This window comes from Gopherus evgoodei, chromosome 6 (genome assembly GCF_007399415.2).
Source record: "Gopherus evgoodei ecotype Sinaloan lineage chromosome 6, rGopEvg1_v1.p, whole genome shotgun sequence".
NCBI classification, from domain to species: Eukaryota; Metazoa; Chordata; order Testudines; family Testudinidae; genus Gopherus; species Gopherus evgoodei.
The window spans coordinates 43,126,117-43,350,395 of NC_044327.1; the positions used below are offsets into that span (position 1 = coordinate 43,126,117).

Consider the following 224,279-nt stretch of genomic DNA (forward strand, 5'->3'; position numbering starts at 1 on the left):
ACTTTGCTTCCAGCTCTCGCAGAGCTGGAGTTCAGCAATCAACGGGGAGCAATCGGGGATCGATTTATCGCGTCTATACAACACATGATAAATTGATCCCCGATAGATCGATCACTACTCGCCAATCGGTGGGTAGTGTAGACGTATCCTCAGTTTTCAGAGGTGTTGTGTGACATTAACAGAAGTTTGACCTGTTTCTTTTGTGAAAACAGTAGAATTTTTAGCATAACCATAATATTTTATTGCAGTGCCCAGAGGCCCCTTCATGTTAGCTGCTGCAAACACATGGTAAGAGACAGTCCTTGCTCCAAAGAGCTTGCATTCCAACTTTCCTTGGTAGCTGCCAGGAGATGTTCTAATAAAAACCAAACCCTCAAAAACAAACTTCAAGCCATGTGGTCATATTTGCATGGGATACAAAAGGAGGAATAACCTAATAGGAATTCAGGAGAAAGAATTGAGTGAAAGTGTCTGTAGAAAGAGAAACAAGATATGAGAAATATATAATCAAATTATGAATCAAATAACAGCAATCCATTCTAGAGGCATTAGGATAATTTTGAGGCTGGGGAGAGAAATATAGGGGGATGTTCAGGCAGAGATACTGGTATATGGAAGTGAAGAAAGTAAAAACCAGCCAGGATAATGTAAGCAAATATTTGTATACAACTTTGCAATTCAGTCTACCAGTGGTTATCTTTAGTGGTATCTTATTTTCTCTAATGCCTGTAAGCTCTCTGTACAGAGAAATATTCATATATGCCAGACATTTTTCTTTGATTGTGAGGCTGTTGAGGAAAGTAGCTAACGATCAATCTGACTGAAGGAGCCTTTTCTATTATTCCATCATTGCTATCATAAGCACTCTGTCACAAATGCTGCTACATGTTTCCATCAGGTTTGTTATTTAGGGCAGTAACTAAGACTTTGGAAAGACTTCATTGCAGTTTAAATTCATTATCTGATGCTAATTAAAATTATCTGTGTCACTGTCACAAGAGAAAATCCAGTTAGAAAAACTGATGAGTTGCAACAGTCCTTCAATAGCTGATCCTAGAGTGGATATGTGTCTACAAGTATGAACATTTTATGTCACTGCCAACTAGGTCTAATTGGGATTAACCTTTAAGTGTTTCCTACTATCTATAAGATTAAGTGGGATCAGACAGAAGCATAGTCAGCACAGTACAGCCACATCAGTAGATATGAACTGAGATAATGGTGGAATCTCTTTAATTGTGACATGCAAGTGTGCACTTCCAGGTTTAATTAACCTAATTATTGAGTAGGACTTCTGTTTTTTTTGTTTATATATTCACATCACAACAGAGTTCTTTACACAGTAACTCCTCACTTAATGTCATCCCAGTTAATGTTTCATTATGTTGATCAATTAGAGAACATGCCAGTTTAAAACTGCGCAATGATCCCTTACATTGTTTGACAGCTGCCTGCTTTGTCCACTGATTGCAGAAAGAGCAGCAGGTTGGAGGTAGGTGGCGGAGGCTTGGAGCCAGGGTGGAGTGGCAGGCCCGCTGTCAGCTCCCCTAAGTTCCCTGTGCTGCAGCCACGTAGCAGGCTACCAACTGCAGACAGTTCAGCTGGCCAGCCCTCACTGCCCTGTGCTGCTCCTGCCCTCTGCCTTGAAGCTGCTCCCAGGAGCCTCCTGCTTGCTGTGCTGGTGGGGGAGGGGGAAAGGGGTGCTAATGTCAGGGTCTCTCCCACCCCCGCTCCTTTATCCCATTTCCACAGAGCGGGGCATGGGGGGCTGGACACGACAGAGCTCAGGACAGAGGGAGCTTGCTGGCAGCAGCTGCTGTCTCAACTTGTTAATCTACTTAAAGTGGGGTCACTGTATTTAAAGGAGGGTCAGTGTACATAAAGGGGCAATGCACATCTCTCTCACACACATACACACACGGTGTGTCTCTCTGTATCTCTCTGCCAGGCTGTCTCCCCTCCCCCCATTCATGCTGCCTGTAGAATGTGAAGCTATATTAACAACGTGTTAACCATTGATGGCTCAGCCCAGTGCTAGATCATTTAACAGTAAGGCATTTCCTGGAAAATATCCCACCCTCTAACTCCTCCACCTCAACCAAGCTTCACAATCATCATTTCCCTGGAACCTAACTCACTGGTTTACATTAAATCTTACAGGGAAATTGGATGCGCTTAACATTTCACTTAAAGTCACATTTTTCAGGAACATAACTATAACGTTAAGCAAGGAGTTACTGTATAGCGAGTTAATCTGTGAACAGGATAGTTGGAAAGCAAGAGAGATTTGCTTCTCATGAAGATTAAACAATGTGTTTCATTTGTTTTAGGATGTGTGTATTAAATATAAAACTAGAAATTAATGCAGGGGTTGGCAACCTTTCAGAAGTGGTGTGCCAAGTCTTCATTTATTCACTCTAATTTAAGGTTGTGTGTGCCAGTAATACGTTAACGTTTTTAGAAGGTCTCTTTCTATAAATAAGGTACAAGTCGCTCTTTTACCAGAGAAATAATCTTTGTCTAGATCAGGGGTGGGCTAACTTTTTGGCCCAAGGGCCACATCTGGAAACAGAAATTGTATGGTGGGCCATGAATGCTCACAGAATTGGGGCTAGGATGTGAGAAGGGGTGAGGGCTCTGGTTGGGGGTGCTGGCTCCAAGGTGGGGCCAGAAATGAGTTCAGATGTGGGAGGGGACTCCGGGCTAGGGCAGGGGAGTATGGTGCGGGGGTTCAGGCTCTGGCTAGGGGTGTGGGCTCTAGGGTGGGGCTGAGGAGTTTGGAGTGCAGGAGGGTGCTCCGGGCTAGGACTGAGGGGTTCAGAGGACAGGAGGGGGATCAGGGCTGGGGCAAGAGGTTGGGGACAGGGAGAGGCTCAGGGGTGCAGGCTCTGGGTGGAGCTTCTCTCAAAGTAACTTGTCACGCATTTCAATTCAGAAATAGCTATATAATTTACAATCAATGTTATATTATTCATTATCTGAAATCAAAGAAAGTTATATTTTACCAGAAAACAATGGCTAAATATTTGCAGTTATAAACCTAGCAAATTTTTAATATACAGCCCTTCAACATTGCTGAAAGTTTCAAGCCATTTCAGGATTTCACCCTTCAAGTGATAATTTCTGAGCCTGCACTACTGACTTATACGTTTAGTATAAATACTTGCAGATACTAGGTTACATTTCCTGAGTTATACGTTCACGTAATTAAAAGCTGCAATATTGCATAAGTATAGGAGGTAAAAAGAAACTGTCACAATGCAAATCTTAACCCTGCATTTCCTCATTTTGGGGAGATTAAAACCTCAACAGTATTGCACTAACTATGGGCCCAGTGCTGCTCTCAGAAAAGTAAGTTACCATATTCCACAAATTTATTAGGAGCAGGGATGGGCTCAAACACTAGGGCTTGGATCCTGCATGCCTTACTCTCAATGACTTCATGAGAGCAAGTGCTCAAATACTAGCCAAGGATATATCCTATAAGGAAATGAATTAATCCTGTGCCAGATGTGATTACCCTGCGTTTTATGTCATATTTCCACATTCTGCTGTGCCAAAAGATTATATGCATGTTGTGGTTGGCGGCACCGTACCTTTCTATTTTCTCAAGGCTAGTTAAAATTTATCAGCCAACAGTAATTGTAAGTAAATTAAATGTGTTCATTAAATTCATTTTTGTTTCCACTAAAAGGAGGAGACAAACAGAAAATTCCATTTGCTGAATACCTCAAATGTTAAGCTAAAAAAGCCTGTGCTTAGTGGAGGAGTGAAGAAAAACCATCTTGCTGGTAAGAAATCTGCATAACCCATTACAAAATAACTATTGAACCCTTTCAGATCTATTTGAAAAGCCAAAGCAATTTTTGAGAACTACTATCAGGAGCTCCCTAACTGTGCATGTCACATCCATCTCTGTTCAACAGGACAGGGCGGGATTTTGTTTTTGGTTTGTTTTTTTTTTTTTTAAAACAAGGCCAGCCAGATGGAGAAGATCATTATTAAGAACGGATGGATTTGTCCAGTAAATAAGAATATCTCCAGAAGAGATGTTTCAGTTTATGCAGTAAATTAGGTGATCACTTTTAAAAGAGGTATATATAATTATTAGCAGTATAAATAGATTTTATACAAGATAATGCGGAAAACAAGCAGAGATTTAAATTTTTAGCTAGATGTTCAGATGTCTTGATAAGCTGTTATTAGTTTGCCAGAGCTTAAAATCCCCTGATGATGGATTCAGTATCATTCAGGTTCTGAAACTAGAGACAACTGGATTTACGAGCAGAACAGCCAAATCATTTTAGAAACAGTTTAATTTACAAATACACTTTTACAAAGGATATTACAAAAATAATCAAACACTGTGCAAAACGTCCACTGACTTGTATTTGGTTACAATGACAGGAAACTGGTCTTTCTGAACCTCATTTAAATTAGGAAGTTAATGTCTCTAACAGAGCCTCTATTCCTTTTACATTTTTATTGCATTTCAATTGCGGAATGAGGCTTTTTAGTCCTCCTTTGACTTTTTTTGCCACTTCTTGATCTGTGCTTCGGAGAAGGCTACAAGAAAGGGGGAGAAAACATTATATTTCAGAGGTCAACTTTTAGGTCAAACAAAAATAATGTCAGACAGTACAAATAAAATCAATAACTATTTAAAAAGAGACCCACTTCCGGCCAGGTACTGATTTTCTCTCTCTCACAAAGAGACACACACACAAAAATATGGAAGCAATTCCACCAGGCAAACACAGCAAATGATGGCATAGCTCTATAGCGGATCTAGTAATCTCTACTTGATGCTCTGGGATTCCTATACTTCAGGACCATAGAACTTTACATGGTTTATTTTTATTCTGTTACCCTGGAAAGCCAGCTTCCTTGCTGAAAAGTAGCATTATTTCAGCAGTGATAAGGATGTATAATTAATAGGAATAGGATGAAATTAAGAAAGAAAACATTTAGGATGATCATCAGGAAAAAAGCTTCCCAGCAGCGAGGTTAGTCTACCTCTTCACCTAGGTAAGCAGCAGTAGAATGCCCTGTTGCTTAGGACTTTACACTATGAGGAACAAACATCCATTGGCAGGGAGATGGCCTGAATGACAACAGAACTTTAACACCTCCAACTTCTATGGTTTTTACCATGAACTTGTGATTAGCCAACTATAACCTCTTGTTAATTTGTTAGATTCTTAACAAGGATAAAACTGACCAAGCTGCATGGAATGTGAAAAGAGGAATTAATATAGCTTGTCTATATACAAATCTGTTTTCCCCCTATGACCTAAAATCCCGCCGAGGCTGATGGTACAAGAGGCAAGAAGCCATGCTACATCCAATAAAGAGGTCTATTTTCAGCTACACTGTTCTGAAATGTAGTTCTTTGACTATGGACTTATAAGTCCTACTGGGAATTTCTGTTAAGCTTTTAGTTAGAACTAGAAGTTCTCTTACAATCTAAGCAGGAGCTTTGTTTCTTTAAAAAAAACCCAACACAGAATAGGTCACATTCATATGGCCTATCTACAGGCACTACAAACTAGTAAGGAGGAAGAGAAGCAGGATACTGACAAAACATGCCAAGTATGTAGAAAATTAACACATTTTATAGGGTGAATACCAAGGAGAAATTGGTATGGTTTACCATTTGGGACAAAGAGCATATTACAGTGTAATCCACTCTGGACTGCTTCTTATAAATTTCTAATTAAAAGTTTTATTTATCAACTGTTTATATGAGCCAAGTTTTGTATAGCAGTTTGCAAGCTTTTTGACTTAACACACTGAAAAGGAATTTCTGGTCCCCATATTGTTTGAAGAGAATAACTGCTGAATATTTGAAATTATGTACTCCAAAAGGGGCAAAATATATGTTGCCCTCTTTGACTTGTAAGACCTCTTGCCGGCATAAAAAGCTATGTGTTTTGTATCTGAGGGGTAGCTGTGTTAGTCTGGATCTGTAAAAGCAGCAAAGAGTCCTGTGGCACCTTATAGACTAACAGACAATGTCCCATGCATCTGACGAAGTGGGTATTCACCCACGAAAGCTCATGCTCCAATATGTCTAATATGTCATTTTTTTCATGAACTCTCAATACTGGATGTAATCCTTATGGCCAGGTTATTAGGCATTCAAATATCATGGTGATGGTAGAAGTATAAGAACTTAAAGAGAACAGTATCACTCATGTAGTGGTTCCATATAATTTTAATTCTGAGCAAGTTGCCGATAGGAAGTTGCACTCTATGTGCACAAGTGAACTGGATTCTGATCTTACACTAGCTGAACACTTGTATAGCTCCACTTGTACTTCAAGAGAGCTATGCCTAATTTACACCAGTCTGCGATCAGAACCAAGAGACCTCTGATTCTCCATTATAAAATCCAGTTCAGGAGTGACAAAAATATCAGAAGTGTTCAGCACATGCTGTGGTGATTAACAGAATGCACATTTGACACACAAAATAGGACAGCAATTTAAGCTTCTATAAATATCAAAACCAAGACCTTCAAGTGAATTGGATTGGTAAAGCAGAGATTTAGATAAGCATGTGAATAGATTCTTCTATAAACCAACAAAAAAAAGAAGAAAAAATCAACTAATACAGGCAGAAAGGCACTTTTAAAACAGGAACAAATAGAAGACAGGTAAAATCCTACAGCCATTTGGGCTCCCTTACTGGCAAAAGAAGAAATTGACAGAAATATCAGGGGCACCTTTTATATGTACATCTTTGTTTTGTTTTTTTGTATTTCAGTAACATTTTATATAAAAAATGTGCAATCATTACCTGTATCAGATTACGGTACTTTTTGAGCTCAACAGTGCTGTATAATTTAGGCAGCATCTTTAGACTAAAAGCATGCAATTAAGCATGGATAAGATTAATTATTGCACATTATGGAAGTTAAATTAATGCCACACAAAATGGTGGGAAGAAAGCAGTTTGTCAAGTGCTCTGAGCATCCTACAATAACAAAAAAAATGTATGAAGAGCTGATAAAAATCTGAAAGTTGTAATTTATTAACAAAACAAACAAATAAATGTGAAGCACTTGAAAGAATTCCTATCTACAAGGATTAATTTGTGATGAAAGCCTAGAAATTCTAGTATAAGAGGAAACTACATACTTATAACCAGTGTGTATGTGTCCCCCTCTCCTTTGGGGAGGGGTTAGATTTTGGTATTGCTGAAAGATGGCGGATTCGCAATCTTGGAAAACGAATTCCTCTCTGTAGCCACAGAGCAGCAGTAATCCAGGCTTCCCAAACAACCTTCCTCAATCATGACCCAAATTACCACCGCTTGGGGGCAGGTAAGGTCTCCATTCACATTCTGTCCTTGATCTCTCCAATGAGATTACTACCAAGCACGTCGCAGTTACCACTAACTGTTGTGAGGTTTGAGGGGTGGACGCTTGTCTGCTAGGAAATTAACCGAAACTACAAAAACTGTTAGGGCACCACTCAATGTTTCAATCACTACTGACCTGAACTGGTGACCCAGCAATTAAAAGGTCCTATATCCATTACAAATCCTGTGATTTATCCAATTTCTTTTAACACTAGTGACAAGGCATGGCAATTTTCCAGAGAATTCAGAGAAGGAAATGTGGCAGTCTACAAATTATTAAATCAAAGTGAATTATGTATATTTTGATGGAACACACGTACAGTCATATGATTTTAGACACAGTACCTATAAAAGGGTCGTGGGGACCCTGGAGCTCCCAGACATCCAGCCCCTGCCATTTTCTCATGGATATTTTTAGTAAAATAGTCAGGGATAGGTCACGGGCTTCCAGGAATTTTTCTTTATTGCCCGTGACCTGTCCGCGACTTTTACTAAAAATAGCCATGAGAAAATCTTAGCCTTAATCATTAAAATGTGAAGGGTGAAGATAGACATTAATTTCTTGAATGCTCTGATGTGTAGGATCAAAATAATTCAATAGAGGGTACATATATAAAGAAAACTGCCAATGGCACCAGGGACGAGTTAATCTTTTAAACAAATCTCAAAGCCTTAAGTTAAGGACAAATGTTAAGTAACAACACACTGTCAATGTACAAATCATTCTACACAAATCCTACTGAATATCTGTGTGCAGGATTAGAGAATTTAAAGGAATTAAATGTGCTCATCAAACATTAGGGGTCTGTTTATAAAAGCGACGGAAAAAAGATGTGAAACCTTTCTTTGTAAATCAAACAATTTTCTCACAATGCAGAGTTTACTAAATTCGTTTGTATACAAATAGTTATGGTACACTACCAATTCCCACCAACAGAAACCCCACTGAAGTTTGCAAAACAGAATTAAAACTGAACTTGGATCACAATAATCACATTTTCATCACTTAAACCGCTTCTAATTATATACAGAATCAGTCTGAGCAAACTATCCTTACCCTACAGCAATAGGAATTAGAGTTGCAAAGCAGAGACAAGAGCTTCAATTAAAAGATTTTATTTTTTTTAAATGTACAAAGGATATGTTGTCTACTTACAAGTTACTAGGTGTGTTTGACTCAGTTCTGTCAGATACTTATGAAAAGCTAACTAGGTAATTTTGTTATCTCTGCTGAACTGAGGGTTTTGAAACTTCACAGATTAGGGTTTATTAAGTCAACAATTTCCAGATTTCCCTGATGTCACACTGAAAGTTTCCATTACAAAGTGAAACTGACACCTATTTTCTAAATGCCAACAAATGTATTAATAAGCAAAGTAAAATGCTTAGTGTGATAGTCTCATCCAGGGGAGGTGAGGAAGACAGTGAGCTTTGTGGCCTATGACTTTATTACAGAGAGCAGGTTGGCACATAATACACTTCTGCATGGTTTACTCTAAGAACCGCCACCCCTCCAGCCCAGGAAGTACAATACAAGCATATCTTCAATACCACAGGAAAGGCCTTGAGAGACAGCCTGTACAACAGGCAAACTGAACAACATTTTACAGAAGATGCCCGAATACCTGTTTGTTACCTTTGAATACAGGTACATACAAGAACAAAACATATTTAGTATATACTGGCATATTGTTTCAGGATTTTCATACATGTGGTAGGGACACTGGTGGGCACAGTGTTAGAAATAAATACCTTTTCAATCTCTAGAAGGCTTTTTCAGCACAAAGCTATTTCATAGCAGTACCAAAGCCTGAGCTCAGGGAACTAATAGGTTTGGTCTGTGCTTGCATGTGCAAAGTGTTATTCTCTACAGCCCTTTGGGCAACCTGTGGGCTGCACACGGCCCGTCAGGGTAATTGGCGAGCCGTGAGACAGTGTTTATATTGACTGCCCGCAGGCACGGCCGCCTGCAGCTCCCAGTGGCCACAGATCGCTGTTCCTGGCCAATGGGAGCTGCGGGAAGCAGTGCAGGCCACAGAGATGTGCTGGTTGCCACTTCCCACAGTTCTCATTGACTGGGAAAGATGAACTGCGGCCACTGTGCCTGCGGATGGTCAATGTAAACACGGTCTTGCAGCCTGCCAGTGGATTACCCTGATGGGCCACGTGCAGCATGTGGGAACAGGTTGCCCACCACTGCTCTACAGCCTGCTTGTAAACACTACAATTAAAAGCAAGTACATCAGTGCATGAAAACTGACTTATTTTGGCTGAAAACTTGAATGGCATTCTCTGTATAAGAATTAAACAATGGTATCCAATTAGAAGCAGACGCGTGTCTTACATACCAACACAGAATCATGGCACCTCGATTTACTTCTGCCCAGGACTTCATATTCTTAAGGCTGACACATTCCACCAACGTTCTTGCAAAACATCCTATTAGAGGGGAAAAAAGAGCAAGGCGAAATTACGCAACGTAGTCTATTCAAAAGTCCTCTGTAACAGTGACTTAATCAAACATTTTAATCCACTCTACATTTAGAAGCTCTTGCTTATGCTCCAAATAATTGGACTATTCAATACAGTCAATACCTCTGCAAACGCGAGATTAATTCTAAGAAATATGTAGAACTAATTAGACAATAGCAACACTGAATTGTATGAAAACTCACTGGTATAAAGACAGACACACATTTGTTTCTTTCTACTATTTAACTGTTTAACAGAGTACCATAAGGTATTCATGTTTAAAAGCATGTTTCTACGCTGAAAAGGCACTAGGTAAAGGATGCCTTGCTACTGAAAAGATCTGCTTCTTGGGTGCATTCAATCATCGTCACTTACTTACATGACCAAAACAAGCCCACCAAGTTTTGCACCTGTTATCCCTGCTACCAGCATGGCTAAGAGTAAGAAGGTTCTACCCCTTCTCCTGCATCGCCAACAGAATTATTTAAATTTATTCCAATTATAGGCCTTCATGCCTCTGTTCAATCCCACTGAAGCAATAGTTTACACACATGTCCCCGAGGGCACAACTGGTCCTGCAGAACCATTGCTACTGGTGATGTGTAAGAAGGGAAGAGTGCAGTGTGACTTTCAGATCCCAAGGCTGAGTCTGCACAAGTGGCCTTTAGAAAAACATTTAACTTGTAAAATTACCAAATCTGATCTTGAAACTGAGAAACTATAAACACTGAATTCCATTTTAAAGTCACTTTATAGAGCAGAACTGCACATTAAGGACAGATCAACTACCAATTATCTAAATTAGGCTGGTACATAAAAGATATTCAGACAAAATTCCCCCTTTTGAATGTGACAAAAAGTTCTAATAAGGAATTAAAAAACTATGCCAACCCAAACTCTGACAAGGAAGAGTAGATATCAGAACTATAGCAAGACCCCAAAAATAAAACAGTATTAAACACAGACCAATATAATTAATGCACAAAAAAAGCCTAGTAACGTCCACTCCATAGCCACCTGAACTCCTCTCTCAGCTTTTATATCATTATTAGAAGTAGGCATCTGGTAAAAACCGTGAACCCATACCAATAAGGATTTCTATGTATTGCCTTTGAAAGAAAATTGTACCAGGGATTCAACAAAGTTGCATGAAAATTGTTGCAAATAAGACAATTAAACATTACAAAAAAAAATCTGAGCTATCAGTAGGACAATTGTTTCACAGCAACTTTCGAAATCTGTTTTAGTTCTGCTTTGGTTTGTAGACTGGAAACCGAGGGCTTGTGTACATATTTTTTCTCTCTCTGAATCCTTCCGTAGGAAAATTTAGTCAAAACCAATAAATTTCCACCTGGTCTATGAAGTAACATATTTCCTCAAAAATATTCTAACTAGCTCTAATAAAAAACAGGCACACTACATAATCTCTTTTCCAAAGTTGCATTCAAGATACCTAGTGGTGCCAGGCTCACAGTAAAAAAAATAAGAATACATACAAGTTTTGCATAAAAGGATGTCTTTCTACTATCTTAGTAAAATTAATCTTTGGCCAGGCTGAAAAAAATCCACAGGGTGCTAGATTTTGTTGCTCTGTAACAAAAAATGAATTAATTTTTTAAAGATTACATTCCGGATGACATCTGTGCCATAAAATAGCAGAGATGTCCTACGTTTGAGGTGAAAATTTATAATGAAAGTGGTAATCCAGCAGCAGTAACAAATACACTCTAGTAATTACAGGTCTGCTTAGCCGGTAATCACAATATTCATAAACTGGAATAAAACATCAAATCTTCTAATTAGAAAGATGCCATCTTCAATCTTGTCTACGTTTTTAAATGCCAGATACTTTTAACATGCTAAAATTTATTAAGTAAAATGCCAAAGGAATAGAATACACTCTTGATACCAGCAAAGCACATTTGGGATCTTATGTTTCTAAAAAGAGGTCAACCTCCTCTGATGGAAAAAGTGAGCTTAGCTTCCATCACTTCACTTATACAGAATCTCACAACTGCACAGAGACAAAATACTTTTTATGAACATCTAAAGTACATGCAAACCATTTATTGCCTATTCGCCACCTTTTATATATTCTGATATATCTAAAAATTTACACAACAATCTTTTGTTTGAACTTACAAAATGAGTTTAACTATGCTGAAAGCTGACAGATGGTCTATTAAAGATGAATTTCCCAGCCTACCTTCTCTTCCATTAGCTCTCATTTTTTCATCTTGCTCTATTAACCATTTCAGAACCAGATGGCCTGCTGGATGCTCTGCGATGTGAAGCTTTAAACAAATCAATGATTAACTGTTAGACTCAGGAGTCTTTCACACATGTATTGGTATGTTTCTACTTGAAACGCAAAGTACATTGTCAGATGATTTTATAAAAAAACATTCCAACTTGCTCTTCCCCCCCAACACATCATATTGCGCTATTTGATCATTATTAACAATGAGTAAATATCAAAACAGAGGAGGATGCAAGTGTTTGGCTGCTTATTCAAACATTAACTTATGGAGCTGCATCCCATTCCTCATTTCAGACTCTCAGTACACAGACCACATCCTCTGCTCCTCACTAGCCAACCCTTTCCCCTGGCCCACAAACACACCTTCGGCTTCCCATTAACACATAAGTGTAGTTTCCTGGTCTAGCTGCTTCTATGCAAGTCTGTGGCTCTTCCAAATTTTCACCAGTGACACACACTGAAGAATGGCTTATATGGAAATCCAGAGCTTGTTGGATAAGAGGTCCATGTGGAATCTAGCACAGACTGGTCATAAAATGGTGGCAGTGGGGGTCATGTGCAAAGAGAAGGATATCAGAGATATGGGTTGTGAGAGAAATCAACTAGAAAAGGTAAGTCAGTGAGGTGCTTTCGTGGCAGTGTGGACATCATAGGGCAAGGAACACTGGTGGGCCTGAACTTTTATAAGTTGGTTCTAGTTCAGCTTGGAACAGACAGGAGGTTTAAAACAGCTCTTACTTGATAAAGAACTATATTTCACTTCCATCCCTAATCATTAAACCAACTTGCTGTCTCCAACAGAATCTTGCAAGAGATCTAGTATCTCACAGCTCATATTCACAAAATCATGGACATGTACAGCTGGAAGGGACATCAAGAGCTCCCCTAGTCCAGCTCCTTGTGCTGAGCCATTCAATGTGTATGCGAAAACACAGGGGAAGACAGAGGGGTGGTTTTCACTGGGGTACCACGAATACATGGATGACATGCAGCTTTATATCTCAAATCTGAACAATGCAGTATCTTTGCTTTCCCAAAATCAGGCTAACTTGGGGAACTGGGTGAGAGCAATTTGACTGAAACTTCATTCAAGTAAGACAGAGGGAATGAGGACTGTAAATGCTTGCCCAATCACACAGTACGGTAAGGATGCCCTTTGCATTGTGACTGAAGGGTCTATTGAGAGGGTTGCGTGTTGCGACTGACGGGTTTACCAATAAAGCTTGTAATCTTGGGATATTTCTAGATCCCAGCTCTTCCTGGGGTCCCACAGGATTGTGGACACCACACATGAATGTCTGAAGACACAATCTGACTTTAGCTTACTGATGAAGTTAGCAATATTACAATGAACTGCTATAGGAATCCAATCTTCTTTCCTTGTCAGAAAGTTGGATCTTGGTGCCCCCTTCCTGTGTGCAGGTGTGTGCTTACTTAGTAGCACACACCCATTGAACTCCCTCACATAAAGATATCATCTTCATTGTGAGCAGCAATTCTTTAGTCTCATTTAACTGCTAACACTACAACTCTTGAGAGATTCTATATAATATACATTTCTGCTGCCCACAAAAAGTGTAAATCCACTCTCATAGAAAGACTTTTTACACACTAGTCTGGCAGATGCAAGACCACAAAGAACTAAGTACCCAATTCAGAGAGACAAATGAAATGATTAGTTAAGCCATCACTATTTCAAATGCATAAGACATGGCCAGAAAATGCAGCAGAAAGTGCAGATTCCCATTATCAGGGAAAGTTTCAGAGTGCAGCCAGTAAAGCATATGTTAGGTAACTGTTATAAATCTTATTTAAATGACTCAATGAAAACAAATTCACAGCAATATCTCTACTGCTTGCCCTGAGTTAGATGCATTACCTACCTGCCCATCTTTACCACCTGGAACCAGCTCCTCTGCTGCCAAACTAGCAATTGAATTCATGGCAGGCTGGACATCACCAAGAGCAGATCCTAAAATATCAGCCACCAAGACGCACGTAGTTTTGTCCATCACCACTTCTTGGGCATGTTCTTGCAGATAACCTAGCAAGGCTGGGGAAATGGCTTCTAAAAGTTCGCAACGGCGGACATCTGAATCTTTTTTACTGGTGAAATAATATACACAATATGGTGGTCTAATTATTGCAGAAAACTTGTTTTGTATAAAAGATCAAGTAAAAAAAAAATTCAATCCATATTTGCTATTTAGACAGATGATGTCCTCATTAAAAGGTCAAATTAAAACACAGTCCCTTTTCTGTATTCCACAGCAAATCAGGTTTAATATGGTCTTTGGACAACCATCACAGGTTTTAAAATAGTCAGAATGAGAAAAGTGTCCAATCAGATGACACTACAATCTTTAACTTCAAGGTGATTGCCAATGTGCCATACACACCAATTCCACCCTTTCATTTTAATTCTTATTTATCCTGCCATTATCATCTCAAAGTTCTGACAGAGACTGTGTAAGGAAAACTGTTCACATATCCTTTTGAAATTGCCATCTCTTCAGTATTTAATATGCATCAGTATCAGTTAAACTAGCAGAATGGGAAAATAAATATCTGCCAAAATCCCACAGTTTATCTTGGGCCTGCCAGACTGGTTTATTATGGTCTCGGAGAAGGCATCACATAAAGAAGGGCTGCTTATGCATGAAGGAGAAATATAGATAAGTGACCAATGCACTAATTATTCAAGAAAAACTCAGTTCAGCTTTTTAAACAATTATCTAAATTAGACCGTACGGGGGGCTGAATTAGAACTAAAATTTTCCATTTTTACTGCTAGATTTCAAGTTTACTCTTGTACAACTTAGAGCACGAATAATGGATGTCCCAAAAAAAGCCTTTAAATCTGTTTTGAGACTTAAACAAGTTTAGCAATGGGTAAAATCTGTCCTCTCCATCTCTCCTTTTTACAGTTGAAATACTGTTGCAACCCAAATACAGTCATTATGTGCACATATTAGGTATATATCTATGCAGAAATCACATCACAACTGTTACCATTTCTGTCAGATAGCCGACATTTATTTTATTTTAGTGTTTTGATTTGTATGTGGGTTTATAGACTGAGATGAAATAAAACGTTACAGAAACTGCAAAATATTAACTCTCAGCAAAATTAATGAGATTTGGAAACCAAGAATTGTGGTAACTGATCTCCATAAAGAAACTGTCACTGCCATTAAACCAAAAAACCAAAAACAACGACTAAGTGTCCTGTGCAAAAAGCTGGAATAGGGCAAACGTGTGTGGACTGTTTCAGCTTGCCAGTTATGCATTTCTTAGTTACCTGTAAGTATTTCCATCTCCCTGTTGCAGAATTTTGACGATCTCTGGTAAGAAATGTGCAGGATCCCTTGGACTTAGCAAGTACAACAGGACCTTCCGTCCATATTTGTTGTTTATAATATTGGGCAAAGAACCACTTATCTCCTGAAAATATATAAAAACATCAATAACACTGCTGGAAGAATGCTTTTCAGAAACAAGCCTTGGCTGAATATTTTCAGATTGAAAGCCGGGGAAAAGGGAGACGGGTGCCATAATTTATAGTTACATAATCCAATTCAAAACCCTAAGCAGTGTATAATGCCTAGGTGGGTTTGTCAATGTATAGTGCTGAATGAGATCAAGTTTTGATATTCCGTTTTTGTTTGTAAAATGCTCTGATATCCTTGGCCTTATCCAGAGAAAGAAAAAGGTTGAGAACCCTTGCTCTCGGGGGTAAATATGACAAATAAGACACCGGGGAGCTCAAAAGACTATACTGAAAATCTGCAAGAGAAAGTATGGACTTTGGGGGTAATAAGTTTTCAGTTGATTTCCTGTGGAATTCTTAGGGAGAATTAAAGCAAATTCCCCAACTTGAGTTAAGCAAAAAAAAAAGTCTTTTGAAGCTATGCACTGAGGAGAGGGTCATTGCCAGCTGACTATTACAGAAGGCCAAGATCAGTAAAGAAACAGCTGATCCGCCCAGTCTCTGTTCTGAAGCTAAGAGAGATGAACTTGTATCCAAAGGGGATACCAGTTGTGGGTTTTGAAGAACTGAAACCTACCAGAGGCCAAGGCTGAAGTTTGGGGTGACCTCTGGTAAGCTTTTTCACATGCGTGTAGGTTCCTTTATTGTTTTTATGTTTTCTCTGTAATGCTTCTACCTTAGAATAAATTTATTTGCTTAGAAGGAGCTGTGTGGTAATCTATACTTGTGGGTAATACACTGGTCATAGCCCTCAGAGAGAAAGCAAACCACAGGCACTGGCCTTTTCAGGCAGGCTGGCTAGCTAGGGATATCATAATGTAAGGCAGGGAGCTGTGCAGCATCCAGTCAGGAGGAGTACAACACACATCACCACCCAACTGAGGTGATAACTGGGAACTGAAAGCATAAAGTTGGTTGCCATTGGTGGGCCAGGGAGCAGGAATACAGGTGCACTTGCCCTGAAACTGTAATATTCTTTAGCCAATTTTAAATTTGACTTTTACATGTCAAACCTCATTGCCTACTCTCTAGTATACAGTGCCATCTCTCTAATAGCCGTTGGTCTTCATTTTTAATCAGAAGAGCTGACTTAGTCCTAATTGATAATCTGACATTTCTATTTCCTTCTTTTCTTACTTTGTTCTGCTAGTTTGACCTACTAAGTTGATACTTCAAGCTCTTGGGCATTATCTCGGATTAACATTTTGATCACCTGAACCAAAAATCTTTGAATTTTTTTGTTAAAAAAAAAACAAAAACAACAAAAAAAATCTCCCCACACCTTTACCTTTCCCAGGCATTTGGCCAGGTTTCTTCAACTTCTTTTGGCAGTTTAATACAAATCTCTGTCACTTTGAGGAATCCGAACTTAATGTTATTTTTCAATTTGCACTACATTTCTACCAAAGACAATCTTCATTACAATAGAATGTTGCGTAGTAAGAAACTACATCGGGGTGGGCAAACTTTTTGGCCTGAGGGCCACATCTGGGTGGGGAGATTGCATACAGGGCCATGAATGTAGGGCTGGGGAAGGGGTGTGGGAGGGAGTGTAGTGTGCAGCAAGGGGCTCAGGGCAAGGGGTTGGGGTGGAGGAGGGGTTCAGGGTTATGATGGGGCTCAGGGCAGGGGTGGAGGAGGGCTGTGGCAGGGAGCTCAGGGCAGTGGTTTGGGGTGCAGGGTAGCAGGAGGGGTTTTGGGTGTGGGCTCCGCTTACCTGGAGCGGCTCTGAGGTAGCAGTGGTGCTGCTAAGACAGACTCCCTGCCTGCCCTGGCCGTGCCACTCCCAGAAGTGGCTGGCACCATGTCCCTGTGGCCCCTAGGGTGGAGGCGGGAGTGGGGGGAGAGAAAAGAGTGCTCTGCACACTGCCCTGGGTTCCACACCCAAAGCTCTCATTGGCCGCGATTCCCCGTTCCCGGCCAATAGGAGCTTTAGGTGTGGAATCCACAGGTGAGGGCAACACGCGGAGCCCTCTGCCCCCCCTCATCCCCTAGGGGCCGCAAGGACATGATGCCGGCACTTCTGGAAGCGGCGCGGCACCACGGGGTGGCAATCCTGTGGGCCAGATCCAAAGCCCTGAGGGGCTGGATCCGGCCCATGGGTTGTAGTTTGCCCACCTCTGAACTACATAGTGCTCAGGTGTAGGGTAAAATGAAATATCTGTTTTACAAGTCTTCTAGCACTGAAGAAACTTGGTTGAACTAGCGAGAGCTCTCCAAGTCATCTATTACTTCCAGTCTATTTGGAAGAATTTCAGTTAAGAGAAAGTCCAGAATTTTGTAAAGTCAATAAATGAAATGAAGTTCAATATACTTTAAATTTCTAGGGCAACTAGTCCCTAGCTAGGTCAACAGAAGTACAAAGTAGGGTTTCCGGTAGATTTTATATGTAGTTTGAAGACTGTAGTAAAGGGGATATAAATTACATAAACATTCAAACCTTCATCAAGGTCTCCTCATGCTAAGAAAAATCATAAAAGTTACTGTATGCATGGAAATAAAGACAGAGAGAGAACTCAAGACAAACAATAGTTTGAAAACCTGGCCAGAAGTCATATATTAGTATCCTAAGTATGAATGACCTCTTTTGTTAATTGCACTGGTAACATTTAATAGAATATTTTAGGAAAATTCAACTACTTACAGATATGATTAACTGTTTCATGAGCTTGGTATCATCAATGCAATCAAACGCTGCCAGTAAGACCAAGTGAGAGAATTCACCCTGCAAGGGCAAGGCATCAAGAAGGTTTGGAGACATGCAATGCTGCCCTACATACATATTTCCTACATGTTAGCTGAGATGAAAACTTGCCCAAATTGTGAAAAACTACACTATGATCTGATGAATGATTTCCTCTAATTTGAATGGCTGAAGTAGTCCTACAACATACAATTATTTTCTGGAGGCAACGTTTGTAATAAAAGCATATTATTTAAAACAAAAAAGTGATAAAAATCGGAGCTGTCTCTATAAACTGATGAATTTCCTTGTCTAGACAGCTGTGCAGCATGCGGCCCTTTCAATAATTGCCAACTGGATTCTATGAATACTCATCCATGTGAGGACAAAGATTTGCTTTACAGAATAAAAAGTAAAATCTTATTTCTCCAGTAGCTTTACCTTAAAGTCAACATCTCTCCAGAGATTTCTGGAGAGCAAGTCTCAGTGAAATCCAAACCTACAGGATAAGGGCAAGATCCAACTCCCATAGATGTCAATGAGATACTTTCCACCAGCTTCCCTAAGAGCACAACCAGAAGGTCTTGACACAGTTCTTAACTCTTAGCTACCTGTTGTCTCTCTCGAAGTGATTCATACTATAGATTTTTTTTCCCGTCTACCAAAACAGGAGTTGCTATACTGAAACAGACCAACAAGTCATTTCCATTAGTGGCCAAAGCTGGATGCTTCAAATAAAAGCTATTATTTAAATAATTCTCCAAACTGAACAATATGATACTGTGGAAGAAGGCAGATGGAGAAAGAAAGATTTCTTCATGGTTCCAGATGGCAGCTAGCTTTTGCTTTGAAGCATGTGTCATAATAGCTAGTGAAAAGGAGCAGCAAACAGGGAAGTTCTATGAAGATGATCTTCAGGTGAAGCCGGTGTGACTACATGACCCTTGGGCTAAGTTTGTTATCTGTTCGTTTGCTTGCTTCCTGTTGGTGCCTGCTTGAATTAAGCTTATAGTGTGGTTTGTTTGGGGGACCATGTGCTGAGCCTAGTGGCCTGGTAGGCAAGGCTGGGAGTATTTTAACATGACTTTGATCCCTAATCCCTTTAGGATCCGTTAACCAGCAGGCAGGGCTATTTGGGGAGAACCAGGGTTTAAAAAGCCAGTTCTTAAGTGACCAGAGGAGCTAATGAACAGGAGCAGCAAACCTGGGAATTTTGCAAGGGAGTGTGAGAGCTAGATACACCTAACATTCTCTAAACTTAGGCCACACACACAACCCCAACAAAAAAAAAAAGAGGCAAACTGTGGAACTTAATGCCAGGGGATGTTGCAAAGGCCAAAACTATAACTGGGTTCAATAAAGAATCAGATAAGTGTTTAATAAAGATTCAGATAAAGTCATGGGTGGTAGGTCCATCCATGGCTACGAGCCAAGATGGTCAGGGATTCAACCCCAGGTTCTTGGTGTCCCTAAGCTCCGACTGTGAGATGCTGAGATTGGACAAGAAGGGATGGATCATGTGATAATTGCTCTGTTTTGCTTGTTAACTCTGAAGCATCTGGCAGTGGCCACTGTTGGAAGACAGGATACTGGGCTAGATGTATAATAATTCTATTCTTTAAAGAAGACACAACCAAGACTCCCTGCAATACGAGGTTGTACCACTGTGGCTTTGGTATCCTTCCCTACTTCCTTCTTAATACAATTCATCTTATTTGCCCTTTAGAATGCTACTGGGCACTGTGGAAACAGACATCTTCAATTACTTATTCACTATACCTAGATATGTTTCCTGAGATGTTACAGTCCAATTCCAACAATGTGCCCGCTTAATCAAATAGACACTCCTGTTTGAAGCTTTTTTAACCTTTCATTGTGGTGAGTGACACAATTACTATAACAAAGAAACCGAGAAAAATGATCTCTTCCCCCATTTCTTTAATTTGTGACAGTACGATGTGTAAAATCAGTATCAATGTGAGCTTCCCATTTTGTTTCTGAGTATTTCACACAGTAACAACGAAGAGAAAAATATTTTGAAAAAAAATTAGAAAGATAATAGATGTGCAGCACCTGCACAAGGTGCAGGAAACACAGCATACTAGGTACTTGTAAGATATTTTACTAGTATGAAATACAACCCCAGCTAGTGAGTTTTTAATTCTTGCAAGGCTCTTTCCACAAAAATGTATATTAACATTTGATACAGTTAAGCATCAGTATTTTAAGTCTAAGTTTACTATCAAGACTGCAGTTTCACAGTTTGTTCTAACTTCAGAGTAAATTCAAATTCATATTTTGTAAATTGGAAAAATGCTTCTGTGACTACTTCAATATAAGGTTTATAAACAAACACTCACAGTAGCTATTTTTTCAACATATGTCTTCATGGTTTTCATAATGATTTTTCTGTCCTATCCAAAGAAGAGGGAGAAACATTAGGAAGCCTTTATCAACAATTTAATAACTAAGTTGCTATTTGCAGCTTCTTTATATGAATTTAGTTTCAGCTCATTTCTTAAAAAGAAGAAATTACTACTATAAGCATTACTTTTGCAACTGAGACTGTGAAATGTAAGACCCAAATTCTGTGGCAAGACTCAGCACAGTAGAGAAACCCTGGGGCTTTCTGCAAGATTGGGCTGGCTTGGGGGCGAACTGAGAAAGAGCAGCTGTTATCAAATTTAACATATTTTAAAGGTAAAGGCTGTTTGCCTAATGGACATCCCCTAGCTGCTGATTTCCTGCTGTGTACAGGAGGTGGTCAGTCTGCCAACCCCACCTATGCCCAGACAATCAGTTCATTGTGCACAACTCCTACAGAAAACAAGAGGGAACTCTTATCCCACATACCTCAACTCCTCCTCTAGGGCAGATATCTGCTCAGCAAGGCTCCTAAACTATGCATCAGCAGGGGCTCTGTTCTCAGGAGGCTTCACTAGGAGTATACCCTCCAAAAGACTTCCTCTCCGGCCTTCATTTTTGGCCCTTCAGACACTGCTCTTTCCTTTTTACCATTCTACTTAAGGGCCATGCCCTATCAAGGTAGGTAGACTTAAATTACAAGTTCATTAAAAAAAACAACAACATGTAACTATTTCTTTTCATGTACGGTATGTCTACGTAGCAGCTGGGAACATGCTTTCCAGCATAGATAGTGCACTCAGCCTTGGCAGCATCTCAGGCTAACCATCCAAGTATGTACTTGGGTGGTCGAGTAGGCTTGCACTTGGGCAGCGAGCCTGAGCCAGTGCAGCTGCACTGCTATTTTAGTGCACTACTCAAGCAGAGCTAGTGTATGTCCATTTACCTGTGCTGGAAAGCACACTCCCCGCTTCTGTGTAGACATACCCTTACGTGGAAGGGTCCATGTAGTTTCTGAAAGTGCTCCTGATACCCTCAACACCTAAAGCAGAGTGGGGAACTGCTACCCTTTACATGGCCTGACATATCAACTCATGAAGGAGAAACCCTAAATACAAGTTTTGGGAAACAGAGAAGCCTTTCAGTTTGTTTATAATTTTAAGCTTTTAAAGTTTTTACATTCTGAAGTTAAAAATGTTCTATATTATGAGCTTCTTTACCATTCTTTCCCCATCTCCAAATTTCCTCCAGCTACAGGAAATCTAAGGGATAGATACTGAGGAAATTGTAACACATTCAAAAAGTTAAAAGCGCTATCTGGTGGCCTCCATAATTTTTTTTTAAAAGGTGGTTTTCCATTGTAAAAAAGTGTGTGTGGCCATTTCCACCCTCAAATACAGAGATTATATTTGCTAATAGGTCAGGGCCATGGTTTGGCCCATTTTCATGCATGCCCTGACAAAGTATACAAGGTAATTGCATTAGTGCAAAGATCACTGGAAAAAGCAATATAAACAGTCTGAGGCACAAACAAAATCAAAGTTTCCAACAACAGCAAAGCCAACTAGGAACCTATTGCATAGGGGTGAGTAGGCTAAAGTGCATACTGTACCTTGGGAGTACCATGCCATAAAGCATGCATGGCTACTCGGGCTCCGTCATGTGTATGTGCCAGGTAGATCACTGCTTCTCTGATTGCTTCAATCATTTCCTGAGGAAGAAAAGATAACGGGGATTATTTTTTGAGAAGAGTCTTAGAGAAAGATACATATTTTACCTGTAACCCTGTGAAGAGTATCACTGTGCCTAAATCCACACTCTTGTATTGTGCTGGCCTATGCAATTGGCATCAAAAGGGTCCTAAAACCATAGAGATGTCTTTGACCTAGTCTACGCACAGAAGTAAAAAGTCGACCTAGCTACATCGCTCAAGGCTGTGAAAAATTTTGAGCCCTGTGCAACACAGTTCATTTGACTTACCCCCCCATAGATGAAGGTGGGCTGACAGAAGAATTCTTCCATCAACCTAGTTACCATTTCTTGGAGATGGTTTACCTACATCAATGGAAAAAACATTTCCATCAACATAGCAAGCATCTGCACTACAGTGGCATTGCTGAAGCCCCGTAGCTGTGTCAATGCAGTGTCGACATATGCTTAGACTTCCCCTCTCAAAACTGTAATCACAAGCATGGTGACCGGGAAAGAGTTACTGTGTTGGAACCTTGGTAGGTTCTTAAGTCAAGAGTCTAAACATCCTGATATAGGCTGTGAAAGAAATTTCAAAGGAAGGATGGGCAGGTGGGCAAGCAGCCATTTGCATAGTATGGTCCTGCTCCTGCACCAATAAAGTCTTTGACACAGACTCCAGAGTGTAAAATCAAGACCTATTGTCACTTTCAAAGAACCACCACTGCAAGTAAGTTACCTTTGGATAGACTGTTAAAGAATCACTGCACTTTCAAAAAGACATATTCGTTGCAATTATTATGGGAACTGTTTTTCAGTTATTGCAAAATGTATTGTGAAGTCTCATTAAAAACATTTGTTGTACACAATGGGACAAAATATTGTTTTATTGTGAGAATGCATAGTAACCATGAAACTACTAGAGAGACAAGGTGGGAAAGGTAATATATTTTTTGGACCAACTTCTGTGGCTGAGACAAGCTTTTTAGCTACCCAGAGCTATTCTTCAGGTAGAAGAGCTCGGTGTAGCTCGAAAGCTTGTCTCTTTCACCTGCAGAAGTTGGTCAATTAAAAGATACTACTTCCCTCACCTTGTCTCTGTAATATCCTAGGACTACCAGAGCTACAAAACATCAAATTACTACATATTACTGACATATATCTCCATCTCCTAGTGTCTCCATAGGTAGAGAGAAACTTCCAATCAAGATGGCAATGCTCATTTACATGAAGGGACTTCAACTTAAGTATATGTGTAATAATGAAGGACAGGAGCATTTCTTGTTGCTATAAAAATTCCTAAAATAGTATATTTTTGTAATTATTACTCAAATAAATTCTTTGAATGTTTGTTTTAAAGATAACCTGCAGCTAAATAAAAACAAGGGTACCCGACCAATAAGATCCTTGTTTAAGGTTGTCTCCTAAAACAAGATAAAGGGGCTTATCACCATAATTTTAATGTTGAATAACTTTTTGGTATTTGTTTCAGGTCTACAAAGCACAGAATCTTCAAGAGTAAAGGCTGGTATCTTACAAGGAAGAAGTTGGTGAATTGCTACTTCAGGAAACCTAAACACAACACAACACACACAAAACCCAGCAGAAACTTGTGTGCTGAATATCCCACCTACTTCACTATCTGAGGCATTTAACAAAACTAGTTAGTTCATAAAAATTACTGCAAGAAATTAAAACATTTATACTTAAGTCATTATACTTAGAAATACTTACAGATCTTTGTTTTGGGAGAGCATGGATGAAAAAGTCCAAAAATACTTTATGTACCAGTGAGTGCTTTATCACAGCCTCTCTGTATGTGGCGGGGAGGGAAAAGACAAGAAAGTCACACACTCTTTCAAACACACAATTCCATTTCCTCTGGTTTAACTGTAGCTTGCTGTCCTATGATGCTGAAAATATTGGGATACTCTTTCAGTTCAGGAATTTAGTCATGGTAAGGAAGAGAAGTTACAACCAGCAGCCCTAATGAGGCATAAGCGAAGTGTCACAGACAAAATATTCTTAGAGGAAACAACAAAAACAGTTATTTTTAAGCAGGGGCAGGCAAACTTTTTGGCTCGAGGCCTGTATCAGGTTTCAGAAATTGTATGAAGGGCATGTTAGGGGAGAGGGTCACGGCCTAGTCTTCTCTCCCCTCCCCCGACTCCTGCCCCATCCAACCCTCCCTCCCCCCGCTCCCTGACCCCCTCCCCCGAACCCCTGCCTCATCCATCCGCCTGCCGCTCCCTGTCTCCTGACTGCCCCCCACCACCCCATCCAACTCCCCCTCATTCCTGATGGCCCCATCCAACCACCCCTTCTCCCTGTCCCCTGACTGCCTCCGGAACCCCTGCCCGCCCCCTGCTGCCCCTCCAACCCCCCCTCCTACCTGATTGCCCCCTGGGACTTCTGCCCTCATTCAACCCCCCTATTCCCTGCCCTCTGACTGCCCTGACCCCTATCCCTACCCCGAACACCACCCCAAACTCCCCTGCCCTCTAGCCAACAACCCGCCCTGTCCCCTCACCACGCTGCCTGGAGCGCTGGTGGCTGGCAGCGCTACAGCCACGTTGCCCGGCTGGAGCCAGCCATGCCACCGTGCAGCACAGAGCACCAGGTCAGGCTGGGCTCTGCAGCTGCACTTCCCCAGAAGCTCGCAGCCCTGCCACCCAGAGCATTGCGCCCGCAGCAGAGCAAGCTGAGGCTGTGGGGAAAGGGGAACAGCGGGGGAGGAGCCAGTGGTAGCCTTTGGGCCAGGAGCTCAGGGGCTGGACAGGATGGTCCCACGGGCCGTAGTTTGCCCACCTCTCTTTTAAAGTGTGAAAAAGTCAATCAAGAACTGCACTTTTACACACCTTGCAGGATGTTTTTTCAAGAGACCATTGGGTCAGTCTGCCTGATTCTCCTTTATAAAGAAATACAAGGCTGTTTAATTCTGTAGGTTGTTTGTTTCTCCCCCCCCCCCCTTTTTTTTTTTTTAAAGGCTGCAGTATAATACACCTGGAATTTACAGAGTTTTTAATATGAACTGCATGAATTGTCTTTTGATATCCTAGTATGTGAGAAATATGCCATACACTGATTTAGAATTTCGAGTGGGTGGAATTACAGTCAGTCACTATGGCTGCAGTAGAAAATGTGGCTGAACAGGAAAGAAAACAATACTTTTTGCAGTTTGACCACAATATCCCCCACTCCCCCTCCCCACAAACAATTGTCATGTCTCCATCATGTCTTGTCTTCAAAAAGTTATTCTTGTCCTTACTTTTGTGCCATTGGGGTAAGAATCTGTTTCATTTCATCCATAATGGCCTCTTGCTTTTCAGGATGAGCCTCTATTACTTTATCCAATGTAGGGTGAACTGGAGACTAAAATGAAAACACCCCACAAAAAGGTTTAATTATCACTGCTGCTTTTCAGGTTCTAAAGAAAAGTTTTCAACAACATCCATTCACAATTTAAGAAGGAAAAACACCCCACAGTATATGCAACAACTTTCATATCTTAATTTAGTTCTGTGGGGGTTTAAATGAAATTAAGTTACATCATTTTAAAGATGTCAGAAACAGTTACAATTTAAAACGAAACAAATGTATACAAATTAAACAAAAGCAAACAAACCAATCTACACTTCTACACTAACATATTCCCAGATATTCATAACATCATCAGGCATTACATAGAGAAATAAGAGAATCAGCCAAAGGCAACACGCTAAGTACATATATTGATATGCCTCTCTCCCTGTAAGATTTCAAAGCATCAGGGCTAGGCATGGCAACATGTCAGTTGGATTATAAATTACTATATAATAGAACACAAAGAGGAAACCACCTGGAATTTTCCTATCCAAGACTATGCTGGTCAATCAAATACGAGAGCCCCTTTTGGGATTCAGCCCATCAAGTCACACTGGTAACTATTCCAAGAATCATAGAATATCAGGGTTGGAAGGGATCTCAGGAGGTCATCTAGTCCAACCCACTGCTCAAAACAGGACCAATTCCCAACTAAATCATCCCAGTCAGGGCTTTGTCAAGCCTGACCTTAAAAACTTCTAAGGAAGGAGATTCCACCATCTCCCTAGGTAACCCATTCCAGTGCTTCACCACCCTCCCAATGAAAAAGTTTTTCCTAATATCCAACCTAAACCTCCCCCACTGCAACTTGAGACCATTACTCCTTGTTCTGTCATCTGGTACCACTGAGAACAGTCTAGATCCATCCTCTTTGGAACCCCCTCTTTTAGGCAGTTGAAAGCAGCTATTAAATCCCCCCTCACTCTTCTCTTTTGCAGACTAAACAATCCCAGTTACCTCAGCCTCTCCTTGTAGGTCATGTGCTCCAGTCCCCTAATCATTTTTGTTGCCTTCTGCTGGACTCTTTCCAATTTTTCCACATCCTTTTTGTAGTGTGGGGCCCAAAACTGGACACAGTACTCCAGATGAGGCCTCACCAATGTTGAATAGAGGGGAACGATCAAGTCTCTCGATCTGCTGGCAATACCCCTACTTATACAGTCTAAAATGCTGTTAAGCCTTATTGGTAACAACGGAACACTGTTGAATCATATCCAGCTTCTCGTCCACTGTAACCCTACCTCCTTTTCTGCAGAACTGCTTCCTAGTCATTTGGTCCCTAGTCTGTAACAGTGAATGGGATTCGTCCATCCTAAGTGCAGGACTCTGCACTTGTCCTTACTGAACCTCATCAGGTTTCTCTTGGCCCAATCCTCTAATTTGTCTAGGTCCCTCTGTGTCCTATCCCTACCCTACAGCTTATCTACCACTCCTCCCAGTTTAGTGTCATCTGCAGAGAGAGAAGCTGCTCTTAGCAGAGCCAGCTGATAAGACAGAATGTTCCAGTGACCAGCATCTCATTAAAAGGAAGGGGAAAAAAGAGCTGGAAGTCATTATTAAGGAGTATGCTATAAATCATTATAAAACCAAAGTTTTGAAGAACTAAGGTCTTGCAATATTAGGATTCTTGGCGTCAGAAGAAAGTGAAATGATTTCCCTGGTCAATTGTTAAATCTGATGTCTGTATAGAGAATTGACTCCCACGCCCTTAAGTCTGGAAACCTCAGAATTCCTAACAAACCTTTTTTCCAGTGCTCCTTCTCTAACATGTACATGTGTTACTTTTGTTTCCACATTAGGATAAAAAGAGTAATTATTGCAATTTAAAGACATAAGGGTAAACATACTGAATTTCAAACTAAGAACACACTCGCAACTGTTGCGCAGGCAATTTGAGAAAGGAAGGGGGGGACAAAAAAAAGTACACTGCATGTTTAATTTATAGCTGGGAATAAAACAGAACCCTAAAGATAACATTACACATTCATAGCCAGGGGAAAATATGCACATCTCTGAGGACGACGCAAAAGATTTTAGTAACACAAATAAAAAGATGACTTATCAAGGGAAAATAAATCCTATTGGCTCAGAAGACAAGTTTTTCTTAAATTTAAATATATCTGAATCAGAGCAGTAAATGCAAGTGGTAATTTTTCTTTAGATATATCTAATAGATTTTGTGTCAGGAAGCAAAATTTCTCTCAAATGTTAATTTTCTAAATGCTTGGCTAGTTTATGGTTGATTTTTTTCCACTCCAGGTTAATTTACAAACATCACATTGGAAAAGTTAAAAGATTATTTTTGTCACTTACATAACAGATTTGGTGTTGAATAGGATGACGGGGAAGTCAGTCAAGTCAACGAGGGATGAGATTTTCAAAGGAGCCTGAGGGATTTGGGTGCCCAATTTACTTATGCTCCTTTGAAAAATCCCAGCCTAAGTTAAATGAAAGCAAAAACCCACTAATATATAATGGAAATGTGCTATTGAACATGAATCTGAAACACGAAAAACAAGTTTACAGGTGGGCCATCCTTTGGGACATAAATTAATTTAAGGCTAACAGATAAGGAAATGAAACAGTAACACCATGAACAAAATATCATAGACTAGAAGCGGAGGAAGGACCAAACATTACCTTGTAAACTTGGAAGGTATTCCCATAGAGCTCTTCTGTTAGCATGTTCCTTTGCTCCAGAATGGCTTTATCATTGTATGCATACTCTACCACAGCAGATGCTTCAGAATGGCGGAGCATTTTTTTTACCTCACCTTTAAAGCTTTTAATTATTTCTGCAACTTGTGGTTTTGTTCTGTACCACGTGTAAAGATGGACACCAAGAGAGAGACGAGATTAGGGAAAAGAGATGTTATTAGCTTTATTTTTGGAAATGTATATATTTAAGTGATTAAGTATTAGCACAATAAGACAACAATGACAGGCATCTACATCTGGGACCTTAACTAAACACCTACTTTGAAAATACAGTTAGAAAAGCGAACAAAAAGCTCACGTCCATGGTGATAACAGTAGCACTGCAACTGAGTCCCCCTGAGCTTCTCACTAGCATCCACAGATATGAAGGGAGCCCACCATCAGTCAATGCTACTTCAAGTGCCATTAACTGCAACTTAAGGTCTTTGCTTGGAAGCGTATGGACTGAATAGGTATGTTGACGGGGTGTGTTAACCATCTCAGTCATCTGGTGCCTTTTGGTGGCTGTGTCTTAGATCCATAGGCAGTCTCATTCAACCTTTTGTTTTCCTGTCAGCTCTGCAATAGTGTAGAAGCAGAGAGGGAAGGGTGAGGAGCACATGGACCATACCTACACTACAGGTGCCACAGCTAGTCAGCATAACCCTGTGTGCAAATGCAGATTACAGAGACAGAAGGGGGTTTTCTGTCACTGTAGGAAACCTGCCTGAGTGATAGTAGATAAAGCAATGGAAACATTCTTCCATCAACCTAGCTGTATCTATACCAGGAGTTAGGCCAGCAGAGCTACATCGCTCAGGGGTGGATTTTTCACACTCATCAACCCTGTAGCTATGTGAACCTAAGTTTTAAGTCTAGACCAGGCCACAGCTAAGCTCCATAAACCTAGCTGATGGAAACAGAAAAAAATGATCAGTGACAGTCTGTCTACCAGAGAAAGAGCAGAGCAAGCTAAGGACAAACAGAAAGCTTCTTGTTCCACAGTAGGGTGCACATTTATTTTAGGAGACTTTGGATAAACTCTGCATGGGGTGATGACACATTTTTCTGCACTACTGTAATCTTGACAAAGGGAAGGGTATTTCTTTCTAGGACTTTATTATATATTAAATAAGGGAAGGTTTTGAGTGTGTTTTTTCCCCGCTCTCTTTTGCACTTGTAGTCTGGTTTTTTATTTGCTGTTCAGAATTTCTGAGAAGAGAAAGCCTACCCTGTGACAAGGAGACGGTATTATGGACAGCAGGTAGGCAATCCTCATTCCCAAATACACTGCCAAGATAATTTCTCATGGAGGGGACAGCCTGGGCCAAAGCCATTATTCACAATACACAGATTAATAATAAAGAAGTACATTCACATTCCAAAATTAACAATATATGTTAGAAAAAAATATATAAAAACTGGTTTACTTCTTCATACCCACCCATACATAAGAAACTTCTTTACAATATTTCTGGAATATTTGGATTTGCTCAATTCTAGTAGGCTATCTAGGGAGGAAAAGTAAAAGAGCAGTTAGTTTTTATCACCCCTTGAAACTGCATGTTTGTTTCCTTTCCTACAAAACAAAACTAAAAGCCATTGCTCGGTGACCTTTTGCACTCAAGAAGGAATTAATTTATCAGAAAGTGACACCTAAAGAGAAAAAAGTAACTCAAACATGTGTAGCAATAGAGTTTTGGGAGCAAAGAAATACATTAAGGAGAGCTACATTATATAAAACAGTGCCACTTTCCAAAGCAAATACAATATAAAAAGGAAAAATACCTTTTAATTCTTCAAATGTCTCTTGCCTTTGCTTGTCATTGCCATACCGAATGAAACACTGGATAACTCGTGTTGAGTCATGTGCAAATGCCATCTGTAAGACAAACATTTTTATTATCCCAGCCTTTTGTGTGACATTGTATTTACTCTGTTAAGAGCATAGTTTTATGCAGCATGTAGGATGCCATGGCAAATAGATGCTATGTAAATAAAATACATTATAAAGGAACAAACAAGTTTTAAACTAAGTGCAGTTTTAACAGTTTTCATTGCTCCAGTATTTCTTTACTAAACATAGACTACAATCAATATCTACTACAGCAGGCAAAGGAACGTTTTGCCATCATCTGTAAATATGTACCAAAAATATTGAATATTTTATTGACTGGAACAGCCCCATGAGATGCACATCCTCTTTTCTTGAGACTCTCACAGGGACAACAGTCACGCAGTCTCAGCCTAGCACAAGACAATATGATCAGGATGCTCAATCTAACAAAGTAGGCAGCATCGAGCAGCCACAATTTCAATTCACTTTAAAACCCAACAGTTGACTATGCTTCACTACAATACACAGTGAACATACACACCCAAAAAGTGAAGTAAAAATAATGAGACTGTTAGTATTTAAAATGTAATGGTAGAAATGTGCACCAGGGCATTAACTTTCGTGTAGGGTTTTTAAGAGAATCAATCACAAAAATCCACTACAAGTACAACTCTTACTGAAACTGCAAGTTAACCAAAGTTCACTTACATCCAATGGGAATTTTAGAGATTAGAATGCTGGCTGCTAAAGCCACCTGATCAGCAAAGTTTTCCTGGCACTATTATCCTAAAAGACTAGGAGCATAGAGTGCAATCTTTTCAAACCCAATGTCTTCATTCGCTGAAACCTAGTTCTATCTGGATATTTTCAATGTCTCCTGTAGCTTCTGGATAAATAGGGTTGTACTGTATGGTTCACAGGTCATTTAGTGCAACACACTTTTTCATTATTCAAAAAAAGGGATTTATCAACTTGCACATTGAGTTTTAATTACGTGTGTTACTGTATTTTTCTTACAGTTTTAATTTTCCCCTGAAGCAGTTTATGTAGTTCATTTATTAGCTTCTGTCGCTTCTCCTTGTCACAGTTTTTCCTACAAACAAAAACAGACAAGCAGGAGAATCTTAGATGAGAAAGCAGCTTTTTGGAAATACAAAAATAACTGGAAGTCATGAGCAAGGCGGACAAAAAAAAATTTTTTAAATGAACTCTCACAAGTCCACGTTTAGGTACCCATTTACGAAAGTCCTGGCCAGAAGCATAAGTATATTTCACTTCCTAAAGGTAAGGGCAGATCGTAAAATTTCAAAGAGACTCAGCCAGTGGGAATCTAAGGTCCTGAGAATTTAACAGGATCAGGCTCAAATTATCTTAATCTAAACGATCTCCCCTGAATTTATGCCCACTTATTATTATTATTGTACACTTTTACCACGATCAACCCAGGTGCCTCAAGACTATTTCTACCGTCAGCCATCAAAATTTAACTTGAGACTGCCAGAGAATTCTCATTCAAGCTAATCAGATTATAATCTATTCATGGAATTTACTTGGAGAAATACAAGCATACCCATTCATGAAGGTATCAAAGACAGAATAAGCAATAATAATAAGTAATAAATAATTAATTAAAAAGAACTGTATGGAAAAAACCATAATAGAGCCATTATTACCTTCTCACACTTTCCCATATCTGTTTTGATTTGATGATTACATCATAATTTGTTTTGTCATTTAATTGTCTGCTCTGCTTTAATTCCTTCTTTTTCTTTTTAAAATCATTCCATTTAGGCTTCTTAGGTGCTGACCCTGATGATAAAAACAAAACATTATTTATAACAAAGTAACAGTCTTCTATTGGAGATTGGGGGGCAGATCCTCAACTGGTGTCCAATGAAGTCAATAGAGTTATGGCAATTGACATGAGCTGAGGATCTACCATGACTGCCTAGCTAGCTAATCTGAATGGGTGAATACATACTAAACACTTGGGGTGGGATTCACAGGGGGACTCGAGTACTGAACTGCACTCTTTAGTTGTCTAAGACCAACATTTAGGTGCCAATGGCATTCACAAAACCCCTGCTCAGCTGCTACCTAACTGTAGAAGCCTATGTTTCCACTGACAAAAGTGGCAATCATGCCTAATCCCTGGTGGGATGGGGATTCCCAACCTTCACCTACAGGTACTGATCTAATAAGTGTGCTTATAGGCTGCTTTAAAGTACATCTATCTGACGGGGCTCCACACAAAATGAAGGATGTAGTGATGGTCGCCAGTATTCATCAGAGCAGGGATGGTACCTTGTCTCCCACTTCCCAGGTATAGTCTGTAGCTCTCTGAATATCGAAGCATTCATACAAAGTGGAACATCATCAGCAGGAGAGGCTGAGAGAGATCTGCTGCACGATATCCCAAAACCCACTGATTAGGGAACTCACCTGGGACGTGGGAGAACTGGGTTTAAGTCCCTACTCCAACTCAGTCAGAGTTGAGATTGAACCCTGGGCAAGTGGAGATTGTCTGCCCAGGATGTGGGAGCCATGACTTCAGTGCCTACTTCAGAAGAGTTCACTGCTGTGAATCATGAGTGGAGGGAGGTGCCATCCTTTGACCTGGATTTAAGCACCTAACTCCTTTTGAGGAGCAAGGCTTAGACCAAACCCCATCCTCCACATTTCCTATTGGCTAGCTTAGGCAGCTCCACCCTCAGCATGACGACTTTTGTGAATCCCTCTTTTTAGCCATCTAACTTTCCCCATGCATTTTATAAGGAACCTGGCTACCTAATTTTGGTTTGTGCATTCCACAAGGAGGCAGGTAGTCTAATAGTCAGGCACTGTAATGTTCAGTTGTAGCCCCCTTTGTGAACTGCATTGCTGGTGACTTGCTAGGCCCGGCAGCTTCTGCCTGGGAGATATCAGATATTGGAAGAGCCAGACAACTGCCACGTTATTCTGAAAGCTTTGACAAAGGATAGAGGTAAGTTAAAGTCTTAACGGGATGAATTCTGACCCAGAATACACCCACTGCCCATCTACATCAGAATGTGGCTCAACACATCCCCCATTCTGACCTCACTCCCCACCCCCAAAAAGTGGGAGAAACTTAAATCACCATTTTTTTGTGATCTCAGACAACAAGGAGCATATGCCCACAAAAATTAAATTTGATGGGGTTCTTGCCTTTCACATCCTTGAGATAAACTGTCAGAATTCAAAAATGATGTGCTAGAAAAGAATTCATTCCCAATCGCAAACACTACACCTGCCTCTGATCATTACCACTGGCACTCTCTTTTTATGAAGGAATGTAGATAAAAAATAAATATTCAAAAGAGGAAAAATGTGAAACTAAAGGGCACAATCAGTTTATGATCTACTGCCCTCTAATAAATGACAAGTCTTCTTATATACAGATTTCGTCTCTTTTAAAATTTGTTCCTATTGACATGTTAATGTCTTTAGCTGGGATCTGTTCAAGATGTTTTCAAGTATGTAAAGCACTGGAGGGGAACAAAAAAAGATTCTCAACAGAGGAGTTCATTTATAGATTTAAGTATACCTGCTCTAACAATTACCCACTGTGACTTTATATGTAAAGCCTTCTTGCATGCTTAATCCTTTCATTCAGTGGGATTCATTAGGAGCTTTTACTATACAGTGGGTAAAGACTGCTGCACAGCAAGATTATTACTTTAAAGGGATTCTTCATATGAGATGTCATAAATGAACTTCAAGGTGCAGAAAAAGTTGACTAATGTTTGCTTTTAGCTTTAATCATCTCGTAGCAAAATTAATCACTATATACAATACAGATTCACAGAATTGAAAAGTCAAGGGGCAAGGCGTGCTAACTAGCACTGTTCAACTGAAGCCCAACCGAATGGATGAATCAAACGCTCACTCTCTTAACAATAAACTGTTTAACAGTTTAGCACTACACACTTCATTTTTCTCCAAAATAAAAAGTCTTCCCTTTTTTAAAGGACTGCAATTTACGTAAGGAATTTTAGGCCACGTCTACACTACCGCCGAATCGGCGGGTAGTAATCGATCTATCCGAGATTGATTTATCACATCTCATCCAGATGCGACAAATCGATCCCTAAATCAATGCCCATACTCCACCTCGGCAGGAGGAGTAAGTGGAGTTGACGGAGGAGCCACGGCAGTCGACTTGCCACCATGAGGACGGCCAGGTAAGTTGAACTAAGATACTTCAACTTTGGCTACGCAAATAGCGTAGTTGAAGTTGCCTACCTTCGATCGACCCTCCCCTCCCCAGTGTAGACCAGCCCCGAGAATCAGTTTATGTCTCAGAATAAATCACTATTTTTTAAAAAAATAGAAGTGAGCAAATAAGAGAAGAGAAAAGTTAATAGAAAACTGACAGTCTCTTGATATAGTTAGTGACAATTCAAGTGTTGCTTGAAATTCAAATGAGCAAGACTGAAGGCTTACAGTTGTTTTAAGATAAAATCCATTAAAAAAAATGAATGTAACTCTGATTTAATTTGACCACCACCTCTATTTCTATAGTTTTAAAAAATTAGGAGTATTCCCCAAACTAAATCAAAGTTAAAACAAAGTTAAAACAGTGAAAAAACAGAACTTCAGTGTGATTGTATGAGCCTCCAGTTTCCCTCAATTATTAAGCCACATTTCATTTGTGACAGCCCTTTACGTGCAGAACTGTACGCCTGTGGGAAGCAGCAATCAAATGACAGCTCTCATTAAGAGACACCAAAACCAGAGAGTTTTGAAACTATTAAAACAGTGACAGAACTAAATATTTACTAAAAAGTGTCTGTATTTGCACATACACAGAAAAATAAATTTACAAAAATGCAAAAACATCCAGTATAAAACACTGATTGAACTGGTGAATAAATGCTATAGGCCTACAGACCAACAGTACAAATGGAGAAGAAATGCCTTTGTTCTTCAAGTTTTGGCTACGATTCTTAGAAGTACGATACAAGACAAAAACTGATGACTTCTACATTTTGACACCAACACTAGTGGTTAGTCAGCAGCTGGTGCTCTTGTATTAAAGGGGGGGGGGGTCTCTCCTCAAAAGGAGACCATCTCCAAATGGCCTTTATCAGATCTGTGTAAAAATAATCAGTAAGGTTGAAAGGCAGATGATAGAAATAGTCACAGCTTTAGTTTAGTCATTTATTACTTGAAGTTCTCTTTGTCACTACAAGCTATTATGCATCAGTTTATGACAGGACTGGGCAACCTTTTTAGCCCGAGGGCCACATCTGGGTATGGAAATTGTATGGCAGGCCACGAATGCTCACAAAATTAGGTGTTAGGGTGTGGGCTCTGAGGTGAGGCCAGAAATGAGGAGTTCAGGGTACGGGAGGGTGCTCCAGACTGGGATCGAGGGGTTCAGAGGGCAGGAGAGGGATCAGGGCTGGGGCAGGGGGGGTTTGGGCACGGGAGAGGATCAGGGTGGATGCTCCAGGCAGCACTTACCACAAGCAGCTCCCAGAAGCAGAGGCATGTTTCCCCTCTGGCTCCTAGCGGAGGCACGGGCTGCTTCCGGGAGCCACACAGAGTGGGGCAAGCCCCTGACCCTACTCCCCCAGCTGGAGTGCCGGAGCACCAGCCCCAGACCCGCTCCCCTGGAGGGCTGGATGTGACCCCCAGGCTGTAGTTTGCCCACCCCTGCTTTATGTCATCATACCAAGAAATTAGTCGATAAGTTTAGTTTACTGGTGGACTGCCTATGTTAAACTGGAATTTTCACTGCCACAGACTGTGGGTCACATGACTTGTATAGTAATCAGTTTAAAATGGCTGAAATAACATTTTCCATGGGAGGTCCAACAGAGTGCTACAGAGAAGCATATTTTATAGTTAGAGTTTTATTAGTATTAGAAATACTGTGGAAGTTGGTGATAATATAGGAGTGTATTGAAAAGAATAGTAAGACAATCCCCTTCTCCCACTATATTTGCAGTGCAGGCAGCTTGGTTCCTCGTATATTTGTGATCATGCCTACCTCAAATTTCTACTATGAGGTTCTCAGGATAACAGGGCACAAGCATGACCTAATTACTTATGTCTCTGGTGATTACAACAGAGAACAGTCAACTCGTACAGTTAAAAAGCCTTTTCTACAATCCCACACAATTCAAGACACTTATACCATATCCCTGATCCCACTTAAATCTATTAACATATTTTAGAATATATATTGTTGAAAGAAAATACGCTTCCATATGATTGTAAGAGTATACTTTGCAGATGATATATCACTTCAAAAGGAAAAAACAACAATATACTCACCCCCCTCATTAGCCTCCTGGAGTTTTCTCTTCTTAGTGAACTTTTCTGGTTGCTGCTTACTCTTGAATTGTTTCACACTTGCCTTACCAAGTTTTTTGTTTCCTTTCTCAGACTTCTTGGATGTGAATTTAGGCTTTCCTTCTTCACTTCCTTTGCTGTGAAACTTCTTTGGTGGACGAGAATCTATGCAGAACAAAAAAGAATTACCATATATACTCGTTCATCGGCCTGTTCATTTATAAGCCGACCCCCCAAAATGGATAGGTAAAAATAGGAAAAACTGTATGACCCTTTCATAAGCCGATCCTAGATTTCAGGGATTGGAAAACTTTGGCTCCCAGCCTATCAGGGTTGGGATGTTTTGTTTACCTGGAGCGTTCACAGGCACAGAGCCCCTCAGCTCCCAGTGACCGCGGTTTGCAATTCCCGCAGCTCCCACTAGCTGGGAACTGCAAACTGCAGCCACAGGGAGCTGAGGGGTGTCATGCCTGCAGATGCTCCAGGTAAACAAAACGACAATGTAATATTCAATTCAATGATTCCATAGAGTTTAAAATCATGAAATTTTGGTGTAGACCCATTTATAAGCTGACCTCCACTCTTTGATGCGTCACTTTTTTACCAAAAATATTCGGCTTAGGAACGAGTATATACGGTAAATTGAAAAGGACACAATCTTAGGACTGATATTATTTTCCAAGTTTCTCTCATTATTAAGTGTTTTAATAATTATCTTGTAACAATTAGATTGTGCACAATACACCAAAATCCATGCATGCGGACACAGAATATATATATATATATATATATATATATATAAAAATCAGATCCTGAAAAGACCCCAGCTTTCTTACTAATCTATAACAATTTTATATCCCACCCACCTAGCCTTTTCATCATAGCCTTATCATCCTTCTACTTTTGCCCTAAATCCTTCATATAGATGCAATGCAATACCAAAGGTGAACAGAGGATAATTCTAAAGGAACAAAGCTGTCTTATTGGCAGTAAGAGTTTCACTGCCTCCGAAATCTAAGGCCCCAGTCCTGCAAACATCTATAAACAAACTATTTGAAGAACACAAGTAGTCTAATTGGTATAATGTGAATGCATGCAAGTTAGTTTATCTCTGGCTTGTATCTGGTGACTCTAGATACAAGGCATGGTAATTGCTCACTCTTGGATGCTCAGAAAACTTCTACCAATGAAAGCAACCAGGCACAAATGGCATAAAATGGCTAAATGTTTTGTGTGATGGTTCCAAAGCAAATTGTGGCAAATCTACACACCTTCTAAAGGTCCAGTTTGACAGCTATGACAGCAAAATACAGGAACACAACATGTATACATTTCAACAGGGCAATTTCTCCTCTTTTCTGTTTATTAAAAGCCTCTAACTGTGGTATTCAGTAAGAGACAGCAAAAATTGTGAGCAAGTAGGCACTTACATACAACTTATCCTCTCAGTTGCACAATTAGGTTGTTTTGTTCTTTTTAAAAAAAAAATTTTAACCTAGGTTATGCCTACACTGTGTACCTCTGAGATCTCCTGTGTAGTCACTCTTTGCCGGCACGAAAGAGCTCTACTGCCAGCAAAATAAAATCACCCTCTACGAGTGGCAGTAGCTGACAAAGCTCTGTCCACACCAGCGCTTTTCATCAGTAAAACTTTTGTCGGTGAGGGGTGTGGGTTTTTTCACACCCCAACCGAAAAAGTTTTATCAACAAAAGTGCAATGTAGCCTTAGAGAAAATAACTGTCAATGGATTTTTTAGATGTATGCTTCCTGAACCTAATAAAGGACTCTGTTCTTGCTCATATTAATTATTCAAGTTATTTTCATAGTGAAACAGCTTTATATCATTAATTTGCCATCTGGTGATAATGCTGAATATTTCTCCCCTCGCATTTAATAAAAATAGGCAATGCATGAATGTGAAAGTGAAGAGAGAAACACTAACTTGAGCTACAGTTCCCTAAAGTGCCTCAATCCTATCTTGTAGCAATTTTGTTATTCCAGTTATGAGAGACTCTCTTAAGTAGAGAATGCAAAGCAACTACATTCTTCAGCATGGTTGGCAACTTGGGAAAATGTGGATTAAATTGAGAACATTTTCAATTTTAACCCAATATAATATTTTGGATCAGACTTTCAAAGTTGAAGGGTTTGCACATTTAGCCCACTTGCGCCATCTCAGCTCATTTTCAATATTATATTTAATGTATTGTTAGTAAGATTAATCCACTTATGCAGATGAATTTGAGTTTGTTGTACCTGTTGCATTCTCCACCCTTCAATAAGAACAGTTTTATGAAATATTATTCTTTGCAGTCTTACCATTGTCTTTTTTAAATTTATGTTTTCTTTGTGGTGCTTTTCCATTTTTCCCCATGAATCTCTTTTTACCTTTGGCTTCCATAGCAGTGACACTGAAATACAGAAAAAGAGGCACAACTTGTTGGGGACCATGAATGGATGTGTCTGTTTTAGTTCAAGAGCATAATGACTTCTCTAACTTTAAAAAAAAATCCTTTGTCATAAGCTATATGATAGAACTGACAAAAGAAAACTAGTAGTAATAGACTGTGGCAATAATTTATAATTTTGTATCTCTAACTAGTACTTTTCTCATTATAAATTTAGTTTCCCATTTCTCTTGTAATCATTTGTGAATGTGATTACCAAACCAGTTTAATTTATTATAGCTGCTTGTCTAAATATCCCATAATGTTCATGGTCAATGGCATTCTCCCTCCCACCAAAAATTCTCCACGTTAAATACCTCTGTTTTTAAAATAAATGATAAAATGCTATAACCGAATATTTCTGAATATTTTTGTATAACATCAAGCTGAACACTAAATAAATGCTATGTTTTATCACTAGGAAGTTCTGTACTTCCATTTTTTAGGGAGACATCATCTATTTTCACTCCTAAAGGTCCAGATCCTGCAGTTAAATGCAGGATGGGGGCAGAAGTAAAAGCAAACTGTATGTAAAACCTTGTTTACTAAGTGTTTAATATTTGTACTGTGTCCAAGAATTCAGGCACCTTAAGGTCTCTGTCCTGAAGAGCTCAGAATTAAGTTAAGACTGACAACTTAGAATAAATGCAAATAAGGAAGTGAGAATAGGACAAGGATACATAAATAAAACCTCTCTATCCTGCAAACGTTAATGTGTGCACTTAGCTTTAAGCATGCAAGTAAGGTTAAGCACACAAGTGTTTACAGGACTGGAGCCTAAAAAAGTACAATAAACTTATAATAGTAATGTGTACTTAATAGAAGCTCAAAAGTAATATACCCACACCATTCATTCATTGAATCTGTCCAAATTAATCCTGTCAGAGGCTGCTGCACAACGCATCGAGGAGGGATGTGAAGGAGGAGAAGGCAGAGCCCTGCTGGACAGGTGCAGGAGGCAGGACCCGATGTCCGTGGGTAAGGAAGTCAGGCACGAAAGGCGCTGAGCGGGGTATGAAATCGGGGCTGACAGACGCCAGCGCTTAAGGGCTTTGCGAGCCGCAGGAATTCAGCGCACTCAGCACAGGGCACCCGCGCGGTATCACCCATCAGACGGGCCAGTCGCAGCGCGTGTCCCAGGAGTTTCTCAGCGGGCCCTGCCCCCTCACCCGCCCCCGCGAGACGGACACCGAGGGATCGCCACGGGCGACCTCAAGATCCAGCTACCGCCGTGGAGCCGGACGGGCCGAGCCTGGCCGGGCCTAGCAGGGAGGTCGCGGGGCTGGGGGGGACCTACCCTTTCTCGCACACGACCCCTGCCCGCAACAGGCGGCTCCCCCCAGCAGCCTCCGGCCCCCACTCACCCAGACACGTGCGCTGCTCCGGCAACCCCGCACGCACCCCTGCTTTACGGCTACCGTGCTTGGGGAAGGGGAGGGGTCCCCGGGGCGTTCCCCATTGGCTAGCCAAGCAGAAGTGGCGCGACAGCGTCGGAGCAGGCTGCCGTAAAGCAGCAGAAAGGGGTGGGCTCATCACAGCGCGAGGGGTTGTTCTGGTTGGTGCGTGCACGGCCGCACACCCTCCCTGGCGCAGCCTGGCGGCGGGATCGTGTCTCCCCGAGTCCCTCCAGCTGCCGCAGACCCGAGCCGGGCCGAGCCGCCGGGCGGTCCCTGCGCCCACACTTCGACACGGGCGGAGCCCGGCGGGAGTCGGAGCTGCCCCGCTGGAGATGCCGCGGCGGCGGCAGGGCGGTGAGCGAGGCCCGCAGCGCACCTGCGGACTCCGGGTGGGGTGTGAGTTCCCGGCCGGGCAGGGGCAGGTTCTCAGCAGGGGGCTCTTGGCTTCCCTCAAAACCTGCCTCTTGAGGACACAGTGGGGCCCGGCTGCAGCCTGCACCCTCCCCCGCTCCCCGGGATAAAGTTGTAAAACAACCCAACTACATGGCATCCGCCTTCAGTACCCCCACTGTAAAAACTATGCCAGCATCACTGTGCTGGGAGCCTGTTTGTCTCACCGGCTCCCAGCTTCCCACCTATGCAAAGATAAGTCTCTGGCTTGATTTTGTGCCTTTGGTTGTTGCCCGTCTGGTTCCACTCACCACACCCTCGCTTCCATCCCATGTGTCACTTTGGGCTTATCAGGGAGCTGACCTGAGGCTGTCTCTGCCCTAGCTGGTTCAAAGAACCCTTTGAACATTGCCATTTAACCACACAGTATTTTCCTGTTGCAAGGTGTAACATGCTGCTGTGGTCTGTGATGGGCAGTGCTGGCCTATGTGTAAAATCTAAGGAGTTTAATGTCCTCACTTTTGACTTTAGGTTCTTTTTATCTAGATTTCTCTTTTAAAAATAAATCCACTGCTAAAGATCACTGTTTGAAAGTGCTCAGGTCCGGTACAACTCTTCCCATGACAGTGCTGAAGTTAATTATATTGTAGTCTGTATTCTGTAGTGGGTCAACTCAGGTCTTGAACCACCTGTTGCATGTTACTTAGGCTACATCTAGACTACCCGCTGTATCGGTGGGTTAAAATCGATTGCTCGGGGATCGATATATCGTGTCTCATCTAGATGCGATATATCGATCCCCGAGCACGCTTATATCGATTCCGGAACTCCACCAACCCCAAAGGGGTTGCGGAATCGATGGGGAGCCGCGGACATTGATCCCGCGCAGTGAGGACGGGTGAGTAATCCGATCTTAGATATTCGACTTCAGCTACGTTATTCACGTAGCTGAAGTTGCGTATCTAAGATCGATGTCCCCCCGTAGTGTAGACCAGCCCTTAAAGTGAGAGTAGGCACTCCCCTTGGGTGTTCCAAAACTAGCACTTCCAAGGAGCAGTATTAAAGTTAGTGAAAAGTTGCTTCTTTAAAACATGTCCCATATATAATATGTGGGAAGATAAAGTCACTCATACAGTTTTAGTCTTTAGCTGCTGCTTTGATTTCCCTGAAGGTTATATACTTAGTATCCTTTGACTGATCAGGAGGTCACTGCTATAACTATCAGTATATCTGTATTGTTATGTTGTAGGGATTTTTATTTATATAGATAGGTTTTGAGCTATAAAGCCTTCAATAGGCCTAAACAGGGCCTGCATCGCTAAGGCCACGCCCCACCCCCTTTGTACCATATTGCCACAGTTACAGTTAGTGGCCCCTTGGTTTAAAACAAAGAGTTGCTAGCAGGGCATTCTCCTGATCTTTGGAATTCATTCACCCACTTAAGGTTAGAATAAATCTTCAGACCCAGCTCCAGCTGGTTTATATTGCAAAGCAGTTAGTAAGCTACCTTAAAGATGTAATTAAGGATTCCCCTATACCATCCTATCACTATGAACATGTAGAGATGGGGAAAGTATGGAGTGAGAGAGATTTTGGTCCCTGGTTGTCTCAAGGTGGGGTGGAAAGGTGGATTAGAGTTACCTTCCCCCATGTTGACTGTGTCATGCTTAGCTAGGGTGACTAGATGTCCCATTTTTAAAGGGACAGTCCCATTTTGGGGGACTTTTTCTTATATAGGCGCCTATTACCCCCCACCCCCAGTTCCGTTTTTTCACAGTTGCTATCTGGTAACTTACTAGCTTAAATCTGGTATGCTGCCACCAGCCAGAATTTAGTGTCTGGCACACTTTCTGTTTCCCCAAAACCTTCCCTAGGGAACCCAGACCCAAACCCCTTGGGTCTTAAACAAGGAGCAATTAACCATTCCCCTCCTTTTCCCCTCAGACTTTCCCCTCCCTGGGTTGCCTTGAGAGGCTTCACAGTGATCCAAACTCCTTGGATCTTAAAACAAGGAGAAATTAACCATCCCCCCTCTTTTCTCCCCACCAATCCCTGGTGAGTTCAGACTCAATCCCTTGGATTTTAAAACAAGGAAAAATTAATCAGGTTCTTAAAAAGAAAGCTTTTAATTAAAGAAAGAAAAAAGGAAAAATTATCCCTGTAAAATCAGGAAGGAAAATGCTTTACAGGGTACTCAGATTCATATAGACTAGAGGGACTCTCCCCCCTCCCCCCCGCCTTAGATTCAAAGTTACAGCAAACAGAGGTAAAAATCCTTCCAGCAAAAAGACACATTTACAAGTTAAGAAAACAAACATAAGACTAATCTGCCTTGCCTGGCTATTACTTACAATTTTGAAACATGAAAGACTGATTCAGAAAGATTGGGAAAGTCTGGAATCATGTCCCATCCCACTCAGTCCCGAGAGCGAACAACGAACCAAACAAAAAACACAAACAAAGACTTCCCTCCACCAAGATTTGAAAGTATCTTGTCCCCCTATTGGTCCTATGGTCAGGTGTCAGCCAGGTTTACTGAACTTCTTAACCCTTTACAGGTAAAAGAGACATTAACCCTTAACCATCTGTTCATGACACGGCCCCCAAATCTCAGACAGTGTGGAATCACACTGGCGGTGATTTCTTCCTTGAACTTTAGAATAAACAGATTAATAAAACACATGGACCTTTACATATACTACTAATTATGTAAACTACAAGCCTTTTCACATTTTAAGGACAAGTTTTAACCAGTTGATTCTGGGAAACTTTCACAGGAGAGTGCATCAGCTACTTTGTTAGAAGCTCCTGAAATGTGTTGAATTTCAAAATCAAAATCTTGGAGAACTAAACTCCATCGAAGAAGTTTTTTGTTGTTTCCCTTGGCAGTATGAAGCCACTTTAGGGCGGCACGGTCGGTTTGTAGCTGGAAACGCCGTCCCCAAACGTATGGGCATAGCTTTTCCAGGGCATACACAATGGTGTAGCATTCTTTTTCACTGATTGACCAGTGGCTTTCCCTCTCAGACAGTTTCTTGCTGAGAAACACGACAGGATGGAAGTTTTGATCTGGTCCTTCCTGCATTAAAACTGCTCCTACACCACGCTCAGATGCATTTGTGGTTACTAGGAATGGTTTGTCAAAGTCTGGGGCCCTTAGCACAGGATCAGACAGTGTTGCCTTAAGCTGGGCAAAGGCCTTCTGACACTTATTAGTCCACTTAACTGCATTCGGCTGGGTCTTTTTGGTCAGGTCTGTTAGTGGGGCAGCGATTTGGCTGTAGTGTGGTACAAAGCGCCTGTAATACCCAGCCAAGCCTAAGAAGGATTGGACCTGTTTCTTTGACTTTGGGACAGGCCACTTTCGGATAGCATCCACCTTGGCCTGTAGAGGGTTTATTGTTCCTTGACCAACCTGGTGTCCAAGGTAAGTCACTCTGTTTTGGCCTATTCAACACTTTTTAGCCTTAACAGTTAGTCCTGCCTGCCTGATGTGCTCAAAGACTTTTTTCCAGGTGTTCTAGGTGTTCTGCCCAGGAATCAGAAAAAATGACCACATCATCGAGGTAGGCAACTGCATATTCTCCCAGTCCTGCTAGAGACCATCTAGAAGTCTTTGGAAGGTGGCCGGGTGCATTTTGCAGCCCGAAAGGAAGCACATTAAATTCATACACCCCTGCATGGGTAACGAATGCTGACCTTTCTTTGGCGGGTTCATCTAGCGATACTTGCCAGTACCTCTTGGTTAAGTCTATTGTAGAGATGAACTGGGCACGTCCCAATTTCTCCAATAGTTCATCGGTGTGTGGCATTGGATAGTTGTCGGGATGAGTTACAGCATTTAGCTTACGGTAGTCCATGCAAAAGCGTATTTCCCCATCTGGTTTGGGTACCAGAACCACTGAAGATGCCCATGCACTAGTAGAGGGGCGGATTATACCCATCTGTAGCATGTTTTGGATCTCCCGTTCTATAGCAGCTTGGGCATGAGGAGACACCCAGTAGGGTGGGGTTCTAATTGGGTGAGCATTACCTGTGTCAATGGAGTGGTATGCCAGTTCAGTCTGTCCTGGGGTGGCTGAGAACAATGGGGCGAAGCTAGTGCACAGCTTCTTGATCTGTTGCAGCTGCAAACGTTCCAAGGTTGTAGAGAGGCTCACCTCTTCCACGCCATCGTCACTCTTTCCTTCGTAGTAGAAACTTTCAGGCCACTCGGCGTCATCTTCTCCCTGGGCTGTAAACTGACAAACCTTTAAGTCTCTGGAATAAAAGAGCTTGAGAGAATTAACATGGTACACTTCAGGGTTGAGGTGGGAAATGCTATGAGATAGTTAACAGCTCCTAGGCTCTCTTGGACTGTGAATGGCCCTTCCCATGATGCTTCCATCTTATGGGCCTGTTGTGCCTTCAAGACCATAACCTGGTCTCCTACTTTGAAGGAACGCTCTCTGGTATGTTTATCATACCAGGCCTTTTGCTCTTCCTGAGCATCCTTCAGGTTTTCTTTAGCAAGGGCTAAAGAGTGTCAGAGGGTACTTTGTAGGTTGCTTACAAAGTCTAGAATGTTAGTTCCTAGAGAAGGTGTAAACCCCTCCCATTGCTGCTTCACCAACTGTAATGGCCCCTTAACTTCGTGGCCATACACAAGTTCGAATGGTGAAAACCCTAAACTGGGATGTGGTACAGCCCTGTAGGCAAAAAGCAACTGCTGCAACACAAGGTCCCAATCATTGGAGTGTTCATTTATGAATTTATGTATCATGGCCCCCAAAGTTCCATTAAACCTCTCCACCAGGCCATTGGTTTGATGGTGGTAAGGGGTGGCAACCAAGTGATTCATCCTATGAGCTTCCCACAAATTTTTCATGGTCCCTGCCAGGAAATTAGTTCCTGAATCTGTAAGGATGTCGGAGGGCCAACCTACCCTGGCAGAAATGTCTGTTAAGGCCTGGCACACAGTTTTAGCCCTGGCATTGCTTAGAGCTACAGCTTCCGGCCATCGGGTAGCAAAGTCCACAAAAGTCAGTATGTACTGCTTTCCTCTGGGGGTCTTTTTTGGAAAGGACCCAGAATATCCACAGCTACTCGCTGAAATGGGACCTTAATTATGGGGAGTGGCTGGAGAGGGGCTTTGACCTGGTCTTGGGGCTTTCCCACTCTTTGGCACACCTCACAAGACCGGACATAATTGGCAACGTCCTTGCTCATTCCCTCCCAGTGGAAGGACTTCCCTAACCTGTCTTTGGTTCTGTTCACCCCAGAATGGCCACTGGGATGATCATGGGCTAAGCTTAAGAGCTTTCCCCGGTACTTAGTTGGAACTACCAACTGTTTTTGAGGATGCCAGTCTTCCTGGTGTCCATCAGAAAGAGTCTCCTTGTATAAAAGTCCTTGTTCTACAACAAACTGGGATCGGTTAGAAGAGCTGAGAGGCGGTGGGGTACTCCGTGCTGCCGCCCAAGCTTTCTGAAGGTTGTCATCTGCTTCCTGTTCAGTCTGGAACTGTTCCCTTGAGGCTGGAGACACCAGTTCCTCCTTAGACTGTGGACTTGGGCTTGGTCCTTCTGGAAGCGATGTAGGTGATGGGGTTGTTTTTGTTGATGCTGAACAGCTTTCCGCTGGTGCTCTATGCGATATTTCAGGCTCTGGCTGAGCCTCTGGGGTAGGGTTGTCTGCTGCTTCTGCCAGTTCAGGTCCGCTGGTGCCCTCTGGCATTGGGGTTGGAGATGGGTTTGCAAGTGCTGGCATCAGTGCTGGCAACGGTTCTGGTGCTGGTTGTTTTTCCAGTTCTGGTTCTGGGACTGGATGCACTATGGCTGTTGCAGTCGCTGGCAGGGGATCCGGGTCCACCACCTCTGTCTGGGTCTCTGGTAACACAGACGGGGCCCTTGTGGACGGCTCAGGAACAGGGATGGGTCTGGAAGCTTGCCTGGCTTGGCTGCGTGTAACCATTCCCACCCTCTTGGCCCGCTTCACCTGGTTGGCCAAGTCTTCCCCCAGTAGTATCGGGATGGGATAATTGTCATGGACTGCAAAAGTCCACATTCCTGACCAGCCCTTGTACTGGACAGGCAGTTCAGCTGTAGGCAAGTTTACAGATTGTGACATGAATGGGTAAATTGTCACTTGGGCCTCTGGGTTGATGAATTTGGGGTCCACTAAGGATTGGTGGATAGCTGACGCTTGTGCCCCCATGTCTCTCCACGCGATAACCTTCTTTCTGCCCACTCTCAAGGTTTCCCTTCGCTTTGAGGGTATTTGAGAGGCATTTGGGCCTGGGGATCTTTGGTGTGATGGTGGTATAATGAACTGCACTCGGTTGGGGTTCTTAGGGGCAGTTGGCCTTTTTATATGTCCCAGTTCATTACATTTAAAACATCACCCAGCTGACTGGTCACTGGGCCGAGATAGGTTGCTGGAGACTGGTGAGGTGGGGCAATAGGGTGTCTGGGGCTTTCCTTGGGTTGTAGGTGGGGTCTTGGGTTGCCCTCGGTGATAGGGTTTATTTTCGGTTTGCCCCCTGTGATATTCGCTCCCCTTGCTAGTAGCTTTTTTCTTTTCTGCCACTTCCACCCATCTGGCTCCAATCTCCCCTACCTCGGTTACAGTTTTGGGCTTCCCATCTAGGATGTACCTTTCTATTTCCCCAGGAACACCCTCTAAGAACTGTTCCATTTGCATTAGGAGGGACAGCTCTGGCAGAGAGTTAACATTTGCTCCTGATATCCAGCCATTCCAATTCTTTCCAATGTGGTAGGCGTGTTGGGCAAATGACACATCTGGTTTCCACCTTAGAACTCTGAACCACCGACGGGCATGCTCAGGTGTTAGCCCCATTCTGATTCTGGCCTTGGTTTGAAAAAGTTCATAATCGTTCATGTGTTCCTTAGGCATTTCAGCCGCCACCTCTGCTAAGGGTCCACTGAGCTGTGACCTCAGCTCTATCATGTACTGGTCTGTAGAGAAGTTGTACCCATGGCAGGTCCTTTCAAAATTTTCTAAGAAGGCCTCAGTATCATCACCTGCTTTGTAGGTGGGGAACTTCCTGGGATGGGGAACAATACCTGGAAAAGGGTTGTTAGGGTTGGCTGTTCCATCCTGCTTAGCCTTTTCTAATTCCAGGGCCTCCCTCTCGAGCTCCAAAGCCCTCCGGTGGTCAGCCTCTTTGGCTTTTTCTTCTCTTTCTTTCATCTCTAGCTCTTTTTGTTTCATCTCCATAGTTCTCCTGTGGTCAGCCTCTTTGGCTTTCTCTTCTCTTTCTCTCTCTCTTTCTTTCATCTCCATCTCTTTTTCTCTTATCTCTAGCTTTCTCCTGTGGTCAGCCTCTTTGGCTTTCTCTTCTGTGTCCAGCCTAGCCATTTCCTGTTTAACTGCTTTCTTGGCACTCATTTTTCTGGTTTCTTGTGCTGGCTGCACCCCTCTGCAGCTTACTGACTGAGATGCTTCAGCTCAGGCTGCTTGGTTAACAGAGATTTTCTAACTAGCTATACCCGAGAGATAGAAAGAAAGAAAACAATTCAACTTGTAAATGCCTTTTGCTGGCTGTCTGCTGGCTCACAGCTTGAAGCCTCCTCTTAACAAAGACCCTTGTTAAAAACTTAACACCTCTGCCCTCAGGCTGCTTTCCAAGCAGCTAGAAAGGAGAGAGAAAAAAATCCTACTGGCTTTTGGTTCCTAAAAATCCCAACCGCTGCTCACCATGTCAAGGTTTTCCCCCCACTTTGAACTTTAGAGTACAAGAAGTGGGGACCTGCATGAACACTTCTAAGCTTAATTACTAGCTTAAATCTGGTACGCTGCCACCAGCCAGAATTTAGTGTCTGGCACACTTTCTGTTCCCCCAAAACCTTCCCTAGGGAACCCAGACCCAAACCCCTTGGGTCTTAAAACAAGGAGAAATTAACCATCCCCCTCCTTTTCCCCCCAGATTTTCCTCTCCCTGAGTTGCCTTGAGAGGCTTCACACTGATCCAAACTCCTTGGATCTTAAAACAAGGAGAAATTAACCATCCCCCCTTCTTTCCCCCCACCAATCCCTGGTGAGTTCAGACTCAATCCCTTGGATTTTATAACAAGGAAAAATCAATCAGGTTCTTAAAAAGAAAGCTTTTAATTAAAGAAAGAAAAAAAGTAAAAATTATCTCTGTAAAATCAGGAAGGAAAATGCTTTACAGGGCACTCAGATTCATATAGACTAGAGGGACCTCCCCCCCTCCCCGCCTTAGATTCAAAGTTACAGCAAACAGAGGTAAAAATCCTTCCAGCAAAAAGACACATTTACAAGTTAAGAAAACAAACATAAGACTAATCCACCTTGCCTGGCTATTACTTACAATTTTGAAAAAGATTGGAAAAGCCTGGAATCATTTCCCGTCCCTCTCAGTCCCGAGAGCGAACAACGAACCAAACAAAAAGCACAAACAAAGACTTCCCTCCACCAAGATTTGAAAGTATCTTGTCCCCCTATTGGTCCTATGATCAGGTGTCAGCCAGGTTTACTGAGCTTCTTAACTCTTTACAGGTAGAAGAGACATTAACCCTAAACCATCTGTTTTTGACACCTGTTCTTAGCACAACTCAGGATTTCGCGCTCAGTCCAAAATAGCCGAGATCTGTTGGCCGAAAGGACACAATGAAAAGTTTATCTTCCCTCTTTCCCCAAGGCTGGGATTGCGCACTGAGGTTTGGGAATTGTGGCTGGAGGAGAAGGTTTTATTCTCTTCCTAATTTTAGGGAGGCTTCTGCCTTTATTTTTGTTTGTATTACTTTGTTTATATTTTTAATATATGTCAAAGGCATCCAGAGCTCCACTTTGGAGGAGGCTCTAGCTCTTCACCTCAGTGAATTATTGCAACAGCTTGACTTGTGAACTAGTCATTTGTACAGATATTACTAAATAATAATAGGTAATTAGTGTAACTAAATAGTATCCAGGATGGAAGAAGTAGGTGATTAAAGAAATGCATCCCACACTTAAGAGAAGAAGAAAATACGTTGTACAGCAAGCAGACATTTTCCTCAGTTATACTGAAATTTTTTGTTTTACAGATTCACCTATATTTTCATTTAAAAAATAGACTTCCAGTCCAAAGGTAAGAGAAATTAATAGAGGAGGTAGTGATGGGACTAGGGGTCCAGCTCTCTGCCTTCTGAAATCAATGGCCAAAAAACACCAAACCCACCATTTAATTCAAGGGCTGCAGGATTGGGGCTACAGCAGTAGTTAAGTACTGTATAACTTTAGAAGTGGATGTACTGTAAAATGATTAGTAGTAGTTATGTAGTATCATAGATGTGCATACCACTTTACAAAACAGAACTGTCTTGCAATCCATGGACCTGTGAAGCAAGTAATTATTTTTCACTGAACATTTGCTTCAAAAGTGTATTCTTCTGTCTCTAAAATTAAAAAGTGTGTAGTCTCTGGATACTCCCAGTTGAGTGCCCCCCTCTCAGCTATTCACTAGACTTTTGTGAGAGGAATCCAAACGTCTGGACTGCTAGCTGTATGAAGTCTCCAGAGCCTGACTGGATCCCAATCACTGCCCTACTCTTGTAGTCTCTAGATATACTCTCAGGGCACAGAGCCTCAGTCTTTCACCCCCCTGGCAGGGCCAGCTCCAGGGGTTTTGCTGCCCCAAGCAGCCAAAAAAAAAAAAAAAAAGGCCGTGATGGCGATCTGCGGCAATTCAGCGAGAAGTCCCTCACTCCGAGTGGGAGTGAGGGACCCTCCGTCGAATTGCCGCCGAATACCTGAAAGTGCCACCCGGCTCAGGAGTGGCTGCCCCAAGCAACTGCTTGATTAGCTGGTGCCTGGAGCCGGCCCTGCCCCCTGGAATCTGTTCCTATGGCTCAGTGCTGACCTTGCAGCCTACCTCATAGCTTAAATACACCCTTTCCCAGAATTCTACCCAAAGGTGTGAGCCTTCTGGGTTACAGTTTAACTCTTGTGGGAGGCATATGGTAGTTGTGAAGTTTTGTAGTGTTGTGCTGCGGTGGGGGGACCTTTGTCAAGTGACATCCTACTCAGTCTCCTCAGGTGATCACTGATCCTTGCCAGGTGCCTTTGTTAGCCAAAGTGACCTCTCCCCTGACAAACCAGTTCTGGACAGAAGCCAGCTTTTGTCTAGAGTGCTTCCTTCTTGACTAGAGAACAATCAAGATTTAACAATCCTGTATTGCTAGGCCTTTGACACTACCCCATTGGAATTTCAGTCCAAAATTGAAGCAAAAGAATAAAAGAGAAGACAAAAGGCTGTAACTTCAAAATGTGGTTTGCAGCTTCATAAGGATACATACAGAGTTTGTAATCTGAGACAGAATTTGTAAATTGTATAGCTAGAATCCCCAGATGACGACACATATACCCATCACTACAAAGCAGACCAAGAGTGCTTTAGAGAATGTATAAATGTTCATGACCAAACTAAATACGGCATGAGGTTTTTGGTCACAATTTCAGGGGGTGCGATCCACAAAAGAACTTTAGCATTTCAACACCGAATTTTGCGGTATATAATTTTTAGGTGCCTAGATAATCACAGGAACAACACTGCGACCCACAAAGGCTGAGTTAGGCACCTAGGCTACTATACAATGAATGGGGAGAAATAGGTATCTTAGATGGTGATCCACAAAACCGGCATGCTAGGCAGGAAGCTGTCTAAGCTAGCCAATGAGTGATGCTGATGAGAGAGGTGCGTGCTAAGCCACATCCTTCTCACAGGAATAGGCTTGGCTACACTTGCGAGTTAGAGAACATTAAAGCAGCCCCGGGCACCCTAACTCATGATGTGTCCACACTCGCAAGGCACGTAGAGCGCTCAGAATCTGCAGCTGGAGCGCTCCTGGTAATCCACCTCTATGAGAAGTATAACGCTTGCTGTGCTCCCCAGCTGGCAAACACAGATTCCTACTAACATTATAACCACTGCACTTCACTCCCATGCAGGGCACCAGACATTACAGGTGGCTTTCAGCCTCAAATTGCTCCCTCAAGGCATCCCTAATCTTTGCAGCCCCACACTGGGCCCCTCTAATAGCCTTGCTCTCTGGTTGTTCAAATTCAGCCTCCAGCATAGGCGTGCGCAGCACATTTCATTAGGGTGTGTACCCAGGGAATTTCATATATTTATTTTTTTTAAAGATGAACATTTATTGAATAGTCAATCATAAAGGACATTATTTTTATTCATCAAACAAACTAGAGAAACTAATTTTAACTAAACTTAATTTTTTTAAAAATTAATAACTAAATTTTACTTAAAAAATGAGGCACAAAATACCAAATTTTTGCTGTAGAGGTAACCAGGTGTATACAAAGATACAGTCAATTTTCATGATCTTTATCTTTAACCAGATAATGAGCTAACCCAAACGGACCAAAACAGATTAAGGTTTCTTCATCTTCCTGTCCTGGAGAATGAGACGTCGCTCACCAGGTGTTGTGGACTTAAATTCCTCAATCACATCATTGTAATTAACTGACGAAGCCAATTGTTCAATGTACAAAATCATAAGTGAGTCGAGTTGCTGTTGGGACATCGTATTTCTTTGGTTTTTACATGTGCTAGTTTTGAAAAGGCTCTTTCACATGAAAAGGCTGTAACAGGTAAGACTGCAAAGCATTGAATAGATTTGTAAAAAGCCTGGAACATGGAAGACCGATCCGATTCCTTTAGCCAATCAAGCCACTCTCTGGTGGTGTCCGTAGTGCTACCTCTAGGAACAGGTCCTTCATAACCTCAAAACAATCCGACTTCAGCTTCCAGCTCATCTTAGGACATTTTAAATTTGTTGGCAATGATTCTCATATCGTCCCTGCCAATGTCTAAGCTCAGCAGTTTTCCCATTGCAGTCACAATGTTACAAGTCTCCTGTTCAAATCACTGGTCAATGCCGGTAATCATTGAGTCTAGGAGTGGGTAAAATGATGTTATTCTCTCCTGCTACTCTTTTGTATCAAAGTGATGTTGGGACTCAAATGCATCATCAATACAAGTGGACGTTTTTTCTTCTTAACTGGGGGAATCAATATATCATTCTCTACACACATTTTCACACTGTCATTGAAAAAGATTGAAAATATTCTGGGCCACTTCTCATTGCAGCCAAAGAGTTACTCAAGCTTTTCACCCCTGTCATTGCAGTAAGTAAGTTGAGATCTGGCGCTTGAAGAGCCTTACTCACTTTTACCACCATCTGGAGAATAGGGTGCATCATATGAAGGGCAAAGATGAATGAATTTAGTTCATGGATATGGCCCCTGGCTTTTATTTTAGCATCAGCAAGGCAAGTTGTTTCAGTAATCTCTTGTAAAGCTTGTAAAATGATGGTGTAATTTTGTTTTACAACAGCCACTGCTTCTGCTCTGCACGCCCATCTTGTGTTTAATAGTGACTTCAAAGTCTTCAACTGGGATCCTACTTCTTGTGAAATCTTCTCCATTACTGCATGTCGCACAAGAGTCCCCTCCATGAAGGCATAAAGAGTCTGAATACCACCAAAAAAAATCAAAGACAGTTCTGTTTTGTTTACTTGAAGTGCATGCATTTACCAGGACAAGGTTCAAACAGTGCACATAGCTGTGTACATAAGAGTATTTCACTGTTTCTTTCTCTACATTTCATTTGAACTCCCGCAGTACATCCAGAGATAGTAGGTGCACCCTCAAAACAGACAGACACCACTGATGACCAGTCAATTTTAAGAATGCCAAGGACGTCATTTAACTGGTCAAAAACAGACTGAGCATCAACTGTTAATAGTCTCTGAACAGACAGAAAATGTTCAACTGAATGTGTTTTTCATTATCAAAATAGCACATCACAATGGACATCTGTTCATCGTTCCACAGGCAGTAGTGTCGTCAGCAATTATTGAGACCATTTTTCCATTTAGTGAAGACACAATCTTTTGTTGCACAATGTTGTGCAAAGCCACAATTAAATCATTTTGGATGGGATTACTCAGATAGGTAGCATTTTGAGGAGATTGTTCCACATGCTTTGCCATTACGGGATCATATTTCTGGAGCATATTGACAAGATTTAGAAATAAACCTTTCTTAAAACTGTCAGCTTTTTCATTGTGATCTCTGAATGGTCTCCCACCTTTTGCCAAACACAGAACAATGTCAATCAGTCGCTCCATTACACTTCAGTTATGGCACTGTTCTTCTTGTGTAGACAGCTAAGCCTGCTTGCCCTCATTCAACAATACATCAATAGGTTTCCCTTCATTAAAACTTGACCATGAAGAACAGCTCAACAAATAAGATTTTGACAGTTGGTGGTTTTTAAAACATTTGTTAGCTCTATGCCAGTTTCTGAATCCCTTATCAGTAAATGTTGGATCTCCAAGGATTACAATGGGCATTTCGACTTTCCCTACGGTGATCTTCTGGTCTGGGAAGAAAGTCCCAGCTTGCCGCTTCCTAAACAGGCCTGTGTTCTGAAAGATGCATGCGTCATGCACCTTTCTAGACCAGCCTGCGTTAATGTCAATGAAATGGCCACAGTGATCCACAAGCACCTGGAGAACCATAGAGAAATACCCCTTCGAATTTATGTACTTGGAGGCTAGGTGGCCTGCTGCCAGAATTGGAATATGCGTCCCATCTATCACCCCTCCGCAGTTAGGGAAACCTATTTGTGCAAAGCCAGCCACAACTTCATGCACGTTACCCAGAGTCACGGTTCTTCTGAGCAGGATGCAATTAATGGCCCTGCAAACTTGCATCAACACAATTCCAACAGTCAACTTTCCCACTTCAAACTGGTTAATGACCGATTGGTAGCTGTCTGGAGTTGCCAGCTTCCAGATTGCAATAGCCACCTGCTTCTCCACCGGCAGGGCAGCTCTCAATCTCATGTCCTTGCGCCGCAGGGTGGGAGCAAGCTCAGCATATGGTCCCATGAAAGTGGTTTTTCTCATCCAAAAGTTCTGCAGCCACTGCTTGTCATCCCAGACTTGCATGATGATGTGACCCCACCACTCAGTGCTTGTTTCCCGAGCCCTAAATGTGGCCCTTCCACTATGTTGAGCATGTCCGTGAATGCCACAAGCAATCTCGTGTCGTATGCATCATGCAAGTTGACATCATCATCGGACTCCTCACTGTCAGTTTGTAGCTTAAGGGGTAACTTGACTTCAATTCAGTGACGTGCTGGTGAGACCCATCAGCATATTCCTCAGCAGTTTGGGATCCATTGCCGCAGACTGAAAGGGAAAACAGAGCATGCAGTACAAAAAACATTGAAAGACGGCGCCAATGTGGACGGAAGCACAGGAATTGCTGGGATGCAAAGCAATGCATCAGGGGGTGTTGGGACAGGATCCAGAATGCCCCTCCATCTCCTTCCCACAAGCCACAGTTCCAGAATGGGAAGAGGTGCTCTGTGGGATAGCTGTCCATAATGCACCGCTCCCAGTGCCGCTGCAAATGTGGCCACACCAGTGCACTTGCAGCTGACAGTGTGAGCACAGTGCAGCGCTTTCCCTGCTGCGGTCTCCGAGGGCTGGTTTAACTCACAGCGCTCCACATCTGCAAGTGTAGCCAGGCCCTAATATGGGCTGCAGGGAAGAGCCTATCCCTGCTCACAATTCACAGACTGGAGAAGATAGGCTTTTGGCCACTGAAGTCACGTGGAGCCCAAACCAAAATGGAGGTTCTCTGTTAGAGCCTTTAGCCTAGTGGATAGAGAACTAACTGTTAGGATAACAAATTTATCCTAATTTTGAGTTCAACTGTATAAAGTATGTAAAAGTTCATAACCTATAATAATACATATTCATGGGAAAAGGTACAAAAGGGAGACAAAGACTGAATTAATCTAAACAGAAAGGGCTAACTCAACGACTACGTTAAGACCATGTTTGATAAACAAGAAAATGTGAGTCTAGAAATCAGTGAACCAAAATTGGTGTGTCAGAAAATAGCCCTAATTGGACAAAATAATGAGGATATGGGCTAGTCCACCCACCAATCCCTTTTTGGGTCCTTACAGAAACAGATTTGGGGGGGGGGAGGGAAATATGGAAGAACAGAGATGCTATTGGAGTGAGCTTCACCATTGTGGGGGCCATAGGCAGTAGGTACAAGAGGCCAGGGGAGGCTAAGTCTTCCTAAACAGGATGTGGGGCACCTCCCTTTGGAGGCGCACCGGCCGGCCTTCCTTGGCGTGCCACTGCCGAAAGGGCTCCATCCCACCTGCCCCCCCACCCCCCGGGAGCCATGGCCCCACTCCTGGCCCCAGCTCCCGACTGCATCTCCTGGGAGGGAAGGGGGTTATGACATGAAAAGTTTGTGGACCACTGTGTTAAATTTTCAAACAAGCTCCTCTGTGCTTTATCCCATAGTGTCCCTCACACTTGGAAGGACCTCCCCACAAATATCTGCAAAATTAAAGCATTATCCCCCTTCAAATCTGCCCATAAAACTCTCCTTTTCTATCATATCTACAAAAACCTGGACAATGGTTATAGGCTGCTGGTGTGCTGAGACCACTGCCTCTCATGCTGACCCATATTGTCTCATTGTTTTCTTTTACTTCCCTGTTTCTGTGTGTGACTCTCTTGTCTCTTATTTAGTTTGTAAGCTCCTTGGGGTAAGGACTCTCTTAGTGCTGTGTTTATACAGCACCTAGCAAAATGGGGTCCTGGTCTATGACTCGGGCTCCTATAGAAATACAAAAAATAAATCCTAATAATAAATATAACATGCCACCAGATGGCACCATTATCTCTAAAATAATATACAGATGGTGGGCTCTGAAATGTCAAAGTCAGATCAGATGTTTCAGTTGATAGGAGGAATTAGACATAGCTATGTCACTTCCAAATGTAAAAGGATCCCATAGTCATATATGCGACTGTCAGTACATATGACATATGAAGTAAATACAGAGTTTCACAAATACTTCTGCAATATGACTTATAAATATAACTGACTACAGAAGTAATACAAAGTGACAAACAGACACAAATACTAACTTAATGGGAAAAAATTATTCTGTTACTGTTGCCAATATTGTTTTTTTCTTTTGCTATTATTTTCGTCACCAAGAAACAATTTGCAAAACATTATTTCTTTTGAGGAACTGTTTGAGCTGTAAAAAAACCTACCTGTTACGTGAAGTCAGTCTCTTTTTTTTTAGAATGAGAACTTTTAAACAAAAGGGACTATGTGTAAAGTTTGATTATTATTATTCTAAGGTCAAGAAAGGAAGCAAAACTTCAAAAGAATCGTCACTGTTTAAACCCCGGGTGTTATAGCACATTATTTAGATTGCTGACAAGTTGCCGATGTAACCATCAGGAGCACACATTTGGGCCTATTCTTATGAGGCCCAATCCTACCCTGAAATATTTCTTCATTGGCATTGCTGGGAGCATCTGAGAGCACAACTGGGTATATGTCGAGCAGATTGGACCAGGGATGGACTCAGTGCTCTAGCTGTTTTTTCCCCATCTATATACAGTACTAACAGCCTTTATTCTTTAGCCCCTGTTTAAGGTAGTACCTATGGTATTTCATTATCCCGGAATTGTATCATTGAAAGAGCACACTTGCAGATTTGGGGAGGATCTCTTACTGTTTGAAGGACTAGAAGTTTGTTTTTTTTAATCTGGCATGGTCTATGTTTCTGGAGTTACACGATTAGCACATGAGGGAGGCACACGCTGCAAAGTTTGGCTCCCTTTATAAAATCTAGATCTAAACTTCCCAAAAATGGGTTGGGGGTGGAGCTAGAATTCCAATTCAAGCCCCTCCCTAATGTTAAATGTACAATCCTCTCTCTAATGTAATGCAGTGTCTCTCAGGGTCAATTTCTGTGATGGACTGAATGCCTTCAATTTCCATTTATATTATTTCTCAGCATCTCACAGAATTGCGCTCTTAGTTATCACTATGCTTCTGAATGTTCCCCCAATCTACCCTTCTCCATTTTCCTTTCTACCTCCCTATCTGTTTTAGAAGGAAATAGTAAATATTTAAAAAGAAAAAAATTATAGGCAAAATGATATCATTTATCAATACCAATGTCTCACCACCTGGTACATGGGCACAGTTAGGTAATTATCTTAATGATATCAATATTGCAGGAGCACAAAGACTAGCTTGAAGTCATGCTGAAAATAAGGCACAATTTCACAATATCACAAGCTCCCACCACAAATGTCTTGCGTCAAAGCGTCATACATTTTCCTCTGGTATGTTCTGTATATGAGTGAAGTCTCATCTCCCCAACACATTGACACACACTGCTGATTTCTTGTCCAGAAGAATGACTATAGCATTACATCTCACTGCTATGAAAAGTGTTATTGCTGTAATTGCACACCAAACAGGCTCCTTCCTATTTTGCATACACAAATTAGTGTTTGTATGTTTGGGCATTTTATAGGCAAAATGTAGGTATTTTTTAAAAATATATATATATAGACCAGAATCTTTGATTAAAACATTTTCCAAAAGAAAAGGAGGGAGCTGGTCTTTGGCCTAGGGGGAGAAAAAAATCTGTGAGACCTCCTAAAGTGAGAAAAGGGAAATGCACTGCATTGCTTGAAAGCCCTCTTGCACACGGTATTAAGAGCCTAAGTATGATTATCATCTAAGGTATTGAACGTTTTCTTCCTTAACAGAGCAGATACATAGCCAAGAGACTCTGTAATTGCAATATAATGGCTGTAGCAAATGTGGAATTAGTGTTCACATATTTATACTGGAAACCAGCTCCTTGCTGGGCATCTATGTCAATCTGACATTGATTTGCAATCTGAAGAAACCAGTGGTAACACTGAACAGTACTGGGGCACATACTATGCGCACTCTTCTGCTTCACTCAACAAGCTGAAGGGATAAGAGCTGTTGTAAAGATAACAAGAAGTTTAAAAATAGTAATTGTTTCAAGTTACATAAGGAGGCACTGACCATTAGGATACGACCTCTGCCCATTTCATTATAGCCAAAATGGGATTATATATTATCACTGGTAAATGGGGGTGGAAGAAAAATAATGGGTTGACCTTTATTCATACTTCTGTTTACTGAAGTGGGTTTGTGACCCTCTCACGATTTCCCATTTATCTGAACGCTTTTGAATATCTCAGAAACACACTGGATAAATAAAGCTGTGTGATGTAACGGGTTTGTAATTGCTGAGGCAAATTCAGGAAGGATGGTAACAATGGAATGTTCTCTCATGGCTTCTGTGCCAGGACCCCTGGATTCTATTCCTTGCTCTGCCATCAATTCACTGTCTCTTTTTGGGCAAGATACTAGAAAGATGGCGTGCAAAGCTAAAATGAAAATAGAGCCAAGCCTAGCTTTATGTCATAGATTCATAGAAAGGCCAGAAGGGACCACTGTTATCTTCTGCTTTGACCTCCTGTATAACACAGGCCACAGAACTTCCCCAAAAATAATTCCCAGAGCATGTCTTTTAGAAAAATATTTAAAACTTTGTCAGGAATGTTCCTACTAACTACGTGGTGGGAGGCAATCAGCACAGAAACCAGTTTTCGCTAACTTCTTATAATTTAATTTTTACCTCTGTGAAATTCTCATGGCACTGTCTCAGTCACTGAAGATATCCTAGGTTGCATTGTCTGTGGTGTTATAGATATCAGTAGATTGAGTGCAGCCCATGCTATCTGTGAGGTAGGTTGTTCTGCTGCTCTCATAAACATATTGGTTGGTGTAACCTAAGGTGCCCTTTTCCTACCATTCCTTATAGTCTTTTGAGGAATGGACACCCTTCTGGCACACACATTTGATAAGCAGTTCCTTCTTCTACTAGTCCTCATCCCCTTCTGACACTCCCTAGAGAACAGAAATTCTATTCTTGTTTATAAGGATGGTCCACAAGCTGCTCCAATAAAAATAAATATTATTATTTGAATTATGGTAGAGACCAATGGACATTGGGGCCTGTGGCGGGGTGACAACTCACTGCCGTGGCGCCTCCTGCTGGTTGTCCAGGGAATTAGCTCACCAGCCTCCGGAATGCCCTCTGCAGGCCGGTTTCTCGCCTTGCCACTGGCCAAATGTCCCTCCCGGACCCAGTCCCCTTCTCTCAGGGTTCTGCCCCCTGCAGTACCACGCAGTCTTGCTGGGTCTCCCTGGGGAACCCCAAACCCCCTATCCTCCCCTTGCCTCAGTCTTTGGCTACTGCCAGTCACCATCTTGCCCCCCGCTCACTGGGGCGGACTGCAGTGTAATTGCCACTCATCAGCAGCAAGGAGGGTTTGGACCTGCTGCCCCTCTGCAACTCCAGTACCTTCTCGGCCTTTAACAAGGCCTGCAGCCTGAGGGGTTTCCAGGCCGGAGCTCCCCTGCTCCTCTGGCCTTTCCCGAGCCCCGCTTAATTTAGGTACTCTGCTCAGCTCCCCGCAGTCAGGCCCATCCCTCTCAACAGCTAGAGAGAGAGAGAGACACTTTTTGAGCTCTAGCCTAGCAGCCCCTTTATATGGCCATCTGTAGCCTGACTGGGGTATAGCCCCAGCTGAGGCTGCTTCCCCAATCAGCCGTTCCCCAGCCACAGCCCCCTCCAGTCCAGGGCTATTCTTAACTCCACTACAGGGCCCCATTGTGCTAGGCACTGTACAAATACTGAATCAAAAATAGTTCTTTCTGAAGACTCATAGTCCCTCAATGACCTCTCGAGGTCCCTTCCAGTCCTATCCTTCCATGATTCTAAGACTTTACCATCTCAATCCAAAGTACCTGAAAGTAAGCAGTGTTTATTAGAAAATTGAGAGAAAAATCAAAGGCACGGCTAGTCAACGGTCTGGCTAGCTATGGTAAAATCAAAGTATCTTCTTATATGGCCACATGACTGAATACCTCAAAAACATTTTGTGAACTTATCCTCCTACCAGCTCTCATTATCCTCATTTAGAGATGGGGAACTGAGCATAGAGATATAAAATAACTTGCCTAATGTCACTCAGGAAGTCCATGGCAGTCCCAGAGACTGAATTCTGATCTCCTGAGTCCTAGTCCAGTGTCTTAAAAAGAGCTCCCACCCTCTTGTAGTTACAGTTGATTTAAGGAAGCTTAAAAACTTACCTTCTGGACTGTTCCTCTTCCCCTGCTAAAATGCATTTTTCCTGAGTGTTCTGGGTCTGCATTTACACATCTTCCAATAAATTTTCCTCCCAACCAGGGTGCACCTTCTTAATTGTTAATGTAATCAGAGTATGGCACATCCGCACATTCAAAGATCCCCTTGCTTTGCGGTTTTTATCAGTTATTTCTGTCTGGTAATTCAGACTGCCGCAGTCAGTGACCAAACAGTCTAATATATTGCATTCCAATGTGCTACCAATCTGATGTCTCTGCCCTGCCCTTCTCCAGAACAAGTACCATCAAAGCAAACACAAGATTGTGCATTCAGTGGTAAATCCAGGCCCCACCTCTGCATCTGACAATGGAAACAGTGCAGTTCTGCTGGCAGTGGCAGAGGATATGCACCATCTGTATGACGTGGAGCTTGCGCCAGGGTTGTTCTTTGTTCAGCAGGCCACAGAGAACCCATAGGAAAGTACAACAGGGTCACAAGAGCCACTGCTTCACAGATGCTCCAATCCCTCCTCTCGTACTGCAAGAGAACACACTGGTCACGGGTCAGAAGTAGGGTGACCAGATGTCCCAATTTTATAGGGACAGTCCCGATTTGTGGGTCTTTTTCTTATATAGGCTCTTATTACCCCCCACCCCCATCCCAATTTTTTACATTTGTTGTCTGGTCACCCTAACCAGAAGTAACACCGTGAAGCAGCTGAGGAGTTGCTATGAGGGCCAGTGGTGGGTAGGATTCCTTGTCCCATTGCCCTCTTGCAGAGACATTCAAGGCCTAGTCCACTACTTCAGTTTGACACTTGATCTCTGGATTAGCCCTAAATCCTCTAAATTGAAAAAAGGTTACGCTGCAATGAATCAATTGTAATGTTCAGTAATTGGAACAAAAGTTAAGTACTTGACAGGGGTGTTCTAATGCTATATAAGTGCCATATATTATTTATGATTAAAATCACCTCTATTTTTAATATTAAGACTCAGAGAGAAAGAACTACAGAGGAAGATGATTGTGTAACAGCAAATGTCTTAGTCCCGTCATTTAACAGTGAGCTGTTTAGAGACCAGCAGCAGATGGAGGAAAGCCTAGAGGGAATAGGAAAGAAGTGATTAAGCAGGGGAGGCAGAGGAGTAGGGATTAGAAAGGAAGAGAGCACAGTCTGGACAGAGACAGTGATTAGTGTGTTTCTCTGTGAGGTCACATCCCACCAGTTAGCTGGCCATAGGGCCGTAGCAAGTGGAGAAATATGCGGGGAAGAGGAGAGGGCAGAGCACCAGCAAGTGTACATGAACAAACTAGTATTTTCGTAATGGTTATAAAGGTCAATGCTTTTAATTTGTATTAGGAAGTGAGAAAAATTAGGAAACTCATGTTTCCTGAGTTGTTTGGCATCATAGTGAGTCTCTTTAGTGCTCCAACTGGTTTTGGACAGACCTAAAGCAACTACTATTGCATTCCTTATTTTCTTAATAATTAATTCAGCCAGTTTCCCAGATTAGGTATCTTGGCTGCTAAAATTATACTTCTGAGGAGTCTCAACAAAGGCAATAATGAAAGGGATTAGTGGATTACTCTCTCAACTACAACTGCATGCCATAGCATCCTTAGCCCATCACAGCACACACAAAAGACACCTCTGTGCTATAGACACAGCTAGTCAAAGCCATTTGTGTCTCACTGCTGATCCAGCTACACTGCATCCAAGGCCTGTGGTTGTTTCTTTTTTAGGCACTGTAGGAAAAATGGACCTTTACAGCAACAGTCAGTCAAATGTTGCAGATTTTGCACTGAAGAATTATTTCATTAAATCCTTCCATTTGGTAATGCAAAAATGCTGATTTCTCACAGTTCTAATTGCAAAACACTGGTGTCTTGTAATCTCATGGTGGACTGAATGGGTTGGGATCTTTGATTTCATGAATCATTTACAATTCACTGCAGTGATCCCACAAAGTCCTCAGACAGAAAAATTAATAAATACTTTTTAAAAAAATTCATGAACCTTTAGTAGCAATTAGCACTAGTTACATTGGGACAGCTGAGCTGGTCTCATAGGGAACTGCCACTGATTTACATCCATGTTACTCCCTTGCTGTCTTGATTTACACTGTGTTTATTCAACAATGTTTATAAAGTGCAAAGGCTTGGGGAAATTCAATGTCTAATGTGTCGAATAGTCACCTAGAAAAGCACAGGCTGGGCCTTTTAGAGCCAAAGGCTCTGGACTACCAGCCATCTTCATATCATTTGCTCTTATTTTCAATTCAATCTACCCTGAGTTTAATGTCTTTATTCTACTTGACAACTTTGGTGTATTATAAATCAAATTTTTCGCTGGACACCCCCAACAGTAAACACAAAGCCAGCTGTACTTATCGCAAAAGCCTCCATTTTGGGTGTAAAAGAGAGGCATTCTCACATCTAATCTGCCAGCCTCAGTGTTTGTGAGATGATTTCCAGGAACTTCTGATATCCAGAATTAGAGATGAAACTTGTAGGCGAGGAGGCTCACTAATGATGACTATTCTTTCTCTTATATTGTCTTCTATAAAAAGAACGGTGGCTGCTTTCTGAGTGAGCCACATGTTTGGCTGATTTGGGGGACATTTTCGTGCCAGATCTCTGGAGCTGGCTGTTCAATTAAAATTCTTTTAACATTTCAAAAAGTGTCTTGCTAAAGTATAGTAGGAACCTGCAGAATGGCCCCATCCCAGTACTGAGACACTGCACATTTGCACAACCTATTTTGCTTGCTATTAAAGGGAATAATTTGACCTTGTTGTGATTTTGGAATTTAGAGTTTTATTTACAAATCCCGCACTCTCCCCCCGCCCCATATTCCTTTGAACTTTACTCTGGTTCATGAACCAATCTTGTGTTAGAGGCTGTGCAGCTGCTACCTTTTATTACTGGTGGAGTTCTAGCCAGAGTTACCAGGTTAAGGAACATCAGATGATCTGCATCCTGTTAGCTCTGGGTGGTAACCCTAGAAAACCAACCACAGAGCTGAAAACTAGTAACAGCTCTAAATGCCTCCATTTAATCCTCCACTGAATGAACAGTTAGTGGAACAAGCATACAGTCTCTTGGGATGCCTTCACAAGATGACTTGGGATGACTAGGTGGTACCACATAAGCTGTACACCATAAACTAATTACAGAGAAGGTTAGTGGATAGAGTCAGGGTAAGTGAGAACACTGGCTCTGGTTCAAACATCAGGTTTATTAAGAAAGAGGATTTATCATCACTAGTTCCAGTGGTGGTGAACAATGCTCCCTCTTTTGTCCATGCAACAGTTGTGGGTGATCGTGACCCACCACAAATCTGGTTACAGGCTGGTTAGCTAAGAGATACAAGCTCAAGGTACGTCTACACTTGCACTCTTCTTTAAGTGGCATGTAGTGTACTTACATTGCTAGCCCCTCTAGCCTGGGTATAAATAGCACTGTAGATAATGAGGCACAGCTTAGGCAAGTAAGGACACACTTGAAGCCTGTGGGTAAGTACCAGTGTATTTGCCCTACATGGCCTCTTCATGCCCAAGCCGTGCCTCCCTGGCTACATTGCTATTTTAGCAGTGCAATGTCCTACTGCCTCTCTGCTGCCTAAGCCATCCCCCGCTGCAGGGAAAGTCTCTGCCAGCTCCCCACTGCTGGAGCCTTTCCAGCAGCAAGGAAAGTCTCTGGAGGGAGGAGGCAGCAAGGAAAGGCTCAGCCCGCCAGAGTGATTTCCTGACATGTGTAGTACACACTGCAGTGTGGACGCAGCTTGGTTTTCAGTGTGGCATGTAGTTCCATGTACCCTAAAGAGGCTAGGACTCTTCAGCTTGAAAAAGAGGAGACTAAGGGGGATATGATAGAGATATATAAAATCATGAGTGATGTGGAGAAAGTGGATAAGGAAAAGTTATTTACTTATTCCCATAATATAAGAACTAGGGGTCACCAAATGAAATTAACGGACAACAGGTTTAAAACAAATAAAAGGAAGTTCTTCTTCATGCAGCACACAGTCAACTTGTAGAACTCCTTGCCGGAGGAGGTTGTGAAGGCTGGGACTATAACAAGATTTAAAAGCGAACTGGATAAATTCACTGACGTGAAGTCCATTAATGGCTATTAGCCAGGATGGGTAAGGAACAGTATCCCTAGCCTCTGTTTGTCAGAGGATGGAGATGGATGGCAGGCGAGAGATCACTTGATCATTGCCTGTTAGGTTCACTTCCCCGGGGAACTTGACATTGGCCACTGTCGTTAGACAGGATACTGGGCTAGATGGACCTTTGGTCTGACCCGGGATGGCCGTTCTTATGTTCTGCATGCCACCGACACTAGTGTAAAGTGTAGATGTAGCTGTATTATGCTTGCAGTACTGCTGTTCCATCTGTACAACACACCACATGCCAGTTGCTTGACTGGCTGAGTTGAGAGAGAGCCATTAGAGAAAGGAATGCAGTCTTTTGATTCTCACTGTTTAATTCATTGTCATTTATCCATTTACATTTGTGTCTTTTTTTGGAAGTGGGGGTAATTTTTCACTGCGTTGCTGAATGTGAATATGCATTGGTGAAGCCATAAAGAGTGAGCTGTTGGGCAGCACCAAATAGGTTTGGGTATTAAACTCTTCTATTTTGGCTAGAAAAACAGAATTGGTGATTTAGGACCCAAGTTTTAAGCTCTCAGTTCCATTGACTCAGCTCCTGCTCTCTCCCAATGCCTTGTTCCACAGCTCTGTCTCTGAAAAGCAGAATTTAACCCTAAACTTATGATCCAGTGCAAGCTAGTGAAAATATATAGTTGGGAGAGGAGAAAAGAATTCTAGCTGCATACCATATATGGCTGAATGAAGAAGAGAACAGAATATATATGATGTTTGTGCTTTTGCACCTGCAACTGCCATGGTTTGTAACTTGAGAGAAGAGCATGACTCTTGGAAATCAAGCCAAGAAAATAAATACCAGCTCCGCTATGCAGTTCAAGTGCAGTCAGAGCCAGATGAATCAAGATTGTTTCTGGGCATCATGACCATAGTGAGTGCTGAAGAGGTATCATAAGGGAAGATTTCTGAGTCTGGCACACTTTATAGTGTGCGGCAAATGATTATATTCTTTGGCAGTCACTGTAGTAACATCAATCATGCTGAATTCTTTTAGTATTCGTATGGATTAAAATATCCTATTTATCCATTGGGATGAAGGACAGATACAGATAGAATGTAAGCTATTGAAAATGCAGTTTATCATGAATAATTGTCCATTTATTAGTATTATCAGCTCTTTTAATGCATCTCTACTTTTAGGGTGAAGAGAAAATAACCAAGGGCAGTTGAACAATAAGCTGTTAAGAAGTATCTCTTCCCTGTTACTTCTTCGAACAGAGCCATCTCAATGATTCTAGATCCTGCAGAGAATGAAAATTCACAACTCCTAGCTGTGATACTTAGCATGGCCTCCTGTAGTGCTTTTCTCATGTCTATGGGATGCGTGGCAAACTGTCATTTTATAAAAGTTTGAAAATAGCCTCTTCATCATTAAAGAAACATTGTGTTTCACAGGGCAGTCAAATTGATGCAAGTCTCAGGCAGCCCACCACATTCTCTTTGCTTCCTCCAGACATCCTCTGCCCACTTGTTTCAGCTTCCCCAACCTGCAGTTCTTTGCATTGAGAGGACAACTGATGTATATAATATTGTATCACTTTTAAAATATGCATTGCCATCATGTTTGCTTTTCCATCAATCAGATGTTTTCACGGACACATTTTAAAAGCATGTTACAACTGTATTCTCATTTTTAGAATAATAGACACAGAAAGACTTCTAAAACTGAGGCTTGTACATTGTACCACTTCAAGAAAATTGTGTATGCTACACAGTTACCTAAGCTTCATAGCAGGAAAGAAGAGAACATAAGAGATTATGAAAAAAACTAAGACACCCAGGATCACATTCTTAAATGGGAATGGTGTGTGATGTATATAACACTAATCTCTTCCTCCATTTTGGGTTGCAGTCTGAGAATAAAGTAGAGTTTCTGAACTGAATAGAAATATGAATACCAGTTTGACCAGATCATCCTGATTCCCCAACACCCCCAAAAGTGACTAATTAGGAAATACTTCTAAATTGGTTAGAATGTGTAACAAAGCAATTTCCACAAACTCCGTGTAAGCAGCTAATCAGATACATCAGCCTTTTTTCACTGAATTAAAGTGGGGAAAACTACTTCATAGCCCTGTTTTGGTTTTTTCTCCTGTCATCATGTTTTACTTTCAGTGTGGTAAGATTGTGGGGAGAAGGGGAAGAGAGTAAAGCGAGTGGACTCCATCCACAAGGAGAGAGACCGCATTAGAAACTGGAAAACTCATTATCTGGAGAGAGATCCTTGTTAGAAACTGTAGCATGGCAACAAGTTTTTCTCTTGACCTGCTGTGCCAGGAATAAAAAAGTTCCCTAGAAATACTGGACAACCCGCAAGTTTCCACCGAGCTACAGAAACAGTAAAAGCCTCACTTAAAGCCCCTATTTTATTTTTTATTGTAAACTGTGTTAGCAGTAATTTACAAGTGTGCAATGCTTCACTTTTATATCTACAGAGTAATCACAGAATATTTATAAGGCGTAAGCAAAGGATCATTTTGTTTCCACATTTCAGAAAGAACAGAATTAATGAGTCCATATTTAACACTGGTAACCTATAAGACCAGCTCCAAGCATATTGAAATCACCAAGAAACTTGTGCAGGAAACTCCAAGAAACTTACATGTGAATATTGTGTTCTGCTTTTAAGATTCTTCAATGTATCACATATATAAACATGAGGTAGGTTTGTTTTTGTTTTTTTTTTTAAAAAGCAACAAATGTTAACTTTGCAGAAAACCCAAAGCAAAAACCAACAACTTTTAATAGATATCAACAAAGCATTTCAGAACAAAGTAATGTGCTATGATGCAAATGTGAGCCCAAGCTAAATTTCAGTTTTTAAAAAATGGATGGAACTGCAACATTCCTATATCACACTGCTTGCATAAAATCTTTTATTACAGATATGTACAATTACAATCTGATTTTGCACAAAGACCAGCAAGCCCATTACTCTGAATAGGTTTTCAGTCTTATAGGTTACTTGGCTTGGTGAGAATCTTGTTTCTGTTTTTCATTTGCCATATAACAATATATTCTAGGCATACCTAAAAATAAAAATAGATAGGAGGGAACATAGGAGTTAAAATAAAACACAGTCTTTGATGGCTCTAATTGAATTAAGTAAATGAAATAATATCTATGTGGCTTTTTTGATTAGGATATATATATATAGCCAGAATGTCAGATGTAATAAAGACCCATGAGACAGGAAATACTGTGGGCCGGATCTTCAGCCAGTGTAAATCAAACTAGTGTTGTGGAACTAGGGTGATTTACACCAGCTGAGGATCTGGATCTGGGTTTGTATGAAAAGTAAAATAAAATACAAAGTCACCAGAATGCTATTGCATATGCTAAAATTTATATGGGAGGCCTTTTTTGCTCTCCTTGTTTACAATTCTTGAGTTTGGTTCTCCATTGCCCTGCCTCCTGTGCAAAGGGAGTGAGAAATGCTACCAGATCAAAATGGTAGCATTTTACAGAGCCCAGGGGCTTTCAGAAATATCTACTCTTGCATATATAGTGGCTCATGGCTAAGTCTCTAGAGAGCGGGGCCAGAGCATGAGCAACATTGATCCTCAGGGACAGGTTTTGGGACCAATCTTATTTAATCTTTTTATTACTGACCTTGGCACAAAAAGTGGGAACGTGCTAATAAAGTTTGCGGATGACACAAAGCTGGGAGGTATTGCTGACACAGAGAAGGACCAGGATGTCATACAGGAAGATCTGGATGATCTTGTAAACAGGACTAATAGTAGGATGAAATTTAACAGTGAAAAGTGCAAGGTCATGCATTTAGGGATTAATAACAAGAATTCTGGTTATAAATTAGGGACGCATCAGTTGGAAGTAACAGAGGAGGAGAAGGACATCACAGTATTGGTTGATCACAGGATGACTATGAGCTGCCAATGTGATATGGCCGTTAAAAAAGCTAATGCGGTCTTGGGATGCATCTGGCGAGGTATTTCCAGTAAAGACAAGGAGGTGTTAGTACCGTTATACAAGGCACTGGTGAGACCTCATCTTGAATATTGTGTGCAGTTCTGGGCTCCCATGTTTAAGAAGGATGAATTCAAACTGGAACAGGTACAGAGAAGGGCTACTAGGATGATTAAAAGCATGGAACATCTGTCTTATGAAAGGAGACTCAAAGAGCTTGGCTTCATAGATTCATAGACTCTAGGACTGGAAGGGACCTCGAGAGTTCATCGAGTCCAGTCCCCTGCCCTCATGGCAGTACCAAACACTGTCTAGACCATCCCTGATGGACATTTATCTAACCTACTCTTAAATATCTCCAGAGGTGGAGATTCCACAACCTCCCTAGGCAATTTATTCCAGTGTTTAACTACCCTGACAGTTAGGAACTTTTTCCTAATGTCCAACCTAAATCTCCCTTGCTGCAGTTTAAGTCCATTGCTTCTTGTTCGATCATTAGAGGCTAAGGTGAACAAGTTTTCTCCCTCCTCCTGATGACACCCTTTCAGATACCTGAAAACTGCTATCATGTCCCCTCTCAGTCTTCTCTTTTCCAAACTAAATAAACCCAATTCTTTCAGCCTTCCTTCATAGGTCATGTTCTCAAGACCTTTAATCATTCTTGCTGCTCTTCTCTGGACCCTCTCCAATTTCTCCACATCTTTCTTGAAATGCGGTGCCCAGAACTGGACACAATACTCCAGTTGAGGCCTAACCAGTGCAGAGTAGAGTGGAAGAATGACTTCTCATGTCTTGTTTACAACACACCTGTTAATGCATCCCAGAATCACGTTTGCTTTTTTTGCAACAGTATCACACTGTTGACTCATATTTAACTTGTGGTCCACTATGACCCCTAGATCTCTTTCTGCCATGCTCCTTCCTAGACTGTCTCTTCCCATTCTGTATGTGTGAAACTGATTGTTCCTTCCTAAGTGGAGCACTTTGCATTTGTCTCTATTGAACTTCATCCAGTTTACCTCAGACCATTTCTCCAATTTGTCCAGATCATTTTGAATTTTGACCCTGTCCTCCAAAGCAGTTGCAATCCCTCCCAGTTTGGTATCGTCTGCAAACTTAATAAGCGTACTTTCTATGCCAACATCTAAGTCGTTGATGAAGATATTGAAAGAGCCGGTCCCAAAACAGACCCCTGAGCTTACCAAAATCCGCCTTCCTGAAATCCATTGTCTCTATTTTGCTATACTCCCTTCCACCCTTCCTTAGAATTGCAAACTCTATGATTTCATGATCACTTTCACCCAAGCTTCCTTCTACTTTCAAATTCTCAACGAGTTCCTCCCTATTTGTTAAAATCAAGTCTAGAACAGCTTCCCCCCTAGTAGCTTTTTCAACCTTCTGAAATAAAAAGTTGTCTGCAATGCAGTCCAGGAACTTATTGGATAGTCTGTGCCCTGCGGTGTTATTTTCCCAACATATATCTGGATAGTTGAAGTCCCCCATCACCACCAAATCTTGGGCTTTGGATGATTTTGTTAGTTGTTTAAAAAAAGCCTCATCCACCTCTTCCACCTGGTTAGGTGGCCTGTAGTAGACTCCTAGCACAACATCACCCTTGTTTTTTACCCCTTTTATCCTAACCCAGAGACTCTCAACACTTCCATCTCCTATGTCCATCTCCACCTCAGTCCAAGTGTGTACATTTTTAATATATAAAGCAACACCTCCTCCCTTTTTCCCGTCTATCCTTCCTGAGCAAACTATACCCATCCACACCAACATTCCAATCATGTGTATTATCCCACCAAGTTTCAGTGATGCCAACAATGTCATAGTTGTTTATCCTAACCAAAAGAAGGCTGAGGGGAGATATGATAGCTCTTTACAAAGATATCAGAGCGATAAATATCAGGGATGGAGAGGAATTATTTAAGCTTAGTACCAATGTGGACCCAAGAACAAATGGCTATAACCTGGACACTAGGAAGTTTAGACTTGAAATTAGACGAAGGTTTCTAACCATTAGAGGAGTGAAGTTCTGGAATAGCCTTCCAAGGGGAGTAGTGGTGGCAAAAGACATATCTGGCTTCAAGACTAAACTTGATAAGTTTATGGAGGGGATGATATGACATAACCTAACTTTGGTAATTAATTGATCTTTGCTTATTAGCAGGTAAAAATGCCCAATGGTCTGGGATGTTAGATGGGGTGGGATCCGAGTTACTACAGAGAATTCTTTCCTGGGTGCTGGCTGGTGAGTCTTGCCCACATGCTCATGGTTTAACTGATTGCCATATTTGGGGTCAGGAAGGAATCTTCCTCCATGGCAGATTGGCAGAGGCCTTGGAGGTTTTTCGCCTTCCTCTGCAGCATGGGGCATGGGTCTCTTGCTGGAGGATTCTCTGCACCTTGAGGTCTTTAAACCTCGATTTGAAGACTTCAATAACTCAGACATATGTTAGGGGAGTAGGTGGGTGAGATTCTGTGGCCTGCATTGTGCAGGAGGTCAGACTATATCATAATGGTCCCTTCTGACCTTAAAGTCTATGAACACTAAGTGGCTTTAAAGGAGCCAGACCCAGCCAATGGAGAACTCTCCCTGCACAGAGGAGCCCACACACTTGTTCTGTAAGGGGAGCTATATGAGTGTCTGCAGTATTCTAGGGCAGGGGAAAGTGGGGATGTGGTGGGTTGGAGCAGAGTTGTGCTATGGCCAGTCATCCACTGGTGTGGTCCTGAGGGATTTTGCACCGGTGGCATAAGTTACAGCTGCTGTGTGCATTCTCACTCAGGTGCCCTCGTTTAAAAAAATCAGTTCCCCAACTTTTCATTTTAAAGAACTTGTCAAGGTTGAAAGACCTAAGTTTGAACTCTTTGTTAGAATAGTCCATGTAACATTTATAAAATGCTCCTCTCTTTTCCCTCCAACCCTGGGCTCTACCTGAGGGTGGGGTAGGGGGGTCACAACCACTGAACATCATCACAGTAATGCACTACCTTCCAATGAGAACCCTGCGTGCTCATGCACTGAAGAGAATTAAATGGTCTATAGAAGGAGATTTCAGTGTCAAGCATGCAGAGATTCCTGTATAGAGTGGGAGTGAAACAGTATTTTTTTAAAATATGAAAATTGTACTTTAAAGTCTGGTTCTTCTTTGAAAAGTGCATATACAAATAAGTATTCACAATTTTTCATTCCTATTAGTCCTGCGGAGTCCACACAGCTAAGGGAGAGTGACATGGATTCTATTTCTTGTGTATCAAACTGTTTATTAAATTCTAATTACAAGATCAATCGATTATACCTGTGCAAGCCCAACGAAGACAGTGAGGATGCACAAGCATCAATAAGGGAAGAATTTGACTTTACTAGTTTTTTTAAACTAGGGGTGACGTTCAAGAAAAAAAGTCCCCAGCCTGACTTTCAGATCCGACCATAAGTTTGCAGGGCTGGCATTAGGAAAAAAAATAAAAACTTGTCAACTTAGCACATTTCAACCAAAAAGTGTGAGGGGATAATTACAGCCTGTGCAGTTCTGGAAAAACCTCTTACCTGGACTGTTCTGGCAGCACCCACCCACAACATTTGCAAAAGGACCAGCTTTCCCTATGACCCACTGTGGGCATTATGCAAGTTGTCCTTTCCTTTGGGAGCTGGGAAGGAATTTTTCCCTCGCCACCAATTTGGCTGAGGCAGGGTGGGTTTTTTCACATTCCCCACACCAGATTTGGGACCGAGTGGGATGGAACCAGGGGCCTAGGTTATAAGATAACTGCTTAGCCAGATGTCCAGTGCAGATACTTGGTATGGAAGGGGTACTGTTATCAAATAAAATGGACTGGAAAAGGATTTGAAGGAAAGCATCCCTTAAGGGAGCTGACAAAGGGTTTTGGGGGGGCTTCTATAACTAGTACAGGGGAAAGCAGACTCCTCCTTTTCTCTAGCCCCCTCAAGAGAACTGAGGAAGAGGGTTCCCCACTCCTGTTATAGTCCCCCTTCACCTCATGCAAGGGGAGGGCAGCAGAGTCCCAGCAACGGGATTGTGTGGAAATGATTGAAGAAACGATGATGACCTGCACTGTCCTGTTTATTGCCGGGTACCCCCAGGTATGTTAGGTGAATATAACTGCAACCTAATTAAACCACATTCATTGCCTCCTGTCTTGCTGCTGATATTGGCAGACAATTGCACTCAACAGGGATACTGTACATGTCAAATGGCAGGTCAGAGGAAATGCAATTTTTACATCATGGAGATTTGTTTAGAGTGACTGCAGGTTTGCCCAAACAATCTTTTGTTTATTTAACTGCATTTTAATGTATACACAAAGTGACGCACTCTTAAAAAGACAATCTCTAATGTGCTGCATGTATAAGGAATGGGAAAATGCCTAAAATTTCACCACACACAGGGGACAGTCTGCCTTGAAAGGCTTACAAAGGAGTCATGTCAGTCTAATTAATGTGGGAAACACGTAATGAAATAGGGAAACCCCATTTCCCATGTGCACCTTTGAAAAGACCCTAGAAAAATCAATTCCACCATTTCTATTAGTCTATCAATTCTTTACGTTCCTGCTGCTGCAGTGTGAATGTGTGACAAGGAGGAAAAGGCAAGGTGGCAACTGCCTCAGAAACCAGCCACTGCCTCCCAAACCACCTTCCAAAATAGCTTTACAGATTCTGGAAGCAGCCCTCCTGAAGATTTGTGGAGTGGAAAGCAGACAGCCAGCATGCCCCAAAATGAACAGGAAGCCCTTGGAAACTGGGTCATGAAGGAAGAAATGAGTGCCTGGAGAGGATCGGCGGCTGTGTAATAACATCCCTCATTACTTCAGTCACTTCTCTTCATACCTACTATGAGTTTGGCTCCCAAAAAGTCAACTACTTCAAATGTCCTAAATTACTGTTTCCCTAAGTAGCAATACTACAAAAGGGATGTGGGCCAACTGCAACCCACCAGGTGCTCTGCAGCTGGCACTGTTGCTGCTGTCTGTAGGAATGGACAGGCTGTGATTGCCGCTGATCTCTGCCCTCTGTGAGAGTTGATGGGCCTGCTTCCTGGCTGTTCTGCTCGCCAGCTGGCAACTTTCCCCAAAGGGAACTATGCAGCAGAGAGTAGCCCAAGAAAAGCCCACTGAACTGGCTGGGGAAAGTGGTTCTTTCCACATGGTTTTTTACAGAGGAAGGTGAGTGCTTGGCACCAGCATCTAATCTCAGTGAAGTTGCAGAGTTCTCATGATTCACAGCGATGAGTCACATGGCTGAAAGGTGCAACTGATTCTATGCGTAAATTGGCACCAAAAAATTCACCACCACATTCTGTGCGACAGACTTGCTGTGCTCAGTCACAGCACTAGATGATTAAGGGGCTTGCACATAGTTTTCCCTTGTAATTCTTTAGTAAAATGTACATGTAATACTGCCTAACTGTGAGGAGACCGATATTCAAATTAAAGATAAGAAAATACCACTGTTTGTTAGTTGTGTTCCTGGTCTCAAAAAAACAGTATTAGCACTCAACTTTAGTGCTGACATTTTTAGTCTCAATAGAATTCCGTATCTGTGTGGGGAGGGAGTTGGTTGTTGGCTATAATATTTATTTTTATGGCCTCATTTACGGAGAGTGCATTGAAGTTAATTTGTTGTACCTGTTTTAATGGAGAGTTTTTTAAACCTTGCCTTTTCCTCCTCAGAAAGAAAAAAAGCACAATTGCTGCTAAGTGTATAGCGATGGCCAAATGCTAACCTGCAGTTGTCTCTCCCTAGTATCTGCAAAAATAAATAGCCTGTAATTTCAGAAACAGCCAGCAAAAGTGATGTATTTCTGAGACAAGATCTCCCCTACCCTATATTTCACTATATTAATAATGATGATGTATTTTAGCCAAGAACATTTCTTACCTAAAAAATGGATTCTTTAAATCAAGGATGTTACCAGATTTAAAGCCTGTCTGGTCCACCACAGCCACAATCTGAATGTCGTAACTCTGTCTGTATCAAAAATAAAAAGTACAAAAAAGACAACATAACTGATCTACAATTATATCGGTAACATCTGAAGTCAAATAGTGACATTGTCAGCATACCTAGTGTTTGAGTTGCAAGTATTTGGTACATGTAAAATGCAAGGGGATCAATACCTCCGATTTCATACATGCTTGACTAAATTAATTCCTTATTCACAGCCAATTGGTAAAATGTACAAAAGTGCCTGGATGACTTAGGACCCAACATCTAAAAGAAGCTGCATAATATGCATTCATTGCACTGAAGCTGACATTCAGAAATGAATTTTGTTGACCAAAAATGCAGTAAATATCATTATTTGATCATTACAATATGCAAGGCAGTGTTTTTCTTGGTGAGTGTACCACACATTGAGTGGTAGTACAAAATAAATGGCCAAATAATTTTAGCCACCCGAGTGCAATCACCTAGAAATGCATTTTCTGTAGGGACTTGTTGATAGGAAATGGAATTTACACATACAAGTAAGATAAACAGTAAAGATAAGTGCATCATTACTATAGATGACACCGTTGGTAGCCAGTCCAAAAGCTCAATTTGTGTCCAAATTTCTGAATAAAAATCTTACCCTTTATCTCTAGGCAGCAACAGTCTAGCTTGTCATTAAGACCCAGGAAATGCTCAGGGCATTCTGCATTGAGTATTGGTATTACTACAGGTTTGTTTTCATGTCGCAGAACCACCTAGAACCTCACAGAGTTTCTATTTTCCACAAAACTCAAACCGGTTTTAGGGTTCACAGCACTAATTCAAGTTGATGAACCACTTTTCAACTTAATTTAAACCCTCTTTCTCCTGGTGTGAGTCACTATTTAATTTTTTTTCCATAGTGGGAGGCTGAGGACAAGCCCAAAACTGAAGGAATTATTTTTAGATGTTGGCATATTTTTTTCACTTGCTACTGCCTCTGAAGATATGCACTATTTGTATTCTTGTGCATGTATTTTTGCATCTATGTGCAAAAGAATGATTGTCACAGAGGACTGCTGCCCTGAGCAGGAGACAGAGGACTCTGTGGAAGAGCTGGAGGAACCAGCAGCCATGCTGATTGGCCTGCTAGAAGCAGTTCCAGTTGGTCGATAGTGAGGACAGTGTTGTTGTAGCTGTGTTAGTGCCAAGATATTAAAGTGACAAGGTGGGTGAGGTAACATCTTTTACTGGACCAACTTCTGTGGGAAGGAGAGACAAGTTTTTGAATTTGCACAGAGAGTGGTGTAAGTTCGAAAGTTTCTCTCTCTTACAACAAAAGTTGGTCCAATAAAAGCTATTACCTCACCCACATTGTCTCTCTATTAGTGGGGACATCAGAAACATGGCTTAATACAGTCCTGGGCTGCACTGGTATAACCCAGGACAGCGGAAATCCTCCCCTACATTGTTGTGGTGGCATAAATTATCCACAACCCCATCTTTGCTAGTGGGTAAACTGCCAACTAGTGCAGCCCCATAAGTGAGTGAAACCAGACAAGAGGGGAGTATGACCAGGGCAGATAGAGGCAAGAGATGAATTAGCATCTCCGCTATCACCTGTGCTTTTATGGGATTATGATTTTGCTTTAAAGCGACTCTCCCCTGGTGGATCCGCCAAGGGAAGGCAGCAGTACAAACACTGTCTTCCTTCAGAGGCAAGTTTCTTCCTCTTGCTGATATGGGGAGTAAAATTTGTAGAATTAGGGTAAATTGAGCCCTCAGAATGTTGCCCAGCTGAACAGAAAGACTGGAGAGAAATGCTGCCATGTGAATAGTCCAGACCAACTGTGTGCAGTGATAGACCAGATATAAAATGGTGGCAATGATGACAGGGAGGTATCTACCCCATGACTGAGTGGGTTTCCAGACTGGAAATCAGGAGAAATTTTTAAAATCAGACTGGAAATAAGGCTGGGACACTGAACCAGTTAGGATTAAGCACCTAGCAGATGGGTGATCTAAAGCAACCTTTTAATGACATATGAGAAAAGTATTGAAATGGTAAACAAGGCCATCCCTTGTAGATAGTTCTCAAAGCCATGTTAAGTTGACTACAAGTTAACATGTAGGCCTGTATTGTTAGAGAATTAAGAATAGATACTAATTGTATTTGTGTTTACCTATATCTTGTTAGAAGTTAACAGTGTAACCAGATTAGTTTGTGGATGCGAATTCCCTTTCTTGTCTTAATTACACTATATTATGCACGCATATGGTTCAGTCAACTTTAAGATCAAAGATGTAAGATATTGAAGGAAATAATATTACTTACATTGTCTTCAGCTTAAATTGTCTATGCCATAATGGAATGCCTTGATAGTTTGAATGGCTAATTGCCTTATGTTAATTAATACTACTAGTGTTCCTGGGTATACATAGGAAATCGAAGTTAAGCTTTAAAGCAACAACATACAATCCCTCTTCTTCATCTGGGAAGGCCCTTGCTGTGATGTCTGCTGTCAAGAGGCAATCAGCCTGCTAGAGAACTATAAAGGAAACTTAGGGCTCAACTCTGTTATATCTCAGATCTGCTTAAACTTTGTCCGGGGAAGTTCAAGCTGTAAGACTGAGGTCTCCACGTTTATTCTAGATTAGCCCTGCAATTTCTCATGGAAGAATTTGAACAAACTCTGCACATAGACTGCCTATTGGACTATAACCCATTGAACTGATTCTGGAAGGACTTCTACAAATTAGCAGGTTCACTATGTCTGTATGAAATAGGCCTAAGAACTTTATTCATATCTATATCTATACATATATAATGACCTTTCAACCACAGTAACTCTCTTTTCTTTTTTAATATATCGTAGATTTAGCTAATAAGAATTGGCTGTAAACGTGTATTTGAGTAAGATCTGAAATATTCACTGACCTGGTGGGTAACGTGTCTGATCTCTTGGGGCTGGTGGAACTTTATATATGGTGAATAAGGTTTTAAATAAACCTCAATATATAAACTGGGCTGTCCGGGTGAGAGCCAAAGGCTGGATTGCTTAAAGGGAACTGTATTTTAGCTAATGGTGACCAATAAGATATCACTGTAACTGCTTTGTTATTGGCTTGGTGAATCTAATTATAAGAATAAACCACCAGTTTTGGGGATCATCTTTCTTATTCTTTGGAGTTGGTCCTGATTGAGCATTCTCAGTATAGCCCCTCCAGCGACCACAGTCACAAAGGCATATGTTTTTAACGGTGAAAGCTATTCACCATTGGAACAATTTACCAAGGGTTGTGGTGGATTGTCCATCATGACAATTTTTAAACCAAGGTTGGAGGTTTTCCTAAAATATCTGCTCTAGGAATTATTTTAGGGGAGTTCTATGACCTGTGTTATTCAGGAGGTCAGACTAGATGGTCACAATGGTCCCTTCTAACCTTGGATTGGTTAGATTGGATTGGATTGGATCTATGAACTCTATGCAGTCCTTGATTGCTTCTGGCTGCCCAGAGAGCAGAGGTGGCCAAGGGTGCCTTAATACATTTTTGGTTGGCAAGAAGGTTTGACCTTTCCTTTTGCGTGAAAACCTTCCAATTATGTATGCTTTGGTAACATCCACAATGGATAATTACAATGCATTGTATATGACAGTATCTTTCAAGAGCATTTTGAAACTTTGTCTAGTGCAGAATGCGGTTGCTTGCTCTCCCTCAGACGGAACAGATTACATTGATGCTCCATGGACCACACGGACTTCCACTTCATTACCTGATGCAATTCAATATGTTGCTTTTAACGTATAAAGTCTTGTATCATTTGGGTCATGTAAATCTTCAAGACCACCTCTCTGTGCAGCTGAAATCGGCACTCTTTAGCAACCAGCCTCTATTTTTGTATGTATTGGTGCTGTAGACAGGGTACCCTCATTAGTCTAGTAGGGACAGTTTATTGACTCTAGGGCACGTTGAAGACCTTAATTATCAATTTACTCATGCTCTTTCTGAGAAGAGTGATCTAAATTTCTATGGAGTTGGGGAAATCTTTATTATTGTCAGTTGACAATGGTTCAGTTGGTATATGCATATGATTTTATATTTATTTTCTGCAGGATGGATTGATTTAAATCAGCAAGCAGGAAACCTTGATTTAAATCACGGTTTGCATTTATACTTTTTAGTGATTTTACTAAAGAAAGGTTCATTCTCACTGTTGGTTTGCATGTTGATTTGCAATCAAATTTAGCCTTTAAACTAAATTTGGTACTTCTTTTTGCTAACCAGGAAGATATAGTGTATCTGCACAAATTTATTCAAGCACTTACATAGTTACACATATGAATGTTCACATTATGCGTTTTTACAGTTTTTATTGTGTTAGAAAACAGTGAATGAGACATTTCTTATTTACGAGATGATTTTTGTACTAAATTCCACTTTCCATCCAAATGCATCTATTAAATCCTATTAAAAATGTACAAAACCAGCATTTTAAAATTATTTTTCAGTAATTAAATAAACCAGCCTTAAATGTGCTGGATACATAAAAACAAAACTAAGTTTATCAAAATTATTTGCATTTCAAACTGATTTATTAAACAAACGAAGAATTAACTGTAGTTAGTGAGTTGACAGACTGTTTCTGGTCACCATATGCCATATTTACAAAGGCATTTAGGCACCTACATATGTTAAATAGGCGCTAGTAGTATTTTCATAAGTGCCTAACCTGCTTACATGCTTTTGAAAATTCAGCTAGACACTTATCTGCATCTTTAGACACGTAAATATCTTTGAAAATCTAGTTTCATGGCCTTCAAGTTTTTAGAATTAATAGATCTCATCTTCTCCCGCCAGGCTTTTATTCACAGACTGGAAGAAGAAAATAAGCATTCCTGCCTTTTCAGCTCCCAGTCAGTTTCTCAACTTTGAACGAACTAGTCTAAATGAAGAAGATAATCTCACTGAACCTTCAAGCTACCATGAAACTAAAAGTAACTAAGGCAAAAACTCTTTTGCGTAACAGAAACTGGAAGTACTTAAATGTGGAAAAATGTAAAATACCATCATTTGCTCTATTGTAAAGACTGAAGCAATACAGAAACTTAATGCAGTACAGTATATGATACTGTGACATATATAAAGTTTGAGTGGACCTTTAAATTTAAGTTGTTTTCTCCCTGATTCTATATATAATTGAAAAAGAAGCCCCCTTTAACCCATTACATTTTGAAGGAAGCTCACTGATGCAACAGACTTCCAAAATTATTTAAATGACTTTAATAAATTATAGTAAATTTTGGACTTAACACAAGCTGTCAATTTAAAACAGGTTTATTTTCAAAAAGAAATATGTGTTTAATGTAAATAAAAGCATGTGATTTTTTTTAAATCACTGATTTTTATCCACCCTGATTTGCAGAACATATGCCACACATACACGGCCAATCACACGCACATGTATAAACAGAGTGGATGTGGACAGGCATTCAGAGACCATAGTGACAAGTCTGTATTAAAAATCTAAATAGATAATAAGAATCAATTTTAAGGATTCATTAAGTGTCAAGTTTGCTTCTACCTATACTTTCATCTAATCTTTGCCATAAATATAAAACCCTGTCCTTAAATCCTTAATCCAGCAAAATTACTAAAGACGCTGGGCCAAAAATCCATCAAAGAAAGTCAAGATACACTGGAACTTCCAGAAAGCTTACTACAGTTCATTTGCCAAGGCAGAATTGCAAGGAAGACTATACTACTATGAAAATACAGGAGCAGCTGTATGGTCACTTAGTGCAGCACACTGGTTCTCTCTTTACACATTTAGTAACTGATACTTTTTACTTTTGAAAGGGATGTATTGTGACTTGTGTTATTTATCGCCCTTAAGAAGAGCTCCTAACCCAAAAGCTTGGAAACTGGAAATATTCCCACATTGGGCATTTATTGCAGGTGTGAATGAAGTGCTTTGAGAGTGCTTCTACCATTTTTGATCTTATGGGAACACTCTGGACTCATATGGCATATATGCAGAGCTAAACAACAACACCACAATGATTCACATTTCTACATTTGCTTTCAGTTACAAGCACACATACATGCAGGTGTGCTAGATTGAAATGAATCAGCAGTGCAAACCAGTCTCTTCAGGGAATGTTTTCATAGCAGAGCACAAGGGTGATGGTTCTCAACTCCCATTGACAGCAAAAGAGTAGGAATGCAGCTAACTAAATCTGTTCTGACAAAAACGTACTCCTTAGAGAATCATCCTCTTCACTAGCCACACTAAAAAGGGAAGGTTGTGTCTCAGTGATATATGAGTAGCGTCGTAAACAGGGAAAAGTGCATCCATAGGAAATCCTTTTCAGAAGTGAAAATTAGTAAGGATATAGCACCACCTCCGCTTTACTTGTCCCTAACACAAGAGTCACTAAGAGACAAAATACAAATATTCAAAATCTGCAGAGGAAAAATGTTGCATTGAAAAAATGAGGGTGATGAATGCATAATAAGGTATCTCAAAAACCACTGACAAACTGGGACAGGTGTGCACTTCAAACCAATGAACATGCTGTTTCTGACAATGTTTTTCCTTCAGTGAAAATCAATTTTGCTGTGCTAAATTTGGGATTGTGTGGATAGACAGATGCTTATAGGCACTGAAAGCTGATCTGATCTTTAAATTGGTTGATAAATCAAGTCATTTGGCAGATGTACATTCAGTTAGTAGTTTTTCCAGTCTCCCCATGATACATTGAAATACGCCTTCCATATTTTGGCAAGACGTGTTTCCTTTGGGCACCACAATGAAGGGTGAATTTATACCCTGCAGTCTTGGATGTAGAGATCTGAAGCACTAAAACAGACCCAGTGCAGCCTGATTTTTCCATTTCCCCAGCTTTCTAGACTGTGCATTTGTATCCCTGATTCTACCCTCCCTATACTACTGACTACCCTACTGGGTGTAGCATTTTGGAGAACCTCAGCAACAGAGGCACACTACAATGAGACGTCTCCTGGAGTTGCTTTGCCACTTACCGTTTATTCGCTACAAACAGGACTTTCCCTGAGAGAGTTTCCCCTTCTTTGGCAAAGAGGGGAGTCTGAAGGAGGCAGCGTACTTGATACCAGTGAGTTAAAGGTTCTGTCGGAGCAGTTGACAACCAAACAGTTACCCTAAAAAAGAACAAAAAACCCAATACATAGGCTCCTTCTCATTTGTTGTATTAGAAAGCAACACAATTTATATACTTTAAACTACTTACAAATCAGTTGTGCAAAGTGCTAAATTCTTGATTTATAAGTGTCACTGATTTACCTCCATATCTCTTCCCTTCTCACATTTAGATGATAGACCCACATAATTAAGGTTCGATCCTGCATCTGAAGGATGGGAAATGGGCAGACATGCATCAGGGCATACATGCTCAGCAGGTTTGTAGGCAGCAACTGAATTAAAAAGCACTCAATAGCTGCCCTGAGGCCTTCAACTTCTCCTCCAGAAGTAACATCACAGCTGGGCTTCATGCAGTCCTGCTGGGAAGGAGGTTATTGCTTTCTAATGTCAGATAAGTGCTATTTTTTCTAATTTGAGGGACTTTCTTCCTATTCCCCTTCTTCTTACTGAAACAGCATTTTGTAAAACAGCTCCCTGGAAACCCATGAAATGGATATTGAAAGAAAAAGAGGGAGAGGGCGTTTTATTTTTTCCATAAGGGAAAAGTGGAAAGATTATTATTGATATAGTTTGTCTAAGTGGGAACAGCAGGAAAGGCAGGAAGGATAGAACGAAAAAGGAATTCAGTTATTCCTCCAGTCCTCTTTCCTTCATTCATAAACTGTTATTAGTTAGTGGACACTATTCCTTGTGTTAAAAAGCCAGAGGAAATGTGTGTTAAACTTGCATGGTGACTGATTCTGAAGGGATCTTATTTGATTTTTGTTGCTGTTTTTAAAACTTTAAAATACCCATCTGCCTTCAAAGAACAATCAAACATCTGTGGATTTGGTCCATGATGAAGGCGAGGCTTCAAATGTAACAACTTACGTGTCTATTCTAATTTATAATGTGTTTGTAACACTGGTATCCGTGCACCTAGCCAATGTCAATTCAAAACAGATGTTCCCTACAGGACCTGTATTCTCTATTCTCTCTATTTCCAGGACTTAGGATGTTCATTTCTCCCCTATCTTCCCTCTGTTTTTTTCTGTTGATCTAATTAAGGGAAATGATAGCAAAGAGATGGGACTGTCCTGAAAATAGTAAAATTTGTGGCCTTTCCTTTAAACTGTGGCAAGGAGTCTCCCTGCAGAGGACCACCCATTGAGAATGTCCTGTTTCCAGCTTTCATGCCTCAGGCCAATGAGATTTCCATAAGTCTCTAAGGAGACTGTGTTTGTGAAGATGGGGGCAGCCTGTGAGATATCCTCCATCCAGCCCATTGAGAGCTCTGAATACTAAGAACAGGAATTTAAACATGACTTGATATTTAAATGGTTATCTGATGCATGATCAAAGTTCCACTCCTGTCAGCCTATGATGGTCAGCAGACAGGGTGCTGCATTCTACACCAAAATGGAGGCTTCTTTGGTTGATATGCTTCAATCAGCTACCACATAACTGGAAACTTTCTCTGCTGCTTTGTGCCACGTGGGGCTAAACATAGTCTCTATTCCATATCCGCTTGCCAGTAACATTTGAGTTCTATAGTAAACTACTACTTTAAAAAAAAGGGAAAAAGAAAAGAAGGAATGTAATGTTATTAGAAAAATCCTTATTCAGTGAGCCTTATATCTGGCTGATGAAGGGTATTTATTAATAAAAACAAAAAGAAAATCAAATAATTAAAGACTTAGCTTCCTGTGGTCTGGTAATAATTCTTTATTTCCTGAAGATGTTTCCAATTCTCTTATCAAGTTATTTAATATGAAAGAAAAATCCCATCCCCCATAGGACATGCTTTCTTTTGTTAGATTTAGGATGACATTCTCTCTGATGTAGAGAAGTTTACTTTTCTTTTCCCCGTGCAGCTTCACCACTTACTTTCCAGAATACTAATTCCAGAATACCAAGCAAAGCAGGTCCCAGCTGCTGTCTTGAGATGCCTCTGGCCCCCGCAAGAAAGACCAAGCCCAAAGTGAACAATTACAGCAATGTTCCTGTTCTTCCCCATAACACTGAACAGTTACACTCAAATAAGACAGTAATTAAGGAGTTGGTTTTGTGCAGAAAGATACAGGGATGGCACCTAAGAGAAAAATACTTAAAAATCCCAAACTATCACAATTCCTGAACATACCACAGATAAGGTAACAGGGAACAACCTCAACGCACAAACTGCGCAAGGCTGTCACTGCTGTGTTGTCATTCCCATGGTTGCTACCTCAACAAGGCATTACCTACTGGGAATAACACAACAAGTCCAACATTAAAGTAAGAGCACACCTTCCTGCATGAATAAGGAGGCAATTTTTTCTGCATTTAATGTTTCATGGGAATGATTAAAAAAATACATACAGTGATCCCACAAATGCCACGTCAAACCAAAAAGCCAGGCCATGGATTAGTCCGGACTGCATCATCTGGAAAACGAAGGGGATTTCCACTCTGCAGGAGGAAAACTAGAATGTTGCCAGGTTAACATACGAACATAGTGCAGAAAAAATTCCAACAGAAACATTCTACTGAAACCTGTCTGGTGGTGTTTTCCACACTTCTACCTTTACCACAACAATGTGTGCTTGAATGGTCACATTCCAGATAAAATCAGTTAAAAAAATTACACTGGATAATTCTTTTACATCATTTAGAAGCATATGATTTTCAGAAACGCTGAACAACTGCAAATCCTAATGAAATATCCAAGTGCTCAGCATCTCTAATGTTAGGCCACTCTGCAGCTTAACCCAGTGCTACTGCATTTTTGAGACAATAATCCAGACTTCTGTGTGGGGAGGGAGTTGTTTGTTTTTTAATATAAGGGATACTCAAATATGGTTTTTCAAACATAAAAGTTTGTTAAATTTTTAACAGCAGCTGCAGAAATTCACTCCTCAGAAGCAATAAATCCAGAATAATGACAGCAAGCTATTTGTAGGACTATATAACACCTACAACAGTCCTAGTCATGTGTGTGTGCACGCTCGCACACGAGAGAGATTCTCTGTACCTGCTTTCTTTTTCCCCATGATTAACACGGTTGTACAGTAGTTTTAAATAATGTTTCAAATTCAACCACTGCCATACTTCTCAAAACTTTCATTAAAGATCTGTATGATGAAAGGCTTTCACCTACTATTAAAGGCAGGGCCGGCTTTAGGCTGATTCGCCCGATTCCCGGGAATCGGGCCCAGCGCCTTAGGCGCCTTTTTAATTTTTTTTTTTTTTTTTTACCCCGGCTGTCGTCTGCTCCGGAGTCTTCCATGGCCCCGCTCCTCTGACCAAAGCACTCGTAGGAGCGCGGCTGCCCCACAGCCCTGCTCTTCCAGCTGGAACTCCAGCCGGAGCGTGGCAAACCCTACCCTGTAGCCCCGTTCTCCCAGCTGGAGTTCCGGGCCCTTTAAATAGCCCACAGAGCCCTGGGGTTGTGGGGGGCTCCGGGGGCTATTTAAAGGGCCGGGGCTCCAGCTGCCTCTGCCACCCTGGTCCTTTAAAGAGCCGCTGGAGCCCTGCCGCCCCTATACATTCCCCAGGGCTCCTGCGGCTATTTAAAAAGGTCTGGGACAGGGTAGAAGCAGGGGACCCCCAGGCCCTTTAAAAAGCCCCCAGAGCCCTGGGATAGCGGGGGGTTTAGGGGCTATTTAAAGGGCTGGGGCTCCAGCTGCCTCTGCTGCACCCCCTGCCCTGCCCGCACCAGCCCCGCCCCCCTGCCTGCAGCCAGCTCTGCACCCCGTGCCCACATCCAGCCCCTGCCAACCCCCCCGCGGCCCTGCCCAAAGCCAGCCAGCGCCACACACACCCCTGTCCGCACCAGCCCTACACACCCTGCCCTGCCCGCCCTGCTCACACCCAGCCCCGCACCCCCTGCCCTGTCTCCAGCCAACCCCTGCCACACCCCCCTGCAGCCCTGACCAAAGCCAGCCAGCCCCACACACACCCCTGCCCACACCCAACCCTGCACCCCCTGCCCTGTCTCTAGCCAACCCCTGCTGCACCCCCTGCCCTGCCCGCATCAGCCCTGCACACCCTGTCCTGCCCGCACCCAGCCCCGCACCCCCTGCCCTGTCTCCAGCCAACCCCTGCCACACCCCCTGCCTGAAGCCAGCCAGTCCCGCACTCCCGTCTCCAGCCCTGCCAACCCCTGCTGCACCCCCCTGCGGCCCTGCCTGAAGCCAGCCCACCCCACACCCCTGTCTCCAGCCAGCCCCGCACCCCTTGCCCTGCCTCCAACCAGCCCCATGTACACTGCTGCCCTGCAGCTCCCAGGGCAGTAACCCTGCACACTTGAAGGGGGCAGGGAGCAGGGATTCAATGAGGGGGGCAGGGAGCAGCTGGGACCCACACATGTGCACACCCCCAGGGAGTGGCGGGGACTCACACATGTGAAACAGCAGTAAATAATAACCAATCAACAGCATATGAGATGCAATGTACATAATATATAATTGTATTATTTATATAGTTATGGAAAGTAAATAGTACATGGAAGAAATGAAAGGCCTTTTTTTTTTTAGTCATCCTTGCAAGGGCCCAGCCGAAAATGTTCAAATTGGGCCCCGCACTTCCTAAAGCTGGCCCTGATTAAAGGCAACAATCTTAAAAAGATTTAAGCATGTGCTTGAGTTTAGGCATACAAGTGGATTCCCTGGGGATACCACCAAAACAGCCACTGGAACAGAAGAGACATAGATTCTCATCCCTTCTAAAATCTCTTACAGCAGAGTCAGCACTGACCAGAAGTTCAATTTTTTGTAAGGAATTTGAACTCAACCTTCTAAATAAAGCTGATCAAAAAACAGAATTTCCATCCTGCAGAAAATTCTGGTATTTCAACATCTTTTTCCCATCTCAAATCAGGACAAAAAGTCAAAATATCGTAACTCGTTCTGAAAAAAATATTGTAAAATGTTCTGGAATTTTTTTTTTAAATGTTGAAAGGCTTAATTTAAGCTTTTCAATTAAAATAAAAATTTCATCACTCCCCCAGTGAAATGTTACATTTTGAGTTGAGTCGATATTTGCCTCTGCATCTGCCTGAACCATGGGACTCCCAGGATGCAAATGGCAACTCAGTGCACAGACAGACAGACTGTAGTGCCTTATGGGATGTATAGTCTGGCTGGAGAGCAGGTCCTATAGAAAAGAATGGGGCCATGAGAGACCTGGAACTACAAGTGCCAACGGGCCCTCAGTAGTGCAGGCAGATGCAGAGATTAATGTTGACCTGAAACATGTTTAAATTTTACTAACAGAAAACTCCACTAAAAATCTCTCTTTTCTTGCAGAAAAACTTCTATTTAGATGAGGGTCATATTTCCTGGAAGCTTTACTCCTGAACCAGAGGCAAGCATGCTGCTAATTAAGCCCACAGGCAGTAAAATATGACTTCACTTCACCTCCAGGATTACCACTAAGGTCTGGTCCACACTACAGTGTTAAATCGATTTAAACAGCGTTAAATCGATTTAACGCTGTACCCATCCACACTACAAGGCACTTTAAATCGATTTTAAGGGCTCTTAAAATCGATTTCTGTACTCCTCCCCAACGAGAGGAGTTACCCTAAAATCGATATTACTATATCGATTTAGGGCTAGTGTGGACGGAAATCGAAGTTATTGGTCTCATTCTTTTACTGAGCTACCCAGAGTGCACAGCTCCGGAAATCGATGGTAGCCTAGGACCATGGACACACCACCGAATTAATGTGCCTGAGTTGGACGCGTAAAATCGATTTTATAAAACCAGTTTTATAAAACCGGTTTTAATAATTTCGATTTTATGCTGTAGTGTAGACGTGGCCTAAGTAAGGCAGTACTTCTGGGAACAACATATCACTGGCTAAGTAGCTACACTCAAATCTCTGCCTGGGAATATGAACCATAAAACTAACACTTGGAGGGAATGGTAATAATCAGAATAGTGATGTTCACCAGTTTAGAGGAAGGTATGGGTAGCATACCTAAATATTTCTTGTGAGACTCACTGAAGCAAGCCAGCATACTTACCAGGTAAAACTGGGAAGCAATCCTCTCTCACTAGACCATGCTATTGTGCCATAAAATACAATTGACTGCAACTCAGACTGGAACTATGGGAGGTCTGAATTTCATCGAAAAGAGCCTGGCAGATGTGTATAGGAATCTGTGTCTGTTGTAGTTCCTGTGGTGTTCCCTGGAAGAGACCTGAAAGTTCTCCTATTCCAGGAGGGTACACCTCATTCCAGACGTGTACCTAGGGACTGTCAAGCTGCACAGTGGCCTAAAGTTCGGGGGAGGAATCCTCAACAAAAAATTTAGAAGCAGGTGGCAGCCAAAGAAGCATCATTAGGAAGCTAATAAGGTGCAGCTAAGCCTTTTTAGGCTGAATAATTTAAAGAAGAGTGTTTCTCCAAGAAAGGAGAGGGACATGTAGGACAGGGGATTTGTGGCGATGTTACCAAGTCAAATAGGGATTGGAATCTTTCACAGTATGTAGACTGCACAGTGGGGCTTGGTTTGTCACCAGGATGAAATTGGCCCCTGCAAATAGTGCTACAGAGAAACCACTGCTCCCTGGTATACAGATAATGTATTTCTATAGTGAACTTGTTTGACCCAATCTCTCTCTCTCTTTACAGGAATGAAAACATGTACAAAGGCTACTCCACCAATGCCTTTTATAATTAATTAATCTAAAGCCAAACAGCAACTACCTTCCCTGACCCCTCATTCACGCAGCATTTTATCTTCTTGGTGCTGGAGGTACTGCACAAAATAAAGGAGCTGTTACGAATGTTGTTTCTACACCATCAAGCTTTAGTAACTTAGCTGTACAAAAGCTATTTTCCACAGACCTTATTGAAAGAGAGAGAAAATACATTCTTGAGTCAGGATAATCATAAAAACTAGAACAAAATTGCAGTGATTTTCTAAGGCTTGTCAAACAAAAGGCTCTGCATTGTTAAGATGCTGAATGAGCCAGCAACACATTCAGTCTCATAATTTCCACTGAATATTAAAAACAAAAGCTAAAAGAACATCAAGAATAGGAGAACTCAAATGGAATCTCTCAACCATACATATTTTTAATACAAATCTCAAGCAGGCTGCATATCACAGCGACTGTCTGTATAAACAAAATCGCCACATAATTCGGCACAAGTGGTGGCAACCTGTGTACCACACATTTTCCCATTCAGATTCGGTGTTAGCTTCAAAGTTTTCCTGATGCCCAAGGAAACCTTTCAAAGCCTTGTTTTCACCTCCCTCTCTGGCAGGTTGTAAGGATTAATGAATTTCTGTAGAGAACTCTGAAGATGAGAAGCCCTATCTAATAGGGATGTGTGCCATGAATAATTAATCTCCCCAATGGCCTGAATCTTGGCATGAATGTTCCTAAATATCAGTAAATGTCATCCTCAACCCTGCAAAATGGTCACTCTTCTTGAAGAAAATAAACACACAAGCTATTATTTTCCCTCCTCTTTAGAGGGATTTTTCTTTTCTTAGGTTCGTTCCCAATAAACTACTTTTAATGAAAATCCTGCTGCCTCAATACCAGTCACTGAACGAATTTACTATCCCTGATGTTGCATATGTGCCACTGTTGTAGGGGGTAAGAGGGCACTGCAGGTGACAATTCTGGTACATTGCTAGAGCCACGCAAGTAATGTTCCATGGACCACAGCTCCAGCCAGATCCAGCAGCTTCTTCTAAAAACACAAATAATTAAAAAGCTGAGTAAGAATATGACACTGATCTATACTAACCTATGCAAATCTTCCTCTTCAGCTTCTGTAAAGTTAACAGTGTACTTCACTGTTCGAGCCATCAAAATTCTGATGTCGAAAGTGTCCTGAGAGAAAAAGTCACAAATGTTATCATTTTGTCTTGTCACCTTCTAAACTAGGTATCTGATAAAAAAGAAGATATCTTTATTTATTTTAATGACACATTCTCTTTAACACGTCTCTAAAAAACACTCGACAGGTTTACATTACTATTATCTGCAATTAATGCATTTGATAGCTCACTTATGTTACAAAACTTTTTTAAAGGCCCTGCTAAATCATATAAAAATACTTTTTGTTTTGTTTTCATCAACAAACACACAAATAATTCATGTGGACTCCTCCACCACATGTACAATGTTTGACCAATTAGAGAAATCTGGAGCTATGATGAAGAGTTAACTACAGGCGAATCAAAATTAATTATGCAGAATAGTAACCAGGCTAGGGGCAGTCAGTACACCCATAATTGAAAACATCTCTTTTTCCCACCTCTTTTTGCACATCCACTAATTCAGACCCTCCATGGACCACAAACTCCCAGTTGATGCTAAAATCTTAGCACAAACTCTGCTTGTGATATACACTGAATTTAAAAACTGAGTCCCAATGGGGAGTGAAGTATATGTATGCGGAAAGGGAACATCCCAGGGTTTTTTTTTCTTTTAACAACTGTGTGCGGTTTTTAATAATACACTTTATTATTGATCTTAATGGAAGAGCATAAATTAAGAAAACAAAGACTTATAAACCAAGCACACATCTTTACATATACATATATATCATATAGGACATGCTTTACCTCTACAGATTAGCTTCATTCTCTAGTGGACTGCCAGAAAGTGTGATATAACCAGCACAGTATGCATGCATGTTGGAGAGCTAGATTGAATAGCTGCAGAGACCTCACAGAGTGCCTGAGCCTAGGCTGGTGGCAAATTTTTGAAAAGCTCAAAATTTAAATGGAAAATGAATTTTGTTACTTTTTGCCATTTTTCAGTCAAATGGAGTCAGACCTGACGCCAAAGACAGAGAACAGAATTGAAGAGGCTTATTCTGAGGCAGCCAGTAAATAGGAACATATGTAAAAAAAATAACTGTTGTCTTTATATAGAAAGCTGGTTACCAGCTTGATTTTTTTATTTTGTTTTAATTTGTGTAGTAGAGGAGGGAAGGGAGAAACAAAAGTATAAAGCAAATTCCAGCTGAAAGCTGCAATGCCTCTTTTAAGGATTCTGACCCCGCGAGAGTTGGGTGGAGAGAGAGAGACCTTTACATGCAGTGGACAAGGAAGGGACTGTTCAGAACTGTGAAACCATGGAATTTACAGGTTTAATGCTTTTGGAAAGGCACCAATATCCCTAAAACCCAGGAAAACAAACTAGAAATGGCAAGACATGAGTGGTTTAATGATAAGTAGCCAAGAAACCAATGACTAGAAAGTTGTAAAAACTAAAGTGCTTTGGGAATCTAGTTTTCTTTTAATTCTGTAACAAAACCCACACAGGTTTGTTTCAAAAAATCATCAGCAGCTTGTAAATCTAGGGCAGTAGTGGCGATGGTTTGAGAGAAATCAAACTGAAAGGTAGAGGGACAAGCTAGGTTTCCTCTTTAAGTAGGGTGCACAAGGGGCGAACAGCTAATGCTGAGCTTATGTCTGCAGCTGAGGAAACTCTGGGTCTCTAGACTAGGTCATTTGAATTTATTGTATTGATATCCATGTTACGGTTTTCAAACATAGTATACCAAACTTGGTACAGAGTCCTGATCACATAACAGATTGACATGGGCATAAGTGGTGACCCCTGGAGAAACAGAGTGGCAGTTTAAATTAAAGAGAGCTCAAAAGTATTAATTTTCAAAGCCAAACCCAAGTGCATTCAGCCCTATGACCTGCCTGAAATTTTGCAGAGTCACTTCGGATTGCAACTTTGCTTTGAAAAGTTGTCTTCTCAGGAGCTCACCCAACGTAACAATAACTCTGTTTCATCTGTATGCTAACATCTCTTTTGGCTAAGCAAATGTCAGAACCTCATTTACTATTAGGGTGCAGGTGAAGGAGACAGAAATACTTATAAGGGAGCCGTGCTTCCAAGGACATAGGGATATGGGGGGAATAGGGGCAGGTAAGCCACAAAGATAGCTGGGCTTTTCTGGAGGATGGCCTAGAAACTAGACAATCTGCAGGCTGCATTGCCCCCTTTCCCCTTGAGGAAAAACTTTAAGTATAAACTCATTGCACTTTCTGTTCCAGAGATTTCCTTCCAAGAGGGTAGCACGTAACACATCTCCTCTGAACAATCTCTCTGTTGGCTTTCACACCAGTAAATGTAGATAAGCAAGGAGGAGATGGAATGCCATTAGGATCAATCATGACAGTTTGGCATACTATATAAAGTAGCTGCCACAGGGGCATACAACTCTGCACTTCTGTTATTCATGACAGAAGGAGGAAGCCAGGTATAGTACATAGAGTAATTAACCTCTGACTGGGATGCTCCTGGTTCTAACAGAACTGGTCACTGGAAGCCAAAGTTCTGTACACAAATCAAACGACGCTATACAGCTAGGGTTCGAGCTCTCCTAGACAGGGTATTGCAAAACTTCATGGAGGGGATGAGATAGGCAAGAGAGAGAGAAAATACTTACTACAATAGGTTGTCGAAAGTACTCATCCACCGCTGCACTGCGGAGACTGGACAGATTGACCCCATAAAAACACTGCTGGTACCTAGAGACAGTAATGTATAGTAAAATATTTAGTGCAAGAAGTCTCTCGGGGCTCTCACACCCAGAGGACCCATGCACAATTATGTCTCCAAACAGAATGAGATGTGTGGCTGAACACTTAAATCACTCGTAGAATTTGTAGAGAGCTCAAATCATCTCTGCCCCCACCTCACTCTTCACCCCCACACACCACATATACACGTTCCGGGTTATTTCCTGGCATCAGTGAAATTGACTGCTGGTTAGACTATCTAGTGCATTGTTCCCAGTTGAGGAATCTGATGCCCTCAGGTGAACTGGCGAGAGGCCTCTCTGCATCAGGATAGACTTCCCATACTTCATCTCTCACTGGCATGGCACAGAATCCACAGACAAGGGGAGGGGGACCTAACGTGGCTTTAAGCTACCTTTGTGCCCTCCCAATCCTGGGCTGCTCTAGGAACTGGAGAAGCTTCTGGAACAATTGAAAACTGCCCCGAGGGCCTATTCTAAGATATGGCAGCCTCCTTAGGCTGCCTTGTTGGCTGCAGTGATGCCCCAAAACCCTACAGCACTGGAGGGTGCAGCCCCACCCTGATACACCCCTGCACCCCTCACCGTGCCCCCTAAGCTTTCAAGGGTGTCCTCTGAAGACATCTTATGGCTGTCTCCACAGTGCCTGTGCTGAGGGGAACTGTACCCTAGCTGGATCGAAGACTATTAGGGCCCCTATACATGGCTCTCGCCCTTTTACCAGGCATAAAGGGGAAATTGGTGAGAGGATCTCATCCTAAGTGAATAGGACTTTTTTTAAACAATAGAGACAAGTTACACGCTCAGCTAACCAAACTGTGCCAAGCCCTATCAGCAAATCCAGCCTCCCTGTAAAACTCCTTTGAAATTAAAAATACCTGCTGCCAACAACTACCCAGAGTCTGAGGTTTGACCCTCTTATCAATCCAATGGAGAGAGGAAAAAGGCTAGAGACACTCATTAAAGCCCAGGAAGATTCAGCAATTCTCTGGCAATATAAACAAAAAGATGTCTGCAACCAAGGCAAATTTTTAATAGTGAAATCATGATCCAGATGCAAAATCAAGGTCCCAAGTCTACTGCAGTCTCTGAAAACACCTTAGGAGAATTCTTAAAACCTCAAATTCCTGTTTTAATTTTAAAGACATCAAACAAATATTTTAAATATTGTCTGCATTTTTTTTTACAAAACACAATTTTTATGCTTAAAACAGGTTAAGAATGCCCCTTTCAGATGTATTAACTTTGCTTTAAAATATTAATTTAATTATTTAATCTGCTACAGTGTGAACTGTGTCCTATGTTCCATTTCCAAGTGAAAGATGCTTAAAGGGAGTACTGTACGTGTCTTCTTAATGGTAAGCCTAGCAGAAGAGATCATCTACCACCAGTCACAGGGGATCTTCTACCCTTTTTCAGCATGATTACTGCTGCACAACCAGAGAACCTCTTATCTATTGTGGCAGAAAGATCAGTTAATCAATTGAAACCTCCCCCATTCATATGGAGGGAGCATAAGAATTTCTGTGCATCTCAGTGACTGGTATTAAACACTAGACCACTCTCCCTTAAAATTAAGTCTGTGCAGTGTTAGTCAATGGACTATCCATTCAATGAAATGAATTATCTGGAGATACTAGAGAAGAAAGTCTGTCTCTCATTTAAGCTGGGGCAGTCACAAAGTATCCCAAAGGCAAAGAACAGACTGTTTTAACCACCTGGTGTATAATTATGCTTTGTACCGATCTTCAGAAGGTTTTTCACAACAGAAAGAGCGGTCCTCTCTTATAAGATATGTTGCAAACAATCACCCTTTCCAGCAATGTGCCATCCTTGACTTTGACACAAGTTAATTTGTATCTGTCAAGCATCAGGGTAAACTAGCCTTGAAGTGTGAAATAACTAATCCTGCCAGTGCCTCACTGGATCGTGGCCATTAGTGGATTTGGATAGTAATAATTCTGTGTTTGCATTAACTATTTCATCCTTCCGTCCCTCCATTAATAAATAAACTATGCATACTCCTAGTAACTAGTGATACGACATGCACCAGGATTCTGCCATCAGGTTTTTTTGGACCTTTTCACAGACCTGATGTTTTCACAAGAGCCAACTCAAACTGCAGCTCCAGTCATTTCTTTTTTCTTCTGTTGCTTACAACAAGTGGGACAAAAATGTGAAAGATCTGCAGCAAAACCCCCTTCAGACACTATTAGCTATATAGGAAGGATTATTAAACATACAGCAAGCAGATTTTCTAAAAAACAAACCAGGGAGTTGAATGAAAAGGGAGTTCTGAGGCATGGAATTTTCTGCTTATACAGGTGCTGGCTAGCACGAAACAGCACAAGCTGGCACAACTTAAATGACAAAAAAAGGGCAGATAGACAGCCTAAATTTGCCACGGATCCTGTGCCCAAGGACTGCGCTAGGTATATCAGTATATCTTAGTACAAAGAGAAGACAACAGGGGATAAGTGAAGCACTGATAAAAACACTGCACTTTCAGGTCTAGAGACCTGGGTTTCAACTTTCTGCTCAAGGTTCAAATGAAGTTAATGTGTTGGTCTTTCCACTTAAACACCTGGCCCTGCAAAGTGCTCAGACACTCCAGGAGTTGCTGGATACCTTGTGTGATCAATTCCTGCTGGACACCCATCCACACTGAAAGACCACTGCATGATTTAGGATAACTTAGGATATGAATACTTCTGTTCCAGAAACTCCCAGGGCTGGAAAAACTCCAATGTTGCAGGTGCATTGGACTATCCATGTAAACTCATACAAAGTATGTAAGAGTTTATCCAGTGTTATTAGCCCAACATGTACATGGCAAATATGTTCAAAGTTTATTTACCAAAAATAAGAAAAGGGTTCGTGAAATGAGCTGCTGAAACACTGGGGAAAGGATCCTGTTACAAAGACTGTAAACTCTTTGGGGCAGAGACCCTTCGTTTATGTTTGTACAACTTCCAACACAATGACGTTCTAATCCTGATCCGGGCACTACTGTAATACAAATAATAATGAACATGATGGGGAAGTGAATTAAGTTCCCAGATCTGTGAAGGACTTCCAGACCTGAATGATTAGAATCTTCCACTTCTATCATTCTCTTAGCAACCCTGTAGTGACTAGTTCTGAGTATTCACCTGAACAATTGTATCAGTGTGCAATATTCTAGGACACAATGTATGTTTGCAGGTGCTCTTAAATGCAGACTGGATATTTTTGTTAAGAAACTGGATGTAGATAACGTCACCGAAACACCAGCTGTTCAGAGCTTGTGGCATTAATTAATGGCAGGGACAAGTAGAATTTCTGGCCATTAATACAGAGACTATATACATACTGTATATGTAAAGATAGATACAGACAGAATATTTGTGTGTACATCACACCATTTGTATTCTCCACTTGTAAGCTGTCAAATAGAAGTCTTACATTCCCTAACGATGGAGATGAAGCATCACAAGCAACCTTAAAGTGAATGCTTGGATACTGCCAATAACATCGAGTTCTGTAGAGCCCTGTGAAAAAGCTGATATGTTTCTGCTTCAGACTGCTAATTCAGCATCTATTTCCCTCACTAAGCGATAACAACCCCTATTAATCCATCCCTAGTTTCTACTATGGCTTCCCCAGGAAGCTGGCACATGGAACAAAAAACAAAATATTGGTCCCCATTCCACCAAATTTGTAGTTTATTACAATCTTTTTTGTATTCTTGAGAACAACCAAACAGAGCAGAAGCTAAAGATGAAGTGGGGAGGAACTGAAATGATAGATACAGTTTGAAAACATTTTTTGATGAGATAAGTTTGAGTAATAAAGGTAACAGAGTTGATGTAATATACTTCAACTTCTGTAAAACATTTGACTTGGTACCACATGAAATTTTTGAATAAAAAACTAGAATGATACAAAATTAACATGGCACACATTACATGGACTAAAAAATGGCTAATAAATAGGTCTCAACTGTAAATGGGAAATTCTTCATCAAGCAGGTATATTTCTAGTGGGGTTCCACAGGGATCAGTTCTCGACCCTATCCTATTTAACATTTTTATCAATGACCTGGAAGAAAACAAAATCATCACTGATAAAGTTTGCAGATAACACAAAATTTGGGGGAGTGATAAATACGGAAGAGGACAGGTCACTGATACAGAGAAATCTGGAGCCCAAGCAAACAATATGCATTTTAATACAGCTAAATATAAATGTTATCTAGGAACAAAAAACTTAGGCTATGCTTGCATGATAGGAGACTATCTTGGGAAGCAGTGACCCTGAAAAAGATTTGGGGCTTATGGTGGATAATCAGCTGAATGTAAGTTTCCAGAGCGACACTATAGCCAGAAGAAGCTAGTGCAATCCATGAGTGCATAAAACAGGTAATCTCAAGTAGGAAGAGAGAGGTTATTTTAACTCTGTATTTGGCACTGGTATGACTGGTGTTGGAATACTATGTCCAATGCTGATGCCCTATTCAAGAAGGATGTTGATAAATTGGAGAGGGGTCAGAGAAGAGCAATGAAAATGATTAAAGGATTAGAAAACGTCTTTTCGTGATAGACTGAAGAGCTAAATCTCTTTATCTTAGCAAAGAGATGATTAAAGGTTGACTTAGTCATAGTCTATAACTTCCTACCTGGGGACCAATTATTTGATAATGGTCTCTTCAGTCTAGTAGACAAAGGTATAACAAGATCCAATGGCTGGAAGCTGAAGCTAGACAAAATTCAGATGGGAAATAAGGCCTAATTTTTTTTTCTAACAGTGAGGGTAATTAACTACTGGAACATTTTATCAAGGGTCATGGTGGATTCTCCAACACTGACAATTTTTAAATCAAGATTAAAAAAAAAGAGAGAGAGATGCTGTAGTTCAAAAGGAATTATTCTGGTAGAGTTCTGTAGCCTGTGTTACACAGGATGGTCACAATGGTTGCTTTGGAATCTATGAAAAGCCCACTTGAAGTTGTTTCTATTTTTTCTAGACTCGAGACACATAAAAACAGTTACAATTTTCTCACATATAAAATTACAAACTAGACCTCGCTCTGAGCTACAGTGATGCAAGTCTGTAGAACTTCTAGATTTAAACCAATGTAACTGAGGGCAGATTCTGGCCCTATATTTTCAACTAAAATACAGTGTTTTCGACACGGAGAATTAGGCTGCTACACTGAAGAGAAACATTGACAAGCATCACTGTTGTCTCTAAAGCAGGTAGAATTTTTTCATATAAGCATAAAAGTTGCCATACCAGATCAGACAGCTGGTCCACCTAATCCACTATCCTTTCTGTGATGTTGGCCAGTACATTATAAAAATGTCTTATAGAATTTTAACAGAGACCAAGATAATATAAATAGAGAACAATAGTCTCTCTATAGATTTTTTGAACCTCCTATGGAGTTTCATAGAAGAACTATATGCCTATTATGGAATTCTGCAGGATGGCCTGACAAACCTAAAGAAAGGATAAAGGCCACATTCTCAAGTGATGTAAAGCGGCAGGTGATGACTTCACCAGCAGAGGATCTGATCCAAAAGTCTCTATTAAATTTTACATGATTTCAGAGCAATTTCTATACAACCCTATTGGTTTCATCCCTATTAAACTGTATACCACCTTTTCATAAAGGATACCTCAGAGGAAGGTGGAAGAAATGCCCTAATGGATAATTATGTAACGACCTATCCATAGGGAAAGTTTATTCCTAAATCCAGGTGATTAGTAAACTTATTGATTTAAAGCAAATGACTTAACCTTTAGAATTTCTATCACTTTCTCTTACCTAAGGACTGGTTGGAAGTGGGGATACATCTGTGGTCTCCAAAAGAGGTTACTAATTATTAATCTTCATAGTTCCATAGCAGGTCTTTATCCAAGGATCCAAAAACTTTATCAACAATTAATTAAGCCCATTTACCACCACATTAGGTATGTGAGCAATAGGTAGAGACTCCTTTGCCCATTGTTGAAATGGAGCCACCTCTGATGTAGAACACAGCAGCTTGACCAATGTTAACCAGCATTAACAACACTTTAGGGCAAGACGTGAAGACCGTTGTTTCTAGCTGAAGTTGCAAGAGGAATTTAGGTAGACAGAATGTAATTACTGACTTAGAATTTGACCAGGATATGGAAGTCAGTACCTTGTCTATGAAAAATGCTACTGGATCTTTGACATCTGTGTACGGTCAGGAGCCTGATTTGTTCAGCACCTCTCAAGCGCCATCCTGGGGCACTGGCTTATTACTGACACAGAAGTGCAACTACTAACTATGGATTCATATACATCTTCTTCTGCAGCACCTGAGAGCTCAGTGGACGTGGTTTCCCATCCTAGCTCTGACCTAGCCAGACCCTACTCCTCTTGCGAAATCTGATAGGCTCACACAGCACAGCAGTGGATCAGGTTAAAAGAAGTGAGCATGGAAAATTAGAAGGATTTTCTGCCATGTGCTTTGCTTCACTTCATTCAGATTACAAGAATCAGTTTCATTTTAAAACCTTTACTGAGTCTCCAAGCAAAAATTTTAGAAAAACCCATAATCATTACCAAAAATTGGCTCTGGAGTAGTGTTCCATGTACAGCTGCTCATCGGAAAAAGGAGCCAAATGAATGTCACTAAATGTTGGAAACATCATTCCTAGTAAACAAAAGATAATATAGAGTAGCAAAATTTAAATGTCTGGTTAGCCCTATGGAAATATGTACAGAAAATACCAGCAAGCAATAATTGCTTTGCACTGCAAACAGACTAACATCAATTCCCATTACAGGCAAACAATAACAAAAATATCCACTTATGAAGTGGGTCAGGATATTTCAGCAGCCTGCCAAGAATGATAAAACATTATAAGTTTTATGTCCCTATATTAGACATTTAAATCATTTTCTCTTTCTTTGAATTAAGTAAAATGCTGGCTGTTACTCTAAAATACCTTTTCACCATTTCCACAATTGGAGAAATATGCTTTTTTAGAGCTGACCATATACACAACTCTTTCCACAGATATTATCACAGAAGATATGTCAGCAGACTCAATCATAAATCAAACTGCAAAGTACCAACTAGTTAATCCTCAAGGGGTCTAGCATTAGCAGCTTGACATAATAATTACATGGGAACCTTGTATCCAGATATCTCAAAAACGCTTTACAAAGCATTAATAAAATAAAGCTCAAACACGTAAAGAGAAGTATTATATCAATTTTACAGGTGGTGAAACCGAGGCATATAGAAGTTTACATAGCTCACACAAGTTATTGACAGAGCTGGGAAAAGGATCCAGGTGTCCTGACTTACAGACCTATATTAATTAGGGACTGAATCCAATGGCCACTTAAGTCAATGGGAATTCTACGGATTTCAGTGGGCACTGGATTAGGCTGCTTGATAAGACTTCAAAAAATAATATTAAAGAAATATTTTGCACACTGTTCTTTGTGCATCAATGGGAAGCAGGGGCCATAGAGCAGTCATTTTTGGACTGGAACATGTTTCTTCAAACATCTGTTTTAACTGGTGCAAAATGTGGTGCACAAATGCAAGAACAAATGGCTTTCTTTCTGCAAATACAAGATAGCAAGAGACCACAGGAATTTAAAAAAGAATCTCACATCCACTGAGTAAATAAACATGCCTTTTAGGACTTGCTGCTTAGAGACTACTACTACTTCTGCAGAGTAAAACCTGGGATGAGGATTAAAGGTTTTTAAAATTGCTCATGAGACCATGCTGCTTCAGCTTTTGCTACTACACACTTACCACTTATACAGCATTTTACATTTTCAATGTCATCTATAAACAATAATTAATTCTGGAGAAACAAGATGGGCGAGGTAATATCTTTTATTGGACCAACTTCTGTTGGTGAAAGGGACAAGCTTTGGAGCTGCACAGAGCTCTTCAAATCTGAGATCGATGCAGCTTGAAAGCTTGTCTCTTTCACCAATAAAAGATATGATCTCACTCATTTTGTCTCTTTAATACCCTGAGATCCACACAGCTACAACAACACAGCAAATAATAACTAATTCTAACTACCATTCATGTGTGAGGTAGATATAAATAAGTCTCATTTACATTATACAGATGGGGAAACAGATTCAGATAAATTAAGGCCTACATCCTCAAGTGTCCATTAATTTTTGATTCCCTTAGTTTTTAAGTGAGCAACTTTAATTTCAAAGGGCCCAATTTTCAGAAGTGCTAAGCACCCACACTCCAACTGAAGATAATAGCACTTGCAAGTCATTAACACTTCTGAAAAAATCAGGCTCTACCGTATGTCTACATTGCAATGAAAACCCAGGCTTGGATGCATGCTTAAGCCCAAACCCCGCTTCCAGCTGTACACAATTCTGTCTGACTCAGGGCTGTGCTCATGTCTCAGGACCCTGCAGCATGGAGGGTTTGACTTGAGACCAAACTCCATCTATTGCAGTATTGATGCAGATCAGGCCCAGGCCCCCCAGACTCTGGTCCTGTGAGTCTGAAAACTTCTCTCTCACAATTCTGTAGGATGGTCTTAATCAACACGCAAGAAAGGGAAGCCACCCCTTGGTTCAAGTACAGCTGCTCCACATTTAACAGTTCCATTTTATTCTGTCTGCTGAGCTGCGAGCATAGTGAATCTTCTCCATCATTTGTAATGGCCACTGACATGAAGTCGTCTTTTGCCAATCATGTTGCTAGCTGGTCAAAGAAGTGCAGCCAGATTTTGGTTAATCTCCGGTGAGAAGCAAGCAAACAGTGACTTTGGCAAGAGTTGCAGGGATGACGACACATACAGTACCAGGAAATATGAAAGAAGCTTGCAGCATTGGGGATTCACTGGACCAGTGCAGGGAGCGGATTAAGCAGCACAAGAACGACAGGAATTTGCCATCATCCTGCCCCTTTTTGAAGGAATTTGACCGGGTGCTGGATAATGTGCTGAGCTCTGAGCCACCAGCGCTTCACAACATCCTGGTCAGCCAGGACAGTGACCTTCTCATCTCTAAATCCACTCTAGGACTAGAGAGGAGCCAGCAAGTGCCAGATGAGGCTGTTAAAGTGACTCTTTTGCTCAAACTGGTCCCCAAGGAGGCTTTGCTGCCAGAGTAGCAGCAGCACATTCTGGGTCCCTATTCGGAGGAGCTTTTTTACCTCCCCCCCGCCCGAGAAAGAGTCAGCTATGGAACTGGCAGCAGAAACACAAGAGGCAGAAGGAACAGCTCAGCCTGGTAAGTTTCTGGTGCCATGTTTGTTGTTATAAATATAGGGGGTTGGAAGGATTTCCAGTTTATGACCCAAATGAAAAATGTATTACAAGCCGTGGGCAGCAGCACGTATCTCCTAATGGTGGACTGCATGGCAGTACATTGGCATCACCCCTCTGCCCCCCAAACCACCAGGTGGAATTCAAAATGGAGACTGAGAAGTGCAAACAACAGTTGAAACAAGCATTTGAAAATAACTTTTTATTGGAAACTTGCACATTCTTACAGAGATGTGCTAAGGTGTTAAAAGTAAGAACTTTATATTGCCTTTCAGAATGCCATGCCATGCAAATGAGGCATTGCACAACGTTAAGAGCCACCTGTAAAAGAGAAAAGGTTGGGTGGGGGCTGGAAGTGTGGAAGATTGAATACAATCCAAGAGTGATGAAATCTATGCCCAAAGTATGGCGAGAGTTTTTATGCAGTCCAGAAAGGTGCTGGGGGGAGAGGGTTGGCTGTTAAGTAATGTGAGAGTTCCTGTGCGTTTGCTTGTAGTCCCAGGGTAAATGTGTTCAGAGCAGCTTGCATTAGGAGCTGTGGGGAGGCAGTAATTCGTTTGGATGCTAATCCAGTATCCTGTTAATTCACTCATAAATTTTGATCTAGTCCTGGGCACTGACAGTCACAAACTTTTCCTGTAGTAGAAACTCTAGACAGGTAGTCAAATTTTCAATGAAGGGCATATTGTCCTCACCCCCTTCTGTAAGTCGCCAGCCCACTTCATTTATAGATGTGCAGCTCCGTCACCATAAGTCTGAAGATCTCTGTGGCATATTCCTCCACCCCATCCCAAGGACCAAGCAGGTCTACAATTTTTAAACAAAAAACAATTATAAATAGTAACTCACCATTGTTTGTGCAGTCGTTTCACTGTGATTAACGAGTTGTGTCCACAGAGCTTCTGGGATACTTTTTCAAATATCGTTTTTTGGCCTTGGAGATTCCACAAGACGCTTTTGCCTACTGAACCTGTTCTGAAGCACTGAAACAATAATGCAGTGTTTGATGTCTGCTTTTTGGCCCTTCAACCTCTTCTGGTCCTTCCACCTCAGCAATATGGGCCCAATGCAACAGGTCCTTGGGATGTAGAAGTGTAACAGACCAGTGCAAGCAGAAGTGTTTCCGTGATAAACTTATAATGGACATTCTGAACAGTGCCAACAAGAGGGTACAGCACCAAAGTAAGCAGAAAGGCACAGGCAGGCTGCCGAGCTAAAGGACAGAAGTTCAGCACACCAGGAGAGGCTTGCAGTGCAGTTTCTGTAGCAGGAACATGGGCTGAGGATGATGACAGAGCCCAGCAGAAAGACCTGTTTGAGAGGCTGCTTATGCTTGTGGCTCCCAGAGTACAAGCTCCTGCTACACTCACACCATGTCCTGGGTCCCTCCACGGAACCACATGCTGTAGATCAGAAACACTTTGAACAATTCCATGGCTGGGTGGCCCATTCAATTGGGACTTAAAAGAAACCGAACAGAGTAAATCTACCACATGCAGTCCTCCCTATCCCCTGCAGGCTTCCACACCTGTGCAGATGCCCACCCCTGTAAACGCCTCCATCCTCTGCAGTGGCACCAAGCATGTGCCAAATGTGGAAGGAAGGGAAAGGAGAACAAGGTGCCGGGGGACACACCACAGCAGAGGGTTTATCTGTTAGCAATGTTCTACCATTTAATGTGCGGTTTATGCACTGTGTTTTATTAATGGTTTTGGTGTTGGTTTATTACTGGTGTTTTGGCATGTGAATGACAGCAGGCCTGCCTGGCACTTTTTTCTTTTCATTCAGGTTAAAAAATAAAGGCTTTTCTTTTATTAGGACATTTCATTACCATTTTTGCATCACATCATATAAGCTGTATTTCACATAATAAAGTTAAAACACATGATAAAGGACAACTGATAAGTTGTATCCAAATGCTATTTCTCAACACATTTTATCTACATCAAGCCATACTGTGTACCTACAGTTCTTGCCACATACCTGCTTCCCCATTTCATAAGCAGTTACATCATTCACAAGTACAATCCATGGCAATCAATCCTTGCTCCCACAGTCCCATTTCGTTACATGATGTGGCTGTACTTCATTTACTGTAACCATTGTACAAGCACATTAATAAAAACATACTACTCTCCCATGCAAATCCATAATGTGTGAGCATAGAGCATCCCTGATTTGTGTTCCCTGAGTGCATCCTGCCCCAGATGGGATAAGTGCCTCTGAGATCAAGAGATGGTTTCATAAGCCAATGCAAACAAGGGTGCACAGAGTCCCCCAGAATAGCAGTGGGGATAGTAACTCTATTTATGACAATGCTGTCTGGTAGCAAGAGTGTCCCGGTCTATGCATGAATGTAGACTCCCAGTTGTCAGAAAAACCTAGCACGATGCACTTTTCCAGCGCAGCCCACGTCAGTGTCCGTAAGTTGCATGACAATGGAGGCCACTTTGTGGTTTACATACTCATGTGCTTCTTGAGGAGAGCAAACTGTCGGCACGAGTCCCATCAATGGCCCTAGTCCAGTGTGGAAATCCCATTCTGGAAAGCCAACGATTACTTCAGGAACATTGTTTATGCTCACCACTTTTGGGTAAATTACATGCCTGATTGCCTCAGAAACTTCTGCCACTCTCTTACCCACAGTTGACTTTCCAATGCCAAACTGGTTAGCAAGAGACCTGTAGCAGCATGGGGCAATCAGCTTCCAAACAGCTATAACAACCTGCTTCTAGACTCATGTGGACACCCTCATTTGTGTTTCCTGACACTGGAGGGCTGGGGCAAGCTACTCACAAAGCTCCAGAAATGTAGCTTTCTTCATGTGAAAATTTTGGGCACACTGAGGCTCACCCAAGGTCTTCACCACAATGTGGTCCCACCGATCTGTCCCTGTGGCTCTGCTCCAGAAGTACTTGTCTACATAGGGGGTATCAGCACCTATACTGAGAGTCGCAAACAGCATCAGCCAGTTCAAGTCTTCCATGTTTCCATGTGCGTATCCTCCTCCTCCTGTCAGGTGCCTTCTGTAGGTCAGAAAACGATGTTGGAATGTCTACCAGCATCTCATGGATGCTCTATCTGTTTGCTGAAACTTGAGTGAAAGTACAAGCAAGCACAAATGTGACTCCTCCATGTTGCTGGCTCCAGTTGCCGGGAGCGTGCAAACCCAAAAGATAGCACAGCTGGTTATGTTGGGAAGTTGGCAGGCAGCAACAACTTCCTGTAATGTGTAGGGTGGATAGTCAAGTTTTCTCACACCGTACTGTCAACTGAGGGTTAGAGTGGACACAGCTGGGGAGGGTGCTAGGAACCCTGGGACATGGTGGTCTGACTTGAGTCTGTGTAAGGCGGTGTGGACACTAGAGCCCCAGGTTTGGAGCCTGGGTCCAGAAACTGTAAACCTAGGGTCACCAATGAGTGTGGACACTCAAGCCTTGGACTTGCAAGCCTAAGGTCTGTGGGCTCAAGTCCACTAACCCTGAGTTTACATTTTACTCTAGACATACCCTAGGAGTTTGTAGATGGGTACCCAAAATCAGAGGCACTAAAATTAATGGACACTTCTGAAAACACAGGCCGAAGTGACTTTTGTAAGACCACAGACCAAGTCCGTGGCAGAACCAGGATTAAATCCCAGTAGTTCCCAGTTCCTAGTCCTGTGCTCAGCCTATTAGCCCATGTTCCCATAAGTAGTTTAAAAGGCTAAAAACAAAAGTCTTCAACTTCCACACCCTGTTTTTCACATTGTGTCATATGAGAAAGTCTCTCTCTTTTTAACAAAACCTATGTAAGTGACCTTTTAGTTTGTTTTCAGGAATTCACCTAGTGAAATATAACTTATGGCAACTGCAGGTTCAGACTTGCCTACAGGAAATTTCTCAGGAGGCCCCTGGATTTAGAAGCCTCCTTCAGAACTTCTCCAACCAGTAACAGATTGAAACACAGATCCTATTGAACTGACCTGTGGATCTCAGTTGTCTCTGGCTGGATTGGACACATCACTGGAAAAGAGTGGTGGTACCAAGAGGCCTTGAAATTAGGAATTTGGGTGGGGTCTGACTAGAGCTGGTGAAAACATTTCAAATTTCATATTTTTTTTTCAAAGAAAAAAGAACAAATTTTTCATGACATTTCTCATTCTTTCCCCAACTCTAGGTCTTTATCTTCCTTCAGTTGCCTTGCATTTTAGTTTAACTTGCCATCATGTTTTGCATTATAAACTTTGAACTGAGAGGCAACCCTTAATGCATACGGTGGCACATTAAACTGAATGACACAAGAGGCAGCCAAGGGCAAGACATCCAGCACATACAGTTTAAGTGCTCAAATAGCTGGGCTCACTGGCAAATCACAATATGAAATAGTAACAGTGGTGCTTCCAACATGCTCAAATGAAGGAAGAAAACTCAACTCTCATTCCTATAGAGCCTACAGGAGGTGGTGAAACACAATACCAACCAGTGCTGTCCAGAGCCACCATTTGGAGGTCCTTCTTGTCTCCTTTCTCTGAAAACTGGCATTTTCCCCAATCCATCACTGGGCGACAGTGCTGGCATACTCACCATTTGACTTCAACCATTTTTTGGAATGGAGGTAACTTTCCAGCATCCTCTCATTGAACAGCATGTAACCCATTGGTTCAGAAATAACCACATCAACGTTCTCCGGTAAAGAGATTTCCTCAATTTTACCTGATAAAACCATGATCTTATCTGAGAGGTTGTTACTTCTCACTAGAATCTGGAAAGAGAATGAAAAAAAAAACAAGCATGTTGGCTTCTTTGATTATGCATGGTTCTACTGGAGGTCTCTGGGAAACATGAAACCCTCTGGATTGTTCAGTTATCTAGTAACTTTATCAGCCTTTGAAAAGACTGCACTGTAATTAAACTTTAAAAAATGGCATGGACTCATTCCTTACTACAAATAGAGTTTCTAAATACCCTGAAGAGAGCAAACTCATAGAAGTGTGCAGAATCAGCAAGTCGCAGTACAACTTACATCATCTTTTAAGAAATAATTAGAATCAATATCTAGAAGAAAAGAATACAACACATGCACACACAGAGAAAGAAGGAAGTTAATATCCACTACAGAAGAATATACAGTAGGGATCTTTAAGATTCTTCACAAAGATCTAGAAAAGACTATTCCTAACTGATCTACACAATCATAAAGGCATGAATGTTCTCAGAGGCTGAGGAAAGTCTGAGGCATGATGTTTCTAAACAAAAACAAAACAAGGAATAACCTTTTATAGAGCATGCACAATCCCTAGGTACTATGTGCAGCATCCTGTGCAGGCTGAGAACCTCAGGGAACCTTTTCTTAACTTTTTGATCTACATTTCTTTCATCTGAACAAGGGAAATGGACTCAGAATTTTAGGTACTGTTTAGCAAGATGTTTTGGGAAGGAATAATCTCTCTAAAGTTACTCTGATTATGCATGTCATATTTATCTGTAATGTACAAGTCTCTTTGTAGCGCCAAAATATGTTTAGACAATGTTTAGAATTTGCCTTTAGGATACAAACACATACTGTATACTGATAACATTATCTCATGTGAACCAGTCTGAATGGGGAAAGGTTGTGCAAGGGGATGCTGTACCATGGAGCACTGTTCTGTGGGGGCACCTTCTGCAACAGCACAGTGGGAGGAGATTCAGAATGAGACAGGGATACACAAGGAGAAGCAACCATCCAAATCCATTGGCCATATATGGTTACTGACAGCACAGTGGGGCTGCAGCTGCCAGCAAAGCCTTGAGGCTGCACCAGAGGTGGCATAGAGACTGTGTCCCTGGATTGAAAAAGACCACCTTAACCCCAATCCTTGAAAGCCCATTTCCTGCTTTGTGTATGGGACCATGATTTGAGTCTATGCATTATAACGTAGACCACATTAAAAAGGAAGGAGTTGGGGGAAAGAAATCTTCTACATGAAGGCATATGGATTCCCAAGAAAACAGCTGATTAGAAGAGACAAATCTCCCAATGTTTAAGTTCAGTTCAGGTGCTAGTGGAAGAGATCTTCAGAGTTATTTCCACAATTCATTGCCAGGGCAAAACACTGTTCAGTGGCTGGAGTAAGCCACTAGCAATGAGTTGTTTGACCCTGAGCTACAATTAACAGAAACCAGGAACAGAAGACAGGGAAAGGCAGCATGTATCCGCAGTAGCCAAAAACAGATTTTCATGTTAGAGCTCACTTGGCAAACACTATTGAGTTTGCCCCCATGAAAACAGCCTTTTATTGAACCTGATCCTACAGATAGACATAGTTTTCTGAGTCTGGTTTCTGATATACGATTATGGGCACATATGCTTTTGCACTGGGTACATGTTTTGTGCCTCTTCAATTTTGTAAACTTTGAAAGAGTGTTCACAGAGGCCATTCAGTTATTTTGCCTGTCTTGTCCATTTTGTTAACAGTTCAATAGCAAGGTTATTTAAAATGTGACTAGAATGTTCTAAAAAGACAAGCTACAATTCTTCAGGATCATGTGGTTTTTTCCAAACCCAACACAAAAAGCACATTAGTGCTGATATCCAAGAAATTTAGTTTAATTAAAGCTCCTTAATTAATGAGTGAAGAGGTCATTTGTTTAATCATATTTGTAAGCAAAAGAAATCACTGAAGTGTACTTTTCACATGGAAGTCAAAGTAGCATGCAATTTCTTCCTAGTAAGATAATGTTCTTGCTAAGGTAGTTATTAAAAAAATGTAATAAGTATCATCTTTCCTTTACATGGTTCTTTTCACTCTGAAGGATGCCAAAGCTCTTCATGAACTACAGTGTATAAACTGTACATATGAATCACTTTCACTCCTGACTCTGGGATGGAACACAGCAGATGTTTAACAGAGTAAACTGCATAACAGTTTAGGGCAGGAAGTGAAAATAAATACCACATCCAATCAAAACTACAGAGGGAATTGGGTTGGTAGGTAGAATGAAATTACCCAAACTAACATTTGTCCAATCCCAACCCCTGCCAAAACCAAAACACACAGAACTATTATTGTGAATGCTGCTGCTTGATTTCCCCCACCCCACCTCATCACAGCCTCAAATACTCAGGAATTGGTTCACATCTTACCCAAAACACAGCATATCTCTAATAGCATGGTGTCCCCAAAGCCAATATGCACTCAGCTGGAAGAGTGCCATCTAAGGAATCATCATCTTCACTTCCTGCAAGACCCTGCATTTATTTGGAGGACTCTCACCCAAATCCTGTCCAGGACTAACTCAGCTTAGCAAGACAAATTTAAGAACATAACCTGTGGTAAGCCAAATTAAGTTTTCACCAAATACTTGAAGTTGGAGTTAACACAGCTTCCTATAGTTAAAGGTGCCCATACTTTCTATTATCTGACTCTGTTTTCCATTGCTTTTCACTTTGCTATACTTTAACCATTCAGGTTGAAATTTTCAATGCTGGGTGTCTGCCCTCAGACTGAAAATTTTTGGAAAATTTCAGTTGAAATGGCTCAGCCATTTCTGATGATGAAATCAGGGAAAATTCATTGATTTGCCCATGTAAAAAAATTCTCAGAACCATTTTGCTGAAAAGCTTTAGCACATCCATTCTCTAGAGGAGGAATTTGAAATTTGGCTGGGGCGTCATCCTAATGACAGGGATGTGTCTTTTGCTAGCCCTATGAAAATTCACCCAAATTTGGCCAAATTATGAGCCTTTGGGGAAAAACATCATAGGTCACACATGCTCAGTAGAGCTGTACTTGTTTCAGAGGCAACTAGATTCTCCAAAGATTTGGTCCGTACCGAGCATGCTCCAGCCACAGGGGACTGGGCAGAATTTTCCCACAATTGCTCCTCCCAACTGCCAGGGACAGCTGTGGCTTAAGGTACAGGAACTAGGAGCTCCTGTGCTGTTAGTGCCCCAAGGTAATGCCCAGGTGGAGTGAAGAAGGAGAAAGTCACCTGAGTAGTATACTGAGGGGTGAGGACTGGATGTAAGAGCCAGAAAGAGGGGGGCAGCACCAAGGGAGGGGAACAGGAACAGAGGGACAGAAAGGCAGGCTGGGGGAACAGGAGCAAAACAGTCTATAACCACTAGAGCACACACTCTTCCAGAACCTGCAGTTGAACCCAGGATTTCTAAGTCTCAAACCGGTGCTTTTGCCAGTATAAGCTGCATCTCCAATAGGAGGGTTCATTGATGTAGCTATACCTGTACAGATATACTGACAAACATTTTCTAGTGTAGCGTTGGCTTCAGCTAATACACTAGCAAACTGTCTCATCCCTTTGTAGCAGCTAGTCCACATACAAGACAATAGACTACTACTGCTACCCAATTACACAATCAGCTCAAGTATTACAGGTCTGTTCTGTGGATCTCAAGATTTGAACCCTGCTGAGCCTAGTTAAAAGTCAACATGATTCCATGTGACAGAATGTCAGGGGTGTGTTTGTTGGTTTGTTGGTTTTAATTAGGAAATTGCATTAAAAACTATATTAAAAGATTATAATTGCAAAGTCAAGCACTCAAAAATTAGGAAATCCACAATTTCCACAAATGTGCAATCTTTAGTTCTGCCCCCCTTGGGTATATGCATTATGACATAATATCTGATCATGTAATGAGGATTGCAGGAAGAAAAAGGATGATTTAATGTGAATAAATATAAAGTAATGCACACTGGAAAAAATAACCCCAACTATACATACACTATGATGAGTGATAATTTAGCTACAACTAATCAGGAAAGAGATCTTCGTGTCTTTGTGGATAGGTCTCCGAAGACATCCATGCAGTGTGCAGCAGCAGTCAAAAAAGCAAACAGGATGTTAGGAATCATTAAAAAAGGGATAGAGAATAAGACAGAGAATATCTTATTGTCCTTATATAAATCCATGGCATGCCCACATCTTGAATACTGCTGTCATGGTATAATTCCCCACTCTGAACCTTAGCGTCCAAGAGATGGGGTACCAGCATGAATTCCTCTAAGCTTGATTACCAGCTTAGGACCTCTAGCGCTGCCAGCAACCAGAAATTCCAGTGCCTGGTACACTCTGGTCCCCCCAAGACCTTGCCTGGGGAACCCCAAGACCCAGACCCTCTGGATCTTACCACAAGGAAAGTAAACCCTTTCCTCCACCATTGCCTCTCCCAGGCTTCCCCTCCCTGGGTTACCCCGGAAGATCACTGTGATTCAAACTCCTTGAATCTTAAACAGAGAGGAAAATGCACCTTCCCCCCTCCTTCTCTCTCCCCCTCCCAGACTCTTCCTGAGAGAGAAAGTAACCCTAACACAGAGAGAAATTAGCCTCTCTCTCCCCCTTCCCTCCTTTCTCCCCACCAATTCCCTGGTGGATCCAGACCCAGTCCCCTGGGGTCTCACCAGAATAAAAAAACAATCAGGTTCTTAAACAAGAAAAGCTTTTAATTAAAGAAAGAAAAAACAGTAAAAATTATTTTTGTAAATTTAATATGGAATATGTTACAGGGTCTTTTAGCTATAGACACTGGGAATACCCTCCCAGCCTAAGCATACAAGTACAAATTAAAATCCTTTCAGCAAAATACCAATTTGAACTCCTTCCAGCCAAATACATATTTGCAAATAAAGAAAACAACCATAAGCCTAACTCGCTTTATCTACCTAGTACTCACTATTCTGGACATATAAGAGACTGTATCAGAGAGATTGGAGAGAAACCTGGTTGCACATCGGGTCCCTCTGAGCCCCCAGAGTGAACAACAACCAAAAACTAACAGCACACACACAAACTTCCCTCCCTCAAGATTTGAAAGTATCCTGTTCCCTGATTAGTCCTCTGGTCAGGTGACAGCCAGGTTCACTGAACTTAACCCTTTACAGGCAAAAGAGACATGAAGTACTTCTGGTCTGTTAACCCTTGACTATCTGTTTATGACAACTGCACACAGATGTGGTCTCCTCATCTCATAAAAGATATCCTGGCATTAGAAAAGGTTCAGAGAAGGGCAATTAAAATGATAAGGATTGGAACGGGTCCCATATGAGGAGAGATTAAAGAGGCTAGGACTTTTCAGCTTGGAAAAGAGGAGATTAAGGGGGGATAGGATAGAGGTATGTAAAATAATGAGTGATGTGGAGAAAGTGAATAAGGAAAAGTTATTTACTTGTTCCCATAATATAAGAACTAGGGGCAACCAAATGAAATTAATGGGCAGCAGGTTTAAAACAAATAAAAGGAAGTTCTCCTTCACACAGCGCACAGTCAACCCGTGGAACTCCTTGCTTGAGGAGGTTGTGAAGGCTAGGACTCTAACAGGGTTTAAAAGAGAACTAGATAAATTAATGGAGGTTAACTCCATTAATGGCTATTAGCCAAGATGGGGTAAGGAATGGTGTCCCTAGCCTCTGTTTGTCAGAGGGTGGAGATGGATGGCAGGAGAGAGATCACTTGATCATTACCTGTTAGGTTCACTCCCTCTGGGGCACCTGGCATTGGCCACTGTCAGTAGACAGGATACTGGGCTGGATGGACCTTTGGTCTGGCCCACTATGGCCATTCTTATGATCTCATGGTTAAGGCAGCTGAATGTTGCCTTCGAGAACTGGATCCTAACTGTGCCTCTGCCACAGAGTTCCTATGTGATGCTAGGCAATTCACTTGAACCAAACTTCACAGGTGGTCACTAATTGTGTGTTCCATATTTTCTTGGAGCCTGACACACTCAAGGCCAGATTTATAGAGAGTTCATAACTGCAACTGACCTCAACAGGAACTGTGCTCTATAGTGAGGCGCTTACATTGGCCAGAGACAAATTTGAGTGTAGACACATGCACAACTAGGCCAACGTAAGAGGACTTCTGTTGACCTAATTTTGTAGTGTAGACCAAGCCTAATTTGGTGATTATATTTTGGCCTCACTTGGCCCTGGTTTTTACTGGAAGTAGGAGCTATGAAAATTTCATATGTATTCATATAGTAGGCTTATGTTTATGAATCTTTTGTAACATTCATCTCTCTCATCTACAGAAATTTTATCTAAGGGAAAAGGGGAACACAATTTGGGATGTAAAATCCTTAACTTCAAAGTACTTAATGCAGTTTGATTGGTGATTCTGCCTTTTCATCTCATGACATGAGCCACTGATCAGAGTTCCAACTAGTGTAAAATTCCAGGTGCAAAAATATAATTTGAAGTTAAAAAATGGAACTGTGTGACAACTCTAACTTTCAAAATGGTAAGTTCTTTATGACTTTACAATTAAAGCTTTACTGTCATAACAAGTCAGTTCCATCCTATGCCAGTAGCAATCATAAGTTACTAGCATCTGATAGCTGTTCTATGGCCTAGATGAAATAACTCCAGTGGTCTCAGTTAAATTTCTGCCAGCCAGGTGTTTTTCCCTATAAAAACTGGCACCTAAATTGGCACAGATTGATTCCTTTGTCGATACAGACAGACTGAGGTTTGAATAGGTGCAGAGGTGCCAAGATCCCCATATCAACTGAGGCACTGGCAGGGCAGTGTGAGGAAGCTGTCCCTGCTATTGCCCATGAAATACCTCTTAGATGGCAGTTGTTTGGTTATCCATGTATCTGTTGGGCTGTCATAAAAATATTGGAACAGCCATACGGGGTCAGACCAATGGTCCATCTAGCCCAGTATCTTTGCCTTTTGACAGTGATCAGTGCCAGATGCTTCAGAGGGAGTCAACAGAACAGGGCACTTCACTGAGTGATCCATCCCCTGTTATCCAGTTCCAGCATCTAGCAGCCAGCGGTTTAGTGTCCCCTCCATGCCCGTGGAATGCTTGACCCTGATGAGAAGGAAAAAGAAGAGGACTCAGGAAGATAGGTTCAGTGAGATTCTGCAAGCCAGTGCTACATCAGACAGTGAGCAAAGGGCCTGGAGGGTGAACATGGCAGACACCACGAAGAAGGAAAGAGTGGACAGGAGAAAGGTCCAGGAGTCCCAGCAGGAAAAGTAGAGGAAGATGCACCAGGACATAATGGAGCTTGTCTGGAAGCAAACACACGCTCTTGTTGCCCTACAGATTCAACAGTCATGGGCTCATCATCCATTGCAATCAAGGGAGAACTGCACCACAGCACTTCCCTACACCTCCCAACATTCCACATGGCAATAGGAGTCACATCCCTACCACTACAACCGTACCCACAGGAATGGGAAGGACAAACCCAGCTTCCCTTACTCTGACCTGCGGGAGCCACAGTTACTGTATGTGTAGCCAAAATGGCCCGGAATGGACACAAATATTCTTTCCCCTTGTTAAGTTCTGTTCCATTATTTTTTAAGCTTTATTGTGTTTGTTTCTGGAATTGAATACACATGTTTCGCACTGCTTTTGGTACACAAGGAATTTCTATTTCTTTTAAAATTAATTAGTCTTTTTTGCTTCACAACATGTACTGCAGAATGCCTAGAGCTACATAAAGCACTTGACAGTTTGTTATTGTACCGGGCCACAGAACTCATAAGTTCAGTGAAAAACACAGGGTACATATTAAAAATATACAGCAAGCACCACATAATTCAGAGGTGCACTAAAAGACACATGTTCATAAATATTCATGAAGCACTACACAACTCCTTCCTAATAGCCCCCCCAAAAAACTTTAGGGCCAGATAGAGCATGGTTCACCAAACCCATTATTATGGCTAACTGTTAAAGTGCTCTTTCAAGGTCTCCCTCAGCAGCATAGCTCTACATTGAGTTCTTCTAACGGCCTTTGCATCTGGCTGTTCAAACTCAGCAGCTCCCCACCTCTGCCCTTCACCCGAGCAGTAACTCCTCCCACCCCCCACAAATATCACTCAGGACACAACAAGCAGCTATAATCATTGGGATATTTTTCTCACTGAGAGCCAATCTTGTGAGTTACCACCACCAGTGGCTCTTCAATCTACCAAAAACAAATTCAACTGTCCTCTGGCACCTGCTGAAGCTTCCCTAGGTGCTGTCAAGGTGGCCAGCGTACAGCTTCATGAACCAGAGAAACAAAGAGTCCCCAAGGATCTCTACTGGCATTTCAACATTGCCAATGGTAATTTGCCAGATGGGAAAGAATGTCCCTGTTTGCAGTTTTTTGAATAATCCCATATTCTTAAAAATGAGAGCATCCTGCATCTTCTCAGACCAGCCCACACGGATGTCAGTGAAGCATCCCTGGTGATCCACCACTGCTTGCATAAACATAAGAAAGCAGCCCTTTCTGTTGATGTACTCTGAGGCAAGGTGGGCTAGTGGCAAAATAGAGATTTGTGGGCTGTCAGTTCAGGAAGTCTATTACTGCAAAGCCATCCACAACGTCCTGCACATTGCTGAGAGTTACAGCCCTGCGTAGCAGGAGACAATTAATGGCCCAGCACATTTGCATGACAACGGACCCACTGTGGATCTTCCCGCTCCAAAGTTGTTGCCCACACTCTGATAGCAAATATGGCACTGCAAGGTTCCACATGGCAATTACCATTTGCTTCTCCATTATCAATGCCACTCTTATTCTGGTCTCCCAGCACTGGAGGGCTGGGGCGAGCTCAGCACACTGATCCAGGAATGTGTCTTTTACATCCAGAAGTTCTGCAGCCACTGCTTGCCATCCCAAACCTGCATTACAATGTGATCCCACCAGTCAGTGCTTGTTTCTCAGGCCCAAAAGCAGTGCTCCACTGTCTGCAGCTGCTCTGTGAATGCCAAAAACCACCATGAATCAGTTTTATGATGTCCTTCAACAAACCGTCCTCAAAAAAATCATCATCTCCCCTATTGCATCCTCTGCTTGCAACACTCATGACAACAACACAGAGCTGTGTGGGCTCCGTGCTTCTGTCAGAGATAGCGGACAGTAAAAAATGCTGTGGAGGTTTCTGGGATTTTAAACAAGGTATGAAAATTGCAGAAAATGGATGGTGCATGATGAGACCCTGATCACTTGCTCCCAGTCACTCTGCGCGATTTGTTTTTGCCCCGCCACACGTTGCTAATATCTCTCAAAAGACAGCGCCCAGGATGATGGCAAGGGGCCCACTGACTGGTAGCAATGTGGTGAGTAGCAGCACCAGTGCAAGGAACCAAATATGCATGTGCACAAGCAATATACTCACTGCCGCGGTTTTATGAGAACAAAACTACTGTTGACAAAAAATGTAGATATGGCCTAACTTGAATACTGGCAACAACAAACCCTATGAGAAGCAAAATCAGCTTAGTCCAGATTAATGTAGCCAAGACACAGAGACATGATCTTCAACGAGAACTTCTAATTTATAATCTGTAATACACCAAACATATGTGAGATATTTTGCAATCCAAAGATATTTCTATTAACAACTAATGTGGATTCACTTATCAGGCAGAGACAGGGGAGCTCCTGCTTTTTAAGAAAAGTGAGTCTGGAACCGAATTCTTGACCCTCGTTTCCAACACCCTGCCCCCAAGACTCCCAAAATGGATCTCCAGTTGTTCATATTGATCTCTTGCTAAAATAGGTTGGCTGTAAAACCTTTTTAACTAGGGAGTATTTATTTAAATATACACACCCATATTGAAAATATTTTTGATTTCATGTACATGGCAAGTGCCGAGTGAGAGCAACGCAAGTTTGTCATGAGCTTACAGCAAGTTACCCAAACAGGCTAGAACTCTGCTGGAACTGGTGACACTGGGCAAGAAATATGATGCAAAATGAGACTAGATTTATACACACATTGACACTGTGATAGTCTCCTACATGGTATATCACAGATTCCTGCAATAACCAACCTTGCCCATAACCAAAATAGACATGCTTTTCTTGTGTACATCAATGTATTTAAACTAAAGAAACAAAGTATCTAGGTAGTTTCAGTGTTTCATAATAAAGAAAAGGTTTACAAAGAAAAACAGAACATTCCATCTTTTTCCCCTTCTCTGCCTTTGATTTTTCAGAGAATGAACAGTGGGTATGTGTGTATTGTTTTTAATAGCAACAGTGTCCAGTCAGTGACCTAGATTTCAGAACAATATGAAAGCAGGGCAAGAAGACATTGATGAAAAGATAAGACTGTACAATCACATTCCACAAAACAAAATACAACAACTAAATTACTCTCTGATGCAATTCCACTGACTTCAAAGGAGTTGCATCAATCTGCCACCAACTGAGGGTATGTTAGTGTTTTGGTTATTTTTTCCCCTTCATCTTCTTTATGTAGCGTTCATGACACATGCAAGCCCTAGTCAAACAGGTTGACCTTTATTTGATCAGTGAAGAGTTTCTTGACTAATCTCAAATACATACAGGTAACAACAGATCTCTCAGATACACCTCTCCTCATCAGGAGCCCTAACCTGATTCCATTGAAGCCATGGCAAACTCCCACTGAATTAAATGGAAGCATGATCAGGAGAAGGTGTTGTACAATAAACTTCTTACCTATGATAATTTTGGAGAATCAGTTATACCACCTTATCCTCCACCTGGCTTTCTCCAGAGAAATCCCACTACATCTTTTATACTCTGATACCTGATAATTAAGAATATATTTCCTCTCCCTTAGCTCATACTGGTATATTAAACCAAATACTTTTAGCTTCCCCTATGTAACAGTGGTTTTCTTCTTGCTTATTATGTAACTTTGTAATTGGTTTTAAGAACACAAATTTCTCCAAAGTACAATTCAGCTCCCAAAGACATGACAAGCAGTATAAAATATTTCATATATTTTAAAAAAGTAGTCTTTTGCTAAGCCTGCCACAGGGCTTTGCCAAAATGGAAAAAGTGACAGCAGCCTTTGCAAATTAAAATGTAAATATTGAGTAGATAGCTTTTTACTTATTGATTTGGTAGCCAGAAATTTTTGAGATTCCTCTTAGGAATTGTGTCCATAAGTGCAATTGTCAGAGAGAAAACCACGTCCTCTTATCTGAAAATGGGCATACACAAGTTTCAGAACAGAATTCAAGTTTAATTTTTTTACATTTTCCAACAAAGGATCTAATTCTGCAAACCATTACTCACACATGTAGTTCTTACTTTTGTGAGTACTCTTATGCACACAAAGATTATTCACCTGAGCAAGAGTATGCAGGATGAGCTCCAAATTCAGTAATTTCAAGTTATAGCACAAACCAATTTTAAAAACTCACAACACATGTATACAATGCCAAATTGAAATCTTCTCAATTTTGAAAACTGAATTCATGGTAATTTCCAATGCTAGCCCTGCTCATGGACTCTTTGCCATTTGGGAGTTTTTACAATCACACTTTCTTTGAACATATAAAGTTTGTCCCTCATTGGTAGCCATTCAAAAGATAAACACAAACAAAAACAGGAAAGCTGACTATACAGAGGAAGCACTGAAACTCATTACACAAAACTGCAATCAAATGCACAAAATAATCAAACTGAAAACTCTAATCTTTCTTTTATAGAAATTTTAGGTGTTACTTTTAACAATAGTTGACAAAAAATTGAACTCAAACGCAACTTTTACATTGACAATGTATCTAACACTTTTATACAATTTCTAATTAGGCTCTGATAAAACCTTTGATATCCACTCATATTTCAGTTGCTTATTACTATTTTTTTTTAAATCAGCAAAGGCACCAATCTTAATTGCTAACATTCATATTTCAGCTATTTTTTCTGGAATCCTCCTTTTAAGAATGCAGATAGCTGTGATTATTTTGTAAACAATGGGGGAAAGAACTATGGAGGTGAAAGAACAATGGCTCAAAACGATCCTTGAGTATCATTCTGAGAGAGAAAAACGCAGTCACTGGAGAGCAGTCTTGTCTATTCCCAGTAGGATCCACAGACTAGTTAATGCCTCATAATTATCATTCATTAAGTGTATTGCAATAGCACCTAACAGCCTCACTCATGGACCAGGACCCCGTTGTGGTATGGCTGTGTAAGCAGAGAACAAAAAGATGGTCCCTCCCCAAAGAGCTTACAATGAAAGTAACTGATCTACAGTACCGAAGGCAATTGATCAGTCTAACAATATTATCATGGGCTCCTGATTTTCATCTAAGTACCAGCTGCTCATCTGTACTCGGACTGATAAAATTCAAGAGGATCAGGGGCATTTAGATATTCAGAATTTTCTCACTACGCCTTCTCAATTATCTAAGCCAGGAACAGGAAGCTAATAGCAAAGGCCAGAGACTGCTCTAGCTGAGCTGGGCTCAGTGTGTAGTCAGGCTGGGGGAGAAGCAAACGTGCTTCCATGCCACCTTTGTAGCACCCTAATCCTGGGATTATTTAAGCCCCAGATCACATCCCCTTTTCAATCACTGCACCTTGTTCACTGAATATAGAGACGCATGTAGGAGCCACTACGCTGTCTGTACAGCACATACAAATTTCCATGTACAGGGGGAGTCCTCAGAAGGACACTTAGTGGCTTCATGTTTCTTTTGTGCACCTGGTGCAGAGCCAATCATCTGGCCTGGGAGAAAAAGTTTGCTACATTCTCAGCATCCAGTTGTGTTTTTCTGAGCAACAGTCATATGACAGCTTCCTCAAGAGAAGCCAACAACCTGCCCATCCTAAGGGAGGAAATGACATACTCTCAAGCCTTTATCCAGTGACACTGTGCTGCAAAGTCCCTCAAACACCTGTTTTCAATCACCATTTTACATGAGCCCAACAAAACAGCACTGGATGTTAACACTCGGTGTAGCAGATGAGAACTGCAATATTTACATGGTAAATTGTTTGCTAAGGCATATTAATGTAAATAAGTGAAAATCCAAACAGGTGCAGTTTGCCTATTTTTGCTCAGATTACAATACGGTACAAATAAATGTTAGGTAAACGCTACACTACAAACAGGTGCAAGTGTTCTGCCTCTGTCACCATTTATCCTTCATCTCTGCTGAAGTGGCAACTGCTCCCAACTCATGTGAAACACCTTTCTCAATTACATTAGCTGTATAGCATGCATGGGCACGTAGACACACATCAATTCTCTCAAGACTACCCGTTGTTTTTTTTTTTATAAGATCTGTACCCTCACTGTTGGTAGTGGAAACAGCTAAATGGAAGCCTTAAGAATAATTAATTCTACACAAATCTCTTCGTCTTGATTCTCTCATAAGATTAGTCATCATGGAGCTCCCAGAAGGGCTTCCCTTTACTGGTACCGCATGGCAAACACATTTGGATTCCACAAGGACTACTTGTTTATTTCTGATGATCCCATCACTAATCCTTGCAGTTTAATCATTTTTAACTCATGCATAGTTAACTCATGCATAGTCCCTTTCTTCCCTTTTCGCCAAGTGCTCTACATAAAGAAAATGTTCAGCCCAGTAATATTGTTTTTTCCCTGGGGCCTTACATGAGCTGTTTTAGAACAACTAGGGTGACCATACAGCTGGTTCTGGCTGGGACAGTCACTTTTTTAAGCCCTGTCCCTGCCGTCTCGATTTTTTTTTGCTCTTGCCAGCTTGAACAGTTGGCAGGAGCAAAGAGGACAAATGCCCACTTCTGTCAAAAAAAAATGGGGTGCGGAGGAATGTGGGGGGAAGGGGCAGGGAGGGACAATGCCAGCTCGCACCAGGGCCAGTCAGTGTTTGGGTGAGCAGTGATACTAGTCCTGTGTGGGGAGGTGGGGGGCTGGGCTTGGGCAAGGAGCTCGGGTCAACACCATGCTGGGGGCAGAGGGAGAGGGCGGGGCGCTCGGGATAGCCCCATGCGGTGTTCCTTCTTCCCGTTGGGAAATATGGTCACCCTAAGAATAACATTTTATGTTTAGAGAAATCTAGTATTATTGCTAGGTATCCACTCCCAATCTTGTTTCCCCTGGTTTTGCCTATGGATTTACTATAATGAAGTTAGAAGACTGAGATTATGCATTCATTTCAGGGCTCATTCGTACACCACCAAAGAGTATTAGCTATACCCCCTCCCTCACCGTGCACCAAATTGTTTGTTTTCTTGGGCAAAGACTGTCTCAATCTTTTCCCCCTCTTGCAGGCAAAGTGACTGTGTGGAGCAGGATCAAGCTGTCAGCAGTTGCATATCCAAGGTGTGGAGTCATGGAACAGGAGAAAAGTTGGCACACTGGTCTGAAAACCAGCTAAAGAACTAGATACACAGGGTTTCTCTATACCATACTACATACTGAAGCTGGAAAGAGGCTACTAATAGATGAATCAGTGCTGGTAGGGATGGAGCCCCTCTTTTATAATATTTTCCAGTTTGCAGGCAATGTTAACAGGAAGGCACAGCACAGGATGACAGCTATGATCTCATTATTTTAAGCATGGTACACTGTCACTGCATGGGAGGAAAAAGAATAGATTATATTCCTTGGACTGTAATAGGGAGTCACATTTGATATCATTTTTTAATTCTTGCTGCAATCTTTAGGTCAAATTCTCTCCCTTACATGAGCTTAAATCCAAAGTAACTCTATTGGCTTCTCTGGAGTTACACCAGATGTACATCCGCGGTATGGACAGTTTAGTGAAGCCACATGAGAAAATGTAAATGCCAGCAAATTAAATGACCAAACACTGAAAAGGTCACAGGAGTACTGCACAGTACAGAGTGAAATAATATCTTAGAATATTGCAAAAGGAAATATCTTAAACAAGTAGATAATCCAGCTATAACCAGTATATCTCCTTATGCAGTACCCATTATAACTTACCCCTTAATTGCCCTATTTAGAAATCCTATGTAACCATTGCACATCTGTAGGCAACACACAGCATTCATCTTGAACTTCAACTCTGTCTTATTGTTGTGTACCTTTGAGTGTCTGCTAGTCATTGTACAGAGTTCAAATCAGATTTACACCACTCCTTTAATAAAAACCTCTATAATCAAGCAACAAAAAGATCTACTACAAAACCACCATTTATCTCAGTAAAATACTACTGCATTACTTTCTATGGTGCAAATATAAGGAATATGATTTTACTGCAGTCAGCAAATCAGATTGTTGCATTGTTGTCATATGGCCCATGTTAAAGTGGAAAGAGCACAGAATGAGCTGACTGCAACTGAATGTGCTCTGTCTTTGTTCAGTTGGCCAGAAGAAAAGGGGTTGCTGTCCCAGTAAGAGCCCCCACTCCCAACTGGGTGGCAGAGGTGATAGAAAGGGGAAAATTTACCTGGACAGAACAGGGAGGACAAGAAGTGACTGGACAAGGTGTGTGTGTGTGTGTGGGAGGGGAAGGTGGCAGTGCCCTCCAGGGACCTGGGGGTGGTATTTATACCCCGGCACTTCCAGAGAAGCCCAAGACTGCGCGCTGCATCCACCTGCAGGCACCACCCCCACAGCTCCCATTGGCCGTGGTTCCTGGCCAATGGGAGCTGCTAAGTCAGCACTTTGGGCAGAGGCAGCATGCAGAGCTGCCTGGCCAACCCTCCACCTAGCAGCTGAGTGAGAGGGATGTTGCCACTTCCAGGGAGCCCCCAGGTAAGTGCCGCCCAGAGCCCACCTTACCCCGTCCCGTGTCTCATCCCTCTGCCCCCGCCACACCCAAACTCTGCTGCTGTGGGGGAGCATGAGGGCATGGTGGCCAGTGCGCCTGGCGCAGGGGCTGCCCCTGATCCAGCTACACTGGCCACTGCAGAAGTCACAGAGGTTACGGAAAGTCATGGAATCGGTGACCTCCATGACAAACTCACAGCCTTAATCATGACCTGTATTATACAATTTATTGTTGAGTACTACCGTACACATTGAGTGAATAAAGTTGTGGTCTAATTAATCCTCATACATTGCCTTGTCTTTCTTCCAGTGGGCTGGGACAATCATAGAAATGTAGGGCTTAAAGGGACCTCAAGAGGTTATCAAGTCAATTCCCCTACACTGAGATAGGAGCAAGTATATCTAGACAGGTGTCTGTTTAATCTGTTCTTAAAAACCTCCAATTACGTGAATTCCATAACCTCCCTTGGAAGCCTGTTCCAGCACATAAGAACCCTTACGATTAGAAAGTTTTTCCTAATATTTTATTTAATTCTCCCTTCCTGCATATTAAAGCCCATGACTTCTTGACCTAGCTTTGGTGGACATAGAGAACAATTGATCATCGTCCTCTTTATAACAGCCCTTATCATATTTGATGACTTATCAGGTCCCTCGCTCAGTCTTCTGTTCTCAAGACTAACACATACTCATTTTTTTTAACCTTTCCTCATAGGTCAGATTTTCTAAATCTTTTATCATTTTTGTTGTTCTCATCTGGACTCTCTCCAGTTTGTCCACATCTTTCTTAAAATGGGGCCCCAAAATTAGACATGGTTCCCCAGCTGGGGCCTCATCGCTGCTAAGCAGAACGGAACAATTATCTTCTGTATCTTACATATGACAATCCTGTTAATGCACTCACAAAATGAGCCTTTTCTGCAACTGCATCACATTGTTAGCTCATACTCAGTCTGTGATCTACTACAACCCACAGATCCTTTCCAATAGGACTACCTCCTAGCCAGATACTGTATTTCCCATTTTGTAGTTGTTTGTTTGATCTTTCCTTTCTAAGTGTAGTACTTTGCATATGCCTTTACTGAATTTCATCTTGCTGATTTCAGACCAATTCTTTAATTTATCAGAGTTGTTTGGAATTCTAATCTTTTCCTTCAAAGTGTTTGCAACCCCTCCCAGCTTCGTTTTATCCACAGATTTTATAAGCCCACTCTCCACTCCATTATTCAAGTAATTAATCAAAATATTGACTAGAACCAGACCCAGGCTGACCCCTGCAGGATCCCACTAGATACGTTCTACCACTTTGACAGTAAACCATGGATAACCATTCTTTGCGTACGGTTATTCAATCAATTGCACACCCACCTTATAATAATTTCATCTAGATCACATTTCCCTAGCTTGCTTAAGACAATGTCATGTGGGACACTGTCAAAAGCTTCACTAAAATCAAGATATATCATGTCTACTGCTTCCCCCCAGCCCCTGGGCCAGTAACCTTGTCAAAGAAGGAAATTAGGCTAGTTTTTCTTGGCAAAATCACATTGGTTGGCTATGACTTATCACCTTATCATCCTCTAGGTGCTTACAAACGGATTGTTAAATAATTTGTTCCAGTATCTTTTCAGGTAGTGAAGTTAGGGTGATGAGTTTTCAAAGATAATCATTAATAGTTCCAAGATTGCTTCAGCTACTTTCTTAGGGTGAATTTCATCAGGCCCTACTGACTTGAATACATCTAACTTATTTAAATATTCTTTAATCTGTTCTCTCCCTATTCTGACTTGTATTCATTCCCCCCTGTTCTGATTTTGTCCCTACACACTTGTGCAATTCTTTTGTACTCATTCTAAGCAATCTGTCCATGTTTCCACTTGTATGATTCCTTTCTGATTTTCAGGTAATCAAATTGCTCCTGAGGCAAAACGTAGTGCCCTCTTACTATTTTTATCATTCCTTTGCATCAGGATAGTTTGCTATTGTGCCTTTAACGCTGTCTCAGAGAAACTGCTAGCTCTTCTGAACTCCTTTCTCCCCCTTAGATGCTAGGGACCTTATCTACTAACTCTCTGAGCTTATTAAAGTCTGCTTTTAAAAAGTCCATTCCCCTTATTCTGCTGCTCTCACACCTTCCTTTCCTTAGAATCAGGAAGCCTATCATTTCATGATCACTTTCACCCAAGTTGCCTTCCACCTTCAGATTCACAACCAATTCCACCCAAGTCAGAATCAAGTCTAAAATGGCTGCACCACAAGTTTATATAGCACTTGATAGAATGCAGCGTGGCATGAACTCTATCACAACTGTGAGAAGTGTGTGTCTATTCATTTCTTTATGTATAATCTACCTCTCCACAGGCTATCAGCTCATTTCATGTAAAACACTGATTAACCTACTGATAACAATGACTTTTGTTTACTCCTGACCTGGACCAAATTCAAACCTGTGATCAAAAGGCAAAACATTCCATATCTCATTTCCAGTGTCCCAGGTCATTTGAGTTCTCTTTTGTTCTTTCTTATTAGAGATCCGGTATCCCATGTCCTGACCGCTGCTAGTTAATACTTCCATTTACCATGAAATTAAGAGACTGGACCACAATTTTAAACCCACTGAACTTGTCCTTGCAGCCCCAGCAAAGTCAGCACTTGGTCATACATAATTTTTCGAGGTGTAACTTTTCAGATTTTTTTGATGTCTCTGGCAAATGACAAAAATCACAAACAGTTCTCACTTTAATTATCAAAGCTAAAACTCAGCGAGAGTTCTTCCATAACCTAAATTTGAAGACAAAAGATTTTCCAGAAAAAAAGTGGGCCTGCTCTGCATGTCTTTCCACAGTCCTTTCGAGTGATTACATTCAACCTTTTTCTATACTTACCACCTACAAAATATATATACGATATCTTGTTTATGTATAAGCAAATGAACAAAAACAATGAGTAGCCTCTATTCAAGCATTTTTAACTACAGCATAAATGAGCAGGAAATATGAAGGCGATGCTGCTCGATTCCTAGCTCAATTCTACAGCTATCACCTATTTACCTTTGTTAAATCCAGAACATTTCTATAAGACATTCATTCGCTGATACAAGTTTATAAAACAATGAACAGGGAGACTCTTTGGAGCCCTGTATCAGAGACAAAAGGAAAACGTTAAAAACCTACCGGTCTGTAGCTATGTATATTTGGAAAAAAAGTAAGTGTCTAATACTGCAGATATTCTTCCTTTAAAACCCAAACAGCCTTAATTCCCAGTTGACAGGTTTCCTTATCACAAAAACCATTATTACAATTGACAATTGGCAGACAGCCCAACGACTGAATTGGTTCTGCAGGAGGAGCTACCATCTCAAATCTAGAAGAGCAAGACAGGGTCACATTGTTACGGAAGCATTGGCAAATTTCCACTGCAGCTCCTTAATTGCTTTGTCTATGCTTAAAAAGACTGCCAGTTCTGCGTGCTGTCCATCTAACATCTTTAAATTAGTATTACAACTCACTGAAAGAAAAATAAGATATCTGGGTCAGAAAGGCATACAAAATTACATTATCTAGTAATCAATGACTTTAGGAGTTATTTCCCTCTCTTGACTTAAACAGGGCGAATATTATAGCTCAGTAAAGTGACTGATTATTTCCTAAAGACCAGGGAAAGAGCTGACTAACCACACTAAGGGTATGTCTACACTACCCGCCGGATCGGCAGGTAGTGATCGAACTATCGGGGATCGATCTATTGCATCTCGTCTAGACGCGATACATCGATCCCCGAACGCGCTCCCCATCGACTCCGGAACTCCACGAGGGCAAGAGGTGGAAGCAGAGTCGACGGAGGAGCAGTGGACGTCGATCCTGCACCCGCGAGGATGTGAAGTAAGTCAATCTAAGTCGATCTAAGATATGTCGACTTCAGCTACACTATTCTCGTAGCTGAAGTTGTGCATCTTAGATCGATTCCCCCCCCCCCCGTGTAGACCAGGCCTAAGGGATTGGAAATTAAATCAACAGTCAGAGCACCTACCACCAAAATAATTTTTTAAAAAAATTTAAAAAATACCCAGTTGCACAAAAACATCAAAAATAAGGGACAGGCAAAAACAAATTTTGTGGGGGAGAAAAGATTTAATCATTGGTATTTTAAGGGCACTTGTGACCTTATTAAAAAGGAATGTAAATGATTTATTATATTACTATCAGTATTACATTGCATCAACTAGAACACCTTTAAAGATATTTTTAAATTATCAACACTAACACCACACATCCTTAGTCATGTTATAAACAGAAATCTGCAGCATTGCCATCTGTGAGATGTGGTCCTAGATATCTGCTGCCTTTGTGGTACACTAGTTACCTACAGTTTAACACCTGGTTGAACAAAACACTTACCTCGGCATATTTTGCCACTGAACTGGCTTCAACTGCATAGACTTTTCTCGCTCCAGCCTGCACTGCAAAAAATGAAAGGATTCCTGATCCACAGCCAACATCTAGGACCACCTGGAAAACAAAAGGCACACCAAAAAAAAAAAAAGATTAGAAGATGGATTATTTTTAAAGTTGTTGTTACATTCTTGAGTGTCTAAGTCCCAGAGGACCAAGCATGACATCCTAAAGAAATATTTAAACTGGGCGGAAAAAAGGTGTTATAAAGCCAATCATCATAAATTTTATTTTGGGTGCTTACATTTAAAAAGAAACCAAAACTCTAGCTCTAGTTTCCAACTTTTCAGAGGGTGAGGATGTCACTATCATGTACCATGGAGAGTTACATTTCACCTCTGCCTTCATGTCTTGGATATATCTCACTGGAACCTGCTACTGGATTTCTATCTCTGAGATTAGGCATCCTCAGATTTGCTTTGTTCTGTTAGTCAGTAATAACACCAATTATTGTTGAATCCACATAGGGGAGACTGGGAGTTTATGAGAGATTCAAATAACCTAAGACATGAAAGAGTTACTGAAAAATTGTACTGGCCACAGCTTGTGACATGTTAATGAAGCTCAAGTGAGATTTGAGATTCTCTCTTTGTTTTAAAAAAAGTTCAAGTTTAAATACTCATAATGACAGAAAATTTGACAAAGTCGTTGAAATGGCTACACTCCACTTCACTATACATTTTATTCTGATCTATTTTTGTTTGAGACTTATTCACACGCACATAATTCATGTGTATAAAACACAAATGTTTGAGCTTTAACTGTGTATTATATACATATAAGAATACAGACAGTGGGTACAGGATTAAGATTTAGATAGATTAGATGTACATGCGCACACACACACACATATGTATGTATTTCATGCAATATTTTTACACACTGCTAGGACCATAAGCAGCTGGGTGTAGTTTTCAAATGAAGGCCCTGATTCTGAAAAAACTTATGCACATATTTAACTTTAAGCAAATATATCACTGCAGGATTGAGCTTTTTTTGTTTGTTTTTTTTTTAAATGAAAACACTTATGCAGATGTATAACTTTACTCACATAAGTAGCCCTGTGGAGTCCTCCAATGAGAGCCCTTATGGGAGTAAAGTATGCAGTGGGGGTTTCTTTCAATGTATTTTCTCTTTTCAAATGCTGGTGCCATAGATGTTGCCTAAACAGCCTGCATTTTGCTGCTAGCTTTATTACCAACACCAGTAGGTCCACACAAATCCCTCTGTACTGAGCTGCATAAAGAGTGTAGCAATGGAATTACAAGTCACTCAAGATCTCATGGTCAAAGAGATTCATAAGTGCACAGATATGGCTGAAAGCGTGCTTCACTTGAAAAACAAACAAACCTAGGCTGCGTACTAATGAAAGCAATCCAACCACCAGTGTATATTGTAACCAGTCTGAATCTGTTACACAGATACAGGGAATGCTAAGGCAACTAACATTGTTTCTTTTATTTTACGTAGCTTCAAATTAGGCCTTGGGGCCAAAACATTGCCTCTAATATTATTTTCTTTTCCTTGTGCAAGATTTTATTAAGCTCATTTTTTATTTCACAGACAACAGGCTGTCACAAAGCCAGTTTTATTTTCATGCTTTGGTGGCTATTAGACCACACCTCCATGCCCAGAGGAGCTAACTTCAAAACAGCGAATTACAGCAAATATTAGGTAAAGGGGAATAAAGAAAAGGTAAGGGGAGGGAGCCAATGACAATCAAGCACTAGTTTCTATTTAACCACAGGGTCGACGGAAGGATTTGTTGGTAGAAGATTTCTCAAAACCTTGTGAAGAACACTGCTTATCATAACCTTTCCTCTTTGTATATGTTTAGAGGAGAGGGAAGAACCAATGGCTATGGTTAAACATAACCAATGGAATGGAGAAGTGTGACTTTCTACTTAGGGCCAGATTCTGAGCCCTTTCCTCACATCCAGCAACACACGTTACTTCTCAAACGGTCGATCTGAGTTCATGGAGTAAGGTACTGTTGTAGGGCATAGAGATGCCCCCTGCTGAGATAACGTGGTGCTGCAGGCATGCCTGCCTTGGTTTCCCTTCTTTCAGGGCCTTTTAAGAACTCCACACAGTCCAAATGGATGAGAGACAAGACTCCCCTGAAGGGGGTCTACTTTATTAAATCCAAAATAAGTTTGAACTAAAATATCTTCCCTTGGGCTCAGGGGTTGCACAGCCTTCCTCCTTGGGGCCTGTGGTTCTCAGTCCTGGGAGCATTTCTTCCCTTAGGAAAGTTCCTTTCTCTATGAGGACCTCCTGTAAGGAAGCCCTAATAGTCTTTTATCAGGCCCCGGAGCTCATTATCCAATTAACTGCCTAGATGGGCTTATTATATTAGCTCTTCACAGGCAGCCTATGCCTGGACTCCCTTTAAAGGGCCAGGAATGTCATGACAGGTACTATCCACTGTAATGGCATCAGAACCCAGCCCCAGTGGGTATGTCTGCACTACAAAGAAAACCCACAGTTGGCCAGGCCAGCTGACTCAGGCTTGTAGGCTCGGGCTGTGGGGCTGTTTCATTACAATGTAGACTTCCCGGCTCGGGCTGCAGCTCAAGCTTGCAGGTCCACCCCACCTCGCAGGGCCCTACAGCTCATGCTCCAGCCTGAGCCCAGAAGTCTACACTTCAATGCAACAGCCCCACAGCCTGAGCCCTATGAACCCAAGTTGGCTGGCACAGGTGTGCTGCAGGTGTCTAGTTGCTGTGTAGACATATCCACTATGGTCACTAAGACAATGCACTGTGAAATTTAAATAAATGGAATTAGCTTTTTCTTTTTTTCCATTCTTCAATAGCACTTTTTTTTTCCAATAAGAAGTCAAATATTCTTAATATAAGTGTCTAGTTTTAGGACTGGAAATTAGTGTGTTTACTCTATAAATGTATTTGCACTCATGTATTTATATCTATGTATAAGTAAATAAATAAATAAGGACCGGGACCAGCTTAAAGGTCCCAAAAGGTAGTAATTTGTGGGCTTTTAGAGAACTAGTCTGAAGTAGATGAGTGGCTATTTAAATAATTGTGAAAAATCAACATTTCAGGGCGGATTTGTGCTGTACCCATCTAATTAGAGTGAGGCGTGATCCTGCAAACTCTCACACAGGTGAGTAATTTTCCACATGTGAATTTAGTGGGACTATTCACATGTGGAAAGATACACACATGCCTAAGCATTTGCAGAACAGATATCTGCTCAGGCCTAATTTTTAGGACTGACCAGGACCCAACGTGATCCCTAACTTTCCTCCCATCCCTGAATCAGTGCTGCCATAGCCTCCTGCCCATGGGGTCGGCAGCAGTTGCATGCCGCATTCCTGTCAGCCACTGCCCTCTATTTGCTGTGAAATAAGAAGCGCTAAGACAGCCAACAGGAGTGGGGGATGCAACCACTGCCACTCTGGCCCCACCAGCAGCAGTGGGAGAGTGCCTGAGGGAGTCCAGTTATTATTCCACCTGACTTGGACCTAACACTTGTAGTCTGGACCGATCGGGTTTGGGTCGGGTTGCAAGACTCTAGAATAAGGGCCTTATTCCTGAAAGGGACACCATCAGTTTAAAAAAACCAATCACAATATGGTCTAACTATTTCTACCATACTGTTGTTACTTTTAACATCTAATTATTGTCTGACTGAAAGATTAGAAAGAGAAAATGAAATTCTCTGTTTAATGAGTGCCTTTTAGAGCACTTTTTATATAGTCTGCTTCCCTGTAGAATCAGGTCAGTTCCCCTTTGTTTGAGTGAGTCTTTCATACAAGGAAGGAGGGTGGAGAGGGCACTTTTTAAAATACAAGAAAAATGTGACTTTAAAAGTCACAAAAATTGGCTGGAGAGACTTAGGGCAGATGTAGTACCTAAACTACTCAAATAATTTGTTTTAAAAATACATTTATGGGTAAAATTTTCAAAAGTGCCAAGTGACTTGAGAGTCTAAATCCCATTTTCAAAAGAGAATTAGGAAATGATTTCTAACTTTACACTTACCACCTATTTAAAAATATTTTATTTTTCATTTTAAGTCATTCCTTCTAGTTATACCACAAGAAGACATCTTTACTTGGTGCCATGTTAGTGGCACTTCAACATTTGTACTTCAGGGTAAAATTTTCAAAACTGACACAGGCACTTAGAAATAATTTCCTAATGCCAAATAGTGAGGGAGACCAGACAAGAATAGAAAAAAATGTATGATTAAAAAGTTTGAGGCAACACTAGTGAAAGTACTGTAGAGACAACACTTACAATGTTGTTATAGAGAAGAGGACAATTTTAAGTAGTGCAGAGGACAACCCAAGCAATGTTTTCCAACTTTATTATCAAGGATTCATTACTTTTTAAAAATTGTCTCCATATTCTTTAGGCTTCCTTAAAACTACAAATGGTTGGTACAAGCACTTCCCACAGTTGGTTCTGAAGTAGCTCATCTGTTACCCTATTACAAACACAATGTGTATTGAAAATACCACCAAGAACATTATCAAGGGGTCCAGAATCAGTTTTTACCACCACAACTCAGACCAACTGCTTCATTCTTTCACAAGGATACTTTTCCCAAAAAATAATTGAAATGTGAAGGTGATTGCTTCTCCACCATAAATGCCTTTCACACCAGGTAATTTTCCTTACATCAAAGGAGCAAAGTGACAGAAATGTGAAATCAATGCAGTGACCAAACTGGCTAGGAAACAAGTAACAGCTGAATCAAACCTCTTTTTTAAGATCTGGAAATTACTGTGCTCTTTTATCCTCTTCCTACTCCCTCTCCCACCGCACATCACCCTTCTTCTATATTTCAGTCTTTCATATGCCTCTATGCTTTCTGGCTTTAACAGTAAACACGGGTGCAGTATTTCTGCCCTGGTTAGCCCAAACCTAAGCAGCACTGGAGTTCTCAGATTCTCGTCGGAAAGAGTTTTCTCACAAAATATCCAATCCAATTTTTCTACCACATTTGTTCTGAAACTTCTCATTTCACAGAATGGGGAATAGGGAGATCATTCTCTAGGTGGGTGGTGAGCAGCATCAAGTTTGTAACAGCTTTACTATTAGGTATGCTGAACAGAGGCCAAGGCAGCTCCAACAGTTGGAAAAATAAATATACCAAGAGAGAATGCAAGCAGCTGTACAGCTGTACAACAGCAATAGCTGCTAAAGGGGCCAGAAGGTGCAAAATATACACAGCCCACACACTTCCTCCTCCTTAATTCAGTGTAAAAGAAATGCGAACAATTGGGTTCTGCTGTTCATTTTCTACCTCCTCACTATAAAAAAAAACAAAAACACTCACTGGGGTTCTCATTGGTAGGGAGCCAAAGGACAAGGAGGGTCCCCAATCTACTGCTGTTCTATTAGTTACAGACCCTGTAATACAAGATTTTTACCTGTTCTGGTAAGAAAATTAATCAGTTGATGATGGAACAAATCAACAATCCAATACCATTCACACTCATATGGGCCAGGTACTGGTGTTCCAGGCAAACTGGGCAAGCCCTCCCATGCTCCTAGCGCACTGGTATTGTTGAGTTGATGGGAGGGAGGGTTGTCTCAGGCATAAAAGGGGTTAAGATGTCTTAAACCTTTTTGTTTTACTTTTATGAAATTAAACAGTTAAGTATAGTTTGAGGTTTGCATAAAGGCATGACTGGCCTATTCCCACTGCAAACAGGCATCATAAAATGTATCTTAACCTTTTACTAAACCTAACAAAAAGAAGAAAAATCCAGTTAGAACATTAGAAACTTTAAAAAGTGAAAAGAAACTTTATTTTAACTATTTTCTTTATTTTGACTTAAGTTTTATGAAGGGGAAATGTCTTGCTTAATAATTTAGATTGTATTAAAAGTCTTGTTTTGAGGTGGTGTCAATTTTAGATGGCCATGAGTTGAAGTCAGCCTTGTTTTTTGATATTGTCTTAAAAGGCAGATAAGTGCACACAGAAAGCAGGAACTGGGGGAAGACATTACAGGTGCAGTGCACATTCCCCCTGCAGATTGCTCAATAAAGACTTCTACCAATTTGCAGCAGGGATATTCAATTAAACTAAAAGATGGCAAATTCAAAAGTGATAAAAGGAAACATTTTTTTCACACAATTGTGAAAAAGTAAACAAATTGTGGAACTCACTGCCACAAGATGATGTCTTTAGGGGTCAAACTTTAACAAAATGGAGGGATAGCTCAGTGGTTTGACCAGTGGCCTGCTAAACCCAGGGTTGTATGAGTTCAATTTCTGAGGGCGCCGCTTAGTGATCTGGGGCAAAAAATTGGGGATTGGTCCTGCTTTGAGCAGGGGGTTGGACTAGATGACCTCCCGAGGTCTCTTCCAACCCTGATATTCTATGTATATGGTACGATGCTTAAGCACTGGAATAAATTGCCTAGCGAGGTTGTGGAATTTCCATCATTGGGGGTTTTTAAGAGCAGGTTGGACAAACACCTGTCAGGCACGGTCTAGATACTACGTAGTCCTGCCTTGAGTGCAGGGGACTGGAATAGATGACCTCTCGAGGTCTGTTCCAGTTCTATGATTCTATGAATATCCAGAAGTATGCTAGGATATACATTTTGGAAAGGATATTCAACCTCATGGCTCATGATTTAAGCCAATCTCTTAACTATTAGCAAGTAGGAGGAGACCTAATCATTTTTGTTTTGGGTTTTTTGGGGGGAGGGTGGGAAAGAGGGTAGATTGCCCCAAACCTACCTAATGCAAACTTTATCACACGTTCTTATGAAGCATCTGGGTAGATGGAACTGGTCTGAGCCAGTATCGCAATTCCTATCTCTCTCTATCTCTCTCTCTCCCCCTCCCTATATATATAAAAGAGGTGGGCCTAAGGTGCCAAGTTCAGCTTCTGATTTCTTTGCCCAAAAACTTGAGGAGTGTTCAGATTTGGGTTTCTGGTTAGCCCGCAGGGGCCAGCTGTGAAATTCCAATCTAATGTTTGGATCCAGGGTTTAGGTTCAAGTAATCTTTCCTAAGGTACCTGTAATGGACCCATTACCATAGTGCCTAGGCATCCATATACTTGACACATATTTCTGTAAACATATGTGTTACATATCATACACTGATGCACAAAGTTCTAGGAAAGATCAGACGGGAGAGTTCAATGTTATTCTTCAGGACACAATTATGTTTGGATCCAACAGAGCTTACCTTGTCTTTAAAATCTATGTGGTTCTGTAGGATAGCTCTGTGATATGTGGCCGTCCTCACAAAATCCTGCATCATATTCTGTTGTTGAGATAGACAGCCATAAAACTAAAAGGAAAGGAGGAATGGAAAAATAGAAAAAGATAAAGCCCATCTTCTACCAAACTACCTGTATTTAACAGTAACAAGGGCCTGACCCTTTGCTGCAGAATCCTGAGCTAACTTTCTACCTGGTTCGGTGATTAAGGTCAGAAAAACAGGGAAACATCTATAATTTACTTCCACAAAACTGGCATTAGATGGCTTTGTCACCTGAAAATACTGAGCAGCAGATGCCTCTTCTGTTCGCTGACTGAAAACAGAGTTTTCCTTCTTCTGATTCCAGCACCTCTTCAGTGCATTTGAAAATGTGCTGTATTCTAGAAAAGAAAAAAAAAGAGAAATGGAGCAAAATATGAAAGCTACTAACCCACAGAGAGCAAAACAGCATGTTCACAACAAGAACTCAGTGACAGATTTTGTTTGGAGTGGTGAAGGGGAATGGTGCCTCTTATAAAGTTAACTATTTATTAGCTGACACACAGTCTCAGCTACAGTTGATTATTTACATTAAGAAAAAGTTATGTTAATGCAAAACAGCATAAGATGATGGCAGAGCTGGTAATGCATGTGTTCAATTATTAGGTTATATTACACGGTATGGAATTCTCCATCTTTCTTAAACTTTGGGGAGCCTTAAGAGGAAGATCTCAGTATCTGAACTGATTATTGAGCACATGGGTGGACATGACACTGGTGCCCTGTGGAGAATCCCAGACAGGCCTGTTCAAGTGGCCATGAGTTATGGCTGACTCTGTTGGAGGAGTTTCTTTGTGTTGCAGAAAAGCTGGGCAAAGGGGATTTAATGCTCAGCGTCCACCTAGAGTAGCCTCGGCCAATAATGAGAACACTAGGGATAATTGGGGGAGGAATGGCTTTGTGCTGGAGGGATCCATCCTAGGATTAAGTAACAAAAATTTGCAGGGCAGAGGGATGGGCTAAGAAACCGCTAACTAGAGGCTGCTGAGGACCATGCACCTTACCAATATTCTAGCTAGCACCCCTGGAGCGGGCGATAGGTTGGGCATCAGTGGATCTGAACATTTCTTACATATACATGTGATAGGAAAACCCAAGCAGGCCCAAAAGCAGACAACCAGATTGCTCAGAAGCTTCTGGATCTGATTGAAAAAACTGAAGCAAAACTTTTCACACAGGGAACAAAAGACAACACGTACTAGAAATTCAATAAAAGTAAAATTTATTTAGAAAAGAAAAAGCTCTGGAAACAGGTTTCTGCATAAATGGTAATAAAACCAAGCGTGAAAGTCTTCCTCCTCTCTGCATGGCTGGCTCCTGAAATAAAAGTTAAAACAAGAGCAGTCAGAACAGTTTTAAATAAACCATGCAATTCTAACAACTTACTGACCCCCCAAAATAGAGAAAGGGGACGTGGGGGAGAGAACTCCAAAACTCACAGGTCTTCAAATAAAAATAATTTATTTCTGAGGAATACAAAGTACATACGCAAGGAAGAAGTCACTTAGTGCTCTAGTCAAGTAGGAACTGTTTGAGTAGCAGCGCTTCAAACCCAGAGATCTGGAAAATAAAAATATAACAGCAGTTAATCAGCCACCAATAATAAATCTCAGAATATGGTAACAAAGGAAAACAATCACCTCCTCCATCCTTTCTTCTATATTTGAGCTCCCCAAACCAGGACTTAAGTTTCACTGGTCCCTCTCTGCGGGGACAGCTGCCACAAACAAGGCAAAGACAGACAGGAGAGACAGCAGCTGGCTTTCCTAACCCAGCCCATAAAAACTTCAACAAGTTGGACATGAGCTTTCCTAAGGGGAAACACATACACACACTCAACACAAAAAGAAAAAAAAGTAGAGCTAATGAGAATCAAATACAAATAAAGGGTTCTACCCTATTGTCCTTGCTCAGGCAAACCTTAGTCAATGGGAGTTCTGTTTGAGTAGAAACTTCAAAGACAGATTCAGGAAGTAAAATTTTTAAATGTTTGGTAAAAACATATGGCAAACAGCATGCAGACCTCATTAGAAATTTAGCAAGATACTTACTTTTCTGTTGCTGCTACTCAGGTCTTTCAGCCCTTGTCCAGGCAGAGTCACTAAATCTGGAAAGGTGGTCTTGAGTAGAGTCTCCACCCTCCCTACAGCCATATATTCTGTTTCAGTGAGAGGGTTTAGCACTGATGAATAAGACAAACACATGCATGATTCCTCAAGCAAGTCTGAACCAAATCATGTAACAACCCACTGAACTTGTGGGGCAACCCAGGGCCAACTACTACAAAGGCTTTATAGGTCTACACCTAAGGCCTAGATAACACACTAAGGGGTATTAAGTTCAAAACCCATTGCTCTGATGGACCCTGGCAACATCACCCCAACAGGGGACTGTACATATAGCAGTGGGAGAGTGCAGCAGGCCTGGCTCACTCCCAACCCAACCAGGTACACTTTGGCTGAGGAGGTAAGTATTGTGCGGAGGGAGGGAGGAGGAACACTTGCTGCTACCACGGTGGGGCGGTGGATCCCTGCTGCCATGCCTGTGAGGCAGGGGACAAGAAAGCCCATACTGCTACCACTATCTCTTTGGGAAGGACAGGACCCATCCACCTGACACTATAAGTGGGGCTCTGTGATGGGATCCCCGGGGTACAACCTGGAACTGGGGTAACACTGTGCCCTCTTAATGCTCCAGCCTGGGCTGTATCTCACAATGCTTTGCTAGTGACCCTCAGGTGCTGTTATCACTCAGCACAACTGCATGTGGAGCCTCACACTCAGCTATATTGCATGAATGCTCCCTAAGCCACTGACAAATCACACAGAGAAAGGCACCAGCAAATCTCCCAAGCCCCCACCTTGCACCACCGGAACATACTGTCTTGCCCTGGTCAGAAGCCTGTGTGGAGAATACACACACCAGCCTTTGTAAACTGAGCTTAGATTTCCCAAGCACTTCAACTAAAACACACTGTTTTTGGTAAAATATAAAACAAATGTATTAACTACAGAAAGAGATTTTAAGTGATTATAAGTGGTACGCACAAAAGATCAGAGATAGTTACCAAAGAAAATAAAAAGTAAGCATGAAGTCTAAATCTTAAACCTTATTAGACTAGGCAGTATTTGGATCAAGCAGTTTTCTCACCCCACTGGATGTTGCAGGCAGGTTACAGTTCTTAATACGCAGGCTTCCCCTCTAAATCTGGGGCAGCGTTCTTGTTGCTTCCAGCTTAAGTGGGGGAGGAAAAAGGTAAAAGCATAATGCCACTGTTCTCTATTTAGATCATCAGTCCATGTGCCTGGAAAACACTAGCCCAGATGTGTCCTGGTGGACTTTGCTGAGTCACAGAGGTGAGCAATACCCCACTGCGTGATGCTTGCGCAACCCTCTTACAGCTTTGTAAACCCCTTGATTACAACTTTCCTGCTGATTAAACAAATACTCTCCTGGGAGTGGGTTGTATGACATATATATTAATGATATGACATGGGTCAATATGGAGGGTCCAGGGTGCTGCATTGAGGTAGAGTGCCACAGGCTCCGGTGTGAAGATGGGGCCATGGGCAGTGAGCAGGGCCACAGCATTGGGGTGGGGAGAGAGCCTGCCTTGCCATATGAGCCTAGGGTCCTGGACTGACTACATCCAGCCCTGGAGCAACCTACAAGCAATCTGGAATCAACATTGCCACTACATGATGTATCGCTGACATGCCCCTTTCCATCCCTCACAGCACAAAGTAAATTTGAAAAACCTCATTAAAAAGATACTCAGTCTCCATGGGGTGAACAGAATCTTGGGAGGCCCAGCTGCTTGCCCTGCATCTAGAGGTGGGCCAGAAACTAAACCATTTCACTCTACTGCTTTGCTTCATGGGAAGATAACAGCAGAAAACAGTCCTGTGCCAGGGGAAAAATTCTTTTCCAAAACCAGCCAGTAACTTATGCCTCTTCCATTCCTTCGTAATTATTTGAAAGGTGAGAGCTGGTGCAATAGTTTTGCCTTCCTTTCCCCTCCAAGGACAATCCTCCCTTTCACACACACACACATTGCTTATCCTGTGTCAACACTTTTGCAGAGAACAGGAACCTTAACTATAACTCATCTTTGATTTCAGAGGATGTGCGTGGTGGGAAGAAGAGAAAGAACTATGTTCATCTGCTTGTCTCCTACTTTCTCCTCTGGGTCTGGATAGATGATTGCAACAGTAATTGTCCACTTACAATCCTGACAAATTATAAAATGAATAGGCACTGGGTTAAAGAAGAAAGGAATAGTGGTCCTAGATGAAGTGTTTAGACAAAAAGTCTGGTCTTTTTCAGTACTGGCTTCGAATGCCCTTAGTCCATCAGTTTCCTTTACATAAGCCCTGGGTGGATGCTGGAAGAATATAAGAGCCTCTTGAAGAATGCAAAGGGGAGAAATGAGGAAAGAGACAAACATGCCTTGTGTCCCTCTCCACTTTCCTCAAAAATACAGAATTGATTAAAAAACCCCTGCAGTTGGCTACTAGAACTTGCCATAATAGTGGAACTGTACTTCCATCCTGTTATCCAAATATCACACAAGGTACTCAAGATTCAGGAACAAAAAATACCAGCTGCATTACATCTTCTAACTCCCAGCAAGCTTACAGTAAGCTATTAATCCTGTGTCTATTTTCTGTGTGTACCTCAGCAGCTTACGCTACAGAAACTATTTGAGCTATTTTTATACAAAGAAATATGAATCTTGATCACCATTTTTGGGTAAGAAACAATGGATCCATTCCAGCAAAATGAAAAAAAAATCTTAGCTGAATAAATTAAAGCATCAGTTTACAACGTTTCCATGAAAAATTATTTCACGTTTGAAATCCCCACATCTTTCTATCCAGCTTCTGACTGAATCCATGTTCCACACAAAGCTCACTCCTCTAACTTTGTTTCCATCTACTGAAATTTAAATGCTAAGCCCCTTCAACCTTTACAAATTTCACATGTTTGAAGAGAGAGTCTTTTACTGTGCAGGAAATTATAGATAAATAACTTCAAATTCCAGATCAGCCGGCAGATAGACATTATTATTGCAGCTTGGCGATTTGATTCTTTAAATTTATGTTTGTTCTCTTCCTCATACAGAAGACTGTTCCTAACAGGAAATCACGTAGATTTTGTTAGGCAAAAAGTATTCATTACAAGGTTATCATTTTCAGATATTGTCTGAAACCTCAGTTACTTGCATTTGTCTATGTGAATCCCACAGTAAACAGCCACAATTCTACATGTTTACCATTAACTGTGTAAAAACTAAAAGAAAAAACTGTAAATAAAATGGAAACAGAAGATAAATCAGAAGTGACAATCTGTAATGGAAAAGCTGCATACTTTGGGTTCTTTTTAGTATGAATGGGATGACTATTTCATTCATAGATTGTTCCTGAAGAAGGCAGAACATTGCTAGCCATTCTGTCTTCTACGTTAAGCAGGTATTTCCAATAACTCCTTTGGTTCCATTTGCAGCCCCCATACTGATGTAGTATTTTTCCTTTCTGGTTAATCACCCTACTAAACACAAAAAATCTCTTCAAACGTCTTTTAACATTTACAACTCCTAGCTGCTGATAACCATCACAGATCTTATGAATATGTTCACAATCATATATTGACTAATGTTCTTTGATTGAAACCTAGTTTTCTGACTTCCCAGAAGGCTAGGAATTTAATCTGCTCCAGCAGATCTGGAGACATGTCCAAAACACTGCCCCAGCCAATATGAAAATGGACTAGGTATATTTCTGTATTTAACAAAGATTTTATCCCAAATTATCTTATTTTAAATATCTTTTCAACTTCAGTATGTAAAGCAGACTTTCAAAGCTGCATGCCAGTAGGAACAATTATAATTTTACTTGGACAAATAAAAAAGTGTCTATATCCAACAAAAAAAAAAAAAAAAAAAAAAAGTTAGATAACTTAAGGCTGACTGTTCTCTGTAGTCTCTTTGTTGAATTAGAATTACTTGCAAGTCTTTGTTTGAAAGTAAAGTTCAAAATAATACACCCCAAGAATGGTTAAACACATAACTGGCACATTTCTGGGTTGCCCTGATTATAAGTCTACATTTTCCAATCAAGTGCCAAACACTTGGCGCTAAAAATCTATTCAACATTCCTGCTTGATTTTCAAGAACAAAGAGAATATTTACTGTTAATCCTATGGCCTCATGTGCCTTACCAAGGTTTTAGGACTCCGTACAACGTTTCCTTCTAGGATGGTAGTGGAACTGATTCCCTTCTCAGAAGGCTGCTGGGTTGCCAGAGGTGGTGCCACACTACTACCTGCAAGTTTGATTCTGCAGTGCTGTGTCTTTAAAGTACTTGTATTGTTTCGTGGTCTGTAAACCCAAGTACAGCACTATTTAACCAAGTGGCATATGGCCTAGTAATCCAAGTCTCAAAATCCAGACTCCTCTAACTCTGCTCTGACAGAGGCTCCTTCTGTTGTCTTGGGCAAATTACTTAACCTAGCTGCTTGTTTTTCATGGGTAAAACACAGTAATACTTACCTACCTACTTCACAAGGTTCTTGTGAGGATTAGATTTTCAAAAGCATTTAAAGGTCATCTGCAAAGGAAAAGCTACTGGGTTTTGTGACCCTTTTTGCTTCTTTATGTCATATAAGGATGGCCTGAAAATTTTTCACCACCTGCGTCCCAAAAAGTTTTTTCTTCTTTTTTTTAAATAATAGAAATTCAGGTCTTTTCTGCTTTGGTCTTCCTTGAAGATACAATGGACAACTTGAGAACTGGAAGGATGATATCACAATATCAAGCAAATCAAATCAATTTGAGAGGGGACGTGATTATAATTTTTTGCTAAATAAAATCAAAGTCCCAACCACACTTATCTAACTCACAATGTTCTGTGAACAGTTGAAAGGAAAAATCTGTCAAAGTTTCAACACTTCTCTCTGCAGCGCAGACATACCCTTAGACTCCATTACCCAGCACTAGAGTGGATGCAAGTAGCTCTAAGGAATTCTACAGTCTGCAAATCGGTGTAAGAGGAACTAACTTGCTCCTCACCTGTGAAACTGGCCCTCAGTCTTTGAATAAGATTCTAAATAGCTTTAAGGAGAAGATTTTCCTCATATTGCCAATATTTTAAGACAGGGATCTTCAGTTCTGAAATTAGACCTGCCAATACATTACGCACTGTATCATGCATACATTCAATTTGGCAGATCTTCCCCTCCCCCAGTTGTTGTTTGCTCTGTGGCTTTTCTCTGATACCCCACACTTCTTTGTCAAATTGCCTTTGCAATACATCAGGTTGGGAAATGATTTTTTCCTGCAAAAAATTTCAAACCAAATGAACAATTTTTCATTTTCAAAGTTTTCTGTGAAATGTTGGTTTTTTTTAGAAAAACCTGATTTTTTAAATTTTCAGATATTTTTCCAATTAAAACCGATCTATTTTGACAAAAGAGATTTAAAAAAAAATTAATGAAGAAGGCTACTTTTTGTAGAAAAATGTTTCAACTGGAATTTTTTTTTTTTTTACCAGCTCTACCTCTCAGCCATCTCGTGTAGTTATTAACGTTATCCAAAAATCCCCACTAGTCCAAGAAAATCTATACATCCAGTTTGGTAACCTTTCAGAGACATGCTGTATCTATACTGTGTTTATACACTATTTTAGTGCTTAGTGACTGAAATGAAGCAGTTCAAAGATCCTTTGTGGGCATGAAAACTGAACTGTGCAGTCATTGAGTAAAGGCAAGTTCTAGACAGGACTTAAATTCCCAGGGTACAAACCAATAAATGAGTTTTTGTGAGGGGGTCACCCTATGATGTGAGTAGCCCAGACTTCTTTCAAGAGGGAAGCAGACGCCCCAATACTCTGTCACAACTCATGCTGACCAACCTGTACCGTACCACTGTAAAATGCCAACCAAATGCTGCATGACATTGTATTAGCAACACAGCTATACTGATTTCTATCTGAGAGATGCCTAGCCTCACTGTAGATGAAACATACTCAAATATGGAACATAATATTAGTGCACCTCTCCCATCTGGTCAGAGCAGATGGAGTCTCTCAGCATTATCACTGTGGGGGCCTCCAGCAATAAAACTGGAAGGGCGTGGGAGAGAAAAACGAAACAGAATATGGCAAAAAGAGAATCACGATTGGAAAAAAAACAGAGTACAAAAATAAAACCACTAGTGATAAGTCATTAAATAAATGCATACTACAATTAGCCTCTAGCCCTTTTGATTTCAGGCAGTGGAGAATAATTCAGACACATTAGATGGAACATCGGCTGGAGTCTGCAATTAGAGAGTTGTGGTTCTACTAACAGTAAATTTGGGCCGTGATTTGTAAGTTAACACAGCAGTGAATTTGGTCCCATGTCTGAAATAGAGGAACACAAGACTCTCTAGGTGATGATTGGGTTATACAGAATATATGAAACCCTGCTAGGTTCATCAGCTCTTCTACTGTTAATCAGAGAAACACTCTTACATGCACAACACCGGGATCTCAAAACTCCAACCAAGGAAATGGAGGGCTAATTCTCCCTTTGATAAGGACAGTACCATTGATGATGGCATTAGCATTGAAATCAGCTGTATATGCTCATCAGGGATAGACTATCTACTCCAGATAGAGTATCTGATGCAGAAAAGAAACAAATCAACCAACCTTTTACATACTCAAGATGATATATTGGGATTTGAAGTTAGCAGTCACCTAGCAGACACAATAACAGCAGTAGTAACAACTGCAAGAGGGGCAGCATACACCTGAAGGAAAGTCTCTCAGGAGTCCTTGTGGACTGCCACAAGTTTGGTAGCAAAGGAATTTTTCTCTTAAAATAACAACAACAAAAATACTGCAGAATGTGAGTCTTTACATAACCATAAACATGGCAGACTAGACAAATGGAATTCAGATGTTCATTTTAACACTTAATTTATTAACATTTCAATCAACATTAAATAATTTGTTTGTGAACATGATGACTGAACATTACATTATAATTTGCAAACTAATTCAGTTATTTCTACTGCTTGTTTCCAAGTGATTTCTTTTCTGTCCTTTTAAGCTCTTCTATTGATTCCAAACTTACTGCAAAAATGTTGGGAATGGTTTTGTCCCATGCACACTAGTGGGTGAATCACTTCCTGCATCAATACAGGAGAACTTGATGCTCACAGACTTTGTCCTCAATGGGCCAATTTGCAAACACAGAGAGAATTTTATATCAACTGTGTTTTTTTGATATGCTACAGGGCCGATAGCACCAAAGTGGTTCATATCCAAAGTAAACCAATAATGATAAAAGGAGCCAATCACCATCATCAAACTGTCTTTTCAGCAGAATATTAAAATAGTACCTTCAATTTCAAGCTACTATAATACTACAAAAACAACTTGAGCTACAGGAAGTTATCACCCATTTTATCAACCTCATATTACAATTGGATTATACATAAACTTAAATCAGGATGTTTTAATTATTATTTGCATTGTAAAGTATGAGATATAGTGGAGCGTTTAGAAATAATCCTGCAAATTGGAGAGAGCAGTGCCATGAGATGTGGCTATTAAAGTTCCATCCCAACTTTGCACAAAGATTATATAATTACTGTAACTGTCCAGAACCTCTGTAATTTAAACTACAATCTCAGAACTAAAGGAAAGCGGTGGATTCTCCATCTTTTCAGATCTGCACATCAAAACTAGATGCCTTTCTGTTTTAGCCAAAATACAAGTTATTGGGGTTAATACAATGATAACTGGGTGAAATGTAACGGCTTGTGATATACAGGTGGTCAGATCAAATGATCTAATGGTTCCATCTAACTTTAAACTCTATGAATCTATGTTAATTACAGAGAACAGACATGTTTGGTAACACTTAATTTTCATAACTGAAGCATGGTTGTAGACCATATGCACCACAGTAAACAATTATTAGTTCGACATGGAAAATGTGTTATTGCCTAATTTTTTAGCTCTGTATCATACTTAAAGAAAATGTACACAATGCTATATGTCTACATCTAGGTGCATCCTCTAATAGGGCTGAGGAATATATGGGTGTGAGACGCTAGGTCCGTCATGAGAGATCAGGTACATGTTCCTCCTCACTTAATCTAGAGTGAGTGAAGACTCACAGTCCCAGTGTGCATAGCACAGGCAGAAATCAACAGATACATTAATCAGTGTGCAGATTTTAGTTTGCTGGAGTGCACTCCAGATTTGCAGGGATTATGTTTTATTAGTTTTCAAAAGGTAATGGGTTAATGGCACGGTATTTTTTCCAAACTTATTCCACAGTTTCAATGTACAAGCCATGACAACCATCCATGGAGTGTTTCCCACAACCTAATTTTTAATCATTTCAAAGAGAATATGTTTCGCTACGTCTCAAGATACTGATAAATTACATAAGCAAATTGCATACTGTCACACTCACCTTTTAAAAGCAACACAAACCCTGAAACTACCCTCTGTTCACATGGAGGGAATAAAGCTCTGTACCTTAAAAAACACTGATCAAATTCCAGCCAAAAATTTAAACAAACAAAGTTGACACATAGTGTGTTTTCTGTGCTAAGTACTATAGATTAACCACAGAAAACAATACAGGGCCAGCACAGGGTACCACCAGACTTTGTGAAACATACAAACTATGGTGAGTCATGACATTAGACTGGAGTTGAGCAAAAAATTGGAATTTCTCTCCCATGGGAAATTAGGATTCTTAAATATTTGTTTTCATCACAAATTAGGATGGAAAGTTGACATAGAATTTTCCCAGAATGAAGAGTTCTGAAAAATTTTCATTTAGAAATGGTGAAATGTTTTATTTCAGCATTTTCAATTGAAACTGACCATTTGGATATTTCCAAATGGAAGTGTTTTATTTCAGTTTGCTGAACTGACACTAAATGTTTTGTTTCAAGTCAGTTCAAATTGAACTGCATCTACTGGTGGTGACACTTTGCATCATTGGAGTTGTAGTTCAGGTGTCTGATGCCCACATTCTCTCCTATGGACCAGACAGTCTAGCCAGACTATATCTCCCATGATGCACTGTGTTTTGCCTCTGATCATGTCTCATGCGAGATATAGTCTAGCCAGGGAGCCTGGCCCATAGGAGAGAATAGGGACATCAGGCAACGGTCCTATCACTGCCACAAGGCAATCTGGCACCATCAGGAGATGCAGTTTAATGCTGAACTCAAAATGGAACTGTTTGTTTCAAGCCATCAAAGTGAAATATTTTAATTTAGGTCAAATCAACTCAAATCAAAATATCTGCAGGGGGAGGAGTGGGTTAAGAGAACATAAACTGTGTAGTAGAGGGCTACATTATTTCATTCATCCAGTAGTTCTACATACATAGCCCCATTTCATCAGGCATAATATTACATGACCAGCTACATACAGATGGAGATGGGTGCCTGAACACCTTGCTTCATTATTCATGACACACTGACACTTGAATGACTTGGTAGATACAGCAGTTTGTAGAATAGTTAACCAACTCAATTTCAAAATGATCCCAATATTGTCTAATACCTGTCCTGCTTAACTGATTGAACTAGAATATATATTTAAACAAGAAATTAACCCAACAAACCCTGTACTCTCACTGGAACATGACAATTGAAAATTAAGTGGGAGTGAAACACTCCAGGTGCTTAGACATTTCCCTAAGGCACAAATTTTAAAATTTCAATGCAAAATGGAGAAAAAAATTTACTGAAACACTCTTTGGAAATTCCAAGGGATGTCTTCGCTGAGACTGAGAATAGAGCTACCAGACAACATTAAAGGAGATGGCAAACAAACCATAACATGACTTTTTCAGCCAGATAACCCCCTCTTCTGAGAGAAAAACAGAAAACCATTATGCAGAGGTTTACATGCAGGTGGATCAAACAGTGGTGAAGAGACCTATGGCTGAGCTGAAAAAAAAAAATCAGTTTCCAAGTAACTGTCTGCATGTCATTTACTCAGACACTTTGGCAGAATATTAATAATATTGACTGTAAAACAGAAAATCTGGAAATTTAAAATTATCCAGATCAGAACTAAAAAAAGACATGAAGGAAACAAAAAGCAAAAATATGTTCTAACTCACGCAGCTACATAATAAAAGAAAAAAGCACTGGATTACACAGTTGTCACATTTGATAAACCACATTAAACTTCAAAAAAATAAGTATTACCATGCAAGGAGAAAGAAAACAACATGGATTAATTCCTAGATCAGGGGTTCTCAAAGTTCATTGCACCGTGACTCCCTTTTGACAATAAAAATTACTACATGACCCCAGGAGGGGGGACCGAAGCCTCAGCCCACCTGATTCCCACTGCCCCACGTTGGAGAGCCAAAGCCCGAGCCCCACTCCCCTGGGTGGGGAAGGGGTCAAAGCCAAAGCCCAACGACTTCAGCCTCAGTCAGGGGGCCTACAACCTGAGCCCCACTGCCCAGCAAGTCTAAGCCAGCCCTGGGGATCCCATTAAAATGGGGTCCTGACCCACAGTTTAAGAACCGCTGTCCTAAAGCAATGGTGGGATGTCACATGACACACAAAAGCTGGGAAGATGTGATTGATCTTTCTTCTGCTCCCTTAATTCCCCTCTTTAAAATCATTTTACCAATTGCTGACCTTAAACACAAGCAATGGATATATTCGCACAGATAAACTAAGCAAGAGATTGGAGGAATAAGAGGTTCTGAAAAACAAGCAACATGATATCACACTGAGATAACATGGCAGCAGCAGAATCAGATTAGCCCTTGGGATACCCTTTAGTTCAGGGGTCAGCAACCTTTCAGAAATAGTGTGCTGTGTCTTCATTTATTCACTCTAATTTAAGGTTTCGCATGCCACTAATACATTTTAACGTTTTTAGAAGGTCTCTTTCTATAAGTCTGTAATATATAACTAAACTATTGTTGTACAGAAAGTAAATAAGGTTTTAAAAATGTTTAAGAAGCTTCATTTAAAATTAAATTAAAATGCAGAGTCTCCCAGACTGGTGGCCAGGACCTGAGCAGTGTGAGTGCCACTGAAAATCAGCTTGCGTGCCGTTGGTTGCCTACCCCTGCTTTAGATCTTATTGCCTTGCAAATAGTCAGTGAGATATTCAAAATAGCGTGTAAGTTTTTGGTTGGCAGACTCCCTCACTGGATCAAAGAGTAGAGAGTCCAGGAAGGTCATGACAATGGAAGCTATCACTCAAGGGGGAGGGCAGACTCGAAGTGCCAACAGCAAGAATAACAGACATGAAATACAACAGAAGGCATAAAAATCATTTACTGAGCCATCCAGAGAGAGAACAGAACAGCAGGTCTCAATATCACTTTATGTGGATCATGCACTACAAACACAGCCTGGGAAACAATGAAGAAGCAACACAGGTCACAGTGGTAACTATTTTAATGAACAACTATATTTTGATGTCTAACAAATGCTTGTTCCTCTCATTCTGGAGAGATCCTCCACTGGGTTAAAACTTTAGGGCACTGTGAACCAACAGAGAGGTGAAAGCAGCCAGGGCACTCCAGGACCAGGATCTCTATTTATATCTGCAAAACTAGGGGTGCAGTTGTGCATATATACATTTTCCAATACAGTCACACTTTATTCTTATGCATTAGTAACATTTAAGATTTTTTTCAGTAAATTCTATGAATTTAACCCTGTTCTAAACTGACTGTAATAAAGCAGGTCTAGGTGAAGCAAACCATCTCCTCTTTTTAGAGTCCCATGGAAAAAAGTCAGAACTTTAAAAGGAAACTAGCAAGTGATTACATAGTTATATTGGAGAGAACTTCACATGATACATATTAAGATTCTGAATCAGCAAAACACTTAAGCATGTGCTTAACTTTAAGCATGTGACCAGTCTCATTGAAGCATGTGAGTAGTCAATGAGATTACTCACATGCTTAAAATTAAGCATTTGCTTACATATTTTGTTGAAACAGGGCCTAAGTTGTGCAGCTGAAGTTGAAAAAGCAAAAGTGGGTGAACAAAAATCAGATTATTTTCAGAATCGCAGCTAAAGACCTAGTGCAACCAAAAATTACTCAATATAGAGGTGTGCAAAAATATATGAACAAATTAATCAGCGGACAATCTAGCCATAGGAGAACCTTTCCAGGGAGCAAAGTAGTCTCTATATGCAAATTTCACAACAGCTCAGGGCACCACAATGGAACAAATATGTACAGGTGTTTTGCATGGAACGTAATATGAGTATTTGCATTTTTGACACACCTATGTGCTGTTGCATTCAAGTACGGGAATAATTTTAAAAAGTCACTATCAATTACATTATGTCTGCTTAGGTCCATATCGTATCAACAGATACAATTTATTCATATAGCAAATACATTCTTTTGGCAATCTAATATTTACTGTGTATGTAAAAATTCTGTGCCTGGAGATCAATAACATCAAATACTTAAAATGAAAAACTATAGCTAACCTATTTCCTTTCCCCCCTTTTACTGTACCTACTTGCATGTAGTAGAGAGTATTGTTGCTGTCTTGATTTTTTTTTTTTTTTTTTTTTTTAAGGATTTGAGAATTGAGTTGATTAGGCTGTGTAAACACAACTACTGTTTGCTTGTCTGTTTGATTTCTGGAGTCGCTCCTCAAATAACAATATGCTAGGACTAGGAAGATTGTAAAGGAGGAATCTACATTCCTAAGGCCACCCTGAAAGAGCAATTTATCCTATCATCATCATGTAATTCTGTGCTAAATTAAGCAGGGCATCTGTACTATGGAGCAGACCTACACACCAAACCTACCACAGATGGGCTACAGACTGGTTGGTTAATCTGTTCCAAATAAATGATCTTTGTTTTTGAAAGAAAAGCCTGTAGGTACTAGATACATTAACTTTCATTTTCATGGCCTGCTTGAGCCTATTCAGATGTTGCACATATGTTCAGCAGGAAATGGAGGATACAGTCTATGATTTACTGCTGTCTAAATGCTGGAGGCAGAAAGGCACAGAACAACAGTTCTCTGCCTGGGCACAAGTGGGGCATGAATTTTTCCCCATCTAGAAAAGAAATAGGACTCTGAGAACACACAGCTACTAAAACATACTTTCAAAACTATAAAAATCTCTTGAAATTTAGAAGGATAAAGACTTCACTTCAAGTTTGCAGACAATAGCATTATTTTCTCTCATTTAAAAAAAAAATTATATGCACCAATAAGGCCTATGCCTAGGACACCAGACAAAAAATGGCTGCTGCCCTTTAATCTGTAATTCATAAAATGTCGTTCGCTTTCTCACAACTGGGGCACTGTTCAGTATTATACAGTGTACTATCTTTATACATTTAAAATATTATTTAATTTGTCATTCAGGAATCATGAAAAAAGAAATGCCATTTTTATTGGCAACTTCAAGTTTACTCAGCAGCTGGTACATTATATTTGATATCAACAGGGTATTTTTTTAAACTCAACACCTTTTTTTTTAATATCTCTGGGTAAAGTAACTTGCATGGATTTACATGGACATTTCAATTTATTTTTTTCCCATTTTCAAATATAATGAAGAGAACATTGGACAATGGCTTGTTTCCACCTAGCTACCCGTAATACTGTATTCTCAATTTCTTATAAACTTTTTAGTTAATAGTTCCATAATATGAAGCTGTATTAATAACTATATCAGATCTCTCTAAAGAGTAGGACCAAGCCTCATGAAATCTTTCTTTCCTGGCAAAACTGCACTTGCCCCCTAATGTCCAGGCCATTCCCTGTGGAACAGAGTGAGCTGGGCAGGGGACATTGTTGAGACTTTTGAGTGCTTGCTTGGAGTGACCCTTTCCTGCTGTTTGCAGCAGAGGGAAGTAGAAGAAAAAACAGACTCCTTGTGCCCTGATCTCCTAAACCTAAAATGCTCTGCAGAATTGAGACCTTAATGACTAAATGAGACACTTCGGAGAATACAGAAAACATTAAAAAAAGAAAAACTTGTCAGGCTAAATCCTCAAGACATACATCACAGATTATTTATGGAAAAATCTGTTAAACAGCTCAGAAATTTAGCAAACAGATAACTGAAAGGTCAAAGTGTGGTTTTACACTGGTGTACTGTATAATGTCAAAACACTGGGAAAGGTCAAGAACAGTCAGGATTTTAAAATAAATTATTCAAACCCTGGCACTGAAGATTTATCCAATAATTCATCCACACAGCTATTCTGATTATTTGTCAAGTCCCCATTTATTACTGAATTGTTCTATAAACACTGTTTTGGCATTTTCATTTTTTTAAAAAGGATTATTTCTTCTGAATTGTGACACTATTTTGTGGGAAACAATACCGAGCTATAATTTTACGTTATAACTGTGTTGCTCTAGCAATGTAGGAGGATGCATGAATGATTTTCCCTTATAGATGCAAGTGAGATGATCTAATAATACACCTCTTTTAAAAACTGCCAGGAGGTGGTCGTGGTAGTAACAGTTGTGGTACCTGACCAAAGACCAGGTGATCTAGAAAAAGTAAAATTCTATTTATCATCATCATCATGTTCCTATTACGCCTCTGGCATTTAGGGCAGTAATGAAGCTCCTCTACTCCTGTCTGTTTCTGGCAAGTCTTTCAGTGGTTACCCAGCTGTGCCCCAGGTTTTTCAGCTCGGCTTCCACAGCTCTTTGCCATGTTGTTTTCAGGCAGCCTCATTTTTGCTTGCCTTCAGGAGTCCATCTTTTTGCTACTCTGCTGATGGAAACAGTTTCCATCCAAAGCACATGGCCAATCCAACTCCAACGCCTCCTGGTAACAATGGTGCTCAGATCCTCTGGCTGCACAGACTATCCCCTGGGTCAAAAGATACGGAGAATTTTTCTGAGGCAGGCTGTATGGAATGAAGATGGTTTGGACATGTCATACTTTCTCATTCCCCAGCATTCTGTACTATAAAGTAATGTTGAAAGTACGCAGCTCCGATAAATCTTGAGTTTGGTTTTCGTGTTGTATTTTGATGATTTCCAGACTGTACTTAAGCTCCTGAAGGTGTTCCTGGCTTTACTTATTTTGTTCTGGATGTCCTGGCTTGTTCCACCATCCTGGCTGATGGTGCTGCCCAGTACATGATTGCTTCTACATTGGTGAGAACATAATCCTCTATCCATACTGGTGATGGTGAGGCAATATGAAAGGTCATGATATCTATCTTATTGCGGTTGATTTTCAGTCCAATTTGCTGGCTGAATGTGTTGAGTCAAATTGTTTTTTCTTGTATATGGTGTTGGGTATGTGATAGGAGAGCAAGAATTCTAGTCATGCTATGTCAAAATTACATTTGGTCTGCAATGCACATTCCTCAGAATAAATGAACTAGGCTTTTGAATTGCCCTGCACAGGAACTAAGCAAGCTTTGAAAAGTCAATGTGAGAACATTTCTCTTATTTATGCATATGGCTATTATAATAAAATTATATTAAAGTAAATTTTGCTGCTATTAGACTTCGGACTAATTTGGTCAAGTGGAACTGCAATTATTAAAGTTTTACAAGTTCACTTAAAGGCAGTTGATGAATTCCACTGTCATTCTTTTAAAAAATCATTTTTTTTCAGCATCAGTAGTACACTAATGTACAGAAACAAAATACATACAGACTGCAAGTGTATGTTACAGAACACCAATGAGCGTAGGTGCTTATATTTTGGTAGAAAAGCTAAAAACAGTAAGGAATTGCTGGTTTCAAAAGCATTTGAATTACCAAACTGTTCAACGACATAATTGTACAGATGAAAAGCTTAGCCTTAAGGTAAGGACAGCTTTCAGGACAATTAAAAAACTGCTGGCTCTTACACACAGAGACTTACTTGCATTTATCAAGGATGAAATGTTAAGAGTACCATATTCAACTGTTATCTGTCCTCAAGAATAAGAATGGGTTTCTGGTGGTGTTTTTGAAAATTGATGCCTTGTATGTCAATGGCTCGTTAGAATCTGAGAGTGATATGTCAAGTCACATGGATCATGAACTTCATAACATATTGCAGTGTGTAATAGATAATGTAGAACAGAGGGAAAAGATAGGAGGAGTTTTAGTAAAAATATTCATAGAGCAGCAAAAGGAGAGAAAGACGATTCTCAGAAATGCAAGATGTCCGTGATGCGGCAAGCACTTACCAGAATGTGACTTGAATTGGAGTAAGGCACTGTTGTACCCCAGTGTAATTAGGACAGACTCTTTGCCCACACGACAGTATTCAGTGTCTCTGTTAACCAAGCATTTAAACACACAGACTCCATCAGCTGAAGGGGAAAAAAATACTTTAGAAATTTTTAAAAATGTAAACACATAACACAAACAGAAGTAAAGATATCTACAGTTTAAAACTGTCCTCAGCATGCACTAAAGATAGGCAATTTAAGGGGGAAATTTATTTTCCAGTACAGTGATTCTCAAACTGCCCCGCCACCCCACGATCCACAAAATGGCTGAAAATTCATCCCCCTACCATCCATATGCCACAGGCCTTTGTGAGCTGTGCTGTGTTTGCGGGGGGTTGGGGAGGGCGAGGCAGAAGTAGATGCAGCAGGAGGAAGAAAGGTGAGTTACTCCTTCTCTCCACAGCCCTGGGTTCCCAGAGGGTCTTAGCAACAGTGGAATTTTACTGGTTGCTCAGCTGGCACAGGCAGTCCTGTAAACAAACCACTTTTGGGTCACACCTTTGGTTCAGAACCTGCTGCTCTAACCAGTGGAGTTGCAAAGAAAAATATAGGAATTGAGCTATAGCAACAAAACAGAATGAAGGAACTTCAGCAATTTTTCCTTCTTTTGCATCTTTGGCATTTGGGTGTCACTAAATACAGTTATACTATACCACGCTGTGTGCAAAATGAAATCCACCCACAAACCCTACTTTCTACAACTTTAGTGATAATGAGCCAACTATTTGGCTTAACAAGAATACACTTTTAAGAACTCTTCAGCTCAAGTAAGCACAGACACTACTCTTTGGGGAGGAAGATCCAAAATCAAAGGGTTAGAAAATGGTGAATGATCAGATTCTCTCAGAATCATCTTGCAGCTGTCAGGAGGTGAGTATGTGACACAATTTGCATGTGTGCACGCCTTGTAACAATATTCACCCTGACTTCCAGCAACATGAGAATGGCTGGAAAGCTTCAAATTTATCTGGCATCTACAAAGCAGGGGCTACCAAAGATGAAGCCCTCAAATAGGGTTTTAAACTGCCACTCATCACCATAGTATCTAAGCTCCAGTGTTTTCAGAGACAATACCCTCATAGGAATCCCAGCACTTTCCCTTTTCCCTGATATTTGGGAGTCGGGAGGAGATACCATCTCACTGTTTCCAGACAGTTGCTCCTCTCATTATAATGTAATCCTCTGTGTAATTTTAGTGTAATCCTCTGTCAGTTAAGTGTCTAGTAATTTTTTCAAGACCTACACGTAAGTAAATGGGTTGGTAGAGCTGAATGAGTGAGTGTTGAGGGGGAAGAGAAGAGGAGATTTGGGAGGACAAATGAGAAAAAGCACAGGGGAGAAGGTGGAGCATATAGTGTAAGGAAAGAAAAGGACGTAAGAAAGTGGATTGAGAGAGAAGGGACAGAGGGTACAGACAGACAGTCAAAATAACGTAGGAAAAATATACAATGATCTGGTATAGAACATGAAAGAAAAAAAACTAGAGTGAGGCCAGGATGGGAAAGGGAGCACAAAAAAGCAAGTTACATTTAAAAACAGAAATTCAACAGAAAGTTAATGGTAACATACTGTCCATCAAATACACTATATTTATTCTTTTAAAAAGCAGGAAGTTCCACTAGAGGAAAGGAGAGATACATAACAGCACACATACACCTCACGCCCCCCTCACCCCGCCCGTTCTGACCATTGGGTTTTGTCCTGGGGCTAGGAGGTGTGAGGTACTTTTTTCTGCACTTCAAAGAGATCTGCTGTGGTGAGAAATAAATAAAATATAAAGATAGTGGCCACTCTAATACATATTTTATATGTTATTTTAGGCTTAACTATTCAAAACCTACAAATTTTCAAGCGTGTGTTCCAAACCTGAGCTTGTACAAACCCAGACAAATACCTACACATTTGGGTTTCAACACACACACTTATGTATGCATGTACCTTCCTTCCTGGATCATGCCCATGAACACATCAGGATGGTCCACGAGTAATACAATTGCTTAATACATATAACCTCCTCAAGTAACAAGCCAAAGTGACTATGCAATCAGCTACTTCCCCACAGTTATATAGGACTTCTCCTTTAGTTCTAGTAGTAGAGGCCTGTGCTTTTCACGGTAAATCTCTCCAGGGTTCAATTCCCACTGAAAACGGCAATATCTATACAGCCACAGTCCATTACACAGATCTCACCTTAGGGAAATGAAACATTTTCTTTATCAAAGAACCAGTTCAAATAATCTCTTTGGAACAGTGAGCACACAAGCATTCAAGAGTGAATTTCACTCTTCTGCTACTCTATTATGTTACTGTTTTCTCAGTGTTGCAACTTACTTTCTTCTGTCAATTTATCCAGTGCCCACAATCAGATACCCTGATTGAAAAATTTAGCAGAAGTTTCATGGAAGTGGTAAGGCTGATACACAGTACAAAGTTATATACTTTGTACTGTGTATCAGTACACAACTGATATATGCCATCATGTGCCAGCAATGCCCCTCTGCCATGTACGTTGGCCAAACCGGACAGTCTCTACGCAAAAGAATAAATGGACACAAATCTGACATCAGGAATCATAACATTCAAAAACCAGTGGGAGAACACTTCAGCCTCTCTAACCACTCAGTGACAGACTTGAAGGTGGCAATTTTGCAACAAAAAAACTTAAAAAACAGACTCCAAAGAGAGACTGCTGAACTCGAATTAATATGCAAATTAGATACAATTAACTCAGGCCTAAACAGAGACTGGGAATGGTTGGGTCATTACACTAATTGAATCTATTTCCCTATGTTACGTTCTCCTCATACCTTCTATGGGTCATCTTAATTATCACTTCAAACGTTTCTTTTCTCCTGCTGATGATAACTCATCTCAATTGATTAGACTCTTCCTGTTGGTACGCATACTTCCACCTTTTCATGTTCTCTGTATGTATAAATATCTCCTGTCTGTGTGTTCCATTCTATGCATCCGAAGAAGTGAGCTGTAGCTCACGAAAGCTCATGCTGAAATAAATTTGTTAGTCTCTAAAGTGCCACAAGTACTCTTGTTCTCTTTACACAGTACAAAGTTACAAAGAGGGACTGGAGCTAATATGAAAGACAGATCTATATTGCTAGATTTACTGGGTGGCTTTTTGTATAGACAGACTTCAACTGTAAGAGTACAGATCCAGATTTGGAGACTTACTCCTCCAAAATCCAGGTGTTCTGAGTCAGCCCCTTAGATAGAACTGAGCAACAACATATGACATCAACAAATGAATCTGGATGTGGATCCCAGCTTTCGTAAAATTTAGGGAGGAGCTGGGGAGAGCAGGTTCAATATTGTGATTCAGGCAGATTTCTTCTTGTCAGTTTCCCAGCGTGTAATATTTTCACTGCCAATATGAAATGGTGCTCAGATACAGTACTTTTTAAAGAGCCAGCAGCATATACTACACTTGTAATTTAAAATGTAGAGACTGGGGAGAGATCACTAGTAGAGTAATAACCTGAGCGTAAGCATCACATAATTCTCAGTAACATCAACGAGACCTGAGTCTAGAACAAGTGCAGGACATACAGAAACAGATCCACAGTATCCCTTCCAAGGATTAATTTTGTCATCTTTGGATTTATATCTAAAACCAAAGCTACACAAATCTCATTGGTTTCAATTCACATGGTCTCATATAAATCCTTTTCTTTGGTTTCTTTTTTGGTGAGGATTCATACTCCTTGAGTTTTCCTTTGAGATCTGGTAGACCAGGAGCACTTTTCAAGAAACCTGCTATGCTTGTTTGGGACATGTTCAGGGCACACAAGATGGATGAGGTGAAAAATGTGGCCAAAAAATCAACTTTGGCTGTAATACCTGGAGGCTTAACTTTCTGTTCTACAACCACTTGATGTCTGCCTGAACGAACCATTTAAAGACAGGCTACACAAAATGTGGTCTGAATGGATGTGCTCAGGCATGGCGAAGTTGGCAAAAGGCAGGAATCTTATGAAGCCCGAAATCAATCTGGTTGCCCAGTGGGTCAAGGACGTGTGGGAGTCCATTCCCTCAGAAATGACAGAAAAATCATTTCGGAAATGCTGTATCAGCAATGCGCTCGACAGGTCAGAAGACGATGCCATATTTGATGATGACACAACAAAGGCTGATGATGAGAAGGAATCTGAGTCTGAAGATGACACTGCTGACATCTACGGTGACAATGCAGGTGCAGCTGTGACTGAAGCCGCGTTTAATGAACTGTTTGGTGAATCGGAAACTGATTTGTACTTCGAAGGATTTTAAGACTTTTTAAATAAGTACCTTAGAGCAATATGAGACTTTAAAATCAGTAAACGGATATTTAAAACATTGACGGTAATTTTGAAGGTGACTACATATTTGTTCAGTTATTATAACAGGTTTTTTATAGATTTCATTAAAATAATTCTAGCAAAACTTGAGTGTTTCTTGTGATGCCAACTTTTAAAATATAGCAGGGGTTGGCACACTTTGGCTCCTGGCCTGTCAGGGTAAGCCGCTGGTGGGTCGGGACATTTTGTTTACCTGAAGCATCTGCAGGCATGGAGCCCATCAGCTCCCTGTGGCCATTCCTAGCCAATGGGAGATGCAGGAAGTGGTGCAGGCCGAGGGATGTGCTGGCTGCCACTTCCCGCAGCTCCTGTTGGCTAGGAACGGTGGACCAAAGCCACTCGGAACTGAGGGGCTCCGTGCCTGCGAACACTCCAGGTAAACAAAACATCCAGGCCTGTTAGTGGCTTACCTGATGGGCCGGGAGCCAAAGTTTGCCAACCCCTGAAACACAGGGTCAGCTTATGAAAGGGTTGTACAGTTTTTGCCATTTTTACCTATCCATCTTGGGTGGTCGGCTTATAAACAAATAGGCTAATGAACAAGTATATACCCTAAGTGGTTCAAAGGTTAGTTATGTTCATTAAAAAAAACAAAACAATCCATGACACTTCATCTTATCTAATTTTTAGTTGATTATATAACTGATACTTTGTTGGACTAGTAATCAACTAGTGGTTAAACAGTCATAGTGTATTTTGATAATTTGTCCTCTCATAAAGAATATAGCAGCATTCTCAATTAACTGGAGTTCATGCATGATCATATTAGACAGTAAGGTAAGGACTTCTAATATTCTCTCTCTCTTTTAAGAAACACTACCAAGGATCTCAAAAATTGTAAAACATTAATAAATTAAGCCTCACAATCCACCAATAGAACCAAAATGAATGCTCCCCATAAGCCACTACTTAAGATTCCAGTAGATATTAATAACACCATTTTATACAAAGCGAGAACTCCCTCCCTACCAAACACAGCCACCAGGAACACATTATTTGGAGGAACAATTTGGCTGCCATCAGTCATTTAAAATGACAAGGCTGGGAGCAACGTTTTCTTCATATCAGGTTTGGAGTTAAGTTCTTCAAGATCTAAAACCAAGTATTAGCTAGATGTGATGATACACATGATATAATTACTGGTCTCTCAGAGTCAGAATAAATGATAACAGTCTACCTCTTATATAGCCCTTCATCTGTAGATCTCAAAGCACTTACAAAGGAAGTCAGTAACATTCCCATTTGACTCATGGGGATACCGAGGCAGGAGAGGTGACGTGACTTGCCCAGGGGTCATCCAGCAGAACTGTGGCAGAGCTAGGAATAGGACCCAGGTTTACCGAGTCCCAGATCAATGCTCTACAGAAATTACAGCCCTCCTCATTCTAAAGAAAAATACTTGCGAGAGTATCTTGTTAATGCTACAAAACCAAGCGGTAAATCATCTTCATGCTGAGCAATGACGGGATTATAAGTGAGACTATTATGAATGGCAGTGAACTGAGTTCATTAAGACAGATTAGTGATAAAAAACAAGCACTGAACCCAAGAGATCTATTAATAGTCATCAGTGCCTAATGCAGTCAAGTCAATACTTTGTTCACCGTAAAAGTCTAATGTAATTGATAATTCAAGTTGGATGAAGGCTGAAGGAGCAGAGGCAAGCCTGCTATATAAACTCACAATACCTAATAAGCACCATTTTGATAGTATAGTCAGAACTGAAACTGAACTAGAGCTTCTCAGAAGCTAAGCATTACTGAAGACGGACAGCATCTTTGAAGCAATTAACAAATGTTTGAAACTTTGCTCTGAAGGGAGTTTTGATGTTGGCGGGAAATTAATAAAGTCTTCACAGGTTAAAATTTGTTTCTCTAAAACGTAGCAGTCTTAAGAGTGGATCCCAAGAAGGAATTCATTTTTGAGACGAAGGAATGATAACTCAAGAGTATTGCACAAAAGAGATATTTGGATCTTCAACTGCTCTGGAAGCTATTTTATACAATACTGCCAGCCAGTTCAAAAACATCTGAATCCAGTTTCCCAGAAGATTAATCATTTATTTAGGAAAAGAGATCACAAGAGTGAGAACATAGTAAGACTATTGGAGAAGATTTCAGCACCAAGAAACAGTTTTAGAAACTTAGGAAACAGAATGAATAACTATTTCAGACGATTGATCCTTGCAAGAAAAGCACTGAGTAGTGAGAATCTGGCAGTCTCGTCACCTTCAATCTCTGTTTTAAAATGCAGGCTATTTTATAGAAATGGAAAGTCTTGCATTACACATTTCAGAAGAAGATAAAAGATTAGTACCTCGCATGGCTTCCATATTCATCCACCCACCCACCCATACTTCAAAGCAAACACAGGCCCTACAAATTAAAAGAAAAAAGTGAATTACAGTATGAATGTTTGGCCCACTTTTTTTGATCTGCCACATAATCTGATCTTGCTACACACCTAATTATGATTTATTGCTTTGACTGATACTGCACCATTTGCTTAGTTGGTTTATAAACAAATAAGGAAATGTGCATGATCCATAAGTCCAAAAGTCTCTGCTAATATGCAGTGTTTAACAGTTTTTACGTTCACCAATTAAAAAAATTCCCACTTGGGAGGATGACTAAAATTACTGAGCTTCTATCCGCAGATTCTTTACAACTTTAAAACTTGATTTACATGATTATACTTTTGTTGATAATGTGAGAAGAGAGCTAGCCGCCTAAAGAGAAGATGCCAAGATGTCACATAGTTGTAACATATGAGATGACCATACTGATTAGTGCACACTGAACCAGAGTCCTGCAACTAGGTTGCTAAAAACCAATGGCATTCAGTTTTTATGGCTCATTATCTTAAAGACAGTAACAGGAATGAGAAAGTTTCTTTTGAAAGGAAAGCCAACATATCCGGGAGAGCTAAGAAAGGTGGAATCATAAACATCTTTAGCATCTTTTACAAAATATCTTTGGAAATAATGATACCTAGACTGCAAATGCTGAACAGGGAAGAAAAATGTGAACAATCTAGAGAAGGCAAAGGGGTTGGGGGGATTACAGGTCAGAGAAAGAATAAGGTGACTAAGATAATGAGCATTTATATATATGACCTTTATCTACTGAACAAGACAATACATCTGAAGTTGCCACAGTAATGTAAGAAAAGATTCAAAGCTGTACCCAAGTAGATATCACAGTAATCCACAATCACAGGCACAATAATATGAACTGCTTTCCAACAGTATATCTACTAAATCAGCAAGAAAGAGAACAGAAACAGAAGTTTCAGTCACCTAAAAGAGAATTCTAAGAAGAGGGGACATACGAGTACATATAGCAGGACCGGTCTGGACTCAAGTTATCTTTCTGAAATAAAATGTCTGACATTCCCTCTGCATCCAGAATTTAATATCTTCAAGGACTAGAGCCTGAAATACTGCTTATGATACAACAAAGCATGAATCAGTTGGGGGCCTCAGCACAGTCGAGTTTCATATTGTCATGGATGGGGGGCGGGGAAGGAATCCAGGAAATGGAAAACAGCAGTGGTCTCATCATGCAGGATGGCCAAACTGACTATAGACTGTTATGGCAAAACAAAGACTGGTTCTTTCTATACACACAAACATCATGACTACCTGTTATGTCTCGAAGTGTTAATACATTGAAATCTACAAGGTTATAAAACTTGACCAACTGCAGTATACACACAAATTTTATTAAATATACACCAAGTACTTCTCTTACATTCGTATAGTAGTTGTTAAAGTTATCTTTATTGCTGTATCTGTATGTTCATTGCTGGCAATAATCTGTCACTTTTCTATCAGATCACTGCCTATTGTAGGAAGGAAGGAAAGCAAATAGAATACTTATTTTCTTCTTATACTGGTAACACAGACTGCCCCCAGTGAGATGCTCAAAAAGATTTACAAGGTCTGCAAGATAGAAGAGAAAATATACGTTATGATTTTATAAATGTATGTCAACATTTATGCAGTTGAGATCGTGATAAAAGAGGAGATGGAAAAATGAGGAGCTACTACTGAGCACATGAGTTACAGATCAACATCTATATGCTACTGAGATCTATCAAATAATTCACAAGTCCAAAATGGGTCCTAGAATTATGCTAGCCTGGAATGGTTCTCTGAGGCTAAGCATATCAGAAAGGAACTATGGACAATGCCCACTTTTTGATCTATAGTGTTTTGAAAATTAGAATTATTGGCACCTCTGTAACCTGAAAAAAAATAATCAGGTATAAGATTATTATTCCTAGTGGAGGACCCTTATCATTTCTATCATCTAATGCTTTCTGGGGCCTGGTATACACTACGTGTTTAAACTGATTTTAGCAGCGTTGAACTGATTTAATGCTGTTCCCGTCCACACTACGAGGCCCTTTATATCGATATAAAGGGCTCTTTAAACCAGTTTCTGTACTCCTCCCCGACGAGAGGAGTAACGCTGAAATCGGTATTACCATATCGGATTAGGGTTAGTGTGTCCACAAAACGACGGTATTGGCCTCCGGGTGGTATCCCACAGTGCACCATTGTGACCGCTCTGGACAGCAATCTGAACTCGGATGCACTCGCCAGGTAGACAGGAAAAGCCCCCATAACTTTGAATTCATTTCCTGCTTGCCAGCGTGGAGTTCTGATCAGGATGGGTGGTGATGCGTCCCAAATCCAAAAAGAGCTCCGCACGGACCGTATGGGAGATACTGGATCTGATCGCTGTATGAGGAGACAAATTGTTCTATCACAGCTCCGTTACAGAAGACGAAATGCCAAAGCATTTGAAAAAATCTCCAGACAGAGGCCACAGCAGGGACTCAGCATAGTGCTGCGTGACAAGCGTTACGGAAAGCAAAAAGAATCAAATGGACGCTCATGGAGGGAGGGAGGGGTACTGAGGACTCCAGCTATCCCACAGTCCCCGCAGTCTCCGAAAAGCATTTGCATTATTGGCTGAGCTCCAAATGCCTGTAGGGTCAAACACATTGTCCGGGGTAAGTTCAGGGTATAGATCGTCAATTTAACCCCCTCTCCCCCCAAAAGAAAAGGGAAAAAAAATCATTTCTTGACTTTTTTATATGGTCACCCTATGTCTACTGCATGCTGCTGGTAGATGCAATGCTGTGGCACTGAATCAGCAGCACCCTCTCTCCTCCCCCTCCCCAGTGGAAGACGGTACAATATGACTGGTAGCTGTCTTCGTCATCAGCCCGTGAGTGCTCCCTGGCTGGCCTCAGGTGAGGTCAGCTGGGGGCAACTGGGTAAAAATAGGAATGACTCCCAGTCATTCCCAGTAGATGGTACAGAATGGCTGGTAACCATGTTCATCATAGCAACTGGGGGCTGAGCTCCATCAGCCCCCCCCCCCCTTTCATGTCTAAAGAAAAGATTCTGTACTGTCTGGACTATCATAGCAGTGGGATGCTGGGCTCCTCTCCCCCGCACTGTTTAATGTCCTGCCTGGACTATCAGAGCAGCTGGAGGCTGCATCCCCCTCATTTTATCTCACTAACAAGTCCGTGTTTCTTATTCCTGCATTCTTTATTACTTCATCACACAAATGGGGGGTGGGGGCACTGCAACGGTAGCCCAGGATGGTTGGGGGATGAGGGAAGCAACTGGTGGGGTTGTTGCAGGGGCAGCGCATCATTTCTGTGGGATCTGACACGGAGCGGCTGTGCTGTCTCGTACACTGGTTCTCTAGCACACTTGCCCCATATTCTAGGCAGGACTGACTATTTTTAGATACAACATCAAGGAGGGAATGACCCGGAGTCATTCCATTTTTGTCTTTGCACCCCCAGCCGACCTGAGCCAGGAGCACCCATGACAGCAGCAGACAGTACAGAAAAGACGGTTACTTACCTTTGTAACTGTTGTTCTTCAAGATGTGTTGCTCATATCCATTCCAATTAGGTGTGTACGCGCCGTGTGCACGTTCGTCGGAGAAACTTTTACCCTAGCAACACAGACGGGTCGGCTGGGCGCCCCATTGGAGTGGCGCCGCCATGGCGCCCCATATATATCCCAGCCGACCCGGCCATCCTTCAGTTCCTTCTTGCCGGCAACTCCGACAGTGGAGAAGGAGGGTGGGTTTGGAATGGATATGAGCAACACATCTTGAAGAACAACAGTTACAAAGGTAAGTAACCGTCTTTTCTTCTTCGAGTGATTGCTCATATGCATTCCAGTTAGGTGATTGCCAAGCCTTACCTAGGCGGTGGGGTCGGAGCGCGATGTGGCGGTATTTAAAACTGCTACGCCGAAGGCCGCATCCTCTCTTGATTGTCTGACCAGCGCATAGTGCGCGGCGAATGTGTGGACCGACGACCAGGTCGCTGCACGGCATATCTCCTGCATAGGCACGTGCGCAAGGAAGGCCGTCGACGTCGCCTGAGCCCTCGTGGAATGTGCCGTGAGGTGGCCAGAGGGGACACGAGCTAAGTTGTAGCATGCGCGAATGCATGCAGTTACCCAGGAGGAAATCCTCTGCGAGGATATAGGCTGCCCTCTCATTCGTTCTGCGATCGCCACAAACAGCTGAGGGGACTTCCGAAATGGCTTTGTTCTCTCGATGTAGAAAGATAGAGCTCTCCGTACATCTAAGGAGTGTAGCTGTTGCTCCCGCTGAGAAGCGTGTGGTCTCGGGAAGAAGACAGGGAGGAAGATGTCCTGGTTGGTGTGGAAGGTGGAAACCAACTTAGGGAGGAACGCCGGGTGGGGCCGCAGGTGTACCTTGTCTTTATGGAAAACGGTGTAGGGCGGGTCCACTGTGAGAGCTCTCAGCTCGGAGACCTGCCTGGCCGATGTAATGGCCACCAGGAATGCCGTCTTCCATGACAGGTACGTGAGCGAGCAAGTTGCCAGTGGCTCAAATGGTGGGAGCGTGAGTCTGTTCAGGACCAAGTTAAGTTCCCAGGTAGGGGCAGGGCGGCGTACTGTGGGGTATAGACGTTCCAGGCCTTTAAGAAATCTGGAGACTAAGGGATGGGAGAATACGGAGCGACCCCCTTCCCCTGGCCGGAAGGCGGATATGGCCGCTAAGTGTACCTTTAAGGAGGCAGTTGCCAGGCCCTTCTGCTTAAGGTACCAGAGGTAGTCCAGGACCGTGGACATCGGAGTCTGTGTAGGGGTCACCCCTTGAGAAGCGCACCAGCAAGAGAAACACTTCCACTTGGCCCTGTATGTTGAGCGAGTGGAGGGCTTCCTGCTGTTAAGGAGTATATGCTGGACCGGTGCGGAGCAACTGAGCTCCACTGTGCTCAGCCATGCAGGAGCCACGCCATGAGGTGTAGCGCTCGTAGGTCCGAGTGACGAAGCGCGCCGTGATCCTGGGTAATCAGGTCTGGGTGGAGAGGAAGGGGAATTGGGTGGTCCACAGATAGGTTCAGCAAGGTGGTGAACCAGTGCTGTCTGGGCCACGCAGGTGCGATCAAGATCAGATGCGCTTTGTCCCTGCGCAGCTTCAGCAGGACCTTGTGCACCAGAGGGAACAGAGGGAAGGCATACAGGAGGTGGTGGGTCCACGGCAGGAGAAATGCATCCGAGATCGACCCCGGAGAGAGACCTTAGAAAGAGCAAAACTCCTGGCACTTCCTGTTGGACCTGGTTGCGAAGAGGTGTATGCGGGGAAATCCCCACCTCTGGATGATGGAATGGATGATATCCGGTCTGATCGACCATTCGTGGCAGAGGAAGGATCTGCTGAGGCTGTCCGCCAGTGTGTTCTCGACCCCTGGGAGGAAGGATGCCACCAGGTCTATCGACCGGGCTATACAGAAGTCCCAGAGTTGAATGGCCTCCTGACATAGGGGAGACGAACGGGTCCCCCCCGCTTGTTGATATAATACATGGCCGTTGTGTTGTCCGTGAGTATGGAAACACAGCGGCCTTGTAGGTGTCTTTGAAACGCCTGGCAGGTGAGGCGGATTTCCCTTAGCTCCCGGACATTTATGTGGAGTGACAGCTCCTGGGGCGACCAGAGGCCCTGGGTGCGCAAGTCCCCTAAGTGGGCTCCCCACCCCAGGGATGACGCATCGGTTGCTAGAGTTACCAATGGTTGCTTTGAATGGAACGGCATGCCCGCACATACTAGAGATGGGGTCAGCCACCAGTCGAGGGAGCGGAGAGGGTCGGGGGGGATTGTCACTAATACATCTGGTTGGTCCCTGCTCGGTCGGAATACTGAGTGAAGCCACGTTTGGAGGAGCCTCATTCTGAGTTTGCCATGCTTTGTCACGTAAGTGCAAGCAGCCATATGGCCGAGCAGTGTGAGGCAGGTTCGAGCCGAGGTGAGTGGGGAGGCTTGCAAGCTCCGGATAATCACCCCGATCGCCTGGAAGCGAGGTTGAGGTAAGAAGGCCCTGGCTTGAACTGAGTCCAGGGTCGCGCCTATGAAGTCCAACCTCTGTGTGGGTATCAGGCTGGACTTCTCGGCATTGATAAGCAGGCCCAGCTGTGAAAAGAGGTCCGTAACGGCCTCGACATCCCGTCGCACCTGAGACTGGGAGGACCCTTTCAGGAGCCAGTCGTCGAGGTACGGGAAGACGTGGATTTTTCGCCGACGGAGGTGGGCAGCCACGACAGCCATGCACTTGGTGAACACCCTCGGTGCTGTCGAGAGGCCGAAGGGCAGAACTGCGAACTGGAAGTGCTGGTGTCTGACCGTGAAGCGGAGGTACTTCCTGTGTGGCGGAAAGATGGCGATATGGAAGTACGCGTCCTTCATGTCGAGGGCGGTGTACCAGTCTCCAGGATCCAGGGATGGGATAATGGTTCCCAGGGAGATCATGCGGAACTTCAACTTGAGCATCCATTTGTTGAGGCCCCTTAGGTCTAGGATGGGCCTGAGACCTCCCTTGGATTTGGGAATCAGAAAATATCGGGAGTAGAATCCCTTGCCTCTCTCGGCTAGAGGTACTTCCTCTATAGCCCCCGCCGCCAGGAGGGAATGAACCTCCTGCAGGAGGGTTTGCTCGTGAGAGGGGTCCCTGAAGAGGGCCCGGGAAGGGGGAGAGGAAGCAAATTGCAGATGGTAACCCTGCTTCACTGTGCGTAGCACCCAATGGTCTGACGTTAATCGGGACCACGCCGGGAGGAAGTGGGAAAGGCGGTTGGAAAAGGTAGGGGAAGGATCCTGTGTTGAGACTGGTAAGTCGTCCCCGGGCGCACCTTCAAAAGCCGGACTTGGGGCCTAGCTGCGGTTTGGAAGGCCCTTGGTTCTGGCCTCCCTGGGAGTTGGGTTGGCGTTTGCGACCCCCCCGGCCACGCCGTCTATTGAGGTCCTGCCTCTGACCGGGTGGGAAGTATGGGCGCCGTGCTTGGGGCCTGAAGGGTCTACGCTGGGTGGAAGGGGTATGCATTCCCAGCAAGCGAACGATGACTCGGTTGTCCTTTAAATTTTGTAATTTGGAGTCCGTCTTCTCCGAGAACAACCCTTTCCCGTCAAAGGGTAGGTCCTGGATTGTATACTGCAGTTCCGGGGGTAGTGTGGAGGCTTGAAGCCATGAGATGCGCCTCATGGTTATCCCGGACGCCAGGGTTCTGGCTGCCGAGTCAGCTGCGTCGAGGGAGACCTGGAGGGAGGTCCTGGCCACCTTTTTACCCTCCTCCAGGAACGCGTTAAATTCTCGATGTGAGTCCTGGGGAAGCAGTTCGGCGAACTTTCCCACCTCCGTCCAGATGTTGTGGTTATAGTGTCCCAGTAGGGCCTGCTGGTTGGCCACCCGGAGTTGCAAAGCCCCCGCCGAGTATACCTTGCGACCCATGAGGTCCATCCGTTTTGCCTCCTTGGACTTGGGGGCCGGTGCCTGCTGGCCATGCCGTTCCCTGTCATTAACCGACTGGGCCACTAGGGAGGAGGGAGGAGGGTGAACATATAGGTACTCGTACCCCCGAGAGGGTACCATGTACTTCCTCTCCACCCCTTTAGCTGTCGGCGGGATGGAGGCTGGCGATTGCCATAGGTTCTCGGCAGTGGACTGAATGGTCCTTATGAACGGGAGGGCTACCCGGGTAGGAGCATCGGCCGAGAGGATGCTCACTACCGGGTCCTCCACCTCTGCGACCTCCTCGACCGGGAGGTTGATATTAAGAGCCACTCGACGGAGGAGGTCCTGGTGGGCCTTGAGGTCTGTCGGTGGAGGCCCCGATGCCGACGACCCGGCCACTGCCTCATCTGGTGAGGAAGAGGAGGAGGATACCCCGGGGATAAGGGTCTCCTGTACAGCCTCTTGCTCTTGACCCAGTACCTGCTCCTGTTGTCCCGGGAAGTGCGTGGATGACTGTCTGTCCGACTCAACCACCGGGGGGGCGGGAAACAGTGGCCTCTGGTACCCGATGCTCTGAGGCGGTGGGACGTATCTGAGGCACGGGGGCGCCCTGGGCCTGATGGTAAGCCCAGGGTGTCCAAAAACCCCACTGTTGGGCACCCGAGTCCTGTGGTCGGGGGTCTTGGAACACCCCCAGCGGTGCCTCAGGGTCCTGGTCCCCATAGTAACTGCCCGCCTGGGAGGATGCCGACGTGCCCCTTGATGGCCACGGTGGTGCTGCAAAAGTCGGTGCTGCGGTACCAACCCATCTCACACCTCTGGACAACGGCGACCGGTGCTGGCATCGGTGCTGGGATCGAGACTGGGACCTGCGACTGGCTCGGTGCCGGGAGGTCGACCGGGATCGCGAGCGCCGTTGCCTAGATCTGCTCCTGGATGTGCGGCGCCCACCTCAGTGCCGAGAGCTGGAGCGGTGTCGGGAGTACCGAGTTGACCCTCGGGAAGCAGACCGGCGCTGGGAACCCGATGAGCGGTACCGGGGTGATCGGTGCCGGGAGCTCGACCGGTGCCGGGAGTCTGAGCGGTACCGGGTTGATCGGTGCCGGGAGCTCGACCAGTGCCGGGAGTCTGAGCGGTGCCAAGGCGATCGGTGCCGGGATCATGATCGATGCCTTGAGCCTGAGTGGCACCTTGATGTGGAGCGTCCACGGGACCGTGATCTGGAGCGGTGCCGGCCTGTTACACTGACCGAAGCTGGTCTGGTCAGGGTCGGTTTGCCCACAGAGCAGAGAACTCACACCGGCGGTGCTGGGGATAAGGGCATCGGTGCCTCGGTGATCGCAATTAGCTCCCTCGCCGCTGCGATGTTTCCGGTGTAGAGGGAAAGGCGAGCTCCACCACGGTGTGTACCGGGGAGCTGCCAGGTGCCGGACTCGACGGCCCGCACGGGGTCGGAGTCAACGGTACCGGCTTCGGCAAGCCGCAGCAGGTATCAGTGCCGGGCGATCCACCTTCTGCGCAGGGTCTGACTGCGGGATGGCTGAAGGCGAGATGATCTGTGCCTTTGCAGCCTTTGGCCTCGAGGAGAGGGAGCGGCTCTGGGCCGGTTTCGGTGCCGGCTTCTTGGTGATGGCACTCGTTGTGGCGGTGCTCTTGCTCACCGGCTGACTTGCGCTCGGTGCCGAGGGCAAGGGTGTCAGGGCCGCTTCCATGAGGAGCTGTCACAGTCTAATGTCGCGCTCCTTCTTGGTCCTCGGCTTGAAGGACTTACAGATCGCGCACTTGGCTGATAAGTGCGACTCCCCTAGGCACTTCAAGCATGAGTCGTGGGGGTCTCCCACGGGCATGGGCTTGTGACAAGCCGAGCACTGCTTGAAGCCCGATGAGCCGGGCATGGGCTCCGGCTCCCGGTGCGGGGGAAGGGGAGGGTACCCCGATCTCCTCGCTACCACTACTAACTAAACTAACACTATATAACTTACTAACTAAGAACTATATATCTATATATGTACAATAACGACTATAACTACTATATACAGCGGTAGCAAAACGAGCTGCTAGGGAGTGTGGAGGTCAGCGAAGCCGCGCTCCACAGTTCCAACGACCGACACGGGCGGTAAGAAGGAACTGAAGGGTGGCCGGGTCGGCTGGGATATATATGGGGCGCCATGGCAGCGCCACTCCAGGGGGCGCCCAGCCGACCCGTCTGGGTTGCTAGGGTAAAAGTTTCTCCGACGAACGTGCACGCGGCGCGTACACACCTAACTGGAATGCATATGAGCAATCACTCGAAGAAGAACGACTGATAACTGTCATCTCATCGCCAATTTACAATGGCATGGCAGACGGTACAGAACAACTGATAACCGTCTCTGCTATCTTGCAAAGGCAAATGAATGCTGCTGTGTAGCGCTGCAGTACCGCCTCTGTCAGCGGCATCCAGTACACATACGGTGACAGTGACAAAAGGCAAAACGGGCTCCATGGTTGCCATGCTATGGCGTCTGCCAGGGCAATCCAGAGAAAAAGGGTGCGAAATGATTGTCTGCCATTGCTTTCACGGAGGAAGGAATGAGTGACGACATTTACCCAGAATCACCCGCGACACTATTTTTGCACCATCATGCATTGGGATCTCAACCCAGAATTCCAATGGGCGGGGGAGACTGTGGGAACTATGGGATAGCTACAGGATAGCTACCCATAGTGCAACGCTCCAGAAATCGACACTAGCCTTGGTACATGGACGCACACCACCGAATTAATGTGCTTAGTGTGGCCGCATGCACTCGACTTTATACAATCTGTTTTACAAAACCAGTTTATGTAATATCGGAATAATCCCGTAGTGTAGACGTACCCTAGGAGTGCTGGGACAGGAGGAGGAAGAGGAGGTACAGTGGCAAATATAGTGTGTGGAGTAAGGAAAGAGAGAAGTAAATATATACATTTAGCGCAAAAACTTCCTCTTGAATGTTATCTACACTTTCCCCCCACCCCAAAATATATAGTTTTAGTTTGCAATGCAAATGAAGGTCTTGGGTATTAAGATATTGAACAGAAAATTGCACAGTTAAGGGAATCATACAAACATTTGACACACTGTCAGCTTCAAAATAGGTGACTGCTGTTATTTGTATTGGGGTAGCACCTAGGAACCTCCCCATTACGGCCACTTGTGCTAGCACAGGGGTTCTCAAACTGGGGGTCAGGACCCCTCAGGGGGTTGCAAGGCTATTACATGGGGGGTAACGAGCTGTCAGCCTCCACCCCAAAACCCGCTTTGCTTCCATCATTTATGATGGTGTTAAATATATAAAAATATATTTTTAATTTTTAAGGGGTGGGTTGCACTCAGAGGCTTGCTGTGTGAAAGGGGTCACCAGTACAAAAGTCTGAGAACCCCTGTGCTAGCACTATACACACAAATAGTACAAATGACAATCCCAGTTCCACAGAGCTTGCAATCTAGGTGTCAGACAGCATGTGACAGCTGGACAAAGAGACAGTTGGTGGGGTAAATAAGGTAATGACGTGAACAGTTTAGCAGAAAAATGGAAGCCACAGCTTGCCTCTTGCCTGAGCAAACTTTTTAAAGTGTTTATGGTACTATTCAAACAATACTGCCTGACTAGTTACAGGAAATTGTACTGTCAGTTTCACTAACTGCTGTCTAACAAAAGGATAAAAAATATATTTCTAATGTTAGGTCTTCTGTCTACACTACAACTTTTAATCTAGTTTGTAATCAGTGAATGACATATTGCCTCTAAATGGTTTGTGTCCCCACACAACATAATGAATACACAGTAGATGTATGGCATCCTGGCCAGAAAGCTAAACTGGCTCTTGATTCTCCTCCTGTAACCAGTTCTGAACACTGTTTTATTTCCCGTGTAAATTGATCCCTCACACTATCCCTGGGCAGCCAGTATGGCCATCCCTTCTTCTTTACAGCTCTCTGGACAGCAACTAGGACATCCCAGAGCACCTTCTCTGGTATGCTGATGGAGCTGCTGCACACATACCCTCAGGGCACTCCACCCCTCTCGAGGTATCATTGATAGCACTCGCTGAAAAATAAAAACCTATTTTCATTAAAAACTGTCAAGTTATTTTCATTGCAAAGGGCTGGTCTTCTCTTGAAAACTACATTATTTTTTTAATTTTCTGATCAGCATTTGTGCTGGTACAGCTATGTGTGGACAAAGTTATACAAAGGTGCCTTATTCCAACTCTTCCACTTCCTGTACAGGAAGCTATACTTGTATATAGCTATACCTGTATAAAGCATCTTTTCACCAGTATAACTGTGTCCACATGGGGGGGATGTACAACTTTCCAGTATAGACAAAATCAGAATATTTGAAATTGACTCATTTTTTATTATAAAATCTTGTTTTGTTTTTTTAATTTTCCAAAAATATAATTGCAACTGGTTATCAAAGATTTTCATTTAACAAAAACCTGCTTTTCATGATTTTTTTTTAAAAAGGCCAATTTTTCACTCACACTCTCTCTCTCTCTCTCTCTCACACACACACACACACACTCTCTCTCTCTCTCTTACTTCAAAAAAATCAATCAGCTTTAATTAAAGGATAGATGCCCCGATGTTTTTCTGAATGCAATACCCAAACATGGTGAGGTAGATGCAGTCACAAACAAACACACCGCATAATCATGAATCAGCTGAGACTTTTTCTTCTCCACATAACTATGTCTTTGTAACTGGAATGGAGATAAGCATGTCACAAATTGGTTACTAAAACATGGCTGTTTTTAGATTGGACTGATGCTTAGGTATAATGAAGGGGAAAGGTTCTTCTATAAATATGATCTTAAGAGTTAGTAAATGGGAAAAAAATCACAGAAGTGTTCATTTCCAGTTTTCACTTAAGTTTTCCAACAAGCTCTATTTTTTCCTTTGTCTGTGCTTTTTTATAGCAATTTCATGGTAAATTCACTGTGTCTTCTGTTGTATCTCATCCTACCATGTGTAAACAACATACTACAGATAGGTCTTTCTTAACTCAAGGTACAAAAGTCTAGTGAATTGATTGCACATTTGGCAGATCCCTAGGATCAGACTACAAGCTCTATCAGGCTATAACCTTTTCTTCATACTTACTCATCAAGTGCCTAGTATAGTGTGGGCATTAAAACAAAACGAAGCAAAAAACCTGTCAGTACAGAGCATCTTTAACTTGATTAGACATAATAAAATGTTGTGTGTTATTTGAAAAGAAAAGTATCAGACTTTATATTGTAGGATTAAAAAATGCAATAAAAACAAAGTTAACTGTCACATCCTGTAAAAATATTTTGCTACATAAATGGCTGTCTTTTTAGTTAAAATATATTTTTATATCAGCAGCAAGAATCTATGTTATTTATATTCAAATGCTCATTTACATTGGTGCCCAAGTACAGGCTACATGAGTCACTGCAAATAGCTCCAAATAACCGATGGTTAGAGTAGACTGGAACTGGAGTGATAGCTCTCATTGCACCAGCCAAAGAACAGGCTAGTTATTGGGGGAGCTGCTACTCCAATCCACAGGCAGAAGGGACATTCCCCATGTGCTGCACTCTCCTGCTCCAAGTCTCACTCTGACACCTGCAAATAGCTTCCTACCAATCTCATGGAGAGCACCACCACAAACCCTACCCCCACCACTTAAAAGTAGGCCTTAAATGGGGCACAGACCGTAGGCTGGCCCTCTCCATAGGGATGAATTTCATCCAGCGAGAATAAGGTGAATAAACAGACTGACTTCTAACTAGAATAGTATTTTTACTGTAGTCAAGAGATCCATATCTTTTCAAAAAAAGTTCATAGTGGAGGAAACGGTTTTTAATTTAGAAAATAGGATTGTGATAGGGTGAAACCTCATCACAGGATAGAAGGGGTAACTAACTGGAGCCAACATCTATTGCACCTGTGCTGTAGTTAATTAGTGGCTTCTCAGCCACAGGGTGCTGGACTAACAGGCCTCAGGTGATAACTTAATAGACCACCTGTGCCTCAAAAGAGAGAGAGGAGGGGGATTCAGTCTGAACGGAGGAACCACTAGTACTCTTGTGTAGGAGCTTGAAGAAGAGTCTGCAGGAGAACAGATGCCTCTGGAGGACGCAGTCTGAGAGGCCCAGGGCTCAATAACAGAGTTAGGAAAGAAAACAGTTGCTCCAAAGTAGTTGAGAAAGGAGGAAGATTTGTTTGAGCTTTTGTTATCCTAAAAAGGGATGTGAACTAGATGTTTCTCAGCAAGAGGGCTGAATGGCGCACAGAGGCAGATGGCCTGCTGGGAGTGGAGGAGAGGAAGCCCTTTACAGCTATCGGCCTTGATGCAAAGGGGCATTCTGACGGTGATCACACAACTCATAACAGGAATGTATATGCATGTAAAATTATTACACTCAAAAGACTAAAGGGAAATAAGGGGCTTAAAACAACCAAAGGAAGTATTTTTCCACACAGTACACAGTCAACCTGTGGAAACTCCTTGCCAGAGGATGTTGTGAAGACCGAGACTAACAGGGTTCAGAAAAGAACTAGACAAATTCATTTATGGAGGATAGGTCCATACATGGCTATTAACCAGGTTGAGCAGGGAGGGTGTTCCTAACCTCTGTTTGCCAGAAGCTGGGAACAAGTGACAGGGGATGGATCACTTGATGATTATCTGTTCTGTTCATTCCCTCTGAGGCACCTGACATTGGCCACTGTTGGAAGACAGGATACTGGGCTAGATGGACCCTTGGTCTGACCCAGTATGGCAGTTCTTATGTTCTTAAGCCAAGCTTGATACCCTACACAAGGCAAGATTCAAAAGACACACATTGTGCTTGTTGCTTCTTGTTAATGTACAAGAGCAATCTGGAAGTATGCCTTTAAAACTACACACATCGGCCCCTCAAGAGGCTTGAAATGCAGAGACTTTAGAGTACAAGCAGAGCGCAGTTGAGTGAAAATTTTACTTGTGAAATAAAAGGAAAGCCCAATAAGAATTTAAAGCTGTGGTTTTGTCCAGTACCTTATAAAAAGTCATTTAAACAATGAGAAGAGGAATTGAAATGTCATCTATACTGGAGTAAAGACTATTTAACCCAGATTATTCTTTGATATTGCTTGAAAGAAAAACATTTGTAAATGTCAAAAGGCATCTAAAGAGAGCTACGCTAGGATTTCACTCTTATTTCCTTCCAGGCTGAAGGCTGTGTCAAAATTCTGACATATCGTTTCCTTATCAGAAGAAACTACCAGCATCTGGGATCGGTGCGCACAGGTGACCAAAATACAGACCCACCAAGTGTCATGCATCTCATGTGACATTTATGAATTTGGCAGGTCTGTCCCACATCTCATGGGAAATTCATACAGAGAAAAAGAGAGAGAACTCATTTAGCAAAACCAGTGTGCCCTTTAGCACCACTACATACTTCAACACAATTTTTTAAGTAGAAGTTTATGGCTATATGCAACTTATTTACAAAATAATCAAATTAGTTCACTGACTAATTTGTATAAACATCACACACAGAGCTGCACCAAACTTGGCAGCTATGAAAATGAGTTTACCAGTTTCACTGCCTGAGGGCTCTATTATCTGAAACTGTCAATATTAAAGAACAAAATTATGTAACTGAATTTGTTTAAAATCCATTTCTGAGTGTTAATACTCATTTGCCAGAAGGCCAAATGCATAAAATTTTCATTTGGTATTTCGGCCAGAAATTGTCTCGTTAGACGCCTTGTATATACTCTAATTCTAGATGCAATTCATCCCATAGCACACAAAGGAGGAGTAGCGAGAGATGGGATTTGCAGATTGGTCCCTCTGAGGCTACTGTTCCCACCTACATATGGGAAGATTGCATGCTGAGCACCTGCATTCCTCAGTGATTTTGTGCCACTGGATATATTTAAAATATGTATCTAATAGTCCCTGACTCCACTCCCATGCCTTATTTAAATCCCTCTCTCCACTCCACCTGGCTTATCAGGGTTTTGTTGCCCCAAGCACAGCAGTCAGGCAGCTTTCGGTGGCATGCCTGCTGGAGGTCCTCTGGTCCCGCGTTTTCGGCATACCCGCCACCAAATTGCTGCCGAAACCATAGGACCGATGGACCTCCCACAGAAACGCCACCGAAGGCAGCCTGACTGCCACCCCCACAGCGACCGGCAGGCTGCCCCCCGCAGCTTGCTGCCCCAGGCATGCGCTTGGTGCGCTGGTGCCTGGAGCCGCCCTGGGCCCCATGACATCCTAAGAGAGCTAAAGCAGATGTAAGTTGTGTTGGAAAGTCGGCTGCAGGATCTTTCTGCTCAGCTTAATTTCAGCTCGTGAATTTCCTCTGGCAATTTTTGAAGAGCCTCCCTATTTACTGGATATCAGGCATGTGGGGAACTCATATGGCACAGTGACCTCTGAGGAACTGTTTGGAAGGGCCTCCTACTCCAAAATATTAGGAATACAAATTGGCACTAAGGCTGAACTGCTTCAGATCTCAAACAGCCTCCTCTCTACAGTTTTCTTGGGTACTGAGTTAATCCCACTGAATTCTTTCCCAGCTCACTGGACTTATTTGACCCCGGCACAGCATTTCTACTTGATTCCTTTTTCTGAGTCCCCTTTTTCACCACTGTTTGTCTTGTTCTTTCCCCTCCACTTTTTTTTTAATTGTTCTCTTGTTTTTAAGTTCCTCTCCCCTCCTACTCAGCAGAAAACTACATATTGCTTGGCACAGAGCTGTATGAGCACAGCCACTGGTATTCTCCACAGTTGTGCAACATGCCATAGGAACAGAGCAGAAAAGCCTGAGCTAGCAGATTGCTTATTGAATGTGCAGCAACATACATGAGAGCTACATTCGGGATTGCCATAGGAGCAAGGAGGCAAGATGGGAGACTTTCAAGCAGTCACTTGCCACTGGGAACAGAAGCAACTGTGGCAGGGGTGGTAGTTGGCAGTGGCTATGGAACATGAATTCTCCACCCTTTAATTCCTTTGCCCTGCATCCCTCTAAGGGCTTGTCTACAAACTTATTTTGCGGCAAGCTGAAATGTAAATCTATACTGTGCTGGCCTGCCAGGCATCAAGTGTTCATATGGACCCAGATGCTGCACATTAAAAGTTTCGCGGAGTGTTCTGAAACAGGAGTAGATTGAATGGCACTAGGAAACGTAGTGCACAGCAGCTGGGTCCACACAGACAGCAAGTGCCTGTTTGGTACACACTAAGCATTTGTGTAGATAAGCCTCAGTCGACAGAGAGAGAGAGAACAATTTTTGAGTACTACAGTTCTATTTAAATAATTGATAGCTTAGAAAGTTATTTAATGAGTTCCAAAAAGCCAAAAAAAAAAAAAAAAAAAAAAAAAAAAGGTAGAATTCTCACTACCCAGAATACGATTGGCAAACTAACTGCAAAAGTCTTTTGTGATATAAATTGACCCAAATGTGGATCTGAAATATATTTGGTCCTTCATAAATTGAGCAGGATGAAAATCAAGAGCCCAATTCTCAATGTTCACGTGAATGCTACCAATGTTTACAATTGTAAGAATTAGAAACCAAGAGAAATCTAACCACTGACAATTGTTAGAGATAACAGCTAGTATGTCAAAAACATCAGTGCTAATACATTGCATTTATTGAACCTCTGCATTAGTTTATTTTCACATTAGTTATGTTTGAAGTAGAATGTCTAATGAAACCTATTTCTAGACGAATCCTATTACTACAGGTGAGCATCTCTGTTGCAGTCTGTCAATTAAGGTAGGGTAACATTCATACAGCAGTTTTATGCTTGACTCCATATGCAACATAGGAAAAGAACTGCAAAGTCCTTTGCTGCCCCCATGTTTTAGCTGACAAAAAGGTTTGAATTTGGCAATAATGGCCCACCATTAAGTACCTGAAAGTGTATACAAATAGGCCTTTGCAGTCTTTTGCTGATGAGTTATCCATGAACCCTGAAACACTAAACCAGAAACTGCAGGTGTCTATAAATGATTGCGGAGCTTGGGAATAGTGCCCTTTTAAATGTTATATATACTAATTCAAAGCAGTCTTAATGGATCTCATGTGGAATTCATATTGCTTTAAAATATTAGATCAGAGGCATTTGTGTTTTTAATTCAGCTACACTTAGTAGAGAAAATGTTCTGTAGGATTTATGATTCAATGTCTTCTTAAATTATTAAAAATTGAGAATAAATATAATGGGATTTGTTATAAAAAAGCAAGAAATGTGTACTAAACTGGTGGCGGGGAAATCAGAGGGACAAGCTTAATATAATAAAGTATATGCCAAACTGTAGTTGTCACTAGACGAATACTCTATGTCTCTCTACAAACCCTTCTGGGCTGTTGCTAGATGATAGCATGATCAGGGAGGGCGCTTCCATTAAGGCGAACTAGGCAATTGCCTAGGGCGCCAGGATTTTTGGGGGGTGGCATTTTGCGGCAGCTCCACCGGAGCCTCGGGAGCGGCACGCAGGGCGGCGAAATGGCTGTGCGCCTAGGGCGCAAAAAACTGTAGCGCCACTCCTGAGCATGATGTGGATAGGTAACTGATTCTACTAGTCAGAAGCTAGCCTACAATTCAGTTGTGCTACATCACAACAGGTTTTCTCTATAAATGGAAGATATTTTAACACTTACATGCTCTGCCTCTTCAAATCCTAATGGTGTTGATTTAAACTGGATGAAAACAGCTTCAGACAAATCTTTAGGCCAAAAAATACATGGCAGATTTTTAAAAATTGTAGTGTACCAGATGAGACAATAGCCAATTTGCTGTATAGTTTTATATTGTCCCCATCAACGTAGTATCTGAGAGTCTTCATTATAAGGCTGATATGAAATTTGCTATTCATTTCTTATCTAAAAGGTATGCTGCACTCATCTATAGCCAACACCCAGTGGTTTAAAACAAGACAAAAACATCCCTACAATGCACTTATCCAGTTGTATAAGTCAACACCTACATATATACACATTCTGAAGCACAAGCCTTGATTTTTTGCATATAAATCAATAACTATACTACAACATATTTAATCTGCTTAATTTATACTTTTACTGAAGTTTTGACTTAGGCTCTAATTTTGTTTGTTTGGCACAAAACTTACTATTTTAAGAGAGGAAAGCAAAATCTGTCCAGAAAGTTCACATTGATCAAGGAGGAAAAATGGGAGCATAAAACCTATATGGCTTGCATCATCGAAACTATACGCATGCAGAGTATTTGATTTTATAATGAGATGTGTGGTGATGCATATGACACATCCAAAAGCAAGAATGAAGGCAATATTCTTCCTTCAAATTCCAGGAGTGGAGGGAAACCAAACTCTTCCTCCCTTCTTCCCTCTCCCTGTTTTTAAAGCAAGAATCCAGTTGAAATGATCTTTGGCAGCAGATACTGAAATTCTCAGTCTGAGAAGAAATACGATAAAGCCTTAAAAAAAAAAACTAGAGGAACAAGTTCTGCATAATTTCACTTTCACAGCTCAGTGATATTTGAAATGAAAACCCTTTATCCCCTTGCTGGAAATATGTCTAGACAGTGATTGTTTACTTGAAAAAAACACAGTTATCGGCAAGATCTCTATTTCTGCATATATAGTCCTACTTTACAGTTAAGAGGCAGTAGATATTTAATTTTATTTGCGTTTGGACTGCTGTTCCTTGACTTAAGGTATTAGGTGAGCTGGCTCTCTCCTAGAGGCCTTAAATAAATACCAAAAATGTACTCCCTGACACCAATAGTTATCTGGCCAGTAACACCGAGGACCACCCAAAAAAGCCTGTATATCACAAGATGGTTTTCCCTAAACTACTGAACTTTTGTACAAAGTGTATAGTCTTCTTGGTCTATTTTAAAATATATTTTATTGACTTTAGAAAACTTTTTTAAAAATCCCCAAAGGCAATACTCAAAATATTTAAATTCATCCAACAATCGTTATTACCAACTTCCAGTCAAAGGAATGCAAACATACAAGTCTACTGCTTTAGCTTTTGTATTCTCTTTCTTTCCCGTCTCCACAATATATTTAAAAAAATAGGTCGTGTGTCTAGAGGAAGACATACATAGAAGACACTCACCACCAAAACAAATTCCCACATTGCTTCCTTCCACATAACCTTGCCCTTTCACCTATTGTGTCTTTTGCTCTTTACACACCAAATCTAAAATGAAGGCACCACACAGGCAGAGTGGGGTCCAAATGACCCTGGTTCCTAAATATACACAAAATGCAAGGCCTAGCTGTATATACAAACTGGTGGTCTCACAGGCTTCTGGGGGCTTCCAAAACACAGAACACAGGCAGTGCTGCTAAAGGGCTCACAAAATATGTAAAGGGACACTACACTATTCCTATACACTATGCCACCCCAGAAAATAAAACCAAAAGTCACTTTTGGTGCACTAGAAATTTCAACAAATGGTTTTGTTCTTTTAGGACTCAGTCCTGCAGTTTGCGAAAAACAGAGAGGGGGAAGAAAAGCTGCTCCTGTGCCACCTTCTCTGCCCCTGCTTCATAATACAAATAATTGCTATTGACTTAAATGAGAGTTACTCATATCACAAGGAGTGAAAGCAAGGATCCTCATGTGCAATGACAGCACATCTATCATTGGCCTCCATTACAGGTGCAGGAAGGCCCAGCTGTGGCCACATCTACTCTGACACCATGCCCCAACATCTTCACAGTGTGAACATGGTCAGGCAGGGTCAGATGATCCATTTTTATGAATCAGGCAAATGACATCAGGAGTCAGGACTCTCAATCTCCCCTTCTGCTCCTTTAAAAAATGTGAGCAAATGCAACTGTACATCTACTTAAGGGTTCTCTGTGGCCCCTGTTATTTTAGTATCTCAAAACACCTCATAATCCAATATATTTATTCTCACATCATCTATGAGGTATGTATGCCAAAATATTTTTCCTTCCATTTATCTGGTGGAGAAGAAAGTAGTTTGGATGATTTTTTGTTTTAATTTTTAGATCCACCTCCACCCCCCTTTTAGGTGAGTTCCATTTTACTGCACATTAATGTGAGTTGTAGAAGGTCTATAACCTGACCTTGCAACTACAGCAGACTATTATGCACATGCACCTGTGAGGGCTCTAGTCTATCAGCTTCAAACTCAGCTCTGTCTTGTATTCTGACATGTGATTTAAGCAATACAATTTGTAACCACAAGCAGATTAGGAGTCACTTTCACTGCAAAGTGTGGGAAGAAAACTGTGTCATGGATAACAATATGATTTGTTCCGATTACAGAAAAGTATGCTGATTGCTCAAACTCCATTCTGTGGGCCTCAATGGATGAAGTGTCATGTTGTGATTACCACACAAATTGTAACCAAACAAATTACCTTTTTCAGATAACATGGTAGCACGTACAGTAAAAATTTTAGGAGCAAATCTCAAGTTATAAAGGAGGAAGTTAGGGTTGGGCAAATAGGTTGATATATAGATCCAGGAGTTCTAGTATTTTTAGGATAGTCAAATCACCAAATCCAAATATCAGCCTCAGAGCCATCTTCTCCTCAGCCATGCCTCCTCCAGATATTCATTGTTCATATTAACAAAAGAGTGTTACCCAACTAAAAATGGTGCCTGAGTCAGGACGGGGGGTGCAGGTAGGCTCTGTATCTGGTCCTCACTGAGCTTTTGGTTCAGTCCAATCTCTCGCTGGATATTCTAGATTGTTCTAGATGTAGCCAGCAAAATGAAGGGTCAGAGACTGAGTCAAGGAGAACTCTCTAAAACAATCAAGGGGGCATGCAACTGAGAAAAAGGGTTGCCGGTTTTGGTTGGATGTCTTCCTGGAGGTTTCATCACATGACATAATCCTTAGTTAAAGATTAATCTTTAATTCTTGGAGACTCCAGGACAATCCTGGAGGGTTAGCAATCCCCCACATGAGCAAAGATGTTCAGTGTGGACTGACGCATGGGTGTCGTTATATTTCAGCACCGTTTTGGATACAGATTATTTTTTAATCAATATTTTAATTTGTCTTAAAACATGCACATGTCCTTTGAGAAATGCACTGATGAGTCACCTTGAATGTCATGCAAGTACCTCGGAAAATGTTGGATGAAATTATTTGTTGGTATAAATTGGTGCAGCTCCATTAGCTTCAAATTGGAAAATATTAATCAGAAGCTACTACTATAAATCCTTGTGATTTACAGAATACCTGCTATAGCATTGGACCTGCACATAGTCCAGATGCAAAGAAACCAATAGAAGTGCATAAGCTATCTCCCTGTACCTTTTAAGGATCTAGGGCAAGAAAACCAAAAATAGCATTTCATAATGCCCTGTGTACTGTTACTAGTAAATTGATCTCATACTGTTGGCTTCTGCTTAGCTTGATATTTAAGGAGTCTGTGCACCAGTCTCTTTATATGAAAATGTCTTGGAGAGGACTGGTGTAAAGTGACCAGCCTTGCAGAAATTAAAGGTTAGACAATGTTTCCTCAGCCACTTTTGCGACTGCTTTTTTCTGTTTTTCTTTTCGCCTTTCTACTTATTACTTTTACAAGTGAAATATGGTTCATGTTTCCTAAACAGATGCATCTTGACACTATTTTAAAGGACAGAAGTAATTTGTCAAACAGGGAGTCGAACTATTGTATCAGAATAGGCAGGTCTGTGAAATATGGACAGTTGTGTTATTTAAATGCATTCTATATGCAAAACTATAATTCTCTCATGTTGAGTGATTTTTTAAATTAAGTTTATATACGTAAATACATGCAATCAATAGCTAGGTATAATCGGATACGTTCTTTGTCAATAAATGCTAAATCTCAAAATATGTTATTTCATTATGTTTAAAAGGCAATATAAAATAATGCAACACAATATCCTCATACAATTTTTTGTACCAAAACATAAAAAGGCTAATATATATTTGAAAAAATTACATAAAGTCACATGGAGAAAGTGATCTGAGTTTGTGTGCAAATATCTTTTAAATGTCATTAACTTGCCTCACATTTTCAATTAGATAGCAAAAAACAAAAACAAAACAGAACACACAAGAGTGCTATATCCTCTATGACACCAAATATTTTGAAACACAAATGAAACATTCACAAATCATCACTTTATTTTGCAATTTTATGTCTTTAAATATGTTTTGATTGTCTTATTAAATTTTGGCTATATCAGAACAAATAAACTTTAAAGGGTAAATTGGCATAATATGATTCACCCCACTTTTTTTTTTAAAACAATGTATTTTAGGTGGTCACTGAAGTAAAAACGACAACAAATTTGATTAAAGGCATGGTATTCTGAGCAACAATACACAGTTAAAAACTATTTTTTTAAAAAAGGTAAAAAATAGGAATGTTATATTATAGCTTGCTCATCTTTACCAAGAGCTACTTTAAGCACTTGTGCATGGTATAGCAGGGAAAATTCCAGCAATTAAGGATTTGTAACACTTTATTTAAAAATATAAAATGAAACAGACTACAAGGTGCAAATTAACGTCTAATATCAAGCACCGGCGTTCTGTAGTCAAAAGAAATGTCAGGATATTAAGGAGAAATGATTTTATTTAAGAATTCATCCCCAAAAGAGAGAGAGAAAGAGAGAGACAGACAGACAGAAAATCCAGAACATTTTTCTCCATGAAGTTCTAAGGAATCTAGTCCATTCTTCATAATCCCCAACCCCAGTAACTGGACTGTAGCCATTGCCTGATGCACAAGATTTGCTTAACCCGCAGGATGCATGTGTGGAAGTATTAGGTTTCTTTAGTCAATTGCGGGGGGGGAAGGCGAGAGAGAGACTTATTAAATCTACAGGACTTTAGTGGAGCTACACCAGCTAAGGATCTGGTCCATCATTTTATATCATTCCTTCTTTTTGTTTCCAAACAACATTAGAAGTATTGTAACATCTAGCCTCAAATTCAAAGTCTTTTCCCTCAGCTCACAGATATTATTGTATTTGATTCAGAAATGCCTGTCATGCATGATGTGCCAAATATACATCCAGCCAATAAAATCTCTTACTACTCAGACAAACAGGGGCACCTGCACTTGGGCATGCCAAAGCACTATATCTATAGAACATAGTAACTAATAATAAAATTCTGGCAATGGTCCTAGAGTTCAGCCAAAAAACTAGAATCTCTTCCTATGTTACAACATGTACAAACATGCATGGAAAAGTAACTGTCTAGATGGTAGAACAAACTCTTCATGTTTCTAATTAGCTAGCTGAACACATAACCTGAGCTACAAACAACAAAAATGAAGTTCCCCAATAATTTATTTCTGCTGCAATTCTGGAAACACATTCAAACCATTCTATTTCAGATTTGGAACATTCCAGATATCTGACAATATGAGATGAATGGGAGGCTTCTCTCTGGAATACACTTCTTCGTTGCCAGAAATGTTTGGCATAAAAGCAATTGGCACTGAATTGGTCACACCATCATGATCTCAACTTGCATGGTTCAGTTTTCAGTTACCTATTATTAAACAAAGAGTCATGATTATTTGTTTTTAGACACAAAGAATCTGATCCTATAAACATATGTAGGAGTAACCCATTACTCAGTTTATGCACATGGAGTACTCCCCAACTGAAGTAAATGGGGCTACTCATATGACTAAAATTACTCATACATGTTTGCAGGATCAGGAACCCTGACTGTGACTAGACTGCTTATTGGATTTATTTAAATAAATACAAAGTGAGACCATCAACTTAGAAAAGTCACAGTTCCACTTGAAGAAAATTTAACTACTTTGGGTACAGATAACACTCAAAATTAATACCAAGTGAAAGACTAAGAGACGGAGGGGTTTTTTAGTTCATTTATTTTATGATTTGACAGCATTTTGAACACAGATAGTTTCCTGTTTCCACATACAGTCAGAGAGTTGTTTTATGGAGAAACAAAAGAGAAAAAACATTTTAAAAAACAGGAAAAAATGATCATAAAAATTACAAAAATTGGTAGAGGGACTACTCTGAACTCTCTCTTTTTTTTTTTAAGGTCTAAATTTCAAGTTGATAGTGCTCTCTTAAGTTGGACTGATGTTTTACCATACAAACATTTTAAGGATATGCCTCCCCTTGCTTGAGGGAGAGTTGGGGGAGGGAAGGTTCCCTTGGCTGGATTACAGCACGAAAAATATTAACATTTAAAAAGAAATATTAATATAACAATTTGCAGTAAATAAACAAATAAAAACAGCAGTGACTACTTGGCATACATTTGCAGTAAAACTGACAGCAGGGGTGCAAATGAAGAAAAGGAAGCATTGTCCAGTGCAGCAAAACTTATATTTTGTTGCTTATGTGATACTTGTCGCCTTAAGTGGTATAGATTAGACAAAACGGGTTCTTGCAGGGCTAATCCAAAACCCACTGAAGTCAATGGGAGTCTTTCCATTAATTTCAATGGGCTTTGAATCAGACTGTTGCATGCTTCTGTATCAATCCATTATTTTTCTCTGTGCTTGAAATACAGTAAATTCAGCAACATAAACATATTCCCCTACAACAAACAAACAAAAACAAAAAACCCAGCACACATCTATTTCAGGGGTAAGTTATCCCTTGTCTATATAGTTAAGAAACTAAACATAGTATACACTCTTACTTTCACACTAATCTGCAAATTCTTACTGTTTTTAGAAAATTTAGTTTAATTTTCCTGATTCCTCTGTTCTCCATGCCTCAGCTTCCCCCGTCTTTGGCTGGAGTACATCAATGCTGTTGCAATAAAAAAAAGGTGGAAGGGGTACTCATACTATGGTGATAAGTACAGCACAAAAAGAATAGATAAAACAAAACATGCACAAGTGAATCTTGATGGTACATTACATAAAATACATAAATACCAGAGACAGAAGTTAACTCAAACCAGGCTGCCACAACTGTGACAAGCCTAGTAGTATCATAACTAGGGCTCCATGTTTGTCACAGAGGGCGCAGAAGTCACGGATTTAGTGACTTCCTGTGACCTCTGTGACTTCTGCAGTGGCCAGTGTGGCTGACCCCAGGGCCAGCTGCTGGCCCCTGCGGGCCTCCCCCCACGGCAACAGCTGGAGTGGCAGTGGGTCTCCCTGGGCTCCCTCCGCAGCTGGCGCTGTGGACCCCTGGGGCTCTTCTCCGGCAGCTGGTGCCACAGGCTCCCCCCCGGCAGTCCCTCCCCCCATAAGATTCAATCGGGTATTTATGGTATAAGTCACAGACAGGTCACGGGCTGTGATTTTTTGTTTCTTGCCCATAACCTGTCCATGACTTTTACTAAAAATACCCATGATTAAATTCCAGCCTTAATCATAAGTCAGCAAAACAGTTTGTTAATAGTGATATTTATTAGTGAGAAGAGGGATTTTCAGTCTCTTTGCTTGCGAACATATTTTTAGCCTTGAGTAGTTTGATGCTGTCATAACTTTAGTCCCAGATTTGGACCTTAGCGTCCAAAATATGGGGGTTAGCATGAAAACCTCCAAGCTTAGTTACCAGCTTGGACCTGGTACTTGCTGCCACCACCCAAAAAATTAGAGTGTTTTGGGGCACTCTGGTCCCCCTGAAAAACCTTCTCTGGGGACCCCAAGACCCAAATCCCTTGAGTCTCACAACAAAGGGAAATAATCCTTTTTCCCTTCCCCCCTCCAGGTGCTCCTGGAGAGATACACAGACACAAGCTCTGTGAATCTAAACAGAGGGACTCCCCGCTCCCCGTTTTCCAGTCCTGGAGAACAGAATTACCGAGAGTTAATCTCTCTTTCCCCCCTCACCCAGAGGGAATGCAAAATCAGGCGAATAAATCTAACACACACAGATCTCCCTCTGACTTCTTCCTCCCACCAATTCCCTGGTGAGTACAGACTCAATTTCCCCGAAGTTTCCCAGTAAAGAAAACTCCAACAGGTCTTAAAAGAAAGCTTTATATAAAAGAAAGAAAATTACATACAAATGGTCTCTCTGTATTAAGGTGACAAATACAGGGTCGATTGCTTAAAAGAAATATGAATAAACAGCCTTATTCAAAAAGAATACAAATCAAAGCACTCCAGCACTATATTCATGTAAATACAAAAGAAACAAACTCTTTGGTACTCACAACTTGGAAACAGAAGATTAGAAAGCAGAAATACTTCTCCAAAGCTCAGAGAAAGCAGGCAGACAGAAAACAAAGACTCAGACACAAAACTTCCCTCCACCCAGAGTTGAAAAAATCCACGTTTCCTGATTGGTCCTCTGGTCAGGTGCTTCAGGTGAAAGAGACATTAACCCTTAGCTATCTGTTTATGACAGATGCATCTGTAAACCAGAGGACCATATTTAGAGCTGAAGTTTAGAAAGGGGTGGTATCATCATCGCACGCAACACACACATAATCTGCCAGTACCTGAGGCCAGCCGAGAGCACGTGCATACGTTCAGGTAGGCCAGGAAACTCAGAGTCTGACATTATTCCTAGAAAGCTGTACTTTCAGAATTAGCACCAGAGCCAGTCAAGCTGCACTTTCAACTGTTGCTATTTCAAAGTACAGCACATTAATTTCTAGAGGAATACACACAAGGAGGTGCAGTAGGACTGTTTTGGAAATGATCATTTTCATACATATTAAGGCCAGAAGGGTTCATTAGATCATCTGGTCTGACCTCCTGTATAATACAGACCGTAGGCTTTTACCTGTATTGAGTGCCCAATAATTTGTTTGGCTAAAGCATATCTCCCAGAAAGGCACCCAGTCTTGAAGACATTAAGAAATGGAGAATCCACCACATACCTTGGTAGTTTATTTTATCCTTTATATCCATTGAAGCAATTTCACACTCAAACATGAGAGGAAAAGTTGACGACTGGGGAGTCGACCCCCCTCCTTCCTCCTGCAACCTCCAATACGGACAAAGACTCAGGAAAATAATTTCCTTCGCAAAAAGATGTTGCTGAAATTAAAGAGCACGTGAAACCCACCAAATCTAAGAGGATTTCACAGCACTACTTGGTAACTATATGGAAAACAACAAAAATCTGAGGAGATAAATTAATAAAAACTGATATCAAAAGAAAAAAGGTGAAATCTGAGGTGAGGGGGATTATAAAAAAGCATAATTAGGGAAGTGGAACATTTTGAAGTCCAAATATAAGTAAAGGGGCAAAACCTGAGAGGATTTTATATCACTATTCTAGAATCAGATAGAAAAGGACTAATATGAGATTTTATATGATAGGGAAAAATCAGAGAGGATATTAAGACAATGACAGATAATTAGAAAGAAAATTGAGCCAAATATTAGGGGACTGTATGTTAATATTTTAGAACTTGGAAGAAAGGGGGCAAAACCTGATTATTTGATAATATTAGAAATAAGCAGCATGCTCTGAGCGGATTTTATATTGATATTCATAATATGAGAGAAAAAGGGGGAATCTGAAGGGGTTTTTTAATATCAATGTCCGATAAATAACTAGAAAATGGTGATTCGCCCCAGCCTATCAGTAGAGTGAGTAGAGGGAAGCAGTGGGGAATGGACAGCTGGTGGTTCTGAGGGGAAGAAGGTGGGATAGGGCAAAGTGGAATTAGGTGTATATTCGTATTCAATAAGTTAGTAAAAATGGGGAAAAAAATCTGTAGAGGATTGTACATCTATATTTAATAATTAGTTGGAAGTTTAAAAGCCAGTCAGGGTGTGGCCAACTGTCCCACCAGCAGCTCAGAGACACTGTTCACCCATATTCCATTCAGGCCTTTATTACCACCCTCACCACCATAGTAGCCCAGTCCCTTCCACCAGGGCACCAAATTGCATGACGAGCAGTTGTTACATGTGATTCTCTCTCTTTTCCCACCAGTGAGAAATGAGTGTGAGGGGATCTTTCATTTAATTTATTTGATACCTGCTGCTGGGCTCTGTTATTGACTGAGAAGTGCAGCAAGCATTGGGATTGCAAAGTGAGGATGTTTGAGGAGGCTCTTAGGGTACAACTATACTGCTGCTAGAGGTGTAATTTCCTGCTCAGAGAGTGTATACACACTAAGCTTTGATTGAGCTAGCATGCTTTAAAAAACAAACAAACAAATGACAGCATATCCGCGGCAGCGCAGGCAACAGCACAGGCTAGCTGTCCCAATGTGTACCTGTGGTCTTGGATGAGACTGTGCTTGCCTGTGCTGCCATGGCTACACTGCTATTTTGATCAAAGCTAGTGTATGCAGGAGTTTGTTCCACCTAGGACCAGCTCCAGAGAAAGATACAGCTCCCACACAGACAAGCTTTACCCCTGCCATGAGCAGCTCCACTGTACTTGGAAGAGTGGAGTTCAGTCTTCATCCTGATGCTTTAAGCAATCTTTAGGTATCCTGGGCCCACCCAAACCATTGTGCACCAACCTAGGGGCTAGTCTGTCTAATATACTTACATGGCCTTCATTACTGTAGTATCTGAGCATCTCATAATCTTTTGTGTATGTATCCTCACAACACACCTGCGAGGTAAGGAAGCACTATTCCCCCATCTAACAGATGAGGAATGGAGATATGGAGGGCATCATGTCCAAGATCACACAGGAAGTCTACAGCAGAGCAAGAAACTGAAGCTGGGTCTCCCAGTTCCCAGGTTACCACCCTCACCACTAGGCCATCCTTACTGGATTAGGGTGAAGATAATATACCTCGGTGTTGGCTGCTGTATAAAAATCTACGACACATAAGATATGTTTGGGACATCCTAAAAAACAGCAAAACCCTATCCAGAATCCAGTCTAGTCTCCTGGAGGTTCATTATGAATAACGCCTGCAAACTGTTATATCAAGCGTCCTATCATATCTATTTACACCTCTGATTCATGTACATATATTCTGAAGTGTTAATAATTAACAGTCTTGGGCTCATTGCACATCCCCTATTTTTACTTGCCTGTATGCCCAGACCTGAAGAATCATTAGTTTGAAATCTGCTTTTCTTAATGAGAGAGTCTCAGTTCATGAAAATGTGTCAAAACCTCATGTAGTTTAGCTTAGTCTTTTAAGTTACACAAGTTTTCAATAAAAACAACATCCCACTCACCAAAAAGGTTAATCAGAGAGCATCGTTTTGGACAATCAAGGTATGTCTACACTGACAACAATAATAAACTCTGGCACCAAGTCTCAGAGCCCAGGTCACCTGACTCGGGCTTGTGAGGGTTGTACTACAGGGATAAAAGGAGCAGTGTAGAGGCTTGGGCTAGAGCTTGGGCTCTGACTGAGACTCTCCCTCCACACTGGGTTTGAGTCTGGGCTCCAGCCCGAGCCCAAATATCTACATTGCAGTTCTAGCCTCCATAACATCGGGGCTCAGACTTGCTGCCACAGGCCTTTTTATTTTATTTTATTTTAATTTATTTATTTATGCAATGTTAACATTGCTTCAGGACACTGAGGGTAACATATACTAAGGGGATGCTGTTGCTATGGCCTGCCCCACATACTTAAACTTCAGTCTGTAACCAAGATGGATGTGAACGAGCGGGTGTGGAGCATGGGGAAGAGGGAGGAAATCACACACTCACAATAAAGCATTGAGATACTCTGCTCTTCATCAGTTCCTCTTTACAATAACTAAGTATCATGCTACCCAGAGACATTCAGAAACCAAAGAGCTAGTGCCTATCCACAGGCATTTGATCAGCACTGATAAAGAAAAGCAGCAGCAAAGATACAAGCAAACCATTGAGAAAGTCACTGCAGAAACAAAGTCAACCAGTTTTGCTCTTCAATGTTAACTGTTCGAGTCTCTTGTTCATTCTGACAAACACAAATACTCAGTGCAAGACTACCATGCACAGAAGGCCAGACTGACCTCAAACCGCAGCTGACCTTGGAACAGCACACAGCTGCTCAGAGCTCCGAAGTACAAGAGAGTTAAACCCACTGCTCCACCTCTTAGGAGGCTGCAGCATCTTATTGCCTCTCACCAGGTTCAGCCAACTCAGGTAGCCCGTGTTGTGGTAGAGGAGAAAGGTATTGTGTAACCGTGGCCCAGGCGCTCTCTCCCCCTCCTTGAGGTGAAGGTGTATAAATGGTGAACATTACTCTGTCATTCAGAACCTGTATTAAATGAGGAAAACAAGGCCTTCCTTCAGCAAAGTAACCCTATCCAAGAAAGCACTTAAAGAACTGCTTAAAAAAATAAAGTATGTGCTCTAGATACTTTCCTCAGAACAGGCCTAAATCTGAACATAGGAAATGAAACCAGCACTGACATCTAACCTTTACCAGTGAGATTTTTTTTTTAAAAAAAAACACTCAAAGAAATAATGCAGTCACTATATCCACTATATTTGAAATCAAGGAGAAAGAAGAGTGCTCGCTGTTTCTGGATAACCATTAATTGATAACCCCACAGACTGATGCATGTTCACTTCTCTTGTACTGCAATTCTATGAGGACTGCTGATTGGGGTGGAATGCTAGAAATGTTTATAGTTAGCCTTTTTGATCTAAAGGCATTATAGAGGCACTAGATTTTTCACAACTCTATTCCCCATAATTGTACATCACCACCAATATTGTCTTTATGGCTAAATGCAGTAAAGAATTAGCTAGTTCTCACTTATTTCCCACTAAAAATTAAAAAAAGAGTTATTTATCTGATTTAGAGCTTTCTTTTTGTAAATGGAAAAGCCTGAAAATTTATATTAAGAACTTCTGATATTTGTTATTCATCTGGTCGTGTTGTTCTAGCAGAAACAGTACAGACAACACAAGAAAAAGTTAAGTATATATTGTGCGCTCACAGTCTAATCAAGAAGAACATGAGAGATTTACTATTTAGGTTGTGAGCTATATCTGATGGTCTTGGCTAGTTAGAACATGCATGGTATAGTTACATAAAGTACACTATCTAGAACATCCCATTTTAACACTACTCATTGTTGAACCTAAGAATGAATTAATGGTATCTACAGCAAGGTTTTTCAAATTTTGAGAATATGATCACTTACCCAGATTACATAAAGGTAACATCTTGTTAATATTGTGGTTACTATAAACACAGATGTTATGCTAGATATGCTTCAAGCATATGCAGGTGACAACCAGAGCTTGGCCCATGTGAAAAATAAGGGAAATAAATGTTCAGAATGCAGTTATTGAAAAGTCTTGAGTTATGATCTGTTCTCATTAGAAGGTATGGAACTATGAAACAGAACAGCTACAGGAAAATCTCAAGATTCCTATTTTTAATTGCATCACATTCAGCCATACTAATTCTTCCTTCATACAGAGTAATCTGCTCCCTTTCAAGAGCTGCCTGATGCAAAGGACCTGCAGTTTCCCCTTGAAAAAAGAAAAGAAAAAACGTAATCCTCTAAAATAGGTGTGATAATTTAAACAACCTTTAAATTATTTGTTTAATCCCTCCAAGAAATCCTTTATGCTTCAATGACTCTTCTGAAAGACATGGAAAAGAGCAATTATAAGCCTCCATACAGCCAGAGTATCAGGGAGGGCCTGAATTATACTCCGAAAGCACCATCTTCATGATTTTCTTAGTCTTCAGGAGCAACCATTTGTCTTCACTAAGAAAAAGAAGGATTTGCATGGCATAAAAAGTAGATAAGAAGCTACAACAGCTTTGCTGCTTAGAACTGTTTGCAATCACTACTGTACTTGGGCAGACCGTTGTTGCTAATAAAGCCAATGCATATGTATTTACAGCACCAGAACAGATGTATAACTACTTCTCAGTTCCTAATACAGATTTCCAAATTTGATGAATTTGGTTCAGTTTATAACTAAATTGTAACAATAAATTAAATTAAACAATCTAAATATCTACTTGGGGGAAGTAAAATAATAGTGCAGTTCATCAAAGTAAAAAGTATCTGATGTGGGGAAATGAACGGCCCAGGGAACTGGTAACAGAACATGAACTGTGTCCCCTTCAGATTAACTGCTTGTACCCAGCTCAGGTGAGTATTGCCTGAAAATCACTATAATTAGTGTTTCGTGGCCTATGAGAAATGAGTTGGTCTTCTCAAACTAGTTCCATATCTCAAAAAATTCACTATGGCAAATTACAGAAGTTAGCACTCTTGTGCCAAGGATTATAATGAGGGGTAAGAATCCTCTATATTTTCCATGTTTCTGGCATATTACATACTTGTCATCTTTACTCAGTATTGCCAATTTTACACCAGCTAAGGATCTGGCCTAAGATATGTGCTAACAATTGGGCCAATAATTTTGCCTGCTTGGGAACTAACTATAAAAAATAAGTCAAGTTGTTTTTAATAGTGAATGTTATTAAACAGGTGCAAAAACCCTCCAGAGAAATTAAAATTAGTCCAAATAAAAGGTCTAGCTGCCGTAGCTCAAGGACAGTGAGGTTGAATTTAATAAATAAAAAAATCATGGAAACAAAGTTACCTTGCCAAGTTTGGCCTTATGCAAGTGAGTTATATTGGTTAATTCAAATAAGATGAACTATGCTGCCCATTTTTCAACCTACTCCTCTTTGTGGGGCTTCTTACAAGACTTTAAAAAACTCTCATCTTATGTTCCTCTATCCCAAACCAGGAGGAACAGACCAGACAAAATGATTTTCTTTCTGAGAAGGACACGAGGTCTTGCTCTTGTTTAAGGAACTTTGTTCTTCACCAGGCTGCGAGTCCTGAAAGTCATCATATCATCATGATATCCTGTGCTCAGCCCATCAGTAAGGATACATAACTGTGGTATTTTCTGCCCAACCATTCTTCCTCCTATCCTCCCTCTCAGCTTTTCGCCGAATCCTAAAATCAATTACACTGCATTCGTCAGCACGGCAAGATGAGATGGGCCATCCAGCCCTGCTTTGTCTGAGAAGGTGGACAACCAAATGACATTCCTGACTGGAATGTGAGCCAGGGTCCAGAGCAACAGCTGTTGTGGCCAACAAGCCAGACTAAAGCAACCATTCATGACTGACCAACGTTCCAAGATCATGGACAAAAGCTTTATTTAAACCCCCCCTTCTAACCACCTTTTCTATCCCCTTTCTTTTTCACCTTGTGTCTGTCTGTTAAAACTGGAAAAGTAAATACCCTTCATAAATCATGACTGACTCTGACTCCAATCCTTTCCTTTTCATCAAAGAAAGGTTGTTAGTAAAATAAAAAACTAATATTTTGCCTCCAAAAGAAGAAAGACTTTAACAGGTTGTAATTACATTCATTTTGCATAATTACTCAATTTCAGTTTCAAAGTTCTTGTTTTGCTTTCTTGTTCTTTCTTGCATTTTAATCAATAACTTTTTAACTTTAGAATAAGTGCTTTTGGGTGTTTGCCAAAAAACTGAGTGAAGCGGCCTCCAGAAAATGAATTGTAACATTGAAACAATGTTGGACAGTGAGAAGATTTACAACACCTTAAACTCTTTTGGCTCTTGAAATCAATAAAACAGGTATCAACAATGGCTGAGGTAGTGAGGAACTTCTTTAGTCAATGTAGCCTCTGAGATAGTACTGCCCCCCTATTCTCTCTCTCTCTCTCTCTCTCTCTCTCTCTCTCACACACACACACTTACTTCCTCCACCTTTTTGCCCTAATCTAGCTGGTTTATAGGTTTGGCTTCTCTCATAACCGGGAGCCGATCATGCGCTATTGAAGTAAATGTGAGTTTTACCATCTACTTCTCTGGGCAAAAAACCAAACCCCTGCAGAGGAGGAGGATACCTTAAACAATTTATATCACCTCATTAAAAAATGGATTAAAGTTGGATACTATTTCTCCAAAGATTCAGAAGTTGGAAACTTCAGTAGAACAAAGGGAACACTTAAGATCTCAAATTATGCTGTATTTAAATATTAAATAAATGTTATTGAAAACATTAGTACCAGACAATGTTATGTTGCTTCTGAGATTGAAAGCCCTGGAAAAAAGTCCAGGGTCTGCAGTCTATAACCAATAGGCTTAAAAAAAAAATACTAAAAATAATCTTTTTACCTCAATGCTCAAATTATTTGAAAACTGTTGGATGAAAAATTTAATCTTGAGTTAGCCAAAGGACTTTTAATTTGTCTCAGTTCAAACTATTTTCAGAGAGATGGGTATACAGAGCAGGGACATCTTCAGAACCCTACACCTTATTTTCAATATTCTCAAAAGTCGCATTTTTTTTAAATAATCAAAAGGGAAAAAAAGGCTTAATAATTTCCCAAAGTTAAGACCCAGTTTGTTTCAATTTTCAAGTGAAGAATTTGTAAAACCTTTCTGCTCAACATACAAGTTTTTTATGTAGCAAACATGTTTATGTACTAAACATGATACTTAGATATCTCCCTCTTTTTATGATAGAGTACAAATTTGTGTTCCCACAGCTTACTTCTGAAATCTTAACTGTAATACTAACACTTGGAGGAAAGACTGTGGTTTTGAAAATCACTATAAATTCTTATCTTCTTGATTTCTGAATTGAAGCAAATCAACAGAGCATTTATTAGACTTCAAACTATGTCTCTGATTGAAATATATTTACTGTGGAATTTGTCCTATGTAATGTTTATGTGGAGCTGTGAATAGGTTTTTGATTGGCCTAATGTACTCCCCTTGGTGATTTCCTTTTTGGTTAATGTTCTACTGATTGTCTTGTAATTCAACACCACTCTCAGATGCTCATAGTTTTAAAAATAATAAAAAGCAAAAAAAAATAATTTAAAAGTTAGCTTGTGTAAGTAGACTCACACTAACAACCAATAGAACAGAAATATATTTCAGTTATCCTCGAATCTCCTCTCTTCAGTTTACACAACTTTCTGTTTCCCCTTCCCCAAAAACTCACAAAATATACAAAGAACAAAATGCATACTTATTCCAGATGTGAATTTCGACTAGCATGAGGCTACCAGTCTCTGAACTGGGAAGTCTGTTTTGAGTAAGATAGGATAGTTTAAGTGTAACTACTGTCAGGGAGAAAAAAGAAAAGCAGCAGTGTTTAGTAGAGGAATTTTTTTCTTACTAGTCGAAACAAACAAGCCTCGTCATCCAGTTCACTTTTGGCTCCTATACACTGTGCAATGCAGGTCCTGTGAATAAAACTGTTTCCACCATTAACCTATTTAGGCTATCATTCTTGTGTGTATTTCAAATATAATTAAATATATTTGCTAGACAGCACTACTGCATTTTCCTATAATTCTATAAAGCCAGAAAATGTAATATCATTTAAGTTTGTTTCTAAACCAAAACAAGCATGTTCTCTTATTTTAAATAGCTTGACAATAATATTGTGATTCTATAAAAAAAAGTACACTAGTCTCATTAAAAAGTTGCTTTAGAATGTTCAAAGCTTTGCTGGCTTAAATTTAAGGTTGCTATTTCTTTGTATATCAAGGAGTGTTACCGGGGAACACCCCACTGCTTCCCCCCAATACGAAAACCTACAACTTCTGAAGCATGGAAATAAACATTTAAGGGCGGGTAGAGAAATATTAAATGTTGCAAACTCTTGCGATTTTATCATAAATCTTGTGATTTTGGGGATATCTCCAGAAGCTGCAATCCAGAAACTGCATGAGAATCTCAGCCTTCATTTATTTAAAAACATTTCTACCCCTCATGGTTATGGAAAAAAGCTGTTCATGAAGTGAGTGAATCCTAAAGTCTCAGAAAGCAGAAGGGGGGGGCCAACATTGATGATTAAAAAATAACCTCATGATTTTAAGTCACTCATGATATTTGAACACCTGAGGTAGGCAGTACTAAAATATTCAAAATCACTCACAGTTCGTACATACAATTCCACTGTACTATTGTAAAATCAAATCATCTTAACTCCACCTCCATACACCTCTCTCGTCTCAGCCTAAAACACCAGACATACATTGCCACCCAGCTTAGCCATCCTACGTTATCATAAAGACTATAAACTCTGGCAAACTACAAACGACAACATATGGCCCACACACAACCACACTCCACCTATAAGTTCATTCTCCCATAATTAGCCAGAGACAACATCATCTTTATGTTCTTATGTGGCCCCATCATCATAGTACCTAAGCCCATCACAAATATTCACGAATGTATCTTGCTTGTTACTATCCATATAAAGACCAGAGATGTGAGCCTCCCCACCCACCTACCCCACATGGTTTAGAGACTGAAATAGATCACATCTTATTTTCCATGTACATTTCAGAAGCAGTACACCTTTTCCCCACCCCACCATCCCAGCCATATGCAAAAAGTCAACCTGCTACATCCACTTTCCCTATAATGGCTGGAAATCCCACTATTCATCCTTTGAATAAGAGTCAACAAGTCTGTCCCCTTCTGGACACAGTCTACATGTTCACCTACATCCAATCCACTCAATAAATACACACCTGTTCATCACAGCAATATAGCACATTACCTAATTACCACACTAGAGAGAAGAGAGTCAACATGTGTACAGTATGTATTACATTTTGATTCATCATTAGACCTAGCCAAAACTTGGGATTTCTTGTTCACAAGAAATTTTGATATTTCAAAATTTGTCATGAACTGGAAATTCAGAAAACCTTCTGTTTCAGAAACACCAACACGTGGCATTTCTGAAAATATTTATGCTCCTTAGTGGCCCATCACAGGACTTCCAGGCTCCCTGCTACACATCTGGGGGCCAATTCCCAGGTTCCTGAAAGTTTTGGCATGGCGGGGCTGCCCCGCAGCCACAGACCCTGGAAGTCTGGGCTCCACAGAAGCCCTCCAGGAGATCTGGCAGGAAACCAGGCAAGTTTCCAAATGAAACCTACCTGATGGACAGGGTTCCATTGGAACCCTGCCTGTGGTACAATGAAAATTCATTGAATCCAAAGAGTTTCATGAAACTTTATGGGTTTGACAAATCGGCCTCTTCTCTGATGAGCTCTATTCATGGTCAGCATACAAAAATATGGTTAGTATTATGTCTTTGCTCTCTACACAGCATTAACGATATGATGAAGCCATATGGACACAACTGGACTCCGAGTAACTGTATTTGCTACCTGCCTCTTCCACCTCCTCCCCCCAGTCAGACAGCGAGTCTCTCTCTCTCTCCCCGCCTCTCCCTATAAATTTAGCTACTCTGTTAGATATCTGCTGCTTCTGCAATTGAAGATATGGAGGCGCAGTAGAGGGCTCCCAAACGGATGCTACTCAATTCCTATATACTACAGTTAATAGAAGCATATCCCTGCTAGATGGATAGTGGGAAGCCAAGAGGGACAGAGTTACAGTTATTTTTTCGAATAGGTGAGCTAAATGTTTTATATGTATACTTACCCAAGAGTTTTAAGGACCAAGAAAGTATCTGAACATTTTTCTACCTTCCTTGTAAGTAAGCAGTTAAATATTTATACTTAATACTCTTATTAATAGTACTATTATATAGCACTTGTCATCAATAAATCTCGAAGTGCTTTCCAATGGAAGTATCATGGCCATTTTACATACGAAGAAACTGAGGCACAGAGCAGTGAAGTGAATTGCCCAACATCACCCAGAAGTTTATTGGCAGAGGTGGGAACAGAATTCCAGGTCTGCTAAGTCCCAATGCAGTGCTCTATCCAGTAGGATACACTGCCTCATTGGTTAAGATTTATTTATTTTTTAACTCTAACATTCCTTGGTACACATATGTAGCAGAGCAACATTAATCAAGATTGAGGAAGCAAGTTTATTATTTAACTTCCCTGTTTACAAAAAACAAAAACAGCAGCAACAAAAAACTTACTAGGCCAATAGAGCTTAGTAGCTCCACAGTGTGTTCTCTCCTGCCATTCCAAAATGCAATCTGGGCATGACTACAAGTCCCTGTTGCCCCAAGCTCACACTGTCCAGCAAAGCTCATGGGCGCCACAGGATCTCTGGCTCCCTATAGCTTCCATTTTCTGGTACAGCTTTGGAGCTCTGCAGAATACCTGCATTTATGGCTCCTCTGCTTCACCTCCTACATTGCACATGGCAATGTATCTTCAGCGTTCCCATTACCCCTCCACTTCTGCACAGACTCTATAAAGCATCTGTTGTGCCACGCAGACTTCACATTGATAAACTGTACATGCTTTAATTAAAGCTGAAAGGTCTATATTGGTAAATAATTTCCAACATTTAAGTACAGTAAGCCTATTCTTTACATGGTAGTGGTATGTGACTGTGTTTAAAGTTTGAAGATTTGCAGTCAAACTGTTTTTAGCTAGAGGGACGACTCTCTCCCCAAAAGTGGACTCCGAATAAAATGTCAAGTTTTTAAATCATTCATAACTTAATGGTAGGCTAGTAGACTTCCAAGGCTCTGAACAAATGGTCTAGTAATCACAAAATTACTTGCCCTGTGCAATGTTAGAAGTCAACAGCCTTGCACCTGTGGAATAATGGAACTCTCAACAGGAAACGTAAAGCTCCTCTGTGCAGGAGACGGTTCTTCCTCAGAGGCTGGCGCAAGACTGTGGAATGGACTCCCACAGGAACTAAGGGCCATCACAAATCTCACCCCTTCCGCTCCAAATGCAGGATACACCTCTTCAGTGTTGCCTTCTCTAGCATAAACATATAGCAACACGTGTGTGTGTGTATACATATTATATTCCAAAAGCAGCAAAGAATCCTGTGGCACCTTATAGACTAACAGACGTTTTGGAGCATGAGCTTTCGTGGGTGAATACCCACTTCCTCAGATGCATGTAATGGAAAAATCCAGGGGCAGGTATATATATGTGTGCTAGCAAGCAAGCTAGAGATAACGAGGTCAGTTCAATCAGGGGGGATGAGGCCCTGTTCTAGCAGTTGAGGTGTGAAAACCAAGAGAGGAGAAACCATTCACAGTCTTTGTTCAATCCTGAGCTGATGGTGTCAAATTTGCAGATGAACTGAAGCTCAGCAGTTTCTCTTTGAAGTCTGGTCCTGAAGTTTTTTTGCTGCAGGATGGCCACCTTAAGGTCTGCTATAGTGTGGCCACTGTGTACCCACTCCATCACTGAGGAAAAGGATAAGAGAACAAACACATGACAGAAGTTGTCCTGATGCTTAATGCACTATTGCAAAGCACTCGGATAAGATGGTGAGCATGGTATAAAACCCAGATAGAACAGAATAAATGGACGTGATGATAGGACTTATGTTGGAAATCAGGGCTCCATTATAACTACAGATCTGCTGCTACAGAGTGCCTCCATATTGACAGTCATTTTTAACCATCTGTAGCTCAAAGACAGGGTAACCAATTTTCGTTTACACATTGAAGAAAAAAATAGTGTGTCATTCTGCAATGAAGCCATTGCTACAAATAAAGCCTACAGCTAACAGACAAACCATGCAAGTCTGTAAAGACTGGAACAGAACCCTGGTTCTTAAGCACCAGAAAAAACAGTCTGCTACTCCTTGAGCTAAGAGAAAGCCTTCTACCTTGGTTAAGTGAGGAGGAACCTTAATATTTGCTCCAAGCTGCAACCATCCACCAGAGGGCAAAGTACTCCCACACAATAATCATTACAACAAATATTAATAAGTTTGGTGAATTACAACTTTTTGCCTAAACATAGCCTTTGCATAATTTTGGAAGAAAATTTAGTCACACAGAAAGTTTGAAGGGTTAGAAGTCATTTCTGAGCTACAGAGACACTTAAAAACAAGTCAAGATTTCAAGTCAGCATAATGTCTTTTAAAATAACCTATTTGTAAAGAGAAGACACATCATAGCCAATTTTATTCAACCTTCACAGAAAAGTTCTCCTTATCTTTTAAAGTAAATGTGACAACTTTCAGCCCAAATCAAAGTCATAGGGGCTAAAATAAGGCACATAAGAGAAGTGTTTGCAATCTTAATCTCTCTCTTAATACAGTAACTGCTCAAGCAGCAAATGATAAAACTGCAATATGGCTCTAAAAAGAATCTCCCCTCACACCTGGTCTGACAGTGCTTAGGGTGCTGTGTGAATGTGCAGGAGGAGAGGACAGAGATGTGCAAGCCATCTAAAGAGCTACAGTTGTGGATGTATTCCCCTCTTTTGCCAAGGATGGTACTTTCCCCAATGCTATTCAGCATCCAAAAGCCATAACTGAGCCCTTAATAAACTGGAGCCTGATCCTGAACTCACATGAGTAGTCCTCACCGAAGTCAAATCACTTGCATGATTAAGGAACTGCCTTTGGTGAGTAAAGGCCGGGAGGATCAGGCCTCAATTCTGTCCAAGTACAACATGTAAATACAAGCCTTTATTAGATCAGCATGGCAGCATCGGGACAAATCTGTGAATTGGATCAGCAGCAGAGAAACCAAAGCAGCATAAACGGATCTGGGATTTGTTATGGACTTCAAAGGCTGTTTAACAACCTAGACTTGATAAAAACAATGTCTTAATTGTATTTTTCAAGTTTTCAGTTGGGTCACATGATCCTTTTCCAATTCAAATATCTGTTAACTTTAAATGCTGGTAGAAAAATAAATTCCAGTGTATTTAACGGATGATGACTGTCAGTGCTTATAAAAGCTAAGTGTCTCTGAGGCATAAAATGGACATAACCAGTCAGATAGGTGATATCCAATCTTCCAAACAATGGACCTCTAAATCCCACTCCATACCATCTTACTATCCTTATCTATGGCCAGTTTTGGGGAGAGAGAGGGATTGACAAATGCTACATTGTCTGCCTGTTTAGTAACATGGACAAGTATCTACTAACAATTAGGATGAGATCAGATTGATTTACACTATTGACCCAAACAGGATTTTCATCTGCTGTACCACCTAATCTCACACTCCCTTTCAGCACTTTTTGGACCCAGTCTTCCAAAGTGCCAATGGGAGTTAAAGGGTGCTCAACACATTGCAGGATAATCCCAGGGTTCATCTGTTTTACTAACTGACAGCACTCATTTTCCTTTCATAGCCATTACACTTTCAAAGTATTTTTTTTTTTACTGTGCTCTCCCTAGCCCCAGATCCCTTCCCTCCAATTCTTTTTTCTTATTGAAAGCCTAATGTACTAGCAAATAAGTATATAAAATACACCACACATTGGACAAAGTGACCAAAGTTCTCTTTACATTTTGACAGAGCATGCGCACAGATGCACTCTTCACCTGTGCTTTTGTGTGCTTGTCCCTTTTGAATCCTAAAATAGCATGACACATTTGCAGACAACAATAAGAAGTGACTGGAGGGCTGATCCTTGCCATTCACAGTGTATGGAAAAAGGGATGTATTTTCTTGGATTTTATTTGTGAGACTAATTGAACACCACTGCTAACAGTGGTTGGACATGGCTTTGATACATTGCCTTGCAGCATTACAAACAGACTAACACAGAAACCAGTGTGTGAGAAGTTTTAAGTGTTAACATAAACACAGAGTCAAATTAATGCATCTAGGAAATGGTTTACCCCCACACTCCTTCAATTTCGTTGCTTTTACCCTCCTGTCTTGGGAGGAATCAAGAGCTTCTCCTTCAAGGATGTTAAACAAAGACCTATTCTATCTATGTCTGGTTAATGTTAAAAATCCCATAGCACGCACTTAAAATACAAAATAAAAATAAAACAGGAGGGGGAGCAGCCCTGACATTCCGGCCAATACTTTTCCTCCATAAAATTAATTGATATCAAAAGGTCCTATGAGCATTTCAAAAGCACATAATGGCAGCTATGTTTTCACTAAAGCCACAGTAAGAACCTGTATCTACTAATCCATTACTTCGTAGGAAATTGTGAGAACATACCATTTACCCTCCTATTATCAGTGGGGTTTGGTGCTGTACAAACAAATGGAGACACAGCACCTGTCCAGCTGCAGCATCTCTCCAAACATTGCTAATGCGCTCATCACCATAGTATTGTTATTCATTACTTGTACTGCAGGAGTAACAAGGGACCCCCAACGACAGGAGGGACGCAGAATAAAGGAACAGCCCTGCAGCAAAAGCTGACAAAATGCAGTGTCTTCACCAGATGCTAAGCCATGTTCTCCTCTATTCAGTCACTGTTACAGCACCTGAAGCCGAGAATGGTGCAGGGAGTAACTGACTCAAGAAGGGGCTCAGTGCATTGCGGACAAGGCAACTACTGACTACGCAGGAAGAAACTTCCGTCCTGCAACTGAACATGAAAATCAGGTGGCCGCAGTCATTTCACCCCCCTGCCCCTACTGCATCGAATTTCGGCCTCAGCGTGAGTCCAGAGACACAGATACGCTGCAACAAGTTGTGCTGCCAGCCGCCGCGGGGGGAGAGGGATTCCCACGTTGGGCGCAGCAGCCGCGCAAACGAAGACTGGCTGTGCCGAGCTGCCCAGTGCGCGCACGCGCCCCCAGGGGACAGTTCCTCACCCCCCCCATCCCTCCCTCGTGCAAAGCAAGCCCTGCCCCTGGAGGGGCGAGCCCCGGGGCAAGCGGGACCCTGCTCGCCGGGCAGGGAGCTGGCTCCCACGGCGGGGAAAGGATGGAAAACAGTTTTCAACAGCAAGCCGAGCGCCCCCTCCCCGAGCTGCCCTGGCAGGAGCAACCCCCCCCCCCGCGACAGCCACCAACCCACCCACGCAGCCGCGCGTGCTCAATACTTCACCGTCTGTCACAGTCACGTCTGCATCCTCCTCGCCCGGCTGCACCGCCAGCTGGAGCGCGCCCTGGTTGGGGCTGGCAAGCTGCAGCCCCCCCCGCAGCTGCTCCTCGCTCACCAACAGCAGCTTCACGCTGTACTGCAGGAGCTGGTGCTGCTGAGGAGCAGCCATGATCCCTGCCGCCGCCCAGCCTCTGAGCTCAGGCGGCCGCTGCTGCTTCCCCGGCCCAGCGCAGCGCGCAAGGGAGCTGAGGAAAAGGGAGAGACGGCGGGTAGGTTTCACTGATAAGCAAGTCCCACATTTGAGACACCTCCCGGCTCTTTCTGGCATTGGCAAGGCAGCATTCTCCCCTCCCTCCCTGCCTCTACAAAGCCGGCTCAGCCACTAGCAGTTTCCCAGCCGCTTGGGGTGAGCCCTGTTTGGCGACATCTCGGCGCTTGCAGCAAAACAGTGACATCTCCTGGCCACCGGCGTGGCTACACCTGCGGACCGGCGGGCAGCCATGGTTTCCCGCAGGACTCTCCAGGGAGCCGTGCAAAAGCCTGGCTCACGTGAGCACCCCCTCGGTGGAAACGCATTGTGAGGCCTGCTTCAATGCATCTCACCCGCCCGAGGAAGGATTTTGTGGTGAAACATTTAAAACCCGCTTTCCCCTTGAAAGCACCCACCTTCCGAATGCAGCAGTTTGACCAAAAGCTGGGTGATGTGTGAGGCACTCAGAGCTGGGTGTCAATGAAGGTCACAGTTCACATTCTAAATGTGGGAATTTGAAAATAGCAAAACAGCTGGGAGTAAGGTTCCCTGACCCCAGCTTTTCACATTCTGGGGAGATAAAGGGGGCAGCAGGTTGGTTTAAATTGGCAGGGTCCAAACTAGTCCCTATTTTTTAAATTGTATTCTAGACTTCATTTTTGTGCATTTCAGAATGGTTGTGAAGTTAGCCAAGACACTCAAAAATTCTCTGTCCTGGCAGTGTGAAAACCGTGGGCCTTCAGCATGTAGCTTGTTTGCCGTATGTCCACTGAGAACTAGGAAAGAAAAAGAAAAGAACCTGTGTTATTTAGAATGCAGTAAAACACTGAGGCTCCAATCCTGTAAACTCTTAGGGTGGAATCCACAAAGGGGTTTAGGGTGCATCTACACTGCAAAAAGAGACCCGTGGCAGCCAGTCTCAGAGCCAGGGTCAGCTGGGGCTAGCCGTTTAGACAGCAGGGCTTGGGTTGGAGCCCAGGCCCTGAGACCCACTCCCACTTGCTGGGTTTCATAGCCCCAGGTTCCAGTTGGGCCCAAACATCTCCATTGCTATTTTTAGCCCTGTAGTGTGAACAGGAGTCTGTTGATCCAGTCCCTCAGACTTGCTACTGCAGGTCTTTTTTGCAGTGTAGGCATATCCTCAAGCGGTGCAATGCTGAGCAAAGAAATGCCTAGAAAAATCACATGAACAACACTGCTGTCCCTGTGGGTGTCCTAACCACTGACTAGAGTCATTCTCTCTCTCTGCCCCAATGACCATGTAAGTATTTATCCACAGTGGAACAGTCATTGGGCTACAGACTGAGTATGACTTCGTAATCCAGTAGTTAGGACAGGAGGTGGGAGACACCGAGTGCAGGCCCCCTGCTCCAATCACTATTTCATTATTGATCCACAATGGAACAGTTTCAATAGGAGATGCTGTGGGAGCCCCACATCAAAATATCCCATAAAACAGTGGTTAGAGCACTCTGTTGAGAGATGGGAGAGATCCTTGTTCAAATCCTTTTCCCTCTTCCGTCAGAGAGAGAGGAATTGATGCTGGGTCTTCCACACCCCCGGTGAGTGCTCTAACCACTGGACTAAAAATTAGACAAAAGTTAAGTGCCATTTCCTCCTCCTTCTCTGGCTGGATTTTGAATGGGACCGAAACCAGTAGGCGTGCTCAGAGGCTGCCCACTGGGTCAAGACCCCCCACATGACATAGGTTGCAGAACACACATCTTCCCCCAGTTTGTGAAGTGTTCTGGGGCTTAGGCGAGAGAGAGGCATCCAGATATCTAGAGTGTGGCTACAGTGCACACACACCCCAGTATCTAAAACGTAGGCACCTAGTGAGTTTAGGTGCCTACAAGGTTAAGCAGCAGCCAAGTGGGAGTTTCACAGATTACAGCAGTATTGTGCATGGGGACTTAGGCACCAAAATTGCTTCATGGATCAGACATGAGTAAGGTGTGCACACAAGCCACCCCATTCATTTCAATGGGCCTACTTAAATGCAAATCAATAATATGCGTAAGTTAACAGTATGCCTAATTTGCAGCACTGGGGCCTAAAATCATATACTCTAATTTTTTAAAACATTAATAATTATTTTATCATTCAGGTAATTCTCAATTGTTCATATCCAAGCTTATTTTGAATGAGTTTGTGTTAGCGATTTAGTAAGATAATGTACCAGATGATTTACTAAAATCCAAATTATTCAGTCATTTTCTTCCCTGGTGTTTCTCCTTTATCTTCTTTGTTTCCAGAAAACTAATAAATGTAGCCAGAGTGGTGACCAGGAGATGTCACTATTTTGCTGTAAGAGCAACGTTTTCACTGAAAACTTTTCACTCTTGACAAGAGAAAAGTGCAAGGACATTATTAGTGAGACATTTTTGCTGTAAAAGTTAAGTGCAGGGATTGCATCATAGTACAAAAATGATTTATGATTTTATTATTGACAAACTGTAAACTTTAAAAAGTAAATTAACAGTTTAAAATCCCAAACTGAAAACACATCACGCATGTGGACTTGAAAATGAGAAATAAATAGGCCAAATTCAAGTTCTGCATGTTATCAACATAGCAATGGGCACTTAAACCACTACTGGATTGAAATATCAAACAACCCCTGCAAAAAAAAAAATTCCCCTGTAATTTGCAGCTCATTTGATAGGTTCCATTCTCTCCTTGATGTGTGGACCTACGTTCCCCTTCTTGTCAATGTGAGTAAAAGGCAAGCATGAAGACTAGAGAAAGGAATTCACAGAATTTCTTTAAAATATTATTATAGCAGAATTATTTGCCAAGTGGGAAAATTCTCCTTTGCAATGAAAATATTAGTGGCAGGACAGAATAACTTATTTAATTTAGATAACATGAAAGAAATAATAGCTTACAAACAAAAACAATTATAAAATAGAATTGTTTTCTGTTTTTAACTCTTCCTTTCCTCTAACCACAGTAACTACTCAATTAAAAGCAAACAAGATGGGGTCTGTGGAGATTAACTATTAAAATGGTAATTTAAGCAATGAGGATGGTATTTTCACTGAAACTTATAACACGTATGAGCAATTATATTAGCTAGCATAAAAATGACAAGGCAACCAACCCTTCTTTTCAGGGCATAAAATGAATATCGTGTCAAGTCAGCAAGAAAATTCCCCCCTTCCTCCTATGGTACAACAGTATATTATTGTAGGGTTTGCAGGGTCTATTATATTGTTCTTCTTCGCCTTCCTCCAAAGCTTCCAGCACAGGCAACTGTCAGAAACAAGATATAAGACTAGATGGTTTACTGGCTTTTTCAGGTATCACAATTCCTATGTTTCTAAATGTTAATGCTTTCTACAATGCTAATTAAATGAACACACTACAAGGACAATCAGGTTGCTAATTAATATAGGCAACGGTAGCTCATTTTGCAAAAGATGGGTGTTCTGATAACAGCTGCATTCATAGTGGTGCCAATTTAGGTTTATGGGAATGTAACATAGTGGGTGAATTCCCCCTGTTGCGCAGAGGCCGACATGACGCCTCTGTACAACGTAAGTCCCACTTAAGCATATTTTCTCTTGATATAGTTCCCAATTTGTCTTGCTCAGATGTCTTTGCTTTTATAGTTCTTTACTCTGAGGTTGCTACTAACATTTCAAGGTGAATATTTCAGATCTGGAGGAACTTTGTTCATGGCATTACCTCCAACTGGTAGGGAATTACTCTGCAAACAGTTGGCCATTGCAGAATCTGTTTTAGGGGAGACAGACCTGAGCTTAACTTCATCAGCAGGAAAATTATGTGATTTGCCAGAATTCAGGGCTGCACAGATTATGGTATTTCATTTCTGGAATGCTGGGTAGAGAGGTAAAACATCATCAAGCCTATTCTACTCACAGTTAATAAGAAACACTACAGGACCGCCTGAAGGAGAAGGTAGGAAAAAACTTTGAAACTTGGGTAATTTTCCTGCATAGAACCAGCAGGTCCCCCAAGGAAAAATAGCAGGGCTGATCTGGAACTTCCTTGTGGAGACAGTTGTTATCCAAGAAATCTGAATCCTTCAAATCCATTTTATTGAAGCTTACTGGATAGAGAGAGTTAACAGAGAACTCAGAGTCTAATGCTTTAATACCCTTCTAGACTAGGGCCTGGTCTACACTACGCGTTTAAACCAATTTTAGCAGCGTTAAACCGATTTAACGCTGTACCCGTCCACACTACGAGGCCCTTTATATCGATATAAAGGGCTCTTTAAATCGGTTTCTGTACTCCTCCCCGATGAGAGGAGTAGCGCTAAAATCGGTATTACCATATCGGATTAGGGTTAGTGTGGCCGCAAATCGACGGTATTGGCCTCCGGGCGGTATCCCAGAGTGCACCACTGTGACCACTCTGGACAGCAGTCTGAACTCGGATGCACTGGCCAGGTATACAGGAAAAGCCTCGCGAACTTTTGAATTTCATTTCCTGTTTGGCCAGCGTGGAGCTGTGATCAGCACAGGTGACCACACAGAGCTCATCAGCACAGCTAGCAATGCAAACTCCTGAGAATAGAAAAAGAGCTCCAGCATGGACCGCATGGGAGGTACTGGATCTGATCGCTATATGGGGAGAGGATTCAGTGCTAACAGAACTACGTTCCAAAAGACGAAATGAAAAAATATTTGAAAAAATTTCCAAGGCTATGATGGGAAAAGGCCACACCAGAGACTCAGTGCAGTGCAGAGTGAAAGTTAAGGAGCTCAGACAAGCCTACCAGAAAACCAAAGAAGCAAACAGAAGGTCCGGGTCAGGGCCGAAAACATGCCGCTTCTACGCTGAGCTGCATGCAATTTTAGGGGGCTGCGCCACCACTACCCCACCCCTGTCCGTGGATTCCGAGGTGGGGGTTGTAATCTCAACCATGGCTGAGGATTCTGCAGAAGGGGAAGATGAGGAGGAGGAGGAGGAAGAGGAGGACGACCTTGCAGCGAGCACACAGCACTCCGTTAGCCCCAACAGCCAGGAGCTTTTTGTGACTCAGACAGAATTACCCTCCCAGCCCTCCCAAGCCACTAGCCCAGACAGTGAAGCCATGGAAGCAACTCTGGTGAGTGTACCTTTGTAAATATAAAACATGGTTTAAAAGCAAGCGTTTTTTAATGATTGATTTGCCATGAGGGCTTGGGATGCATTCGCGGCCAGTAAAGTTACTGGAAAAGTTTGTTAACATGTCTGGGGATGGAGCGGAAATCCTCCAGGGACATCTCCATGAAGCTCTCCTGGAGGTACTCCAAAAGCCTTTGCAGAAGGTTTCTGGGCAAGGCAGCCTTGTTCTGTCCACCATGGTAGGACACTTTACCACGCCATGCATGTAGCAAGTAATCTGGTATCACTGCGTGCCTTTAAATGGCCAAATGCACATTCTACCACCATTCTGCACTTGCTCAGCCTGTAATTGAACAGCTCCTGACCACTGTCCAGGCTGCCTGTGTATGGCTTCATGAGCCATGGCATCAAGGGGTAGGCTGGGTCACCCAGGATAACTACAGGCATTTCAACATCCCCAACTGTTATTTTCTGGTCTGGGAAGTAATTCCCTTGCTGCAGCAGTTTAAACAGAGCAGTGCTTCTGAAGACACGAGCATCATGAACCCTTCCTGGCCATCCCACGTGGATGTTGGTGAAATGTCCCTTGTGATCCACCAGTGCTTGCAGCACCATTGAAAAGTACCCCTTGCGGTTTATGTACTGGGTGCCCTGGTGCTCCGGTGCCAAGATAGGGATATGGGTTCCCTCTATCGCTCCCCCACAGTTAGGGAATCCCATTGCAGCAAAGCCATCCACTATGACCTGCACGTTTCCCAGAGTCACAACCTTTCATAGCAGCAGCTTAATGATTTCTTTGGCTACTTGCATCACAGCAGCCCCCGCAGTAGATTCGCCCACTCCAAATTGACTCCCGACTGACCGGTAGCTGTCTGGCGTTGCAAGCTTCCAGAGGGCTATTGCCACTCGCTTCTGCACTGTGAGGGCTGCTCTCATCTTGGTATTATGGCGTTTCAGGGCAGGGGAAAGCAAGTCACAAAGTTCCATGAAAGTGCCCTTATGCATGCGAAAGTTTCGCAGCCACTGGGAATCATCCCACACCTGCAAAGCTATGCAGTCCCATCAGTCTGTGCTTGTTTCCCGAGCCCAAAATCGGCGTTCAATGGCTAGAACCTGCCCCATTACCAGCAGGATCTCCAAAGTGCAGGGGCCCGCGGTTTGAGATAATTCTGTGTCCATGTCCTCATCACTCTCGTCGCCGCGCTGCCGTAGCCGCTGCCTCCTCCTCACCTGGCTTTGCAGGTCCCGCTTCAGCATAGACTGCACAAGAATGCGCAAGGTGTTTACAACGTCCACTATTGCGGTATTGATCTGAGCAGGGTCCATGCTTGCTGTGCTATGCCGTTTGCACAGTTCAGTCAGGAAAAAAGGCGCAAAACGGTTGTCTGCTGCTTTCACGAAGGGAGGGATGAAGCTGTACTCAGAATCACCCGCGACAATGATTTTTGCCCCATCAGGCACTGGGCTCTCAACCCAGAATTCCAAAGGGCGGGAGAGACTGCGGGAACTATGGGATAGCTACGGGAAGCTACCCACAGTGCAACGCTCCAGAAATCGACGCTAGCCGCGGACCATGGACGCACACTGTCGAATTAATGTGCTTAGTGTGGCCGCGTGCACTCAACTTTATACAATCTGTTTTATAAAACCGGTTTATGTAAAATCGGAATAATCCCGTAGTGTAGACGTACCCTAGGTCCTTCAAGTGAGGCCCATACATCTAAGGCAGGGATGAGCAAATTTTTTGGCTCAAGGGCCACATCTGGGTGGGGAAATTGCGTGCAGGGCTGTGAATGTAAGGCTGGGGCAGGGGTGCAGGAAGGAGTGTGAGCTGTAGGAGCGGGTGCAGTGTGCAGGAAGGGGCTCAGGGCAGGGGGTTGTGTGCAGGAGAGGTGCAGTGGGGGCTCAGGGCAGGGGGTTGCGGTGCAGGAGGGGTTTGGGGTGCAGGCTCCGGCCCAGCACCACTTACCTGGAGTGGCTCCGGGGTGGCAGCGGTGCACACCGGGGCCAGGGCCCCACGTCACTTCCAGAAGCAGCCGGTACCACATCCCTGTGGCTCCTGGGAGATGGGGAGCAGAGGGCTCTGTGTGCTGCCCTCACCTGTGAGTACCTCCGCAGTTCCCTATTCCTGGCCAATAGGAGGTGCGGCGGGTGGAGCCCTCTGTCCTGCCACCCCAGGGACATGGTGCCGGCAGCTTCTGGGAGCGGCATGGGCCCACAGCGCCACAGGGGTGGCAATCCTGCGGGCCGGATCCAAAGCCATGATGGGCCGGATCCGACCCGCGTGCCATAGTTTGCCCACCCCGATCTAAGGGAACAGTATTACTGGGAATTTCAGTAACACTAGCTAACTTGACCTTGACTGGTAGGGCACTGGAAGATTTGACTAACCCTTTTCCCCTTTTCTACAACTGGCGATAGGGCTGTAGCCTCTACAAATGCTTTTGCTAATAGGTCTGGGAGAAAGGCGGAAAGAAGGACAATAGAGACCCAGTAGTAACTGTCCTTATTAATAGCTTTTTTCTAGCTGGTCAACTGGTTGTAAGACCATTGAAGATTGTCCTTCACCAGAAGATTAAGAGGCTGGTGGTTTTTTTACTGTTTCAGAGACCACCACAGATGGCAAAGTTCTGGGAAGTCAGGCTACAAAATCTGGAGAGCCTGAATTAAATTGCCTTGTCATAAAAGTTCCCTTGATTTATTTTTCTTTTGGCCTTGGCAGTTTTGTCAGAGAGGTTGTCACCCAAGGCGGTTATTAGGAGAATTACTGGGAGACTCTAAGGAGAATGTTCCAGAATGAGACAAAGGACCTCAGAATGAGGCACAACTGGACTGGGGCATTTGGAAAACAGATAAAGGTGCTTGAATTAATGGTAAAAAATTCAGCTATATCAAAGGTGCCTGTCTGCCTCAAATGTATGACGGAAGTGAAAACTCATGGAGTTGTGGGCTAAACTTGCAAGTCCAGAGAATATAATGATGCTCCTGCATATCATACATTCTGAAACCATTTCACTGAACCATACCTGTTTATTATTTCTGTATTGGTCTGGCAGAAGAGAAATAATAATGAGCATTTGTGGGATGTGAAATCAATCTAATTCAAGGAAAAACACCTTCATCATGTGCGTTTGGCTTCTTTGTCATGAGTTGTGCAGTTATTAGCTCCCTAGTGGGATGAATTCCATTAACTAGTGATGCTCATAATTCTGTTTCCACTGATAGTAGGTAAAGAACTTTAGGGTCCCATGTCTGTTAAAGAGTTTATTTTACTAAACTGGTATTTGCCCCAAGTACAATAAAACTATCTGCAGTAATTATGGGGCCATGTTCGTGTAATGAAAATTATCATATTTCTGAGGCTACTTTCACCCTGACAAGTCCTCCCTATTATAAAAATTGGTTCAAGCTATCAAACACTTTTTGTGGAAAACCAAGAAAGCTAGGACTAGCATTATCAAATACAAATGTCCACAGAAGTAGGAGGCCTCATCTTTCTGAACTGGAAACTACAACTATGCAGCATCGCTGTGTGATTCAGGAATGGCTACACTTAGGTTCTAGCCAATAACAGGTATTACCATGGAAAATGGTTGAACAAGCCATCATTTCTCCTGTAAGACTGACTTTTTTAGGCTCCTGTCTAAAGCATTATCTTTTGACTACCACATCTGTTGTACTGGCTCAACCTGCAAACGAAAATCAAAGCCTAGGTTGGTCCAAGGATTACAACTCTAAATGACCTGCTTCTTCAGTACCATTCTTATGTCCCTGAACCAACTGTAGTCACAACACAATACAGTTCATATAAAAGACACAGAGAAACACCCACAATAAGAAAAGTCTCCGACATTTTATTTCCACATTTTATACAATCTTATAGAATACTATAGATGAAAGATCATCAGTCCCCATAAGTTCTGACAAAGACATGGATTTGAAGTATTAGAGGCTAACTTGTCTAGAGCCTTTGATGCCATTTATAAAATATTAACTTGCAACAGATTCATAACCACAGTATTACATCATACATAGACTGTAATTTTCCTCTGCAACTGCAAACAAAATTTGGCCAGCACTGCCAATGCTATTTTGAACTGGTAGGTGGCATCCCTATTTCACTGTTTGTGGGAATAACTTTCACTTCAGTTCTATGTTTTCTGTGTATCCACAAAAGTCATAACATCAGTGTGTGTAAAATTGCTGTTACCAGTCCTTTTTCACTGATAGTGAAAAAACGTATCCTAAATTTGTGGTTACCTGATGCAAAGCCCATATTTGACACCTGGAAACTTGAACTAAATATACTAAGTTTGTAAAGCATCCTTCCTTACTATCTACAAGAACACAACAACATATTTTATTGAATGTAGTTCACTTATTCAGACATTCTCAATGTAGCAGACTAGATTGGATTGATCACTGCTCATTCCACAGAACCATGTGCCCACCCTTCATATATATATATAGACACACACACACACACACACACACACACACACACACACACACACACACAGGTGGTAATTATGAAAGAGCCCCAAGATAGGAAAAGTGCTTCAGATTTACCACAGACTAAAACACCTATCCTGCAAGCTGCTCTGCACAGTTGGAGCCCTGCACCTGTGCAGAGACAAGCTGACTTTAATGGGGGTCTTCCTGCACAGAGCAACTTGCAATTTAGGAGTCTAAAGGCCTGCCTGCTGTGGATAATGTTGGCAGAATCAGACCCTATATGTACAATATTCCTTCAGCTGTGAATATAATATGGAATGTTGGGTGTAATGGGTTAGCTACTTCATGACATCTTGATTCTTAAATAGTCTTTATATTTCATAGATTATAAATTATAATGAGTGATAAGAAACAATAGCAGTTATATTTTTATATATACCTGTATATATTTTTTTATTCTCCCCCCCCCCCCAGTTTGTTTAGTTGATTTACAGGGAAAAATAGTATTTAAGATATTGCACCAAACCAGGAAGAAGGGAATGATTAATAAGTATTAATAGCTAAATAATTATTAGTGCATATAGACTCATGATTGCATCAGCACAAAGGTATTGTATCAGGACATCATTTTTAATTCCATCAAAACTAAAAAAAAAAAGGCAGTTTACTACAATATTCACCTGTTATAAAAGGTAGAATAAATTATTTATTATTCAAAAGTCACAGCATAAATGGATAATGGAGATAAGTGTGAAGATTAAGACCCAGTCCTTCAAAGACTTAAGAACATGCTTAATGAAGTAAATGGGACAACTTGCGTACTTAAAGTTGAGCATATGCGTAAGTTTTGGCAGGACTAAAGCCTTATTGTATGACTATCACCACAGCAACTAGATGCTATTACAAAAGTTTAAAACCATGTAAATGTCATAAAATTCCAGGAAATGAACTATCAAGTTAATAGGCTTCTTCATAAACCTCCTAAGCAGAGAGTAATCTACTGCCACTGCTATAACCAGAAATTAAAATTTTAAAAAATCAGTTAGGGCTTTTCACACGCACACATTCTACCTCACTGCAAGTAGGGAACAATGCCTTTTGCAAGGTACTGAAATTATTTTAGCACTAATATTATACAAAACTCTTTCATATCTGATACATTACTTTTAGTTATATTACTAACTTCAAAGCTATTAAATATTTCCCTGGTATGAGAGAGATGGGGACTTTAAAAGCTTTGAGGGTAAATCACCAATAGCTTTGGTATTATTACAGAATATTGCAGATACACATCACAGGGCTAGTTGGTGACTATGCAGGGCCACAGCATTCACTGACCTTTGAGGAGCCTGACAGTGGGGAGAAGTCTGGCTATTTGGTCCCATGCTGAGCCTTGAGGGCTGTGGGTGAATGTTTCTGTTCTGCATGTTCCTGAAGTTTGTCTGAAGAGCCGTGGTTGAGAGAATGGGGATTGGACTATGCCACACTAGTCTTTCATTGATGGAATGTGGGCCTGCTGACGGGATGAAAGTAGCATATTTCTGAAGATTGTTTAGATGCACTCCTGGATTTGGTTTTCTTGGGTGAAGCTTCAGCAAGGGAGGGGTTCAGCAAATAGTCCCAGAGGAAAAAAATACTTTCCTGAACTTCAGAAACAATGCTGAAAGGGAGAGAATGGTGATCACTGGTTGCTACTGACCTGCAAATATATGGTAAATTGATCATATTATGGTGGAATTCACTTTGCCACCTAAAGCCCAAGTAACTAGAACAGATGGTAAAGTAGAATCCATCTCCCCATATTACGGCCAATAAAGATGCTGCAATGTATCCCCATCTCTGACCATTACTCCAGTCCGTGAGCTGGAATAGCAGTTGCTACTGCAACCTCTCAACATCTGTGCAAGATACTAGGACTTCAAGCTGAAGCTCTTGGGGCCCTTCCCTGCACTTTAGCCTTCATGGGACCAGCTCAGAGCCTTCCTCTGCTTTGCTGACAGCTCCTCCAACCCCACTCATCCCTAAATGGAAAAGGAGACCTTTCTCCAGCTCTCTGTACCAGACTGAACTTCACACTGCAAGAAAGAAGCAGGAAAGTCTGAACTCCCACACTTGTCCTGCTGCTGAAGACAACTTCCTTTGGGAAGCTAAGTGGGCTCTGGCTTGGAGTCCCAGGTACCCTGTTCATTAGCTTGAATTTTCTGGGAATCTGCCCAGATTAAGGAATCCCAGCAGAGCTGGAGTGGCTGGAGCAGTTATGATAGCAAAAATGTCTCCAGGTTATGAATGCATAGCATTTCCACAGGAAAATGTGTTATGCAGAAGAGTTCTTACTAAAAATGGTTCTGCTCATAAAATAGCCAGGACAAGCTGGTAACAGCAACACTGTTGTAGTACTATTGTCAAGAAGGTTTTTATAAAAATTTCCTGCTGTTAGACTAATCCAGCCACTGGGAAAGAATGCAAATAGGATTTAGCAAAATCTGGAATGAGATCAGGCACATCAACTACAAGTCAGCGCACCAACTCTATTTGGCATACCTCTGACTGTGCCAAAAATGGATCAAGGTTTCTCAACAGCCTATGTCGGGGTCCCTGTGTGCACTGATGGTTCACTTCATATATGTAATGGCATTTGGCACAGACACTGATGTGCAACGAAATGACTGTTGCAGTTTAGTTTGCTGTGAGCCATGTGGCATTTTATACTATAGATGTAAATTGCTGAGAGGAGGCAAGTTAAATAGAATTTTAAACATGATACAGTACATAGCTTATTTAATTGAGAGACTCAATAGTATACAGAATATTACCCTGTAAAATAGAAGTAATAAAAATAGGACAGTTCCTGTTCATAAACTGTATTATTTTGAATAGTGTCTTCCAGAAATAACAAATTTCTCTGGATTTCTGCCATATTTTGTGCTGTGGGATCCATATTATAGCAGAGTCTGGAAGAACTGGAGTAGTAGTTTTGATATATGAAGCTAATTTAAATTATTTTTCTTAATACTGATAATGGGTCAGATCATGTAGCTTCTCTCAGATAAAACGCCCAGTGAAGTTGGTGGGTATTTTACATGAGTCAGGACTGAATAATATGGCCTAATGACATTTATCAGGGTGGGGGGAGTTATTTTACAGATTCTTTGTGAGTAGATGTGTGTTGGAAGAAAAACATCTCAGCGTCACTGCTGCATCAGTTAAGCCAGGTCACCTCAATCTCCAATTACAAACCAATTTAGAGGATCTGTAAATGGACCCTGACTGGTCAGTGGGGTAGAAAGACTGATAGTCTTATCCGGTAGGCTTCTGTGCAGATTTCAGGATTGCATCTTATTATGCTTTCAGACCGCATCTGAAATAAGCTGATTGAGGTAAAATACAGGTAGTGACTCTGGACTGTGGTGTAGTTAGCCGAAGTCACCAAATTTGAAGAGGCAACTTTTCTTTCTTTTCCTGATCCCTGCATAAAATGTGTGTTCTGCTATGTTGATCCGGGCCTTTCAAGATCTTTGACATGCTGGGGTTTTGTTACTTAATGGGACTTCCCCAATTAAAAATAGCATTCCAAGTCCTGCACATGAAATACAGTGTCCAAAAATGTGAGCAGTGGACCTTTAGCAGTCCGTGAAGTGCTTCTGGAAGCCTTTGGAGAGATGGCTGCTGGTATGATGCCACCTTTCCTCCTTATTTCCAGGCTAGTATAGTGCATTAAAATAAGTTAGACAACATTGAATGCTTTCCTAATATTAATAAGCAAAACTTCCAGTGGGAGGAAAAGTGGTTTGCATTATTGTGCCTGGGAGACAGTCCGTGAGAAAAATTCTCTACTAAGATGTGGTCCACACTGTAAGAGAGTTTGAATACTCCTGGCTTGCAAATACAATAAGCATAAATCTCCTTTTTTCTCTGCAAAATTGTGTGTGTAAGGATTTGGGTGATGGAGGGATTTCTTTTTTCACTTTTGGGCCTGGCTCTCCACTGCCTTGATCCTTGTGTAGTCATTTACACTGGTATAAACCAGTACCACTTTGATTTGATAGTGTTTTTACACTAATTTTGCACAGGTGATAATGCCTGCACTAGGGATAAAGCTGTGGAAAATCAGGGCCTCTACCTGTGGTGGTCCAAGCCTAAATAAATATTTTCTTTATATACATTTTTCAGAATTGCATGTGCTATCTTCAGTCCTGTAATAACTTCAACTACCTTTGCTTTTGAATTCGTGACTGACTTTATTCTTTCTGAGAAGACCCTAAGAGTAACATTGGGCAATTGGTCATCTACGCTGAGGGGGTCTCATGTGGATCCAACTTGTCCAGCATGTATGTGAAGCCACCAGAAAAGAGTCTGCAGTGCCAGATAACTTTCAGCTATATGTCCCTGTATTATCAGGTCAGGCTGGTGGAATCTCATTGGCTTATTCAAGTGTTTTGTCAGAATGAGTGCTGAGAGGTGAGAGAACTAGCTGCATCTCAGCTCAGAGAGGACTGGAGTTATTCTGGTTTGGTGGGAAATAACTGAAATAAATGGCAGAATTGAAACTGAATCCCTCAATTTGGTGGGGTATGTTTTCTTTTTGTTATTCATGTTCTCCTCTTCTGGGATCCCCAGTTAATTCTGAATGCACAGGCAGTGGCCAAGAAAGGTTTTTACTATCTGCAGCCAGAAGGCTGTGACCTTCTCTTCAGGTGTAAACCAGACTATAATAACCCATGCTTTTGTCACCTTGAGACTTATAGTAATGCGCTCTACATGGAGTTAATTTTGAAAATTATTTGTAAGATTTAGCCAATGCAGAATGCAATAGCCCAATTGTAGAAGAGTATTTCTTGCAGGAAATACATTCACATGCGCTATAAGAGCTGCACTGAATTCCAGTTTATTACTGGATACCATTAGAAGTGTTGGTTTTAATACATAAATCCACAAATAGGTTGGATGCTGGTTCAAGAGACTCTCTCTCTGATATTCTGGCATTTGAGAACATCTTTCATATGAATCCAACAAACCTGATTTATAAAACTTGCCAGTTGAAAATTTCACTTTATTATTTGCCTCAAATGAAGAACCCTAATCTCAGGTTACATATTGTTGAAATCTGCTGACATGTCTCCTGATAGTGTTCCAGGCTAGCGAGGCGACTTCATTGAAAGAGAGGTTTTGAACATCCAGTTGGATTTCACTACGAAAAATTTGGAGGCACTGTGCTAAGCAGAGTAAAATAAAGCAAGTGTTACAAGTTCAGTCTGAAGATACACTCTTTCTATGGCAGGTCACACTAAAGAAAAATAAATCCCTAGTGTTACCGACTCTTGCAAATTTTATCTTGAGTCTCACAATATTTGGTGTTATTCTTAAAACCTCACCTCTTAGCGTCATATCATTATGTGAATGCTTTGTTTTAATCAAAACAAAACAAGTTTCTGACCTTTTCCGTTGCAGTGAAAAGCCTGAAAATGTGACCCAAGTGCACCATAAAGGCTCAAGAACCAGAAGGCAAATAAAAAAGAACCCAAAATGCATAATTAAAAAACCCCAGAATTCTAAAGCAAATCTCATGGGTTTTAGGACCTAACTAATGATTTATGAATGTGTGGTTTTGGCAGTGTTGAAGCCACTACTTTTTTGTGTTAAAGATGTGATGAAATATTTGGAGAAGACATCTGCAGAAAATTAAAATTCACACCAAGATGCTCTCCACCGTCCTTCTACTCGCAACAATCCCATATTTCTACCATGTGGAAGAAAAATGGTTTTGACTGTGTAATGAATAGGAGTTTGGAAAATCAATTAAACCCCATGAATTTCCATTAACTTTAAAAAAAATCATAACTTGCAAGAGTGTCTTTTCTGCCTTGCATGTTGAGACACTTCGTATACGTGTCTAAAAAATACAATAGTAGATAGCTATATAAAACTGAAAACATTCTTAAAAAGAGCTGAGGTGAAAAAAGGTTCACATCTGCTATTTACTCTCTTCTACCAAACCAGAACCACCTTCATCCCTCAGCACAGATAAATGCACGAGAATAAATCTTAGCTATTAACAACCTAGAAAATTTCTGAATGAAATTTTGGATAAACAATAGTAAGACACCCATATCCACTTTACTTTTCATTATGCAATATTTGGTATTATATACTGTACAGTATGATTCTATGTATCGTAACTGAAATTAAATAAAGCAGAGGGATTGGATTATGTTGGAAAGGATTTAACACATGTGCAGACTTTAAACATGTATGATGTGATTGCTCAAGAATCCAGATATCTGGCAGATTCATCAAAAGATTTGGCTAACTCATCAAATCTTAAAGTACATTGCATGCCTGGGGCTAATAGCACAAATGATGATAGTGAGAGTGATGTCACAGAATAATACATTCTAAGGCATCTTTAGCAAACTATGACATTTCAATGAATTACTCAAGAGTAAAAGACTTACAGAGGGTTAATTAAACTTCATATCTCTGCTGAATAGCCCTGCAATCAGGTTATTGGGCACAATCAGCACAAATTTGTGGACTTAACTCAATTTTAATTTTACTGTTGCAGTGTACCTTTAAAAATAAACTGAACCAACATCTCCAAAGTGCACACAGCCAAGTGGCAGACGCATTACCCAATACCAAACCAAGTCAACTATTCAGCAAGAATAAAAAATACGAATTTAAAATGAAGCCTCAGAAGATGACACAATAATGAAATGAGTTAAAATACAAGCATTCCTGTCTCTTTCTCACTCATTTCTGTGCCTTCCCCAATGCCTGGAACCTTCAACTTGACCTGATCCACCCTTTTTTCTTCAAGTCCTTTCTTAAAATGCATTTCAAATAAAAAGGGCTAAAAATCCTACTCTTCCTCTCCAAGACAGAAGGGTTAATAAAACAGACAAACAGAAAGTCTATTAAATAAAAATTGAAGAATTAATAAATCTGCTAAACTTCACTATTCAACCTTTGTTAGTTTTTTTCCTGTGTTTTCTATGATGTATCTAAATTGTAAGCACTTTGTCTTCAATCCTGTCTGTAAGATGCAAAACATGCTGTTGGAAGTGTACAAATAAACAAGTAAAAATGACAGTTAATCAGTGGCCTCTGAGTATAGGTGAGCAGGTAGGTAAATAGAATCGTCTTTGGATTTCCAGAGAGACTGAGCAGCTATAACTGGCACTGAAGGTAGTGAAGCTGAGGGGTGCTCAGCATCTTTTGAAATAGGACTCTGATTGCATGCATCTTTCTGGACTTATGTAAGGGGTTGCACATCAATATACTCTGCATTTTCACATGTGAATCCATGCAGAAAATGTAGGTTAAATCAACACAGGGCAAACTTTCATGTTTAACCACCTTCCTTAGCTTTTTAGCAGCCTAGGTCACTATGGAGTGAGCCTTGCAGCCAGGGGTAGACAGACTTACATGAACTAGGTTCAAGCTATCACACTCCAAATGGCAGTATGGACATTGTGGCTTGGGCTGGAGCTCAGGCTCTGAAGCCTAGGGGGTCAGGTGGGCTTGACAGCTCAAGGTCCAGCCCAACCTGCAATGTCCATATCTGCTATTTTTAGTGTGGTAGCTCGAGCCCTGCTCATATGAGTTTACCCAGGCTGGGAAGCTTGCTCTAAGTTGCCGTGTAGACATTCCTTATGAGGGTTACAGTGCATTTTTTAAACTAGGTTAAAACATAGACCCATCCATGCTGGCAAGCCGAGCTGTTGTATAGTCTGGTTCAGCCACAAGCATTTTTATACCAAGTTTAAACAGTTGTCAAACATTGTTATTTGTCCTATGCACATTTTTCCTTTCTGATCTTTCAAATCCCTGTCAATAAATACAGTTAATTCTACTTCATTCCTCCATCCATTTGTCAGTCTTGCTTATTTAGACTATAAAAACTCTTAAAGACAGCAGCAGTAGCTATATGTTTGAACCGTGCCTGTTACAATGGGATCCAAATCGCAGTTGGAGGCACCAGATTCTACTGTAATAGACTCAGACTCATAGACTTTAGGGTCAGAAGGGACCAATGTGATCATCTAGTCTGACCTCCTGCACAAAGCAGGCCACAGAACCCTACCAATCCACTTCTATAACAAACCCCTAACCTATGTCTGAGTTACTGAAGTCTTCAAATTGTGGTTTGAAGACCTCAAGCTGCAGAGAATCCACCAGCAAGTGACCCATGCCCCATGCTGCAGAGGAAGGCAAAAAACCTCCAGGGCCTCTGCCAATCTGCCCCGGAGGAAAATTCCTTCCTGACTCCAAATATGGCGATCAGCTAAACCCTGAGCATGTGGGCGAGACTCACCAGCCAGCACTCAGGAAAGAATTCTCTGCAGTAACTCAGATCCCATCCCATCCAACATCCCATCACCGACCACAGGGCATACTTATCTGCTGATAATCAAAGATCAATTGCCAAAATTAAGCTATCCCATCATACCATCCCTTCCATAAACTTATCAAGCTTAGTCTTAAAGCCAGATATGTCTTTTGCCCCCACTACTCCCCTTGGAAGGCTGTTCCAGAACTTCACTCCTCTAATGGTTAGAAACCTTCGTCTAATTTCAAGTCTAAACTTCCTAGTGTCCAGTTTATACCCATTTGTTCTTGTGTCTACATTGGTACTAAGCTTAAATAATTCCTTTCCCTCTCTAATATTAATTCCTCTGATATATTTATAAAGAGCAAGCATATCCCCCCTCAGCCTTCTTTTGGCTAGACTAAACAAGCCAAGCTCTTTGAGTCTCCTTTCATATGACAGGATTTCCATTCCTCGGATTATCCTAGTAGCCCGTCTCTGAACCTGTTCCAGTTTGAATTCATCCTTCTTAAACATGGGAGACCAGAACTGTACACAGTATTCCAGGTGAGGTCTCACCAGCGCCTTATATAAGGGTACTAACACCTCCTTATCTTTGCTGGAAATACCTCACCTGATGCATCCTAAAACCACATTAGCTTTTTTAACGGCCATATCACATTGGCGGCTCATAGTCATCCTGTGATCAACCAATACTCCAAGGTCCTTCTCCTCCTCTGTTGCTTCCAAATGATGTGTCCCCAATGTTTATCTAAAATTCTTATTATTAATCCCTAATTGCATGACCTTGCACTTTTCACTATTAAATTTCGTCCTATTACTATTACTCCAGTTTACAAGGTCATCCAGATCTTCCTGTATGATATCCTGGTCCTTTTCTGTGTTAGCAATACCCCCCAGCTTTGTGTCATCCACAAACTTTATTAGCACATTCCTGCTTTTTGTGCCAAGGTCAGTAATAAAAAGGTTAAATAAGATTGGTCCCAAAACCGATCCTTGAGGAACTCCACTAGTAACCTCCTTCCAGCCTGACAGTTCACCCTTCAGTACGACCCGTTGGAGTCTCCCCTTTAACCAGTTCCTTATCCACCTTTCAATTTTCATATTGATCCCCATCTTTTCCAATTTAACTAATAATTCCCCATGTGGAACCGTGTCAAATGCCTTACTGAAATCGAGGTAAATTAGGTCTACTGCATTTCCTTTGTCTAAATAATCTGTCACCTTCTCAAAAAAGGACATCAGGTTGGTTTGGCATGATCTACCTTTAGTAAAACCATGTTGTAATTTGTCCCAATTACCATTGACCTCAATGTCTTTAACTACTTTCTCCTTCAAAATTTTTTCTAAGACCTTACATAGTAAATATTAAAAGTAAATCTTTACTGGACTTATTTGCAATGCAGATCTTCCCTGTATACTCTGGGTGTGTTCCAGACAGGAAACTTTCTATTGAGAGCATGGGATTCTGAGCACAGAACTAGCATAGAGATCTGCAGTGCAAATTAGAGTGCAAAATTTCTCTCTGTGAGGAGAACTAAGCCATATAAAACTGGGGAGGAGGAATAAAAAGGGTCAAAATAATTTTTTTTTAAATCTAGGCTATATTATTATGATCTGAGGTTCTAAATTATAAGATATTTGTATTTTAAATTTAAATAATAATTTGTAAAATAAAATTTTAATCTGGGTTGAGAAATGGTATGCAATATCAGTGTGAAATGAATCAAACTAGTTGAGTAATAAACCCATTATAACCTGTTAATACTGGGATCATGGACAGCTCGTTAGCAGAAGAAGCACTTGATTACTCAATTTCCTATGGTCTGAGGCACACTACGCAATAGTTTTTAAATTTTATTTCTAGTATTTCTAAATATAAATATTGCTTGATTTATTATGAAACCAGAAAGGTGATGTTATTTAATTTTTCACCCAAAAATCAACAGTACTGTCAAATATTTGGCTATACAAGAAAATTAATAAAAACAGAAGCATTTAAAATTTGTTTGTAACAAGAAAACAAATTTATTGATTTTTAAAAGACAAGACACAATTTTGTTTTGAAAAACACAAGAAAGCTAGCCTGAGTTCAAGTCTGAAATATTCAGAAAAATCCTACTATCTTTAGTATGTTCCAGTCATTTGTTTAAACAACACACTAAAAGTTAATATATATTTTTATAATTATAAAAGTTCCCCAGTTATTGTACAGTACACAATACAAATTGCCCACAAACTATTATTTAGCTCCTGCCAATTTTGAGAGGACATGATATACTAAAAGATTTAGCATTTCTCACAAAAATCACATCAGGAAATACATATTTACAAAATCAAATACATTATACAAAAAACTCATCACGTTATTCTGTAAAGATGTTTTCTTTAAATAATTAAAAAGTATATTTAACTGTAATCCAAAAACTGGAAAAGAACATTACATTATCTCACACATACAATCTACAAAAAAGTTGCTTACCTCATTTACATAACATATTCAGTCAATTGGAAAATAAAAGTTCAGATATCTCCTAGTGTTACAATGTTTCTGTGCTTGTGAGACTGAATAATGTAATATGCCACTTACTAAGTGAAATTTAAATGATGGCACTTAAAAAAAATAAAAATAAACACAATAAAGGAAGTTACCTAGAAGGTAAGAAAGCCCTGAGTGATAGCAGAATTTACTGATTGGTAAGCACTACAATTAACCTAATTAAAAGTTTACCATCTCAGGCACAAATTTCCAAGTTTTCTAAAGGCACTCACTTAAAGTTTCTGTAACAGTCTTGCTGGTTACTACTGTAAATCCAAATTTTTGATGGCAACAAGTGGGGATGGGATAGGGGTAGGGAACTTGCTTTGGTACAAAATGATTCCTTTTTTGACCAACAAATATTTAAAATCTATATACTGGGTTATTTTAATTTTGTATGTAATGTATAAATATAAGCCAAATCACCTTAATATTTCATTCAAGGAAAATTTACTTGGGCTCCTCAGCCACTCACCAATGAACCCCCTTGGCAGACATCATCCTCGCATCGGGGGATAGCTGAAGACGACGACTACTTGGGATCCCTTTAGCACTCCTTATGTAAAAAAATCTCTTGCTAACTTCAGTAGTTAACTTTCTTGAGCCTGAAGTACTGAATCAGGTCCCTGATAATCATGAGTCAAAGGAGGTTATTCCTCCCAATTCCTATATTCTTTTGACAGTCTTTTATTGTTTTAGAGTGAAATTCAGCTCAGTACAACAGCCCCTGCAAGATCACCACCTGAGCCCCATGTTAAACATGGATTCAGGAAAGCAATCAAGAACATGCCCAACTGTGACTTAAATGATGCTCAACATCTTGTGCTGGGCCTTCTTCTCTGGGATGAATTTCACTCTTAACAATCAATGTAAATTAACAATTCTTACCAAATATTTCATTACTCAGGGCTTCCAATCCCATCATCATAATTTATTTAAAAAAATTCAAACAAAACAGAAGAGTTAAAACCAATGTTAGAAAATAAGGCATATTTGACTTCAAACAAAAAAGGCAGTCACTTTGTAAGTGGCTTTTACTATTTTTTAAGTAAAATTGGTAAATTAAACTCAGGTCTACTGGCACATAAAATCACTAGCAGCAATGATCAAGGCATGCAAACTGAGAAGCATTTACACTAAATTATGAATAAAAAAACTGTTAAATTAAAACCCTTTGAGTATTGCATTTGTTTTAATTATGCATTAATTTGCATTGTTTATTTGACTAAAAAAAGTTTACAACATATCTGCACTACACTACTGATGTAATTCCACTAAACATCTTAATATGAGACTTTTTTGCACTCAGCTAGACTAAAGCAAGCACAGCTGCAGATAATGGTGATCACTGGCTGATACTGCAGGGAACCAGTACAATATCTACAATATTCTCATATAGTAAGGTGACATTTAGAACTATTTTTTCAGAGAGTCGCCACCCACTTCTAAATCTGTGCACAATTTATTTGTGAGGGAAAAAAGGTGGTTTTTTTTTCAGATGCCAAAATGCAGGTGCAAATTTATAGTTTTTTGTTTGGTTTTTTTTTAAATTCTGACACTCAGTAAGGGGCATCCAAAAGTGCTTTCACAGATGAACTTGTACCAAGTGCCTCTATCTTCTTTGTTATCCATATGCCATTTCACAGTGACAAAACGTTGAAGTAGTATAAA

At 41.5% G+C, this 224,279-nt stretch overlaps 2 protein-coding genes across 8 annotated transcripts; both read right to left on the reverse strand.

Moving 5' to 3' along the window:
- Positions 1–4,298: 4,298 nt before the first annotated feature.
- PUM3 (pumilio RNA binding family member 3) lies at positions 4,299–40,440 on the reverse strand. Of its 3 annotated transcripts, none has more exons than XM_030566206.1 (18): positions 40,354–40,440; positions 38,862–38,953; positions 36,524–36,706; positions 31,894–32,029; positions 31,238–31,313; positions 30,172–30,265; positions 29,828–29,894; positions 28,327–28,501; positions 25,592–25,695; positions 24,058–24,136; positions 22,247–22,345; positions 20,631–20,684; positions 18,232–18,312; positions 15,399–15,541; positions 13,981–14,203; positions 12,044–12,131; positions 9,714–9,804; positions 4,299–4,566 (listed from the first exon to the last, which is right to left on the reverse strand). In XM_030566206.1, exons 2-18 carry the CDS (start codon positions 38,941–38,943, stop codon positions 4,437–4,439), a joined length of 1,905 nt encoding a protein of 634 aa, XP_030422066.1. In that variant the 5' UTR covers positions 38,944–38,953; positions 40,354–40,440; the 3' UTR covers positions 4,299–4,436. The 3 variants fall into 3 exon arrangements, with proteins under 3 accessions (XP_030422066.1, XP_030422067.1, XP_030422065.1); XM_030566207.1 differs by having other exon boundaries at positions 40,287–40,390; XM_030566205.1 differs by lacking the exon at positions 40,354–40,440 and adding an exon at positions 39,837–40,244.
- A 25,729-nt stretch (positions 40,441–66,169) lies between these two features.
- LOC115653590 (histone-arginine methyltransferase CARM1-like) lies at positions 66,170–202,412 on the reverse strand. Of its 5 annotated transcripts, none has more exons than XM_030567046.1 (13): positions 201,930–202,409; positions 152,198–152,323; positions 134,237–134,343; positions 133,928–134,032; positions 126,690–126,800; positions 106,415–106,592; positions 99,142–99,232; positions 92,472–92,553; positions 89,802–89,887; positions 84,410–84,499; positions 81,931–82,068; positions 74,854–74,943; positions 66,170–68,047 (listed from the first exon to the last, which is right to left on the reverse strand). In XM_030567046.1, exons 1-13 carry the CDS (start codon positions 202,282–202,284, stop codon positions 68,038–68,040), a joined length of 1,569 nt encoding a protein of 522 aa, XP_030422906.1. In that variant the 5' UTR covers positions 202,285–202,409; the 3' UTR covers positions 66,170–68,037. The 5 variants fall into 5 exon arrangements, with proteins under 5 accessions (XP_030422906.1, XP_030422908.1, XP_030422910.1 ...); XM_030567048.1 differs by having other exon boundaries at positions 201,960–202,405; XM_030567050.1 differs by lacking the exon at positions 152,198–152,323 and having other exon boundaries at positions 201,960–202,407.
- Between the last annotated feature and the right edge of the window lie 21,867 nt (positions 202,413–224,279).

Bases quoted from the DNA above. Each gene is read 5' to 3' on its own strand.
- PUM3 (XM_030566205.1), bottom strand. The intron at 18,313-20,630 runs GTGAGTGTTTGT...TTGCCCTTGCAG, and splicing joins ATGTTGAAAAAATAGCTACT to GGTGAATTCTCTCACTTGGT. The intron at 12,132-13,980 runs GTAGGTAATGCA...ATTTGTTTAAAG, and splicing joins CAGGTGGTAAAGATGGGCAG to CTTCACATCGCAGAGCATCC.
- LOC115653590 (XM_030567046.1), bottom strand. From the start codon at position 202,284: ATGCCAGAAAGAGCCGGGAGGTGTCTCAAATGTGGGACTTGCTTATCA. The intron at 89,888-92,471 runs GTAAGTATTTTC...TTTTTCTCTCAG, and splicing joins ACTTTCGACAACCTATTGTA to GACACTTTCGACATCAGAAT. The intron at 82,069-84,409 runs GTATGTATTTTT...GTTCTTTTTTAG, and splicing joins GTGGCATTTGTGGGATCACT to GGTAACTGTTTGGTTGTCAA.